Source organism: Vipera ursinii (assembly GCF_947247035.1).
Source record: "Vipera ursinii genome assembly, chromosome: 3".
Lineage (NCBI taxonomy): Eukaryota > Metazoa > Chordata > Lepidosauria > Squamata > Viperidae > Vipera > Vipera ursinii.
Genome location: NC_139516.1, coordinates 138057159 through 138345516, shown reverse-complemented (window position 1 = coordinate 138345516; position 288358 = coordinate 138057159).

The window sequence follows — 288358 nt, the reverse complement described above, 5'->3', positions numbered from 1 at the left end:
AACGACCTTCGCAAGGAAGCGAAGGTTGGAGACAGGACGGAAGTTGTTTAAAACAGCTGGGTCCAGTGCCGGTTTCTTGAGGAGGGGCCTTACCACCGCCTCTTTCAAGGCAGCAGGGAAGTACCCTTCACTCAGTGAGGCATTGATAACTGCTAGGAGCCAGCCTCGTGTAACCTCCTGAGAAGCATAGACTAGCCAGGAGGGACACGGGTCCAACAAACATGTGGCGGCACTTAGTTTCCCCATGATCTTGTCCACTTCATCCGGAGTCACAGGATCGAACTCTTCCCAAATGTACTTGGCCAACTTCATCGTTTTCCTCTCGTTAGATACTGCCCAGTTAGAGTCCAGACCAGCCCGAATCTGAGCAATTTTGACCACCAGATATTTACTAAATTCCTCAGCCCGTCCATGTAGGGGGTCCTCTCCCGTCTCTTGACTTAAAAGGGAGCGGACCACTCTAAATAGGGTGGCCAGGCGATTATCTGCGGACGCAATGAGGGTGGTGAAGTAGGCGCACTTTGCCACCCTCATTGCCACAAGATAGGATCTAGAAAAGGATCTTAACTGTGTTCGGTCAGACTCAGACCGACTGGCTCTCCAAATGCTCTCTAGGCCCCTTCTCTGGCGCTTCATCTCCCGCAGGTCCTTGGAGAACCAAGGAGCGAGTCGGGACTTGCGCCGGGTCAGAGGCCGCAAAGGGACAACGCGGTCGAGCGCCTCCGAAGCAGCCTGTTGCCAGGCATTAACTAAGGACTCGACCGGGTTGTGGGAGAGGGAGGTGGGAATCGGTCCAAGCGCCATCTGGAATTTATCTGGGTCCATCAGGCGCCTGGGGCGGAACCACCTGGTCGGTTCCGCCTCCTGACATCGGGGGGTGACGTGACGGAGGCCCAACCGCAGGAGGTAGTGGTCTGTCCATGAAAGGGGTTGTGATGTTGGAGTAACCCCACCCAGCCCATTTAGCCACTGCCCAGAGACAAAAATTAGATCCGGCATGTTTCCTCCCTCGTGAGTTGGGTCCTGAGTAATTTGAGTAAGGTCCATGGCCGTCATGGAGGCCATGAACTCTCGGGCCACTTCTGATGCACTGCCGAGGGAAGGTAGATTAAAGTCTCCCAGTACCATAAGCTTTGGAAATTCGACCGCCAATCCTGAGATGGCATCAGGTAGCTTGGGTAGAACCGTTGCTGTGCAGCTTGGAGAGAGGTATACCAGAAGTAGGCCCAACTGACCACCAGGACCCCATCTTAAGAGGAGGGATTCACATCCGTCTATCTGAGGGGCAGTGGCCTCCCGCGGATGGAGGGTCTCTCTGATAACGATCGCCACGCCACCTCCCCTACCCTGAGCTCGAGGTTGATGTAGCACACGGAAACCTGGAGGGGATAAATCAGTCAGAGGGACCCCTCCCTCTGGGCCCAGCCAGGTTTCCGTGATGCATGCCAGGTCTGCGTCTTCCTCCTCGATCAAGTCATGGATGAGGGGAGCTTTATTCACAACAGACCTGGCATTAAAATAGATCAGCCTGAGCTCAGGAGTCAGACCTCCCTCTTCCCCAGGGCAGCAAGCGAGAGCCAGAGGGTCAGAGCGCGCCACAGCAAGAAGATAGCGTGGGCGTGATCTCAGAATACGATATGGCCCTCTGCTCCTCCATTTACATGTCATACCCAAAAGAACTACACTGTGGAGCTACTGCTATGGTTAAAATGTATGGTTGTAAAGCATTCTTTGGAATATACTGCCACTCTATTGTTGGAATATTTTCTTTATATGCTTTCAATAATATTTAAAGCTAAATATATTTTTTTTAAAAAAATGAGCAGCAGTAATGCCATTTTACAAGGACTAGTTCCGCTGTTGTACATAAGTGAGCAGAACAGGGAAGATTGTACAGGTGGTCCTCAAGGTACAACCACAATTTGAACTGGAATTTCTGTAACACACTGTTGCAGTTGTAAGTCAATTTATTACATAACCAAACCCAATTTCACAACCAATTTTACCTGGCCAATTTGAGAACAAACTCCTTAACGTGTAATGCTATTACCATTTGTACTATCTGCACCCTCAAGAAAATTTAGAAGATGACTCTAAATCTATTGGTTTCTTGCTGTGCTGAAAATAATAAACAAAGGATTATTGTACCATGCTGACTGTAGCAGGCCCTGGAGACTTTCTGTGCAAAAGGAAAATAAAATGAAATACAATTTCTGCCCTTCCTTTACACTGGATGGATTGTCTGGTTGTATGCCAAATTAGGTAGATAGACAGACAGACAGATAGACAGTTAGATACACCGAGAGAGATCCTCAAAGGTGCCAAGGAGGCAGCTTTGCACCAGAGAACCTGCTAAGGCAGTTGGAATCCAGGAGCTGGAACAGAGGCAGGAATTCCTGAATATGGAATACCACTTTCAGAGAAATGCAGCATTTCCTAGATGCTGCTTATAAGTATCTTGTGGTTTCAAATAGAATAGAACAGAATATCTTTATTGTCATTGTGTAACTGACAATGAAACACATTGCAACTCAACCAGCAACAAAGGAGTTTAGGTTTTTGTGAAATCACAGAGCATTCAAAATAGCAGAGTGCTCTTGTGTGGAAGTGCCTATTATCAAAAATATCTAGGTTAGTTCACTTAAGTCCTGAGTATTTGAAAGCTCACACTTGGGAAATAAAGGGCCAGTTGTTGGAAGTACTTAAATCTGGTACAAACCTGACTATAAAATGTTTTCTATTTAAGTCACAAATACCATTTATTCAACATTCTCTTCATTTATATTATAAAGCTAATTTAATCTTCCCAGTAGCACCTTATTACTGCCAAACATATAATTAAATAAAGTAGAATTTCAGGATTCTGACATGCCAGAGTTTATGAAGAAGGCAAACAACAGAAAATCAAACAGGCTAAAACTGAGCAAAAAAAATACTTTTAACAAAAGATCCTTTTGATTGGGAATCACAATATATTCAGCATATTAAAATGCATATTCTTCATCAGCAAACACATTAAGTTTATGTGGTGGTATTGGCTAGATGGATGAGATCATTGGTAGCAGTGGGTTTTCACATTATAGCTACTCTTTATCAGAGCTTCATTCTGTTATGTTATACTGTTGCTGCAGAAACCACGCTAGAACTCACAATGAAGAACATGATAAATGGTGTTTTAAAGCTGTTAAACTAGCACTGCCATAAAATGCCTGTGAAAAAAATGTAAATCAGTTTTGCTTTTCTTTTTGGACACTGATAAACCATTCTATGTTCATAGAAATATTAACTTTTCAGCCAAATACTATAACCTTTAAAGAACCAATAAACAATAACTAAAAAGGGAAGAATATGTATCAAAAGCGTTGCAATACAGCATTACTGCCCCTCAGTATATTTATTCATTCATTCATTATTTTATTTATTGTTATGCTGTCACTAGTGTTCATGAAGCTTTACTCAGCTAGTAAACAAAAGATGAGTCTCTGCCTTAAGTAGCTTACAGCCTAATTATAAATATCTCTGGATTCTGAAGGCAAGTAAGAAAAATATTCTAAGATGCTGGGAAATTATTAAATCAGGAATATAATTAGAAAAAGCTTGCAAAAGTTCAATAAAGCTGTGGACTTCTCAAAATATAATTTTAAAATGTAAAAAAGGATATGAAAGTGTCTGAGGTCCAGAATTATGGGATAAACTGTGGGTGTTTAATTGTCATATATACAGAACCCACTCCAATCTGGGTCGATCTTCCTGTGTATTAAAATAACTCAAATTCTTCTCCTTTTAGAGATATAATGAAAAAAGTGTAGAATTCTATCCAAAGAATGCATGAGAAGGACTTTTTCCTGTCCTCATTCAATTAATATTTTCCTAATCTAGTTCCTCTTAAAGGTCAACATTTTGTTCTGTCCAATAACCACCCCCATCAGGGCATCTACAAGTCAAAATGGCAGCCATGACCATGCAACTAAGGTCCTCTTTTATGTGGCTCCCACTTAGTGTTTTGTTCTTCTGCCTACAACCCTCCTAATCTCAATTGCTACCTTCTTCTACCATTTTAGTGAATTAGGCTACTGAATTGTTTTGTTATTCTTTTTGAGGCAATTCTATAGCTTTATATCACTTTATATCAGTTTTGTTAACACCCTCCTTTTTGTTTTTCTTGTTCTTAAACTATTGTCCAATTCAATGTGCTCCCCTTTTTGTTTGAATATCCATATCACCATTTGTATATCTATATCTCCATCTTTGGCTGCAGAGCACATAGTAGGATAGTATGCACATGGTATGGCATCCAAAGATGGAGACGCTCTATACAGTCAGTAAAAACAAGACCAGGAGCTGACTATGGCTCAGACCATGAGCTTCTTGTTGCAAAGTTTAGGCTTAAATTGAAGAAAGTAGGGGAAAGCACTAGGCCACTCAGGTATGAATTAAAACATATCCCTGTTGAATATACAGTAGAGGTGACAAATAGATTTAAGGAATTAGATCTTATAGACAGAATGCCTGAAGAACTATGGACAGAGGTTCACAACATTGTAGAACAGGTAGCAACTAAAACCATCCCAAAGAAAAAGAAATGCAAGAAAACAAAATGGCTGTCTGAGGAAGCTTTGCAAATAGCTGAGGAAAGGTGGGAAGCAAAAGGCAAGGGAAAAAAGAAAGATACACTAAATTGAATGCAGAATTCCAGAGAATAGCTAGAAGAGATGAGAATGCCTTCTTAAATGAACAGTGCAAAGAAATAGAAGAAAACAATAGAATAGGGAGGACCAGAGATCTCTTCAGGAAAATTAGACCTAAAAGAGGCAGAAGAGATTAAGAAGAGGTGGCAAAATTACACAGAACTATGCAAGAATGAGCTTAATGTCACTGATAACCACGATGAGGTGGTCACTGACCTCGAGCCAGACATCCTAGAATGTGAAGTGAAGTGGGCCTTAGAAAAGCTGAACAACAACAAAGCAAGTGGAGGTGACAGTATTCCAGCTGAGCTATTCAAAATCTTAAAAGACAATGCAGTAAAAGTGCTACACTCTATTTGCCAGTAAATTTGGAAAACTCAACAGTGGTCACAGGATTGCAAAAGGTCACTTTACATTACAATTCCAAAGAAAGGCAGTGCTAAAGAATGTTCAAACTATTGCACCATTGCACTCATTTCTCATTCTAGTAAAGTTATACTTAAAATCCTACAAGCTAGACTCCAGCAGTATGTGGATCGAGAACTACCAGAAGTACAGGGAGAATTTCTAAGAGGCAGAGGAACTAGAGATCAAATTGCCAACATACACTGGATCATGGAGAAAACTAGGGAGTTCCAGAAAAAAACATCTATTTCTGCTTCATTGACTATGCTAAATCCTTTGATTGTGTGGATCACAACAAACTGTGGCAAGTTCTTAAAGAGGTGGGAGTACCAGACCATTTTATTTGTCTCTTGAGAAACCTATATGCAGGTCAAGAAGCAACAGTGAGAACTGGACATGGAACCACTGATTGGTTCAAAATTGGGAAAGGAGTCTGGCAAGGCTGTATACTGTCTCCCTGCCTATTTAACTTATATACAGACCATGTCATGAGAAAGGTAGGGCTGGATGAATCAAAAGTTGGAATTAAGATTGCCAGGAGAAATATCATCAACCTAAGATATGCAGATGATACCACACTAATGGCAGAAAGTGAAGAAGAACTAAAGTGCCTCTTGTTGTGGGTGAAGAAGGAGAGTGCAAAACTTGGGTTAAAACTAAACATTAAGAAAACCAAGATCATGGCATTTGGCCCTCTCAATTCGAGGCAAATAGATGGGTAAGAAATGGAGGTAGTGACAGATTTTATTTTCCTGGGTTCCAAGATCACTGCAGATGGTCACTGTAGCCAAGAAATTAAAAGGCGCTTGCTCCTGGGGAGGAAAGTCATGGAAAATCTAGACAGCACACTAAAAAGCAGAGACATCACCCTGTCAACAAAAGTGCATATAGTCAAGGCTATGGTCTTCCCAGTTGCAATGTATGGCAGTGAAAGTTGGACCATAAGAAAGGCTGAGCACCAAAGAATTGAGGCCTTTGAACTATGATGCTGGAGAACACTCCTGTGAGTCCCTTGGACTTCCAGACGATCAAACCGGTCAGTGCTAGAGGAGATCAACCCTGACTGCTCTTTAGAAGGCCAGATCCTGAAATTGAAACTCAAATACTTTGGCCAGCTAATGAGAAGGAAGGACTCACTGGAGAAGAGCCTAATGCTGGGAAAGATTGAGGGCAATAGAAGAAGGGGACGACAGAGAATGAGGTGGCTGGATGGAGTCACTGAAGTAGTAAGCGTGAGCTTAAATGGACTCCAGAAGATGGTAGAGCACAGGAAGGCCTGGAGGGACGTTGTCCATGGGGTCGCAATGGGTCGGACATAACTTCACAGCTAACAACAGCAACATATCTATATCTATATCTATATATATCTAAATGGTGATTTATATATGTGGTTTATTTAACAATCTGTCATTCAGCGACTGTTCAAACTTTTGACAACAGTGAATTAGTGATAGTTATGATGGGGTCATCATACTTATGGCACCAGATCCTATTATCATGGGATGACAATTTAGAACCTTCCCCACAAGCAGCGTCAATGGGGAAACAAGCAGGAAATGAGAAGTCATGATCATGTGAAGTCCTCTTGCAGTCATCATTTAATGATGGCAACCTATAAGGAGCATGATGGCCCAGCAGTTAAAGTCACTGAGCTTGTCAGCTGGGAAGCTGACACCCCAGTTTTGAGACCCAGAGCCACATAATGGGGTGAGCTCCTGTTACTTGCCCCAGCCTAGCAGTTCAAAAGCATGCAAATGCATCTAGATAAACAGGTATCACTTTTGGTGGGAAGATAACAATGTTTCGTGCACTTCAGCATACAGTCATGCTGGCCACATAATCAGAAAGTGTCTTTGGACAATGCTGGCTCCCTTGGCCAAGAAACTGAGGTGAACACTGCCTCCTAGATTAAGACTTGATTGGACAGGGGAACCCTTTACCTTTAACCAGGGTCCTCTGAGACAGCCATCATTAAGTGTCATGGCCACATGGTTTTTCAACTTACATTGCTTAACAATGGATATTCTAGTCCCAATTACCTTGTTAAGCAAGGACTATCTATATCTCTACCTGTAAGAAAGTGTAAGGATAACTATGGGCAAAGATATTTCTGAATATACAACCCTTTGTGTTTAAAAGCAGGCTAAGGTGATTGGGACAACTTCCACTCTCACTAAATCTAAATCTAAGCTTCTGGCTCATATATATATATATATATATATATATATATATATATATATATATATATATATATATATATATATATATATATATATATATATATATATATATATATATATATATATATATATATATTTGTTTTCTGAGGTTTTCGCGGGTGTTCGTATGTGGATCTTTGGTTATTCGGGTTTTTCCCCGCGTAGAACTAAAGGTGTAGGGGCGACGTTTCGACGGAATCCCATCCATCATCATCAGGCTGGAGGCTTCTGCTTCCTTCTTCTGGGAGAAGCATGTGGCTGTTGTTCCTCTTTTTTAAACTGCCAGAGGGGGTGTGTTCTGTGGGTGGAGGTTGCTCTGATTGGGTGGGGGAGTAAGTGTGTTCTGATTGGGTGGGAGTGTGTTTTGAATGGTGGGTGTGTTCTGATTGGGTGGGGGTGTGTTTTGAGTGGATGGGCTGGTCTCAGCTGCCAGCCTTAGACCTGAGCTGGTGAGTTGTGCTGCTTTTGTTCGGCTTCGTGTTTGTGGTGGTGCCACGTTTTTATAGTGGGTGTCAGTTTGCTTATTGTGTGGTTTGGAGGGGTTTAAAGTGGCTGATGTTGCAGCTGTGGTTAGGTTTCTGTTTTGTGGTTGTGCCTCGTTATCATTGTGGGTTCGGATTTGCTTTTTGAATGGTTGTATGGTGGTGATGTCATGTGTTATCATGAGTTTGGGTCTATCATTCTTGGTGGTTGGGACTCGTCTGTCAATCAAGGTGGGTTTCCAAATGGTTGGTAGGCGAGAGGTATCATCTCGTTTGTTTATGCTGTGGGGGCGTTTTTCTATCTCAATGGCTTCTCTGATTATTCTGTTGTTAAAATGTTCAATTTTGGCGATAGTTTTGGTTTTTTTAAAATCAATTTCATGTCCCGTGGCTTCAAAGTGTTGGACCAGGGATGAAGTTTGTTCTCCTTTTCTGAGTGAGTTTTTGTGCTCTTCAATGCGTGCACTTATTCTTCTGTTGGTCTGTCCGATGTATGTGGTGGGGCAGGTGGTGCATGGGATTTTGTATACTCCTTGGTTTTCTAAGCCAATTATATCCTTGGGGTTTCTTAGGATGGTGGATATTTTTCTGTCTGTGTAGAATGCTGTTTTGATGTTGTGTTTTTGGAGGACCTTGCTGATTCTGTCTGTGGTCCCTTTTAAGTATGGGAGGAGGGCTTTGCCATTTTCTTGTTCTCTGTCTTGGGTTTTTGTGGGTGTCTCTCTTCGGATTAAGTTGGTAATCGTGTTTCTTTGGAATCCATTGGCTGTTAGTACATTAGTGAGAGTGTGTAGTTCGGTTTTTTGGTGTTGTTCGTCAGCTAGGTGTTTTGTTTTGGAGATCAGTGTCTTGGCTACGGAGTTGATCTGTGCTGGGTGGTGGTGTGAGAGTGCATTCAGATAGCGGTTTGTGTGTGTTTTTTTATGGTAGATAGTGTGTCCTAGGGAGCCGTTGGATTTCTTGTAGACTAAGACATCAAGGAAGGGAAGTTGATTGTTAGCTTCTGTTTCCATGGTGAATTGTATTTTGGGGTGTAGGCTATTGAGGTGTGTGAGGAAGTCATCCAGTTTTTCTTTGCCGTGTGGCCAGATTACGAAGGTGTCATCTACGTATCTGAGCCAGAGTTTGGGTTTGTGGTTGGATTTTTCTAGAGCGAGGGTTTCAAATTGTTCCATGTAGAGGTTTGTGATGACAGGTGAAAGGGGTGATCCCATGGGTGCTCCTTCCATTTGTTTGTATCTTTGTCCATTGTAGATGAAGTATGTGTTAGATAGGCAGTGGTTGGTCAGATCTAGGATGTGTTTTGGGGGGTTGTATTTATTTCGGATAGCTGTCAAGGCTTCTTTGATTGGCACTTGGGTGAAGAGGGATACGACATCGAAGCTCACAAGTAGGTCACAGGGCTGTAAGTTTAGTTTACTTATGATCTCTATGAAATGGAATGAATCTTGTACGTGTGAGGTGATGGAATTTGCGTAAGGCTGTATTTGTTTGGCAAGAAATTTGGCTAGATTTTGTAGAGGTGAGCCTATGGAGCTGACTATGGGTCTGAGTGGGGTTCCTTCTTTGTGTATCTTGGGCAGACCATAGAGCTATGTGTATATATATGTATATATGTATGTGTAAATTACTAACAAAGAATTAAGGGAGACTGAAATGCATTTCAAACTTATTAGTTTTCATCAGTCAGCCATACCCTTCTGAGATTCTAACCTGGGCTGATTGCACATTAGGCAGTTGTTTTTACCTCTTGAGCCACAGGATCTCTCTCGATGTGTCAAATGTTAACTATTTAGATTACCTTGCTAGGCCCCAAACATGGGGCAAATCTTTATTTCCTGTTTTCAGCCTATCTTGAAGGCCATCGAACAGGCAGTAGTCACACCGGACAGATATATATATTTCATAAGAGTTAACTGCCACCCGGGGCCTATTTAAACCTTTCCTGCTATGAAGATAATCCTCTACCTATATTGTACTCTTTGGAAGCATCTTTCTTAGTATTGATGCCCTCATTTCCCACCTTTCAAAGAAATCTCTTTTTTTAAATATTACTCCTTTGTAGTACATAAATCTCAGTTGGAAGTTGGCTGTTCATTCCATTAAAAGTTGGCTCCCTGCCTACTGGTAGTAAGGCCTGCTAGCTTCCAGAGGGGAAAACGTGTGAATTCAGCACTGACTCCAGGTTTTGAAGGGCACCCCCTTTGTGATGTCAGCTGCTCCAGCTCCTCTCAGCAGTAGTTTCTGCACTTGCCAGAGAGAGAATAAGCAAGCAAGTGAATAAAGCAGATATTCCTTCACTTTTCCACTGTGATTCATTAGTTTTCCTTTTCTGTAGGTTAGGGTGGCAGGGGTGACCAAGCAGGTGGCAACCATGAAGAGGAGAATCAACAGGTGCTTCTTTTTTTCTTTCTTTAAAAAAAAACTATAAATAAAAAGTCTACTTTGCCCTCCTTGTAAAACAATTCTGTGATTTTTTTTGTCATTGGTTGATTAAGTATGCATGTGGTCTTGTACTGCTGCTCCATTACCTTGGGATGCCTGCTTATATTGTAATTCTCGTAGACTCACTAGGTGCTCTAGAAATTTTAGCAAAGCGAGAAATAGGAAAACTACTCCTGCCTCTAGTTTGTTTTGCTTTGGTTGTTTAATCAATAGAAAAGATGTAAAGAATTCTATCAGATAATTCTGCCAAGAAGTGGATTTGGGCTCTTGTTCCCCCTGGAATGGGGCAAACAGTATCATCAACCAAGGTAGTCTAAATCTTTTTTCATCATCACGACTCTATTGGAGGTAGAAGCGTTCTGCCTAAAAAGATTTCCCGACAGCAAGAATGAACAATAAGCAATGAACTGAGTTTTATCATTAGAAGAGAAAGGAGCTTTCTTTAAGGAAATGTATTATAAATATAGGTGAAGCTCAGGACTTAACTATATACTACCAGAAGGAGAGTGAAAGGCCATGTGCCTTGTGTGTATGGACTTAAGAAGAAAGGCAGAAGTCACCTGAGTTTAGCAACCTCTTAGACCAAAGGGCAACAAAATAACAAGGAGTAAATCTACCCATATACTACTAAAACTCTAATTTCTGTTTGCAGCCTTCAGTTTGTATGGTGCAGGGCAGCCACTGTTGAACCAACATACTTCAAAAGGACACATTACTCCCATAGGAATGGAATTTGGGAAATTTGGGGCCACTTCCTTCCAGGCTGGCCACTCTCATGCTCCTTCTCTGACCTGCACCATCCTCCACACTTCACCAACCAATGCAGGACCTCTCTTGCACTTAAATACACCATTCCCAAATTGCAATGACACCTCACAGACCCCTTCCCCAAACTTTTCACCCCATAACCATGTACAACCTGCATGGCCACCCTGGGTACCCTCCAACCCATGCCATCTCTGCACCCTCTGCAACCAGTGCCAACCTCTGAGTCCTCTCCGACTCATGAAGCACCTCTTGTGCACTCTGTTGTAATCCCACACTCACTTCCAATCTATGATGCATCCTTGCACACCCTTCCCAACTTGCACAGCACCTCTTGTGCACCTGTGCACCCTTGACACCTCCCATGTGACTCTTCTCATGCTTTCTTCTGCACCCTTCCTAACCCAATAACACCCCTACACACACACACACACACACACACACACACACACACACACAGACACTTCCAGACTCCACCACTTTCCCATGCCTTCCCACAATAACTCTGTGTGTGCACATCCCCTGACTTGCACCATACCTTCTGCATTGAAGTAATGGTGGTAGGGGGAGGAAGGGTGCCAGAAAGAGGAAACAAAAGGAAAAGGAAAAGGAAGATTTCAAATGCTCTTTGCCAGCTTCCCCCAAGCAAAGGCAGTGGGGAAGCTGGCAGGAACTGGCAAGTCTATGACCAGCAGGCAGATAAATGGCTGCTGCCAAATAGGGAGAGAATAAGGTAGTGCATTAGAAGTGAGGCTTGGGTCAGGAAAGATGCATCAGTATGCAGCATTGGCTTGGGAGGGTGCAGGAGGACATTACACAGGTCCAAAAGGGTGCAGATGGGTACACGAGTGGCTGCTATGACATGAGTATAGAGGGACTGGAGAAGGTGTGAAGGTAAGAGAGACTTACCTGAAGCAACTTTCAGCCTATCCAGATGGTTTGCCCATTGATGTTCATGCTGAAAGCTTCCCACAAGTAAACACAGTGAGGAAGCTGATAGGAAGTTGCAAATCCAAAGCCAGCAGACAGGTCAATGGCTGCTGCCAGGTCAGGAAGGGTGTGAGGAGGTTGACGTGCAGGGATGGCTGGGGAGGGTGTAGAGGGGATGCCCAAAAGGTGCAGCAAGGGTCAAGGAGAGAATGCAAGGGTGCAGTGCAGGTTGTGGAGTGTGCCTGAAAGCATGGGCTAGGAGGGATAGCACATGGGGGTGCAGAAGTGGCCAGCATGGCACAAGCACAAACAGACTGGAGAACAATCCACAGATGGGGAGACTTATCTGAGCAGATTACAATTTTCCTTGCTAGCATCACCATTGTCTTTCTCACTGCAAGCTTCCCACAAACAACTGGCAGGAAAGTTGGAAATTGTTCCTGCTCCCATTATTTATTTGCTTTTCTGTGGTCATTCTGTTTGTCTATTAAGGTAAGTAAATCTCTGAAATGATGATACAATGGAAACAATGACCTAATAGGTTGATGGCTGTCTAATAATCACTTACTATCCTTACTGTTTGACATAGAAGAATTGGTAAATAAATGAACACATCCTGAATTTTCTGTCTATACCTCCACTGCTCCTAGTGTTCAGAAGCATAAGGTGCGGAAGAGCCACTGCTACTGAATTCATGTGTCCGAAAAATTCCACCTTAAAACAAAACAAAACAGCCTTCCAAAGGTACGTTAGTGTTGCAAGAATCAGGTAGGGAAAGTGGGACAAATCTTTTGTGACCATTTTTTGGTTATTTTGATGCAAGACACACATTTAATATGCATTTGGAAGAAATTGTATATGTGTTTGTTTATGACATCAGTAACTCAATGTAACAAACATTTGCTGCACAATTTTGATGGGTCCTAGTAGTTGGATGGCTGCATATGGCTCACCAATTTCTCACCCCTGGAATATTACCTGGTAACACAGTAAGAGTCATAACTTAATCAAAATCTGAACATTAATATTTAAGGATATATGCATGAACCATAAGGAATAGAAATATTTTGCTTTTTGTCTTCCTTCATCACAGATTCAAAATCTTGTTCACAGCAACACCTTAATCTATCTTTTTTCTTTTACATATTTAATTTCTTTTCAATATGTGCATATTTACTCCTATCGCCCAACAAATCTGGCAGTCATTTCACACTATGAAACATGATTCAGATACTTCTGAAGCTGTTGTTTTCAACATCTACTATTTTTTCTTAACTCATTCTTCTGTTCCCCAGCTAACATCCTGCCATTACTTTGTGGTTAAAAAAGCAGGAAAAAAATAGCCAAAATTTGCCAGTAGATCATATCACTATCACAGCAGATAGTGAATATTCTATTGATAAAATTCTTCTATGAAAAAAACAATGTTGGAACAACTAAAATGGAGCAGAATGGGCCGGGATGGAGGGGAGGTATAGAAAGTATAGGAGAAGAATAGAACATCCCCTGTAACTTCTGTTAAGAAAAAGTTCTTCTCTAGATATTTTGATGTGTCAACTTTCACCTGGCATAAAGAATTAGAAAAATCACCACTATCGCATTTATGGCCACACCCTCATTATTGAGACATCATGTAGATCATACAATGTAGATCATATAAATCAATAACTAATGTAAATCATATAAATCAATAACTTCATACAGGGAATCGGTTGAACACATGAGAGGATTCAAGTCATTGGTCTCATGAAATATACATCCTCCATGGGGTAGGACTTGGTAAGAGGAAAATACAAAGAAAAAAACCTATATAATTGTTCCTTGAAACTTAGAAGAGTACCCAGCAGCATCCATTACCTACAGTACAGCAGTGTTTCTCAACTTTGGCAACTTCCAGATATGTGGATGTCATTTCCACAATTACCCAGCCAGCAAGGATGTTAGGTTGACCTATATCAGGGGTATGAAACAGCCGGCCCATGGGCCGTTTGCATCATACGGAGGCTGTGCCCACCCAGCTCCAGCAATGTAAAAAAAGTCACGATACGTTGCAATACATCATGTGATGCAGCGAGTTTGACATCTGTGACCTATATGGTGTCAAAATGAAAGCCTGTGAATCATGATGTCATCTCGCAAATAATACGAAATAAGTAATTTGAATCATTTGTGTCAAGGGTCAAATACAAGCATGCATCACTGTAGAGGGAAGAATAAGGCAGATATGACATGAACAAAGGTACAATGTAGAAATTGTGCAGTCTACATTGATAGGAATATGGAAGGTCAAAGCTCTGTCCTCTGCTTGGTTTGCCTTGGGTTTCTGCTACTAACACTAACAACATATAACAATGCATTTGCAGTGTAACTGTTAACTTTTGTTAGTCTGTGAGTGAAATACTGGATGGTAATAGTTTAGCAAATGAATATAGGAAGAGAGACAGATAAGAAGGGTAGTGTGGAAAGTGGCCTGTATACACAATTTTGTCATCATAGTAGCTTTTACTTGATTATAGCAGCATTTCCCTCTGTATAAGTAAATTCTATATTTGTATCATAGATAAAGCTCTCCACATGACCTTAACTTTGGGGAGAGAGTACATCATGTCAAGAAGATTTGCAATTGTGGACCAGCCTTACAAATCTCTGACAATTACAACAATTTCATTTGTAAAATTACAGAATTGGAAAGCATTACTTAGGCCATCATATCAAGCCTCCTACTCAGTGCAAGAATTAACATTAAAGCATTCATGACTATTATCTTGCCAGCCTCTATTTGAAGATGTCCAGCAGGGGAGTAGATCCCCTATATAATAAAAGTGTAATCCACATCCATTGGCAATGACACATTTTAGTGAGTTTGTTCTCTCTACATGTTGTGCTTTCTCTCTAAAATACATGTATTTTACATGTACTTTTCCCTAATGCATATATTTTATACACATTTTTGGACTGTAAATAATATTGCGACATTTGACAAACAGTGTACTTACGTAAATTTGGTGCCTTTCTTTGGTGAGCAATAGCATTCAGCCTTGCAGATGTTAGCAGAAGTCAGAATTGCTTCAGTTTTGGTTGCAGTCTTAATGTTTTTATGCAAGTAAAATGGGCACAATTCCATAGTTTTTTTCATTTAAATTAATTATGTCCAAATGTCGGTTGTCACCAGAGTTCTTGTACTTTTGAACATATTTTTGTTTTCAAACTGAACTCTTGAACATTTTAGGTTAATACTTTTGGACTTTGAATAAATATGTGCATTGAGGTCTGCAACCAGAGTAAATTTACTGCCCTATCATTGTGAAAATTTTCTATACTTCTGTGATTTGGGATAGGTTTTGTGGTAAATCCATTGCAAGGCCATTACTTTGGGGATCAATATTTTTGCTTTCAAATACTCAGGAATCATAGATGCCTGTCAGAGCGTACTTTGAATATAGGGGGGGAAAAGGATTGGATCTTAAGTTCTAACACAGTCCATTGCAAGTGGCAGAGATCTGTGATAGAAACAACACAGTATTTGGCAACCTTGACCTTCAAAGCCCATTCCATATAAATTATAACTGATTCATTATTGGCATGGGGAAGACAGTCATAATATCAGCAAACCTCCTCTCTCCTCAACATTCGGGAGTTAGCTGAGACTGATATCAAATATGTTATTGCCAAGGGGCCTTCTATAACCCAGTAATTGATGCCTTCTAAACATACAAATAAATCTTTTATATCAAATAGTCAAGGGAAAAAGATGGGGTAACAATGTGATGGCTTGCGGGATGGCTAGGCCAGCTAGATGGATAGCTGAGTGATTCACAGAATGATTTTTGATTAAAGAACATGTGCTTTTCATACAGAACAACCAAACGTTTCCAGGTAAGCTGGAAAACCTTGAGAAGAGAGTGTTCATCAGTAAAGAACACTTTTCCAAACTAGTATCCTTCAAATGGTTTGGATTCTAATTCTCTTAATTGTAGTTTGGAATTATGGAAGTTGAAAGTCAATACAATTGGTGGCTATTATGTTTAAGAAGACTAGCACACATAGTATTGAGCTAATGATTTTAATCAGCATATAGTTTATTAGCTGGGTGATATTTATCCTCATATAATTAATTTCTAAGGTTTGACAACTATTGGCAACCCGAGATTGATAAAGTGAAAAGCTGTGCATTGCACAGGATTTAGGTGTATCTGTTTTCCTTTTTTTCAGAAAAGGGACGTCTTCATTTCATATAAATATAGTAGATGCCTAAAGGCAGTTTAAAGCACACAACAATAACAAAAGCAATCTGCAAGCCATGAACAGCGTATCCTGCTTTGTAAACTTGTCTTTCAAGTGAGAGCTGAAAGTCACCACATTTGATATGTTGGGAATCTGCTAGATGCCAGAAAGGCAGAAACAAGAAAGAAAATTCAGAGAATGTTGCTAAAATGACAGTCACTGTTAATGGCCCTATCACAAAACCTGTCCTTCAGACTGAAATGTGCAGTAAATAGTAATGAATCGCTGTACTTTGTCGGACAGATTTGATTTGTCTAGCAAATCCAAACTGACATATATGCTCATTTACTTGTAGATAGCCTTTTGAAAATGCCATTTCAGAAAAGCATAAAAAAGGTTATTTAGATTAGGCAGAGTTGCAAGAAGAGTAGTACCTCACATTCACTGGCTTACATGCATACTCATTTAATTTCTACTGCTCCATTACTCTCAGTGAAATTGTTCTTAATATAAAAGCGGAAACAAAAAAAAAGAGAGAAGAGAGTAAAAACTGCACACACATTAAACAGAAAATGGGGATAAATATATTGCTAGCAAGGTTTAGGTATATTTTTTTTTTCCAAATGCATAAAACAGTAGGGTGCAGTCATTCGGGTTACCTGAGTAATCAGTAGTTGCCAGCAAAGGGGTACAGAAAATTCTCACTCTTTGCCACCATCTCACGGCCATACACATTTTTGCATCCAAGTGTGGTAGAGAAGAAATATCAAGGTCATTTACATGCACAGAAGAATTCTGTGCAGTTGAGACAGGATTACCCTGATTAGTAAATTTCTTGGGCTCCATCCCTTTTTTGTTTGGCAAAGGGGGAGCAAATTTCCCTATTCTCTCCACGTAATGTTGAAGAGAAGATGAGATAACCATATTGAGTTACATATTGTCTGGTGATAATGAAGTCGGTAAGGCTGAGGTCTAGAGAAGCAAAAAAAATAAATAAATATTCAGCACTATTGCAAGCAAAAACCAATTAAGACTCTATTGCAGACAAGAGCATTTAATGGGCCGTGGGCCACATTCGGCTCTGTCCAGCTCGTAACATTGGTGGTGTTGGCAGCAGGGGACAGGGTATCAATGAGGCGATGGTGGTGGGGATTGGATAGCATTGGTGGGGTGGGTGGGACATTAGTGGGTGGGGTGGGACATTGGTGGGGGGCAGGGTAGTCGGGGGCAGGGCAGCAGCAAGCCTCCACAACACTCACAGTTTCTCATATGGCCTCTTGGGAAAATTAATTGCTCACCCCTGCTGCCTAAGTGATCAAAAGGGGGGCACAGGAAAATCCATGGTGGGCTTGGAAGCACTGGAAGAGTGGAATTAGAAAGTTCATAGTGTCTGGCTAGATTGCCTCCACAGACAAGGCTACTGCTATTGATAGTTTCCCCTGCTTCATGGCATGAAGCAGGAAGTTTAGGAATTTTCTCCTTTCCTTAACATCCATGCAACAAAATACTGCCCTGGAAACCGCCTTGCTGACAGTCTTTTGGAAAAAAAAATCTAAATTTATCTATCTATCTATCTATCTATCTATCTATCTATCTATCTATCTATCTATCTATTTATGTTGCCCAACTCTAGGGGACTCTGAGCAACATACAAAATTAGAAAAAAAACATACAAGAGGCTAAAAATATTAATAGACTAATAAATAGTAAAATCAATAAAACAAAAACAGGGGCCTTAGATAAATAATAAATATCAATGCCCAGTCTGGGATCAAAGGCAGTTTTTCAAAGCTTTCCAAAACCTTAGAAGAAAGGGACCATCCTTAACTCAAAGGGACTGCTGTTCCAGAAAATGGGGCAGAAACAGAGAAAGCAACTTCCTTGGTCCATAAGATGACACGTTTAATAGACATATAAAATGTCCAGATCCATTAAATGTTGTCTTGGTAGGCCAGGGAACATAACAAGCTCAGCATCTCTTGCCACCCCTTGATAAGTTGCCACTATTTTAAAGTGAGACATGACAAATATGATTAACTCTATCAGGGTTAACTGTATCATCTGCATTTAATTCACTGACAAAAGCATGAAATCAAATGCAATATAGCCCTCGGAATGTGGCCTCTGCCCCAAAATGTTCTTTATATTCTCTGTGTATACTGATGGTGTTTCTGGCTTATGATTGGTTTACTGAATGTATACAGCACAATAATTAAAAGAGTTAAAGACGTATTTGATCCTACTAACTTTACTGTCAATATAATTTTGAATAGTTGGGTTTATTTTATATTGGATGTTTCTTTCCTCTGCTCCCTTAAAATCTTCTATAAGGAGTTAAAAGGCTTTGCTGAGCCATTACATAGTCTATTAGTAAATAAATAAAGGATTGTTTAACTATAACAGATAAAAAGATAAACCCTTTCATTTATATACCAAAGCCAACCTATTTTTGTCCATAAGTACAAAATAAAAAAAACCCTGAAGAATAGCAAAAGTTACATTATTATGCAAAAGTAGACTCCTGAAAAATTAGTTTAGTATTTTTAATTTAAGGTAGTAGTGCCCTTCTTTCCTTTTTAATTGGCTTATCTAAAACAGAAAACCCAATATTTTTCAGCAGTTAGCAGTGAAATCCCTTATGAACCACAAGCATAATACCCTTTTTAAAATTCTTCACATTTATTATTGTCTGGAAAAAATAACATTTAAAACTTCTCAGAAGGCCTCACCTCCCGTGTATTGTGTTCTTAGCAGTCTTCACAACAAACCTCGAGCAGTACTTCCTAATTTTTATTCAGCTGTTAACCTGACTAATCGTTACAAAACCTTATCTAATGCACATCTCCATTGGTTGAGCAATGATTTAGAAGCTGGATAGTTCTTACTAAATGTGTACTGTATAAAAAGTAAGATGAATCAATATGGCTGCCCCTGAAGCAATGGTGTTAACTGTTAAGCTTCAAGAAGGAGAAAAAATAACCATGATTTCCTTCTTATTTTTGTCCATATTCTTGGTACTCCCTTTTGGAGATTTGCTGACCATAGCAGAAGCTGAAATATAAGGAGGTGATGACAGGATTATAGAAGGGACGAGTAGAATGTTGATTAGAGAAGTAATGCCTACTTCTGCAAATTGAAAGAGTTGTAAGACATTGTCATGCATTGATGGGAGGACATTAAGTATATAAAGACTGTTACCCAACTTCTTCAGGGATGTTTTTCAAAAGAATAACAATATTTTGATAATGTGGAAGGATTAAATACAAACATGTAAGGGGAAAAAATTGTTATGCATGCGTTAGTAATTTACTTAATAATACATAATGTCCTTTGCAGTATGTATCCAAATCTTATTGTTCGTTTAATTGTAGGGTTCTTTATAAACCATAGCAATGTTCTGTCAATGACCCAATGTACCTATAGAATTTATATCTGTAGTGAAATTCAACAGATTGAAGGATGTGTGGGATCTGTTTTGTTCTCTCTCTTCTTTCCATTGTTAAGACAAGGCCAGTGTGTACTGGTCAGTTTGTTGGAATAACAATTAGAATATTTGAACCTCTTGTGTATGAAAACTGCTATGTTGAATTTCAAAGAACATTAGTGTCAACACTGCTAACATTGGATGTTCTTCTTTGACAACGTATGGAGATGCAGCCATTTTCCTTCTTATGTAAACATAAGAATTAGAATTAGACTCAGAATTAGATGATACTGGGAGGGGGGGAGGAGGAATGTGCATGGGAGTTAGTTAGATATAAAAATATTGTAACAGTGTGAAAACCAAGGTTTTTGAAATAAGAGATTATAAGAAATGGCGGGTTAGAGAACTGGAGGGAAAGCCTGCATTTCAAACTAATTGAAGAATGTGATTTATGACTGTTAATTAGAGGAGGGAATTGTGTTTAATACTATGTGCTCAGGGGAGAGGAATTCAAATTTTGGCTTTGCTTATGTACGTGCCAATGCTATGCTGCTTGAATAAAGATTCTTTAAGGTAAACAATGCCTCGAAGTTCTTTGAAGAGTTTCATCTGTTGTAACCATGACAGTTAGTGTAGTTTCTTCACATTTTGAATTGATACCATGTCTCTGCTCTTGCTATCTTTACAGCCTTACTGATGATAAAAATAATTCTTCCCTGCAACTGAGATTTCTGTTGAAGGGTGCCTACTTAAGTGTTCTTTGAGCAGCCTTCCATACAGTTAGTCCTCAACTTATGACTACAATTGAGTCCAAAATTTCTACTGTTAAGTAAGACATTAAGTGAGTCTTGCCCCATTTTAGGACCTTTCTTGCCTCAATTTTTAAGTGAATCACCACAGTTGATAAGCTAGTAACCCAGTTGTTAAGTGAATCTGGCTTTCCAATTGACTTTACTCATCAGAAGATCACAAAAGGTGATCACATGATCTTGAGACACAGCAACGGTCATAAACATGAACCAGTTGTCACACATCTAAATTTTGATGACATGATCGTGGGGATGCTGCAAAGATTGTAACTGTGAAAAGCGGTCATAAATCTTTTTTTCCCCAGTGCTGTTGTAACTTTGAATGATCACTAAACAAACTGTTATAAGTTGAGGATCACCAGTATAAGACCTATGTAATCTTGGGGCTCTTGCTCTAGGTTCATCTGGGCACAAGGAGGCTATGCCTCATCATAACCTGCTAGTTTTCAAATAATAACATGATCATTGAATCCTCTCCAACTTCTGCCTTCTGTTGGGTGAGTTTTCCACCACAAGACTGGAGTGCAAAATGCCAATTGTATACACGAATGAGTGATGGCAGATCAAATCCCTGAGGCAGCATTTCCAGAAGATTTCCCATCACATCAAATACAAGGACTTTCAGTAGAAGCTGTTCACAGGGTGAGTTCCACATCATTGAGAGCTGATAAGTAATTAAATGATGAGAAATGATATGAAATGAATGAACCCGTTCTTGGATCTTGCCAGACGGCAGCAGTAAATCCTTGAAAAAGATTCTGTTCACCTAAAACTTGAATGGTGATTTCTCAGCTGCTTGTGGGTAGGATGGTAATTCTCAGTGTCTGATCAATGATGCATTATCATAGATGCTTAATTAAACCCTAGCCCTTTAGAGAAATCTCCATCGGAACCCGTGACATACACTGCTATTGGTGCCCTGCCAAACTTAGTTTTATCATGGATAATATAATGAAGCAGGCACATGTCTGAAAAAAGGATAGAATAAAAGCAAAATAGAGACAGAATTTAGGCAGCTAGAATAACAACATAAGTAGAGCCATTGCACTAGTTAAAAATCCAGAAAAATAATGAGATCCATAATGAAGCAGTGTGATTGGAAATGACAATGGAAGTTTGGAAGAATGATCCCAGAAGTGGGCTTTTTTTTACATACATACTGTATTTTAAAACATTTTAAAAATGATGAAAGCATAAATTACTCCCTGAAATGCTCAGTCAATTTAGCCAACTGACTTCATTATATTATCATCTATCATTTAACCTCATTTAAATGGCTATCATGAGAATAAAATAGATGAAGAAAGGGAAGATTCTGCTCAATATTCTGGGTACTTGGAAGGATGATTAGATAGATAGATAGATAGATAGATAGATAGATAGATAGATAGATAGATAGATAGATAGATAGATAGATAGATACACACACACACACACACACACACACATATATATATATGTGTGTGTGTGTGTGTGTGTGTGTGTGTGTGTGTATCTATGTATATGTATCTATCTATCTATCTATCTATCTATCTATCTATCTATCTATCTATCTATCTATCTATCATCTATCATCTATCTATCTATCTATACACACACACACATACACATATATACTCCATAGTTTCTCACAGACTAATTCCAGAAAATATGGGTTGAATTGGACTATAATCAGACCATGTAATTAAAATATCAAATGTTAGATCATCACAGTTTCAAGAAAATGAGCTGCTGATAAGTCTTCATATTATTATTCTGTGCTCTGTTCCCATCAAATGGATGGAAGAATTCCCTCTGTCCTTTAAAGGAAATCTTAGTGGATCTTAGTGATTCAAATTGCCAGTTCCTGCACACAACATTGTTATACGAAGATTGTACTGGGGGTGTTTTTTTCTGAACGTGCTTATCTTATCCTAATTGTAACATACAGTATATAGCTGCAAATCCTCAGTAAACCCATCTCAACAGACTAATACCAGATTGCACTATTATATAACGAATTGGAAAAGTTTGTAAAAATAAAATGCATATGTATTTTGAGGATAAGTAAACTGTTTACTTTCTCTCAGCAAATTCATATATGGGACATGACTTAGAGAATTTCCTGTTTAATATCTGCTTACACATAATGACATTTTACTTTGTTATTCTTGTTAGACTACCATACATTACCTATTATGGCATTGAAGTGTACTTTGATATGAAGTCAAACTGTATCTGCATTATATTACACAAAGTAATGTTGAAGTATGTAGCTGTGGCACTTATAGCCTGGAAAATGGGGGCATAGGTCAAAAATAATTCACATGAAAAGGGAATTAATCACAAAAAGTATCACTAAACAAGATGTAGAGATAACCACCAGCTTGGATGTCTTTAAAAGAGGAACAGAACAATCAGTGCAAAATAATAATAGCTTCTCATCACAGATACTCCATATTGCCTCCCATAATGCAAGCAAGCATTATTCTGTTCTTCCTTTTTGTGGTTTTCCTAACTGACTATTGTGAAAACCAAATGCTTGAGTAAACAAGCCTTGGTCTTATCTAGCTGGGTTCATATTATGTTGCAAAATGTACACAACAGAGAGTGGAAATGGTTTTCTCAGAGACTGTGTTTGCATCTAAATTCTAGTTGCTAGATGGGGCTTCACACCTTCTTTGTGAGCTTTTTGAAATATCTTGCTTAAACCTGTTGAAGTAAGGGTGCTGGACTCTTTGTATCTTGGTCAGATCTAACAAAGCTCTCTGGTTATTCTTAAGCTTTTCAAAAATAATTACACTGTTCAAACAGATGGTTTGTTGTGTTTTTAATTATAGTTATATTTGTATTAAGTATACAAATATAACAAATAAATAAATAAATAATAAATAAATTTGTTTATATTGCTTTTTGCCCTGAACTTTCTTTCAGAAAGATATTTTGTCAATTTCATAACATAGCAAGCAAGGTTAAAATTCAATGTCAAGTGGCTGAAGACAAAAACCATAAGCAGGGGCTGTGGTAAAATTAGAAATGCTATTAATGAATATCTCCAAGTCAGGCTGTCAAAGACAGCTATAGTCAGTCTGCCATTGATAATGTATTGCCACTGAAGCTGCTCATCTGGATTGGAACTCCATTTGATCTAGTGCTGTTACATTGAGTCTGCAAAAATCTGGATAATCACTAGATGGCAGGAAAGAGATATGGAAAACTCATGTGCCTATTGAAATCTTTGCCCACAAATGTAGCTGTAATTTAAACAAACCAAAGAAATATCTAGTCTCTGCTTAATTGCTTCCTTCTGCTTACTTTCACAAATAACAATAGAGCTTGCAAGAGTTGTGATTATGAAGATCTGTATTCCCTTTGTTCTTTTGTTCCAAAAATGAATGAAAAACTTTGATCAGTGCTCCCTTCCTCTTTCCATTATAGTTGCAGCAAAAGTAATTGGGGATAATGGAACAAATAGGACTAAAGATAACAAACATTGTTAAACAAGAGTTAAGCAACTTGTTGGTGTACTTGCATGTCATCACACAATCCTAGGAAGCTGGAATCCTATATCTGTCAGAATCCATTTATATCATATTCATAAATGTATGTTTAAAACATTATTCCATGGATTCTGCCATCTCCCGGAGAGGAGGAAACGGATGTGTATTGAACCAGTATTAGGCATTTCAAAGGAAAAGAGAAGCCTTTTGAACTGGGGAAACAAAAGGGGGGCTAGCATCTGGCTTTTGTCATGAAAGGGAGCAATAAACATAAAAAGTCTTAAGTTCCTTTTTCCCACTAGAGGGATGATACGAGGTAAATGATGGGGGACTGACCAAATGGGGTTAAGGGGGGTTAAACTGGGAACTCTTTATAAGGGTTTAGTTTGTGGAAAATAATAAGTCCTGTCTTGTATTCCTACAACCAAGCATGTCATAGTAAAGATTATTTTTGGACTAGATTTGACTCCAAGAGTTTTGTCTTCCTAAGATGTGGTTTGGGGTGGGTCCTGACAATATCCATTTATCCAAGAGCAAAATATTTTGCATTCAAAGGAACTTCTGCCAAATTGGGGATTCAAGGCATTGAATCTATTATTTCCCAAGTAGAACAAATCAGAAAAAGCTGCCCTAAGGGATTTGGTAATATTGTAAATGTGGTTCTCTACACCTATTTTTTCTCTAGCGATAGAATTCTTGGGTACTAAGACTGATTATTGGTGCTATCGGATCTGACCTAAATATATGGGTGACTAATAGATGGTAGTAAATTATGAGAGTTTATGTATCTCTTTGCTATCATCAAATGGTTGTCCAGATTCTTGAAGCCCAATGGTCACCCTGGAGAAATTACTTTTCTTTATATCCCCTTAACCAAAGGATGAATATGCCATGGTAAATATTATTTTAAATCATGTCATGACACTGCCTACATCTTATCCCCAGCCAACAGCTGAGAACTTTTTAAAAATGCCTTTAGCTGTTTCAGTTTTAAAGTAATGCTTTCTGTTTTCTCCTTATGCTTTTTTTTGGGGGGGGATGGTTATGATCCAAGATTCTTTATCAATTATGCAATTGCGTGTAGTAATTGGAATCTTCTCAGCATCTATTAGTCAGCTTAGGCCAGACATGTCAAACTCGTGACATCACGTGACATCAAGAGACGTATCGGGACTGTTTTGCCATTGCTGGTAATGGGATGGGTGCAGCTTCCAGATGACACATCTAGCCTGTGGGCTGGCATTTTGACACCCCTGCTTTAGGCTGTTGTAGACATTGTCCTTCCTCTCCATTCCTTCAAGGTTATTTTGACTTGGGCTGCAGCAGACACTTGATAGCTGGCTTCCATAGAATGCCCAACTAGCAATTTTTAAGAGAGAAAAACAATTTAAACCAGGGACCATTTCTTCCAGCTGTGTGTTATAGCTATTTCACCAATGGGTGAACTTTAGGTTTCCAAAAGCTTCTGCTGAGTTGTTTCAAAAGGTTGTATCTCCTGCTGCTGCTTTTATTATTTGGGATAATGGTGGTGACAGTGCCATTTCACCTTTTTGGTCTACTTCACAGAATACTTCCAGCAGCTGCACACTACTACTACTACTACTACTACTACTACTACTCATGGCTTTTTTTCTCATAGAACGCTCAGAATGGCGTTCCAGCACCTTTTTTTGCAAAAAAAAAAAAAAAGCTGCCTTTATTGGCTTTGGAAAGCCTATTGCAGTCTTGGCTCTTTTTAAGACTCATGGACTTCAACTCCCAGAAATCCTGAGCCAGCCACTCTGAGGGGAAAGAGAGAGGTTTCCAAGCTGAGCCATGCTGGCTCAGGAATTCTGGGAGTTGAAGTCCTTGAGTCATAAAAGAGTCAAGTTTGCCTACCCTGCACTAGATGACATTAAAATTATTTACAAGGTTACTTCTTTAGGAACTAAACTTTTAGAATCTAAAACAGCTAATTCAAAAAAGCCAACAGAAAAGAACCTCACATTTTTCATCTCCTTCTGTCTTTTGGAAGGTAAAATTAGATAACAAAATAATCTATTTCCTATGTTAACATCTCTTCAATGAAATCAATAAATCAATAAGGAAAGAAATGAGAAACATTTTTCTCAATGTAATATGTCTAATTTAGCTGATGCTAGAAAAAAATAGTATCTTTTGTAAATACTCTTGAAAACTATTTTCAATCTATAAACATCTATTACAACTAAACTACTTTAAATTAAACATTTCTTAAGAATGAAATATTCTTAATTTGGTCTTTACTCTTACTGTTGTGTGTTTTGAAAAATAGATTATTTAGAATCTAGTTATGTTGCACTTCAGTCTTTAAATAATTAACCTAGTATATACATAACAATATATGATGTTTTCCATGGTGAGCTTAACATCAATAACAACATTTATTAAAAAGGCTAAAATAATTTCTGGTGGTATTATCGGTACATTAAAATTGTGTTTATTCACAATCTTTCACTTTTCACATTCTGGGCAAGCAGTAGTCATGTATCCTAGCAAAAAATGTTACATATGTGCATAAGTATGGTCAGTAGCATATGCCTTTTTAAAAATATCAAACATGCAAAGAAACAAAAATAAGTCCAAAATATCTGTATTACATCCAGAAATGCCAATTTTGCAACCAATATTTCTCATCCATAACTATGGCACCCTAAGGATACCTGCATACATGCAAATGGTTCTCTGGGATCAGTAATGCAGCAGGGATTGCTTTTTCCTTCGAATAACATATACCTAAAACCAGTTTATTACATTTGGCAATTGTACTAAAAAAAATGTCATTGTCAACCAATATAATTCATTTAATTTGAAATCAAGTGAAAAATTGATTTAAATTGTTTTATTAAAACAAATTAATGGCAATTCTTTTATAAGAAGTTGCCTCAAACAAAATGAGTTTGACATGCCTGCTCTAGATAGCTGAATGCTCCAAAATAAATTCTAGACCAGGCCTGTACATGCAGCCTACCAAGCACCCTTGGACAGAGCACAGACTTTTTTAAAAAATAATAATAATAATAAAATCACCACCACTGCCCTGCAAGTCATGTTGCCTAGTGCCTCCATAGCTTACCATGACCATGAGCTCCAACACTGTAGATGCTCCTCTAGTCACCAAATCATTGATTAACCCACCAGCATTCTTTTGCAGACCACAAAGTTTTTAAATTATCAGTGTGGGCCTTTCCCTTCTACAAGTTGCACAGATCTCTTCTAGATTTTCCTCTTGCCTTTCCGAGTTAACTCCTTGGTCTGTCATTGAGCAAGAATTGACTTTGTAGGGAAGCATATTATCATTTGATGTATATTTAACATCAGTGCTTTTTTTGTAAAAGAAAAAGGTGCCGAAACTCACACATGTCATATAACCTGCCTTGCCTACCCTACAAGGCTCCATCCAAAAAAGGTGCCGGAAGTCTGTTCTGAGCATTCTATGAGAAAAAAAGCCATGTTTAACATATGTTCTACCTTTATTTACCGATTATATAATATTTGTATGCAATCCACATGGCGAGATTTGGGGCAACGTACAATAGAAAAAAAGATATTTTTAAAATCAGAAGATTAAAACATAAAAGCAGGGCTTTTTTTGTCATAGAATGCTCAGAATGGCGTTCTGGCACCTTTGTTTGCACACACACAAAAAAGCTTTTGCACAAGCTATGCTACTCCCTCTATTGGCTTTTGAAAGCCTATTGGTCTTCAAAAACCAACTGGAATTGCTGCTGAGCATGCCAAAAGACCTGGCTGGCAAACGTTGCACCAGCAAGTTGTCTGCAGCGAAGGCGAGTTGGCAGTAACTTTGCATCCCTGCTGCCCAAGTACACCATCTCAACTTGGTAAGTAAGAGAGGACAAGGAGTGGGAGGTGGATTCTGTGGAGTCCATGTGCACTCCTTCCTTGTGCTCACCTGTGACAGCCAGGCTGGTGGCCTACCTGGTGCTGGAGCTACGCCACCATCGCCTCGCTCTGCATGCCTAAGTGGCCGCCCTGCATCGCCTGGCCCGCACTGCCTCTGCTGCATGCCCCGCACAGCCCTGCCATATAGAGCGGGCCCTGCTGCTCCCACCGCACCAGCCGCACCGTATCCGGCCCCGGGGGAAAGCCCGCCACCAACACCCCTCTCACCCGTGACTGCAGCAGCGCCACCCCCTGCCCCCCCACCTCCTGCACCCGCCAAGATGAGAGTTCCAGCACTTTTTTTTTTTTTTTTTTAGAAAAAAAGCCCTGCTACTACTACTACTACTCCCTCGGAGCACTAGCCAAAGATGGAGAAAATTAGGAAATAGTTATTTAGATGAATGGCAGTGGAAATAGATATTAACATGTTTGCTTTTACTGTGGAAGCAGATATTAACATGTTTGTTTTGACTTCTTAATTTCTTCATGTAGTTTGATTTTTAAAAGGATCTTCTGCATATATCCATGTCTCACAAAAGAGAGGAATCATTTAAAAATCCCCTTCTCTCACAAATGGAAACCAATGAGTTCTAGTCCTACCATAGACAAAAAAGCTCTCTTTCAGCCCAACCCACCTCACAGGGTTGTTGCTGTGGGAAAAATAGGAAGAAGAAAGAATATTAGGTATGTTTGCTCTCTTGTAGTACTTATAAAATAATAATGTTGGGATAAAATTATAATACATAAATCAATGTGGGTTGCAGGAAAATACTCATGCTGCAATAGCACTGTAAATGAAATGTAAACCTTAATGGAACAACTTATGTAGTGATCATGACAGCATCAATCAAACAAAGACATATTTTGGCCTTGTGTCTCCGAGCATTACCTTCACATATCATGTGTTGTTAGCTTCATTCCTTTCCACATATCACTCATCTTTAAGTAGCAGTGCATATGAAACTCAATACTTTTGCCAACCATCTGGCTGCTGAAATATCCGTTAATAGCAATAGTGGAATCTGAGCTGTGGCAAGCATCCATCACAAATCTGGTGGGACCAAAATTTCAATCTTGCCTTCATAAAGGATGCTGCTGTCCATATCTGTTATTGTCAGCAAAAGCACTGCAGCTAATAACCTATGTAGTGCCCATCAGATAAAGATTGCCTTAAGTGGATTGAGACAGGTGTCTGAAATATGACCAAAGCTTATTATATTAGAAGAATTTAAGCTGAACTAAGTACTTTAAATAAAGTAGTCAGCCCAGAAGCAGATTGATTTTTCATCTTTAGCTTTGTTTCCCTTCTTTTTATTGGATTGGCTCAAGATATATAGCATCTTTCATGGTATATCCAGCACAGATTTACAAATATCAAATTCTGTCCTTAAAATAACTACTGTGAAGATCTAATCACATGGTAACCCAAATTGCACACTGCATTATGCTTTCTGTGTGTAAAATTTGAATTAAATCCTTGGTGCACCATTTGAATTGACTCAGACTATTTTTTTTCTGCATTTTTTTTAAATACATATACATCCACACATATTCAGAACCTTAACTGGAAAAGTATTGGCTTAGCATGATGTACTAAGACTAGAAAAAGACTGTAATTTATTTACATCCTGATGTCCTATTTTGGATTTGTCACAGATGGTCCAAAAATATCTTGCTACTACCAATGTTTTTAGGAAAATGAAATCAGCATCTCATCTCCAGCAATTCAGGAACACTTAGGGATATTGCACTCTACAAACAGTTATTTGTGGTTTTTGAAATACCTGGTGCTTGTATTAATAAGTTGGGAGACCAAATGACATATGTTACCTTGAGCAAAACTAATTTAGAACAAGAATGGCTTAAGATCTTTGGCAGAAGCTTTCCAAGATATTTGGATTACTCGTCTGACCTCCAGTGATCTAAAAATAACATTCACATATGAGATATAGTCTCCTATAAAATTATAACACCTCTGTGGGATTAGGATTAACTGGACCCATAGCAGTCTGGATTCCTTCCTTGATATAGGATCTAAACCATATTGATTATGCAATAGTGGTGAATATCTGTAGCTCAGGTATAGGAAAAGGGTGAAGGTTTGTTGTCCAAAATTGTGGGATGGCTTGCAAACATTTCATTACCAGCCTAGGTAACATCTTCAGTGAAGTTTAAGGGATGTCTGTGCCAGTGCTCTCCTGTTTATAAGGGCTTCAGAGTGATTGTGTTTTGTGATGGGTCAGGTGTGCATCATCAGTGAGAGACTTGTGATGGAACTTGTGATGGAGAAGTTACATCAGGTCAGGGTCATTGGAAGGTGAATGGGGGAGGGGGCTTGTGTGGGTTGGTGGAGGGTCAGTCAGTGCTGTCTCTGGGTGACTGTGTGGTTGATTTGGATTCTGAGGCGTTTGTAGGCTGGTTCTAGGTCAATGTATCTGTTGATGGAATTGCTTGTGGAGTGCCAGGTTTGGGTGAACTCACAAACATGGAAGGTGGTAGTGTGGTCAATGATTTTAGTGTTGCTCCAGTCAAACTGGTGTTGTTTGGTGTCAGTGTGGGTATTGGTTATTCTCATTTATAGCCTCTAATGCATGAACATTTTCATCCTGCTGGACCTCTTTGCTATCTTCAATACTGTCAACAAGTACTCTTCTGTACCACTTATAAAGATTGAGAAATGGTGGCATCATATTATCATGGGAGGGCCCAATAAGACATTGCAGGTGGAGAGATCAAGCCTTTAGGTGTTCAATTATTGGATACCTCAGAGCTCAGTCCTTTCCTTTGTTCTTCATCTACATGAAGTTGTTGGAAGAGGCCACCCATCAGTTTGGGGTGAGGTATCATCAGTATGATGAAATCCAGTTATTTAGTTCTGTCCCAAGCCAAACGGAGACTGAACAAAAGTTAGAAACTAGATGGTGAATAACAAGTTCATATTCAACAAGATGAAGTGGCTCTTTATCCAGAAACCTTATGATTCCATTACTAACTGTGACTCTCAACAGGTTATGCTTCCCTGAAGAGATCAGGCATGCAATCAGTTCATGCTGTAGTCATGGCTCCTACTAGATCATCAGATGGTGGCAGGGGCCACAAAGTTCCTTGCTCAGCTCTAATTAGTGTAAAGTTGTCACCCTACCTTGAATACATGTAGATTGCTGTGAGAACAGTCGCCCATGAGCTGATCATTTTTACATAAATTATAATTTGTTTTATACATGAAGACCACTTTAAAAACTTCAACTGGTACAAAATTCAGTGGATCATGATCTTAGCTTTTCTGGAAGGTTTTGAGACTGATTGATAAAATAATTGTAATCAGAAAACGTTAACTATTGATGTTTTATCATTGTGAATTATTTTATATTACAAAATTGTTTTATTGTAACATATCTGTCTGTCAGCTAGAGTTCCTACCAACTCAGATTTGAGGCACTTTGACTGGAATTAACTTTCTGTCTGGCTGAAAAAAATCAATTTCATGGGATAAACAAGTCAATAGGGTATTTGAATTAAACAAATGAGGAATTCTTGGCTTAAATATCAGGCACTCAGTGGAGATGATACTCAGAAAAGAATTGTCTTTTCTGAGTATTGACATGTGGCTGATCCTTGCACTTATGACTATTGCAGCATCCTCATAGACACATGATCAAAATTTGAGCATTTGGCAACTGGCATGTATTTGACCCATCCCAGGGTTTTGTGATTGCTATCTGCAGCCTTCCCAACCACCTTCAGTCCACACAATTCACTTAACTACAGTGATTTGCTTAAAAACGGTGGCAAAAAAGTCATAACATTAGATATGAATCACTTACCAATCACCTTGCTTAACAACAGAAAGGTTGGTCTCAACTGTGGTTGTAAGTGAAGGACTACCTGTACTTCTAGATGTCATGAAATCAGAACCTTCAGAAGGAAGGGCTGGTGAAGTCAAGAAACAGAAGTTAGGCAAACAGTGAGTTTAAAAATACAAAAATCCCAGTATCAGAGTATAGTAAAGCAGTAGAGAGGAAGAGAGCAAAAAGGAAGAAGAGAAAGCAAGGGGCTTTTCCTCCTGCAGCTCTTCATTCAAGTAGAATTTTACTCTCTAAAGCAGGGGTATCAAACTCGCAGCATCATATGACATGTCGCAACGTATCATGACCTTTTTGCCATTGCTGGCAAGAGAGTGGGCGTGGTTTCGCTATGATGCATCCAGCCCGTGAGCCAGCAGTTTGACACCCCTGTTCTAAAGCTACCAGACAAGATGGAAACTTGAATGGGGAGGCAAAGAATTTGGAGCAATGTAGCCTATTTTAGAGATGGGGAAAGAGAGCAATAAGGCTGGAAGTTTAATCTGTGAGGAAATTGTCCAGTTTTTTAGCTTCAGAGAATTAAAGTTTGAAGAATCAGATGGAAGAGAAGGAGATCAAATGTAAATGGGCCAGATGGATTAGAGTTTGGATTGAGGCAGAAGGTTGTAGCAGTCAGAGGAGTAGTTTCCTAAGACTTTCTTCAGTGAGTACATTTGCCGAGAGAGGAAGGAAGGAGGGGAATTGGGCTTTTAACCAGTGATGGATTGATTATGTGCCATCAAATCAGTGTCAGCTCTTAGCAACCACATAGACAATATTCATGATGATTTGTCTGTAACCGCAACTTGAGGAGATTTTAAGTTTGTTGTATGTGACAGAAGATAGTTTCAGGGAGAGAAAGTGTACCTAAAGAACGCTAGGGGATTCATCCCCAAAGAATTCTTTGATATTACTGTGGTAACCTGTGTTATATTCTTCATATGGCAGAGTCTTTTTTAAAATCAGTTTTGTAGGAACTGAAGGAGATCCTAATTGAGAGATTCTCTGGGAGAAATCACCTCTTGAATTCACCCAACTGTAGGCAAGTAAAGCACATGTAAGAAGGGGTGTCCCTTTGGTGGGGTGATCTGCCTTGCTGCTGAGAAAGCCTGGGGTTAGAATTTGCTCATCCCTCATGGAATAGTTGACTGGCTAGTTCAGGGGTAGGCAACCTTGGCTCTTTTATGACTCGTGGACTTCAACTCCCAGAATTCCTGAGCCAGCATGGCTGGCTCAGGAATTCTGGGAGTTGAAGTCCACGAGTCATAAAAGAGCCAAGGTTGCCTACCTCTGGGCTAGTTTAATGATACCTAGGTTCAATCCACATATATGGTTGTTTTCCTGAGATTGAGACTATTTAATTAATGGAGGAAGCATGTTATTCTTTTTATTTAATCAGTGGAGGAATTATATCAAGTTTCAGGCTCTGATTGGTCTGCAGTTCTCCATGTCATCTGCTTCTTCTAGAACAAAATGTATTCTTGGGCTACAATGATGTCCATGGGAAAGAAGAAATAGAAGGGCTGGGTCAAATTTAAATCCAATAAAAAAAATCCAAACTTGGGTACAGACATAGTACTTAGTCATACAGAATTTGAATAATAAACCAGGAAATTGCCATGAAGAGAACTGAAACCTTGCATTTTAAATCATTTTCCCTTGTACAGAAAGGGGAAAATATGGCATGGTTATATATAATATATATTTTGGCCTATGATCAACTTGGAGCTTTTAAGAGTTTCTGTGGAGAACACTGCATTACCTGTTTTTAATTATCCCCTTGCTTTTATTACTGCATTATTTTTATTTTATTTTGCTCAGTTGAAATGTTTTGGCTATCTAGAATTGTAATCCCTGATTACCTATTATTATTACATATTTTCTTTAAAAAATATTGCATTTTGTTATACAATAAAAGCATAACAATTAAAAGAGAAGAAAAAAAACAATTATAACTTTTACTCTTCTTTCTATCAAGTAGTTGCTATCTTTCCCCTCTCCCTCTATTTTTCTTTTTCCTTTATAATTCTATTCCCCTTCCTTTTAACCATTTTTGGTCCTCAAATCCATAAATTATCAATTCAATCTTTTCTTCTCTCAACAAAACATCCATACGAGGTTTCCAGTCTTTCAAATAAGTCTTTATCATTTTTTTTCTGACCAAAATTGTCCTCAAGCTCTTTCTATTTTATAATCAAATATTCCACTGTGGATATTCTTCTTCCATCATTGTGCATATAACAATCTTGCACAGTTAGCATATACACTATTAATTTCTCATATTTCTTTTCTAGTTCATAGAAAAGAACTGTTCTAGTTTTAGTTCCTAAAACCCACATAAAAACAATCATTATGATAGTCTTCAATATTTTTTTTCTATCAAAGTATTGATTTCAATCCAAAATTTATTTCCTTTTTTCAGAGACTCACCATGCATGATAGAAAGTCCTCAGAACATTAATTCTTGATTATCTAGGATCTCCCATTAATAATGGAAAATATAATGTGATAAAGAAACAGAGAATACTGTTCATCCAAGCAGCCAAATAGGAATGATAAGCACCCTTTGGAGGATTTTGAATAAACCCAAGCCTCATTTTGTTTCCACAAAATTCATATCTGCTATATCAGCCTTGCTGATGTTTGGGGTATAGAATTTTGATGGTATCAATTTCCAGCACCCTCAAGCAAAACCTGGCATGTTTCCTGTAATGATATGAAGCTTTTCAAAATAATGTCTTCACTTACATTCCTAGGAAAACAGGATTTCTTTTCATTCAGGCCTGATAAATCTGACTCTTTACCAGAATTGGATTCAGTGCTGCTTTACAGCCAGTGTAATCAATCACTTAAGGGATGAGCCAGTTGTATTACCTTGTGAGACAGCACCAGCATCTCAAAGCTAGACACTATGCTAATAAAATAAACAATGAGAAACACAGGAAAATAAAGCAGACCAAAATTGGTTGCTTCAGCCTGTAATCAAACCTGACCATCAAGAAAAAATGAGTTCACAGTCAAGGTACCAAGTGCAGGGCTTATGTATTGAGGACCTAATACTGCTTTATTACACATGATCTGGAACATCCTTTTTCAATTGGCAGTGACAGAATGAAACCAGTCATGGTAAGAAGCAGCTGATATGCAGGCGAAGCAAGACTATATGAGAGGAATGCTTCCTATGTCAGATTAGAAGCTTTCACTATTATATCTGTGTTGTGTCCACCTTACTGTTTCAGTCCCCTCTTCTTAAATTGAAGAATTTCTTTGAAAGGCTGTGCTTCCACTGAGAACAATAAATGAATGTCTGCAAGAATACATTTTAAAGTGCATGAATAGATATGTGTTTTCAAGGACTGGCTCAAAATCTTGATATAAAAGTAATGTAACTTGTACTTTTTAAAGGCCAATTGGCTTCCTTTTTTCATCTAAACATATGTTTGAAAAATGCCAGTATGCATCATTAAAACGTTTGGCGAAACCTTATATGAGCATTGTCCTAATTATCTAGGTATTGTTGAAAGAAAAATCTTCATCAGGGTCCAGTCCAAGCTGGGAATAAACAAAATGGAGACTGCTTTAGAAAGAAGGTTCTAGTTTACTGAAGAGCAGAGCCAGACAGAAATGTGGCTCTGGGAAAGCTGACCACATGTTGCTGGGAGTGGTGGGTTTTTAAACCTTCTTGGGCTTTTGTGTTTCAGGTTGTTTCCTGTTCCTGTGGCATGAACTTTTGCCTGAGCTTTTGAGCATGTCCTTTCGGATTTCTGAGGGTGGTGGGTTAATCCTATTATGTCCTAAAGGTCATGTCTTGCTTTCCTGGGGCTGTGGCTGATGGCTTACTTCCTGTGTTGGATTTTTTGGGGTGAGGGGTTGCTGGTTCTAATCCTATCATTCTGCTATAGTTAGCTATTGGTTTTGCTACAAGGGATTTCAAAAGATCCTGTCTTGAATGGGTTTCTGCAGCCAGTATTTGCTCATGAATGGGGCCTCAGACCTCCTGCATGTTATTATTAAATCTGCATTTCTACAGACCTGGCCTCTGCCTAGTATCTGCTTGGGGCTGTTAAGAAAAACTGGGCCTGCTTTTCTGCCTTTAAGATCCTTTGAGGAAATATAATATTCTGCCTTTTTTAATATTCCCCAATGCAAGCTTGATGCTGGCTTATTGTGTTGGGGAAGTAATTATGCCATTTTCTATTTACAAAAGGCAATTGACCAATTCCAGATTGTCTTATATTGTACACTTACATTACACTCAAACAAAGCTCATTTCCCCACTGATTGAATAAATATTTAATAAGTACATCAATAGGTTTTCTGTCTGATCTTTCCGCAGTCTGGCCAGTTAGGCCTCTCAATGATCTTAAATGCTCTCCAATCAAGTCCATGCATTTTGTTGCTACACAACTTATTCTCTTTCCTTCCATTTGTTCTAGCATTATGCACTTTTCAAAGGAGCTGAGTCTTTTATATAATGTGTTTAAAATATGAGAATTGGAGCCTGGTGATTTTTGCCTCAAGTGATTTGTTCTATGATCCTTTTGCTTGTTTTCCATGATATTCTCAGGAGTCTTCCCTACTCCCCAAAGTTCAAAAACATCAATGCTCTTTCTATCCTGCTTCTTCAAAGTTCAAGTTTTGCACTCATAGACTATCACAGGGAAAATCATTGTGTGGTTCTGATATTTGTAGGTATAGGCCCATCATGACATCTAAATATTTTTGTACTAGTCAATGGCATATTTTATTTCCCGTTGGGAGTCAGTCCTAAAAAATCAGAAGTTATCCACCCATTCAGTGTCTTCACTGTCCATTCTAAGTTGGTTCTAATTTGGTCTTTTTTACATTTAATCATGATCCCATTTTTTATTGTGCTCTTTGACTTTTATTACTAGAGCTTGCAGATTATTTACATTTTCAGGTATCAGTGAAATTGAAATAGCATTTATTTAAGGTCAGCAAGTGAGCCAACATTTCTTCTAATTTCTGACATGTCAAATACAGGGGAAAAATGGTTTCTGCACCTTCTCTCAAACTAAAGTATAAATATGTGTGCCACAATAGAAATGTAAAATAATCATGTCATCCATACCCAGACATTACAACTCTTCCTATTGTGTTCTAATTATTGATAATTGCAATCATTATTTTGTGGATCTTTGGTCATTCGGGTTTTTCCCCGCGTAGAGTTTAAGGTGTGGGAGCAACGTTTCGACGGAATCCCATCCGTCATCCTCAGGCTGGTGGCTTTAGCTTCCTTCTTCTGGGAGAAGCATGTGTTAGTGGCAGCCACTACCACATGCTTCTCCCAGAAGAATATATGTATATGTATGTATATATATGTATGTATGTATGTATGTATGTATGTATGTATATATGTATATATGTATATATGTATATGTATATGTATATGTGTATATATACATATACATATACATATACATATACATATATATATATATATATATATATATATATATATATATATATATATATATATATATATTCATTTTAATACAAAATCTAAAAAAGAAAAGAGAGAAATTTTAAATGCTTACAATATATATATATAACAGCAAGTGAAGCCTTATGCAAATAGCATTTAAACAGTCTCCTCTCTTTCATTTCCCCCCTATACTTTCATTTTTCTCTGGATGTATTCTGAACCTGGTTAGATATAAATGATGATTCATTTCAAAATTGAATATTTTATTAAGTTAACAACAATTGTGGACATTGTGAGGCTCAAACCTAACATATTAATTAAAGCTTTTTTGAGGGGAGAAAAGAAAGTCAAGCTTTTTTGAAGTGAAAGGGCTCCCAGTGTTCTATGTTCATCCCTCCAAGCAATATCTTCCTGACATATGGAAGCAACATAAGAAAACTTATTTATTTATTAAATTTATTTGCTGCCTACCTCACCGTGGGGATATTGTAAAGAACTTACTAACTACTCTCTTTCCAGACTCCCTCTTTCTCTTTTTTCCCACACATACTCACACTCATTCCTTTCATTTAATTATCTCTTGATAAGCCCAGAAATTGGGCAGGAGGATCAAGTGAAGTGAAACAGGAGAGGTACAATTCTGTGTCAATTGCCATCCTAATACACCAAAATACACTTCCTCTTCTAAAATGAATCAGTCACACTGTGAAAGCTGTATGGAAATAATATTTGAAATGGAAATTCCTTATTCCTATTTGAGTGTCGTTCATCAATTTATTTTCCAAAACACCTGATGGCAGGACAAGAAACAATGGATGGAATAATCAAGGAGAGAAGCAACCTAGAATTAAGAAGAAACTTCCTAACAGTAATGACAATTAACCATTGGAACAGCTTTTGCTTTCAGAAATTGTAGGTGCTTCGTCACTGGAGGTTTTTTTAAAATAATATTTTATTAATTTTCTCATTTTACAATTGAGTATTTAAAAAGCAATGTGATGATTGGGTTAATCAACAGTTCAATAGCATACATAAATCTTTAGTATAAACCTCATGTTACAACATCAGATATTTCCTCTCTTTTTCCCTTAATATCTACTATCTCATATTAAGCTAATACAGTTCTTATTATTATCAACTGAATAAAAACATCTTTGTTACAATTATGAATAGTTTAGCTTATACATATCTTAATTGCATTTGCATTTGATCCGTATATATAATTTATGTCCTGTTATGGCTTTTTTTCCTCAAGCTTTAATTTCCCATCAATATTCAAATTAACATTTGTTATTTATGGTTTTCAAGTGTTTTATATTTAGGTGACCAAAGTTTCCCTTATCTCAACTTCTTCCTTTTCCCCTTTTAATAACAAAGTCTAATATTCTAAATACACAATTTATCTATTTGATTATAGTCTTGTTCTGTTTTCTAAAAGCTATAAATTTTTTCCCCATGTTAAACCATCTAATTAATAATACCGTATCCACTCCAATAAGCCCAAACCATTATAAGTGTTATCTGGGTTAACCAATAGTTAGTAATATACATAAATATCTCAAATTGGGCAAACAAAATTCTTATTTTCAACTAAATAAAAACATTCTTGTTACATTTATCAATACTTTTTAGCCTATACATAAACTTTAAATTCCCATCAATATTCAAAGAAAAAGAAAAAAGAAAAGAAAAGAAAAAAACACACTGTTATTTATGATCTCTAAATATTTTATGTTAGGTGATCAAAATTTCCCTTATCTCAACTTCTCCATTTTTCCTTTTTCATACCAAAGCCTAATAGTCTTGATACACATCTTAGCTATTCAATTATAATGTTACTTTATTTTCTAAATTTTTCCTGGTCTTCATCCATATTCTCTTAATAGTATGTTAAGTTGCAGACTTTAGAATCAAACATTAAAAATAGTTTTTTTTTCTTTTGTAGCTGGGTATGGGACATCTATTTCATGTGTTATAGGAGGTCTTTATAGCAGAAGTTGTTTGTCAAGTAAAAGTTTATATTCCAATGTGTTCCATCATCTCATATAATAGCATATGCTTCTCATGTAAAGAAACAGGAAAGCAATTCCCCAAGTATAGCTCTGAGAGTAAGTAAAAGTTTACATTCATAGTTCCAACAGGCTAGATATGCCGCCCAGAAGTTTCTTCTTTGCAGCTGGGTATTTCACAGGTGGTAGCTGTCAAGGTCAAATAAATTTGATGTAAAGTCTGGGCTTCAAGCCAAGTCTCTTTTAAGCAATAACAAATTGAAATACCATACTTCACCACAAGATGTCACCGATGCTGTTTTAAGCTTTTAAAATTCAAAATTTATATGGTGTTTTTTTCAAGTCTTATTTTTTAAAAAAATAAAAAAACAAACAAACAAATGTCTCCAATGAGAAAAGGAACACTTTTAGTCCTCAAGTTTCAAAAGCTTATACATCCAATTAGATTAAAATTGTTCTTATAGTTGCTCTGTTTCCTCTGGGTAGTTAGTCACCACTTTTCTTAGAGGGTGGGGTAAAAATCCCTTTCCCTCTCTCCTCACAGGGGGAAAATACTTTAGGCAGCTTTTATAGGAAAAAAAAATACTTAAAGTCTTAAAGAGAGGATCAGATTTGACCCAGTTTCATCTGCATTGCTTTAAAGGTGGTTGGTGGTGATTCTGACTTCAGCTGTCAGCAGCTTAGTGACGAGCCAAATTGCCATGGCCGGTCTTTCCCCTACCGGTTTGGAGGGCTTCCCCAGATCAAATGGAAGGGCCATTTCCCTCTCGTGATCGAGTGGGTGTCCCCTCCTTGCTCATTGCCCTTTTGATCCTTTCCATGGTCACCCAGCAGAACAAATTTGAATGCAGAAGATGGAGCTTGCCTTCCTGCATCTGCAGGTGCAGCGATGGCCTTTACTGGAGGTTTTTAAGAAGAGACTGGACAGCCACTTGTCTGAAATGACATAGGAACTCCTGCTTGAGCAGGGAGCTGGACTAGAAGACCTCCAAGCTCTTCCAGCTCTATTCTGATTGATTGATTGATTGATTGATTGATTGAGTCTGAACCTTTGGTATACCAAAAACAATGGGAAACCCAAGTGACATGACATCAACCCATTTTTTTTTGCAAGACCATTTTAGAGCAGTACATCAATGAATAAAAAAATGTAGTTCAGGGATTTACTTATGCTTTTTAGTTTTATTTTTATTCTTTCCCTTTTTCTTTTGGCATTCTTTTTAGAAGAAGTTTCAACTGTTATGATTATCTTTATGTTTAGAAATTCCTCAACCCTCTCTCCCTATTACCAGATTTATCTTTAAATGCATGGAATGTTTAAAACATTTATTTAATGAACCAATATCATCCTCAGCAGTTAGTCCCCCCCTTTTTTAATAACCTCCTACAGCCTGTTGACTTAGCAACTGTCATCATGGATGGTTTTAAATACCTTTCCTCCAATAAATAAAAAGGGAACATGCATCATTTATCTTTATAAAATATACTCATGGAGCACTTTTAATCATTATATTTTATAGTCTAAATCAGTGTTCATTTGTATTTTCTCCCATATGCTTCAGCAACTTATACATTTTTTTCTCTGCCTGCATGATTGTAATTAGAAAGTGACTTATGAAACTACACTACAAACAATTACACCCACCTGCTTTTGTAACCAACACAAAAGTTGAGACAATAATAACACAATGTCAAAATAGTTAGGATTCTTTGTGCAATTATTCTCAGTATCTTCTAATAGACAGGTATGTAATTCTGGTTATGTTATTTTCAAGACATTTACAGAAAGCGATTAAATGCATATGTATCCCCTTTCAGAAGTTTTCATTCAAGCCATGACATGTTCATTCAAGGATATTTTCATGTATTGTTTTCTATTCATCTTCCTCTGAAGCTATATATTTAAATAGCAAAGTAGTTTCTCTACTTTTCAGATAGCCGAAGCTGTCCTTCATGGAAAAGTGTCTTCTAAAAGAGTTTATGAACTAGTCTAACAAATTGATCCTGTTCATACACAACTGAAGCAGTCCAGGCTGCCACCATATCTGTGTCTTCATGACACAGCAGAGAGTTTTTTGGGGGTAATCAAAGATACCCTCCACACCTTTTATCCAATCACCTGGGTTTTAGATTTTCCCTTGTCATTAAGGGCAAAATATATCATCTTTTCTTTTATTGCTGTATCCAATGAAGACTTTGTTTTCCTCTTTGCTCAGTGGCTAATCAGAATTTTTTATTCCAACTCCATCCCTTCTACCTATCAGAATTCTTTCTGTGATCATAAGGCTAACATTGCTTGGGATTCATTTATTTTCTCACCTGGGGGTGGGGCAGAACTAGCTACAATATGGCATAATATCTGAGGAATGCGGAATGGCGACTGTTATTTCCTATGAATTGCATTATGGTGCAATCTAAATTTGTATGTAATATTTTTGCAGTAATATTATATGGCTGTATTTGACTCTGCTTCCTTGTGGAAGACTTTGCATTTTTCTTTGTTAGATATCATTCTGTTATTTTCAGCCCACTTTTAACCAGAATTTTATTTCTGTCTTCCAGGGTGTTATTTATCTTACTAACAAAGACCTAACAGTGAAATTTGTGACACCTTATTTTATACCTCACATCATTTTCATAAAGAAGCACTGAAAGGAACTTTGCATACTATTTTGAATCAATTGTGTACTCTTTTAGCTGTCATACTGTATTTAGCAATCTTGCTAATCCTAACAGGATGGGGCACTCATTTCAACCTCTTCGGGATTCCATTTAAAGACTTTCTTATCTACCTTATTATGCTTCACCTGAACACATGTTTACCAGTCCTTGTCAGTGTAACCCATTCCACACTAAAAATCATTTTTTGCATATTTCTCCAAATTACATAATTTGTGTTGCCACTCATTTGTCTGCAGGCTTCTTCCCCCCCCCCCAAATATGGTGTCCTTCCACAGACTAGAAGTATGGATGACAAAACCACTGAGCCTCCACTATCTTGAAGGTCCTTTTTACATCTTCAAAATCCATAATCATATGGTTGTATTTGCTCATACTGTAGGTGAGTAAGCAAGTTGTCTGTGTACTTCATAAAGTGTCAAAGTTATAATCCTGTTCATTGGTCCAATCAAACCACACAGTTCACAAGCTGATATGTCTTATCAGAAGATATTCATTTCAGTGCCTCTTCCTTTTAGTTGTCACTCACATCCCCTGGGCCAGGGGTAGGCAACCTCGGCTCTTTTATGACTCATGGACTTCAACTCCCAGAATTCCTGAGTCAGCTGACTCAGGAATTCTGGGAGTTGAAGTCCATGAGTCATAAAAGAGCCGAGGTTGCCTACCCCTGGCCTAGGCTTTCTCTTTTGCTTGGCTCTCATAATAATAATAATAATAATAATAATAATAATAATAATAATAATAATAATAATAATAATAATAATAATAATAATAATAATAATAAAGTTGGAAGGGACCTTGGAGGTCATCTCGTCCATCCCCTTGCTCAGGCAGGAAAACCTATACCATTTCAGACAAATGGCTGTCAGCCTCTTCTTATAAACTTCCTGTGTTGGAGCATTCACAAGAATTGCTGCTTCATTCTGTTCCTGTTCTAGCACTTCCTTCACCAGATAGGAGAGCAAAGTTCTGTTCTACTTTCCTTATTAGCTCACTCAGGGACTTTTTGGATTTCTTCTACCTAGAAAAGTTCCCTATACAGATATTATTTCTACCAACATTGTACACTCTACTTTTCCCACAATAACATTAAACACTTCCAATAAATAAATAGCTCTTTCCTGATATCAGAAAAGGTCAATAAAATCCTTACGAATTATCAAAATGGTGTATGCTTATTTCTAAGATCAAGCTAGATACACAGAAATCACATTGCTGCTCCTGCCTCGTTTGAACATGGTTGATGTTATAGGGAATCTAATTTATTTAAAAATGAAAAGAAATTTCCAGGAGAAAATTTTACATTAATTCACATTTCCAGAAAAGAATCATGGTCACAAAACTGTGGCTCCAATTTCTACCTCTTATTACATTCTGTACTTATGCATATACTGTATCGGGAAAACATTTAAAAAATACAACTTACTGTATATCAGCTTGTAGCATAGCAGCCTATGCTAAATAAGAATTCACAAGGCAATATGGACTCTTTTCACCTAGGAAAATCTTGTTTATCCCACCGCATAGTCCCTCCAGCTGAACTTCTCTCTGGTTTATGTACAAACCTAATGAAGCTATTTGTCATTTGATAAGTTTGCAGCTCACAAATGTTACAGTGCTCTTTCTTCTTTATGTTCCTTGAGTTGCAAAGTCCAATGTCTAATATTTTTGTCATCTCTACTATCAAGGTTTCTAAGACAGACAGAGACACTGAGAGAGACAGGATAGTAGATGGGAAAACAAAAACAAAACCCTGACCTCAAATGTTTTCCAAGATAGAAAGGATGGGGTGATGAGACATAAAATGTCAGATAATCTTCTTTTTAATTCATCCAACATAGTTTATGATCTTTGGCTTAGCTAGGAAAGTTTCTGTCATATGGCATTTCTATAGTAATGAATAGCTTCAAGGATCTTGTATCTGCAGAGCCTTGAAGCTATACATTTTGGGGCTGTATCCATCAAATGTGAATGTAGCATCCCAGGACAAGCAGCCTCTGAGGGCTCATTAGCAGTGTAATTTCAACTCCAACTGACTATTTATTTCCTAGCAAGACGATCACTGTTCTGTAAATAGGTATAGCCTATCAAAGTAAGGGTCGCGATGGGTCGGACACGACTTCGGCAACTAACAACAACAACAAATCAAAATAAATCTTAGGTTCCGTAATTGAGCAGGAAAAAGAAGGTAAAAGAGGAGTTGTTGCTCAAGTGGGTTCTACATTTCCCCCTGGCTGAAACCATAGGTATGGCAGCCATACACCTGTTGAACAAGGGGCAAAGGCCTACATGACAGGCTATGCCACCGCTGCCACGGACGACTGAGGGCCTAGTTGCCACCAAAAGATGCAAAAATATAGGACTGATACCAGGAGTTAGTACTGTTAGACACTTGCTGAGAATCAGATTCTAAAAATGGTCTCTTTTATTTCTGGAGCTCCTTGATCTGTTCCTTGAAGATGCAGTTACTCTTCATTCCTCAGTACTCTCTGAGGAATGATATTTCAGTTCTAAAGGTAGTCAAAAGTGGCTCAATTAAGTGGCTTAATTAAATTCTATATTATAACTATGTTATGAAGCAATTGCTCAAATATAGAGCTTCTGTTCTGATCTGGAATAGGAAAAAATAATACCAGGCAAATCAGCAGCATCCAACACGAAGAGTTGGGCTGGACTGGAGAAAGCTGGTAAATGCACAATAGTGACAATAAGTACACCGTAAATAGAGCTTAATGGTTAATGGTTAAATGTAAGGTTCTGTATTTAGGCAAAAAAAACCGAATGAACAGGTATAGTATAGGTGATAACTTGCTCAACAGTAGAGAGGGATCTCAGAGTCCTAGCTGACAATCAATTAAATATGAACCAGCCATGTGCTGCAGCTGCCAAAAAAGCGAACACAGTGCTAGGTTGCATTAACAGAAGGATAGAATCAAGATCACGTGAAGTGTTAATGCCACTTTAGAATGCCTTGCTAAGGCCACACTTGGAATACTGCACCCAGTTTTGGTCACTATGATGTAAAAAAAGATGTTGAGACTCTAGTAAGAGTACAGAGAAGAGCAGCAAAGATGATTATGGATTGGTGGCTAAAACATATAAGGAACGGTTGCTGGAATTGGGTATGTCTAGTTTAATGAAGAGGACTAGGGGTGACATGAGAGCAGTGTTCCAATATCTAAGGGGTTGCTACAAGGAAGAGGGAGTCAAGCTATTCTCCAAAGCACCTGAAGCAAGACAAGAAACAATGGATGAAAACTAACCAAAGAGAGAAGCAACCTAGAACTAAGGAGAAACTTCCTGACAGTTAGAACAACTAACCAGTGGAACAACCTGCCTCCAGAAGTGGTGAATGCTCCAACACTGGAGGTTTTTAAGAAGAGACTGGCCAGCTACTTGTCTGAAATGGTATAGGGTTTCCTGCCTGAGCAGTGGGTTGGACTAGATGACCTCCAAGATCCCTTCCAACTTTATTATTATTATTATCATTATTATTATTGTTATTGTTATTATTATTATTATGGATAAATGTAAGCTTCACGTTCCTTTGCAATTGGTTTGGTTTTTCCTTCCACTCATTTAGCCTATGCTTTACTCTCTTCAGCACTCTGAATTCTTTCCTATCTGCTTTTGTATCTCAGCGGATTTCTTTTAGTTATTCATTCATCTATGACTGATTAGTAATGGTCATGACAGGTTTCTCCTTCCCCATAAGTATGATGGTAATTATTGGCTCACATAAAAATGTAACTAAAGCTTGTCATTCCATGATTGGGAATACAAATTTTAGGCATATATAATGTTCACCTCCAAACCAAGGAATAACATTTAGATTTCCAGAGTTCTTTTCTGGATCCACTTGAAATCTAATCCAGGGAAGAATCCCTCCAATTCTATTTCATCAACCTGTCTCATACCTCCTGCTCTAATTCCCCTTATTTGTAACTAAAGTGGGAGTAACAATGATAATTGTAACTGTGCCTCCATCTTTGTTCTCCCTGTGACCATAAAATTCTCTGCTTTCTTTCTTTTTTCCTCTGTTGCATGAGGGAAATTATGTAAGAGCAACCAAAGATTAAAAACAGGTTGTTGTTTTTTTCTCCCATGTATAAAGGTCCTGCCACAATTCCATGGGTAGTATTTTAGAATTCAACTTTGGAAGAAATTTAGTAAAGTCACTAGGGATTTGCTTACAAAATTTTTAAAAGTGGCCAGAATTGCATGTAAATCAGTTTTTCCAGTATTTAAAGAGACAGAGTTTTAGTTTCCATGTATCAATTCTTCCTTTTCCAAACCAAAAAATTAAACAACATGAGCAGGGAAAAAAATGATGCATGATTCTGAATATGCATATAAATACATAGGTGACTTTTTTTTTACAGTACACCGAAGATATTAACAGTGATGCAAACTTGGGCCAGGGGTGGAGAGTAATAGTACACTAGATCATTGATCTCCAAAACTGCATTGCTATTTCAGTTCTAAAGGTAGCCAGATGTGGCTCAATTAAGTGGCTTAACCATATTATAGATTATAACTATGTTAAGAAGCAGCTGCTCAGATGCAGTTTCTGTTCTGATCTGGAATACAAAGAAAATAATACCAGACAAGACTTTATCCAGATCTGAAAAAAAAACTACAACTTAGTGCTTTTTTAATAGTATATTTTAAATTAATTAAAATTATTAGGAATCATAAACTGCCAATTATCTTTTTTTATTTGCTTGTTTGTTTCACTGCTTGAGGCTAGATCAGATGAAACTCAAATCACTTGGGACTGCATTTCATTGAATACTACTACCAATATAAGATAGAGAGATCAAAAAGCACTTAACTGAGCATTCTCAATATTTGGTCTAGAAAAAAATTCTAAGATAAAATTTGCCTTCTGATAGTTGTTGGCAAATTCTGCATTCTGCTGATTGATAAGGTCAAACCATAGAAGTCATGCAGATTAGATTCACATGCCACCTGGAAGCCCAAAAGCAACATATGCATGCAATAACCCTTTCTATTGTTGTGTCCCATGAATTAGTATTGAGTGGCATACTTTCTGCATTCCCAAAAAGATAGCTATTTATCACCTTATCTTCTATTCCTCTCCACTTGTTTTTTTTCCCCAATCTCCCTTCTAAATCTTCTATATCGTTAAAACTCCACCACTTTCTGGATTGGAAAAATCCATACTTTAAGTGTGGCAATCAAAGCTAATATTAGAAGGTGGGACTTCACTGGAAACTCTTCTTTTAAACATTTCCAAGTGGAAAGAAGATGGCTTGTTCCATCTTTATCTCCAGTTTTTTTGCTGGTTAAAAAACAGTCCCTATGAGAACAGGCTATGCCCTCTTCTTACTTAAATTTATTCTGTATCTAGAAACAATGACTTTCTGAGCATTCACAACATTATTGTGTTTAATCCATTAGATTTCATTACAACACCTTTGTAAACAAAATTATTCTAATTTAAAAGTAGTAAATTATTTTTACACAGTAGTAAATGTATGAAAATTATCTTTTTGGGAACATAATACCAAAATACGATCTTTACTAAAACTTATTTAAACTTTGCTATTAATAAAAGGAGAAAGATTTCTAATTCTGAATAAATTGATTATCTTATTGGCTTCCTGCTTGGACAGTAATATGATTTATTAACTCAAACTGAACAACATGCTATATATTTCATTTCCTCATTCATATGGTTATCAATTCTTTGTGAGTCTGAGTGTATAATCCGAAAGAAAAAAAAAACATAATGGCTGTGATTGTAGAAAGAATCATTTCATGAAGTTGAATTAATATATATTTAGTATAATTTAATATAAACATTAATAGTATAAATTAGACTTGCTTACTTTACAAGTACTTTAAAATTCTTTTTACTGTACTAACATTTCCATCAACTGGCATCAAATGTGTCAAAGGTATTATAAACCATATTTGATATAATGTACCACCCAGGGACTAAATTTTAAACAATTACATATATTAATACCAAATGACTTTTTTTAAAAAAAAATATTTTCCCATGCAAAAAAGATTCCAGCTAATTCTAATTCTTTACATATTCAGCTGCTGACATATAAACACTTCACTATAGAGCACATAATGAATATACATTACATTTATAATTAGAATATATAACTGCTACAGAAATGTGTTACGAAAAGTATAACTATAATCTTTGTTTACAGCTAGGACTACTATCTGAATCCATTTAATACCAATTGTTTAAATTTAGCAACATAGGGAACTGTCTAATAGAGAATAAGGATTCTTTCATACAAGGTCTAATGCAGGGTTCTTCAAACTTGGCCCTTTTATGACTTGTGGACTTCAAATCCCAGAATTCCTCAGCCAGGCATGCTGGCTAAGGAATTCTGGGAGTTGAAGTCCAGAAGTCATAAAAAGGCCAAGTTTGAAGACCCCTGGTCTAATGTATCACTCTGAAGTCAGTTTTGGACTTCTTTGTTCATACAATGTCACATAGGTTGGAAGGATGATTTATTTCTAGTCCAGCTGTTATCTGAAACCAGAGTCTTAAATATTTGCTCTATGAAAGTTGTGGGTAGTCTCTTCCTCTGAATTGGAGGAAATTTTGGCTTCACTTCATCTCCTCCTGACTTCTAGGCTTCCAACATTCTAGCAGATCTTTCAAAAAAAAGAGAGAAGATTGATGGGTTTGCTGTTCTCTTACATAGGAACAATTCATATTTTGTGGGAAGGGAGAGAGAATGTCTTAAAACCAGATAAGTACAAAAAGTATGAAGTAAGACTAATGCTCAGGCTTAGGGGTACAATCAATTCATTGTATTTCATTGTATTTTTGAGAGATGAAGGGCATTTTAAAATATCATGTCTCAGGTACTTCAATTGACAATAACTGACTGGAATTACAGGCAGCTGTTTCCCATTATGAATCTTCCCAAATTCCAAAATCTTTGGAATATTTGAGCCATGCTTTGCCTTGAATCTCAGTCTGTTATATCCCATTCTGGCATTATTTTAATTTTTCTTAATGTACAGTATAGGCTCAGGAAAGCATATCTGCTACTTCATTGTGTTTTTAAATAGTTGTTGTTTTTCTTTTGTTTATTTTTCAATATTTATAATTTACCTTACTTCTGAAGGATTTGGGGCAACATTCATAAAAAGAAAAAGTAACCAAAGAAAGGAAACATAGGAATAAAATCCAGTAAAACCTGCAGGATAGATACCTACAATCAATAAATTGATTAAACTAATTTTTGGAATGTAACCAAAGGAGGGGATATACATTTCTCTGTGGGGAGATCATTCATCCTCCCAATTTTATGGAGAATTTTCAACAGAAGCATATGTTTGAAAATAGGAAACTCTGAACTAAAGTCAGTAAAATTTGCCTCCAGTTCCTTAACTTTCTTTCCGTATGTTTCAGCTTATTATTTTTCTTAGTTAAATAATGCAGGGAAACAATGGATTGGTCATTGTGACTAAAGGAAAAGTCAACAGTGCATACGTCCGTGTGAAATTAATATTACCCCAGAAATTCACCTACTCTGAAGCAAGTTTTAGAAATGGACATTCCAGAAAGGGCAACATTGTTACATTTCTTCGAACAAGCAATTATTTATTTATTTTTTTTTAAAAAAAATAACTGAAATCTAAGATATATGGATATTTTGCTTCACTTATAAATCCCAAGACTATTAAGGTAAGCCAGGTTTCAGTTTGTAGAACTGTTTATCCAAATGGACTCTATTCTATTTTATTATTTAGACAATTAAAACATTTCCGACAAATATGGGCTGGCTATAATTAATTATAGAAAGCTTTTGGTTACTTCTAGTTAAACATGGCTTGGCTTTCACAAAGTATATGGCATTTAAAACTTAAAATTGAAGTCACAGATTACATTTGATACAGGAAAATAATTAGCAATGGTATTTATTTACCATTGAAATTCAATGGTGAAAAAAATAAAGTTCTACATTTAGGCAAGAAAAACCAAATGCACAGGTATAGTATAGGTGGTACCTTGCTCAATAGTAGCAACTGTGAGACTCTAGAAAGAGTACAGAGAAGAGCAACAAAGATGATTAAGGGACTGGAGGCTAAAACATATAAGGAACAGTTGCTGGAATTGGGTATGTCTAGTTTAGTGAAGAGAAGGATGAGGGGGGACATGATAGGAGTGTTCCAATATTTCAAGTATTGCCACAAAGAAGAGGGAGTCAAACTACTCTCCAAAGCACCTGAAGGCAGGACAAGAAGCAACAGATGGAAACGAACCAGAGAAGCGAACTAGAACTAAGGAGAAATTTTCTGTCAGTTAGAACAATTAGTCAGTGGAACACCTGACTCCAGAGGTTGTGAATGCTCCAACACTGGAAGTTTTTAAGAAAAGACTGGCAACCATTTGTCAGAAATGGTATACGTTTTCCTGCCTAAGCAGGGGGTTGGACTAGAAGACCCCCAAGGTCCCTTCCAACTCGATGATGATGATGATGATGATGATGATGATGATGATGATGATGATTGTTGTTGTTGTTATCATCATCATCCAAGAGATGAGAATTAGAGTTCTTATTTCAGATATTCCTGAGTTATATTTCTCAGTCTTCTGACTTTTGGATATGCTAGCTAGGACAGCAAGAAACTAAACTATACATCAAAAGAATGACAGGTTTCCTACTTTTGAAGCTCTACTTCAGAGTGTTCTAAACATTACATAAACACACACACACATACACACACTTTGTTCATCAGGTAAAGTACATCAATACTGATTACTAGCATGCTGCAGATGGGAAGTGAGTCTAAAGCAGGGGTCTTCAAACTTGGCCCTTTTATGACTTGTGGACTTCAGCTCCCAGAATTCCTCAGCCAGCGTGCCTGGCTGAGGAATTCTGGGAGCTGAAGTCCACAAGTCATAAAAGGACCTAGTTTGAAGACCCCTGGTCTAAAGGAATGATTTGGTGTAGTCCATCAAGTAAATTCAAAGGAATGATTTGAATTAAGTATATTAGTTTCTTAATCATTACCTTGCAATATTTTTCAGTATTTTCTCCATTTAACCAAGAAGACAAAATGAATGTAGAACATACAAGCTAGCCCAATAAACTTTTACTGTTTGGAGCAAAGATGGTTAGGCTGGTAAAATTCCACTCTCAGGGTAAAGAGCCTTGAAGATGCCAGCATGAACTGGATTCCAAAAAGCTATTCCTCCGCTGTCAATCCGCCCTCCCAATTTCCCATCATAAAGGTATACAACTTCATTGAACCACTTGTCCCCCCCCTTCCTTCCCTAGTTAATGGCAGAATGCCAGCCAGGCGCAAGCGGAAAGTGATGGATCTGACAACAACATTCCTCACTGTTAATTTTTTTTTCCAGAAGCCATATAGCATAAAAGCTTGAAGCATCTTTCTCTGCCTCTGTAAGCATATCTTCCAGAGGTGGTTAGATCATTTTGTGAGCCTGTAGAAGACTGAATTACAGTCTCATTTTCATTCAGAAGCAAAATAAAGATTCATTGGGACAGAAAGCAAAAGATTAATTTATTAATCTTTTGCTTTCTATCCAATTACAGTTCACCAATTTCTGGCAATGTAAAACTCAGAGGTTATCTGAAGCTGAGAAGATTAGTTAATTTTTATATGCTTAAATTACAGGTGTAATTGGGTGAAAATGAGGTCCTGAACATTTTGTAAAAGTCTTCTATTTTTGTGACGTTCTGCATTGCTATATTTTGCAAGCTCAGTAGGTATGCACACTTAATATACACAGCAAATCCACAACATTGGATAAATAAATAATAAACAAACAAACCTCACCTGATTTGAAGTTTCAAAAGTATCTATGTTCATCCATTAAAAATGAAAACTTCTGTATAATATACACAGGTTTTTACCCATCAACATAAGTGTTGTCTTTCTTACAGGTACTCCAGCAAAACATAATCTGAACAAGTAACAAGAGAATTTCGATGCTTTACTACCTCAGTTATTACTGTACATTATTTTAAATTACTCAAGGGACAACTGGATAAATTCAAAGAATATAGCTGCTTTATGAGAGGTGTGGGTTTTTAAAAAAAAAATGATCTGAAAAATGATATTTAAATGCTTGGTTGGTGGAGCTTCACAAAGTAAACTTGTCAGAGAAACTAAATAAGTGCTGAATATCGGGCAAAGTTTATTAACATCTTATGTAACAAGTATTTTAAGTGCAAATTAGTTTTTTTTAATAAATAAGTACTGGTATTTTTACTGATCAGGTAAAAAGCCCAAATCAGGCAAATAAAAATGTGATAATGAGATGAATGATGAGATAGATAGATAGATAGATAGATAGATAGATAGATAGATAGATAGATAGATAGATAGATAGATAGATAGATAGATAGATAGATAGATAGATAGATAGATAGGCAGGCAGGCAGGCAGGCAGGCAGGCAGGCAGGCAGGCAGGCAGGCAAGCAGGCTGGCAGAGACATGCAACATTGCAGTTTTAAGGCTTTAGATCGGGGTCCCCAAGCCCCGGTTCATGCACCAGTACTGGGCTGCAGCATGCCAGCAACTGGGCCACACAAAAAAGCAAAGCTCCATCCATGGAATGCAGGCAGCACACAAAACCATGCACTCTCCGGTCCGTGGAAAAACCTCTCTCCATGGAACCGGTCCCTGGTGCCCAAAAGGTTGGGGACCTCTGCTTTAGATCAAATTGCTTCTCTGACTTCATAAAACTGTATATTTGATATATACGCACTTGCACAGTGTGTATCTGTATTTAATATATAGTCAGAGGCAAAACGGTCTTAATAAATGTCCATCTATCTAGAGAGAGACCAAAAGAACAAAATACTTTTTTTTAAAAAAAAACATTGCTCCATCTTTGATCACACTGAGAGAGAAGTCAAGAATTAAAAGCACATGAAAATGGTAAAATGAGACTGCACAGCATATTCATTAGTTCAGTTTTTGAGGATATTTAGTATAGTACTAATCCTAAACAAATGTGTATTACAGTTTCTGTACATGTTGGATCATGCAGAGTCTATCTGCACTTTCCTTTGTCGGACTGCTGAAAATTTTCCAGATACAAGAGTGCTTTATATTGCATGGATTTATTTCATAGGTCAAAAGCACTGGTATAAATGAAATAAACCTCTGCTGGAGAAATCTGACAGTAACATGGTATGCTATAGGTTACACATAAGACCATCTGTTTAGTTGTGTTTCTTTTCTTTTTTAATTAGAAGTCACAGACATAAATAATTTAATTTCATTTTTATTCTGTTTATTTTTTCCCCCATTTTTTCCCCAGACACTATGCATACTGTGCCTAATGGGTAAGTTAGTCCTGACTTTAGGACTTGATTTTAATGCTTAATTTTAGTTTTGGTATGAATAACATAGAGGTGTGGGGAGAACTGAATAATTTGTGTTGGTTAATTGTGAAAAACTGAAGCAAAATGCAAAAGACAGAAGAATTGTAACTAAGTAAAATTATTGCCTGGCTACAAATCTTCCTGCCATACTTTTAAAACTCCCGAGCTGGAATCTTGAGCATGGGGCTGCTCTCAAAGATAATCTATAGGTTTCAATTAACGCCGAATGTGTCTGCAGGAATGTCAGTGAGTGCAATCACATGGGATTATATTATTACTGACTCTAACTCTTTGTGGTTTATTTGACACTGAATTATTTGCTAAAAGGTGGTGTAGCTTATTATTCAAGGCCAACACTGCATGCAACCTAATACCTCAAGAAAGGCCACTTCCAGTACCATTTTGCTACTTTCAGGATGAGGTGTTATATTATCTAGGGCAGGGGTAGGCAACCTTGGCTCTTTTATGACTTGTGGACTTCAACTCCCAGAATTCCTGAGCTGAAGTCCATGAGTCATAAAAGAGCCAAGGTTGCCTACCCCTGATCTAGGGAAAAGCTTCTGTAAGCCACTCATATATTCTCTCATAATTTTGGTAGTATGTTTCTTCTACACAACATCATGATTGGAAGCCTAATCAAGATTTTATAAGAGAAGAACATGGTTCTGGAATGTCTAACTTAATCAGTGCTAAATTCGTACATATTACTGGACTTATATTGTGGTTTGCTGATCAAGCCATTATGGACTGGGTTTATACACTGCATTAAAAACTACGTATAGGAACAAGGCTATGAGAAGCCATGGAGAGAGCTTTGAAGAAACTATCCAAAAACCATTAAGATGATGGGTACATTAGCATGCACTGAGTCTGGAGAAATATTCTGTTAGGGAGAAAGGGATGGATGGGAAAACACAAACTTCCATGATTCTGTCACTATAACCTTCCACAATAAAGTATATTTTTTTATCTTTTAACATGAATTGAATCTAAAGGAGAACTATATACCATTCAGAATCAGATTCATTTGGAAACTGAAGCCTTGCAAATAAATAAATAAATAAATAAATAAATAAATAAATAAATAAATAAATAAATAAATAAATACATACATACATACATACATACATACATACATACATACATACATACATACCCTTTTGGTGCAATCATTGAAAAAAGTGGTCTATCTATGAAAGGCAAATATAATAACCTAGTCAAAGTTTTATAGTCTCTTAAAGTTGATGAATTTGCAAGCAAGCCAGCAGATTTTCTTGATCTATTCTCCCATTTGAATCACAAGTAATTTTCCAGATTCTGAATGCCTAAAGTTGTTACTGAAAAGTGAGAACAAATATTCATATCCCATGAAAAATGTATTCAGGTTTTAAAATCAAATTTTAGAAGTACCTGTGTCCATGTGGAGTTTATATTTCCACACTCCATATTAAATACCATATTTCACTTCATGAAAAATGAACCTTCTATTAAAATTTTCAGTCAAATAGCCGCAATCATGCCATTTCTAAAATAAGCACAGTAACAAAATCCAAAATTCAGGTTTCATTATATTATCTCATTCATGTTCCAAACAATATGTTCAACTGCGAGCCATTGAGAAATAATCAAGGCTCTAACAGCTGTAATATACTGAAGTTTGCAGGAACTATATTATAATAATAAACATAGCAATATTCTTGGTTGACAAGGTACTCATAGAATATATTATAGTAATGTACACACAGATATGACTCTGACAAATGGAAAGATTTAGTCTGAAAGCACTGTGCCCTCTGGAAAGTTTGCTCTTACTAGAAAAGGACATTTCTATACCACAACCAGGAAGGGAGGAAGGGAGGGAGGGAGGAAGGAAGGAAGGAAGGAAGGAAGGAAGGAAGGAAGGAAGGAAGGAAGGAAGGATATTTTGAACTGGTTTAGAATTCTTGACTTACAACCATTCATTTAGTGACTGTCTGAAGTTACAACAGCACTGAAAAAAATGGTCTTATGACCATATTTCACACTTATACCATTGCAGCATCGTACTGGTCATATGATCAAAATTTGGACACTTTTGGCAATTGGCATGTACAGTATTTACTATGTTTGCAGTGTCCTGGGGTCATGTGATCACCTTTTGCAATGTTCTGATAAGCAAAGTCTATGGAGAGACCAGCTTTACTTAACAACCATATTACTAACTTAACATCTATGGTAAGAGTAGTCATGTCTTTCTTGCCATAGTTGTTGAAGTGGGGCAAAACTCACTTAACAAATGTCTTGCTTAGCAACAGAGATTTTAGGCTCAATTGTGGTTGCAAGTCAAGGGCTACCTGTATTCAAAATGTTGGCACACCTTGGTGTTTAAATATAAGGATGCATCTGATGGGTTTTTTTTTTGGTTTTTTTTTTTAAAACAGGTTTTATGTTTTAAAGTGGAGATGTCCAGAACATGAAAAATAAATAAATCCCAGTTTGTTTCCCCAATATTTCTTAGAGAAATATACCAGTATTTTATAGATGACATAAGCAATGAAGGAAGGCTTCATTGAAATGTTCTTGATAGCATGAGGTGCATCTACAGTATACCTCTTTAAAGTATACAGGGACTTAATTCTGTTTGCTGCACATGAAAAAAAAATCAGTAAGATAGGACCATGGCATCAGAGAAGCATGATTTCAGTTTTGTACGTTGGGATCTGTTCAGTGTTCAATATAAAATGGGTAGCTATATAAAAGTTTCCAGTAAATAAATTCCACAGTACCATTCTTTATCTGCTCAATACTTGCATAGGGTAGTTTTTTAATGACTTGCTAACAATTTCCTAAGGCTAATCCGATTCACAGTTACTGTAATAATGATATGCTACCAGAGAAATCTACTTTCCAACACTGTTTAACTTTGATATCAGTTATATTAATTCTTCTGGTTTGTTGAGCTAGTAGCAAATTCTAACTGATTTTGGGAGATTGAGAATGCTAAAAGTGTTTGGAAAGACAAATCATTGTTTCTGGTATGTATATTCCTGCAAAGCTTTGATTTAAGGGCTTTAGTCAAGTTGCAAGCCCCACAGTCTAATACACCCCTCTCGCTACTTTTAAAAACAGAAAGTCTCTAGCCATTCTTATATCTTTTAGGACGTATCTGCATGGTCAACTTGCTTGTGCAAGTAGGAACTACTGATCTTTTCTTGAGGACAGGAAGAGATGACATCAGTCTTCACCCAGTCCACCTGAAAGGCAAACTCTGTAATCTATTCCTATTCTGCACCAAAAAGAGTTCTGGACTTCTGCAAACTGAAGCAAGACTTTGGTCTACTGGGGCACCTTATCTCATAGGCCAGGCCTGAAAAAATCATAGGAGAGAAAGAGCTACATCAATACCTTAAAAAGTATCAGGGGTCAGAAAGGAACAGCCTGTGTGCCCATCAGCTGTTTTGTGGCTAGCAGTATGGTATCAGCAAGGGAGCCAGCAATGAGTGTGAGGCATTGGAGGCAATCAGCTGTTTTAAAACAGAAGTGGCTGCAAAAACCTAGATGGTAGATCCTTTATGGCAGCAGTGACATTTAGTGGCAGTGGGTTGGTTATTTGGGTTATTTTTAAAATTAACAAAGCAGCTTGGTGAACTGCAATTGGTACAGAGCAGCTGTAGGCCAACATCATGTGTCCAACTTATAGCTGTGTCAGTTATGCCTTTTCTTCTGTGGTCAGCCATTTTTAAAAACAGGTTGGGCTGAGGAAATAGTGAAAAAAAAATAAAACTAGGTAAAATAAGTATATTGATAGAAGAGGGGAAAATGGGCCTGCTTTTTAAAAGCCCAATAACATTGACAAAAATTCCCCTCTTTTAGCCTGTGAGACAGGAAAAAAATATATTTTAAAAATGCAATGTTTCCTCTCTCCTCTTTTTTTAGATTCTCCAAGAGTAGTAAATAAGATCTACCAATTATGACCAGTGTTTTTTTTGTAAAAGAAAAAGGTGCCGGAACTCACACATGTCATACAACCCACCTTGCCTACCCTACAAGGTTCCATCCAAAAAAGGTGCCGGAACTCTGTTCTGAGCATTCTATGACAAAAAAAGCCCTGACCATGGCCTATGACCATGGTAAATGTGGTTTGGACAGAATATCAGGCTATCACAATGGCCTAACTGGAGGAAGAGGTTGAAATGTGGAAATGAATTTCTTAAGCCATCTTCATTTCCAGTCAGTTTGGACATGACTTTGAAAAGCTCAAGCTATAGTGTCAAAAAATTCTTTCATGTCTTTTTCCCCTATTCTTTTTTCAGAGTAGTGTAATACTATCCAGTCTAGAGACAAAATGGTTTGTCAGTGTGATTTAATTTTAACTATAGAGTTGCTAAATTTTGCTTTTCAACTTGTACTTCTGTTTTCCCTCTTCACCTTTGTCTTAGTTTTCATCTGGTTTTTATTTCTTAGATAGTGAAGTTCTTTCAAATGTATCAACTGCTGCTAAATCTCCAAGTCTTAAATATATTACAATCGTTATATTAAAAGGTGGGTGGTTCTTCTTTATACTTTGGTCTGAGATTTTAAACATTAACTTGATTTTTTAAAATAACACACTCATGTTATATCATATATCTTATCATGTCATAATGTCATATTATAATTTTCATTGGATGTTTCCATAGTAGAAATCTCACTAACCTTTCTATTTTGTTCTCCTTCTTTCTTGCCATATAAGGCATTGTTTCACCCATCTTATATAATCACATTTCTCTACAATGCCATATACATCTTTTAAACATATACATTTCAACTTGTATCAAATATTTCATAGTATCATTTATATGCTAAATCCTACATAATGTGGGGTATGTTTGTAAAAGAGGACAGCTTTGACAGGGAACTAAGACTTGTAAAATGACTCTCCCAAATGAGAAATGAACAGGAGGTTCCTCAAATCTCTACAAGTAAAGAAATCATTAGAATATTAGGTTTGAATGCATGAGGAAATTTATCTTGAGGGTAACCAGGTCAATCTCCTTTAACCAGCACTAAGCCACATGAGATCTTCTGTTCTTTCCTTCTCAGGAATGTCATTCTTATGTTGGTTGAGTTAGAATAGAGTTGGATGATTTCCCCTGAGAGGATACAGTAATATGGGTCACACCACAAAGTTGTGATTAACAAAGTTTCATCAAAAAGTGGTAGATTTCAAGTTGTTTCCAAGGACAGCAATGATCATCTTCACATTGTCCTGTAGACAGGCCTGAAGGAAGGAGAGATTTGATGGTGTGTTTTAACCTGACCAGAATACATTCTCAGGTGGTGTCTCTGCATGACATAACTGTAACTAAGGCATTAAAAACAAACCTGAATACTTGGAATGCAGATGGTGAAGAAGAGATTGATCAGAGGGAAAGCTTTGCATTCAAAAGAGCTAACATTCTCTCACTCGCCTAAGGGCCCACTAGACAAGGGAGAAGTTGTACAAACTACAGTCAGTGGAGGTATATGAGGAAGTACACAAAAAGCTATTCAAAAGTAACCCTCAAATGACATTAAATCTAGCATCTGATTTCAAATGATATGCCATTAATCTCACTGTTACCTGCCACATATAGTTCTAAGAAAATCAGGTAGAAGTAAAAATAAATAAATACAGCAATTACAAAACATTTTGAAAAAATCATGAAAATGAATGGTAAGCTATAAGTTAGGCCTTTTGCACTTGGTAGTTTTGGGGCAATTATTCTCAAAATTCAATAGCAAAAATTTCTTCGGGAAAAATAAAATGAAGCCATGGATGTATAGAATAGATGCAGCCTGAGCTCATATTAATTTCTTTTCCTAATAAATTAGGTTTCACCTGCCATACTGCTTTTGAAGAGTGCAAAAAGGCAGAAAACGAGGTTGCTATAAAAAAGGAAAAATATTTTGATTTAACTTCACCAGATCGCATGTTAGTTTCCTCTGAGAAGAAAAAGACAATGAACCAGCTGTCTTTTCCCCTGACTTTAAAACATTCAAAGCCAAGTGGAACATATTGTGCCTCCTGTAGTATATTTTAAAGCAATTAGAAAGCAAGAATTTTCAGCATATATTTGAGTGCCAAAGAGATTGCTCTCCATAGCTCCATGCAGATAAGATTCCAAGAAATAGTAGCATAATGTTAGGACCACTTGGAAGAATGCACCATAAAAAATGCTTTGGAAATGCAAAATAAAGGATAGAAAATATGGTACAGCCAGCAGCAGTTGGTAATATAAGCCAAGCCAGTTTATCTCTTCTCTTACCCATTAAGGGTAGAGGAATAACTCCAGATATTCAATAAGAAACATTTGACAGACCACACAATCACAGATACAAGATTGTAACTTCTGAGATGAATATTTCTGTCACATGGCTTTTTCTTTTCTTTTTTTTAAGACAGAAGAATACTAGAAGAACAAAACAGTGAAGTGATCCTTTTGTGGTTAGTATAGATTGGATATCTATTTTTGTTTGGTTTACTGTTAAGTTACTCAACAACAAAGTTCAATACATTAGCTAGAGATGATTTTATACAAAAGGGTTGAAGACTTTATTGTGGTGTTGTTCTCTCCATTTCTTAAATGAGACAATAGAAGAGAATATAAGAGGCAATTTTCCTAAAAGCAAATACTATATTTTTTTTATGAAATTAGATACAATGATTAGGCTGAAAGATGAAGGCATAGAAGCATTCTGTACCATCTGGACAATACTTCAGATCTCTATTATCTTATGACATCAGCTGCAGAAAGCTGAACCACTTTATTTCTGGCTAGGAATTTGAAATCCAATTCAAATTAGTCATGCTTATATGTTTGTTTTATGGTGCAGTTCAGGGGACCCTATGGATTGGCCATTTCCTCATTTGCAGAAATATCTGCCTCATTGAATGCCTTTCATTGAATGGGCTTCAAACCTTTCAACAAGAATGGTGGCTTGAAATCTTTTCAACTACTCCTCAGAGGTACTGTTGTGATTGTTTGTTTTTTTTAAATCAACCAGACAAATTAAGCTAGGGTATGCACGAGAAAAGTGAGGGGTTTTTTAGTTATTTCCAAACTCCCTCCCTATGTATATATGTATGTATATGTGTATATATATATGTATATATATATATATATGTATATATGTATGTATATGTGTGTATATATATAGCTTATATATATTTGTGCGTATGTAATGATTGTCAGAACTGACATCCAAATTGGAGGACATCTGAATATCCAGTTTTAATGCAGAGATTGGTCCCTTGGTCCTAAATTGTGAGAGCTCTAAAGGCTACAACAAATATTTTAACAAGATTTCACCTCATAACATGTGACTGCATGTACATTTTTTCTTTAACGCCTACTCAACCTGTCCAGCAATTGATTTCTTGGGATGAAAGACTATCTGTTTCAAATGCAGACAAATGTATGTTCACTGGCCAATCACTTCTCCAGAATTTTGGAATCAGGTCAGTTTTAGCCATGCCAGTTTAGTAGATTCCAGAAGATGGTGGAGGTAAATTTCTAATTGTCTATAATCAAATTAAAGATAGATGCCATTTTCAAATATCACCTTCTGCCACATGGTATCTAGAGGCTTCATATTTGAATAAAGGAATATGTGAACTGTAGTATTCAGGAAATCACAAAAGATGATTTCTCAATAGAACTAAATCTTGAGGATTCTCCAAAGCATATAAAAAGTAATCTAGTTGCAAACTCTTTTTCTTAATTTAATCTTGTAAAAATGTACTAAATGTCCGATATTCACTAGCCTGCAACTAAAGAATGGTTAGACTTCTAGAAATACTTAGCTGTTGTTGAAATTTATACCCGAACTTTGCCAAATTATTATGAATTATTGATCTCATTAGACATTAGTCATCATATAGTTTCCCCCCTTCTCTACTTATTAATTGCTATGCAATCAGATTAACTAATGGTCATCATGTGTCTCAAAGAAGCTTTGAACCTGGAGATTTATGTTATAAATGGTGCTATCCCCTATAAATTAGCCAAATTCCAAAGACCAATAACACAGTTTCAGGATTGTTACTGTATTATATGATCTGAATAAATTAGTTTATCTGCATATTGACAACTACATTTTGCATCAAATATAATTTCTAGATTGTCTTCAAAGGTAGTGTATACAAGAGGTGATCTTTCTCAAGTTACACTTATAACAAATAGGTGTCACACAAGGTAAAGCTAAGTAAAGATAATCAGTGCTCCTCAGGACACCTGGATCTCTAATAACACAACAGAAGGTAAAAGAACTTGCTACTTAAGGAATAAGGATTCCAGTCCAAAAGAGACTTTTAGCTTAATATCCAGGAAAACAATTATCAACTGCTTTGGGGCATCTATTCAGAGGAAAGGAGTGATGTTATGTATTCCCCAAAAACCCCTCATCTCAAAGCTTCCTGCTGATTTTTGTCTTCTGATTTTTTTAAAAAAAAAACCCACACAAAATCACCATTTGCAGTCCCTGAAAAAAATACTGTGATGAAATATATAGTAAAATGTCTTACTCTGAGCATAACTATAGAATAGTTTTGTTTTATAAACTATAAGCATTATTTCGAGAGGAGGTAGCACGGTGTAATATCCTGGTAAAATGCAGAAATGCACAAAACACTGCACAAAATCATCTGGATGTACTCAGATATAAGCACAGGACAGATGTTGCATTAATGATTCTTAACATAAGGCAAGGAAGGAAATGCAAATGAACAGGAAGAACCCAAAGCTGAGTCAGATATTTCCTCCAATTTCAGTATTACTGTCAGCTATTGAAAAGAGATAATCACTAGGAAAAAAAGCAAGGGGACAAAAAGGATGATCTTTCCCCCCTCTCCATTTATTGAACATTAGCTATTTGCTCTGAGTTATGGGAGAGAAAGGGTAATGCTACCAAAATAATCTTCTTAAATCTCTCTGGGGTTTTTCTAATTGTTAATCATGAGGCATTACTTGGGTCAATGAGCATGGAATTAGAAGCTCTGGGATTTCTGATGTTACCTGGATAAGCTCTTCCAGGAAGTGGCATTTGCAAATCACTTTCTCCACTGCTGCTTAGTACCAACATGGATGAGGTCATCTGGAGATCTGAGATCTCTTTGTGTAGATCACAATTTTTTCTTTTCTTTTTTTCCTGGAAGTTGTGCCAGTCTAGAAAGGGGGAAATTAATTAAAGATAAATCAAGACAAAAAGGAAATGCTGAGGATATAAGGCTTTCAGGCCTTCAAATTAGAAATGGGCCTCATCTGGAAGAGATTTATCACTACTAAAGTAACAGTAGATCCATAGCTTGTGTTGAATAGGATGATGTTCATGATTCCAAAATATCACTAGATGTATAAGTGTCTTCATTGTCTAGGAGGGACTAGTGTGCAAGCCATAATCTTACCTTGACCAAATAGCTAACTTTCTATCATTCCTGCTCTAATAATCTCAAGTAAAATAGATAGTACATAATCTACCCTTAAATAACTGCCTTGGGTGCCTGTGAATCACCAGCCCAATTAAAACTAGGTTCATCTTCTATGCATTCCTCACTTGTTAGTAAGAGGAAACTGTTTTTTCTACCAGCTGTAGTTTCTAGGTGGTCTTCAAAAGAAATGCCTGTTGCATTAGTCTATGCCAGAGGTAGGCAACTTCAGCTCTTTTATGACTCATGGACTTCAACTCCCAGAATTTCTGAGTCAGCTATGCTGACTCAGAAATTCTGGGAGTTGAAGTCCATGAGTCATAAAAGAGCCGAGGTTGCCTACCCCTGGTCTATGCTATGGTGATAAGGTCATGAGTTACTTTTGCAAGGCTTCCAGTTGAAAAGGAACTGCTACTGATATACCAGAAAAACTGAGGGAAAATCTTTATCATGGTTTCCAACTGTTAATGAAAAAAGGAGTTTTAGTTCAGGAGGACTTGAAACTGTTCCTTCATGGGTATACAATCCTATGCAGAGCTAGAATAGGAATCAGAATTAATACCAGGTTTTTTTATTTGTGAACAATTTCTCCATCTTTCTAGGATTCAGATTCAGCTTGTTTTGTTGCATTTAGTCCTTCATAGTCTCCAAATGCCAAATATCATTACATTTCTGGCTCAGCTCTGGCTGGAGATGGATATGTTAGTATCATTGGCATAGGATTATATATCTCACCCCAAACCAACAATAGTTTCCCATTGGTTTCATGAAGATACTAAATAGTAAGGGGAAGAGAATGGACCCTGCAGCTTCTCACATAACAAGAACTAAAGAGTCAGTTGTTAATCCTTATAATTACTGATTGGAATCATCCATTCAGCAGGGAATGGAGCCATAATGCTATTCTAACTTCCACACTCAACTTTCTCAAATGGTCCAGGAAACTACTATAGAGAGTAAGGAAGAAAACCTTGATGCAGATATTCAAGATCTGTTGCTCAGGCAATGAAAAATACTTCTAGGTCTACAACAGGCAGATATTCAGAAATGTTTTAGACACAGGCCTTCTTAATTCATTGTTTTGTACATAGGACAAGAAAGTACAACATAATTGGACTTTTAAGATTCTGTTGTTATAGCCAATCATACTAAAAGTAGTTTCAGTCTTCCTCTGAAGTTGATTTCTTGGTTTGAGCTACCTATTTGGCAGAATATGACTGGCAGAAATCATGCTTAATGATATCACTTTCTACTGAGTGATTAAATAGTACCAGGAAAATCTGAGATGTTTCATCCAGGTCCTGACAAAGTAACCAATGCATTTTTCAGCAAGTCTGAATCCTGACTGAAATTGGTCCAGATGATCCATCTCATCTAGCACTGTTTTGAACTGTCATTCCACTATCCTCTCAAAAATCTTCTCTTAAAAAGGGAAATTTAAAGGAATTGTTTGATGAGATTACATTGAGAGAAGTGCACCACAGACTTTCAAGATGAACAGTACCAAACCATCTCCCAAACTGATATAAACAATCTATTGGGTCAAAGTTAACATTCTGGAAGTCTGCAGAAGCCAAGTAAGGCATACAGTACATCCATCTCATATGTGGCAGCAGAACAGGACAACTTGCCACAGGACAATTCAACATGGGATAGCTCAAGAGAGGGACAAGTGAATTGCAGCTGGCCTTGTCTTGCTTTAGGTTTGAACCTTCTCAAGTTAGAAAACCTTGAGGCTTGGCTTCCGGTTCCAGACTTTCGGTGCTCCCAGATGCGTGAGGGAATTGCTCCTTGTGTTGCCTGGATTTCTTCATCGGGGGCCCCCTGTAAAGGGGTCAAAAGTCGCCCTGGAAGGGCAATGAGTGGGGGAGAGGTCTCTCCAGGCAGCAGTAGAAGGGTGGTGGCCCTCCCGTTGGCTTGGAGCTACTCTCTGAACCAAAGAAGAAAGGATCGGCCACTCCCATGGCCCATCATTTAGCCGTTTCCTGCTGAAGCCAAAAGCACAAGAAAGCACTTGAAAACAGTTGAAAACTGGGTGAGAATTGCCTTCTTGTTTTCCTAATTGTCTACTTCCCCTGTCAAAAGCTTCTTGAATTTGCTTCCCCCTGCAAGGAGAGAGGGAAGGGATTTTTTCCCCCACCCTCCTTAAGAGCGGCCTTTGTCTACATTGGGAGAGAAAAGAAACAGCCTTCTACTAAATTATACTGATTTATTGGACTTACTGCCTTTTTACTTTTGGCCCAAAGTTCTTATATTTACAGAAATGGACTATTCTATCTGTTAGTCTAAAAAAGGGGACAGACAGACAAACAAACAAACAAATAAATAAATAAATAAACAAACAAACAAACAAACAAACAAACAAGATAGATACTGTCTGAAAAGGATTTGAAGTATTCTGGAGACATCTAGTGAATACTATTGGCAAAAAAGCTTGCTTACATTTTGGACTGACCTTGGCATTAAGATAAAAACCTGAAACAGCTGGAGATGAATTTGGCTTAGACTTGTGGAGGTAGACTCTTACTGGTTTTTGTTTGAAACATAGCCTCCACCAAGGACTATTTATAATTATTGCAAAATTGAGAAGGATCAGCCACAAACCTTGCTTGATTATAACCTCATACTTGAAACAATCTACAGAGTCACTGAGATGTCTATCTCCAGATTTAATAATTTACATGCCAACCTTAAGTCACAAACTGAAACCAACATTGCAACTAAAGAATTTATACTTCAGAATATAACAAAATTGGAAGATATTACTATTGAGACAGAGGAATGTAAGCAACAACTATCCAAAGAACTGACAACTCTAAAAGTACAAGGAACTATCACTACGGCAAATAACCTTAAGGACCAACAACAAACTATGGGAAAACTTAATACTCAACTTTTGACTCCATCAAAAGAGCCTATAACTTTAGAAGTATACTATGTACAAGATAGTGATGCTAACATAGAGGACGTGGAAGATCAACAAAGACAGTTTTCTGAAAGCCTGGATAGCCAAGCATTAATTACAAAATTGGATAAAACTCTTTACTTAAAGCAGATGAACCTAGACGAAAGAGGAATCCAGACTGAACTGAAGATAAAGTTTTTAGAGCAAATACAGAGACTAGAACTAACAGGGCAACAACATAATGATTACAAAAGGTTTGGTTTTTGTGGATCACTGATGGCTAGATGGCCTCCTTCGATTCAAATAATATGTATTGGAGCGAAGGGAGACCTATATGGCAATTCAAAAGCCTTGGTTTGGGAACCTGATTGGCAAAACAAAAACCCCAGAGTTAGATTTAAAAAGTGAGTTCTTAGAGAACTATTAAAGGTTATTCTTTTAGTAATCAGTGATCTATCAGGATCTAAAATAGAAAATGTTTATGAGATAGAACTAGAATGTGTTAATGCATCTATTAGGCTTATTTTAGACATTATAATTTGGAAGAAGAAGAAGAAGAAGAAGAAGAAGAAGAAGAAGAAGAAGAAGAAGAAGAAGAAGAAGAAGAAGAAGAAGAAGAAGAAGAAGAAGAAGAAGAAGAAGAAGTTGGAAGGGACCTTGGAGGTCATCTAGTCCAACCCCTTGCTCAGGCAGGAAACCCTATACCATTTCAGGCAAATGGCTGTCCAGTCTCTTCTTAAAAACCTCCAGTGTTGGAGCATTCGCCACCTCTGGAGGCAGGTTGTTCCACTGGTTAATTGTTCTAACTGTCAGGAAGTTTCTCCTTAGTTCTAGGTTGCTTCTCTCCTTGACTAGTTTCCATCCATTGCTTCTTGTCCTGCTTTCAGGTGCTTTGGAGAATAGCTTGACTCCCTCTTCTCTGTGGCATCCCCTGAGATATTGGGACACTGCTATCATGTCACCGCTCACTCTTCTCTTCGTTAAACTACACATACCCACTTCCAGCAACTGTTCCCTATATGTTTTAGCCTCCAGTCCCCCAATCATCTTTGTTGCTCTTCTCTGTACCTTTTCTAGAGTCTCGACATCTTTTTTACATTGTGGTGACCAAAACTGGATGCAGTATTCCAGGTGTGGCCTTACGAAAGGATTGTAAAGTGGTATTAGTACTTCACTTGATCTTGATTCTATCCCTCTGTTAATGCAGCCTAGCACTGTGTTGGCTTTTTTGGCAGCTGCAGCACACTGCTGGCTCATATTGAAGTGATTGTCTACTAGGACTCCGAGATCCCTCTCACAGTTACTAGAATGAGCAAGGTACCACCTATACTATACCTGTGTATTTGATTTTTCTTACCTAAATGTAGAATCTTACTTTTTTCACCATTGAATTTCATTTTGTTAGATAGTGCCCAGTGTTTGAGTCTGTCCAGATCCTTCTGTATCTTAAGCCTATCTTCTGGAGTATTGGCTATTCCTGCCAGCTTGGTGTCGTCTGCAAATTTGATGAGTTCCCCATCTATCCCCTCATCCAAGTCATTAATGAAGATATTGAAGAGCACTGGGCCCAGAGCAGAGCCCTGGGGCACCCCACTACACACTTCCTTCCATGTAGATGCCATTCCATTGAGGACCACACGCTGAGTACGGCCTGTCAGCCAGCTACGAATCCATCTGGTGGTGATGCTATCTAACCCACATTTTTCTATCTTATCAAGTAGTAGGTTGTGATCTACTTTATCAAATGCCTTACTGAAATCCAAGTAAATTATATCTACAGCATTCCTCTGGTCCACTAATTTTGTCACTTGGTCAAAGAATGTGATAAGGTTTGTCTGGCAAGATCTGTTTTTGACAAACCCATGTTGACTTTTAGTGATGACTTTGTTTGCATCAAGGTGTTCGCTGATTTGTTGTTTGATTATCTTTTCCAGAATCTTCCCAGGTATTGAGGTCAGGCTGATAGGTCTGTAGTTTCCTGGATCTATTTTTTTCCCTTTTTTGAAGATGGGAAACTACATCAGCTCTCTTCCAGTCCTCTGGTAGTTCCCCAGTGCTCCAGGATCTATGAAAAATATAGTTCAGTGGTTCTGAGATCACGTCTGCCAGTTCCTTGAGAACTTTGGGGTGTAATCCATCTGGTCCTGGTGATTTGAACTCGTCTAGGCTGGACAGGTGTTCACTTACCATTTTTTTACCTATCTTAACTTGCATTTCTATTCTGTTTTTTATGGCACTGGTTTTGGTAGGTTGGACTGTTTTTTTCTTTGTGTAAAGACATATGCAAAAAATGAGTTAAATAGTTCTGCTTTCTCCCTATTGCTTGTCACCTTCTTGCCACTTACCCCCACTAATGGATCAATCATTTCCTTAACTTTTTTCTTGTTTTTTATATGTTGAAAGAAGCATTTTTTGTTATTTTTGACTTTGGTTGCAAGCCTTAGTTCATTTTGAGCCTTAGCTTTCCTCACTTCATCTTTGCAGGCACGGGCTATTTGCTATGTGCACTGACATAATGGAAATTTGGTTTATAGATCCCACTTTTGATGTTAAAAGACATTTGATTATTCTATTTAAGAATTAAGAATTAGCTAAAATTTAAAACAGAATCTGGTTGTGTATAAATAGTTGTAGATTGATAAACATAGGCTGTGGTCCTGTCAGTAACGTGTGATGTATTAGGATGTGAAACAGACGATGTTTATTAGGTAGAACATAGCTACTCAGCCACTGCGTACATGTTAGATGCTATAGTTTTTGCTTGCAATGAAATAAGGGAAATTTGGGTTGTGAATATTATTTGGAATGTTAAAGGCTAAATTTGAATAATATAATTAAAATTAAAATTAGGTAAACTTTAATAACAGGACATAGATATATTTCAGTGAAATTGAATTGACAAATTTTTCAACTCACCATGCTATTTCTAGAAATTTACTAGTTTAAACTGGTTGTATGAAATGTTAAGGGAAATTGAGAAGGATGTTTTGATAATGTAACCTGAATTATGTACTGAAAACTCTGTTACTGACTCTCTGATTACCCAGTCATCATGATGCTTTCTAAATATGTAGATTTTAACTGAAAAAACAATAAAGCTTGTTTTTTTTTAAGAAAACCTTGAGGCTTGGGGGAGTCCCAGTCACTTGTTACCCAAGCCATGAAGCAAGTGTGGCATGTCCAGATAAGTCTCTCCATGAATCCAGGCCGAGGACATGGTGCTTGCATGGAAAGGTGGAACTGAGATTGAGACAGGGTTGAACAGGGGTATGGGGCATTCTGGTGCTCAACCCAAAGTCAGCTGCTGACAACCTGTTTTTTTTTTTTTTAAGTTTGGCTCCTTGTTGTGGATTGGGAGTAAACGGGCTGATCACCGGAATCCCCAAGGAATCCTTCATTGAGTAGCTGGGAAAATGCCACTGGATGGATTTAAAATTCTTTCTGGCTGAGTAAATAGCCCCAGAGAAATCTGTGACTCTGCCCCTTTGAAAAGAAATAAAAATATAAAGCTAAAATAAACAATATAGACAAGTATCAGTCTTCCTACATGAAAGGCATTTGAACGCAAGTAGATATGAAACCACAAGAAAGATATTTGCATACACGTACTAGAGACAAAGTCATAGTAACTGCACATGCAGTATTTAACCCATATTTACAAATGTGAGGATAATTATTGATGACCAAATTATTTATGACTAAATAATTATTTTATTTCAGTCCATAAAGAAGAAAAGCTAGGGTTTTTTTTATATCGCTGCAAGAAAAAATATACTTCAATCTGTTTATGCCTTCAGGTAAAATAAAATACAACAAAATGCTTGCCTCTCAGATAAAAGAAGGACAACAAAACAAAAAAAAAATGAAGCCAAAAGAAGCATATGGAACAAAAAGTATAATTATAGTTCTTAATTTGAATAGCGTCCCTGTTTATGTTGTTTAATCCCGAAGTAAACAAAACAAAATGTACTTGCAAACCAGCACCTAAAAGGTAAGATATTGTTATAAGGCCTATATCTTCATCCTTGCAAAAAGTGAATGCCAAATAAAACTTGGAGCCAGAGTCCCCATGTCTATACTAAATTACAATTTATTATTAAATAGGGTTCCCAAGTTAGGGGTGGGTACAGAAGGGTAAAAATGTTAAGATTAAAGCTCCATCCTTTGTAGCTGCATTGTGACATGCAATAAAAGGGGAGGATTGATTGGATGGTTGTAGCTGCCACTTCGACATTACAGACTCCTATGTCCTAAATTATAGAAACCAAGTTATAGTAAATGGTTGTAATCTACTGATAAATGCTGAACATTTGGGCACAGAAATGGAAAGGCAATTTAAACTGCGTCTAATTAATAATTATTAATGTAATAAGACTTTTGAAATAAGTGCCCAATTTGTACTAAAAAATTAAAAGTATTATGAGCCAATATTATGAGCTTTGTCAACAGCGCTACTGAGTGTTAGCTTTTATATATGTTGGTTTGTAGTAGATGCAGGAACATGATGATAGATAAAGCATCTGATGTTGTATATTACAAATATACTATTTTATGCATGCTATGTAATATATTATTCCTTATTTTCAGTAAGATATTACCACTGCTGCCAACATTTTAGAGCAATTCATTTGTGTGACTTTGGATTTGATATTTTTCACTTTTATTTACATGCAGCTCACGGAAGGCGGTTTTGCTTCAAGTAGGGAGAAAAACATTTGGCTTCAAATATTATACTGTTGTGCCAGAGCACAGTGTGATCCCACTAATTTAATTAAAATTTTCTCGTAGACACTGTCATTACTGCATAAACTTATCTAAAATTATGAAAACTCCTGAGACTTCATAGACCTTTAAGGTCCAAATAAGTTTTTTGAGCCAGTTTTCTTCTGCAAAGAAAATCCCTGTGGGTATTTCTGGGGGGGGGGGATAAGGTAGGGTGTGTGTGAGCAAGAAAAAGAAAGAAAGGAAGAAAAGGAAAGCAAGAAAGCAAGAAAGCAAGAAAGCAAGAAAGCAAGAAAGCAAGAAAGCAAGAAAGAAAGAAAGAAAGAAAGAAAGAAAGAAAGAAAGAAAGAAAGAAAGAAAGAAAGAAAGAAAGAAAGCTCCATAGTCACAGAAAAAGGTAGATCAAAGATTATGATACCGTATCTTGAAATTACTGATTGCATTCATTGTCTCATACATTTTCCTCCTATATATATATAGCTATTGCAACTAGATACCACTTTGATTAAAGATTTAACTTGGGTCCTAGCATCTTTTTAATGAGGTCATGTTTATGTTGATTAATGTGTATCTCTACACCAAATTGCTTACATTTATCTTTATTTTAAATCACCAACATATAAAAATGACTGATCCTATTAAAATAGGGCAGCTGAAGGGACTGTTTCACTATCATATTTCCTGCCAAAATATTCATTGTCACCACAATATTCTTTGGTAATTTGCTTTAATTTCATCTTCTCTGCAGCATAGAACAAAGGATCTCAAGAAAGCCCACTATGATATGTAGGAAGATGGGGCATCCAGGGACAACAACACACCACAAATGTGCTAGTATCTGGCCTTTAGTTGAATTCATTATACTAAAACTTTATTGTGTCTTCAAGATATAAGGTGTCTTTTTCCTATCTAATGGACATCTTCCTCCCATACCTGTGATGGGTGTAGTACAGAAAAATATTCAACAGATATTTTATTCATTGGTTTTGGAAAAAGTGCAAAGAACAGCAATTGAGATGCTTAAAGGCCTGGAGACTAAAATATATGAAGAACTGTTGCAGGATTTGGGTTTGGCTAGTCTAGAGAAAAGAAGGACTTGTAATAATATGATAGCAGTATTCCAGTATTTGAGAGGTTGCTACAAAGAGGAAGGGGTCAACTTATTTACCAAAGCACCTGTAGGCAGGACAAGAAACAATGGATGGAAACTAATCAAGGAAAGAAGCAACCTGGCATTAAGTAGAAATTTCCAACCAGTGATGACAATGGAACAGCTTGCCATCAGAAGTTGTAGGTGCTTCATCACTGGAGGTTTTTATGAAGAGAGTAGCAGTCATTTGTATGAAATGGTATAGGGTCTCCTGCTTGGTCTGAGTTGGTGGGTCCTTAATTAGGTTATTATTTACTTCTTAGTTGTTGGTATTGGTTGCTTGTGAGAAGGTGTTTTGATCTTTTCATTTCTTTTTTGGCTTTCTAATTGTCTCCTTTGACTAGTATGTTGATGTTGTTTATCTTTATGTGCCTGTTGATGGCCAATTAACAATTCCTGAGTACCAGGATGTGCAGTTTCCCCAATTGAAAATATGGCCTGTCCATGTGTGATGAAATTCATCATGTCTTCTGACTGCTAGCTGGAGTTCATGGATGTGCTCTGCTAGCCTTCTGACTGTTTGTCCCCACAAAGTGGTGGTTAGAGTCCTCACACTGTATGTTGTAGATGAGTTCTGTTTTTTTTTCTTTTGCAGCTGCTGGGTCTTTTGGCTGACTAAAGATGTTTTGGTTGGTTTGTGTACTATGGCAATACAATGTGGTTGTAATAGTCTGTTGGTAGTTTCTGAGATGTTTTTGATGTAGGGCAGTGTTATCCTTTTCACAGCTTCTGTTGGTTGTACTGTAGTAGGTTGAACAGTCAGGCACTTTTTGATAAAGTAGCATTTTGTGTCCATTTTTTCGGAAGATGTTATATAGATTTGTTTCCTTTTTCTGACGTTCTGTAGTGTGCCTGTGTTCATCTGAATGGTATTCTTACACAACTTCTCTTCTGTGAAGCTGCTTTGTTATTTTAGTAGTGGACCACTTGGTAGTGTGATTCGTTTTATGATTTAATAGTTAGTTTCTAATTTGCCATCACTAACTCTGCTGACAAGCCGGAGCTATTTGTATAATCTAACAAATAGATTTCAGAATGAGTGTCACATCACTGAGATGCTAACTCTGTACCTTACATATATACACACTTGCAAGATCATAATACCTGTACAAGGGATGAGGCTTGGATTGCAACACTGTTTTGCTTGTTTTGTTATTTGCTATGCCCACCTTGTGGATGCTAATGAATTCCTGGGACTGATTGATTGATTGATCTAAATATCAAGGACAAGCATTTGGTGCACAGGTATGGTTGGATTTGAATCCTCAGTTCAATTTAAATAATTGATTAGGTCCAATTCAGCTTTTTAGTTTATTATTAGTTTGATTTAGTAAATCATGTTGACTTGGTATACAATTTCAATTCAAGTTCAATTTAATTTTCTGAATTGATTTTTTTTTAAAAGGACTTCTTTAAAAAACTGAATTCAAACCCACTTTGATTTAACAAATCAATCCAAATTATTGTTTCAATTCAGAAAGTTGGCTTCATGTGGAAATACTCTTTATACTGAATTTTGCAGAGCTATAATTTAAAACTTTATTGATAAAGATGGTCTTATAATAAAGGGGTGAAATATCTCTACTCTAGATAATTCTCTGAAGTTTCAATTTACCGTAGTAGTACTTTGTGTTTAAAATATAGATAATTCAGTTTTTAATTAATCCCTATGACTTTTCTCTCTAGTCCCAGATAGGTTCTGCATCATAAATGCTTCTCTTCTCAGTGATATGCTTTGTTGTCAGAAAGTAAAAAGAGCTCTTTCTGTTTTATACTTTTGAAAGAGTTTTTATAATTGTCATTTCTGTGTCAATCTAATAAGTCAAATAAAAAGGGAAAAAAAGTAAAAAAAACAATTCTCTAAATACCCATCAGAAGCAAGTTTAATGATACACATTTAAATACAAAGTGAGATTAACTTAAGAAATACTTCTCAATGAATGGTAGAGGCAAACTATACCAATTTATGACAAACTCACAACAGTTTGATTCTGGGTATATATAACCAAAAAAACAACAAACCTAAAACAAACCCACATAACATTAGAGCACACACAATATATAAGTATGAAATACAGAATATAAAATGGTGACCAAACACAATAATGATTACAACTAAAAAGAGACTCAACCCAATTGGACCCAAATTACCTATAATTTGATCAGATACTATTTAATTTGCTTGGCAAATGTTAGATGTTCAAGTTTCTTCTCTCTGACAGCATTTGCATCTCATCTATTATCTATTCCTATCCAGTATCATTTGACTTTGGCTTCAGTTTAAAATGACACTGAAACATGCAAGCTTTACATTGTCTTTCATTCATCAAAAACCCTTTGCTGCTATCCCTATTCTCCAGATATCCTGTGGTTTTATTTTGTTTCATTTCTTTGTCTAAGCATGTGTTTGTGGTGTGTACATTCTTCACATGATTTGCCAAACAAAGATAGGGCACAATATCTAAATTAAGTTTAATGAATAAAAAGGGACAAAACTTTATAAATGTAACAAGTGAAACAGGCCTTCCAGCTATAAAACAATAGAAACATTATTCTCTGAGTTAGATGCACAGGTGCACTGATGATGTTACTTAGCTGGGTAGAAAGAAAACAGCCACCTTTGGATAACCCCAAAAATGAAAAGAATTCCAGTTTGCCATGACTCAACTTCCAGACAAGCTTGGAAAACATTAAGAATCTAAGAGTTCAATCCTGAGCCATATGTATTTAGTATTGTTGGAATAGAAACTTTTTTTTTAATTGAAAGCCTTAGTTTTTCTGAACAGAATGAAAAAACAACACAGAAAATACACGGACTGCATGACTATGTACAATGTAAAATATAAAGGGCAAGTCAAAAGACACTCTTCTTCCTGACTGGACAATCACTTAAATATGAGCCAGCCATGTGCTGCAGCTGCCAAAAAAGCCAACACAGTGCTAGGCTGCATTAACAGAGGGATAGAATTAAGATCATGTGAAGTGTTAATACCACTTTACAATACCTTGGTAAGGCCACACTTGGAATATTGCATTCAGTTTTGGTCACCATAATGTAAAAAAAGAGCAACAAAGATGGTTAGGGGACTGGAGGCTAAAACATATGGAATGATTGCTGGAATTGGGTATTTGGTTTAATGAAGAAAAGGACAAGGGGTGACATGCTATTCTCCAAAACACCTGAAGGCAGGACAAGAAGCAGTGGAGGAAACCTGCCTCCAGAAGCTGTGAATGCTCCAACACTGGAAGTTTTAAAGAAGAGATTGGACAGCCATTTGTCTGAAATGGTATAGGGTTTCCTGCCTGAGCAGGGGGTTGGACAAGATGACCTCCAAGATCCCTTCCAGCATTATTATTATTGTTGTTGTTGCTATTGTTGTTATTGTTATTGGCTCGAGATTGACTCATCCTTCCATCCTTCCAAGGTCAGTAAAATGAGGACCCAGATTGTTCTGGGCAATATGTTGACTTTGTAAACCCCTTAGAGAGGGCTATAAAGCACTATGATGTGGTATAGAAGTCTAAGTGGTATTTCTATTGCTATTCTTTGGTTTCATCTAGTTGTTAGGCCTCATGTGTATAGAGCAGGTATGGACAACATATGGCCCACAGCTTCCAAATCGCCCATCAAACTGCCTTGTGTGGCCTGCAGGGTTCTTTTTAAAAAAGTAATAAATTCATTACTACCACCACTGAAAGATGCACTATTGAGTGCCTGCAAGCTTTGCTGCTGCTGCTATTGTACTAGCTGATGAACAGCTGATTGGCCATCAGGCTTTTCTTTGCAGCCTACCATGATTTATCAACAGAATGGTTTTTTTCCCCCTTCTAATATTGTGCAGGTAGAACACCTAATAGAATGTGTATCTTTAATGATAATTTACTTAGGGGAAAAAATCACCTCTTTGGACCCAGGATTATGTGTGATCTTGACAAGCCGTGATGTGCTGCCAACTAATATTTTGGGGAAGATATAGGCCACCCTCAGATGTTTCTGACCCGATTTCAGAAGGAGCATTTTTCAAAATCATTTGAATTAAGGATGGTATATTAATCAAATATAGCTTAGTTTTTATTTCCCCAATATATGATTTCTTTAAAAATAAAAATAAAGCAGAGACACTGTTTTACAATATCTACTGGAGCCAAAAATATACAGATGCAAACAAATATCAGGGATAAACTTCTGGAAAAGACCATTTTTCTTAATCAGCTGGAAAGTTTCTCAGGTCAGAGTCATTTTATGTCACTTGGCACTGTGGAAGACAAATTGCAGTGCTGCACATACCCAGAGACTATGGACTGTCCATGTTGTTATTCCATACTTCCACACAAATGACAGGGACAAATGTCAAGCCATCACAAGCCATGTTATATGAAAGAGCAAACACCTTGCTCTTAGCAAGAAACTCCCGGAGAGAAATCTAACCTTAATTTTCCAGAGGCACCAATTACATTTCCAATTGTGCACCACACAGCTGCACCAAGTGAAAAATTGGGATAAAGATAATACAGGTATTGTGGAAAATTGGATGGATAAACTTTTCTATACTCAATAAATCTGAGTGCAAGTTACAATTCTACAGTATAGCCTTTTCCATCCCACCCCACTGCAATCCTTTCAAATAACATCCCCCTCCTTTTTTTTACCAGGTTTTTGCTCCACTTTGTGACTGGCTCTGAGCCTATCACTTCACATGGTGATCTGTTAGACAAATACCTCTAGTGCTACTACTTTATCCTGACTGTAGACATATAGAAATACATGCACGTTTACAACTGCATCTATTCACATTCTGAACTAAAAGCACAATTCAGAGACACATTTACTGGCCAACCCAGGTGAAAGTCACCTGGGCCAGTTAGGTTCAAGTTCTAGAAATGAGATATTCTGAATGGTATTTTACCTTATGTGATGATTCTGAGAACTACAGTTCCAGTCCATTGATGTAATTTCTCACTAAACCTGACTTGTCCCAGTATGACATTCTTAAGTCCCTTGGAATTTTCCCATTTCATATAGGCATGTCATCATCCTACTCAGTTTGCATAGGAATAATCTCTTGTTGTGGAACCTATTTATTTTTGTACAAGTAGTCCATGACTTATGGGCCACAACTGAGCCCAAAATGTCTGTTGCTAAACATGACACTTGCTAAGTTTTGTCCCCTTTGATGATCCTTCTTGCCACAATTGTTAAATGAACCACTGTAGTTGCTGAGTTAGTAACACTGTTGTTAAGTGAATCTGGCTTCCCCCATTGACTTTGCTTGTCAGAAAGTCACAAAAGGCAATCGTATAACCCCCAAACACTGCAACCATCAGGTTGCTTTTGATTACATGACCACAGGGAGGCTGCAATAGTTGTAAGTGTGAAAAATGGTCATAACTCACTTTTTTTAGTGCCGTTGTAACTTCAAACAGTCACTAAATGTATGGTTTTAAGACTACCTGTAATTTACAAGTCTTTCTTATGGTACTTTTCCAGATAAAAGAACATCTACAAACCCTTTTTCTTTTATTGCCTATTTTGAGTCAGTATCAAATACGCCATCTTTCACAAATGACATAGTCACACCTTCAAATCCTAACTCTTTATGTGGCATAAAATTATATAGTAACATATTAACATACTGTATACTGTACTCAGTGTAATAATAGGTAACTATAAGATCTCACAGTTTTGGCTGCATCTGGCAGCTGAGTCAATTTATTTTTGGCTATATTCAGATAATATATGAGTTCGCCCTAAAAATGGTCTTTTATTTATTTTTATTTTTTTTTTTATTTTAATCCCCTTTATATCCCGCCCTTCTCCGAAGACTCAGGGCGGCTTACAATTTAAAGCACAAATCAATGTGCTTACTTTGAATTGGTATAGAATTTGTGTTTTACCTTCCATTACTCATTCCATCTTATGGCTCCTCCAAGTCAGCCATTTCAGTCTCTTATCCTACATGTAGAGCTAGAATATGCTAAACAAATCAGTGGGCTTTGTTTAGAATTTGTTCCTTACCCCCCACCCACCAGCACCACTCCATGATCCATCTTAGCAACATGAAATTGTGGCTAAAGCTATTGGGAAGTGTGTAAATATTGTATCATTCAAATTGTGCTGCAATTCACTTGGAGTTTTAAATACCACAGAAACATGCTGATTTGGTAGCCAGAAAGCTAGTCCTTATAGCAACCACACAGGTTTTTTTGCATACCAGCAGACAGATGTTCTCCTCATTGTAGGAAGATCTGGGTGGAAGAGTGGATGAGATTTTTGCTCTTCTAGCACTTGCAATTGCTTCAGGGGCAGGACACTAATTGGAAGGCATTTTTTTGATTTTTCTATTAATCAGTTGGAGGATGAGTGTTGATTGGGTCATGGGGTTTCCTGTTCTCTATGTACTCAGTTTGGCAGAAATGAAACGGACTGTAAATTGATTTCAAATTGTTTTGTAAGGGGACTGGGGAGTGGAAGCAATACTGGAAATTGAAGTGCTATCAATTTTCATTTCTTTTCATCTCAACGCTCAGTGAGACATTTGGCATGCTCTGTCCTATCAGGCTGTTCTCTACAGCTTTATTTCCTCCTTTAATATATATATATATTTCTGGAAACCTGGAGCTATCCTGAATGAGTTTATCCATCTGTCTTACATATTGCAGGTGTTCTTTCAGCTAAGTTGTATCCTTGAATTGAAAATATTAGATAAAGTCCTACCTAGAGCCAAATCTGCCATTTTGGGTGGAATCCTAAGTTACTTAAAACAAATGCTAGTGACCTCAAAAGAGTATTAAATAGTTATCTTCAAAAATATCATTATATTACAGAGATATCCTAACACTGATGTTAATGCTGTGTGATTGTTATTTCTATTCTGGACCTAACTGGACTGTAGCAATTTTTTGCTATAAAAAGGAATATTTGCTATTGCTATTTTGTTTGTCTAAGGGTGAGTGTGAAATGGAGGAATGTTTTTCCCATTGCATAATATTGTGCCTGTATTTTATATGAACCTTGCTAAAATGCATCATTGCAAATGCAAGCACAAATGCATAATATGATTATTTTTGTGTGTGTCAGCCCCTCGCCTTTTGCTAGAAGCTGAGCTGGCACAGCGATTGCCATTTTAGATGACTGAAAAAGCTATCAAGGCTGTTATCAGTAGCGGCCCAATTTAAAAAAAGCAAGGTTAAGTGTTGCAAAACTTGCATCACACCATTCTTTGACAAAGGAGCACATTTGTCAAATACATGAGCTCTCTGCTTAAGAGGTGCTTCTGTAAATTTTTACCATCTGTTGCCCAGCTGAAAAGACGCAGCGCAAAGAGCAGTGTTTGCAACTTCTTTCCTGCTTTCTCTCTGGAAGTCTCCCCTAGACCTCCTCCCTTTACTCTCACTGAGAACAGCAGGTGGCAATTTTCTACTGGAAACAAGCCATTTACTATGCTGGACCAAGTAGTAGAGGCTTACTTAGTTACCATGCCCAGCATTTCTTGGGGACATTATAAACTTCAGGATCTCATTCATTTGTTATTTATCTTGACATGTCCATCCATGACTGCCCAGATATTGTAAGTGATTGCCTAATCCATGAGTCATAAAAGAGCCGAGGTTGCCTACCCCTGGGTTAGACAGTTGGTTGACATTTGAAAAATATTGTAAATCATTTATGTGAATAGTCTCTGTCTTGTCATTTTATTCCAATTTATAGAATCTGGGTCTCAAACTTTTCAGGAGGCTAGCATCTCAACTCTAATCTGGGCTGTTTATCTTGTGCGTATTTCCGTTATGTGTAAGTTAGTGATAAGTGTCATGTAGTGAGGATCATGCGTGCCATAGTAAACTTAACTTACATTTCTTGAGCTAACTGAGGATCAGAATACAGGCATGTTTCCTGTTTATGAATTCTGTAATGCATTGTTTGGCTTTAAAATGTACCAACATGTCTACATATTAAAATAAAAAAAAATATTATGGATTTAGGAATAAGAACATATGATGAAAGTAATTTGGATTAAAGCAAGTATATGTTTATATCCTTAGCACCACATTTGCTCAATGTTGTTTTCCCTTGAAATTGGTTATATTTCAAGGTCAGGATAGATTTGTACAATTCTGCTTTGGGTTGACATTTCTATTATGACAAGGTAGTACTTCTCTACACAGATTCTCAACAGCTCTGTTCCTTGTTGTTTGATAGTTCCCTACTTTCTGGAGAAAAAATTGCTAAGGAAAAGAAAATATGGGAGAGCAAATACTTTTAATACATTTTAGGAACATTTGTTATTGAAGAAAGGTTGAGGTTTCCACAGATGAACAGCCAGATAACAAGTAAAAGTCCTGTCACTCATCTAAAGGAACAAGCATCTTTCTTTATTCTGCAGATTGCATTGATAAGAAAAATAAATATCTTTTCCATGTGGCAATGAGATAATTTAGTAATGAGGTAGCTATTTCCTCAGTATATATTATAACAATATCTTTCTTTCTACTTTTAAAATCTTTTTACTGGATACATTTCTTTGGATTTGCCATACCCAATATATTCTAGTCTCCAGAGGAACTTCACAAGATCCACTGTAAAATGGGAAGTACCTCGAAATCTTGCAGTAGACAATTAAAGATGATTTAATACTATAAATGTCCTTTTCTTACTATACAAAGAAGTCAATTGGGTTTTGGCCTATTGTTTCTCTTTATTGAACCCTTTCAAAGCAAAAGAGAAAAAATTTCTACTTCTCAGCTTTGGCGAGAACTTCTCATTTTGGAAACAGCTGTTTTTGGCTCCTAGTGCATCAAACACAAATGACACATTTTATTCAAATGGAGTGGATAGACTGTTGTTTGCTTCTCTTTTATCTGCAAAAGAAAACAAACCTCAGGTAGTTTAGCCTTAGGGCAGAAGCCCACCTAGGAATATGAACATGGAACTCCTGCTCGTTCAGCTGGCATGAACTGTCACCCATTAGCTTATTTGTTTTCTTCAATCTTTTACCTCACTAAAATAGCTTTTTAGCTGAAAATCTTGCCTGACAAATGCTTGACTCTCCTACATCAAAATACCCTGTTTACATAGAAGACAGTCAATATATTTTAAGAAGGAAAATGAGATGAGGGGAAGGCATAAAATCAGAACACCAATAAGTTCATGGCTTTATCTCTGCATGATGATAAGAATTAAGACAGATATGTGTTTGTTTGATTTATGAGAAAGTACTTTACTGCAAACTAAATAGCTGTTTACTTTATATTGAGATTCTCATTGGAATTCAGCCCAGTATTACTAGCTGGTTTAAGGTCAAGTAAAAGAGATAAAATCACAAGGTAGAGCCTACAATTAAGACAAAAATAATTAACAATGATAATATAATGCTTGGCTGTAAATTTTAAAAGTAGAAGATGACAGTGGGCAAAACTGTACTTGAGTTGCCTGGTAGTTTTGTTAATAAAAATTAATTGATCCACTGATTTGCATTAATCAGAATCAGTTACCTTGTTAGAACCATTTTAACTCATACTGTAGGAATCTGTATCATACCATGTAGGATAACTAATATTCTTAGTTTAAATAGATACCTGGTAGCTATTCTCTATTTGCTTAATACAGAACATTTCTCCATTTTATTTGATTAAATTATGAAATTATATCAGGATCTTGTGCAGGCAAAATACATTCACGTCACTGGTCTATTGCATTGTCAAAATGAAATTCAGATAGAAATACCTTGTATAAATTGGACATAACTTACTTTGTGACATGTCTGGCATTGTTATTGTTGTTTTTCTTCCTCATTGACGAGACTTTCTTTTGTTTAGTCAGGAGTCATATAATGAACGATTCATATCACAGTTCATAATTTGCAAATGTTTTGACAGTCTCATGATAACAATAACTGAATAAAATAACAACCGTACAAATGAATATATGAACTTTGGGAGGAGGCAAAATCACAAACATTTACAATGAATCCAAACATACTTGTTTCTATTCTTCCACTCCCCCTTTCCCCAAAGAAGATTACTTGTCAATTGTACTATAATACAATGGTCCAGTAAATGACTCCATATAAATCCCATGATAGAGTTACCTAGATGTAGTCAGGAAGGCCTGAAAAACCCCAGGTTATAGTTTATCTTCACCAGATTTGATGAGGTAAGAACAAGGTTATGGTCAGGACCAGAATTCTGGGAGTTGAAGTCCACAAGTCATAAAAGAGCCAAGGTTGCCTACCCCTGGTCTAGACTCTAGATCCTTTATACTTTTTGTCTGGTTTAATCTCAGGAGCACAGATCAGTGTGAATCTGGTTTGGTTCATCTTTCATACTTGTATATATTATTTGGTACCTTCCATTTTCTTTCTCTTTTTAAACAAATCAATTAGAAATTCCACTACTATTGTCTTCAGTGTAGCTCCTCTAATAAAGATGGAGATGGGCAGATGGTTTTATATGTAATTCGTTACAATTTTAATTGTAAATATTTGCCCCTAATATTAACTTTTTAGCATTCTTTTTTTTCTTGTTTCCAAATATACATTTTATCTGATCTTTTAATCAAGTAAGATGTTTGTTCATTTATTTCACAATATTTATATACTGCCCCAAACTCTGGGTGTTATATAAAATAAAACATAAAAAAGTGAACACTCATCTTCATCCAGGCCAAAGGCTTTTCTCCTTCTCATCTTCTCCTCCTCCTCCTCCTTCCCCCTCCCCCTCCTCCTCTTTTACTGCTTCAGGTGTCAAAAGACATACAAAGTTCTCGTTCTTGCTCTTCTGGCAGCCTCAATCACTGTTATTTGATGCTGTTGTATTGTGTCTTTGATCTTTCTCTCTACTCTATGCCTGCTAGAGTTTATTTTGAAATATTATTCTCCCTCACATATTTTCTAGACATGTGGTAATATGATCACACAGAGACATGTACATGCATGCACACATCCTATATTGCACTAAAGTTATAGTCGCATGTATGCATGCTACTTAGACTCATATACAATTATTTTGGCTTAACTGGGTTAAAGACCATGTTGAGGACTGCTGTGTTTAAAATGGAATGAGATTCTGGACAAAGTTTTTGGATTCATATCACTTAATAGAAATGTTTCTGTGTTCCATTTATATTGTTTTATCTTGTCTGTTTCACTAATTCATTGGGGAGAAATTCTGTTGCTAACCAAGAGAGGAGAAGAAGTGTGAGATCTGAATTACTGAGTAAAAACCTTATTAACAACTATTCATCCAATTTAATTTTTTTCTGGAATGCTGCCACCAATTATCTTTTGGCACCCTGGCTTAAATTGCAGTTTATGTCACTAGTTGCCATCCGTTTGTGTCATCAGAATGAGTATCCATTTGAAAGCTTCAGTCTGAAATTTGATGTCAATTACCCTGAGAAATAAAGGCAGTGTTAAAAAATGTAAACATTTTTTACAAACATTTATACAGTGTTACTAAACAGTATATGTCAAAAAGATGGTATGTCCTAGTTAATGCCCTAGGAAAATTTGGCTGATATTCACAACCGTTTACATTATTTTACCTCTTAAATGACTTGGCAATCTAGAATCTCTCCTTTTTCAGAAATACATGCTTCTCTAAAGCCAGAGCATAAACCAAGTTTGGCAAAGTTGCAATCAGAAAAAAGAAAGAAAAAGGATGCTATTTTGCCATAAAACCCATTAATGTAAATAATTCAGTCTGATTCATAAACCTATTAAGTTGATGTGGGGGAAAGAATGCAAGCTAATTTAATGTTCATAGGATTTTTCCTGTAAGGAAGTGGGCCAGTTTAGTGATCACCTCACTGTTCTAATGATAATAGAAGTTGCTGACAGCAGGTTAAGATGGACTTTAGTTGGAATTAGATCTGGCAAGTGTTCATTTTCATTAAAGAAAAAAAATGGCTTGCTTTCTTGGCTGCACAAGATGGATGGAGATCTTGTATATTTCTGCAGGTGTACTTTTTCTGTCACAGCATCCCATGATCATCCAATAAGCACCAATAAGCATGGAAGCAGCAGCATTTAAACAAAGATTATTGTGCTGTTGTTAACACAAGGAGCATTTCTAGCAAGATGGGGGAAGGATGTAAAGAATGGATTTTAGCTTTCTTTCCAACACCTTAATAATAGCTCTGTCCTGACTCATGTGCCTTGGAGAAAGTAGGAATGGAGGAGTCAGCAACATTCTAAGTAATTGATCTTTCCTTCCTTCCTTCCTTCCTTCCTTCCTTCCTTCCTTCCTTCCTTCCTTCCTTCCTTCCTTCCTTCCTTCCTTCCTTCCTTCCTTCCTATTTTAGGGACCTATGGCTTATGTGGTGCAGAGTAAGATCACTATTTCAAGTACCAGGTTTTGGTATTAGCAAAAGAACTACATTCTCTTGGTTCCTGGTTTCCTTATTACTTAGAACAGATGTACTGGAATCAATTCATATTAGTGGTCCTACTCAGTTTGACTAAATCTACATTTAATCCTCCTCCTTTTCTGTGCCAAGGAACAGTTTTTATTTATTTATTTGGCTATGTTGCTAAAATAACATGATTGGCTTTAAGTAACCAAGTACACCAATTAGGTGTATATGCCTCAAGCAGCAGATTTTCCTGTCCTTACCTGAATGAACCAGTGAGTCTGATTCAGTATAATGCAGTTTCCTAATATGAACAATACACAAGGCATCTGTTCTTTCAAGCACACATTGCCTGTAATATATAGTAAGTGTAAAGTAGATTCTTTCTGAGCTGCAAATCATTTCAGTCTTGACAGACTGGTAAATTCCAGCCTGTCATGATTCCTAATGACAGTTGGAACTGGTTGAATACAGAGTGAAGAGAATGCTTGCCAATTTAATTGGATGAGTATTTCAAGATAAATAATTCCAAAAGTGTGTCTAAGAATCCTAATTTTTCTTCTTGTTTTGAGAAGATGTTTTAAACCTGGTAACTAGGTGGGCTGCAGATTGCAAAAATGAGGATTCCTTCCAGTACCTATCCTGAGGATATATTAAAACCATAAAATTAGACTGGTATTGAGGTCAGACTGAGTTCAAAATTAATATTACAAATCTTATACGCTAATGAGGAAAATAGTACTGAAGAGTTTGACTCCCTCTTGTAGCCAACTCCCACGCACACAGAGGAAAATAATTGTAACATGGCAGAATACCAGAGTTTTCAGAAGCAGTAACAAAATTTAGGGGCAGGGGTAGAAGAAATTGAGGTGATCCTGTATCTATTCAATTAGAAATTGGAAACAGAAAGGAAAGGCAACATAAATAAAGGACATCCCCAAAGAGGGAAAGGTTGACCTTCTCAGCAAGCACAATCACACAATATTTTGTTAACAAGGAAAGGGGAAGATAGGCAGGAAGGTTGGCCTTGCCCAGGGGTCAGCAACCTGAAACAGTGAAAGAGCCACTCGGAACCGGTTCCCTCAGAAAAGGAAAAACTGGGAGCTGCAAAAAATGTGTGCACATGCGTGTACATGCGCACATGCGCAGAACAGGGTTTGACTGAAGAGTGGAGCCAAGGCGAGATATGCACCTACCCTGCATATTTGAATTGATTGATTGAACTTTTTTAGTCCCACTTTTTTTTTTTTGGACTACACATAGCAGATGACTGGGAGCCGCAGGAGATGGCTGAAAGAGCTGCATGCAGCTCCGGAGCCGCGGGTTGCAGACCTGTGGCCTAGCCCAACCAACTTAAAGGGACCATCAAATTTAGAACCTTTTAATTTTTTTTTTAAAATAAGTATTAAAATTTTCCCTCATCATTTTATTTTTAAAAAGGTAAAGGTAAAGGTTCCCCCGCACATGCGTGCTAGTCGTTTCCGACTCTAGGAGCTGGTGCTCATCTCCGTTTCAAAGCTGAAGAGCCAGCATTTGTCCAAGGACATCTCCGTGGTCATGTGGCCTGCATGACTAGATGCCAAAGGCGCACGGAACGCTGTTACCTTCCCACCGGAGTGGTCCCTATTTTTCTACTTGCATTTTACGTGCTTTCGAACTGCTAGGTGGGCAGAAGCTGGGATGAGTAACAGGCACTCACTCTGTTACGCGGCACTCGGGATTTGACCCGCCAAACTACCGACCTTCTGATCGACAAGCTCAGCGTCCTAACCCACTGAGCCACCGCGTCCCTATTTTTATATGGTCTCAAATATTGGGAATGGCTCATGTCTCTTTAGAGCTCAAAGAGCAAATCCCACTGATAAATATATAAGACCTGGCAAGGTTACCTTCCTCAGTTTTCCCGTTTTCCCATATTTCCATTATTTCAAAGATATTTTTATATGTGTTATTAGATTTATATCCCATATTTATTTTGTAGAATTCAAGATGCTCTTGTCCCCACTTTTCAACTACTACAACAAACTGTCTTTCTTATAAGGACAAAATAAAAAATAAAAAAATAACAGTCTCTCTCTCTCTCTGTGTGTGTGTCTGTCTGTCTGTCTGTCTGTCTGTCTTTCTCCTTCTTTGTCTCCCTCTCTGTCTCTCCATCTCTGTCTCTGTCTCTCTCTCTCTTTCTGGAATCTTTGGTACCCCCCCCCCAAAAAAAAGTGTTCACAGATTATTTCTTATAGCTGTGCAACAATAGATTATTCTGCAATGATAAACTATTTTGCAGTAACTTCTCATGTCATTCTTGGTTCCTTGGGCCTGACAGAAGTTTAGATAACTTAGAGGATAAGTTATTAGGTAGATTTGAAAATTTTATATCCAATGAGGCTGGGGATAGACTATCTAGAGAAGCAAGTGGGCTGGCAAAAGAGTAGGAACTTGGGTAAATTCCAGGCTGAATGATCTGGAAATCAAGCTGAGTTATTTCTGATTTGGGGAAAAAAAATATTCACCTCATTTCCTAGCCAGATCAGCATGAACACAGGGAAGTAGAAAGCTGCCAATCATAAGTCAAAAAAGACAGTTTCCCATGGTGACTATGATAATTCAGAAGCTTGATAACTCTGGGAAAGGAAAAATGTTAATACAGGTGTTTATGGATATACCTAAAATATAAAGCAAATTATGCATAATCTAATTATGAAAGGTCATTTTAATCCAGTTATTAAATGTCATTTTCTGAATATATTTCTCTGGTCATTTTAGGCTAGCACATTAATAGGGATAATATTAAGCACTAGGGCTTTATAGGAACTAAAATTCTGCTCGGTGTTTTGGCATCTCATGTCAGTTAGTTCTCTATGCCCTTAACCTACAAATAAATTGCTGAATATAAACATAGCAAAAATGAGGATTATACAATTTATCATATTAATGTGTTTACTTTTTTAAATGTGCAATTTTAGCTGTTAATCTTGGAAAGTATGCACTTGAACAATTTTATTTATATATGAATATTAATATATATGTATTTTCAGTGCTCATTAATAAAGAAATAGAATGGAACAGATTTATGAATAAAAAAGTGCAAAAATTAAAAGAACAAAAATAGACCCATCCATTTCACTTATTTAAGTAGAAAAATTAATACCTCAGAGCAGTTCATTTGTGCCACATTTATGTTGACACGTAAAGTGGTTTACTGGTTATTTGAGTTAGGGTTAGGGTCAAGGTTGACTCAGCCTTCCATCCTTCCGATGTCAGTAAAATGAGGACCCAGATTGTTGGGGGCAATATGCTGACCCTGTAAACTGCTTAGAGAGGGCTGTAAAGCACTGTGAAGCATTATATAAGTGCTGTTGTTATTACTATAAGCAGCTTATAAGCTACACATTAAACCCTTTCTGGGTTGGCAGCCCAGTGGGAAAGGGAGGGACAGGCACCTTTATGCATGCATGCACACACACGCTAATGTGGCTGCACGGGTATGTGCACGAACAGGGCTGCAAGAATTCACGGTCCACATATGCGGCTGATAGCACTGGTGCAAGGTTTGTGGCTTAGCTAATTCTGGCCTGAGGCTCAGCTAGCACCGGCACAAGGGTCGTGGCTAGGGCTAATGCTGGCACAAGGCTTGCAGCTTGCAATTTGGCTAGCACCAATGTGCAGCACGTGGCTCAGCTAACACCGGTGCAATGCTAATGACTTGCAGCTTGGCTGGTGCTGGCACATGACTCATGGCTTGCAGTTCAGCTAGCACCAGTAGGAGGTTCAAAACTTGCGGCTTGGCTGGTGCTGGCTTGCAGCTTGTGGCTCATGGTTCGTGGCTCAGCTACCGCTTGTGCGAAGCTCACAGCTCTGCTAGCACCAGCACAAAGGGGGGAGCCCAGTGGTGAAGAGGCCACAGCCTGGTAATGGGCTGCAGCCCATAGGTTGGGGACCTCTGCATTAAATGAAACCATGTCTTAAAGAACTGGGTTTTCTCCAATGCAAAGAACTTTCATATTTATTTCCATTCTGATTTTCCCCCTTTTTTACCTAGAAGAACTTGATTTCCAGTGCTAGCTACTTTAATTCTTTCTCCTGTATTAAACTCCTTGCAGCAGCATTCTTTATTAATACTTTTACTTATCTTGTTAGCACATTTAAGCATGTCTGCAGATTCTGTGCAATCTCTTGGCTCTGCTGATAACTCAACAAAGTCTTCTAAACATTTTTCTATTCCTGACTTAGCTACTACCATTATTATTAATAACAATAACCATTGGTCAGGCCAGTGAGGCTACTTTTGAAGTGGCAGCCTCTCTCCTTCTAATGAGTTACACTGGCCCAGGCCTACTTAGCCCGACCAGTTAAGCAGCCTGATGTTGGAAACAACAGTTCAATTTCCTGCTGTGACTGTGTTCTGGCTTCTTGGATTCCTGTCTTGTTTCTTGATTCTGTGCTCAGACTTTGGATTTGTGAGTGGACTCTGAATTGGTACCTTGGATTTGGATATTGTGCCTAGACTTTGGATTTGGTATTTTGTTTGGTTGACTTCGTGCTGGACTTTGCTTTATTGGAATTTTGAGGGGGGCTGTTTGCAGGCATGCTGAGTACAAAGGACTTGGGGAAATGACTTTAGGGCCTGGTGGTGCTTAAATAAAGTCCTTAAACTATTTGTGTGTGTGCATGTGTGGTCTGGAACAGCATAGGACCTTGCTGACACATTTGATACCTTTTCCACTCTTCCTACATTGTTTATTGTTATTTAGCAAAGAAGAAACAAACACAAATGTGTTTCTTTAGAATCAATATTTTCAGATTCCATGAAGCTCTGCTATAATCCAGATTGTAAAGAAGACATTTGACAGATCCTTTTGAAAGGGGAGAACTTCAGACAATGAAAACTAGCAAAATGGGATGAGCAAATATCATGGCCAGGAATGTATTGAGATATAAGAAAGGAGAAATAAGAAGGCACAAGTAACCAATGGAACTGATTAATTCTTAAAGGAAGTTCATTTGGAATGTATCTTAAAATATGCAATTATTATTTGATTTCAACATCCTTTAAAGAATGATTGCTTATTGGAAGTTGACTGGGATCTGAAGGTCTGTCAAATCTTCCTCCATTTGGGGGATTTTACTGAACACTCTAAATGGCCGGTTAAGGTCAAAAGGGCAGAGGTGAAAACCTCAACTAGTTTCATTTTCAGTTAAGGTCAATCCCCATTTTAGGGAGGTTAAGAATGCAATTTAAGAAGGTTAAAGGAGCAATTTAAGAAGTTTAAAAGTGCAGCTTATTAGAAATACAGTCATGGTCACTGGGGTCAAAAGAAAGTCAGGAAACAGAAACAAGTGTGATTGGTTGAGGACAGAATCGTACCTTGCCAAATGTGGACACAAGTGTGGAGGAGGAAGCTGGAGCAGAATTTAAAAAGGATAATAATTTTTTCAAGGAAGAGAAAAAGAGATAAATAAAGCCCTCAAAACAACAGAATTGGACAACAAGGCAGAGGGCAGAACATACTGAAATAAAAGTTGATAACCAATGGAAATAAAGTCTGAAAAGAAAATATCTTGTAAAATGCTCTAGACATAGCAGCAGAAGAGTTGTCTGTTGTGTATGTTCTGAGGTAAGAAAAATACAAAAAATTACCCAACCACTCCCATACTAGCTGGGGATTCTGAGAGTTGAAGTCCACAAGTCTTAAAGTGTTTGTTTGTATGTGTTAAGTTGTGGGCTCTGGTGAGCAGGAATGATGACACGAGGCTGAGTACAGGAAAACTCATTCTTTTATTTTTGCTGGTACTGTACTGAAGCTTGGGCCGCAACCAGCCACAATATATAGCCTAGCCCCTAGATGGCAGCCAATAGGTTTGAACATGCTTGACCAATTGCAGGACCGGAGATGGCCTGTCTGGGTTGCTGGAGAGCCGTTAGCTCCTCCAGCAACGCACGTGGTGTAACACCACAAGCCCAATACATAACACCCCTCCCTTCTTAGATCAGACTATGATAGTCTTAACAACTGTCAAGACTTATTAATCTCTCCCAACAACCGTAATGAAATAATAATAATAATAAATAATACTCATAAATTTGCTGTGGCTACAATGAAAGTAAACAACATCTGAACAGGCTTACCAATGCAGTAAAGACTACAATGAGATTAAACAACGTCTCATGAACATGCGTAGAAAGCAGTACTAGCAGTTTCACAATGGCCAAGTTTCTGTAGGTAGTGGTACAAGTTTCACAACACTATACATCACTTTATTTTACAATATAGTCTGTGAGGTACGCAGGAGGCTTGTGTGGCCTAGAGGAAGGTCTTGGAGTTCCCCTCCCTTTGTGGTCTACCAGCTTACCCAGTGGGCTGGGTAGACCCATGTCCCCTTGTGCTCCAGTGTCAAGGGGAATCAAAATGCTCTGGCTGGCCTCACCAGGTTGGCCCACCCCAGAGTCAGTCTGTTCTGCAGAGTAGGTACAGTGGTTGCTGAGGTTCAGCTAGCTCGCTTGATCAGGGGTTCCATGTTGCACTTCCATTCTTCCCGGTTCTTCCTCAGATTCCAATTCTGCTGAGAAGGGGAAACCCTGGTGGTTCCAGTGTGGGCTGGTTTGGCTACCAGCTTGAGGACCTTGGGAGGGACTTATGCCGCAGTCCTCACTTAGTGACCATTCTGGAAACCTTTTCCTGAGTTGGTCGATGTGTCTTCTGACCAGACACCCTCCCTCCAACCCTACTTCATAAGATATTTGACCAGGTACCCATAAATTCCCTGGCCCATAGTTTCTGGCCCAAACCCAATCGCCCATGTGCAGCCCCCTTGGGGGTTTTGGGCAAGAGGCTTCTGTTGCCACTCTGTCTGGATGCAACCTGTCCAGTTTAGTAATTAAACACCTTCCCCAACGTAGTTCAGCAGGACTTTTACCTGTAGCAGTGTAGGGCATAGAATGCTGGCAGAGTAAAAAATCTGCCAATCAGGTTCTTCATCTTCTGATGATTCTCCGGTGCATTTGGCGATCTCAAGATGGACGGAATCTTCGACTTTTGAAGGTTTGGTGGGCTGAACTGTCTGAACTGCACCCCCAGTGACTTTGTTGGCCATGATCTTGTCCTGTGCCTTGGAGAATGTGAGATTTGGTCTAGCAAATAGTCTCTGCTGAAGGGTTCTGTCCCAAAGGCCACAGACGAGCTGGTCTCTTAGTCTTTCTTCTAAGTTTGAGAACTTGCAAAGGCGTGCGGCCTTCCTTAGGCCCACAATAAATCCTGAGGCTGTCTCCCCAGGTAGCTGCACTCTTTGGCCATCTCCGACATCTTGGGCTGGAAGTGCTCGGTCAGCTTCTTCTTAAGGTCTGCATATGACACTGCTTCGATGGGCATTGGCGCAAAAAGGTTCTCTGCTAGGTCAAAAGTTGCTGGGCCACACACGCAAAGCAACGTGGTGGCCTTTAGGCCTTCCTCTGCAATTTGATTTGCTCTTAGATAGTTCTCTACTTGTGAGATGTAAGATGGCCATTCTTCTGGATGCTTCACATCAAACTCTCTTAATTTGTCGACCTTTGGCATCTTCCTTAGATTCCTGTGTTCTTCGGATCCTGCTTCTAGGGTCAGGGAATGCGTCCTCTGAGCACGCGGCCACTAGCGTGGCTTACTAGCTGGCCTAGAGAGGGGGGGAAATGCCTCTTCCCTCTGGGGTGTACTGCTGACCCCTCATTGACTTCAGCCCTTAATCGGCGAAGCAGGATGCCACCTTCATCTCCACTGTTAAGTCGTGGGCTCTGGTGAGCAGGAATGATGACATGAGGCTGAGTACAGGAAAACTCATTCTTTTATTCTTGCTGGTACTGTACTGAAGCTTGGGCCACAACCAGCCACAATATATAGCCTAGTCCCTAGGTGGCAGGCCAATAGGTTTGAACCCACGCTTGCTGCCTGGAGCTGACCAATTGCAGGACCGGAGACGGCCTGTCTGGGTTGCTGGAGAGCCGTTAGCTCCTCCAGCAATGCACGTGGTGTAACACCACAATCCCAATACATAACAGTATGTATCTCACCTTTATTATTTTTTACAAATGACTCATGTTGGTGAACATATCCAAGACACATTCCTCCTCCTATTTTCTGAACAATAACAGCTCTTTGGAGCGAATTGGGCTGAGAGAGAGTAACTGGCCCAAAGTCACTAAGTTGGTTTCATAGCTAGGGTGGGATTTGAACTCACAGACTTCCACTTTCTAGCCTGGTGCCTTAACCATTAGGCCAAACTTAATTGGATATTCTTGATATAGTATATCACTCCATGTTGTCTTTGTTAATTATTTGGGGTATTGATTTTAGTCAAAAAGTATTTACAATAATTCATGTTTTAAATTAATGTTACAAAGGAAACTTTGGGGTGTGTTTTTTTTCCTAAAAATAACTCCATTTGTGCCATGCTTCAAAGTCTTACTGACTACTATAGCACATTAGAGAAGCCTTGATAGTGATGGCAGTATAGGTAATCCTTGCTTATCAAAAGTAATTTGGACCAGGAACTCATCGTTAAGCAATTTATTTATTTATTTATTTATTAAATTTTTATACCTCCCTTCTCCCGAAGGACTCAGGTTGGTGTACAGGGCAATAAATATCGAAATACAAAATACAAAAGTTAAAAAAAAGATTAAATAAATATGCCCAATATAATACAGTAATTAAAACTATGCTAAAACCAAAACCCAAACCCCCAAACCCATCAGACCAGGCCGGATTGTTCAAATAGATAGGTTTTTAGATCGCGTCGGAAGGAGCGAAGGTTGGGGGCGATCCGGAGCTCAACTGGCAAGTGGTTCCATAGGTCTGGTGTGCCCACAGAGAACATCCTCCCCCTGGGGGCCACCAATCGACATTGATCGGAGGCACCCTAAGGAGGCCCACTCTGTGGGAGCGCACTGGACGGAGGGAAGTCGACGCCGGCAGCAGGTGCTGCCGTAGGTAATCCGGACCCATGCCATGTAGGGCTTTATAGGTCATTACCAGCACCTTGAAATTCACCCGGAGGGCAACTGGCAGCCAATGCAGCTTGCGGAGCAGAGGTGTAACATGGGAGTATTGGGAGACCCCCAACACCACTTGCGCGGCTGCATTCTGCACCAGTTGAAGCCTCCGAGTGGTCCTCAAGGGCAGCCCCATGTAGAGAGCATTGCAGTAGTCCAAATGAGAGGTCACGAGCGCATGAGTGACTGTACGCAAGGCATCCCGGTCCAGATAGGGCCGCAATTGGCGCACCAGGTGAACCTGGGCGAAGGCAATGTGGTTGCAATGAACATCCTATGAACATGTCAGTTTCTGATGGCTGTTATGGCAGTCCCAGTTGCTATCATTAGATGAATCCTAAGTGTCCTATGGGCATGTGATCATATTTGTATTCTCCTGCCAGCTTCCCCATTGAATTTATTTGTTGGAAACTGGCAGCGAAGGTTGCAAAATGGTGATCATTTGACCGTAGGATGCTGTGACAGAATTGGAAGCCAATTTTAAAAGCATCTAGATCATCATCTCGTGACAATGGGGAGGCTGTCCTTTGAGGACCGATCAGAAGTGTCTCTCATTCAATGCTATCATAATTTTGAATGGTCACTGAAGAAGTGGATGTTATGTGAGAACTACCTGTGGTAACAGTAGGAAAAAAAATGAGGCAGAAGAGTTGGTTAAACTCTCAGACATAGATGGAGGAACAGGAGATAGAATCGTGTCATGAACTCATGAAAGAAAAAAGAGACCAAAAGCCTAATCTGGCTTGTTTTGCACATGAGATTGTGTGAATGCAAAGAAATATACTGGTGTGTACCTTAGAAACAGACATTTTTAAACACTAGGGATGTTAATTAGAATAGGAACATTACTTACTAAACAATAAGCTTATCTCTGAAACAGCAGCTCAGTTTAAGCTTCCAAAGATTGGGAAGAAGAGATTCAAAACATTCAAAGAGATCTTCTGGTTATTATACTTAACAATAAATATATACAAAAAAAGTCAGAGACTTCACTTTAAGGAACTCAGAAATACATGAAGGCTGAAAGTTCCTATTGAATTTTCCAAGATTTTGCATTTTACCTGTAGTCTTTGCATTAAAATACTGCAAGCATATTTGAAGTAGACTAGGTCAGGAAACAGACATAACAAAACACTATGACCCTATTGATGCAGATTTTATAACAGAATCATGAAACTCTGACAGTGTTTATCCTTTTAAAAACTAATTTATATTGAATAAAACCAAGATGGGGCAACCCTGAGTTTCTTTCCTGAGCTAAAGTCATGTTTTACTAATGGTTGTCATATACTTTCTTCAAGGCCATCTTTTTACTGCTCTAGAAATTCCATGTTGAAATTTGTGTAATTCTGGATTCCTTGTTTATGTCCTGTCATAAGGATTTTGACACCAGGGCCAGGATATAAAGTTGCTGTTACACTAACAAACACAATGAATGGTAAAAAAAGTTTTGAAAATCCAAAACAAAAAGTTCTTTTATGCCACCTATTCATCTAGTCATCTTAAAGTTATAGAGTGAAACACTATTATATACAAAAAGCTTTGCCACACCATTTGTAAACCTTTATTATCCCTTATTAGTACCCAGGTATATTAAATAAATTTCACCTCATAAGATCTAAACCAGAATCTACATTAGCTTTTTCTTTCCCCCACAGAATCCAACAGAAATTGAGGCTTATCATTTTATAAGTGAATACTGGATACTATGATTACTAGTTTGAAGGATATTTTTTGTGTCCTATTAAATATAATTGTTTTCCTTGTTAAATATAATTTAGTCTTGCAAATAATGTTAATGTAATTGCCTTTCAAAAGAGATCAAATTTTCACAATGGTTATGAGCATTTTCCTCCAACTCAGCATCCCACAAATAGAAATTAAAGTACCCACACAAGAAAGTGCAAGGGACAGTGAAATTGGGGGTTGTTGACAGACTTATGAATTTATATGCATTTTAATTCCACTGGCACTTTCATTTCTTTGTAATTGCTCTTTAATTGCTTAGACTTTCATACATTTAAAAAGCAGTTAAAACCACACACAGTGTTCTTGGAGACAATTTGAAGCATTTACTGTAGACATTTTAAAGAGATCCTGTGAAGTACAGTGTTCACAGTCTCTATTATACTAAAGAGTTTAAAAATTATAGTTGAATAATTTCTCTCTGTTATGCACTGAAATTGTTATAGAAGGTTTTCTCTGTCTCTCTCACTTCAAGCTGCTTATGTACATGAGCGGGATTTTGAAATATATATATATATATATCATTCTTCACTGTTATAGGAGGAGGCAAAAAGAGAAAGATGTGGAATGTGGCACTACAGATTTCAAAACAAAGTCAGTTGGGCCAATTTTCTAAATTTGAACACAATTGTAGTGAATTCTGAGAACAGGAATAGATAACATTAGATTATTTTCATTTTCTATCAGTTTTTGTTCCTTTACTCAGAGATAGAGATTGACAAATCTGTTTCATTTTTTTTCTTTTTCTTTTTTTTAAAAAAAATCCATTGTATATTTGTTGAATACATTCACTCTGTGAAATTTGAAACTATGGCTAGCATAAAATTTTAAAAACTTACTAATGACTAATTAAATCTCATGTCTAATTAAATCTCATGTGATGAAAGATGCATGAGAATTTTAATCTTCTATCAATCTTGCAGTATTGCAAGCCATTCTGTGAGGGGGATAGGTGGTCTCCAAACTGATATGTAAATATATAAAATAAATATTATCATAAATGTCTATACATCTCCAACCAAAATAAATTTTCATCTATCTTTACAACAATTTCTAATTCTAATTCACTTTGTATCTATATCCCATGGCAATTAAAAATGAAATGCTTGACAGAAAAGATGCGGCTAGTTGATAAGATAATCTGTCATTTTTACTGTGGGCACAATGGCACACATCAAAAATGAAATTTAGTTGCCCGCTCTCAAAGTGAAACACATACATGACACATACCTAAAACATACTATTTACAACATATGTATAGACCCACACCCCTACATATACATAACAATAAAATATTAAATACTGTCCAACTTGAATATGTAACGGAAGGAGGAAGCCTGAGACTTCACAAGGTTAATGCTGTATGCAATGAAACTATGGCTGAATCTGGATGTTCTGTTACGGATACCACGAAGCCTCCTCCCAGAAGGTAACAAGGAAAACAGGTCGTGAAGAGGATGTGTAGTGTCCCAGATAATCTTACGGACCCTGTTCAAACAACGCTTCTGTGCTATGTCCTGGATGGGAGGGAGGGAACTGCCAATGATCATTTCGGCCATCCTCACCACTCTCTGCACCGCCTTCCTGTCTGAAGCAGTGATGCTTGCAAACCAGACTGTGATGCCGTATGACAGGATGCTCTCAATAGTCCCCCTGTAGAAAGTAATAATAATAATAATAATAATAATAATAATAATAATAATAATAATAATAATAACAACAACAACAACAACAACAACAACAATGGAAGGGACCTTGGAGGTCACCTAGTCCAACCCTCTGCTTAGGCAGGAAAACGTATACCATTTCAGGCAAATGGCTGTCCAGTCTCTTCTTAAAAACTTCCAGTGTTGGAGCATTCACCACTTCTGGAGGCAGGTTGTTACACTGGTTAATTGTTCTAACTGTCAGGAAGTTTCTCCTTAGTTCTAGGTCACTTCTCTCCTTGATTAGTTTCCATTCGTTGCTTCTTATCCTGCCTTCAGGTGCTTTGGAGAATAGCTTGACTCCCTCCTCTTTGTGGCAGCTCCTGAGATATTGAAACACTGCTATCATGTCCTCCCTCGTCCTTCTCTTCGTTAAACTAGATGCACCCAATTCCAGCAGCCATTCCTTACAGGGGAAGGAAGATGAACTTTTCTCATGTGACCCAGAAAGTGCAGGCACTGCTGTGCCCGCTTTACCATTTTCTCACTGTTGAGCGACCAAGCTAGCCTACTGGTTAGCTGCACACCCAAGAATTTGATGCTGGTAACTATCTCCACAGGTGAATCATAAATGCACAGAGAAGTGTGGCTGTGCCTACCTTTTCTGAAATCAACAATGATCTCTTTGGTTTTTTTCTGGTATTTAAAACTAGGCTATTTTCCTTATACCAGTTTACCAACCCCTCAACCTCCTTGCAGTAAGTTTCCACATTGTCATCATGAATAAGGCCCACTACTGTTGTAATCCAGACATTTAAATGCAAACTATCATGGCCCTGGACACATCATACCAGTTTCTTGTACTTTATAAATTTCATATTCTTTCTATTTGATTTTAAGCACATTAGCAAAATGTTGGTTATGTTCTTAGAATATAAAGCAATATTTGAACTAGACTTAAGCATAGAGCAAATCTGGACTTCCGGTGGCTCCGCGGTGACGGAGGGAGCCTTCCCGGGCTGCCCGCGGCTCAGCTGGTGTTTTTTCGCCCGAAACAGCGCCGATCAGCTGTTCGGGCGAATCCGAAGCCCCCTCCTCGGGAGAAGAGGAGGGGGCGAGCTCCCAGGTAGGGGTAGAGTTCTCCAGGGCTGCCTGAGCTTATGGCTTGGGCGGCTGAAGGATTGAACTCCCCCGTAGCCTGGGTTGCTCCCAGCTGGCCGTCGCCTCTGCTCCTGACTTCTTGGAGCAGAGCCAGCCGTCTGCGACCACCCCTGCCTGAAGGAATGACTATGATTTAAAGGAGCAGGCAGAGCGATACAAGAGGAAATGGTAAAGAGGATTACTATGTTTTACTCTCCAGCTTGATGGACTTTTTTGGATTACAAATCTGAAGTGAAAGTGCGTCATATTTGGTAAAAGATGGCGGCTAAACCACCCCCTAAAACTCTTCGGAGTGCTGGAACTTCTCCCGTGCAACAATCATTATTGCAGGCGCTGCATCCTCCTGATGTATTGACATCAAAGGACTTACAAGATGCTCTTGAAAAACATACCCAGGTAATTTTGGAATCAATTAATATTAGATTTGCACAGATGGAGGAGAAATTGGAGAAATTGGAGGAGAGGATGGAGGAGAGGATGGAACAGAAGCTCAAAGCGATGAGGGTAGACATCTTGACTTCAGTGTTTAAAGTGGCTCGGTGTGTGGAAGAATTGGAGGAAAAGCTAGAAGACTTGTCTCAAAAGAATGCTATATTAGAAGCAAAACTATTGGAGAATGAAAATAAAATGGAAAGGGAACTGTGTCTTGCTCAATATTTCCAGATGCAGTTTGCCATTAGAATTAGAGGCTTAAAGGAGAATACTAAGGAAGATCTAAAGCAGCTGGTTTCTGAGGCTTTTGAAATAGTGTTGAAACAGCCAGCATCTGAAATAAAAGGAGGCATGGACAAAGTGTTTCGTGTGAATTCATGGATTGCCAGACAGAGAAAGTTGCCTAGAGATGTGGTGGTATATTTTGCAAAAAGGGAAACTAGAGATGAAGTTATACAAGCTGCTTATGATACTAAAGTTATGATTGCTAATCAAGAAGTTTTGGTCTTAAAAGAAATTCCTCCAAAGATTCTAAGGAGAAGGAAGGATTTTACATTTCTTGTGCAAGAGCTCAAGCAGCGAGATATAAGGTTCAGATGGGAGATCCCAGTGGGGTTGATGGTGACGCACGAAGGTAAAAAGTACCGTTTGGGTACTGTGATGCAAGCGCGTGATTTCTACAATAATGTTTTAAATGCAACGCCATTAACACTTTTGGAAGCTGGAAAGGGATCTGGAGAAGGAGTGCATCAAGAGGCCGAAGATGGTCAGATAGAAGACAATGGTGTTGGAGGAGATCAAGATACAACCTCGTCGGATGAATCTATAAAACAGAGGGTGACGCGTGCTGCTGCAAAACGATCTAAGAAGAGAAAGTAGAAGGAATTGCAGAAGTCTATGGAACTTTTAAGATATAGTCAAGTAGTCAAGTAGGGGAGGGGGGAAAAGATTTGGGTGTAGACGCAATATATTTTTATATTTGGTGGTTCTGTGGAAAGGGTGAGCTTTTTTGGATTGTGGTACTGGAAGAGGAACGGCCGATTACAGAAGAGTTGACTTTAAAGTTTTTTGATTTGGGATCCTTGGTTAATTTGGAAAAATATTTGTAAGAATGTTATATCATGGAATGGATAAAATGGATGGAGTTTATTTAGGATAAGTATAGGGTTGAGAAGGGGTTTTTTTCTTCTTTTTCCTTTTTTTTGTCTTTAATATATATTTAATACTATTAAGGTTTGTTCCATTCTATATAAGCTAGAGAGTGTCCTTTTCTTATTCTAGTTTTTTTTTTATACATATATTTAATATTGTTAAGGTTTGTTTTATCCTATATAAGCTAGAGAGTGATGGATTTTAGAATTTATAGTTGTTAGTATATGGTTGCTTAGGTTTGCTTTTTTATATATATATATATATATACCTTGTATTCAGCTCTGGGAAGTAGGGGGGGAGGGGGGAGGGAGGGGGGGAGGAGGGAGGGGGGAGGAGGGGAGGTAGGGGGGGAGGAGGTAGGGGGAAGGGGGTTTTTTAAAGGAAAATTGTATTTTAAAACTTTTCAATAAAAAAAAAGCATAGAGCAAATCTAATAAATATTTGCATTGATTTTTCTCTAATTGTTTTCTTATATATGCATTAATTTGTGATGTATTTTTTTAAAAAAAAAATCCCTGGGTGTGCATTTAATTGCTGATTTTAAAACAGATTCAGTCTATTTTTAATCAAATTACACATTTTAAATACAATCTGATTAATATTTTTTTAACAAACATTATGCCCACTTGTGCAGAAAGCTTAAGCTAGAAGATTTTCCAAGCATTTCTAGATGTGGAACACATTGGATACAGCTCTCTTTCCAACATGGCTAATTATTTTTTTCCTATTTAACCTGGATAAGATATCATCAAACACCCCACGCTGTAGACTAACCTGGCAGATTTAAAATAAATAAAAGATGCCAAACAACTATTGTTGCCAAGAAACCATATGATTCAAAAGAGATTTTGAATGACATAAATGAAATATATTAATCATCCTTGTTTGTTAAATCCTCTCGATAGCCAGGTATTTTATTTTCTATGAAAGCAGTTGCTCAATAAACAAAAACAAGTCATTATTAAAAGCTGTCATTTTCTCTGATTTGTGTATTCCTCCCCACTCCCCACAAAACCCCCCAGAAATATTCCTAAATCTTTGGCTATCATTTTTCATACTATTCAGTAAATATGTTTTGTAATTCTGCAAGCCAGCGAAGCAAAGTACCTGTATTTCTTTCATCATATGAGATTTAATGAGAGTCATTAATAAGATCTCACAAATTTGATACTAGTCGTGAATCCAAATTTTATGGGAAGCCTGACAAATTGTTTTGTGTCTGTGTGTGCATGTGCGTGTGTGTGTTCTTAGGGGATTGGGATTGTAGAGAGCTTTGCAGACACTTTGTCAGGGAAAAAAAAGTGTGAATAGAGGTGGTTTCTCATCACTTCATTTTGCACTAGTGTGTTTCCTACAGCTGTCCTCAAAGCAATTGACAGTTCAAATTCAATCACTATTAATTTCCATCTCAGTTTATTTTTAAAGCATAAAAACTTAAATCCACATCAGGCATACTGCTAAGATGAGTGTTACCAGTATAAATATCAGCGGAGTATTTCATTAACTAATAATGCATATTGGGAAAAAAAACCTTTTAATAAGATTTCTTACATACATTCCATATACTGAGTGAGAAAAGCAAAAGATCAAGCCATACAATCACAAAAGCTTGTAAGCTTGTAATCCGCCCTGAGTCTTTGGAGAAGGGCGGGATATAAATGGAATTTTTTTTAAAAAAAGATCTCATCATCACATTTTCTTCATCAAGATACCCTGTTCAGGATATTTCTTCTCATTGCAGTTCCCACCAAAATTATGATTTGTCTATAAGTAACAAGAATACCGGAAGACAAGAAACTGAGTCCCTGACCCGCTGAATACTTTGTAGAAAAATTGAAGTGTATGTTCTTCAAATTTAAAGTTAAGGATCAAATTTCAAGACATACCACTTTTACAGTTTTAATAAAGATGATAATAAATAAGGAAGTAATAGAAACATTATCATGGCTAATTAACTCTTGCAAATTGATGTTTGAGTTAGTATTGTACTCATGACAGCAGTGTGCTAGAGAAGAAGTAACTTATGCAAACCTCTCACCCTTGTCATCTGTAAACAGGAGACACAAGCAATAATTTCAAGAAATCCTTTGCAAGTGCGGACCCTGATTTACTCGCATGTAAGTAGAATGGATCTTTCTTGCCTTCAAAATTTATTTATGCCTCTTTGTACCTTTCACCTCCGACTAAGCAGAACATTGACTTTGCTGACAGATGTAACCCCTCAAACAGCGTGTGGATGGTTAGCATGGATTTTTTTTATTAAAGATTAAATATAGTTTACCTGCAATTGTGCATTTAATAATTTCCCTTTTTGTCACATTTTACACTGTAGTTTGGTAGAACCCTTTGGAAGCCTCAGAGTCCTATAGCAATAGCTTCATTCAGATGTGTAAGCTGCCCTTAAAGTTTGGAATTGCAGAAGGGTTCTGCTATTGTAGGAGCCTGGTAAATGGTATGCAAACCCAGTCATGGGCATCGTTTTGAAAATTGCCATTTCTCTTCGGCTACACAATTTGATCAGACTCCCCTGCCCTGCTTACAAAAGGAAATTTTATAAGAGGAAATGTTCCTACCTGCTCTACAAGCACACCCTGATGTTACCTTCATGTCATTTCTAGCCCATAACTGAGATGGACTTAAATCATATTTAGCAATACTATTATGAAAATAGTTCAGGTGGTCTTCAAATTAACAATATTTCATTTACTGGCCATTCAAAGATACAACGGCATTGAAAAAAAAAGTGATTTAGGACCATTTTTCACACAACCATCGCAGCATCCCCATGGTTACCTGATCAAAATTTAGATGCTTGTCAAATGACTCATATTTATGACACTTACAGGTATTGTGAGGGGTCACATGATCCCCTTTTGCGACCTTCTGACAAGCAAAGTCTATGAGGAACCCAGATTCACTTAACAACTGTGTGGCTAATTTAACAACTGCAGTGATTCACTTAACAACTGTGGCAAGAAAGATTGTAAAATGGGAGGAAACTGATTTAACAACTCTCATTTAGCAACAGAATTTTTGGGCTTAATTGTGGTCATAAGCTGAGAACTACCTACTGTATAATGACCCTTTTATTGAAAAAGAATTTCAGAGGGTAAGATGATTATTCGTTCTGTCATTTGATGTCTCAAAATGCAACCAATACCTTGGAGGTGGCAAAGAGCTGAAATAAAGGTGACCTATTGTAGATGCCCTCTTCATGGATTGCTGCCTTGTCATGGCAAAGGGGCTTGCATAATTCAATGAAGCTATGAGCTATACCACGCAGGGCCACCCAAAACAGACAGGTCATAGCAGAGACAAAACATGATCCACTTGAGAAGGAAATGGCAACCCATTCCAGTATCTTTGCCATGAAAACCCCATGGACAGTACCAAAAGGCAAAAAAAAATATGATGCTGGAAGATGAGCCTCTCAGGTTGGAAGGTGTCCAATATGCTACTGGGGAAGAGCAGAGGGCTAGTACTAGTAGCGCCAGAAAGAATGAAGTGACTGGACCAAAGCCAAAAGGAAGCACAGCTGAGGATGTATCTGGTGGTGAAAGGAAAGTCCGATGCTGTAAAGATTTTTTCTCCATAGGAACCTGGAATGTAAGATCCATGAATCAAGGAAAGCTGGACATGGTCAAACAAGAGATGACAAGACTGAACATTGACATCTTAGGAATCAGCAAACTAAAATGGACAAGAATGGGTGAATTTAATTCAGATGACCTTCAGGTATACCACTGCGGACAAGAATCTCTCAGAAGAAATGCAGTAGCCTTCATAGTCAATAAAAGAGTAGGAAAAGCAATACTGGGATACAATCCACAAAATGACAGAATGATCTCAGTTCGAATCCAAGGCAAACCATTCAATATCACAGTAGTCCAAGTCTATGCCCCAACCACCGGTGCTGAAGAGGATGAAATTGACCAGTTCTATGAAGCTCCACAACACTTTATAGAACTAACACCAAAAAATGATGTCCTTATCACCATGGGGGATTGGAATGCTAAAGTAGGAAGCCAAAAGATAATCAGAATAACAGGCAAGTTTGGTCTTGGAGTACAAAATGAAGCTGGGCACAGATTCATAGAATTTTGTCAAGAGAATATGAAGGTCATAGCAAACACTCTTTTCCAACAACCCAAGAGATGGCTGTATGCATGGACATCACCAGATGGTCAACACAGAAATCAGATTGACTGTGTGCTCTGCAGAGAAAGATGGAGAGGTTCTATACAGTCAGTAAAAACAAGACCAGGAGCTGACTGTGGCTCAGACCATGAGCTTCTGGTTGCAAAATTTAGGCTTAAACTGAGGAAAGTAGGGAAAAGCACTAGGCCACTCAGGTATGAACTAAATCATATCCCAGATGAATATACAGTAGAGGTGACAAATAGTTTTAAGGAATTAGATCTGATAGACAGAGTGCCTGAAGAACAATGGACAGAGGTTCGCAACATTGTACAAGAAGTAGCAACTAAAACCATCCCAAAGAAAAAAAAATGCAAGAAAGCAAAATGGCTCTCTGAGGAAGCTTTGCAAATAGCTGAAGACAGGAAGGAAGTGAAAGGCAAGGGAAAAAAAGAAAGATACGCCCAATTGAATGCAGAATTCCAGAGAATAGCTAGAAGAGATAAGAATGCCTTCTTAAATGAACAGTGCAAAGAAATAGAAGAAAACAACAGAATAGGGAGGACGAGAGATCTCTTCAAGAAAATTGGAGAGATGAAGGGAATGTTTCATGCAAAAATGGGCATGATAAAGGACCAAAATGGCAGGGACCTAACAGAGGCAAAAGAGATTAAGAAGATGTGGCAAAATTACACAGAACTATACAAGAACAAGCTTACTGTCCCTGATAACCACGATGAGGTAATCACTGACCTCGAGCCAGACATCCTAGAATGTGAAGTGAAATAGGCCTCAGGAAAGCTGAGCAACAACAAAGCTAGTGGAGGGGACAGTATTCCAGCTAAGCTATTCAAAATCTTAAAAGACGATGCAGTAAAAGTGCTACACTCAATTTGCCAGCAAATTTGGAAAACTCAACAGTGGCCACAGGATTGGAAAAGATCAGTTTACATTCCAATTCCAAAGAAAGCGAGTGCCAAAGATAGTTCAAACTATCGCACCATTGCACTCATTTCACATGCTAGCAAAGTTATGCTTAAAATCCTACAAGCTAGATTCCAGCAGTATGTGGATTGAGAACTACCAGAAGTACAGGCAGGATTTTGAAGAGGCAGGGAATCTAAAGATCAAATTGCCAACATACGCTGGATCATGGAGAAAGCTAGGGAGCTCCAGAAAAACATCTTCTTCTGCTTCATTGACTATGCTAAAGCATTTCATTGTGTGGTTCTTAAAGGGATGGGAGTACCAGACCATCTTATTTGTCTCTTGAGAAACCTATATGAGGGTCAAGAATCAACAGTGAGACCTGGACATGGAACCACTGATTTGTTCAAAACTGGGAAAGGAGTCTGGCAAGGCTGTGCACTGTCACCATGCCTGTTTAACTTATATGCAGAGCACATCATGAGAAAGGCAGGTCTAGATGAATCAAAAGTTGGAATTAAGATTGGCGAGAGAAATATCAACACCCTAAGATGTGCAGATGATACCACTCTAATGGCAGAAAGTGAAGAGGAACTAAAGAGACTCTTGTTATGAGTGAAGAAGGAGAGTGCAAAAGTTGGGTTGAAACTAACCATTAAGAACACCAAGATCATGGCATCTGGCCCTCTCAATTCCTGGCAAATAGATGGGGAAGAAATGGAGGTAGTGACAGATTTTATTTTTCTGGGCTCCAAGATCACCACAGGTGGGGACTGCTGCCAAGAAATTAAAAGTTGCTTGCTCCTCAGGAGGCAAGACATGGCAAATCTAGACAGCACACTAAAAAGCAGAGACATCACCCTGCCAATAAAAGTGTGTATAGTCAAGGCTATGGTCTTCCCAGTTGCAATGTATGGCTGTGAAAGTTGGACCATAAGAAAGGCTGAGCGCCAAGAAATTGAGGCCTTTGAACTATGGTGCTGGAGAAGACTCCTGCAAGTCCCTTGGACTGCAAGGTGATCAAACTGGTTCAGTCCTAGAGGAGATCAACCCTGACTGTTCTTTAGAAGGCCAGATCCTGAAGTTGAACCTCAAATACTTTGGCCACCTAATGAGAAGGAAGGACTCACTGGAGAAGCACCTAATGCTGGGAAAGGTTGAAGGCAAGAGAAAAAGGGGATGACAGAGAATGAGGTCACTGAAGCAGTAGCCATGAGCTTAAATGGACTCCAGAAGATGGTGGAGGACAGGAAGGCCTGGAGGAACGTTGTCCCTGGGGACGTGATGGGTCGGACATGACTTCACAACTAACAACAACAACTGTAGAAGCTAGATTCAGAGAATGAAAGGTAAGGAAAAATGGCTAGCAAGCAAAAATGGAATTAGGCCACACAGATTTAAAATGATTGGAGAGGTTTTGGCATAGCTGTTACTATGCAGGGAGGAAGACAACATGGTATGGGATCAGTAGACTTGGGTGTAGTTCCCCAGAGATGCAGAAGATGATGCAAAGGCCCAACTAGAAGATCAAAGTTTTGTTAGCTGTGAAAAGTTGCTAGCTAAAATTTTAATTGAACGCCTTGATTAACTCTTTGGGGAATTTAGTAATAACTAGACAGCAATAGCTTAAGATAGAAACACTGATAAAGTGGCTGAAGCATTGCTGCACAGGCAAGGAGATAGTTAATCTCCAAAAGATAATGCAATTAGTCATAAATCAATTCACTGCAGCTCCACAGTCTTCTCAAGTCAGAAGCAGGACAGAGGGAGACTTAGCTTTTTTAAATGAATGTCGTTTGCCTATGTAGTCATGCATGGTTGAAAGAGAAATGAAATCTTTTCTATCTTTTAAATGTAATGAATTTTTTGGGGGAAAAATTCAACTGATTAACAAGGAAGTGTTTGTGCTCTGTGTTTTATCTGTTCAGTTCTAAAGAACTCGCTCACAACATTGGTTTGTGGAGGAAAAGAAAAAGAAAACACTTGTCTTTATGTAAAGGTAGAAATGTTTCAAGTGTTTATCAACTAGTCTGACACTTTTAAGACTAGGTTGTAGAAGTATTCCTGTTATTTAAAAAATGTTTAGTATAATGTCTGTCTCCCTCTCTCTCTCTCCTGTATACACATACGTATTTCTCTGTGTGTGTGTCTGTGTGTGTGTTTGTGTGTGTGTTTGTGTGTGTGTGTGTGTGTATACTATAAATCTGCAAAATGTTAGTATGTGTGTATATAATATATATGCACATACATACATACACACTAACATTTTGCAGATATATAGTATTAATTAATTTCCCGTTGAGTGTGGTTTGCTTTTATATTGCATATGTGTTTTGCAAGCTCCTAATTGTCTTTGAAATCATCTTTTGTTGTGACTAGTAGTATGATATAAATCCAGTCATGGATCATTTGAGATGAAAGCAGATGGTACTTCTGGAAGCCATTAATATGAGAACACTTAGATCGGTGCAAAATACAAAGATTACTAATTCCTGGTCTGTTGGGTACCAATAACTGAGAATAATTTTCTAGTTGCTACTCCTCTGTTAAGATAAATTCAAGGATAAAATTTAAGTTTATAAATATGACCCCAGACATATTTGATCTCAGGGGGAAAGAAGAGATAAAATGTGAATGATACCTGAATGAAACCTAGTGAGTTGATCTGAAATTTGCTTCTGGCAAGTAGTCTTCTCTTCGCTGCATTGAAATCTTTCATAATTTGATTTCTGTTTTATCTTTTCAACCATTTCATATATAAATAATTTCATATTGTTTTTTTTGACCTATAAAAACTAGAGTTCCTTTGTTACAGTTTAGTGTGGAGATGCCTTCTTACAATTATGTTCTACTGGTACTTGTCCTTCAATTCCCTAATTGTTTTCTTGTCTTGTAAAAATGTATTGTTTGGGTCTTCTTTGTACTCAGGGAATTTTAGAATTTCTTTTGAATCTTTTTGTTCTTTTGGTGATTTTGAACTGAGAGAAGTCAGCTCCCCAGAGAAGGAAATATTAAAAGGGCAGAACAAAAATATTTCCTAAAAAGGTATTGAAGAACCAGAAAAGCATGCCCAGTTTGCTTAATACCCCTAGCTCTCCCTCATCCAAGCTCTGTACAAATGCAGATGTAGGAGGCCCCAGCTAGAAGCTTAGGAAGACAAAGGCCTAAAATCTATATACCCAAGCCTGCAGGAAAGGAGGATATGACCTTTGGATACAATAGGATTGACCCACAACCATCAAGAATACCAGAAAGGCACATCCAGACTCAGGTCAGAATATGTGACACAGGAAATACAAAGCCTGAAACAGGAAATAACTCCAAACAAAAGAGTCCAGGGGGTATAAAACCCACTCCCCACATGTGCTCAGTCCTTTTTCTGCTGGATCCATCTTTCTGTCTGGCTTTCCTCTGCAATAAACTGTAACCTTTTTTTCCTAAAACAGTCGCCATGTTGTTTATCCCTGGCTTGGATGGAACCATGATTAAGACTTTTCTTCCAACAGAACTACTTTACTATGGAATGATCATGGAGGCTAAGTGGTCCCCAGACAATTCTTTTTACATAGATTGGACTCTACATGCTTATGTTGGAATATGGTTAGGTCACTTCCACTCCGATTTTCAAAAGTGTCCTTTTTAGTATGGCATCATTCCTTTTATCAAGTACTTTATTTCATATTTTAAATGGTTTTTTTATTATCATTATTCTGTTGCTGTTGTCTATGTTTAGAATTTGTATGTGTTCAAGTAATGCCTTTAACTGTAGCATATGTTTTAAATAGAATAAACAAGTAAATAAATGTTTCCACAAAGCTACCGATAATACAACATAATTGCTTCATGCCAGAGCTCTTTATTATGACTGCCCTTCCACTGTATAACCTATACAAGCTGTTGCTAATGTACTGGTTTAACCATTGTTGTTGCCCGAAGCAATATGTAGGTAAACTCTCTTCTCCCTGGCACCATCAATTTAAAAAGTCATTTTACTAATTTAAATGGTGACATCTGCAGCTGAATATTATTGAATAGAAAGGCCACTTCTGATATAATCTCCCTGGTTACTCTGTTCCTAGAATTCCCAGGTGATGCAAGATGAATATGAGTGATATATTTACTAAATATCTACTGAATCCGTTCACAAGCCTTAGGTTTGAACCTCCAAATTGTACAGCAACACAGTACTCATTGCATTTAGCGAGTGTCCATCATTGGGAGACAGAACTGTGGCTAAACCTAATAGAACAAAGACAAGTATTGCATTAAACTCATTTTATTTATTTTATAGGCAGGGATATATATCCTTCATAAATAAAGATATCATTTCATATAATAGCATCAAAAGTGGGGGGGAAACTAGGAAAGGGATTTTTTTAATCTAATACTTTAATTTCAAATACCTTCTTCCCCTGTTGCAAATTACCTTTCCTTCCAAGCTGTATCTCTCCAATTACTGATCTGTCCCAGGCCTAGTCTCTGGTTTCTGTTACTGCCAAATTCTGTGATAAAATACCCTGAAGCACTGGTGGGCTTTTGTTTTGTCTCTCAGCCTCTTGAATTGTTTAGGCTGCAGAAAACAGTTTCTTGGCATCCATCTGTGACAGCCGTCAAAACTGTATAATCTTCACTCATAGTTTCCAAGTATACTATGAGGAGATGAGATAAACAAAAAAAATGAACTTCTTAAAGCAAAGCTCTTCTGTTCCAATATAGTTGATTCCAACCTGGAAAGAATTTCAGGAGACAATTGGATATTACGGGGCATTAATTGTTGCAAAAAGGAAGTAGTGATTCCTAAAAAAAATGCAAGATCAAATGCAGGCAATGTCCCATCTTCTAAAAGTTTTTACTACAACAGCCAAAATCCTCTGGCATTTTGGCTATACTTTCTGAGCCTGACCAATGTTCCAAAATATCCAAATTTTTCCAAAAACGGAAAACATTAGATTTGTCCTGAGTTGCTGAGAGAAATGTTTCTCTACATCTTACAGTGTGCTATAGAATATCATGGGGTGTGTCCCAGGTACATATTAGCTTCGATAGAAGTCAAAGACTTTTAAAGTCATTTTAAATGTACCTCATTCTTTTACTCAGAGAGGATAGCACCTCTCTGGCATTCATGAAAGGTCCCAGTTTTATTTTTCAGGTTTCCTCATGTAAAACTAGGCTGAAACCACCATATCTGAAGATGAAGCAGACATGTAAAGTGGAATGATTGAAAACTAGGAAACTTGGAGAAGTAGTTAAGAAGGAGCTTAGTAATTAAGGCAGGGAGGGGTCTTCAAACCTGGCCCTTTTATGACTAGTGGACTTCAACTCCCAGAATTCCTCAGCCAGCATGCCTAGCTGAGAAATTCTGGAAGTTGAAGTTCACAAGTCATAAAAGGGCCAAGTTTGAAGATCCCTGAATTAAGGGAACAAAGAAAATAAATATGTCACAAGAACAGATGAAAAAAGTTTGGCCTGAGCTCATAGAAGCCCCCATCCTCAAAGTCTGATCAACAGCCAACAGGTTTGAAAATCAACAGGACAAGAGTAGCTGCCAGTCATATGAATCAACAAAGTAAGGATTTTGGAGGATAAAAGGGGTCCTGAGGCTCTCCCACTCTGAGTTGTCTTTGGATCCAGACTTGGTAGCTTCCATCCCTCTGGCTTATGCCTGACAGCCTAGTTGAGAAGGACTAGTGTGGATGAGTATGTGTACATTTAAAAAAAGCAAATGTATGTTGCAACCGGTAAGTCATTTTTTTATGTATTTGCATACATACATGTTCTTAGAAATTCTTCTTGAACACCTCTTTTGCTTCAATGTTCTTCATTATTTAGAACCAAAGAAAATACTTCAGTAGTTAGTAAATGGTAGTTAGATTGTATGAAATAAAAGGTGGCCTTAGTTTCCTTGTCACGCCACATGGACAGTATCTAAATTACCGCTTTGTGATCTTTTTCTTAAAAAAAAAAGCAGAGGTGGAAAATGGGAGTTCCATCAACTATAAGGGTACAGAGCAAATACAGGATGCCACTGTAGTATGAAAAGCTTTGCATGTGACTTGCTTATTAAAAATTTGCAAAGGATTTTTTTTTAATGGATGACTTTAATCTGTGTAGAAAAGAGAAAGGGGCATGTCCATATGATCAGAGATTTAGCTGTTCTTCCTAATCTACGTGTCCTGATAGCTCTGTTCACATTTATTCTCTTTCAGCCTACATTATATACCATAAATGAGCTAACTTGACAACAGGCCAGTAAATCAAATAACTGAAATGTTATTATCTGTCTTCTACTTTTTATCAACTGCCAATTGTCTGATAAAGTAACAGCTTAAATTATTTCCAATTAATGTGGCAATCATTTCCAACAGGCAAATACAAAGCAGTTTATTGGTGGCAAGAGAAATGATAACTTAGTCCATCAATCAGTTATAATAATAAACAGCTGTACATTTACCTCTTCACACTGCATATTCCTGAGAGGAGCAAAAGCAAGTGTAACAATACTTAACTTCTGAGGTTACTGTTATAATAGAATACTAGAAAAATATTGTTGTCATGGGCTGGTGGAGTGAATGTAAAATTCCAGTCATGCTGTGTGTGTGTGTGTGTGTGTGTGTGTGTGTGTGTGTGTGTGTGTGTATCCCACAGGATCCCTGTCAGTGAAAAATATGTCGTGCAATAAATAGGTTGTTTAGCAGGGAACTGAGCAAGTGCACTGACTTATAAGCAGAAAATTAAAGGATATATTCCTGGATAAGGTAGGGCTTAAGAGTGCCACACAGGAGATCATTCCAGGAATAAAGGGTCAAGGCTGTGCTTCCTGTCTGAAAGCCTTCCCTTTATTTCCACATGCCTATTCTTTGGTGTCAGAAACTGGACAAAATCATGGGGCGATGGAATACAAGTTTTACTGACTAGACAGTCTTCCAATATCTCAGGGGCTGCCACAAAGAAGAAGGAGCCAGGCTGTTCTCCAAAGCTCCTGAAGGCAGGACAAGAAGCAACGGATGGAAACTAATCAAGGAAAGAAGCAACCTAGAACTAAGGAGAAACTTCCTGACAGTTAGAACAATTAATCAGTGCAACCACTTGCCTCCAGAAGTTGTGAATGCTCCAATACTGGAAGTTTTTAAGAAGAGATTAGACAACCGTTTTTCTGAAATGGTATAGGGTTTCCTGCCTGAGCAAGGGATTGGACTAGAAGACCTCCAAGGTCCCTTCCAACTCTGTTATTCTGTTAGACTTGTTAAAGAAGGAAAAGAAACTACTTTAGTAGTTATTTAGTAAAACAAGGAACAAACAACAATCAAACAAAAACAAAACACCCCACATCCAATCCAAATTTCATTTTCCTCCAGAGGTGTTACAATTGCCTAAAAATATTGACCTAAAGCAGACATTATTAAGCTAGAATCCTTGTCCTTTGTTCTGATAGTTGCCCTGGATAGGAGTATAGGTTAGCCTGACATGGAGAAGTAAGCAATGAATACTGGTGCACTGTTGCAAAAATGCAGTTCACCGGAGAGCAGGAGTGGTATATTTTTGTTTGTGTGTCTGCTTCTCTGCATCCTGGATCTGGTAAGTCTGATATCCAGAAAAATGTCCTGGAATCTTGTGTATTTTGTTTCAAATCCTGTAATATTGTAATGGTATGATGGAAATGGGTGGATATTAGGGGTGATACTTAACAGTTAGAATTGGGTGAGGGGAAATCAAGGTGGAAAAAAAAATTCAGAGAACCAAACTTTGCTGTCAAATTTATATGGCTGCTCAGATCACTTTATGTGAGTTGTCTGGCCATATAAATTTGTATAATAGTAAAAAACTAAAGCAACACAGATATTATAGCCATATTTCTCTCCTGCAATCTGATTTCCAGATCTTGTCAACTATGTTTAGAGAGGAGATCTGAATGTGGGTAGAATTCCTCATGTTGCTGGGAACTCTTTCTTAAATCAAACTGAGTTTTCAGTTTAGAATCTGCTGTTCATTGTTCTCAGATATTTATTTTATTCCTAAGTAGTTCCCACATTCCCTTAGGCCCTATTCATGTCCACAAATAGAATCAATAGTTTCACCACACAACTGGCCATATATAACCTCACTCATTAGAGTGAATAATTAACTTCTCTTATCCTAAGTATCTCTGATGCTTTAGACAAGTTTTTTTCATTCAATTTAAGGGCATCAGCTTCTTTTGGATTGTCTAAGCCTTTCATTTGCTTCCCAATCCTTGATTTTGGAAATACTCTTTTTTTGCCTACTCTATGATTTCCATACATATAGCAGCAGATTCAGCTTTTTTCCCCTGAACCATGTTCTATGCTTTTGGATAGAATGGTTTTCTCTGATTGCTAAATAGTCTTAATATGTCATAACATAATATTGTAGAGGGGGCTTTTTTTCTCAAAGTTTTGTATTTACTGAAAATAGCTTGTGAAAATATAAAACTTTCCACTATTGTCTCTTTTCTTTTCATTATTTGACAAAAGAGTGATTAAATACTATTCTGCTTTCCAAGAGTTTATTTCATTTAATGGATGGAATGGACCCTTTTTTAAATGAAGTTGTATAGTATTATCACATATCAAGGTTTGCATTGTCAGAGAGCACTGACTTTCAGTTAGCATTGTAATACAGAAAAATGAGCAGACTGCACACAAAAGATCTATTTCAAAATATTTGAGATATTTCTGAGGAGTTGAAGCTGCTCGGATGTGGACAGGAGTGGGAAATAAAAAAAAATAAGAGGAAGGGGAAGATAAGAGGACAAGGTAAAGTTTCCCTTGAGTCCACTTCTATTCATGGTGATTTCATGGACAACAGTATAAAAATTGCTTGCCATTATCTTTCTCTTAGGCATTTTTTTTCCAAATCCCTAGTCTAACTTTAACCGTGGAATTTCATATGGTCTTCCATTTCATATGGTCTTCCACTTTCAGATTTCCTTGACAGATCAGCCAAAATTGTCTAGGTAATTCCCTGTTACTTATGGTTATCGACAAAAGAAAAAGTATCTTTGAATATATGGTAAAGCATCATTGTGACATTTGCAGCCAGGGAACAGTATAGTACTGTTCAGCAGTGCTATATGTACAGTATTATTGTCAGTCCATCAAGGTAGGCCAAGTCAGGAAACAGACGGCATAAGGACCATTGAACCTCTATTGTTAAAGTATAGGATACCTTCAAAGCCTGATAGAGTTTCCCTCTGCCTCCCTTTATTACTAAAGAGGATGCACTCCCCTTTCTTTCTCAAGTTATAGTAAGTGGATGATCTGGGAGAAATTCTAAAATTATATGCCTTCTTCCCCTTGCAATTTCCCCACACTATAAATTCAGTTTTTAATAAAATTCCATATGTGAGAACAATTATATCTCCTGTTCTACTAGCTGACTCTTGTCTAGAAATTGTGTTGAATGCTGGACCATTGGAAGTATTGAGTTGGCCAAATGTAAAATAGAAAATTATCTTTACAAGAAATTCTTTCAGTATAGTAGAACTAGATTTATGAAGATATAGAATGGACTTCCGGAAGCAGCATCCACACAGAGAAGCAGTTGTTCATATATTTGAATCCCACCACTGGTGGAAAGGAAGCATTTTCCTGCCTTTCAGAATAGAGAACTAGGATTTCTAAAATGGTAATTACTCATTCCTTAGTTTGGTAAAAAAATAACATCCACATACATACGGCTTGACCTTTGAAAGTTCAACCAAGTACTAATCTTTGCCTATGCAAATACCAAGTTTTAGTTGTATGGTTTGCCTAGCAGTAATATAACAGTCTGAGAGCAAGTTAGCACATTTATTTGGAGGGCAAATGTTAAAATGTTTTATTTTCAGATGTTTGCCTTTGACTACGGTTCCAGGGCACTCAACTCATTAGAAGATACCATAAAGGAAGCTCTAAAATCTTTGGCAAAAAAATAACTGGTAATATATTTGGTCTTAAAAAGTAGTAATAACAATTAGTCTGAAGCATAAGGGAGTCAAGTGTTCTTTCTACTGTAAATTGCATTTCTGCTATTCTAAAACTATCTTAAACTTGACTTGTGAAAAAGAAGTCAATTCGTAGGTGACTTCAGGGAAGTAAGGGAAGGCAAATGGCAAAACATATCATTGCATCATGATACATATCCTAAATTTGTGTTAAACAGTGGGACTCAAGCACATAAGGTCAGGATTTGTGCTGTGAGGTCACTGCAAATGTGTCATCATTTCTCCATCATGCTGGCTTACTGTGGACACCTACGAGTAGAGAGATACTTGGGAGAAGAAACCCTATGGAGGCGATTGATCCAAAATTTGACTCATGCATGATAAGAAAAGCCAGACTAAATTTTCTTCTCTCTCTCTTTCCCTTCCTTCATCAACATGTGCGTAAGTCTTAACTCCCTTCCAAAAAGTCATGGCTTTTTCTTCCTCATTTACAGTTAATGCTTTAAACATAAACTTGTACTTGGGTGGGAAGGTGAAGTTATTTTTTTACTATTGAGGGGTACCCATAATGTTAATTTCCACTATGTGCCTCCTTCAGCCCTTTGCTTGTACATAGGGATTTAGGGCGCTTTGCATATTCCTGCTGCTTTAGACAATGCAAAATGGTATGCTCACCAAGCCAATGTTGTACAGCTAGGTGATACTCAGTGGTGGGATTCAGCCGGTTCATACCAGTTCGGCAGAACCGGTAGCTAATTTTTTGTTGCCCAGCCCCAGAATGGACTTCCAGAGTAGCATCCACACAGAGAACCAGTTGTTCACATGTCTGAATTCCACCACTGGTGATACTTCTTTGAAGATGATACAGGATGGATAGCACCTCCATCACTATTAGAAGTGAATAGAAAAGGAAAGTTGTTTGAATTGCCAGAAACTAAATTTGTCATATTTTCCAAGGCAAGGCAAAGGAATTTATAACCCCATTTCTGTTTGTTCCCTTTTAATTATCTTCTCATCAGAAATGCTAGAGGATGGAACTGTTTGGCACAACACAAATTTGGATTCTTATATGGCTTTGGGGAAAGAGTCACTTTTTAATCTTAAATCAGATATTTTCTCTCTTCTTCACTCATTCATATAACTATGTGGGCTAAGTTAGGGAAAATTTATCACTCTATAGTTGGTTAAAAAAATACACCCTAGAATTTACAGTATCTGTTACCATCTGGGCTCATGAAAGTTGTGACTCTGCCACAAATTAATCCCCTCTGTTGTCATTGCATTGATTGATTGATTATATGCCATCAAGACACAGTTGATTATTATAAACCACATAGATAGGTTTTCTCCAAGACAATCTGTCCCTAACCTAGTCTGTCAGGCTTTCAAACAGTGCACTCATTGCCTCTGTAATTATCTGCTGCTGTCATTAAAGAAAGTCATTCTGCAATATGTATGTCATGTCTAAAATGACTTGATATGCCTTTTTTCCATCATCACTTTACTCAGGTATCTTTAATATAATCAAAATGACATTTCTAGTTTGCTAGTACTTTTTCATTTCCTGGACCCTACAGAAAGTGTATAGTCAACATCTATCTGCCTGCACTACAGCCATCATTGAAGTGAACATCATATGAACTAATCCAGTGGTTTTCAACCTTTTCTTCATTATGGATTCCCTTTAATACCTTTTGTGGCCATGGACCATGGCCACCGACCACCAAGACTTAATGCAAGATTTAAATCATAACATTTCTTAAAGCCTTTGTGGATCCCCTGTTACAACATTGCAGCCCCTAAAGATCCATGGACCACCAGTTAAGCTAATAGGGCAATGCAAAAAGTGATTTTTCAGGTAGTCCACATCCACGTCCAGATACAAGTATGTATACAAGTGCCTATGCAATCTTTCAGGAATGAATTCGATGTTTTTCAAAAACATGAGCAGTAGGCTATAAGAACTGCCATGTTGTCAAAGTATCTGATTCAATTTTAAGGACACCTCCAGCTGAACTGATAGCATGAGACAGTTGTGGGAGATATGTGAGACTGGAGTTCTTATCAGCAGTGGTTTGTTTTTTTTGTGTTTGTTTTTTTTTTGTAAAAGAAAAAGGTGCCGGAACTCACACATGTCATACAACCCGCCTTGCCTACCCTACAAGGTTCCATCCAAAAAAGGTGCCGGAACTCCGATCTGAGTGTTCTATGAGGAAAAAAAGCCCTGCTTATCAGTGAGATGAGTCTGGCCCAAGCTCTATTCTAGTCTCCAGCATGTTGAGGAGGTTGAAAATTGTGGTTTCCTCTTGCCTTATCAGTGGACTGGAAGTAAATCAACTTAGCTGCTTAGTGAAGATGATGGTACAGTATCACAGTGGGTGCAAATGATTTGAAAATAGAAAAAAAAAAGATGCGTGTGGAGATATCCTTTAAAAACAGCACTATGAAGCAGAAAATTGTTTCAAGGTAGTTTTGAATGTGCAGAATAGAATAAACAATCTATTTAGGTAAGTGGATAGGCTGACAGATTTGGAGCTAGTGAAAGGAATTATGTGCAAGTGTGGAATAAATGGCAGAATGGTAATTACAGTGGGGTTTGTTTTTTAAGTTATAAATGGACTGAGGATCCAAATGGATTTGAAATAAGATTTTGAAGTTAATTATAAGAATCCTTCCTATGGGAAATGGCTGTTGTTTTGAACTCTAAAAAAAAGATAGGATGGGACTTTGAAGCTAGAGAAAAGTAAAAGGTAAAGGTAAAGGTTCCCCCACACATGTGTGTTAGTCGTTTCCGACTCTAGGGGCTGGTGCTCATCTCCGTTTCAAAGCCGAGGAGCCAGCGCTTGTCCGAGGACGTCTCCGTGGTCATGTGGCCAGCATGACTAGACACCAAAGGCGCACAGAATGCTGTTACCTTCCCACCGTAGTGGTCCCTATTTTTCTACTTGCATTTTTATGTGCTTTCGAACTGCTAGGTTGGCAGAAGCTGGGACAAGTAACAGCCGCTCACTCTGCTACGCGGCACTCGGGATTCGACCCGCCAAACTGCCGATCTTCTGATCGACAAGCTCAGTATCCTAACCCACTGAGCCACCGTGTCCCTTTTTTAGAGAAAAGTAGAAAGAATTAATTATGAGAATTAAAGGAGAAGTACACTTAAACTTCATTTGCTAACCCAAAATGGAACAAAATACTTTAACAATGGACATATTGAAGAATATTTATGACAATGGACTCAGAAGTTAATTTTAAGAATATTTGCCATTGTAGATAAACTTTGTATAAATGAAGTTATGGAAGAGAAACAAGTTCTATCAGACAAGACTGAAATTGATATGAATGTGAATTTAAAAATGACAGGCTACAAGAATGATCTGGAAGAAGATAATATTCTTGATATACAAATGAAACCAGCTGATCTTTTAATATTTAAAAGTGTCATTAAATAATAATCCAGGAGAGTCACTTGTAAAAATTTCCTATAGTGGTCTTACAAAAGAGACTTCTTAATGTTTGAAGGATTTGGTGGGAGGAGACAAAGAAAAAATGAAAAGAAATAAAGTTTTAGGGCATTATTTGATGGGATTAAAGACTAAATATTGTTAAAAGTAAAGAAGAAAAAAGAGTTCTTCTATGAGGTAGATGGGTGGTTTAAAAATGTGATAGACAGAGAAACAGATGGGATACTAAAATGATTCATTTGATCAGATTAAAATAGATACGCTGGTATCTGTGCTAATTCTAGACTTTTGCTGACTAGGATTAAACGATGAAGACTTAACATTTTGTTTATAGGTAAGATGTGAGATATGGGAAGACAATGACATTTGTTGTATTTTAGGAGAAGAGTTTTCTCCAAAATTGTTTTTACTTGGGACAAATTTGGATTTTTTAATATAGTTTATATATATTTCTTTTCTTTTTCTTTACTATATTCTTAACTTTATTATCTATTTTTCTTTCTATTTTTCTTCTTTTCTGCCCTTTCTATTCTTTTTTTTTAAAAAAAATATATATATCCTGTTTTAGTTTGTATTAGCTTTTATCTTTTTCACTGAAAAGTTAGTAAAAGTGTTGCCAAGAAAAATAAATACCGGTAAATGAAAAAGTGTTGATGTTTGGAATCCAAAAGGATGCAGATTTTGCATGGCCTTTGCACTATTTGGACATTATGCAAATTGTATTAGAGTAACTACATCCTGGCAATGGGATTGTAAATCAAGCTGTAATCTATAGCTGACTTCAGACATTTTAAAAGCATGGTGGGCATGTTTCCGTAAGTATGTGTCTTTTCAAAGTGATGGACTTCCATTCTCAAAGACCATAATTTCTGTAAATTATGGAAGTTGAAGACTTCTGAAACGCACAAGGATATGGAATATACTGTACATATATGTGCAATGAAGGTAAAGGATGCAAATGTTTTATTCCACCCCTCCCTTGGCCTTATCACTGCCTTCCAATCATTATTTAACAGGAGGAGCTTTGAACTCTGATTTTCCCACCATCTGCCAATCCTAAAACTAATTTGTGATGATTCCACAATTTTGACAACTACCGTAGATTCCGGCGTATAAGACTACTTTTTAACCCATGAAAATCTTCTCAAAAGTCAGGGGTCGTCTTATACGGGTGCTGAAACTTTAGGGACAGGACTGGCTGGAAAACCTGGAGTGGATCTTCCATTTAGTCTGCGCAGGGAAAACGGGACCAATTGGAGTAGAAGCTGCAGTCTGTGATTTTTTTGCAGGCTGGGGTCTGGGCTTCTTTCCTTTTAAAGTTGAAGAGCAGCTGTATACAGGTGGGGAATGCAAGAACAATTTGAAAGGCAGGTGGGGAATGCATAGCCAGAGCCACAGCTTAGCTCTAAGGACACATTTGACTCAGGAACTGGGCGGGCTGGCTGGAAAACCTGGAGCGGATCTCCCATTTGGTCTTTTTTTTTAATCCCATTTATATCCCACCCTTCTCCGAAGACTCAGGGCAGCTTACAATTTAAAGCACAAATCAATGTGCTTAGCAATAGCCTTCATTCTATGTATATGCCTGCCTATTAGAGCTTTCAACCCCCCCCCCAAGCAGCATTATTACAAAGTCAGCTTATTGCTCCCAACAATCTGAGTCCTCATTTTACCTACCTTGGAAGGATGGAAGGCTGACTCAACCTTGAGCCTGGTGGGATGAGAACCTGCACTAATTGCAGGCAGCTGGGGTTACTTAAGGCTCTGTGCAGGGAAAGCTTTAGAGTGAATTAGGAAAATAGGAAAAGGGTTGCTGGAATTGGGTACGTGTAGTTTAATGAAGAGAAGGGTGAGGGGTGACACGATAGCAGTGATCCAATATCTCAGGGGCTGCCACAAAGAAGAGGGAGCCAAGCTATTCTCCAAAGCACCTGAAAGCAGGACAAGAAGCAATGGATGGAAACTAGTCAAGAAGAGAAGCAACCTAGAACTAAGGAGAAACTTCCTGACAGTTAGAACAATTAACCAGTGGAACAACCTGCCTCCAGAAGTGGTGAATGCTCCAACACTGGAAGTTTTTAAGAAGAGATTGGACAGCCATTTGTCTGAAATGGTATAGGGTTTCCTGCCTTAGCAGGGGGTTGGACTAGATGACCTCCAAGGTCCCTTCCAACTTCTTTTTCTTCTTCTTCTTCTTCTTCTTCTTCTTCTTCTTCTTCTTCTTCTTCTTCTTCTTCTTCTTCTTCTTCTTCTTCTTCTTCTTCTTATTATTATTATTATTATTATTATTATTATTATTATTATTAAGTTTAATCCACTTGCACTGTTTTATGTTTACATGTTTGATGACAAACAGCCTTATGTTTATAAGTGACAGTTTTCCTACTAAGTACCTGCATGTCATAAGCATTTGAATTAAAATTACCATATTAAAATCAAATCTGATTTTTTTTAATTTTTATTTGGTGTGCGTTGGAAGAGGGGTAGTCTTATACGGTGAGTATAGCCCAAACCCTATAATTTAACAGGAAATGCAGGGGGTCGTCTTATACGCCCAGTCGTCTTATACGCCGCAAAATACGGTAGGTAATATTCAGAGTTCTCTATTTTAGCTCACTATAGTGAATAATTGTGAATGGCCTCAGTTATCTAGTTTTAAAATACCCAGGCAAAAGATCTAAATCTGATTGTTGGAGAAGAACCAAGCAAGATCTATTGGCATTTTCTTAACTGTTGCCCCCAAACCTTTTGTGTCACTGGTTAATAGAAACTTTTACAACTTTTTTTTACAAAGTCACATGTTTTTAAATTGTATTCATATGTTTTTGGAGAAAACACATTTCGAGATATACACTACATAATAAAATATATTAAGCACTGAGGTTCTTTTCATATAAATGACATAGTCTGGAATTAAAATGAAGTACTCAGAGGAAGTGGAGGAAGAACTATGAAAGTGGTAAAAATACAAAAACTCTAGAATTTTTTTTAAGTAGGAGAAAATTTCCAAGACATTTTAATTTCTCTCTCTCTTTGTCCTTATAAACAAGTCACTGCTGAGTTTCTTTTGAATATTTATTTTTTTATTTGTTCATTTTTTTTATGGCAGACATTGTATTCTTTTGCATGGTATTGTTTCCACTCCACAATCCCTCATGACATAATTTGAATCCAAATTTTTGATTGTCTTCATACTAATCAAACTCCTGTCTTGGTAATACAAGAAACCCCTTCATATATAAATAAGAACTGAAATTTTTAGGGTCTTTCTCACTCCATTTTTTTTCTTATATCATCTTTGCTTTTATATGATGGGTTGCAATCTATTCATCTATCTAGCCTCTATGTATCTATCATTATATATCTTCCACCTATCCCCTATCTGTTGTCTATCTATCAGAAGATGTGAAGCTGCTAGTTAACAAACCATCATTGAAACTAATCACAGCTGTGCAGGTGGCTTAATACAATATCACCAATTTTATGAAGAGATATTTTTTCCCCAACAGCTCCAATAATGTCTCTAGGCTAAAATGGGGGATTGGCTGCAGAAACTGGAACTTACTGCATGGGAATTTCCATGCCTTTTCTATTCTGCTGAAGTAACCAAATTTTACCAACTTCATGTCAAAGTGGAAACACAATAGTTGTAAGCAGGTGAATAATTTGCATGCCCACTTAGGACAACAGCAGGGAAAACAGGCAGAAACCTGTTATTTTCAACTCTGCTAAATCAAGCCAGGATTCATTAAGTTGATGCTGAGGAGCCAGCAGCAGGTTTCAAGCAAATCAACCATTTTTCTTTAATTGAGAAAAGAACTGTCCACCAGCTCTGCAGAGAAGAAGGAAGGAAGGAAGGAAGGAAGGAAGGAAGGAAGGAAGGAAGGAAGGAAGGAAGGAAAGGAAAGAAGGAAAGGAAAGGAAAGGAAAGGAAAGGAAAGGAAAGGAAAGGAAAGGAAAGGAAAGGAATTTTCAATAGGATGTGATCAAAAACATTCAGACTTGCATTTGAAGCACCTCTGAATGTTTATTGGACAACTATATGTTCTCCCAAGTATTCTGGAATGGTACTACATATGAAAAATTGTAAATATTTCAAAATGATGACCAGTTTGACCACCCACTTAGCTCCAATTGACACTTGCAGCAATGGAAAAAACAAACAACAGAAACAATGCTATTATTGATGTAAAATGAGACCTCTAATTCACAAGAAGCTGTTAGAGAATTTCTTTCCCTCCCCATCCCAAAGAAATATAGCTAAACAGTCCTCTAAATTTCCCTACCAATAATTAAGATGGAGTCTTTGGAATAGCTCGTTGTCACTGCTGCATAAAATACTTATAATGCTTGGGAAATAAGGGAGAATGCTTCTTTCTTTCTTTTTCTCTTTCTTTCTTTCTTTCTTTCTTTCTTTCTTTCTTTCTTTCTTTCTTTCTTTCTTCACTGAAGTTCTCTAATCTGCTGTTCAAGGTGAACAGGAACTCTGCTCACTTGGCAGTGATGAAATATTTGCTGCAGTCCTCTTTCTGCTTAAAAGTCTCATTTTAAAAGTAGGAAGCCTACATGCTCAGGTACCATTCACACAGGGACAAAATGTCTACCAAGAATGGATCCTGTAGGCGCTGGGGATGAAACTTTCCTAGTCTTTTAATGAGCTATCTAACATCTAATCTAATCCTTTTAATCTTTTTAAGGGGAGATTCGAGACAATTTTAGCAGACTCAATCAGAATAGGAACCTAGAAGAGGATGCAAATAATTAGAAAAGAGGGCTTTTAATGAATTTTTCAATTATTTTGTATTAGGGCTGTGCTGATCAGAAAAAAAAATCTAGTCAGTTTGACAGCCTGCATTAGTAACAAAATATTCCTTCTACAACAATGTTTATACATAGAGCACAGAGCCTTGGTCTACATCCCAGTCAAACATACGCAGCTGTTGTTGTTGTTGTTAGCTGCGAAGTCGTGTCCGACCCATCGCGACCCTATGGACAATGTTCCTCCAGGCCTTCCTGTCCTCCACCATCTTCTGGAGTCCATTTAAGCTCACGCCTACTGCTTCAGTGACTCCATCCAGCCACCTCATTCTCTGTCGTCCCCTTCTTCTCTTGCCCTCAATCTTTCCCAGCATTAGGCTCTTCTCCAGTGAGTCCTTCCTTCTCATTAGGTGGCCAAAGTATTTGAGTTTTAGCTTCAGGATCTGGCCTTCTAAAGAGCAGTCAGGGTTGATCTCCTCTAGGACTGACCAGTTCGATCACCTTGCAGTCCAAGGGACTCGCAGGAGTCTTCTCCAGCACCATAGCTCAAAGGCCTCAATTCTTTGGTGCTCAGCCTTTCTTATGGTCCAACTTTCACTGCCATACATTGCAACTGGGAAGACCATAGCCTTGACTATACGGACTTTTGTTGACAGGGTGATGTCTCTGCTTTTTAGTGTGCTGTCTAGATTTGCCATGGCTTTCCTCCTGAGGAGCAAGCATCTTTTAATTTCTTGGCTACAGTCTCCATCTGCAGTGATCTTGGAGCCCAGGAAAATAAAATCTGTCACTACCTCCATTTCTTCCCCATCTATTTGCCAGGAATTGAGGGGGCCAGATGCCATGATCTTAGTTTTCTTAATGTTTAGTTTCAACCCAACTTTTGCACTCTCCTTCTTCATCCGCAACAAGAGGCTCTTTAGTTCTTCTTCACTTTCTGCCATTAGAGTGGTATCATCTGCATATCTTAGGTTGTTGATATTTCTTCCAGCAATCTTAATTCCAACTTTTGATTCATCTAGCCCTGCCTTTCTCATGATGTGCTCTGCATATAAGTTAAATAGGCAGGGCGACAGTGTACAGCCTTGCCGGACTCCTTTCCCAATTTTGAACCAATCAGTGGTTCCGTGTCCAGTTCTCACTGTTGCTTCTTGGCCCGCATATAGATTTCTCAAGAGACAAATAAGATGGTCTGGTATGCCCATCTCTTTAAGAACTAGCCACAGTTTGTTATGATCCACACAATCGAAGGCTTTAGCATAATCAATGAAGCAGAAGTAGATATTTTTTCTGGAACTCTCTAGCTTACGCAGCTGTTAAATAGCCCAAATTTTATGTTTTAGGGGAAATTGCCTTGCCTTCCTTCTTTGACACATTTCTCCAATTCACACTTCTTTAAAAGATTTCCCCAAATATACGCTGCATGTTTTTTTAAATAAAAAGTAAGATTTGTCCAATGCTTTCAGCTGTGTGTGCCTTTACTGAATTTTCCTCTAGTTTTAGCTACTTAAACCATCCCCACCCACTTTTTATTGACTTTTGCTTCAAAATATTAATCTTAGCCATAATCCCAAAAGCCATTCCACTATGACCTCTGGTTCCCAAATTTGCTTCACACAGAATGGTGGGTGGGGCGGGGGGAGGGGGAGGTTGTAGTCACTGATAGGAATATATGGAAAAAGTAGCTATTCCTAATTCAGAGGAAGTCTGAATTAGTCTGAATTGCAAGTCTAAATAAATATACTGTTTCTTCTCTTTTCAGTTTCCTACACTTATTCTATAGAATAGAATAAGGAAAAGGCTGTATAAAAGGATCAGAGCAGGTTTTGAACAGCAGCTACAACAAAATAAAATAAGGAAGAGAGAAGAGAGAAAAGCAGGGGTGTGTGATGAAAGTAGTCCTCAGAGACCAATAAATTATAACCACAACTATAGCCAATGTCATTTAAGTGCTCTTTAGTTTCTGATGATAAAGCACTAGCTTATCACTGTGCTGACAACTGCAGGCCTCTGTGGCCTCAACTTACAGCCTGTCCATTTGTTACTCAGCCATCCAAGCTGCACTGAATTTAGTGCAACTCAAGTAGGACATGAGCATGAATAGGTAAAAATATTCCCTGGGCTTCCAACTGGCAAGTCAGAAGCTCAGGCAGGCTGCAGAGTGATGTACAAACACATAGTCTGGTTCTGCTGATTGTATGATGGTATAGTTTGCCAACTACCAAGAGCAAAATGTCTAACCAGGAAATAGATGTTGCCTCCCCCCACCACCACTTTCTCCCTCTCTGTATTTTCTTGGCAAGTGGCTAAGAAGTTAGGCGTTAGATAGATAGATAGATGATAGATAGATAGATAGATAGATAGATAGATAGATAGATAGATAGATAGATAGATAGATAGATAGATAGATCGATAGATAGATAGATAGATCGATAGATCGATAGATAGACAGACAGACAGACAGACAGACAGACAGACAGACAGATAGATGTATTTCCATATATGCAAAGCAGAAAGGTTTCATTATGCTCCTAGACTTCTTAATAGAAAGCTTTGGGTTTATTTCTATCCTTGGACATATAATAATAATAATAATAATAATAATAATAATAATAATAATAATAATAATAATAATAATAATAATAATAATAATAATAATAATAATAATAAGAAGAAGAAGAAGAAGAAGAAGAAGAAGAAGAAGAAGAAGAAGAAGAAGAAGAAGAAGAAGAAGAAGAAGAAGAAGAAGAAGTTGGAAGGGACCTTGGAGGTCATCTAGTCAACCCCCCTGCTAAGGCAGGAAACCCTATACCATTTCAGACAAATGGCTGTCCAGTCTCTTCTTAAAAACTTCCAGTGTTGGAGCATTCACCACTTCTGGAGGCAGGTTGTTCCACTGGTTAGTTGTTCTAACTGTCAGGAAGTTTCTTCTTAGTTCTAGGTTGCTTCTCTCCTTGACTAGTTTCCATCAAAACTCATGGCCTTATAACAAATAAAATTATATGTCCATCTACAGAAGGTGGCCACACATAGATGATCTTGGTTCATCTAGAAAAATACTAAATATTATCAGGCCTTGTTTGGTATTTGGGTGGGAGGATTCCAGGAAATCCCACAGTTGTACACTGGATTGGAAATCAAGCAAACAAAAAGTCTTGGGGGAAGGCAGTGGCTGCTGAGAAAATTATGGATATGTCCACATAGTCTCAAGACATCAGCTTGACTTGAAAGAATATTTCCTCTTTATCCTAATACTGTCTACTTTACTTTCTATTACATTTCAGGCAAAGACTTTTTCAGTCACTTATTAAATTTTGAAAATGTCGAACCATAAATCTGAAAACCTCTGCTAGTAAAACAGGTGTCTCTTGCTAAGCTATAGTTGCATGCTCTATACCAGATTTTTTTGCCCTATTTCTGTCTACTGTTTTGGAAGTTACACTATCTATCTATGGTCTTTTATAATCCATTGTTTTTTTGTTCGCTGAAATCAATGGCTTGTAAATGATAAAATGTAAAGAACTGTATTGCCATTATTTGGGGAATATTTGTAACTGTCTTTTTTATTTTTCTATTTGAATGACGAGGGTCAACTAGAACAAACCATATCTTTATTATATTCCAAGAAACAGTAGCTGTAGCAATTGACAGTTTTTGAACAGGTGGAAATTGTATTCAGAATTAAGATTCTGCCAGATCTTTCATTCTCTCATGCAGCATCATTTCATCTTACCTTTAATCTTCCTGGTCCATTGATGGGTGCTTGTTTACATCCTTTACATCCTTGCTTCCCTGTACAAGTAAATCTTTCAAGTTAGGCTGGACTTCTCCTATTGCTAACTGAAACATGACAAATCCTATACTGGAGCCTTTCCCATATTTGAATTGGGGCAATTCATTACCATCTTCTAAAACTGGTTTGGCTTGAATTTATATAGTAGCTAAATATGACCATAGTCTGCTGAAAAATAAAAAAATATCTTCAAATTGGTTTCTAACTGCCATTACCTCTCTCCAGCTTGCTTTTTGGGTTGGTTTGAAAAATTTATTAGGGGTACCCATTTTATTCTTCAGAAATCAGCATAAAAACTCTGGCCTGAAGCTATTAAGCAGCTGCTCATTGCTGAATAATTGAAGCAAAAGCTTTCTTATCTGGATCAACTGACTTTCCCCCACCACTCATTGTATTCTGTATTCTATTTTCTATTAGTTGTTTTAATAGAATTCTTCTGGTTTATGCCCTCTTCTATTGCAGGTATCTCTTGATTGCAGGCATATTTCTTTTATATTAAGCAAATATGGAACTTTCTCTCCTCTCTTTCTCTCTTTGCAATTAGAAAAGACTGCTTATTTTAAGCAATTCACTGTGCACAGCATGCCTCACCAATTCTGATATCTCTGATATGGTTCAGAGTTCATATTCTTCCAAATCTTAATTTTATATATGTCTCTAGGTAAGCGGCAGATGAAATTACTTAGCAAGGTTTGGGCTGCTACACTGTGTCACCCACATGGGGATGCTATTGAAGGGTGTCCAGAAAGTTCAGCTGGAACAGAACATGGCAGTTACCAGTCTCTGAGGGCATAATTAAATGTTACTTGAAAACTCAGACACCCGCATGGCCATGTTCAGAGAAGGGGGGGGGGGAATGCTTGGAGAGAAGAGTTTAGTCTGGAAAGCAATGATAGGAAGGCAGGATTTAACCATTTCCTCATTCAAAATCCCTGGACCCCTTCCCCTCACTCCACAAAATGTTAAATGTTGTGGTTGAGGGCAATTTGAGAGCAAATAAGTAATAGGAAATTAAGCAGTTTGGTTTTCATTTCTCTCCTTCCCTTCAGAGGAACATAGCTTGAAAGATGATTGAAATACAGACATTTATGGGCAAAAAAAAAGAGAGATTAAATGCCTCTCTCCCACTCACCTCCAAGCTTCTCTTCCAGCTTTCTAGAATATAAACAATTTTCTCTCTATTCCAGGCTTTTGGAAGTTTATGTTTTATTTATTATTTTATGTCTTTATTTCCTGATGTATTATCCTCAGAATGATATCAAGTGCCCTTTGTCCAGTGCGCTCCCACAAGGAGGGTCTGCTCAGGGTCCCACCGGTAAGAGATTGCCGGCGGGTAACGCCCAGGGATAGGGCCTTCTCAGTGGGGGCGCCTGCCCTCTGGAACCAGCTGCCAGTGGAGCTGAGGACTGCCCCCGACCTCCGTTCATTCCGCCGGGGCCTGAAGACCTGGCTCTTTGAGCTCTCAGGCCCAGGCTGAGTATTAATTTATTTTAACTGGGGTTTTATTTGCACAGGGTTAAGTTTAATCTTTTTTAAACTGGTTTTAACTTTTGTATTGTTGGTTTTTAATTCCCTGTAAACCGCCCTGAGTCCTCAGGGAAAGGGCGGTATATAAATGTAATAAAATAAATAAAGAAATATACTTAGCATTCCTTCTTCCAATTATACCCCCATGGTAGCAATTCTACGCAGCAACCTGGAATGAGAAAAATAGCCTGACCCCTAACCCTATGGACACTCAGAAGCTTTCCTGGTTGAAACCAAACTTGAACCTGGATCAGCCTTCTCCTAATCCAACACTTTGACCACTACAAACCAGTTAATATGTCTAATATACTTGTGTGCATTGTTTTTACAGGGTTAGGGGCTCTGCACCAATGGATAATGTTTATGGAATTTCATGACCAGGCTCAGTGAACAATAAAGTAAAAACACTGTACATCTGGAGAAAAAAAATTCAAAACTGAGATGACTTGGTTTATATGTCATTCCCTGAGCCACTTTGTCACACCAATTTTCTAGGGTTGGTTTTCCCAAATAACAAGCTTGTTATTTCTTTATGAATTTATTCCTGTATTATTAGGTATTATACATTTATTCTTCCATCCAAACAAGTAAATGAATGTGTTTCATAACTGACTGCTTGCTACATCAAATGAGGGCAGTTGTAGTCCACGCACAGTCCACAAAGCATCCGGGAAGTACAGTAATCCTAACTTTTCCACGACTCAGGTCATCACTGGAGCCTGCCTTGCAGATCATTCATCTTTGCTAATGGCAATATGAAGCGGTTATTTGGGGGAGGAATGAAGCATATTCCAACTCACCCCCAAAATCTGGTGATGGTAGGTGTGTAAAATAATGGATCATATCTCCCGTTTACAATGCAGCACCAGATGTGGATTTTGGAGCTAAAAGATTGCTCATTCTGTGCTAAATTGTTGTTTATATTCACCCTCTCTAAATTTGAGACCCTCGTGTAACATAAAATCAAATCCACTGATTAATTCATGTAGAACTAACAGTAATTTATCTGTCTGGAAGCAGGGAATTCCTTTCATATCTCAGAAGCAGCTGGAGTTCATCTAGAGGACTAGGGTGGGATTATAGCTCCATTTTGATGTTTATACTTCCAGATAAAAGCTATCACCTTTACAAGATAAGATGGTTAACTGAACTAAGCTCCTTTCAGTAAGTAAAGCAAAAAAGCTGCATCTTCTTCATCTGGAGGCAGTCTTTTTGATTAAAGTTGAAGGGGGGGGGGAGAGAGAGAGATAAAAATAAGATTTTATTGCTTTGTGTTGAATTAAATTTATATTTTTGGAGTAATATAGAAGTAATGTTAATCTTACAGTTAAGTGTATATCTTTATCATGAATATTAATAGCATATATTAAAATAACATTTGTGTGTGTGTGTGTTTGAGAGAGAGAGAGAAATTGACAAAGAGAAAGGCAGTCCAGCTAGTTAGTTTATTAATTAATAGTGCAGATAGTTTCTCAGTCTTGCTCTGTCACTATATAAGAATAAAGTATTTTTGAAGGCATTCTGTCAGTCCATCTTCATTTCATCTCCCCACTTTCTCATGGTAGACTTCCACATGTTTCATTGGTATTATTTCTGAGTTACATACCTACTGTACAGTAGAAGTAAAGGAAGGATAAAACTAACTTAAATTATGCAAATGCAAGCTGATGCTATAAGGAGAGATGAGGAATCAAGTCCTTACTGTAGTTCCTTCTTCCTGAAATGGATAACTTCCATTTTATTATGTTGCACTGGAGGACTGTCTTTGAAAATTGCCCAACAATAAAAAAAAGTGCTTGGTTACCTATGTTCCCCAGAAAATAAGACTGGGTTTTACATTATTTTTTGCCACAAAACACACATTAGGGTTTATTTCCGATTAGGCTTTACTTTTTGGGAAATGTGATACTAAATGCCTCTGTCTGACTGACAATCTTAACTGGACTTAGTTTTGGGGTAGGGCTTATATTACGAGCATCCTGAAAAATCATGCTAGGGATTATTTTCCAGTTGGGCCTTATTTTTGTGGAAACACGGTTCTTCTAGAGCCAGTTGCTCAGTAGAAATTTTTCTTTTTTAAAAAAAATATTGATTTTCTAATTTTACATTTAAAATTAGGCTTGGACTCCTACTGGGCGGAATCCAGCGGAGTGGAGAGGGCAGGTCTTGATCATATCATTTGGGATGAGTTTGACCCTGTGACTCTGGATGATGTGGACAGGATTATGCATAAACTGACTGCTACAACCTGTTTACTGGACCCATGTCCCTCCTGGCTGGTTTCAGCCGCCGGGGAGGTGACAGGGGGCTGGCTCCAGGCAGTTGTCAACACTTCATTGATAGAGGGTGTCTTCCCTTCTAGAATTAGATCGACTCATGGGGTGTGTGCTGATTCTCTGTATAAATGGGGAAAGACACCTTCAGCTCAATGTGATTGCAGGGTTCCCCGACAGACTATCCAACATATAGTGAGGGAATGCACTAATAGAAGATACCCAGGAGATTTTAAGGACTTCCTCTGCATAACAACGGCAGCTACTGACTGGATCTCCAAACTCGACATTAAACTCTGAAATGTTATTTCTGTTTTCCTCTTAGGTTTTATAATTGCTTCTTTTAAAAAAAATGTTTAACTGTTCTAACTTGTAAATATGAAGTGCTTTTAATTCTGTGTAACCAGCCATACGCTAAATAAATAAATTCCCTTCCGCTTTAAAAGAGGCGGTGGTGAGGTCCCTCCTCAAGAAGCCTGCTCTGGACCCGTCCTCGTTGAATAACTATTGTCCTGTCTCCAACCTCCGCTTTGTAGTGAAGGTTGTTGTTCTGTACCAGCCTGCTACCGGCCCTGCAGAAAAGGCAGGGACAACCCCTTTACAAACGACAAGAGGCTGGAATAAAGCCTGCCAAATTTATTAACATAAAACAGACACCAACCATGAAACAGGAGCTTTAAGAAACAGGAACTATCCAAGCGGTTGCCTTCAGCAAACCAGCCCTCCTACACATTCCCCTTTTAAACAGTTCAGGGCGTGGCTTCTCTCTGCCTCCTTCCGAGGAGCCCCATTGCCTTCCTCTGTTTACTCCTAATTGACTGCCTCCTGCGTCGGGCGTCCCTGAACAGGACCAGCTGTGGGTCATCTTCATCCACACTGTCAGGCTCACACAGCTGGGTCTCCGTGGTGACCAAGTGGGAGGGGCCTGGCTGAGGGCTCTCATCAGCAAGATCTTCAACCCCCTCAGCAAGGTCTTCAACACCCCCCTCCTCCTCTGAGTCGTCCGACCCAACTGCCGAACCCACAGGCTGACCCTGAATCACAACAGTTGTCGAGAGTGTTGTGGCGTGTCAGTTCCCGCAATTCCTGGATGAAGTGGACTATCTGGACCCATACCAGTCTGGTTTCAGGCACGGCTACAGCACGGAAACTGCATTGGTCACGCTGGTTGATGATCTCTGGTGGGCCCAGGACAGGGGCTGTTCCTCTGTCCTGGTCCTACTTGACCTCTCAGCAGCTTTTGATACCATCGACCATGGTATCTTGCTGCGACGGCTCGAGGGGTTGGGAGTGGGAAGCACTGTTTTACAGTGGTTCTCCCCCTACCTCTCGGGCCATTTTCAGTTTGTATCATCAGGGGGACAGAGATCTACCCCGAGGCCCCTCTCTTGTGGGGTGCCTCAGGGGTCGGTTCTCTCCCCTCTCCTGTTTAGCATCTATATGAAGCCACTGGGTGAGATCATCCGCGGCTTTGGGGTGAGGTATCACCAATATGTGGATGATACCCAGCTGTTTATCTCTACCCCTAGCCAACCCAGTGATGCCCTTGACATGATGTCCCGGTGCCTGGAGGTGGTGCGGGTCTGGATGGGAAAGAACAGGCTCAGGCTTAACCCCACCAAGACCGAGTGGCTGTGGATACCGGCATCTCGTATGGTTCAACAAGTTCCATCTCTTTTGATGGGGGGAAGGCACTGCCCCCCTCAGAAAGGGCCCACAACTTGGGTGTTCTCCTGGATTCATGGCTTAATTTGGAAGATCATCTAACAGTCATGACCAGGGGGGCCTTTGCACACGTTCACCTAGTGCACCAGTTGCGCCCCTTTCTGGACCGAGATGCCCTATGCATGGTTACCCATGCCCTCGTCACTTCTCGCCTGGATTACTGCAATGCTCTTTACATGGGGCTGCCCTTGAAGTGCACCCAGAGGCTTCAGCTGGTGCAAAATGCAGCTGCGCAGGTGCTTATGGGAGTATCTCGATATTCCCATGTTACACCACTCCTCCACGAGCTGCATTGGCTTCCGGTTACCCTCTGGGTGCGATTCAAGGTGCTAGTAATAACCTTTAAAGCCCTACATGGCTTAGGCCCAGGGTACCTGCGAGACTACCTGCTGCCATTGAATTGTCTTTAGAAAGACAGACGCGAGACCGTAGGCAAGATTCGAAAGGTTTATTCGGTTCAGCTCCCGGCAGCTGACTGTCAAAACAATCCGGGCTTTTATAGGGAACTGTCAAAACAAACAACCAATCAGGTAGCAGTATTTTCCCCGCCGTTCTGAGGACGGCCAATCAACGAACAGTACTCTGACAGCTCGGCGGCTGTCAGGGAATTCCTCCCAGCTGAGCGCTTAGCTCAGTTCGGAGGACTAGGTTGAAGACTGCGGATTTGACAGTTCCAGGAACTGTCAAATCCGGCGCGTGCGCGTTGGCCTCCGGTAGCCCTTTTGACAGCTGTCAACGGGAATGGCGGCCGGCTGGTTGGTGCGCGTGCGCCGTTGCTTCGGGCGGCCATTTGACAGCTGTCAACTGTCAAATGTCGGCCGGGCCGGCTTTTTCTTTGCGGCTTGGAAACTCCTGGTTTCCCGATATGATTCACCCCCTTTCCCCCCCCCTGAACAGGTACGTTATGCATAACAACATTTGAACATTCCAAAACAGTATGGTTAACAGGTTCTTTAACAGATGGCGGGTTTCCCTTCCATTCAAAGTCCGCGAGGTATGCGGGGGGCCTTTTGGTTCGGCTGGATCGTCGGGGACAGGGGTTGCTCCCTTCGGGTTGCGTGGCTGGAGGAGTTGTTTTTTGGTGGGGCTCAGCAGGTGGTTGTGGGTCCTGGGGGAGGAATTCATCAGGTCCGGGGGTGACAGCTGGTGGAGACTCGCCCGGAGTTGGTTGCAGAGGGGGGTTGGGCAGTGACCTGGGTCGGAGCTGATCCGAGTGTCTGCGTTGTATAAGTCCAGTCCCAGTGTCCACTGTGTATGATAATGGTCCTGTTTGTTCCAGGATAACCCCCTGAGCCCACTTATCCCTTCCCCCATAATCTCGGGACCAAACATTTTGTCCTTTGGAGAAAGTTTTTAGATGGGTGTTTGGTGTTATTTCGGCTGCCAGTCTGTCGGGGTGGAGTCTGTCGAGCCGTGTCACCAGGCGGCGGCCCCATCGTAGTTCGGCTGGGCTCTTGCCGGTGGATGTGCAGGGCGTGGAATGGTGGGCTAAGAGAAACTGAGACAAACGACGGTGCCAGTTCCCTGTGATGATTCTTTTAAGGGCGTCTTTGGTGGTCCTCACCATAACCTCCGCAAGGCCGTTGGACGATGGGTGGAAGGGAGCCGATGTTGAATGCCTAATACAATTTCTCCTCGTGAAGATCTGAAAGTCATGAGAAGTAAATTGAGGGCCATTGTCTGAAATAATAACGTCGGGGAGACCGTGTGTTGCGAAGATTCCCCTGAGGGCTTGAATGGTTGCGGCAGACGTTGTGCTGTGAACCGGGAGAACCTCCAGCCACTTGGAATAACTATCCACAACTATGAGGAAGACCTGTCCCTGGAATGGCCCGGCATAATCAATGTGGATTCGGGACCAAGGGTTTTTTGTGAGTTCCCACTTATGAATTGGAGCTCTGGGCTGGAGTGGGCGGGATTCTTGGCATAGGTAACAGCCAGCGATGTACTTTTCTATGTCTTGGTCTATCCCTGGCCACCAGACGTAGCTGCGGGCCAGTGCTTTTGTTTTTACGATGCCAGGGTGGCCTTCATGTAATGTGTCAAGTACTTTTTGTCTGTTTTTGGAAGGCACGATTACCCTGCATCCCCAGAGTAAACATCCTAAGTGTGACGTTAGTTCACTTTGCCTGGAGAAATATGGCTGAAACTCTGTGCCTGGGCAAGAGGTTTGCCAGCCTGTGTGCACCCATGCTAACACTCTGCTGAGTGTTTTGTCAGATGATGTTGCGGCAGCAATGTCTTTTGCTGTCAGTGGGCATTCTGGTAGCTCTTGAATAGCTAAGATGTTGCTTGCTGGGGCTGGGTCTGGTTCGGTGTGGGGTAGGGGCAATCTGCTGAGGCCGTCAGCGTGACACATTTGGTGTCCAGGCTTGTATATTAATTGGTAGGAATATGCTGTGAGGAACGTTGTCCAGCGCAACATCCTGGGAGATAAGATTTGGGGGGTCTGACGGTCCCATGTGAATAGTCCTAGCAGTGGTTTGTGATCTGTGTAAATCACAAAGGGGCGGCCGTAAAGGTAATCGTGAAATTTTTTTATTCCCGCAACAATTGCCAGGGCTTCTTTATCAATCTGGGCATAATTTCTTTCGGTTTTTGAAAGTGTTCTTGAATAATATGCCACCGGGGCTTGGGTGCCGTTGCTGTTTAAATGGCTCAAAACTGCTCCGATCCCGTATGGGGATGCGTCGCAGGCTAGGCAGAGGGGTTTGTCTTCTTTGTAATGGGAGATGGTGGCGTTGCTGGAAAGCATTTTTTTGAGTGTTCTAAAGCTGTTTTCGTGGGCTGTTGTCCATTGCCAGGGTGCCCCTTTGTCTAGCAGCCTGTGTAGGGGTTCTGCAACTGTTGCTTTCCCTGGCAGGAAAGCATGGTAAAAATTTAGAAGTCCAAGGAAAGCTTGGAGCTCGGTTTTATTCTTTGGGGTAGGGGCACCTTTGATAGCAAGGACTTTTGAGTTCGTGGGGTGAATTCCCTGCGAGTCAATTTTGTAGCCTAAGAAATCTGCAGATGGGACGCCTATAGAACATTTTTCCCGTTTAAGTTTCAGCCCCGCTTTTCTAAATCTTAATAATACTTCTTGTAGCCTGTCTGCTAAATTGTTTTCTGATTCCCCTGCAATGAGTATGTCATCGAAATAGGGGCATACACCTGGGATTCCTTTTAATGTTTTCTCCATGACTTCCTGGAAGATGCCAGGAGCCACTGAGATGCCGAATTGGAGGCGGTTCACCCTGAAAGCGCCTCGGTGTGTGACAATGGTTTGTGCTTCGGCTGTTTCTCGGGTGACAGGTAGTTGCAGGAAGGCATGCGCTAGATCGAGTTTGGCGAATATTGAACTGGACCCAATTTCTGACAGCACGTCCCTGACAGCTGGCACGGGGTATGCATGGGGATTTAAAGCGCGGTTTAATGTCGCCTTATAGTCCGCGCATAGTCTTACGTCACCATTTGGTTTGACTGGTGTGACTATGGGTGTTTCCCAGGTTCCCCCGTCTGTTGGTTCCAGGACCCCAAGGTTGATTAAACGGTCTAATTCTGCCTCGATTTTTTGTTTCAACGCAAAGGGGACCCTTCTTGCCTTGATGCGGATGGGGGCTACCTCAGGTTTTAATTTGAGGTCTATAGGGGTTCCTGTGTATTTGCCAAGTGTTCCGTCGAAAACGTCTGCGAATGCCTGGCAAACCTGTTCTAATGTTTGGGATTGTATACGGTTGGTGCCTTCTAGGTGGATGCCCAGGGCCTCAAACCAGTCTAACCCAAGGAGGGTGGACCTGGGTGCCTCAGTGATCTGAATCGTTAAATGTCCCAGGAACTTTTTGTATTCTACTTTTATTTGTGCCTGTCCCTTTAATTCGATGGCAGCTCCCTGAAAATCTGCGAGGAGTATTTTGGAGGGCTGCAGGGGAATACGGCGTCTGTTTTTTAACCCAATTTTTCTGAGGGTGTCCCAAGACATTATTGAAACTGAGGAGCCGGAGTCGACCTCCATTTCGCAGGGCACCCCTTGGATTTTAACCCAAATTTTAATTTTGGGTTGTAACTGGTGGATGGGCGACCTTTTTGTTTCGGCTTGTATGGACAAGACTGAGGGCCGGGGAATTCCCTTGGCTGGGGGAGGGACCTGGGTCCTACCTGCCGGAATTTCCTCAAGCTCGTGGAGGGTTTCCCGGTTCGAGCTGCGGCATGCTGAGCGAATGTGCCCGGTCTTCCCGCATCCGTGACATTTGGCGTTTCTGAAACGGCATGTGGCTCTGGCGTGAGCCCCGCCGCAGCTGGCACACTTAGGTTTCAGCCCTGTGGCGGTGGGCCTTGAGCCCGGACCGGCTGGTCTGGATGGCCTGCGGTTCTTCCCGTGGTCGGTGCTCATCTTGCTGAAACGAGACATGATGTCGTCGACGCCGGCGTAGGGTTCTGGTTGCTCGTCGTCCGGCTCCCTGGCGTGGTGGACTGAACCGGCTGGGCTGCCTCTGTACACCGGAGAGACCTCACGGTGGCTATCTTCGTAGGCCATGATCTCTAACGTGAGTTGAGCGAGGTCCATCGTGGGCCTGGCTACCAGCTTCCGCTGGAGCCGCTCGTTAGAGAGGCCGGCGATAACCTGGTCTCTGATACGGTCTTCCAGGTCGGGGAATTGGCACCTGCGGGCGGCGTGACGTACCGCCGCGATGAAGGCTGTGGTGGTTTCGCCCGGTTGCTGATGGCGGCGGGCGAAATGGAGGCGCCAGAATAGCTCGGACCGACGGGGCATGAAGTGTTTACTGAGGCGGTCGGTCAGCACGGCGTACGGGATGGTCGCGATGGGGTCAGGGCTACAAAGCCCTACGGCGATGTCGTAGACAGCGGGCCCGCTGAGACAGAGGAGGGCGGCAGCTTTGTGGCGGTCCTCTGTTATCTTATTGACAACGAGGTAGCCTTCAATTTGTCCCCAGTGCGACTCCCATCCTTCAGGATGGCGGACGTCGAATTCTCTGACGTGACCTAGATTTGCCATGGTCTGGGTCCACGGTACTGTTCAAGCTGCTAAAAAGGGTTCCTTTGCCCTCCGAGTGGCTTCAGCAGTGACTCGTCAGCGGGAGGGATCGGAACTCCTTTGCGGGGTGACTCGGCTCAGTAAACAGCTCTATAGTACCGGGATCCCACCCTCGTCGCCAGGTGAATTGTCTTTAGAAAGACAGACGCGAGACCGTAGGCAAGATTCGAAAGGTTTATTCGATTCAGCTCCCGGCAGCTGACTGTCAAAACAATCCGGGCTTTTATAGGGAACTGTCAAAACAAACAACCAATCAGGTAGCAGTATTTTCCCCGCCGTTCTGAGGACGGCCAATCAACGAACAGTACTCTGACAGCTCGGCGGCTGTCAGGGAATTCCTCCCAGCTGAGCGCTTAGCTCAGTTCGGAGGACTAGGTTGAAGACTGCGGATTTGACAGTTCCAGGAACTGTCAAATCCGGCGCGTGTGCGTTGGCCTCCGGTAGCCCTTTTGACAGCTGTCAACGGGAATGGCGGCCGGCTGGTTGGTGCGCGTGCGCCGTTGCTTCGGGCGGCCATTTGACAGCTGTCAACTGTCAAATGTCGGCCGGGCCGGCTTTTTCTTTGCGGCTTGGAAACTCCTGGTTTCCCGATATGATTCAGCCATTATCAACCTTACATCGCCCGGTTTGCTCCCACAGAGTCGGCCTCCTCAGGGTGCTGTCGGCCAGGCAATGCCATCTGGCGACCCCCAGGGGGAGAGCCTTCTCTGTGGGCACACTGACCCTCTGGAATAAACTGCCTCTGGAGCTGCGGACGGCCCCTGACCTTCGGTCTTTCCGCCGTGACCTGAAGACTTGGTTATTCCAACAAGCGGGCCTGGACTGACCAGGGTTTTTAAATTTGGCTTTTATTGAGTTAAATTGTCATGTATTTATTACATTTATTTTTAATTCTTTTTTAAAATTTTGTATTCTATGTTTCTTAAATTTTTTGTTGTGAGCCGCCCTGAGTCCTTAGGGAGAAGGGCGGCATATAAATTCAATAAATCCAATCTAATCTAATCTAACCTAAATATTTGAAAAGCAACATGGTGGCTGAGTTGGTCAATAATTCAATAACATACAAACTGGAAATCCTAAGTAGAATTTTTTCAAAGATTGTCCTCCGCATTCCCAACCATGGAATCCTTGGTGCTCTCTGAGCTTGGTTGTTTGGTTGCAGATATTTCATTACCAAACTAGGTAACATCAGCAATTCTAGAAACCATTTGAAGTAAGAATGAACTCCCTTGCTTCCTCTTCCTCTTTCTTTTTGCTATAGGTTTAGGTCCTCAGCCAGTTCTCATGAAAATTCTTATAGAATAATAAAAAAGTTATAACAGGAAATTCTAAACCTGAAATCATATTAAATGACTTTGGAGAAGTCAATCAGAACTATTCTAGGATACTTTATGAGGGTTGGAAAAATCTATGATTTTTTGTCTCGTTTTGCATTTTAGACTCTTAGCAAAATCTCTTCAGCTCATTTACCCTTGTGCTGGTTCCAGAGTGGCTCAGGATTTGAAAGAAGCATGGGCAAACTGCTCTTTGGATGGCCCCTTATATGGTGATGTTTGTACTATCAACATCTATTTCAACATCTGAAAAGTATGCAAATATTTTACAAAAGCTGAGATGTTTTTTTTTCTTAAACTTGGCAACTTGAAGTCTACACATCATCAAGTTGTCAAGGCTGAAAAACAGTGATCTGAGATGATGTAAGTTTCAGGGACATCTACCTGAAATCTTGCTAAGCATTGCCAGAATGACACAGATCCAGCAGCCATCAAAACTGATAAATGATCAAGCCACCGTTACTTCATACCTTTTCCTTTTGGTAACATTTTCAGTATCAGTACTATGGCGAAGAAGTTAGTAATGGAAATTTTTTTCACATAAGCATCTCTATAAATATATGTTATGCCCAGAATTTGGTTATTATTGAACGACTCACAATTCAGTACAAATCACCAAATATTGATTCTGTATGTCACTTAACTGCAAATTCCTGGAAAAAAAATAATAAAAAAAGTTCCAGTCCCTTGGAAAAGGCTGATACAAAAGTGTTTGCATGGATACAAAACAATGCATTTAATTGGGGGGGGCGTTCGGATCTTTACAATTCAGCTGTTTCATTCAATATGAAATATTCAAGATAGAAAAAAGATGGGACCAAATGAATGGTCTTTTTGAAGACGGCTTACTCTAGATCTTAAATTTTGTAAAGAAAAATGTAATGTGCATCTAGTCCAAATGTAATAGGGAGATAAACAGAGAAAGAATGACTTATTTTCAAGCAAATGCAGACTTGCCTTTGTGTCAAGTTTTCTCTCGCCTATAAAATATTGAAAAGGAGCAAACTGCTAAAATAGTCCCACAGGTTCCAACATTGCTGAATGGTGGGGAGGGGGTGGAAGAAATTTTACACCATAGAGATAATTGCCATATTAAACTAATCTTTTATTAATGGAACACAAATTTTAAAATACATCTTGTCTCAACCAAAGTCAGCATGGAAGTGTTTATGCCATTGCAATCTGGCTTTCCTTTGTAATAATTCTCTGCAGGATCCACCTTTTCATGACAAAATTGAGAATTTATTCACTTGTATTTATGCTGCATATCACACCGATTTTAGAGAAAGGAAATTGGATCCTTGACTTTTAAAAGGTCTAAATCATCCTATTGCATGGGTGATTGATGCTGTTAAAGCAACTAGGCATGTACAGTTAATCCAGAAATATGCACAGCAGGCAACTCATCTGTTGAGCAGCCAGCCATGTACAGATAATGGGTACCCTGCCAGGCATATCTCTGGACTGAAAGCCCACAAGCATTTCATAGATGACATCTACCAGCCTTCAAGAGACAATGAGCCATGTTTCAGAACAACTTATTGAAGGTACAGACTGCCCCCAAGGGAAAGTGGTACCAATTTGTTTATTATCATGGATATTACCTAGAGTGATCAGAAAATTTCCATGCTAGCTGGTTGAAAGGAGGCATTGCAGGAAATCTGTAGAAAGCCCTCACTCTAACCTACAAGCAAAAGTCACGTGCAACTAAGATTTGGATTGTTTGGGGGGGTCAAAAGGATTCTCTAGGGCAGTCACCTTCAATACTTCACCACTAAATGCACCCTTTACAGCAAGGGTTTTCAAACTTGGCCCTTTTATGACTTGTGGACTTCAACTCCCAGAATTCCTCAGCCAGCCTGTCATAAAAGGGCCAAGTTTGAAGACCCCTGCTTTACTGGGTGGGGTAAGGTGAAATAAGATTACACTAGGTTAGCTAAGCAAAGGCAATTAAAGAAAATTATATTAAGGTATGGATGACCAACCCTTTTTAGATAAGACTTTCATTCTGATTAGTATCTATACCAAGGACTCTATGAAAACAAAAACAAAAATATGTGAGACAAGAACGCAAAGCCTAAGGGCAAAATTGGGGTGAGGCAAAGAGAAAAATATATATAAATATATTTATATAATATATTGCATACACATTGTACCTCCAGGAATGGTTCATCATACTTCAAGAAGTCATTTAAACCAAATGATAGAAGTACCATTTTTTAAAGCTCTGTTATTAGAAATTCAAAGATTCATTCTTATGTCACATTCACTCCAAATAAATACATTTATTTTCCTTCTTCTATCAAATTAGAGGGACTTAGAGTTAATTCCAAACATGTGACTGACTGGGCAGTTAGCATGTTGACATACATCAGAACTTCAATTAAATTCCCCCTCCCCCCTTTAAAAAAAAGAAAAGATGATTGTCCAAATGCCGTTGCAATTTAAAATTGATTTAACTGACGGGATCCCGCAAAGGATTTTGCAAATTATTTATGTTTCCCCCCCCCCGCCCCCCAGTAATTCCATTCTTCTTCCTAGAGCTATAATGGTCATTATTTTCTTGTATTACAACATGTTTATCTAAGAACTGGTAAAGATTTCTGGTGTGGGCACAGTGCAATTATTTGATTATTTTAAAAACTCTGATCAAATATTCCATGTCTGTTTTTTTAAATAGTCACTTAAATTTGTCATCGTAATGATGGGACTAAGCACAAAATGTAAAATTAAGATAACCTTCCCAGAATCCCTTTATGCAGAAGGTCCAAATGATTATCTTTGATTCTGGTATAACATGCACATGAGCTTACATAATTAATGTAAGTATGCCTTACAATATCTTCCTTTCCTTGTAACTCTTACCTCGCACCCAAAAGCTCAAGCAAAGAAAGCAGAAATTAAGCTCATCAGAGAATCCGTGATAGATTCTACTAGAATTATTTATTTTCCAGTCTGTTTGGGTTTCTCTAATATTACCCATCAGATAGGTTGTAAATAAATAAATAAATAAATTATCACATAGACACCAAACAGCAGCTGCCAGAAGTTTTTATTTTTTCCTCATCATTTCTTCAAAGGAAGCACTCATATTAATACAATATTCTCATTGTTTTTGTTTTCTGGTTTTCTGCACTTTGAAGAGGTTTTTCTTTAATCAGATTTGGTGTGAAATCCATAGCCTTTCCAACTTCTTTTGTATTTTTTTTTCAAATTGAAGCCCTTACATTTGTACCTGCATATTGGATTACATATATTTCACTGTGCCCTGTCCCCCCTTCTCTTGTTGATGCTGGCAAGCTACTAGGAACAGACTTTTTATGGCACATTTGATTATATGTTGCTGGAGAAACAGCTTAGCATCATGTTGGGTAATTAGAAGTTTGTAATAAAAGCAACTTTGTTTTGTAATATTGTGTGTCCTGAATGTGAAATTTGTGCATTCCAGAGGTGGGAACAAGGTTATTACATGTTTATCTTGTTCAAAAATTAACATGGACATTTTAAAGAATCCCCTCTGTAATTTTCTTTTTCTTGTCCAAATGTCTATTGTGGGTGGTCCAAATTTACCCAGTAAATTTAATGGGTCTTTGAATATAGATCTCTAAAACTGAAATCCAATACTTTACCAGTGCATCACACTGTTTTCTGTTTGCAGGGAAGGATGGTAGCTCAGTAACAGAATCCATATTTGGTATAAATTTAGTTTTGAGCATCAACAGGTTGTTCTCAGAACTTTCCTTCACAGCAGCTCTGTGTAGATATGTTGGCCTAGATAACTACTAAATTGACTCAGAATATTAAAGCTTCCTATGTACCTCCTTATGTATGTTAAACATTTGGGGTTTGGGAGGCAGCTCTGGGGTCAGTAATACAATTGCCAGCATTTTAAGAATTGGGTTGCAGTACTGATCTCAGATTATGATAATTACCATCATCTCAGTCAGATGAAGGCAATTTGGTACCCCACATATGTTTGGATTACAACCCCTGCAAACGCTTGTTATAAGGAATTTTTTTAATTAATTCAATATGATCCTTGGCCTAATTTTAAATATCTTGTGTAAGAGAACAGTTCATATCACTTATGAGACCTATCTCTCTATGACAGAAGGAGAGAGAGATTGAGATTTGCATTGAAATTAATGAGCATATTTATCCACTAATAGTTCTGGCTCCATCAAGAGATTGTTTTAGCCTCGTCCACCATGTGGAAAAATGTTGCTCAGCCTTGTCATCTTGCTTAAGTTTATGGCTGTTGAAATTCACAATCTAAGTAAACATATTAATTTCTTCTGGATCTATTCAAATGGTCAATGTCATTTGGAGTTCTAGGAGCTCAAGGCACTTTATAAGGAGATTTCTTGAGTTTATTGCCACAACAACAATCCTATAAGTGCTACTGGTGGAGAATGATTGGTTCAGACACATCTAATGAGCTTAGTGTAATACATTAACCATTATACCTGTAACCTCTAACAGTAATTTAAACACTGATATTTGAGGCCTTTGAGTCAGTCTTGACTCCTGGAAAATACTAGAACAGGTCCATTTTGACTTGCCATTATCTTCTTTCTAGTTCTAAGAGACATTGACTGGCCCAGCTTACTTCATGCCTTAAATGAGACTAGAATTTGAGATGTACTGGTTCATTGTTGGGCTTAATTAATTTAATCTATTTTAATTTTATACTATTTTTATATTGTATTTTATGTTGCCCTGTAAACCGCCCTGAGTCCTTCAGGAATAGGGCGGTATAAAAATTTAAATAAATAAATAAATAATTGCCTTCTGCCTTACTTCTACACTAAACTGGTTCTCATATATAATGCCTGACAATTTATCAATTCTTCTGTAGAAAAACTGTTTCCCCCCTGCAGCATTTTCTTTTATTTTTATATATTATTAGAACACACTCAATAGCACATCTAAGCCATTTCCTGGGGCACAGGATGCCTTTTCCTATATTTGTCCCTTTGAGATCCATGCAGCTCTTTGGAGTTTAATCTACCCTCATCTTGCAGCTTTACACAAAACAGCTGTTGCATCTCCTTTAATAATAATGCAGGTTGCTGAGGAGCCTGAGGGATCCCACCATCTGACATCCACATTTTCTTCTAAATATACACCTGTGTATCATGTTTTCTTGGGGCAATCATAGAGCAATGGGAATCTTATTTCCTTTGGCACAGCTTTGCTTTTATCTTTTGCCTTTGAAACTTGCTTTAATTCCCACAGTTTTCAGAAACTTGTTCTTTATCCTGTTTTTTACACCACCAAACTGCAAATGTCACCACTTCATATTTTTTTCCTGTGGTCTACAAATGCCTTCAATTCAAGAGACTATGGCAGAATTGAACAGAGCTCCAGAAGATGAGATTTTTTTAAAAAAAAATGTTTAGTGGGCCACTCTTTAATATTCTGAGAATGGATCAACATCTCAGTTTGCAGATTCAGGATGCCATACAAGAGAAAAAAAGTTGTTAAGGCAGAAAAAGAGCTGTTATGGAAATTTTTGATGCATTTGAATAAAGAACATGAGGTAATATGTTCCTAATCTGCTGTGTTCTGAGCAGGAAAAGGCTGAGGATTCTCATGTTCATGTTTAATATTCTTTTCAGCAGTGCTTTTTTTGTAAAAGAAAAAGGTGCCGGAACTCACACACGTCATACAACCCGCCTTGCCTACCCTACAAGGTTCCATCCAAAAAAGCTGCCGGAACTCCGTTCTGAGCGTTCTATGAGAAAAAAAGCCCTGCTTTTCAGTGATTGGTACTGCATCTTTCAGACCATCTCCACAATGAGAGGTAATGGGAATTTAACAAGGATTAGCATTAAGAATAAGGTCAAAAAGGCATTTTGTGATTGGATACAAATCAAGGAGGCTCAGCAGTGGAATTCCCATTTTGTTTTCAGAAAGGGTTAAGAAACCCAGATATGAAGGATATATAAGCATCCTTAGATATTCAGCGCTAAATATTAAGACAAAAAAGTATAATGACTCTCAATTTAGCAGACTCTCATTTAGTGAACTTTGGATGGAATGGACACTTTTTAAAGCCCCAGTGGCTGCATCATGTCTTCCAAAGATCTGGCACCTTTTTAATGCTACTTCTAAATAATAACTATCTATAAAGATATAGGAATTAATTGCATCAACTCTTTTAACTAATCACATTTAAATCAACTTTTGTCTACTCTCTTCCTCTTTTATCTTATAATTTTATGTCACATAGCCCTGGCATGCCAGCCAAAAGCCAAGTGCATCCTTCAGTTAAAAAAAAAGAGGGGTCACTTTCCTGGACAAACATAGGAATTTAATACAGAATACTATATGAGTAATAATTAGTTATTAACTACAGTAATAAAGGAACTATCATAGGAGCTATTTGTTGGTAAATGGTGGTTTCACTGTTTTGATTGCTTGAACTGTAGTTGGTATATATCCTTCTGTCTTTTTTTTGTGGTTCTCTGTGGGATAAAACATTTTCTTATCTGAGGCAATAAACTCAAAAGACATCCCTTTCATGGCCCTTTACTTGAGCAGAAACTTTGAAATAATTCTGTCTTCTTGATTTGATACTCCTCTCATGTTACTGCTCTGATACCTACCTCAGGAGAGGAGAATTAAGAACTTTAAAAGTAATTTACATGTACTTGAACAGCAGATGTAACTTTTCTGGTTTGCATAGAAGAACATGGACATTTTTTATCTGATTGTATAATCAAACTAGTTCTTTTTATGCTTTCCTTTGTTTAAAAAAAATTGCTTCCTAAAAGTCCACAATCAGATCATGTTCCATTGAGACTATTACAAGGGTGACCAGCTTCTTCTGAGACATTGTGGAGCATGGATATACCTCAACTTGGAGAAGCTGGGTTCTCCACTGGCAACATTTTTAGGAGGGATTAGATTTAAGCACTGGGCAACAAAAAAATTTCAGAATAGTTATTTTGGAATTGAACGTTACAAAGTTTTAGTTCATAACTCAATCAGTAAAATCAAAAACACGCATATCATGTCAGCACTTTCTCTAGTGTTCTTCATTACTGATGTAGCTCTTCTTGGGTATGGTAAGAGGTTTTGGAATATTATATACATTATCCTAATATGCTACTACATCTCATAAGCTGCATGAAACATTCTTCAATTCAGTGTATTGTACAATTTAGCATCTGGCTAGGAAATTCAACCTGAGGTCTCTAATGGAATTATTTTATACCTCATAATCAACATGTCTTCTGTGATGAATCATGTAATCATGAACAGTATGAAAATAGTTTCACTGTGAAGTTCTTCTGCTAACTTCTATGCTTACATTAGAAAAGAGTTCTCCAATCTTTTCAGTTTTGTGGCCCAGCAGGGGGAGGGGAGAGGGGGTGGTTTCGTGTGTGCACATGCTTGCCCACTGCTCACGTGAGTGGGAGTGTGCACCCATGCAGGCTTGCCCGCCACTTCAGTGGTCCGGTTCCAAAAGGCTCAAGGCATTGCCTGAGAACATTTATACATCCCTCATCTGACTGGTAGGTTTGTAGCTATGAATTTGTATTGGCCTGCTGTTCTTTTTTCCAGACCCATGAAGATCAACACTTTTAGACTCTTATATTTATATGCATTGCAGTGATTGCCACAGTATTAGTCCACACAGATATTTTAACCTATGCATAGTTTCTGATGAATCACTTTCCCTCTACCATTGTTCTCCCATGAGCAGCTCCTATCAAACATTTATGTTTCACAGTGGCAACTACGGCATCATCCATTCATGAAATGACATCACTTCATAAGCTTTATTAGCTCTACTCAGCTTTCCCACTGTGCATCACTCTATGGTTTCAGTGTCAGATACGATATTCACAAGTGTTGCTTCCACATTCGTCATTGATGTATAGATGCACAAATACTTTTAATTGCATTTAAAAATTTAGGAACCTAATTAGAAGATGGTGCAATATCACTGTCTATCAAGATAAATAAGTAATATTGCTGGAGAAAAAAGTATCTCTGGGTTTAATTCTGGGATGTGTGTCTGTACTCTTTTGTTCTTTACTTTCGTGTTAATGTATTCCTGACCTCCTGGGTCAACTATTGCAATTTCTGTAGCTTTCAGCTTTTTAAGAAGCACATTTATCATATCAGCTCCTGCAGTATCATCAATGTCAGTAAATTCCAGAAAATACTTTTGACAACCACTGTTGCAGCGACATTTTCACTACATTGTATTGTTGATACAAAATACACCATTGAAGCTATTCATACAATATGGCTGAGGTCAGATCTGCAGTTCAGAATATCAAACTAGTATTTTGCTGACTTTGTAACAGCCACAGTCTTTGATTTTGTTGCTGGTAACTGAATGATCTCATTTTGAATTGTTTTTCCAAGGTAATGGCATGTGAATATTTCTTGTGAGGTGATTTGTCTCAAATGTGCATTAGGTACAGAATGGAGCACAGCCATTCATAGTTTTAAGGAAGTTTTGATTGCTTGTCATGTACATCCTAGCCAGCGCTAGATTTTAGATTGGAAGCATTCTAACAATAATAGTGAGGGGGGTTTTTTAGAACATTTTGCCAATACTATAACTCTGATACAGGACAATCTTCTCTTGATGTTGAACAGCTATGGTGGTCTTCAACCTTAGTTGTTTCTAAAAGTCTTTCCACTTATAAAATGCTCTCTGGTGATTTCTTGCTGTCTTGAGGCATGCCACATTTCTAAAAAGATTGTTTCTTCTTACAGACACCAAAGTAGCTGGAACAATAGATCTGGATCAGTCTGCAAATGAGCTAGCATTTTGGACTTTTGAGTAAGCCATTATTTCTCCACTCTGCCACACTAATTTTATATTTTATACAAAAATATAATTAAGGAATTTTCTAAATCAGTTTCGTGCAGAGGCCCATGAAATACAAGGAAATTCCATGGGCTACTAACGTAGATCCACAGTCCTGGAAAATCTAGAGTTAAGGAACTTTAAACTCAGTAGCAGCTGTTTTTTGCACCTTCACTACAATGTTTGATATGTATCTCCAGTCAGATGGCAGTCGACATTGTCTTGAGGAAGAACTGAGCTATTTTGGAATACTAATAAACTTTATGATATGGTTGGATTAAAGCTTTCATGACATTTAGTTGCTGATGTTGCAATGCAGAAAAAGAAAATCTGTAGAATTACCACTGGGAACTTGGAACACAAGAAGCATGAAAATGGGAAAGCTTAACACAGTGTAAGACGAAATGACTCGACTACACATTGACAACCAAGGCATAAGCAAATTGAAATGGACTGGAATTGGACATTTTAAGTCAGAAAAATCACACTATTTATTATTTAGGACATAAAAAGCAAAGAAGGATTGTTTTCAAAGTCAGGAAGGATATAGCAAGGATAGTACCTAGGTACAGTGAAGACAATGATCAAATAATATCAGATTTTACAGGCATAATATCATTATGTCTTTAAGAATATGATTGTCCAAATGTATGCCTCAATCCTAATGCATAAGAAAAGGAATGTTATGTGCTTATTTCTAATATGCAATGGCTTTGGTTTAACAAAATATATATAAACATTTTGGTGCAGACATTTCTACATGGAGCATTATTGTCTTACCTATATATCTCCCTCCTGGATTCACACATGTGTTCCTTATCACAAATTTGTTATAACCAGTCTGGTAGAGAGCTTCAAAACCTAGGCTTTGGTGTTGTTTTTACCCTATAAAATGATAGAAAGAAACTTTTCTTGAGCTTTTAACACTTTCAATAGTTTTAGTGAAGTGTCCATTCTGGAAGGTGTTCATAACTCTTGCCTTACCAACTAGGCTGCCTAATCAAGCTGTGCTGATGGCAATGCATGCCAAATCTGGTACAATATTACCTACAGCTAAATGTCTATGGAGATTCTCAGTCATCCACGTCATGGTTGTCCCAAAGATGCTTTTTTCAAGAGGCAACTGACTTCCGGTCACGGCGCGGCGCCGAAGATAGCCGTTTCGGGCTGTCCGCTTCACAGCTGAGTTTTTCTACCGAAAACAGCGCCGATCAGCTGTTTCGGTGGATTTGAAGCCCCCTCCTCGGGAGAAGAGGAGGGGGTGAGGCCCCAGGTAGGGGTTGAGCTCTCCGGGGCCGCACGAGCTGAAAGCTTGGGCGGCTGAAAGATTGAGCCCCCCCGAAGCCTGGGTTGCTCCGAGCTGTTGAGCATCTCTGCTCCGGGATTTTTTGGAGCAGAGCCAGGCGTTTGCAACCACCCCTGCCAGAAGGAATGACTTTGGAGTAATAAGGAGCAGGCAGAGCGGTACAGGAGGTCAAGGTGAAGAGGATTTTTATTTTTACTCCCTAGCTCAATGGACTTTACAGCTTTAAAGTGAAAGTACGCAACAAGTGAAAGTGGGGAAAGATGGCGGCTAAATCTTCCTCTAAAATTTTTCGGAGTGCGGGAAATTCCCCAGTGCAACAGACATCGTTGCAAGCTTTGCTTCCTCCTGCACCTCTGGTGGCATTGACGCTGAAGGACTTACAAGATGCCTTTGGAAAGCAATCTCAGGTAATGTCAGAAATGATGGATAATAAGATGGCAAGGCTGGAGGAGAAACTGGAGAAACTGGAGGAGAGGATGAAAGAGAAGTTTAATGTAATGGAGGAGAGGATGGAAGAGAAGTTCAGTGCAATGAGGGTAGACATTTTGTCTACAGTTGAAAGCGTGGCTGAATGTGTGCAACATTTGGACGAAAAAGTGGAGGATCTTAGTCAAAAGAACTCTATATTAGAAATAAAGGTACTGGAGAATGAAAATTTAAGGGATAAAATGGACAGAGAATTGAGCCTTGTCCAGTATCACCAGATGCAGTATGCTATTAGAATCAGGGGCTTAAAAGAGAATCCTAAAGAAGACTTAAAGCAGCTGATTTCTGAGGCTTTGGAAGCAGTATTGGGCCAGCCAGCATCTGAAATAGAGGGATGTATGGATAAAATTTTTCATGTAAATTCATGGATTGCAAGGCAGAGGAAGCTACCTAGAGATGTGGTGGTCTATTTTACAACGAGAGCAACTAGAGATGAAGTTATTCAAGCTGCTTATGATACTAAAGTTGTGGTTGCTGAGCAAGAAGTCCTAGTTCTAAAAGAGATTCCTCCAAAGATCTTAAGGAGAAGGAAAGATTTTGCATTTCTTGAGCAGGAACTTAAGCAACGTGATATCAAGTTCAGATGGGAGATTCCAGTCGGATTGGTGGTGATGCACGAAGGTAAAAGATATCATCTGGTTACTGTGACTCAGGTGCGTGATTTCTATAGCAATGTTTTAAAAGCAACCCCTCTATCACTCTTGGAAGCTGCAAAGGGAGCTGGAGAGGGAAAACCTCAAGAGGCTGAAGGTGGACAGACAGAGGAGAATGGTGCTGGAGGGGATCAAGTTATAGTTTCATCGGCTGCTGCTGGAGAGCAGAGGTTGATGCGTGCCGCTTTAAGACGAGCAAGACAAGTACAAGAGCAAGACCAGCAGAAGTCTATGGAACTCTCAAAGCGTACTTACAGTGAAGCTGTGGGAGGAGCGTGACCCAAAGAAGATAGAGGGGCTATTGAGGATGTGCTCCAAAAGCTTCGGGGCGCCAAGCATGGTGACTAAATTTCTAACTTGGAATGTTAATGGATTAAACTCACCACAGAAGAGAAAGAAAGTTTTTCAATATTTAAAACAATTTAAGATTGATGTTATATGCTTGCAAGAAACGCATATTAGGGTTATGGACCAAAAGTATTTATCGAGCTCAAGGTTGGGCACGCAATTTGTTGCCTCTGCGATGAATAAGAAAAACGGAGTGGTTGTCTACGTGAAAAGTACTCTAACAGCGGAATTAATTGAAGCATATAAGCAAGGAAGATATGTTATGATAGATTTGCTGTTAGAAGGTAAAAAAACGCTTCTAGTTGGACTGTATGCTCCTAATCAACAACAAGCTGACTTTTTTAGTCTACTTCATACAAAGCTTACTCAATTGGATTATAAATCGTTTATTTTTATGGGAGACTGGAATGGTGTTTTGGACGTACAGATGAATAAGGCTGGCTCTTTTAAGCGTGTTCTGAGTCATGCCAGATTGCCTAAATCCTTTTTTGAAATGAAGGACGATTTGGAACTGCGAGATATCTGGCGTGACACACACCTATATGAAAAGGATTATACTTTTTTTTCTGACAGACATCAAACTTTTTCCAGGATTGATTTTATTTTTTTTATTTTTTTATTGAAAAGTTTTATCATACATTTTATCTTTAACAATCCCCCCTACCCCTACCCTATCCCTCCCTCCCTACCCCTCCCCCCCTCCCCTCCCCCCCGACTTCCCAGAGCTAAGTACAAGGTATAAAAAACAAAACAAAAAACAATCATAAACATCCATATGCTAACAACCATAAACTCTAAAATCTATCTCTCTCTAGCTCATATAGGATAACTACAAACACTATTAATATAAAATATATAAAAAAAGAGAAAAAAAAGAAATAAAGAAAGGAAGACTTATTCAAATACTACATGAAACTTTTTAGTCCCATATTTATTCTGGATATACTCGATCCATTTTCTCCACTCCATAATATAACGTTCTTGCGAGTGATCTTTCAAATAAGCCGAGATCTTTGCCATCTCTGCCAGGTCAGAAACCTTTAAGGTCCATTCTTCTATAGTCGGCAGTTCCTCCTTCTTCCAATACTGACCTATTAAGAGTCTTGCTGCCGTAATTAAATTCAGCATCAACTTAGTGTCCACAACTGTAACATCTGTAATTATTCCCAACAAAAAAAGTTGCGGACAAAACTTTATCCTTTGCTTAAAAATCTTCTGCATATTCCACCAAATTTTTATCCAAAAAGCCTTAACCTTTTTACAAGTCCACCATATATGAAAATATGTTGCATCTTCTTCACCACACCTCCAGCATTTAGGCTGATAGTTCGGATACATACTTGCAAGCTTTTTAGGATCTAAATGCCATCTGTAAAACATTTTATAAAAGTTCTCTCCTAAATTTTGAGCTTGTGTGAATTTTACATTCCTCACCCAAATCCTTTCCCACGTGTCCATTGTAATAACTTCTTGGATGTTTTGGGCCCATTTAATCATACAATCTTTAACAAGTTCTGTTTCTGAGTCAATTTCTATCAAAGCAAGATATATCCGTTTAATATGTGCTGGACCCTGATTTCTGATTTGCTTTATCAGATTTTCATCAGTCATTGTAAAACCAGTTTTCTGATCTTCTTTCCACCTGGCCCGTAGCCGAGTATATTGAAACCAAGTTTGGACAATCTTCTCATCTCGCAAGAGGCTGTATGGTTTCAGACACCAGACATTTCTTTCCAAACTTAAAATCTCCTTATACGTAGTCACATCATGTTTAAAACCAACATTTATATTTTCTATTGCGTGTTTTGGGATTGCCCACAATGGTATCTTGCAATCTAAGTTATGTCTATACTTCTTCCAAACTCTCAACAATGCCTGTCTTAAAATATGCACTCTAAACACATTATCTACCTTCTTATCATACAACAAATATGCGTGCCAGCCAAACAACAAGTCATGGCCCTCAAGATTTAATAATCTCTCTTGTGTCAAATTAAGCCAATCACTTATTCCTGCTAACGCAGCAGCTTCATAATATAATTTAAAATTGGGCATTTTAAGACCACCTCTTTCACGAGTATCCTGCATAATCTTAAGTTTAACTCGTGGCCTTTTCCCTGCCCAAACAAATTTATTGATACCTCGCTGCCATTCCTCCAGATTAGAATCTTTCTTAAGAATCGGTATCATTTGAAATAAAAATAAAAATTTACTCAGGACATTCATTTTCACTGCTGCGATTCGCCCCAACAAAGACAGTTGCAATTTTTCCCAACTCTCCATTTCTTTTTGAATTTTCCCCCATAATTTTTCCTAGTTGTTTCTATATAACTTTGTATTAGAGGGCGACAGAAGCACCCCCAAATATTTGACCCTTTTAACAATCTCGAATCCAGTTAATCCTTCTAAGAGAGCCTTTTGCGAAGCTGTCATATTTTTGGCCAGAATTTTAGTTTTTTGTATATTAACTTTAAATCCAGAAACCTTCCCATATTGCGTTATTATCTCCATCAGGTCCACAACAGAGTTCTCCGGCTGGGTCACTGTAACAACCAGGTCATCTGCGAACGCTCTCAATCTATAATCCTGATCTCTAATTTGTATACCCTTAATTTTTTCCGAATTCTGTATTTTAACCAATAATATCTCCAATGTTAACACAAATAACAAGGGCGATAACGGACACCCTTGCCTTGTGCCCTTCTCAATATTACATGCTTCTGTCAGGCTATTATTAACTATAATTCGGGCAGTTTGTTTTTGATATAATGCCCTAATCGGTTGCAAAAAATTTTCCCCAAAATTCATTTTATCTAGAACTTTCATCAAAAATTGCCAATTCAATTGATCAAAAGCTTTTTCAGCATCTAAAAAGATTAGCGCCGCAGGGATCTGGTTGTTCCTCTCCAAAAACTCTAACACATCAACTATATGCCTCACATTATTTTTCATTTGCCTACCACTAATAAACCCCGTTTGGTCCCCATGAGTCACCTGTTGCAGAACCCTCATCAGTCTATTAGCCAACACCTTAGCAAATATCTGATAGTCTGTATTTAAAAGTGATATCGGTCTGTAATTTTTAACTTGAGTAGCATCTTGGTCTTCCTTCGGAATCAAAGAAATAAAAGCAATTTTCCAAGACGGAGGCACCTTTCTCCCTTCTGAATTTTCTGGAACAGTTCCTTTAACGGTTTTATCATCTCTAATTGTAAATTTTTGTAATAAGCTGCAGTCAAACCATCCGTACCTGGCGCTTTATCCACCTTCAATTCCTTAATTGCTATAAGAATTTCTTCTTCTGTTATCAATTGGTTAATCCCGTCTTTTTGTACTTGCGTAAGGACCGGGATGCTAGCATTCTCCAAATATACATCAATATCTTTTTCATTAATCTTCTCCTTAGCATATAATTTAGAATAAAAATCCACAAAAGCTTCCTTAATAAGATCCTGTTGAAACACAACCCTTCCCTTATGCTCAATTTTATCTATATTAGAAGCCCTTTGCTTTTTCCTCAGTCTATAAGCTAGCCATCTACCTGGCTTATTAGCATTGCAAAAGGTGTTGTGCCTGGCAAACCGCAAATTGGTTGCCACTTGGTCAGCCATTAATTTATCAAATTGTCCTCTTAATAACTTAATAACCTCCTTAGTCTTCACATCCGCTGGATTCAAAATCAAAGCCTTTTCTTATTAAGGAAGCCTTTGTGGATTTTTATTCTAAATTATATGCTAAGGAGAAGATTAATGAAAAAGACATTGATGTATATTTGGAGAACGCTAGCATCCCGGTTCTTACGCATGCACAAAAAGAGGAGATTAATCAATTGATAACAGAAGAAGAAATTCTTATAGCAATTAAGGAATTGAAGGTGGACAAAGCGCCAGGTACGGATGGTTTGACTGCGGCTTATTACAAAAATTTACAATTAGAGTTGATAAAACCGTTAAAGGAACTGTTCCAGACAATTCAGAGAGGGGGAAAGGTGCCTCCGTCTTGGAGAACTGCTTTTATTTCTTTGATTCCGAAGGAAGATCAAGATGCTACTCAAGTAAAAAACTATAGACCGATATCACTTTTGAATACAGATTACAAGATATTTGCTAAGGTGTTGGCTAATAGATTGATGAGGGTTCTGCAAAAGGTGATTCATGGGGATCAAACTGGGTTTATTAGTGGTAGGCAAATGAAAAATAATGTGAGGCATATAGTTGATGTGTTAGAGTTTTTGGAGAGGAACAACCAGATCCCTGCAGCGCTAATTTTTTTAGATGCTGAAAAAGCCTTTGATCAATTGAACTGGCAATTTTTGATGAAAGTTTTAGATAAAATGAATTTTGGGGATAATTTTTTGCAACCAATTAGGGCGTTATATCAAAAACAAACTGCCCGAATAATAGTTAACAATAGTTTGACTGAAGTTTGTAATATTGAGAAGGGCACAAGGCAAGGGTGTCCGTTATCGCCTTTGTTATTTGTGTTAACATTGGAGATATTATTGGTAAAAATATGGAACTCAGAAAGAATTAAGGGTATACAAATTAGAGATCAGGATTATAGATTGAGAGCGTTCGCAGATGATCTGGTTGTTACGGTGACCCAGCCGGAGAACTCTGTTGTGGACCTGAAGGAGATAATAATGCAATATGGGAAGGTTTCTGGATTTAAAGTTAATGCACAAAAAACTAAAATTCTGGCCAAAAATATGACAGTATCGCAAAAGGCTCTTTTAGAAGGATTAACTGGATTTGAGATCGCTAAAAGGGTCAAATATTTGGGGGTGTTTTTGTCACCCTCTAATACAAAGTTATATAAAAATAACTATGAAAAATTATGGGGGAAAATTCAAAAAGTAATGGAGAGTTGGGAAAAATAGCAATTGTCTTTGTTGGGAAGAATCGCAGCAGTGAAAATGAATGTCCTGCCTAAATTTTTATTCTTATTTCAAATGATACCGGTTCTTAAGAAAGATTCTAACTTGGAAGAATGGCAACGGGGTATCAATACATTTGTTTGGGCAGGGAAAAGGCCACGAGTTAAACTTAAGATTATGCAGGATACTCGTGAAAGAGGTGGTCTCAAAATGCCCAATCTTAAATTATATTATGAAGCTGCTGCGTTAGCAGGGATAAGTGATTGGATTAATTTGACACAAGAGAGATTATTAAATCTTGAGGGCCACGACTTGTTATTTGGCTGGCATGCATATTTGTTGTATGATAAGAAGGTAGACAATGTGTTTAGAGTGCATATTTTAAGACAGGCATTGTTGAGAGTTTGGAAGAAGTATAGACATAAGTTAGACTGTAAGATGCCATTGTGGGCAATTCCAAAACACGCAATAGAAAACATAAATGTTGGTTTCAAACATGATGTCACTACGTAAAAGGAGATTTTAAGTTTGGAAAGAAATGTCTGGTGTTTGAAGCCGTATAACTTCTTGCGAGATGAGAAGATTGTTCAAACTTGGTTTCAATATACTCAGTTACCGGCCAGGTGGAAAGAAGATCAGAAAACTGGTTTTGCAATGACTGATGAAAATTTGATAAAGCAAATTAGAAATCAGGGTCCAGCACATATTAAACGGATATATCTTGCATTGATAGAAATTGACTCAGAAACAGAACTTGTTAAAGATTGTATGATAAAATGGGCCAAGAACATCCAAGAAGTTATTACAATGGGCACGTGGGAAAAGATCTGGGTGAGGAACGTAAAATTTACACAAGCTCAAAACTTAAGAGAGAACTTTTATAAAATGTTTCATAGATGGCATTTAGATCCTATAAAGCTTGCAAGTATGTATCCGAATTATCAGCCAAAATGCTGGAGGTGTGGTGGTGAAGATGCAACATATTTTCACATATGGTGGACTTGTAAAAAGGTCAAGGCTTTTTGGATAAAAATTTGGTGGAATATGCAGAAGATTTTCAAGCAAAGAATAAAGTTTTGTCCGCAACTCTTTTTGTTGGGTATAATTACAGATGCTACAGTTGTGGACACTAAGTTGATGTTGAATTTAATTACGGCAGCAAGACTTTTAATAGGTCAATATTGGAAGAAGGAGGAATTGCCGACTATAGAAGAATGGACTTTAAAGGTTTCTGACCTGGCAGAGATGGCAAAGATCTCGGCTTATTTGAAAGATCATTCGCAAGAACGTTATATTATGGAGTGGAGAAAATGGATTGAATATATCCAGAACAAATATAGGACTAAAAAGTTTCATGTAGCATTTGAATAAGTCTTCCTTTCTATTTCTTTATTTTTTTCCCCTTTTTTCTTTATATGTAATATTAGTATTGTTTGTAGTTATCTTATATGAGCTAGAGAGTGATAGATTTAAGAATTTATTGTTGGTAGCATATGGATGTTTATGATTGTTATTTGATTTTATACCCTGTACTTAGCTCTGGGAAGTCGGGGGGGAGGGGGGAAAGGGGGGGAGGGGAAGGGAGGGATAGGTGGGGAGGAGGGGGAATTGTCAAAGATAAAATGTATTTTAAAACTTTTCAATAAAAAAAAAGAGGCAACTGGACTTCCTTGTTTTTCTTTGAAGACATTTTGCTTCTCATCCAAGAAGCTTCTTCAGCTCTGAGAAGCTTCTTCATTACTCTTTCTGGCCTCGCTTGGATGAGAAGCAAAATGTCTTCAAAGAAAAATAAGGAAGTCCAGTTGCCTCTAGAAAAAGCACCTTTGGGTTAACCATGACCTGGATGACTGAGAATCTCCATAGACAATATTACCTACACTTTTAATGCAGGTGTTACTAGGTAGTATGAAGTTTTGTAAGATCCTAACACAATTATTTCCATAAGCTAATCAATACCAGCTAAGATGATGATGATGATGTTAGATTTATATGTCTACCTATCTTATAAAGTGACTGAACAGCTAATAGAATTAAAAGCATCAATATAACAACAAATTTAAAAAAAATAATAAAATGACAAAAACAAAAGCAGAGAAACAAAGAATGGCAGCCATCAGTAAATCCACCTACAATAAATTTAACACAGTTGACATGCTCTGCTACTTCCTGATCCCCAGTACTCTTGGAAGGACTCCCTCATGATGCCTTCTCTTGACATTTACTGGAAGCTTGAGTTGATTTGCAAAAAAGTGAAAAGATACTGGGCACAAATACATATGGTGATGTAGAGGGTTTCAAAAATTACCATTCAGATGAAACTGGAACTTATTTTATTAGGACTTATGGATACTCAAATAGAAAAGGCTCATAGATTATTAGTTTTATGTATAATAACTGTGGCAAGGCTATTATATACACAAAGACGGAAGACTACACAGACATCAATAATGGAGGAAAGGATAATAAAAATTGCCGTGTTTGCAGAAATGGCTAAATTGACTGGTTTGATTAAGGAGTTTCCAGTTTTATAAAAAACTGGAAATCTTTATAGACTTTTTGCTGAAAATTGATAAATATGAACTGATGATTTTGAGACTTATTGATTAAAAAGTTTGTTTATGGGAAAGATGGAATGCAATATGGCAGGGTAGATATGGTAGTTGCTAAGTTTGTAAATGTGGCAAGGAAGACCTGAAGTCACTTCTTTAGATATCTTTTTCTTGCATTTTAATTATTCTTTACTTTTACCCTTCTACAATCTTTTTCTTTTACCCTTTTTCTGATGTTCTACAATTTCTATTTCTCCTTCTATATCTCTGTAGTTTTCAAAATCTATGTAAAATTTTATTTTAATAAAAATATTTAATAATTTAATTAAGCTTTTAATTAAACACTGAGCTGTGGTGGCACAGTGGTTAGAATGCTGTATTGTAGGCTAATTCTGCTGACTGCAGACTTCCAGCAGTTCAAATCTCACTGGCTCAAGGTTGACTCAGCCTTGCATCCTTCCGAGGTGGGTAAAATGAGGACCCAGGTTGGTGGTGGAGGGCAATATGCTGACTCTGTAAACTGCTTAGAGAGCACTGTAAAACGATATATAAGTCTAAGTGCTATTGCTATTTACTGGAAACTTAGAATACCAAGAATGTACCATGTTGCCTGAAACTTGTCCAACAGGAGATCAACCTATTAAAAAGCCAAAGCTGTTCAAGAGGCCAGTTTTTATTTTAACTGTCTCATTTTGAAGAAAACTACAATTAACCCAAGTACCACAGCACATGCTTCAATTAGGATTTAATTTTCATAAATTTGAATAGTTTAATGATTTGAGTTATTTTGTGTGTTTGAGGCATCCCAAGAATCTGGATTTTAGGACAGGTTTGCCAAGAAAGTAAATAAATATAAAGTAATATGTAGAATTATTGAACATTCAAAGGATGCAATTCATCCAATGAGATATGCAAAGATATAGAAAATTTCAAAATGAGTTTAAAATGACAAAAAGACGCTGGTTATAATTTGAATAATGAAAGGTAATCTAATGATGTATTTAATTCCCACAATATGGATGCCCTGCAGATAGATTTGTTTGCTTTTCATCATTATAAGTGTAGCAGAGCTGGGGTGAGAATAGGGCTGGCTGAGAAGTTTTGCGGGAGCCCTGCTGATCTGGCAGGGAAATGAGGAGCTCCAGCAGCTGCTGTGGCATGGCATAGCTCTGAATAAGGAAGAAAGGGGAGGAGGAAGCCGACAGGAGAGGGGAGAGAAAGAGACCAGAGGGAGGGTTTCTTTTGGTGGGAGATTGGGGGGAGCCAGCTGAGGAAAAGGAGAGCGAGCTTAGCTTAATGGAACCTGCCATCCACAGCTAGCTGAGAGAAGAGAGAGAAAGAGAGTAAGAAGGCCAGATGAAAAGAGGGAGAGAGGGTAGGTTGGGCAGTTTTATTTTTTCTCCCTTGTTGGAGCCAGCTGGGCGAAGGGAGAGCCAGGAAAGAGTTTGACTGGATTGAAGGTATGTCTTTTAGTGGGAAGTAGAGGGGTTTTTATAGGATCCACTGGAGGAGGCAAAAAGAGGATAAGGAAGGGAAGGGGGAGATTACATATAGTGAGGTCAGAGAGGGATGAGGAGAGTGGATAAAAGAGGGCCCCTGTGAGCTCCAGAGAGGGACTGATTACAATCGTCTTATGCAAATTGCTGTCACCAGAGACTGATTACCATTGGCTTAGGCAAGTTGCCATCACCAGAGACTGACTACCATTGCCCTAGGCAAGTCGCTGTTACCAAAGACTGACTAACATTGTCATAGGCAAGTTGTTACTATCAGAGACTGGCTAACATTGTCCTAAGCAGGTTGCTGTTACTAGAGACTGACTATTACTGTTGTACACCAGCTGCTGCTACCAGGACTTGACTACCATTGTCTCCTGTAAGTCTTACTGCCTGAGGTCAACTATCACCATCCTGTGTGAGTTACCATTGAAAGAGATTGACCATCACCGCTCTATGTACATGGCTGCCAACTGTGACTGAACATCTTCATGCTATGTGCCCTGTCAGGCAGAGGTGCCAACGTGAGACACCCCTTGGGTCGGCAGCCAGCCGAAGAGGAGGCTGGGCGGGGACCAGACGTTAGTGGTCCCTTCAGGGGTGGCACTACATGAGCAATTGCCCTGCCTCAATACGAAGACATGCCACAAACAATAGTGGATATATTTGTACAGCAATTATCTGATGAAGAAGCATCATTTTCCTGCCAAATGTGCTCATAGAAATATTCAATAAGAAAAGTACCAAAGTTATAATTGGAAAAATATGAAAAAATAAATATTTTTCAATTATACTTTATTTACTTATTTCTGCACTGAACTTGCATACTGTACTTTCCCCCTTCTATTCAGACAATCATTTTTTATTTTTTTTAATCCCATTTATATCCCACCCTTCTCTGAAGACTCAGGGCGGCTTACAATCTAAAGCACAAATCAATGTGCTTAGCAATAGCCTTCATTCTATGTATATGCCTGCTTATTAGGGCTTTCACACACCCCCAAGCGGCATTATTACAAAGTCAGCTTATTGCCCCCAACAATCTGGGTCCTCATTTTACCTACCCCAGAAGGATGGAAGGCTGAGTCAACCTTGAGCCTGGTGGGACTCAAACCTGCACTAATTGCAGGCAGCTGGTGTTACTTAAGGAGGCATTAGCCCACTGCTCCACCGAGGCTCTTTTGGTATTGACTCCCAAGTATTTTACATGAGTTAAAAAGAGAGAAAGAGAGACTCCTTGATTCACAAACTGAAGAAGAAAAGATCCAAAAGTAATGGGTGGGGAATGGGGGAAAAAGGCAGAAAAACAAGATCAGTTCTTCAAGGCCAGGGGAACGTGAAGAGCAATATACAGTGTGAGCATTGATGACACTCCATTGTTTAGATATTATCCAACAGCGCTTGATTCTTTAGCTGATGGTTGAGACAACAATGTGCTGTCCTTCAGCCTTCCTATCCTATTATTGCCAGGAGCTGACTACAGGAATATGTGAACCTGTCTAAAGCTGAACCTCATCCTTTTCACATGAACTCACTAATTATTATTCACTAATTAATTATTCTGTCCTTCCTCCCACCTCTAAGGGAATAAGATTATAAGCAAGCAAGCAAACAACAAAGTTGTACTGTAGTATGAAATTTGGAGCTGTTTCTCCAATATGCACATGTTAATGGATCTTTGCATTCATCTTATACAATCAAAATACATTATTTGATTATATATATATATATATATATATATATATATATATATATATATATATATATATATATATATATATATATACTGTATATATATATACACACACACAGAGAGACACTGCTCAAAAAAGTAAATGGAACACAAGATAAGACATCCTACTATTAAATACAGTACATTGTGCTGTTTAAGTGTTCCCTTTATTTTTATATATATATATATATATATATATATATATATATATATATATATATATATATATATATATATATATATATATATATACACACACACACACACACACACACACACACACACACACACACACACACGGTGGCTCAGTGGGTTAGGATGCTGAGCTTGTTGATCAGAAGGTCGGCGGTTTGGCAGGTTGAATCCAAAGTGTCGCGTAACAGGGTGAGCGCCTGTTAGCAGTTCGAAAGCACGTAAAAAATAGGGACCACTACAGTGGGAAGGTAACAGCGTTCCGTGCACCTTTGGTGTCTAGTTATGCCAGTACACATGAACACGGAGACGTCCTTGGACAAGCTCTGGCTATTCAGCTTTGAAACGGAGATGAGCACTGGCCCCTAGAGTTGGAAATGACTAGCACACATGTGCGGGGGAATATTTACCTTTAGCTTTATATATATATTCAGAGGTTTAGAGGTTTTTTTGTTTGTTTGTTTGTTTGTTTTTAGCAGAGAAGTAGAAGTTAGGGTCTGACTCCCTATATGTGCTAACAAGAGCCTTGCTGGGAGCAAGCTACTGATGCAGCAAGCTACTGATGCAATACTTAATCTTGAGACAGAACTGGAGAAGGAAATGGAGGAAAAAGAAACTGAATCTCAGAGGTAGGAAAAGGAGAGAATGAACATAATTCTCTTGAGCTTCTGATTAATGTTTAGAATAAGAAAACTGGAAAAGTCAGGGAAGCAAGCAAAGAACCTTTACTTGAGGAATCTGTTTCCTCTAAGGAATGGGTAAACCCATTTAGCCAGGAATCTGGATCTTTATTTGTGCTCAAATCTAGCCTTATGATCTCATGTGCTTATTTCGTCTTTGCAAGTAGAGAATTCTTTGTAATGTCAGCCTTTTTCTTTATTCCTATGTCAAGCTGATCCAATACATTTAATTTGCTCTTTTAAGCTTTTTTAACTTGAAATAAAGGCTTGTTTAACAAGCATTCATAGTTATGACGGTGATGACTTTGTGACCAATCCTCCCATTTATAATATTTGCAGATCTGTAAAGCAAAGGAAAGCTGAAGTAAGATCATGAGCACATTGGTGGTTTCACTTACACTTAGCAAACGCTTCATTTGATGACTAAATTGCTGGTCTCAATTACCATCCTTAAAGGAGGACCACGTTAAACTCTTGTATAATCTAGGGGCAAGTGCATTACTTTTAGCAGACCAACACCATCTTGTGGTCATCATGGATCATTGCACATATCATACTAAATGTTAAATACTAAATTGTTTTCAGTCGATTTTAATCAACAGTGACATTCTTTTGGATCATCTACAAAGATTGGGGCTAAGAGGCTTTGTTTTGCAGTCTTTTCACTCCTTCCTTAGCTTTAATTTGTGTTGGTGGGAGGAGGCTAGATTGGCCTCATGGACCCTGACTTGTAGGATCGGTCCTATCTCCCTTGCTTTTCAATATCTATATGTTAGAAGGAGTCTTTTGACAGCTGAGATTTGATACTATCAAAATGCCGATAACACACAATTGTACATTTTTACCCTGGCTGTGATAAGGGTGATTATGTCAATACCCTACTTGATGCCTGGAAATTGTCAGCAGCTGGATGGGAGGCAACAGTCTGAAGTTGAATCCTGATAGATCAGAGTTGCTATTGATACATTAGGGTATCACTGTGTCACTGCCAGAATTACACCTTGAATAGTAGTTTTATGATTTGGAGGTCCTTCTTTACTCATAGCTCCTACTGGTTCAAAAGGATGTAGACCTAGCATTGGATGGTATGGCAGCTGTGCTCTTACCTAGGACAAAAGGATTTGGCTACAGTAATTCATGTCCTTATCATCATCCATATAAACTACTATACAATATGTGCTCTCTTTGGGGGTGCACTTAAATAATGTTTTGGAACTATGCTAGATTCAAAATGCACCAGCTTGTACCTTTTCAGGCTCCTGAGATTGGAAGCATATTACCTCAGTTTCTGGATGCCACATTGGCTGTTAATTGTTTCTGTATACAATTTATTGCTTTTATGGATTAGCAAATTGATACTCACAGGACCCCCTTCTCTTCATTAATACCCCCTGTATCGTTTTAATGGTTACTTTAATTTTTACTGTGAATATTTTACCGTATTTTTTGGTAATCTACCAAGCCTTTTTGATCAAAGTGACATAGAAGTATTATGTTTAATCGTAAATAAACACAAAGTAAGGGTTTCATATGTTTTTTTTTCCCTTTTAAAATTTGATTTTATTTGCCTCTTTTGAGATTGTTCTATGTTCCAGAAGGGGGAAGGACAGGCTGAAACACCTAATATAATATACCTTTATGTTATAAGGCCAAGCGGTTGTATGTAGGCATTTATGATTTTTATTTGTTTTGTTTTTCTTAACATCTACCCTGCCTGATTGCAGGATATACAGTTTACATTGTAGTCACCTAATTCTTACAGTAAATTGTATCAATGTATGATGTAGTGACAGCATTTTGTTGCTGTTCTTCAGCTGTCTTGTCATAGACTCTAGTGCTGATTAGGGCTGAGAAGAAGTAACTGGCCCAAGGTGATCCAAAGTCACCCAGTTAGTTTCCATGCTTAAGGGAGGATCGCTTTCTGGAACACCATGCTGCCAGAGATTAGGTTGGCCCCATCTCTGCTCACCTTTCAGAAGAGTTGGCTGTTTTCCCAGGCAAGGGGTTAGGAGAATAACTGAGCCCACATTATTGGTATATAATATTTTGGCAGCCACTTTGTGTTTGAGTGAGTCATGAAATATATCTTTTTATATTGTAACTTATGTTTTGTGTTTTTAAACATTTGTCAGCTACCCAGATCACTTTTGTTAGATAGGTGGTCATATAAATTAATATAAACAAACAATAGCTGGGTTTCTGCTCCTATGCCAGCAATCTTTTTTTTTTATGTTGCATCTTTATATTGGCTATGGCATCAGCCTGACTTTAGTAGTAAGTGGCAAGTTATATTACTGTCGGAGCTTGTTTAGGATAAAATTGGGAGCCCTTCTTCTATGTAATTAGAATTTTAAGATATGGTAAACTGCTTACTAAACCATCTTTCTGGGTAGTGAATCATGCTAGTCAAAGAAAGCTAAGAGTCAGAAGATAACTTGGATATAATGTAATCCAACTCCTTTCCCAATGCAGGAGTCTACTATTATAGCATCCTTTCAGCTGTCCATTCAGTTTCTAGTAAAAAGCCTATTACCTCCCAAGACAATCGGTTCAATGGTTGAAAGTCTCACAGTTAGGAAGTGTTTCCCGAGGTCAGATTATAATCTACTTCCTTGCAAGTTAAACCTGTTTTGGCTTGTTTTGTCTTCTGGAACAACACTAAACAATTGTGACACTTCTTCCACATGACAGCCCTTCATATATTTGAAGACAGCTATTGTTGCAATCTTCCCACTTACATGGAAAAGAGGAGAGTGGTTTGGAAAATATTACAAGTGTGTGTTCTTCTATTATCTGGAAAATGGTGTGCTAGCTCAGCAATTCATCAAAGAATTGGAACCTCAAAATGAAAGTGTTTATTTATTATAGCCCAATTCATTTCCCTTTTAATAAATCTGGTAAGAAAAATCTTTATGAGGATCTTGTTTCTATGTATCATTGGGACTTAAGATTTTCACAGCTAACATTATTATTAAATTGATTTGCCACCCATCCCGCTGTTTGAGGCAACTCTGAACGGCTTACAGTATAATAAGATATACAAATATTCAGACAATTATAAAGATTAAAAATAAAAAAAATTAAAAAAACCTATGGAGTGGGTTAGGGGACAGATCTTATTTCATGCAGCAAGATATTCCAAAGGGTGTTAGCCATGTTCTTCTGTATCCCACCAAGCTGAAATTCCTTGACTGATGGGATCTGCAGTAGGCCCCTAATTCCAGCATGAATGTAGTAGGCCAATCCCAACTGGGAAAGTAAGTTCCACAGATATTCTGAGCCCATGCCATAGAGGTCTTTAAAGGTAATAACCAACACCTTAAATTGAGCAAGAAGATCTGCATCCCCTTCTCTTTTAGCCCTCAGGAAAAGCCTCAAAATCTAGCTATGCCAGTTAGAACGATTCTGAAGGTCATTCAGGAATCTTGAATGTAACTGACCTCTATCTAGAAATGTAGCTCATTCATGATTGCCAAGTATTATTTAACCATATTTCTTTTACTTTGTTATTCCCTCATCTTCTCAGTTCTTTGGTTTATGTTTACATTAACATGGCTCATTTGAGGAAGAAAACCAAACCAGTAGAAGAGTCCATCTCTATTGCTGTTCTCTTCATGTGTTATTATTATAACAGTGGATCCATCCCCTTTTTTTCTTTTCTTTTTCTTTCCCCTTTCCTTTCCTTTCCATATTTGAATAAACTGTAATTGTTGAATGAAAAAAAATATTAAGGAAGGAAGTCCAGTATAATAACCAGTGTCCTTGGTTATTTAGGTGTCCCTTCATCTGTTTGTTTGCATGCATACAAAGGTTTCTATGCTGATAAATTATCTCACTGATCAGCCTTTAAAATGCCAAAAGATTAAGATAAAACTATCTAATACATGTATGCCAATCAATCAATGTACAATGACAGTATTACCCCTTGTGGTAGACTAAACCTCAACATCCCCAAATGCAGTCCCAAAGACCCAAGTGTTTGCAGACTTCAAAATTGGTGTATATACAGGTAGGCTGTTCTGAAAAGGAGCACCATCATAGAGAAGTCTCACCTCAAGGTCTCTGTGGATGTCCTTTCTTCAATGAAAAGAGCCTCAGCCAACCCGTTTTTCTTGATCTCACTGAGTGGCAGTTTCAATACAGGAAGGCAGTCTCCTAGATCAGGGATCCCCAACCCCCAGTCCATGGACTAGTACCGGGCTGCGGCACGCCAGCAACTGGTCTGCACAAACAAGCAAAGCACCATACATGGGATGCAGGCAGCACACAAAATCATGCACCATCCACTCCGTGGAAAAACCTCTCTCCACGGAACCAGTCCCTGGTGCCCAAAAGGTTGGGGACCTCTGTCCTAGATATTCCAAGCCACAAAGGGTAACAAGCAGCACCTTGAATTGAATCCAGAATCTGACAGTCCAGTTCCCAAAATAACAGTGTTACATGGTGAAATTTCAGTTTGGTGTTAATTATATTGGCAGTTTTATGCTGTAGCAGCTGAATAGACTACAAGGCAGCTTCATGTAGAACAAGTGGCACTAACTCAGCCATGAGGTTATGAGTGCATCAGCTTGTGACCAAACAAAAAGCTTCCTGGTCATACTTGGTGACAAAGCGTAATTGTGTAAAACTTCCTTTGGCCATAGCCTCAATATGCTGTGAGTCTCAGACTGAGAGCCAACTACACATAAGGGAGCATGACCCTGTCCAGAATTATAGATGGGATATTTCCAGATTGATTAAACCTTCAATTACTCACCCATTGAATTTTGCTAAGATTGAGTCTGTTTTTTTCCCCAAGCAAGCCCTCACAGCTTCCAGATACCATCAGGCCAGTACATGGAAGAAGAAAAAAAAACCTTGGTGAAATCATCAGTCTGAATAGAGTGAGGTATCATTAACATGAAAATGATACCCCGTTATGCTTTGCCACCTCATATACTACTTTTCCTGATTTTGCCAGCCTCCCTCTGTCTTCAGATTCTAATTGTTCAAGTTTACATGCTTACTCCATTTCTTCTACCTCCACTAAGAGAAATGTGGACTATCCCTAATTCTCACCCCAGTCCTATCCCTGAATTGCAATGTCTCCTTATACAGTATGGCATCAGTATAACGTTCTAATGATTTCAATTTACCTTCAGAGCATTTAAGTATTTTTATTCACAAGTGGGATCAGTTATTAGAAAAAAAAATATTTTTCCCCAAGATTATTGCTTCTGGGCAATAATGCAAAAGGTGCCATTTCTAAATAAGCAGCATATAGAGAATTGAAAGTCATGGCTGTAGAGTCCTACTATTTAACTGCTCTGGGAAATAAGATCTAAAGAAAAACATTGCTTCCCATGCAAACTTTTATAAAGGATGTGACGTTGAATAGAAAACATTGATGTCAACAGTGGGGATAATATATTGCCTATGTATTATCTTCAAGAATCATGGAAGATATATATCACTTTTAGTTGGATGGGCAGGTTAGGATGCAAATATACTAAAACTCTGGTATCTTTGGGGGGGGGAAGTATGCCAGTTAGAAAGTTAAGGAATAGAATAAAAAAGATTCAATCTTTTTTTTCCGTGCTAAATTGACTTTATGGGGAAAAACTCAACTTTGAAAATTGGGGAAAAAAGAATGTTCATATGGAAAAATTAGATGGAAACAGGTATATTGACTTTGGACCAACTGACTATGATAAAGATTAATGTTTAACATATTCTGTGTTAAAAGATAAATATCATCTATCAGATATAACCCAATGACAGCATTGTTTGAACAAGCAGCATTTCAACTTCTGGGACACCTGAGGTACTAGAACAACTTTTTAAATCCCTTAAAACAAAAACAAAACCCCCCACTACTATTAATTTCTATAGATATTGTTATCAACAAATCAAGTTGATATGCAGATATTAAGAAATGTGTGGAAGAAACAATTGTGGATTCCTATATTGTCTGGAAAATGAGAGAGTGTCTTAACTTTTATAGGTGTCAAAGGACCTCCCATTAAAACTTATACAACAAAAAGTAATATTTAGAATTTATTGTGCTCCATTGTGTTTGTGTTGAAAAGGGCTGCCAAAAGCAGAATTTAGTTGGGGGTGTAATAAGGCTAATGCTTCTTTAAAATACATGTTTCTATACTTAAGTTTTGGGAGAAAGTCCTGGCTTATATATCTATGATTGTGCAACAAAACCTAAAATTCTCACAGGATATTATCCACTTAAACTATATACCTTCTATGAGGAATTTGACAACTGGACAACAAAAAATAAATTCTCTATGCCCTTCCTATGGCCAAAATACTGATATTGCAGCATTGAAAAGTTCTTTAGGATGTGAATAATTTAGAGACAGAGTTGTGCTAGTGTTCAAAACACTATGATACATAAGGAAATGTTATTAGAAGTATAGCACTGACAAACATTATGAATTATGAAACATTATGATGCCCCTTTCTTCAAAGAAAGGAAATATGATGTATGTAAATACTTGTTTTATAAACAGCAGAGCATTTGTTCAACATGCTTGAAAAGGACTTATTAAGGGGAGTTTAACTTCATTACTAGGTCATTGGGTTAATATTCTAATTAAGCATTAAACACATCCCCCCTCCAAAAGTCTGGACATATTCTTTGTCAATTTCTTTTTATAATACTACTAGACACTCCTCCATATGTTAGATGCTTATTTGATTTCCCAATCACATTAATCCTTTAAAACAAAAGCATGTGATCTACAAGATGTTAGCAGTAAGTGGCATAAAGTGTTACTCTGTGAAAGATTACTCTGTGAAAGATTCAAACAGACCTTAAGTTCTTTCCATCTAAAGCTGTATACTTTTGAAATGATGACAGGAAGTGCTATGATCTGATAGCAGGAAAATCTTTATAAATTATTGGAAGGAATCTTATTTATTTGTTTAGAAAATTGATACAGATGCTTACTCAGCATACAACTCTGGGCAGCGAACAAACAATAGGATAATTAAATACAAATATAAAATGAAAGCAAATAGTAAATATAGGAGTAAGACTGATTTTAAAATGGTGAAAAAAAATTCAGCATAGTACTTTTTTAAAAACCCTTCATTAAAAGCTGAAACAATATTAATCTTAGTGTTGTCTATGTAAATAGTTATTAACAGGGCAAGCAAGAGATTGCAAACACATTGCAGCTTAGCAAGGTTCAGAGCGGGAAATTAAGGTGCATTCATTGGACGCCACAACCTAGGAGCGGGAAAAGAGACTCCATTGATTGGTTACAGTTCAAAGGCTTTCTCTATAAAAGGGTTGCAACATTTGACAGTTGACAGTTGACTTTGTGTATTCAATAAACTCGTTCATTGTTAAACCACTCTGAGTCCTCGTCAATTAGAACCAAACAACTGGCGACGAAGGTGGGATTGACAGAAGACCAGAGAATCGGCGGAATTGTCGCGAAAGGCGGCAAATTCAGAGCGAGTCACAGTCAACCGAGCGGCCGCGGCAGAATAAGAAAAAAATTCTCCGAATGGCGCAAATCGGGTCATTGAAGGAATTCGACCCAAACTTCCCTGAAGATTGGGAAGAATACATCGGTCAAGTCGAAGGGTTCCTGTTAGTGAACGGAATCACAGACGACCGTAAAAAAGCGGCGGCATTATTGACGATCTGTGGCACACCGGTCTACAGAGTCGCTGTCGGACTGTGTCAACCGCAACCAGTCTCTAGTGTACCTTATGCCGACCTCCTCGCTAAATTAAAGGTCCACTTTACACCCCGAAGGTCCGAACTCTTTTGGCGGCGCATCTTCGAAAAGAGGAATCAGAGACCGGGAGAATCCATACAAAAGTTTGTCGCTGCCGTCAGGGAAGCCGCAGTACGATGTAAATACGATAATTTAGAAATAAGAATTCGGGACAGAGTAGTACTGGGCTTGCGTGATGAACAACTACAAAACAGAATAATCGCCAAACCCACCGGCGATTTGCAGGAAGTGCTCGACGAACTTCTAACTTACGAGTCAACCGGGTATCGCGACCCCCCCCGCAGTAGCATGGCAGCAGCGCCCGAGATCAACCAAGCGGGCTATGTGGACTGCGGGGAGGTGGACCAGCAGTGGGAGGAAGAGATCGCCGAAGTCTCCAGGCGATTTGGAAAGATGGCACCTAGACAACCCAGAAGCGAGGGGCCCGAACCTGGCCGCCGTCAACAACCCGCAACTCCGCAAAGACAACCGACCGGGGCACAACGACCGTGGCGGGACACCGCAACCAGACCGCGCGACAACGACAGCCAGAACCGATGCGGCAGCTGCGGCGGCAACCATTCCCGTGCATCCTGCCGATTCCGTACCGCCAAGTGCAGGGCATGCGGCAAGACCGGCCACATCCAGGCCATCTGCAGAAACCGCGCTCGCGACAACCGTCTGAACGAAGTCGATGTGTGGCCTGAGGGTAAGGTAACCCCTATTGCTAGTGGCAAGGAGACCCCTAAAAACCGGGTTAAAATTCCAAATCTAGGGGAGGTGGCGCGAATCAATAGGAGAAGGCTGGGAAGTGGTCACAATTTTCTGGATGGAAAATTAAAAATCACAGTCCTTCTGCAAGGGGTCCCTTGCAGAATGGAAATTGACTCAGGGGCTTCAGTGTCGATAATTTCCACTGAAACCCTTGAGAGAATTGAACAAAGAAGTGGAAAAAGAATTCCACTTAGTCCAACAAATATTCAATTAACGGACTTTCAAAAAAGTCCAATAAAAGTAAAAGGAAAGACCAGCCTTAGTGTAAAATTTAAGGGGTTTAAGGGGGTCTTAGAACTAATAGTTACAGAGGGGAATAGGACTAGCTTAATCGGACTTAATTGGTTCCCTGCCCTGGGAATTTGGATCGGGGGAATAAATTCAGTGATTAAAAATAAGACCCTCGAATCCGTCTGCAATGAATTTGCAGACGTATTCGATGGATCTCTGGGCATGTACAAAGGGCCCCCCATTAACTTCAACCTAGACCCCTCAGTAAAACCAATCAGGCTTAAGGCCCGAAGGGTGCCTTTTGCCTTAAAGGAAAAAATCGAGGCCGAGCTCGACCGGCTTGTAGGCCAAGGAGTATTAGAACCTGTTGAGGGCGGTTTGTGGGAAACGCCGATTGTCACACCCCTCAAACCCAATGGGGATGTGAGAATCTGCGCTGACTACAAAGCCACCCTCAACATTGGAATGAAAAAGCATGCTTACCCGGTCCCGACGGTGAAGCAGGTCCTCGCCACGATCCAGGACGCCGCCATCTTCGCCAAGTTAGACTTGGCGCATGCGTACTTACAGTTGACTGTTTCTAAAGAGGCTGCAGAGGCACAGACGATCATTACCCACAAGGGGGCGTTCCGAGTCCACAGACTGCAATTTGGAATTGCAGCAGCTCCAGGCATCTTCCAAGAAGTGATGGAGAGGACCTTAAAGGGCATACCTGGAGTATGCCCTTACTTTGATGATGTCCTAATAGCTGGAAAGGATGAAGGAATGTTAGTAGAGCGGCTGGAACAGGTACTGGGTAGGTTTAGGAAGGCTGGGTTGAAACTAAAGAAGGAAAAATGTAGCATAGGGGTTAAATCCACTGATTTTTTGGGGTTCAGGATTGACAAAAGTGGAATCCACCCTACCCCCGAAAAAATTAAAGCAATCAAAGGGGCCCCAGAACCAAGGAACAAGGCGGAACTACAGGCCTTCCTTGGCTTGGTAAATTTTTACCACACGTTTGTGCCACACAAGGCTGCCATTGCAGAACCCTTACACAGACTCTTAGATAAGAAGACCCCTTGGCAGTGGCAGAACAAGCACAAAGTAAGTTTCCAAATTTTAAAAGACATCCTTTCCAGTAATTCAACTGTAACCCACTTTATAGAAAACAAACCAATCTACCTGGCGTGCGATGCTTCGCCCTATGGCGTAGGGGCTGTGATCAGCCACTTAGACAACCAAGGAATACAAAGACCCATTGCATACTACTCCCGCACACTAACCAAGGCAGAGCGGAACTATGCGCAAATAGACAGGGAGGCATTAGCCATAGTGGCAGGAGTTAAAAAGTTCCACGACTACCTGTATGGTAGGAACTTTACTATACTGACGGACCACAAACCCTTGCTGGGACTGTTTACCACAGATAAACAGACTCCCCAAATTATGTCACCCAGGATGCTGAGGTGGTCCATTTTCCTCTCAGCATACTCATTTTCCCTCCAATACAGACCAGGCAAGGACATGGGTCATGCAGACGCTCTTAGCAGATTGCCCCTAAGCACAACAGAGGAGGACCCTGCCCCAGTGGGACAAATAATGTCCCTACAGGACATTCCTGATTTGCCCTTAACTGCAAAAGACATTGCTGAGGCAACCAATAAGGACCTCACCTTAAGGAGAGTAATGACCTGGGTCATGAGCGGTTGGCCTAACGCCAAACCGGACGAAATATACAGTCCATATTTCAGGAGGAAAGATGAACTGTCAGTTCATTTGGGTTGCTTACTCTGGGGAACTCGTGTAGTTATTCCAGGAATCCACAAATCAGCTATTCTACTTGAATTGCATGAGGGACATCCTGGAATAGTAAGGATGAAGGCGTTGGCTAGGAGTCACTTGTGGTGGCCAGGACTGGACAACGACATTGAGGAATGTGTTGCCAATTGCCATCTGTGCCAACGTTCCAGGCCTGAACAACAACATATCCGCACACATAAATGGGAACAAGCTAGGAATCCTTGGTCCAGGATTCATATTGACTTTGCTGGACCCTTCCAAGGGTTAACGTTCCTAGTAGTGGTTGACAGCTACTCTAGATGGCTAGAGGTAGTACCGGTCAGCTCAGTAACTTCAGGCAGAACAATACAGGCATTAAGGGGCCTCTTTGCCACTCACGGGTTGCCGGATTTAATTGTGTCTGATAACGGGCCACAATTCACATCTATTGAATTTCAGGATTTCCTCAAGGCCAACTCGATTAAGCACAAGACTTCAGCACCCTTCCACCCCTCCACCAACGGATTGGCTGAAAGAAATGTGAGGACCACGAAGGACGCTTTAAAAAGAATTATTCGAGGTGATTGGCATCAGAGACTGGCAGAGTTCTTGTTGGCTCAGCACACGACCCCATGTTCTGCTACAGGGAAAAGTCCAGCTGAAATGAGGTGGGGCAGGAGACTATCCACCAAATTGGACAGATTGCACCCTGACAGACTGCAAACAAACATTGAATTTGACATTCCTAACAGAACATTTAAAGTGGGGGATTTGATCTGGGCCAGAAACTATGCCCAAGGGGACAAATGGATTCCAGGGGTGGTGACTGAAATCTTAGGTCCCCTGTCGTACACTATTGAGGGGGAAGGGAACAGGATCTGTAAAAGACACATAGACCAGCTGAGGAAAAGATCCAGTGGTTGTGTGCCAGTTGAGGGGGACCAAAGCATAGTAAGGGGAAACAGTACAGATAACAACTGGCCAGAGAGTGGCGTAGAGGAGGGGCAAAAGGACTCATCCCCTCGTACCCAACAACAACAATTCAGTCAAATTGAATGGGAAATACCCCTGCGAAGTAGGCCAGTGACCACTGAATTACAAACACAAACTAATACACAAGACAGCACATCTGAAGCCAGTAACCCAGAGCCCAGGCCCAGCAGTGACAAGCAGCCAAGCAGTCAACCAGGAAGAGGGGTCCCTAGCAGCCAAAGTAACAGATACCCTTCTAGAATACATAGGCCACCAAAATACCTAAAGGATTTTGTAAAGAAATAACATCAACGGGGGGGTAAGGGGTGTTGTGTATGTAAATAGTTATTAACAGGGCAAGCAAGAGATTGCAAACACATTGCAGCTTAGCAAGGTTCAGAGCGGGAAATTAAGGTGCATTCATTGGACGCCACAACCTAGGAGCGGGAAAAGAGACTCCATTGATTGGTTACAGTTCAAAGGCTTTCTCTATAAAAGGGTTGCAACATTTGACAGTTGACAGTTGACTTTGTGTATTCAATAAACTCGTTCATTGTTAAACCACTCTGAGTCCTCGTCAATTAGAACCAAACACTTAGTGCTGGGCAAGCTTTCTGATGAGGATATTGAATAAGAGAAGGTCAAAACTAATAAAGGGAAGGATCTCCAAATTTGCTCTTAAAGATAGTCACGTTCATATAGGACAGGGGTGTCAAACTCAATTTCATTGAGGGCTGCATCAGCATTGCGGTTGACCTCAGGGGGCCCGGTGGGTATCGCCAGGGTGGGTGTGGCTAGAGTGCGTATGGCCTACTGGGTAGGCGTGGGCAGCTCTACATCGTTCGCATCTTAGGACATGCCTCCCACTGGACTTTGATAAACATCAATTTGCCTACAGGGGAAATAGGTCGACAGACGATGCCATAGCTACTGCTTTACACTCTGTAGCAAGTCATCTCGAGAAACCTGGAAGTTACGTCAGGATGCTTTTTGTTGACTACAGCTCGGCTTTCAACACCATTTTGCCAAGCATTCTCACCGAGAAGCTGACTGACTTGAAATTCTCCCCCGCTATCTGCAATTAGATTCAAGACTTTCTTAGTGATCGGGTACAAACAGTGAGGGTCGGGTCTGCTTTGTCCACCCCCCTGAAGCTTTGCACCGGCACGCCACAGGGCTGTGTGCTTAGCCCCTACCTGTACTCTTTATACACTTATGATTGTGTATCAACTGACCCATCTACTGCGATAATCAAGTTCGCAGATGATACAACTGTGGCGGGTCTTATTACAGGTGGGGATGAGACAGCATATAGAGCGGAGGTACAAAAACTATCCATATGGTGTAGTAACAACAACTTGCACCTAAACATCGGCAAGACGAAAGAGATGGTGTTAGACTTCCGGAGAATGTCTGATATAGAAGATATCAGTTTCCCATTTTTCAAGATTTTTGAAGCAGTTTGCCCTGGGGAAAAAAAAAGATGTCCTACAATATGCATAAGGAAGAAAATTGCATTTTAAAATCATGCATTAAACAAGTGCTTACAAGTAAGGATATATATATATACGTACATATATACGTACATGTGAAAGCCCTAATAAGCAGGCATATACACAGAATGAAGGCTACTGCTAAGCTTGTAAGCCTCCCTGAGTCTTCGGAGAAGGGCGGGATATAAATGGAATTAAAATAAAAAAAATATAATAAACAAAGTAACATGCAAACATGACGTCTTATGCCTGGAACTAGGATGATATGGTAATAATTTCAAAATCAACAAAATTCATTTCATTGTTTGATCAATTCTTGGTTGTATATTTTGCAGCGACAGCTCTAAGTTGTCAACATATTGCAATAATTCTGGGAAAGGAAAAATGAATCTGAATTGTGTCACAAACTATTAGGTTAATCATGTGAAGGCCATTCTTCCCTCCTTTTTAAAATATTATTATTATTATTATTATTATTATTATTATTATTATTATTATTATTATTATTATTAATAATAATAATAATAATAATAATTAATAATAATTCCAAGTTGCCTTTTCTGTGTTGATGGGCTGAAACCAATTCACATTTTCCCCAGCCTTTGTTTCTGTTTGTTAACTCTGTATCTGCCCTCTTTGAAAACCAATAATTTGTCATTTACCAAGATAAACTGGCAACCCTAGTCCCAACATTACTCCCTTCCACATTTCCCCAGATACCTCTCTAGATATCAGTTCAGAGGAGGATGAACCAGTTGCACTGGCTGAAGCACAGTTGCAGCAGAACAGCCCTGAGGCTTCAGGTGAGGAAAGTGTGCAGCTGCAGCTGGCCAGTGATGATGAGGAGGAACTGTTTGCACATGATCTGAGAACACTTAGGGCAGAGAAAAGGAAGGAGCAGCGAAGGTCAGCTTGATTACTCATGAGGAGGCAGCCTTGCCCTTCTTGAAGTGCTGCACTAGAAGCTGGCTATTTAGCAGAGCAGAGAGATGGAGGAGATGCTGGAAGTAACATGTTCCTAGCTGCATTTTTCTTGGATGTTGTGATTCCCACCTTTCTTTGGTTTGACACCGTGCCTTGATACGGATCATGTCTTGTGGACTTTTCTTGCCTTGTGAACCCTCTTGTGTTGTGGATTTAATTTTTCCTGGTGGGTTTATCTTGTTTGGGGAACTTTCAAGTGCCTTGTGGACTCATTGGCCATTGCTCTATGGACTAGCATTGGTCTGCTTTTAACTGGACTTAATTGGGACAGTTCTGGGTTTTGCTGGGGAATATTAATAAATCCACTAAACCACTATTATGTGTGTGTGTGTGTGTGTGTGTGTAAGAGAGAGAGAGAGAGAGAGAGAGAGAGAGAGAGAGAGAGAGAGAGAGAGAGAGAGAGAGAGAGAGAGAGAGAGAGAGAACAAGACTTCAGGCCAATTCTCAACCAGAAATGCAGGGGGTTATATTCAAAGTCCCCTAGCTCAGGACTTTTCAACCTTTTCACCCATTGTACCACTTTTAGGATATGGCAACATCCGAGTACCACCAGTAACCTACCAAGGTGTCAAAAACTTGACCCCCCCAAAAAAAGGAAAAAAGTGATGAAGTACAGGTAGTCCTCGACTTACAACAGTTCGCTGAATGACTGTTCAAAGTTACAATGGCACTGAAAAAAGTGCCCCACAAGACACCTGCCTGCCCGCCCGGTGGTGCTCTTCCTCCTGTCCAAGTTTTTCATTGTTGTGAGCATTTCTGTTGAGGATTGGAAGCGAGGGTGGGGTGGGGGGTGTTTGGTTTTTATTCCCCCCCCATCTGCTGGGTGGTTGCAGCAGGTTTTGGTCACTTCACATGACCCTGGGACACTGTGACTGTCATAAATATGAATCAGTTGCCAAGCATCTGAATGTAAATCACAAGACCCTGGGGATGCTGCAACATTACAGCTGATCGGCGCTTCTTCTGGGCTCAACAGAAGCGCCAGGATCAATGGAATGGAACGAACCTTTATTGTCAAAGTACAACCATGTATACATTGAGATTAGCTGAGCCTCCCTTTGTGCTCCCACCCCCCAACTCACAGTGACAACAAACCCTCCATGTTATTACACCATGTGAACTAATTGCACCACACACCGACCAATGCCCAGCTCCAGCTGGATCCTGGTGCTGATCTGGCACTTCCGCTGAGCCCTGACAGCCCTGCAGCTCCAGCCGTCTCTCGCTTAGGCTTGTGCTGATTTGTTTTTTCACTTTTCTTTTTTGCTGGAACTATGTGCATATGTATGTGTATGTGCAATGTATGTGTATGTGTACTATATGTGTATATGTACTGTATGTGTATGTAGTGATGCAATATCACTACTCTAGGCTGTGAAATACTATCAATATCATTTCCTGATGCCTTGAGGCTGTTGGGATCTGGATGGGAGAGAATAGGCAAATGTTTGAACCCAAGGAATATGGAGTTGCTGCTACCACTTTTCTAGGATGGTCACATACCACCTGCCAGGTGCCAATGTACCACAGGTGGTACCCCTACCACTGGTTGAAAAGCCCTGCCCTAGCTCACCAGAAAAGCAACAATTTCTGTCAGGTTTTTTTCTGATACACACCAAAAGAAGCATGACGTTTGGCTTATGCTAACCCCAGTGGTGCTGCATGGTTTTATCTTCTATGCTTCACTTTATTTCAGGCAAATATCTCCTCTATATTTGGTTAGTACATGGTGGGGACAGAAATATTCCTTTCGCTTCCAGTCATTGTTCCTTGCTTTTCAAGGTTTTATTATTTTTTTAAAAAAAAGTTAAGAAATGAGCATTTAAAAGCTCGTTCACTAATGAAATAACTAAGCTGCGGACCACCCCCCCTCCCTCTTATCAGTTTATTGAGAAAATTATGGAATCTTGAAGACTTCGGCTTCTTTTAGTTCTTTCTTTCTTTGTTTGTTTTTTGAAAAAATAGCTGAAAAGAATTCTGTGGCTTTTTTTTTAATCCAAGGACAGAAAAAGTGGTAAAACTGATGTTTCTGTTTCTTTTTTAACTGACCCAGGACAGGCAAAGAAGGGAATCCATCAATCAAGGACACGTTCTTTGTGTGTGGGGGGGGGGTTGGGGAATCAGGCCATCATTATGACCAAAGAGGACAAAGGGGCTGAAATACATAAAGGCTTTAATTTTAGTCTGCTTTTCCATGAAGGTCCTCTGGTTGAAGTTACAGGACAGAAAAGCCCTATATCTCTCACTTAGACTAATAATTGGAACTGCTGTGATATAACCTGATATAACATTGAACATTTTCTAAGTGCATAATAAAAAAGGAAATTATAGAACCCCGCCAGTAAAGAACAGGAAAAGCTAACATTACAATGCTGTGAGAATTTTATTTTAAAGCTTTTTAATTATTTTGTGACCTGTACCCCGGTCATCTCACTTCTGCAGCTACCTTCCTTATTGGTTCAATGGGATCTTTAGCAGACATATTCTCATTTCATTTCCCTTGAAGCGAACTGTGTGCGTTTCTTTTTATTTTTACTTTTCTGTGTATGTTTTTTTAAGAAATTGTACTTCAATGTATTTAGCATTGTCAAATATTAGACTGCCGAATATTAGAATGTGTTGTATTTCTGCTATGTTTTGCTACATTACAAGAAAATACTTTGATTCACTTAGACTTGTCTTCAGTCAATGGCCCTCTTCACACAGCATGATTAACTGGAATAAGGATAGTTAACATGGTACACATACAGAAAAAATCTAGTTAAATATCCCAATTAATCCTGAGGGGAGTAGCTTTAGCCATGAACAGATTGTCCCTTCTTACATCTGTGGTATAGCTGATTCTCCTAGAGAGGTCTTATGCAAATGAGGTCTTATGCAAAGACCTCCTAGAGATGTCTTATGCAAGAGGTTTTCACCTCTTGAGTTCACACAAGTTCAGAAAAGGGGCCTGTAAATTTCTTTCAGTCTACATTGATCCCAAATGTATTACTGCAGATCTTTTTTCTTTCTAAATGAAAAAAAAATATAATTCAAAAAGAAGCTCCCAGATTTCTTTCTGTTGACCAGGAGGACCTACAAAAAGGCTGCTAGGATAACCTGGTGAATTAATACGATGGGGATGGGGATGGGGATGAGGATGAGGATTATGAAGAAGATGGGCAAAGAAATGGGTAAAAGAGGGGTGCTATAATTCTTCACATGTTTCAACCAGGTGCAACACTACAGAGTCCTAGCATTCACAGGCTGAAAGCCTGACCTGACGTGACTAAGAATGAATGCTGTTTCAAATTAAGAAAATGCATCTTTTATTTTAATTTTGGAAAGTTCTTGACATTCCTTTGCCCTCTAAATCCTATTGCCCAATATACTTAGGAGGAAAGGAAAAATGAAAGGGTTTTTTTTGTTGTTTTTTTTACAATGGGGAGCATGTTGCTTTTAACTGAGGGCCACACATACTTTAAAAAGTGGATGGGAAAACATGATAAATTTGAATTTAATCCAGTTAAATGTAAATTTACTTAATGTTGTATTTTAAAAATGCAATAACTTTCCACATAATTGGAAACAATAAACAATAAACTGTAGGAACAATTTTTGAAGGGGTTCCTTAACATTCTGGGGGACTGTGGAGTCTGAACTACAGATTTTGAACCACTGCTTTCTGTCAGGTCATAAAGAATAAAAAAAGATGGGCCTGTGTACAAGGTTCTTATAAGCATTTACCAAAGAGCAATCAGCACTTGCCTGCCAAACTATTCAGCAATATAAATGAAACTTGGGAGCCAAGGCCTAACAGAAACTCTATGAATCAACTAACGAAAAACTAGATGTTTTGTATTCTGCAGTATGTGAATTCATACTTTATTAGAAGAGTAACACAATGTTGGCTTCTGAGATCTGCTGAATGGGACCCAGAACTCTTAACAGCAACAAAAGTAAGCTGTTATTTGAACATTTGATGGGCTGCTCTTCAGGAGAGGCAGCACTGGTATAACTACCCAATTATGGGGCAAGGTTGTGCCAGAGAATACTACCTCTCAATAACCTTCATGACAGCAGAGGCCTCAGTAAAAGTAAATAGTTCCCTGTTGTGTCATGGGACAGTACAGGAAAGAAAATACTATGAACAAAGACAAATATGTATGGTTTTCTACATCAGGGATTTTCAACCTTTTCACCCATTGTACCACTTTTAGGATATGGCAACATTCGAGTACCACCAGTTGCCTAGCAAGGTGTCAAAAACTTGATGATCAAAAAAAAAAAAGGAAAAAAAGTGATGGACAGGTAGTCCTCAACTTACAACAGTTCGCTTAGTGACTGTTTGAAGTTACAATGGCACTGAAAAAGTGCCCCCCAAGGCACAGCTGAGCAAGACACCTGCCTGCCTGCCCAGTGGTGCTCTTCCTCCTGTCCGAGGATTTCACTGTTGTGAGCATTTCTGTTGAGGATTGGCAGCGGGGGTGGGGTGGGGGTGTTTGGTTTTTATTCCCCCATCTGCTGCAGCAGGTTTTGGTCACTTCACATGACCCTGGGACACTGTGACCATCATAAATATGAATCAGTTGCCAAGGATCTGAATTTAAATCACAAGACCCTGGAGATGCTGCAACATTCCAGCTCAGCAGAAGTGCCAGGATCAGCGCTGAGCTCCAGCTGGAGCCTGGCTCTGATCCTGGTGCTTCCACTGAGCTCTGATAGCCCCAAAGATGTGCTGATCCTGGCACTTTCGCTGAGCCCTGGCAGCCCTGCGGCGCCAGCCATCTCTTGCTCAGGTTTGTGTGGTGCTGCCACCAGTTCAGCTCATTCCCCTCCCCTGCTACCACTTTTCTAGGATGGTCACGTACCACCTGCCATGTGCCACAGGTGGTACCCGTACCACTGGTTCAAAAGCCCTGTTCTACGTGATGGGTTATTGTTCAATTGGAGAGTGCCTGACTTTCATGGAAAAATATTCCAGCTCATTCTCCAACTAAAAGGGTTTCAGATAATTCTTTGCCTGAATCTAGAGTCTGGTTTTCAAGCTTCTAATCAGAGTAGATAATATTGGGCTAAATTGATGAATAATCTGATCTGCTCTAGTTGTGCCTAATTATAATCCATAGAACAATCTGTGAAGTAAATAAGCCTGGTATAGGTGTCTCCCCTTCTCCACAACTGGCTGAGAGAATGTAGTTTATTCAGAGCCACTTAGCAAGTTCACAGCATAGGCTAGACTAAAATAGGAAGTTCCTGACTTGTTCAGTTCTCCAATTATTCTTTTATATGCTATAAATAATAACCTTGAGTCATCATGACAGGAATACACAAACTTAGACAACCCAGTTTTTCTCAGGAGTCTGCAAAATGCATTCAAAAGAATTAAATTTATTAGAAACACAGTTTTCGAACATGTTAGATTGAAATCAGAATTACTCAGTTTGTGAATAATTAAACTCTCCCAATGAAATATAGTCAGAATGTGCTTGTATAATATCTGAGGGATACAATATTCGTATAAGATGACTTTGTAGTGTATTTATTTATTGTTCCCAGTGGACAACATACACACCTCAGAGAAATCATTCTTATAGTTAATGCAAACAAGAAGCCAAGAAACACACGCTTGCTAGCACTCCACTTCCAGTTCCAGGAGAGCAAAATTATGGAAAACATATAGCAAAACCTGTTGTAATAGTATATTGGGTATTAGCAGTACTGCATCCCGCTATTTCCTAAGGCAAGAGCACATTTCCACAAACATTTTCCAGTTAATCTCCCTTCTGTTGGCAACATTGTTGTTGCTATTATAATTTCAGGCAGGTAATTTCATGGTCCTTTAAGTAAAAATCTAAATTATCCTGGGAATCTTGTAGCAACAAATGTAAAAAAGTAATGCTAGATCAGACCAAGGACCTATCTATTTCTCACAATGGCCAATTGAGCACCTATGGGGAATCGAACAAACAGTAAGACACACTAACAAACTTTTGCTTAGCTTATAAACATCTGGTACTGCCTTCTGCATTGTAGCTAACTTTTGACCATCATTACTAGTAGCCGTCACTAGATTTGTCCTCAGTTAAGATGTTTCATTCCCTTGTCAAGTCATTCAACTTTGTGTCCAACAGTATGGAAGTTGAATCCATTATTTATCGAAGCCCTATGCAAAGACCTGCTTCTTTTCATCTGTTCTGAATCATGTATTCTTTAATTTCAGAACAGCCTCAGATTTATGACAAAAAAGAGTTATTTTTCTCTTTATCTACTTTATCTACATTTCTCTACATGAGCTATGTTCCACATCATTTAAAGATAAATCAATGAAGTCTCCAAGGAATCCGTTTACTGTATTTAAATAAATAAGAATCTTTGTAAGTTAAATTATAAAAAAATAAGCTAAATTGAATATTTTTTGGACAACTTCCAGTTAGGTAAGAATTTTACAAACTTCTCCCTGAGTAAAGAAAAGTATCCACAGCCTAAAAAGGGCTGAAAATATTATTTAAATGATATTGCTTACATGAGAGAACTGTGTGAGGCCACTGGATCCATTCATTCAATAGTTTGTAAGGTGACATCATTAGTATGTTAACAAAACCCAACTTTACATTACCATTTCAGACTGTAGAGGATATGCTATTAAAATCGCATCTTGGTGCCTGGAGGGTTAGAGTCTACATGGCACAGAACAGGCTGAAGCTGAACCCTAACACACTGAACTATTGCTTATTCAGTGAGATTCTCCGCTGATGTCAGTGTTATTTCTGAATCAACAGGCACTACTCCCAAGGCAGATATTCACTATCTAGGAATCCTGGACTCTTGGCTCCTTTTGGTACTGAAGATCGAAACCATGACTAGGAAGGCTTTTGGCCAGCTTTGGCTGATTTAGTAGCTTCAACCCTACCAGGTGCAAAAGTATTTCATGCCTCCATAGCGCCTATTTCGATTACTGCAATGCATTTTACATGGAGCTGCCTTAGAGTTCCACCACTTGGAAACAAAAGGAGGCAACACAAGGAAATAGTGCCTTTTGTTGGCACTAATTCTCTGGAACATCCTTCCTGTACAAATCCTAAGAACATCCAAAAGAAATGTTGAAGATGTTCTGGAGAACATTTTAATCTGTTTGGTGCTCCTGAGGGCATCCAAGTTTTTTTTAAAAAAAATCTTACCATAGATATTTTAAATTTGTTTTCTACTACGTTAGCTGTTGAGGTAATCAAACTGATTGAAGTGAGATATAAATGAGGTCTCTATACCATTTCCAAAGCAGGTCCAGACTACAGTGATACCACAACACTGATTGTGATCTCTTTTTGACTGAATTGAAGTATATTTGAAAGCAAAGTAAATCAAGTTGTTCCTCCCTCCTTAATACTGTAGTTCTGTGGAATTTGTGGAAATTCTGTTTTCTTCTTTGCAAAAACTCTTACCATACCATGCTTCCAAACTCCTAAACTTTAGGTCTTGAAGGAAGAAAAATAGCTTGATGCCTCTTCAGTTTTTTTCCATACAAGGACAGATAGGATTATAGTAATTAATAGGATTATTAATTTGGAGGGTGAGTGGGTGTAATTGCAAAAGCAGAGGCAGCTCAGCATGGGAAAATGGTTTGAAAGATCAGCAGGTTTAAAGAAGATCATCACCTTCAAAATGCTTTTATGACACTGGGGAGCGGAAGTAGGACTGGTGTGATTTACCTTTATTCTGCTTCACTTGGAATTTCTCAGATTTTCAAAACAGTAGCAGCCCAACATGCAGTAAGTCAAAATAAAAATGTTTTCTCTGATTTTTCACTTCATGAGACATGTTCATACACAGTTCACTACATTTAGAAAATGAAAAGGGTCAACAAGCAGCCAGCAAGAATCCCTCAAATTAAAATAATGTCTCTATGATAATAATAATCTCCATGAATGAACAGAATAAAACTCTTGAACTTTTTAGCATTTTTAGTTAATGCTGGATTTTTCTAAGATGGATGAGTATTTTTAAAGATAAAATGGAAAAGAAAATTTTTCTAAACCTCATTCTAGACATTAGGAAGGTGTGTATAATAATATCAAATTATGATAACAAAGCAAGATGACATTTAATCTGTATAGAAGAAAAATAAAGAAAAAATATTACTTAAATGGCTTGCTTTCTGATAGAAATCTCATGGAACATAGCAGAATACACTTTTCAGCATATTCATAGTAGAATATACACTTCATAGTGGAATGTACTTTTCAGCTCGACTGAACATAGTGGAATATACTTTTAAGAAAACATGGTATCACAGCAAAACACTACTACGTGCTATTTCAATGTCGACATAATCTAAATTTAATGAAAAGCACAATCTGTCTTCAGATTTTCTCTCCAAAAAGCTTATATAGGCTGCAATCTAGTAATTCTAAATGCATTTTGATTCTTTTTTTCATATGAGTCTGCATCCCGCTTTAGCTACATAACAAACCTATAAAGTAAATAATTCATATACTCCTTGCAATTAGTTCATAGTAAATATGGTTCCATTGCAGTTGCTTCTCAGGACTTCTCATCAACTGATAGTATAATGCTATTCCTTCTTTGAAGGACAACATCAAATGATGAAAAGGGAAATTCTTAATGGAATTTAGGATTTCCATCTGCTTTACACTGGCTGTTTTTTCAAGGAATCAGATGGACTGAAAGAGGAAAGACCAAGCTTCAACACACAGCAGATTCTTCTCCTACCTCAAAACACAAAAACATGTGAAAATCTAATTGTATCACCTTCCTGGTTCTGTTATATTGTGTACAGAAATGTGCAGCTGGGGAAGGTCATCAGATTCCAATTCAAATCCACAAAGTCAAAGGTCCTATCCTTAATTAAATGGTGTTAATTTTATTAGATAACAGGTCTATCTTTAACAGCATGGCCTAAAAATGGTAAGATCTCCAGCTGTTACTGTCCTGTGCTTCTGAGATAAAGCAGATGGTAAAGTTAATGAAACTGAAATTGAACTTCTCAAGGTAGACTTAACATCTACAAACAATCCTCCTCTTTCCTTTTCTTCTTTTTTCTTACTTTCACTTCATGGATAGAGGAAAGCCCAGTATGGGTCCAATAATATATAGTTTGAAAATTCTTGTTTTAAATGACAGAAAATGTGGAGATTAATGGAAATCAAAATAAGATTCTAACCAGTGCTCTAACCAATGTCTGGAGTCTCAAAAGCTAATTTTCTCTGTGAAATTTCTAAAAACGAATGAGTCCTAGAAATGTTATTTGCCAGTATGTGAAAATGGTAGTCAATTTTTCACAAAGCATGTTTTTCACTTTTATGCTGCATTTATATATTTTAATTAATTTGAATGCCTGTTTCACAAATTGTCTATATAATAAATTAATATACTTCACACTTAAAAGTATGTGGCTGTCCAGATGTTTCTCAGTATTAACTCACAGCATCCTTCTCTATTAGTTATGCTAGGTGCTGCCCCTAGATGTTCTAACTTAACAATATCTGGTGGGCAGTAAGTTCTTCACCACTGAGGATTACTTTCAACACATTTTAAGTATAATGCTTGCATTTTTTTCTTTCTCAAAGGTAATCCAAAGAATCCAGTTTAGATTATGTCAAAACCCATGTGTGAGCAGTATGAAGCATTTAATTAAATAAATGCAGTCAATATTGTTATTCCTCCTGTATTTAATAATCTATTTCTTCTATCATCCCAACAGTGTAAATTAGTAGTAACCTTTAGACAGATCCCTAGGATGGGGAATTTTACAGTCATTGACTTCCAGGTTTTACACTCTTCTCTATCAAGTATAGATTTTCATATGTGATATCCTAATTTCTGTGGTTATTTCTTATAATTTGTTTACAAAAGTGGTACATCATAGAACAGGAAAGAAGAAAGAAGAAAAAATCTATGAATCTTTAGATACATTTTGATAGAAGACTCAAAAGAAGCTCTTAAAGCACTGCCATACTCAGAGTTTTAATTATGACATAAGAACTTTTAAAAAATGAGGACTGGTTTACTGAATTCTGAAAACCAGTTCAGTTACTTCCTCCCTAATTTATCACCCCGATTTTGCAATTAGTTTAATAGGTCTCTGGAACATGAATTATGCAAACAACAGTATCAAAGACAGAATCCAGCTGCACACACATGAAATGAATGAATGAAGAATGAATGAAGAATGAATGAATGAGTGGATGAATGAATGAATGAATGAATGAATGAATGAATGAAAATGCAGATGTGTTAGCATGTACTGAGATAGCAAATATTCTGTATGGATAGATATTTTGTATGGATGCACGAGTTCTAACATCCATGTGAAAATCTGTACCTAGTAGTTTTGCCTGGTTCCAGGGATGACAGCATCAACTTTATGCCACCTAAACACTTATTAAAACAGTGTTTGTCCAGTAGATTTCCTTGTGCATGGAGAAAGGCTAATTATGCATCATCCAAAGAATTATTATTTTTTTTAAAAAAAGAATACCATCTGTATAATTGAGACATGCTAATTAATTTATTCAGATGCAAATTTGGAACTTATGCAATTTAAATAGAGCAACATTCCATCTCCTTTTTTTTATTAAAGAGTTTTACAAAAACAAGATTTTACAATATATCCCCAAATCCCCCCCACCCCAAACCCACCCACTTCCCCCCCACCCACTTCCCAGAGCTAAATACAGGATTATAGTTATAATAATTATATTCTAAATAAAAATTATACATAATATACAATTAACCAAATTCATAATGTGCTTTAACTCCCCTTTTAGCTTCCTTCCATCTCTTGTTGGAAAACTGGTCAGGTGGCCTGTTAGGAACAAACAGAGTTGCTAATGCAAATTGTGAAGGTCTTCCCTATTACAGTTTTTTTTTCCATCTACAAAAGAGACATGGAATGAATAGCTATTCAAATGCAGATTCCTTTCAAAGTTTTGTCACTTGGCAGCCTTTCAGATAAAAAAAACTCTCCATAAAGTAGGAGACATGACCACCTTTCTATCCATATTACATTTCTACAGCAGAATATTTGATCAAGAAACATTTTCTGTGTCAAGGAAAATGACTTTGTAAGTGAAAGAAGGGATGTTTAATGTCTTCATAGCAGTTTGATTTTATAGTAGATTGTAGCAGATCCTTGAAAACCAGTGTGACAGCAACACACTTCAAATTTATGTTTGAAAATACCCAGACTTTACTTTTTATCTGCCTTATCATTCTGACACTCTGAAAGGTTGTATCATTAAAAAATAGTTGTAACATGTTCAAGTAACCTTTGACTTTAACTGTAACTCAAATGTTCAATGTAGTTTAAATAAGGAGAGAAAAGAAAGAAAAAAATAAGATGGGATTTTTTAAATAAACTGATGGAAAAAATAACGTATATATGTATATTTGTGTGTGTGTGTGTATATATATGTGTGTGTGTAATTTTTTTTTTAGATTGCTAACAAAGAATTAAAGGGAGACTGATATGCATTTCAAACTTATTTGTTTTCATCAGTCAGTGTGTGTACATATATATATATGTGTGTGTGTATATATAGATCTTTAAGGGACGCGGTGGCTCAGTGGGTTAGGTCGGATGCTGAGCTTGTCGATCAGAAGGTTGGCAGTTTGGCGGGTAAAATCCCAAGTGCCGCGTAACAGAGTGAGCGCCTGTTACTCGTCCCAGCTTCTGCCAACCTAGCAGTTCGAAAGCACGTAAAAATGCAAGTAGAAAAATAGGGACCACTCCGGTGTGAAGGTAACAGCGTTCCGTGCATCTTTGGTGTCTAGTCATGCCGGCCACATGACCACGGAGACGTCCTCGGACAAGCGCTGGCTCTTCGGCTTTGAAACGGAGATGAGCACCGGCCCCTAGAGTCGGAAACGACTAGCATGCATGTGCGGGGGAACCTTTACCTTTACATTTACTATAGATCTTTGGTCATTTGGGTTTTTTCCCAAGTAGAATTGGAGGTATCAGGGCAATGTTTCGACGAAATCTCATCCGTCATCCATATATACATATACATATACATATACATATATAATGTTTATTGTGGTTTTCAGTCCAGTTGTTACACATGTCAGGAGATGACAAGTTGTCTGCCTATTAGCATTTTTTAAATAAATCATCTTATCTCAACACTTTTGCGATTTTTTATCATACAATGTTACATAGCAGAAGAGAGATAGGAAATAATTGCTTTGTTCTTTAAAATTTCTCTCATCTCAATCTTCTGAGCATCATGTAAACACCATATTTTATGCAGACTGAGTTGCCTTGAATTTTCCCATGAAAATTAAAAGGTTTCTGAGATAGGCACAATTTTATTATGAGGCAACCTGATCAGCATTAATATTCAGATTTTCTGCTAGGGTGATGACATGTCTGTGAATTTCAACGACAAATGGAGTACACCAGGTTGAGAGAATGGAGGTGGATAGAGGAGCACCTAGATAATTTGTAAGACTTTCCAAGATTACAGCCAAAATTGGACCTGGTGGTTTATTATGAGTAATCACATAAATACAGAGCAAAACATATACAAGCTAGAAGGGCTGAATATCAAATGCACAGATTAGAAGAAATTAGGCTGCATTAAAAGAGGGATAGAATCAACATCACATGAAGAGTTAATACCACTTTACAATGCCTTGGTAAGGCTACACTAGGAATACTGCATCCACGTTTGGTCACCACGATATAAAAAAGATATTGAGACTCTAGAAAGAGTACAGAGAAGAGAAACAGAAATAATAATATAATAAATAATAATAAACCTTTATTGTCAAAGTACAACATGTGTACATTGAGATTAGCTGAGACTCCCCCCGTGCTCTCTCCCCCCAACACACAGTGACAACAAACCCTCCAACCTACCACACCATGTGAACCAACTACACCACACACTGGCCTCCCAAGTCAATTCTGCATAAGATTATGTCCCATTTAAAAGCCTAACAGCCCATGGATAAAAGCTATTTTTCAGCCTGTTGGTACGGCTGGCTATATTCCTATATCTCCTACTGGATGGTAGGAGAGTAAAGAGATACCGTCCAGGGTGTGAGTCAACCCTGAGAATCTTCCTCACTCTTCCAAGGCAACAAGCCCTGGTGATGTCATCCAGTGGTGTCAGGGGACAGCCCACAATGTCTTGTGCTGTGCTCACTACCCTCTGTAATACTTTCCTGTCCGCGGCTGTCAGACCAGCATACCAAACCACAATACCATATGAGAGGATGCTCTCTATAGTAGACCGGTAAAAGAGGGTCATTAGCTGTTGTTCTACCCTGTTCTTCCACAAGACCCTCAGAAATTGAAGCCTCTGTTGGGCCTTTCTAGCCACCTGGGTTGTGTTAACTTTCCAGGTCAGATCTTCACAGAGGTAGACTCCCAAAAATTTAAAGGAGGAAACTCTTTCTACACAGTCCTCCCCGATGTAAAGTGGGGCAGGTTCCTCCTTTTTTCTCCGGAAGTCTAACACCATCTCTTTCGTCTTGCCGATGTTTAGGTGCAAGTTGTTGTTACTACACCATATGGATAGTTTTTGTACCTCCGCCCTATATGCTGTCTCATCCCCACCTGTAATAAGACCCAACACAGTTGTATCATCTGCGAACTTGATTATCGCAGTGGATGGGTCAGATGATACACAATCATAAGTGTATAAAGAGTACAGGTAGGGGCTAAGCACACAGCCCTGTGGCGTGCCGGTGCAAAGCTTCAGGGGGGTGGACAAAGCAGACCCGACCCTCACTGTTTGTAACCGATCCCTAAGAAAGTCTTGAATCCAATCGCAGATGGCGGGGGAGAATTTCAAGTCAGTCAGCTTCTCGATGAGAATGCTCGGCAAAATGGTGTTGAAAGCCGAGCTGTAGTCAACAAAAAGCATCCTGACGTAACTTCCAGGTTTCTCGAGATGACTTGCTACAGAGTGTAAAGCAGTAGCTATGGCATCGTCTGTTGACCTATTTCCCCTGTAGGCAAATTGATGTTTATCAAAGTCCAGTGGGAGGCATGTAAATGATCAGGAGACTGTAGGCTAAAACATATAGAGAATGGTTGCTGTAATTGGGTATGTCTAGTTCAATGAAAAGAAGGACTAGCAGTGTTCCAATATCTCAGGGGTTGCCACAGAGAAGAGGGAGTCAAGCTATTCTCCAAAGCACCTGAAAGCAGGAGAAGAAGCAGTGGATGGAAACTAATCAAGAAGAGAAGCAACCTAGAACTAAGAAGAAATTTCCTGATAGTTAGAACAATTAACCAGTGGAACAACTTGCTTCCAGAACTTGTGAATGGAAGTTTTTAAGAAGAAACTAGACAACCATTTTTCTGAAATGGTATTAAGGTTTCCTGCCTGAGCAGGGGGTTGGACTAGAAGACCTCCAAGGCCCCTTCCAACTCTGCTATTCCATTCTAATATCTTCTTTACAGAAATACCCTTGAATATGCATGTTTGTGTTAACCTGTCCAAAGCAAAATTGATACACCAATGTAGAAAATAAATTTAGAACTGAGAATGTGAGAATCTATTTAAAGGCAAAACTGATGGATCTGCCACTTGGCATATTTTCTCCAGTGTAAAATTTAGAGGGAATTGAGCATGCAACATCAGGGAATTTGAAGAGGAAAATATGCTGAAGAGACTTCAGCATGTTCTCACCTATGATCAGAAATTGTACATTGTCATTCTAATGTGTATTCAGGGGAAAAGGAAATTTGTTGCTTAAAGTAAATAGTGAATGCAACTGCCTTCATTATTTTCTTAAAAGAAAACTAATATATAGGTCCCCTGATTCCTGAAATCAATATCTGAACTTTTGTTCTTGATATTTTTCAAGAAAAGTTGATTAGCCAAGTCAAAGCTAAGGCTTTAGAGTACTATGCAAAGTAGGAATTAAACTAACATAAAGATCATAAGACTTAGTCATAGACTTACTTGGTCCATGCATAGATAGCTCAGTGAATAGATGGATGGAATAGAAGAGGGGAGGACTTTTGATATAATGTTCTTCTTGTTTTATCTCGTACCTCTTTTGCTCCACCTCCTTGATACCTTTTATATTTTCTGACATAGGATTAGCAGTCTGCCAAAAAAATGTTAGATCCATGTTCTGACATAATAGAAGTGATAAATCATGGACATAGTGCTGGGGTTGCAAGAAATGCTGTGTAATTTCCTTCCAAATCCAAATTCACCCCCTCTTTTTCATTGGTCCTGTGATCTGTAACTTAGGCAAAAAGAGAGAACAGGCAGAGCTCTTGTCAATCTCATCCAATATTAATAGATGCTGCAAGGGAATTGCCAGCAGAACCCACAGTCAGAAGTATTCCATAGACGATATAAAAATGCACTGGATTATCTAAAATGACAAAACTCTTAACAAGAAGACCAGCAATTACAGACATTGGTAGGTGAGAAGAAATGATGGACATGCACCATGATACAATGCATATAACCACAGTTTACATTCTTGTATCTGATGATCATTTACAACAAAGTACTGGGGTTGTATATGTCACTCATTAGACACAATCTCAGTTTGCTGCAAATGCTTGTGTAAACAATATTTTGTAAAACACATTTGTAAAAACTGTGGTAAATTGTATTGGCTAAAAACAACAACAACACAACAACAAAGTCTTTTGAAGTATCATTTGCCTGAATGTTATTTTGGCTTTTAGTTATGGCTTGCAAACTAATTCTTAAAAGCTTACTATCATATAAAATATGTATGAGTACAGATTTGAAAATGTTGGCTATTCTTTCTTTATGCTGCTTATGAATTCAAGCATTTATACTCAAAAGCTTCTAGTTTATTTTTGTTATTTTCCTCTTATTATTTTGAACTTTATGTTCTTAATTCTTGGTGTTGTGTTAGTTTCAAGCAATGAGAAAAAAGAGTCCTGTGGGCCTTTAAAAATTAACAAATTTATAACTGCTTAAACTTTATGAGTCAGTTCACTGCATCAGATTCATGATGTATAAACCTGAAAATGAATATGTTATATTCAAGTACCTGTTGTGGGGGAGAGAAAGAAAAAAAGAGGCAAGAGATAGAATTAAACTACAGATAATGATCTTCAGCAAAGCAGAATGTCAGTGTAATACACATTTTCTCACAATGATTACTCTATTAGCATGTGTAGTTTCTTGTCCCTTTTTAAGCCTTCAGAAATTGTAGTTAGTTTCCTATATATTCTAGCCCTGTTCTTTCTTAGTGGAATTTGCTTATGTAATTTGTTTTAAGAAAAAAGATATTGTATTACCTAGATAGGTATAAAATGTGATATGAAGATAGTCCCTTAATGCAACTGTAGAAAAAATGCCATGCAGTAAGGAAGAAATTCCATTAACCAATGCCAGCTGGAAATGCCTTCCAGCATGGCAATAAAAATGGTGGTCATATCTAGCGAGCCCAAAGAATTGATCATGGACCATGGGAATATATTACCACTGGATCCAGACTTATCATACTAAGAAGAGACCACTATAAGTACTGGGATTTAAATTAGCCAGGATTAAGTCCAATTCAGTTACGTTGGCCTGCTCTACATTTGAATAAGCAAAATAAAGAATCTGAGCTTTGGCCAGTAGATCATAACTTAGTATGCACATTTCCAATCTCTATAGCAATTCTATAGTGGTCACTGGGATATCTGTACCTATATATAATAGAGAGCTATAGAAATAAAATATAGTTTCAAATGGAATGTTTCCTTTATTTCCTTCATTTTATGCTCATACAAAACCATTGAGAAAACAACAGAAATATTTCATATCTACGACTGCCTATCTATCTATCTATCTATCTATCTATCTATCTATCTATCTATCTATCTATCATCCATTTATCAACAGTGTCTATCTGTTATCTGCGTGTATTGAAAGACAAGTTGTGGTGTGAAATTTCTTTTCCTTTCTTCTCTTCTCTCAAAATGTCCAGCAAAAGTGATACTTGAAAGCAATCTTCTTCATCAAAATGGTGCCATTTCTCCAAAATTCAAAGGGCAAACAAGTGTTATTACATGTAACTGTTCTAGTATTTTTTTCTAATGGACAAGATCATCTCTTTTGTGAAAAAAAGATGTTCTGTAATTGAATGATTTTCTAAATCAATTTACAATACCAGATTTGCCCTGATAATCAAGGAACTATCAAAAATAAAGAAGTATTTTGCTGATTGTATAGAGCTTCAAACTAGGAATTCCTCATTATGCCATAAAAATATACTTGCACATAACTTAAAAAGGTAGAAAAATAACATTTCTTTTGGAAATGAAAATTTTGAGTGGAGCTACCCATATGTGACTAGCATCTTTTGATTTTTCTTTACTTTGTTAGCATGCATTCAGTTATTCATGAGAGTATTAGTTATGTTTCCTGTCTTCAGGTATATATATAAACAGTGGGATAAAAATATAATATAACTGTATATATATGTATGTATGTGTGTGTTAACAATACAATACAATACAATACAATACAATACAATACAATACAATACAATATAATATAATAATTTTCAATTTTCTTTTTGACTTTAGTATGCTTGATATTTAGCTAGGTAAATAAAAATGCCAAATCCAGTCTAAATATCTTGTCCATAATAATAATAACAATAAAACCTCAGATTTAATAATTGTCAATAAGAAAAGTAAAAAAAAATGTCTGAATGTAGCAGACCTGGAGTAGTACCTGGAGACAGCAGACTAAAAGAGAAAATAACAAAAAGAAAGATCTGCAAATAGAAGCAGAACAAAAGATAATATCACATGGGCACCTTGGGTGCAATCCCAAAACAACTGAAGCAATTTTTGAACACCATCAGAATTGACAAAATCACAAATCAATTACAAAAGGCAGCTTTACTTGAAATAGTTTACATTCTGCAACAATACCTTTAACACCATCAGAAAACAACATCTGCCTATCTCAGGTCCTTGGAAAGACCTGATAGGGGAATAAGAATGCCAAATCCAGTCTAAACATCTGGCTGATTATGTGACAATCATAGTAATAAGGAACAGATTCCATTTTTTAAAAAAGATGCAGTACCAATGAACTACTCATACATATATCATATTGAAAAACTTCACATTCCTGGGTAAACCAGTTTGTACTGTCTGGCATCCAAGCATCCTGGTTTAGCTCATATTCAGGAAGCTGAACTAACTTGCTAGGAAAAGTGACATATATGCCCAGCCCCAAACCTTTTGTCATGATCAAATAAGAAAGAAAAACACTCAAAAAATCATCTTTTATAAACAATTTGGAAAACTAATTGTATCAAACTCTCATTTAATTCTAAGTTCAGTAAGGCATAATATCTTTGAATGTGTGGAATCTATTCTCTCTGAGACTGTTTTGTACTCTACGCTGAGCTGCAATTTATGTGCTAAGCTACAAACAAACCTCTATCCCAAATGTTGATTGTTTATTGCCTAATGTTCCTCCTGTTACTTTGCCAGCTTCCTCACTCTCAGAGTATGTCAGAATTAAGTGTGGCAATTTGTTCACTTATTCAAAAAAACATTTAATACTGAGCTGATAATTCATGCATATGTGTTTTCCCTCAGCCATAGCCTATTTGTTGTACTCAAAGAAAGTAGAGGCAAACACATTCAAGCACGTTTATAATTTCACTGATTGGATAAAAAGGAGTCCAGCAACCACAGATTGACCTGACGCCAATGTTTCTAGGCACTGATCCTCAGCTTCCATATGGCCTCTCTGCAGCACACTGACTTCTACTTGCTGATGTGTCACAATTGTTGCTGGAGTCTCCTTCAGTCACAGTGCTGGTGCTTGAAGAATTGCAACTCATGCTGTCTCTTGCTCCTTGGCTGTGACTTGAATTCCTGTCCATAAAATCTGGTCCCCTAAATCAGTTGAGGATTTACTGTATTTTCATCCTGAAGTAATATTTCTATTAAAAAAAAAAGAATACTGCTGTGGGACAAAGTACTCCATTCCATGGAGCACAAGAGCACATGCATCTCTTAGCATTAATCAGTCTTCATGCCTTAAATATGATAGAGCAAGAGTTCCCAACCTGGGGATGCGGGACGATATTCCATGTGTGTGTGTGTGCAAAAACTTGGGTTTTCAAAATTATACTGTATATGCATAATTCGTTGCCGTTATTTCAAACTTTTTTAAAGGGTGTGAGAATATATCAGAAACATTTTAGGGGTGCTGGGTATAGAAAAGGTTGGAAGCCGCTGTGATAGAGTATTTGTGTACTGAAAGCTATATGTATTTTTTATATGACATTATGCACAATGATGTGGAAAAATGTTGAGAGTTTCAAGCTGTCCATGTGTGTTGAAGAGATGACGTTTCCGTAGATCGAGTGCTAAGTCTTCATTCTTATGACTTAAACAAATTACTTTTAATGATTCCTAGATCAGTTAGCCAAAACCTCTGGGCAAGACGGGAAATAGTCATAAGGCATGGCCTACATGCAGAAAGAGTTCCATGGAAAGAGTGCTGAATGATTGCTGCAACATCATCCAGTAACAACCAAAGATAACATTTTTTGTAAATAAGGAAAGCCAGCCATCTGAATCATCATCACTTTGTTTAAAAAATACTTGAAACATCAGATAAAAAGAGCAAAAAGACATGATTTTGCTTGCCTGATAATTAAACATGCAGTACTCCCCATGTACTCCTATACTCAGGTGTGAAATCAAAAGCTAAGGTTGCACAGCTATCTTTAGGCATTCAGCATATTTTGAAAAAAGTAAAACTGACAGCTGAGGAACATAAGGGCAACCACTTCAAGAAAGTAGTGCTGTTTGAGGAGAAACATGGATCAAAGTCTCTTTTTGTAAAATGAACCAAAGCAGCCTCAAATATAGCAGGTCAATAACTTGGGTGGCATATGCGTTGTCATCATAAAAGTCTCCCTCATAAGATTATTAAGAGTGGAGGCTAAAATTAACCATGCCAATACTTCTCTATCTTCTTTTAATTAAAGAGAGATAGGCCAGGTTCTACGTATACATACCTTTAGTGGTCTAGAATCAAATAAGCCTTGCTGCATTAGGTCAAAGATTGCCCATTATTCCTTGCCACATAGCTTCCTTAGGGAAAGTTAGAAACATAAAATGTTTGAGAACATTTTATTTTACTTTAACTTCTTTGAGAAAATTTCACTCTTCAACGTCTTGAGAGAAAAATTGATGTATATGTATTTTATACTTAAATTAAATGTCTGATATGATTGAACAAACAGCATCACCACCCTTGTCCACTCTTGTACTCAGTAAGTCGTATTTCAAGCAGGATTTGGTAAATTTTCTTCTGCTGACAGTTCACCAGAATCATCTGTGGAATGGTACCCCACTTCCCCCCCATATATCCTTCTTTCAGCACTCTTTTTTATTTCTCTAACAAGCAGCACCTTGCAGGTAAGGGACAGATCATTATTATTTGAGGTCTGATCTGATCTATTGTTAGGAATTGAAATTGTGCCATTGGAAATAATTAGTTAGCCGACTAAGGTAGATGTTACATCAAATCTAGCTCTCAGTGTTGCTTTTCCTGCAGCTTAGATATCCTGGAGTTTAATGATTGAATTGGCAGGCATATATACCAGCATCAACACATGACATTCTGCAGTTAAAGCACCAATGAAGTCCAACTTTTAGATCTTAAGATTTATGGTTCAAGCCAATTCACAGGATTGCTGTGCAGATATAATTGAGCATCTTCATCTATGCCAGGGGTGTCAAACTCAATTTCATTGAGGGCCGAATCAGCATTGCGGTTGCCCTCATGGAGCCGGGTGGGTATGGCCAGGGTGGGCATGGCCTACTGGGTGGGTGTGGCTAGAGTGCGTATGGCCTACTGGGTGGGCATGGCCAGCTCTACATCATTCACATCAAGGGTGCCTATGGGGGCCTGGGCAGGAGTGGGAGAGATCTGAGGGTCTCTGGCAGAAGGAGGGTCTCTAGGCCAGGGCCAAGGCAGTGGGGGCCGTTCCCTCACTGTTTCCAGGATGGCTTCGTGGGCCACATGAAACCACTTCGCGGGCCAGATCCGGCCCCCGGGCCTTGTGTTTGACATGTCTGATCTATGCTGATCTGTACCACTGGAAAGACTATGTGAAAAGTGTAATAATGCAGTCAAAGATTTTCCTCATTGTGGTGATTGGGATATGTTGGGAAAAATATGACAGACTTTTCAGGTAGTTAAAGATGTTCATTTTTCAACAGTAGCCAGAAAACAGGTCATTTTCCTAAATGGGCATTTTAGTCTGAGGAATTCTCAATTAGTTTCATCCTTAGCTTTAGACTTTGCCAAACTTTGCCAACATAAAACAAATTTTATATCATTATACTTTATTTATGTAAATTCTAGCTTTTTTTCAGAACGCAAAGTGTGTGGGGGGAAGAGTACCAGAGTCATTTATGTTATCTATATCCCTCATCTTTCAGTGAAGATTAAAAATATATATACTTTTTATGGAGCTGTGGTGGCATAGCAGTTAGAATGCTGTATTGCAGGTTGACTCTGCTCACTGCCAGGAGTTCGATTCTGACTGGCTCAAGGTTGACTCAGCCTTCCATCATTCCGAGATTGGTAAAATGAAGGCCCAAATTGTAGGAGGCAATATGCTGACTCTGTAAACTGCTTAGAGAGGGCTATAAAGCACTGTGAAGCAGTATATAAGCCTATAAAGCACTGTGAAGCAGTATATAAGCCTAAGTGCTATTGCTAGTGCTATTACTATTTAGAGAAATGCTTTATTGATAGGGTGACTTGGTAGAACCTGGGAATATGTAACGTACAACTCCAGAAGATAAGAATGAAGGTAATTGGCAACACGTCATCATTAGAAGCAAAATGAACAGGAATGAATACAAAGCAAGACCATTCCTCTAGATCTTGGTAACCAGTTCCAAGCTCTAACATCTGAGGAAGCTTCTATTGTTATTTATTTATAAAATTTTAACAGAACTTAACAGATAACCAAGAGAAACCCAGAACTCAGCTCTGAGTTTGTCTCTGTTTTTATACCTAAATGAAATTTTGAATGCCATACACAGGGAATGAATACAACTTAGATGTTCTCTATCTTCAGAAAAATAAGGAAAAAAGGGATCCTAATATCATTTGTCTATTGGAATTTGAAAGTGTCCAACTTCAAAAAGACTCTGGGCAACTTACAATTTTATAATATATATATATATATATATAATATATAGTATAATTTTATAATATATATATAAAAGGAAAATAACTACCCATAAATTTATGTAATCACTTAAATTACATCTAGAAAACAATTGTCAGGGGCTTCCCAAAATATCCTAATCCCAAGAATCAGGACAGGCTCTTAACAGACTTCCAGAATATTTGAAGGGTGAGAATTTTACATGTCTTGGATGAATGATGCTCCAAAGGGCAAAAGTTATTTATTGAGAATTAAGCTACTTAGATCAATATGTGGAAAACTATTAAAGTAGATAATAAAGTAGACTATTTTTAAGCATCTTGAAGATAATTCTGTGTTTGCTAAGAATCATCATTGCCGTATCAAAAAATATGTCATGTGTGATAAGTCATGCCACCATTTTTGATAAAGCAATTATTCTAGTAGACTAGAATAGACTAGTCTAGTAGACTAGAGGAACTATCTTGCAGCTAGTATTATTTGACATTTTAATGATTGATCTGAATAATGGGATTGATGAGATGCTTAGATAGTTGGGAGGTCCAGCCAAAACCCAGAGAAACAGAACAAGATTGTAATCTAATCTGGACAGATCTGAAGACTGGGATGATTCAGCAGATCCAGCAGAAGAGGCTTGTTGTGGATTCCATCCACTAGAACAGGGGTCACCAACCCCCAGGCCACAAACAGTTATTGATCGATGGCCTGTTAGGAACTTGGCTGCACAGCTGGAGGTAAGTAGTGGGCAAGTGAGGAAAGCCGAAACCACCACCACCCCAGTCTTGACAAAACCAGCCCTGGTGCTAAAAAAGTTAGGTAATACTACATTAGAGAGTATCATTTAGTAGCAATCGGGGGGGGGGGCTTTTCTGCTACCATCATTCCTTTTGAAGTCCTGACCTTGGTGGCCTTCCAGAAGAAGACCCGGCTTTGCCATCTGGCCTAGGGGTAAGAGTTTGGTGTAAAGCCTATAAAATGACTGTGTTGTTTGTGAATTATTATGCTCTCTCAATGACCTTATCACAAGCTTTATTTGTTTTGTATTGTTTGTATGATGATGAGTGGCTATATCAAATAAATAAATAAGTAAGTAAGTAAGCAAGCAAACAAACAAGCAAACAAATAATAGAAAAAAGTAAACTCTTATCATTTAGGGAGGGAAATATTGTTCTGTTCCAGCCTACTACCAGCCCTATTTGTGTGTCAGGGACAACCACTTTTTTCTTTTTACAGTCAGTAGGCAGGAAAAACCCAACCCAAATTTATTTACAGTTCAAACAAAAAAGCAACAGAATATTTCCTTCAATAAATGAATCAAAATATCAGACAAGAGTCAACAAATAAGAGTTAAACAGAAGTAGCAAGAACAAACCAGGATTCTCTTAGAATGTCTCCAAATGGTTGCCTTTAGCAATCAGCCCCACCCACACCTTCCCCTTTTATTAACAGTCCCAAGGCGTGGCTTCTCACTGCCTTCTCCTCCTCTCACTGAGTTGCCTCATTGATTTTCTCTGCTCTGCTGGATTGCCTTCTGCTTCTAGAGTCTCTGAACAGATTCAGCTGTGACTCTTCTGAGTCCGACACCTCATACTCACACAGCTGAGCCTCATGAGGAACATGACTGAAGGGGCCAGACTGAGAGTCCTGCAGTGCATCAGAGCCTCCCTCTGACACCAAAGGCTCTCCAAACCCCTCCTCCTCCTCCTCAGATTCATCAGACTCAGCTGCTGGGAGCACAGGCTGACACTGAATCACAACAAATATAGGGCACGTATGCTACATAAGAAGGGTGATTCAAAATTTATAAACTGCATTAAAAAGGGTCTTGGCTGTGATTATAAATAACAAGCTAAATGTGAGGCAGCAGTGTGAGCCAGCTGCTAGAAGAATCAACACAATTCTGGGCTGCATCAAAAGAAGCATTATATTAAAGACACATAAAATACTGTACATATTCCTAACTTCTTTACACAGTTGAGACTGCACCTGAAGTATGGGACACAATTCTAGGCACCCTATTTTCAAATGGATATTGACAGATTAGAATAGTTTCAGAGGAATATTACAAAGGTGATACAGGGGTTTAATGATTGCCCTATAAGAACTGTATGAAGGAATATTTGATTTGGATAAAAGAAGTCTGATATGATATTCATGGAAGATGATAAGGAACTATGTTCCATTGTCCTATAAATTAAGAGCAGAAATAATTACAGGAATCAGCTGCAGCTGTCTAAGTTACATTTAAAGAAAAAATTTCTGATAATAAGATCTGTACAACAGTGGAGCAATCTATATATGGAATTGCAGGTTCTTCATTTCTGGAGATTTATGAGAAGAGGCTAGGCTGTCACCTATCCTAGATAGTTTGATAGTTTTACTACACACTGTGGAAGACTGGATGATTTTTTTTATTCCTTCTAACTCTGACAATTCTGGGATTATTCTAATTGTATCCTTTTTTCTTCTTCTCAGGAGGTTAGTAGTAGGATAAGTGGTTCTCTCCATGATCATGTTAACTTTATAACAACTTGATAAAGTAGATTAGATTGAGACAGAATAACTGGCCCAATGCTATAGATATAATTTCAATGCTGACTAGAGATTTCAACCCATACTTCTTTCTTTCTAGTATAAGTGTACACAACATACCAACCTCCCAAAGTACACAAAATCTACCAAAATGTTGGTCTAATTATAACTGTAGCATGATGGAAAAACTAAACTATGAAATTACATAGGGAATAATGATATTAACTTGTTTCTAATTAAATTTAAATTAAATGAAATTTAGTTTTGTCCTAGCCTAGTTTTGTCCTGGCTTTTTGGAGTGCAGCCATAGCATTCCTCTCAAAGGACAAACATGGCTCTTGGCCCAAAGCAATTTGCACAGCCCATTCTAGTCTGGTAATCAAGGCAGTGCAACAAACTGGCATATATTAATTTATGTATACATGCAGCATTATGTTATGAAAATTCAATAGGCGCCATGCAGTTATCTAAAAATGCAACTCACTGTTGCTAACATAAAAGAAAAAAATGAAATAAGAGTACAAGCATTTCATGAAGGACACATGAACTTTTAAAATGCAGGACAATGACGAGTTGACAGACTTCACTTAATTGAATAAACCACCTCAAAAACAAAAGATAGAAATTTGCACCCTTTTGGTGGAATGCTGCTATTGATCTTATGCCAAGTATGGGGGCCTGAGGTACAGTATACACTGAAATAACATAATGTTTAGAGCAGATTCTTGGCTCACCGGATCAGTAACTAAGCACCCAGAGAGATCATGAATAGCAAGGAGTCAAAGGAGCTTCAGATCAAACTGTTTTGTGCAACATGGCACTCTTGTTTTCCCCCTGGGTTATAGAGTGTTAATATGAAAAATACTTGCTGTCTTTTGAAACAGGAAGAGCAGCCTAATGTCATGAGGGGGCATAGGACTAATTTTATGTGGCCTCTGGCTTAATTTTGAAAACACTCTCCAATGAGAGCTGTCTGTTCTTTTCCTTACAGCTCGCTGCTCAAGATGGAAAAACAGGGACATCAAACCTGGGTGGGGTGGGGTGGGGGTTTGTCAGAAAGAAAAGAAAAAGATTGCCAAAGAAAAATATTTAATAGTTGCCAAGTGGTCCTTCATTATTTCTTCCCTTGCCTATATTACTGAAAGGTGTCCTCATTTTGTAGAGTTGATTTTCCCCTGTCCATAGTTTGTATATGTATGTGTGCAAACATAAGGGTGGGGAGTGAGGGATCTCTATACTGTTTTCAGCAGAGTACTCTCCCCTGCAGGTCTTGCCTAAGCTTATGCACTCTATTGTAACCTGCAGAATTTTGTCTTAATGCACCACTGCTAAAAAAAGGTTTTGTTTTTTTTAAAAAAAGCCATTACTGAATAGCTTTACTTAATGTGGAGGAAAGTGAACACTCTTCATTATTCTTTAACATCCCCTAAAGCCACAGTAGGTGGCTCTAACATTCCTCCACTTTTAATCTAACTTTTTTATTAGTTCAGCTCTGCTGCAGTAAGTCAGCTTAGGGAACCATCATCCTATTATTTTGTCCTCCTTTGCTAGGTGCACAATCCTCATGAATGCCAATTAATGGACAGTGAAGAGAAACAGGAATCCCGAGATCTACCTACACTTTATTTCTCACACTAATGCCTTTGATGAGAATCTCAGTGTTTTCATGGAAGTCATTGCCAAGTTAGTTTGAAGCATGTGTGAACAAAATGAGCCAAAATTCCAAATCTATTGCTCGCGTTTAAAGTGCTGTTGTGGCCACTGTGATACTTGGAGTCTGTTCCATTCAATCCCTAGCAAAAAGCAGTTATAATTTCTGCTTTGGTTAATTATTCAATTGACTTGTTCATGGCATTTTCATTCACCTTCCTTCCAAAAAAGTATTATGTATTATATCTCTTCCTGTCCCACCTTTTAATTGTGTTAATCTTCAAGACATAGGATAGGTTTAGTGGCTATGATTCAGCTGAGGTTGTTTGGGAATTTAATTATTAACTAAACAAATTAACTAAACAAACTAACCCCAGGAAGAATTCTACTAATTCTATTTCTTCTAAAAATCTATTGGTGAATCAAAATGCTTCCTGAACTCAAATCCGGTGCCTCCATTTACATGTCTGTGTAGTTTTGTTGGGAATTATGTGGAAACACATTGTCATTGCCTTTTTCATGGTTTGTCTTTCCTTTTCAATTGACCTTTCAAACCAAAAATCATTTTTACAGGTTTTCTTGGAATTAGCTATGGCCAGTCTTATCACAAGGTATAAGGGTAGGCTAATCATCAGATGTAATATGAATCCCAAATTTTGCAAACATATTGTTACATAATTTCTCACTGCGGTACACATTTATACAAATGGTGCATATTGTTATACATAAATGGTTGTCATACATATTAATACTTTACTGGTTGTAGCAGCCCAATAGGAAAACAGATGGGGATAGTTCTCATATTTAAATTGGTTTCAGCCCAAAATGTTATATAGATGCAGGTTGATTCAGACCACATTAATGTAAAATTCTCTTCTGCTTTTCATCATAGTGAAACCTGAACCTTCAGAATACCTTCATAATACATATTATTACTGGTTTTGGGAAAAAATGAGAAATATAATCTTTCAGGATTTGTCTTAAGCTCTTTTTCAGTGTTCAGTGTCCATGTTTTATTAGGAAGTTCATTCTGTTATTGGTGCATAATATAGCTGTTAGTGACAGTTAAGGTTCCTTTCCATTTAATCACTTCACTTACAAACATCTTACTGTGGATAAAAACAGATGCAATAAAATCTACATATCTTCTTATATACATTGCAGTTTCCCTTTAGGTTGGAATTTGCAGTCTTTAAAGGTCATTATTTACTTTATTGTGGCCATTTATAGACAAGCATATATTAAGTAATTGTCTTATTAGAACTTTTAATAACGGAAATGTTTTGGGGAAAAAATAAGGCTCTTTGTGGATTTATATACAAATAGTAGAATAATTCCTCAAAAAAGAACAAATATATTAATTATCTGCTGGACTGCACAGAACATTTTACGTTCCTCTGTAATGTTTACTGTCTCTGTGGAATTGTTACCTAACATGCATTTACTTTGAATTTATTGGTAGATTGAATTCAGGAATCTTATTTCTAAATGCCTGAGAAGTTCAATATTTGTGACACCTGACTGACCCTCCTGGGCTAAGAAGATCTGGGTTTTTGTTAGTACTTGGATAGGAGGCTCAAGGGAATATCAAGATTTGACAGTGGGAAACTGGAAAAAAAATCCCCAAAGAGGGGGAAGGCAAATTCCATCCAAATTACTGCCAGGAAAACTGCATTGATATATCCATGAATTCACTGGCATTTGAGATTTCAGCTTTCCCTTTTGGCCCATCTTCAATTCCCAGATAAATGTGCAGATTTAAACATAATCATCATCCAACTTGAACTCTTTCTCCGGTTTCTGATATGGTTTTTGACTCAAAAGACACACTCAAAATCTTTTAAATGTGCACATTGGAAAACAAATACTCTCCAAACACTATTTTAGAGAAATATCATAACTGAAGTCAAATATAAAGTAAAGGCTGATGTATGCAACAGAGAGATGAGAAAGATAAATTTACCCATCACTAATTAAGTCCAATCAAACTTTCATTGGCAACTGGTTTATTTCAGTTTTATTTACTTTTAAATTTATCCCATACTATTTCTTCATGAATACACAGTTATAAAAATATTGCATTTCCATTTTTACTTAAATAATATCTGAATATAAATTTGGAGCAGATTAATGCTGTGTTCCTGTGTGAATATTATTATTATTATTATTATTATTATTATTATTATTATTATTATTATTATTATTATTATTATTATTATTATTATTATTATTATTATTATTATTATTATTGCATTTCAAGTCCTACCAGGCTTTCCCTGAATGATTGAAAGTTAAGAAAAATGTTCATTCTCAATCTCTCTGTGCTGTTCTACGGAGGTGGTAACCTGCTAAGCAAATGATTACCAACATTCATTTTGACATCGTTTCTTTATCTCTAGAGATGGTCAAGTCAAAAGGAAGCTGCAGCAATCAATCAGTCCACTCTGAGTTTCACTCTTCCTTAAAAGCCATTCTTTATTCCAGAGAACTCTCTTTGACCTTTACAAGGCCAGGTTTCCTTTGCAGAAAAAAACTTACTCTCAGCTTATTCATTGGGAACCCACAAAGAGGGCAGAGGGTTTTCAGAAGTCTCCACTGAATTGGTGGTAACCGGGCCTTGCATGAATTGAACCTAAGTTTTAGTATGTTTTCTCCTTAAATCTCAGCAATACTGTCTTCCCAGTGCCCTGGGTCCAGATCAGGCAAGCGTCCAATAGACCAATATACATACACCCTGCATCCAGGCTGAGTTTTAGGTTTCAGAAGGATTGTAAGTTCAGGAAGCTGATCCAGACAAAACCTTTTGTGATCAGGCCTTGACAAAGATCTCTTCCCTTCATTCTGACTACTTTAGACATGCTATCTACCACTAATCCTTAAGAACTAGGATTGTGCAATGGGGAATTATATTTCCCTCTAGTCTGTGTATTTATCTATTAAATATAAGTTGGTTTCTCAGTACCAATCTTCTTTCACTCTTAAGAATTTCTATTCCTCTAAAGTTGTTAAAACCATCTCATGTAGCTTTGCCAGAGGTCAAGACACAGCTAAGGGTGGAATGTCATGATAGCTTTGTGCATATGTTGTCGTTTTGTCATTATCTCAGTTTGTTGTGGATGCCTGTATCTAAGGCATGTGTAGCTCTCATTTCTCTGGCTTCTTCAGAATCCTTCCTTTTTCTCGAGTGGATCTGATGAAAGTAGCATTTTTAAAAAAAATCCCATTTATATCCCGCCTTTCTCCGAAGACTCAGGGCGGCTTACAATCTAAGAAGCACAAATCAATGTGCTTAGCAATAGCCTTCATTCTGTGTATATGCCTGCTTATTAGGGCTTTCGCCGCCCCCCAAGCGGCATTATTACAAAGTCAGCTTATTGCCCCCAACAATCTGGGTCCTCCTTTTACCTACCTCGGAAGGATGGAAGGCTGAGTCAACCTTGAGCATGGTGGGACTCGAACCTGCACTAATTGCAGGCAGCTGGTGTTACTTAAGGAGGCATTAGCCCACTGCTCCACCAAGGCTCATTTGGGCAGGAAAGAAAAAAAGGACTGCTAGGACACCCCCCCACACAAAAAAAACTGGTTTCAAATGGAGACATAGTGACAGAAAGCAGAAACAGTGTTAAAATATGTAAGATCAATTTTTAAGATTAGTATTGAATTAGAATGTTGTAAAAGCAGATGGTTAGTTATATTCTTATCCATGCAGCAAAAGATCAAATTTTATAAGGATCTGTAAATTCTTGTTTGCTGCAGTCTTGATAAACTGCAACCTTCTATAAGAGGGACGCGGTGGCTCAGTAGGTTAGGATGCTGAGCTTGTCGATCAGAAGGTCGACAGTTTGGCAGGTCGAATCCCGAGTGCCACATAACAGAGTGAGCGCCTGTTACTCGTCCCAGCTTCTGCCAACCTAGCAGTTCGAAAGCACGTAAAAATGCAAATAGAAAAATAGGGACCACTCCGGTGGGAAGGTAACAGTATTCCGTGCACCTTTGGCATCTAGTCATGCCAGCCACATGACCACGGAGACGTCCTCGGACAAGCGCTGGCTCTTCGGCTATGAAACGGAGATGAGCACTGGCCCCTAGAGTCAGAAACGACTAGCACGCTTGTGCAGGGGAACCTTTACCTTTTTCTATAAGAGAGCCTAATTCTATATCTGACCTTTAGAAGCATCTGTATCACCCCTTTCCCCTGGCTAGGATAGTTATTATTCTTTTTCTGTTCCCACTCCTCTTCCATTTCTTCTTTAACATATCAAAGATACATTTAAAAAAAATAATGGACAACCCTGAAAGCTGGTTCAGATTATAATTGACAGTCTGTCACTACTTCAGTGTGTTGTTCATTTGCTCATCTCTGAATCACACATTCTCTTTCCCTCCTTCACCCAGTATCAGGAAGCAGCACAGCCCCTTTTGTCTCTTACTTTCAATATTCCAAAATGCTTTGAGCAGAGATAGGAGGAAGGACAGGACAAGACCTTGGCTGGAATTAATTCATTCATGCATGCATGCATGCAATTTTTGCGCCATTGAATTTGATTGCCTTGTACTCCTGCCCCAATGACAATATTTATAAGCAGTTCATAACAAGATTGGTACTTATATTCAGGACTCCGTATTGACCGTTTCTGTGTTCAGTCAAATTGCCACTGAGTTCTTACACTCTGCTGAATTCTCAGAGAGAGCTGGATGCACCCTTTCTAAACAAGCTGTAGGAAAAAAATAATATCAAGTTCAGCACTCTTCTGGCTGTACAAAATCATCTTTCATTTTTACAAATGGACACTGTTACAAATGTGGGAAGATGCATTTTTGTCTCTCCGTTGTCTACTACTGTATTTTCCACAGATTCCACTGAGGTTCTGACTGATAGTCACAGGATGTGGTTTTCTTAATAACAGAGGTACATTGCAACTTGTTCATGCAAATGCAATATTTTTACTGCCAAAAGACAATGCTTGGTTGCAACTGTGTGTGATTTATGGTAAATAAAATCCCTAGAACAATTCCTGTCCAGTGTATGCACCATAATGATTCAGTTATGTAAAGATAAACATCCCTCATGCTGCATTTTATTGTTTGCATGGGGAATCTCCTTTTACTTTGCAAAATGCCTTCTCATCTCATGGTTCTTGAGATAAATACGTTTTGGTCAAATATAGTTGTGGAAATGCCTGATTATATGTATTGCATCGTCATCTTAACATGATGTGTATCTTGCACTGAGATGGGGGTGAACAATTATGGCACAATTTTTAACCTTCAAGCTGAATATAATCAACCAGCCATGTAACTGTGTATTCTTTGAAGGCCAGACAGAAAGAAAAGTAGGAAAAGTTATGTGCTTGCCTTCATGGGTCACAAACCACATAGGTCTTTATAAGTGATACAGAAGCCCAAAAATAAGTAGAAAGAAATGGAAAGTTCCCCAGTTTTAAATTAAACTATTTCTGATATTATAATAATGAAATCTGTTCTCCAGCTTCTGGAAAAGTTTATTTCCCTAATATAAAGTAAAGCCATTGTGAGTTGGGCTAAACTAGTAATTTCAAGTGACTTTCATGGCAAAGGTATGAAAGCGATTCACCAGTATCTTCTTCTGGAAAGGATAAATAGATAGATTAGACAGAGAAACAGAAATAGCATACTGTTTCGGAATTCCCTGACAAATTTCCTTTCTAAATAATAACTAGATTCAACTCAAACTTTTTTTTTAGATCAGCCAAAGTCAGCTAGATAAATCTTTCTTTCTCCCTCATTCTTTCTCTTATCTCATTATCAGTATGCCTTAGAATTTCATTAGAATGCCTTTTGTTGTAGATGATGTATTTGAACTTAGTAGGTTTGGGTGGGAGATTGCTTTATGTATTTCTCTATCATTATTGGCCTTGGTGGAGCAGTGGGCTAATGCCTCCTTAAGTAACACCAGCTGCCTGCAATTAGTGCAGGTTCGCATCCCACCAGGCTCAAGGTTGACTCAGCCTTCCATCCTTCCGAGGTAGGTAAAATGAGGACCCAGATTGTTGGGGGCAATTAAGCTGACTTTGTAATAATGCCGCTTGTGTGTGTGTGAAAGCCCTAATAAGCAGGCATATACATAGAATGAAGGCTACTGCTAAGCTTGTAAGCCGCCCTGAGTCTTCGGAGAAGGGCGGGATATAAATGGAATTAAAATAAAAAAAATAAAAAAATTATTTACCCATGCAATATGACTCTATTACCATTATCCTTCTCATCTTTTCTACTACCTTCTCTTATAGGTATCTCATGATTGTATTACTTTGTTGTTTGTATGTTCACCGAGAGCTTCAGCATCAGAGAATTGAGAGCATTTCCTTTTTAAAAAAAATCACCTCTCTTATTGATAGTTGTTTTGCTAGCTACCTGGAAAACTGTTTCACAAATACCACACAGCACCAGCCCAATAAAAATAATACTATTTTTCTTTTTAAAAAATGCTGCATAGGTGTTTCTTTCCACTGGACTATAAACAGCATTTGTAAGTTCCTCTGTAACTTTATTTTCCCTTTGGAATTGTTATGCTCACAGATGACATTTCATGCTTTAGAAAGCAAAGCTGCTCAGGCATCTTGGCCATCTAATAGCCACAACTTGTTGTGAAGGCAGGGACCTAATGTCACCATTCACTGGCCAGGCAGCATCATCTGAAATGTGAGAAAATTAAGGGAAAAGGATTCCTATAACATTCACCACTGTCTATAATTAACAGGAATCTTTTCATAGTTCAAAAGAAGAGAATTTAAGCAAGATCTGTTAACCTCACTTTTTGTTCGTTTGTTTCTTTTAAAGAATGTTTGGTTCTTTTTAAAAGCTTTGTAAACAATTGCTTTATAGCAATTTCACTGATAGAAATCAGCATCTGATCTTTTATAGTTTTTTCAACCATATGAGTCTTAGCACAAATACTGCTCTATCATAAACAGAGCTGTGAGTGGTGAGGGAAAGACGAGAGAAGAGGAAGAAGAGGGAAGAAAGAAAGAAAGGAGAAAGGGAGAAAGAAAGTAGAGAAGAGGGAAGAGAGAAAAGGAGGGTGGATACAGTGAAAGGGGAAACAGATGAGCAGCACCCAAACTTACGTGTATGTATTTATGTATGGCGATATATAATAACTACAGCATTACTGATATAACAAATGTTAAATACTTGAAAAAATGTTTATATTTTATTGGTTAGTTTGTGGTATATTAAAGGAACTGTGAAAAATAAAATAAATAAATAAATAAACAGAGCTGTTTAGCTTGATGGGGATACAGCAGTTGCACTGATTGTCTAAACTAGCTTTCTTGCATCTTTCCAATAGCTTTCTCAGTATATTTATTTTATTTATTTATTTATTTATATTTAAATTTATATACCGCCCTATTCCCGTAGGACTCAGGGCGGTTTACAGGGAAAATTAAAAGTTAAAATACATCATATACAATTAAAAATGATTAAAACTAAAATTAAATTAATCCCTGAACTTAACTAAAACCCCATTAATTAAAAATTAAAACCCCTCAGTCTGGGCCAGACAACTCAAAAAACCAAGTTTTCAAGTCCCTATGAAATGAGCAAAGGTCGGGGGCGGTCCTAAGCTCCGTGGGAAGCTGGTTCCAAAGGGCCGGTGCACCCACAGAGAATGCCCTTCCCCTGGGGATAACCCACCGGCATTCCTTAACCGGCGGTACCCTAAGAAGGCCCTCCCTGTGGGAGCGCACACGGTGATGGGAAGTTGATGCCGGCAGCAGGTGTTCCCTTAGATAATCCGGACCCAAGCCATTTAGAGCTTTATAGGTCATTACCAGCACCTTGAATCTCACCCGGAGGGCAACCGGAAGCCAATGCAGCTCACGGAGAAGAGGTGTTACATGGGAGTATCGGGAAACTCCTATAACAACTCGCGCAGCTGCATTCTGCACCAGCTGAAGCCTCCGAGTGGTCCTCAAGGGCAGCCCCATGTAGAGAGTGTTGCAGTAGTCTAGCCGGGAGGTCACAAGCGCATGGGTGACTGTGCGTAGGGCATCTTGGTCCAGATAGGGCCGCAACTGGCGCACCAGACGAAGCTGGGCAAAAGCCCTCCTGGTCACGGCTCCTATATGATCTTCAAAATTATATCCATGGTCAGGAGAGGCTTGTGTGCATTGTGTGCAGAAGTATCAGCCAACCAGTGGTAAGAGTCAAATATGTGAACAACAAGTTATCTGTGTGGATGCTGCTTCTGGAAGTCCATTCTGGGCCTGGGCAACAAAAAATTAGCTACCGGTTCTGCCGAAGTGGTACGAACTGGCCGAACCCCACCACTACATCCAACTATTGGATTTGCCAAGATAGGCAAAGCTGCCATTTCTTTTCAGGGACATGTTGTTCCATGATGTACATTTAAAGGGTTATTTTACTGAAAACATCATCCAACTCAAGCATCTTTGAATTATGTACAGTTTAAGAGGAAAGGGGGTAGCTTTATTGTGTATTAGTTTTGAAGGCATACAGTTTTCTTGTCTTTGTGGGAAAAAGATCAGCTAAGTTGGAGAATCACTGCTGGTTAGAAATGTAAGGGTTTTGAAAAAATAAAGGGGCCTTAAACATGACCTTACTTGATTTTCTCTAAATATAATCCTTGTTTCTAAAATTCCTTATGAAATGAAAGAGAAAATAAAATTCACTGAAGAGAAGTTTAAGCAGGAGAAATACTGTATGAAAAATAGATTTAACAACATAAATAAGAATAGCAAAATGGCCACATTTTGTCTGTCTCTATTTCTAAAATAATTCCATGTTGAAACCAATTACTTGATCAACCAAGATTCAACATTCTAGTTATCTGTTCTTACACTTTCTGACTCTACTTTTAATTTTTTTTTATTGAAAAGTTTTAACATACATTTTATCTTTAACAATCCCCCCCTCCCCCTCCCCAACCCATCCCTCCCTACCCCTCCCCCCTACCCCCCCCGACTTCCCAGAGCTAAGTACAAGGTATAAAAACAAAAAAACAATCATAAACATCCATATGCTAACAACCATAAACTCTAAAATCTATCACTCTCTAGCTCATATAGGATAACTACAAGCACTATTAATATTAAATATAAAAAAAAAGAAAAAAGAAAAAAGAAAGGAAGACTTATTCAAATGCTACATGAAACTTTTTAGTCCCATATTTGTTCTGGATATACTCAATCCATTTTCTCCACTCCATAATATAACGTTCTTGCGAGTGATCTTTCAAATAAGCCGAGATCTTTGCTATCTCTGCCAGGTCAGAAACCTTTAAAGTCCATTCTTCTATAGTCGGCAGTTCCTCCTTCTTCCAATATTGACCTATTAAGAGTCTTGCTGCTGTAATTAGGTTCAACATCAACTTAGTGTCCACAACCGTAGCATCTGTAATTATACCCAACAAAAAAAGTTGCGGACAAAACTTTATCCTTTGCTTGAAAATCTTCTGCATGTTCCACCAAATTTTTATCCAAAAAGCCTTAACCTTTTTGCAAGTCCACCATATGTGAAAATATGTTGCATCTTCATCACCACACCTCCAGCATTTGGGCTGATAATTCAGATACATACTTGCAAGCTTTTTAGGATCTAAATGCCATCTATAAAACATTTTATAAAAGTTCTCTCTTAAATTTTGAGCTTGTGTAAATTTTACGTTCCTCACCCAAATCTTTTCCCACGTGTCCATTGTAATAACTTCTTGGATGTTTTGGGCCCATTTTATCATACAATCTTTAACAAGTTCTGTTTCTGAGTCAATTTCTATCAATGCAAGATATATCCGTTTGATATGTGCTGGACCCTGATTTCTAATTTGCTTTATCAGATTTTCATCAGTCATTGTAAAACCAGTTTTCTGATCTTCTTTCCACCTGGCCCGTAGCTGAACATATTGAAACCAAGTTTGAACAATCTTCTCATCTCGCAAGAGGCTGTACGGTTTCAAACACCAGACATTTCTTTCCAAACTTAAAATCTCCTTATACGTAGTCACATCATGTTTAAAACCAACATTTATATTTTCTATTGCGTGTTTTGGGATTGCCCACAATGGTATCTTACAATCTAACTTATGTCTATACTTCTTCCAAACTCTCAACAATGCCTGTCTTAAAATATGCACTTTAAACACATTATCTACCTTCTTATCATACAACAAATATGCATGCCAGCCAAATAACAAGTCGTGGCCCTCAAGATTTAATAATCTCTCTTGTGTCAAATTAATCCAATCACTTATTCCTGCTAACGCAGCAGCTTCATAATATAATTTAAGATTGGGCATTTTAAGACCACCTCTTTCACAAGTATCCTGCATAATCTTAAGTTTAACTCGTGGCCTTTTCCCTGCCCAAACAAATTTATTGATACCCCGTTGCCATTCTTCCAAGTTAGAATCTTTCTTAAGAACCGGTATCATTTGAAATAAGAATAAAAATTTAGGCAGGACATTCATTTTCACTGCTGCGATTCTTCCCAACAAAGACAATTGCAATTTTTCCCAGCTCTCCATTTCTTTTTGAATTTTTCCCCATAATCTTTCATAGTTATTTTTATATAACTTTGTATTAGAGGGTGACAAAAACACCCCCAAGTATTTGACCCTTTTAACAATCTCAAATCCAGTTAATCCTTCTAAAAGAGCCTTTTGCGATACTGTCATATTTTTGGCCAGAATTTTAGTTTTTTGTGCATTAACTTTAAATCCAGAAACTTTCCCATATTGCATTATTATCTCCATCAGGTCCACAACAGAGTTCTCCGGCTGGGTCACCGTAACAACCAGATCATCTGCGAACGCTCTCAATCTATAATTCTGATCTCTAATTTGTATACCCTTAATTCTTTCCGAATTCCGTATTTTTACCAATAATATCTCCAATGTTAACACAAATAACAAAGGCGATAACGGACACCCTTGCCTTGTGCCCTTCTCAATATTACAAACTTCAGTCAAACTATTGTTAACTATTATTCGGGCAGTTTGTTTTTGATATAATGCCCTAATTGGTTGCAGAAATTTATCCCCAAAATTCATTTTATCTAAAACTTTCATCAAAAATTTCCAATTCAATTGATCAAAAGCTTTTTCAGCATCTAAAAAAATTAGCGCCGCAGGGATCTGCTTGTTCCTTTCCAAAAACTCTAACACATCAACTATATGCCTCACATTATTTTTCATTTGCCTACCACTAATAAACCCAGTTTGATCCCCATGAATCACCTGTTGCAGAACCCTCATCAGTCTATTAGCCAACACCTTAGCAAATATCTTATAGTCTGTATTTAAAAGTGATATCGGTCTATAATTTTTAACTTGAGTAGCATCTTGATCTTCCTTCGGAATCAAAGAGATAAAAGCAGTTCTCCAAGACGGAGGCACCTTTCCCCCTCTCTGAATTATCTGGAACAGTTCCTTTAATAGCTTTATCAACTCCATTTGTAAATTTTTGTAGTAAACCGCAGTCAGACCATCCGTACCTGGCGCTTTATCCAACTTCAATTCCTTAATTGCTGTGAGGATTTCTTCTTCTGTTATCAATTGGTTAATCTCCTCTTTTTGTATCTGCGTAAGAACCGGGATGCTAGCATTCTCCAAATATACCTCAATATCTTTTTCATTAAACTTCTCCTTAGCATATAATTTAGAATAAAAGTCCAGAAAGGCTTCCTTAATAAGATCCTGTTGAAACACAACCTTTCCTTTATGTTCAATTTTATCTATATTAGAAGCCCTTTGCTTTTTCCTTAGTCTATAAGCTAGCCATCTACCTGGCTTATTAGCATTGCAAAAAGTATTATGCCTAGCAAACCGCAAATTGGTTGCCACTTGATCAGCCATTAATTTATCAAATTGTCCTCTTAATAGCTTAATAACCTCCTTAGTCTTCACATCCAATGGGTTCAAAATCAAGGCCTTTTCTTTTTCCCTAATTTCATTCTCCAATTCTTTCCTTCTAGCTTCCAAAGTACGTCTGTGTTTATTATTCATATATATCAACACCCCTCTCATATAGGCCTTGCTAGCATCCCAAACCATGTCCATAGAAGTATCCTTATTCATATTAATTTCAAAAAAATCCTTCATCCGCTGTTTACATTCTTCCACATTTCTCTGGTTTCTAAACAAATTCTCATTTACACGCCACGAGCGCCTGTCTCTATTGTCCTTATTGATCTCTATAACATCAATCTTGAATTGTTTTAAATATTGAAAAACTTTCTTTCTCTTCTGTGGTGAATTTAGTCCATTAACATTCCAGGTTAGAAATTTAGTCGCCATGTGTGGCATCCCGAAGCTATTGGAGCACATCTTTAATAGCCCCTCTGTTTCCTTTGGTCCGCACTCCTACCACTGCTTCACTGTAAGTACGCTTTGGAAGTTCCATCAAAGGCATCTTGTAAATCCTTCGACGTCAATGCAGCAGGAGGAAGCAAAGCTTGCAACGATGTCTGTTGCACCGGGGAAGTTCCTGCACTCCGAAGAGTTTTTGAGGGAGGTTTAGCCGCCATCTTTTCACTTTCACTTGTTGCACACTTTCACTTTAAGTTTATAAAGTCCATTAAGCTAGAGAGTAAAAATAAAAGTCCTCTTCACCTTGACCTCCTGTACCGCTCTGCCTGCTCCTTTTTATTCCAAGGTCTTTCCTTCTGGCAGGGGTGGTTGCAAACGCCTGGCTCTGCTCCAAAAATCCCGGAGCAGAGACGCTAAACAGCTGGGAGCAACCCAGGCTACGGGGGAGTTCAATCCTTCAGCCGCCCAAGCTTTAAGCTCAGGCGGCCCCGGAGAACTCAACCCCTACCTGGGGCCTCTCCCCCTCCTCTTCTCCCGGGGAGGGGGCTTCAAATTCACCCGAACAGCTGATCGGCGCTGTTTCGGGTGAAAACAACACAGCTGAGCAGCGGGCAGCCCGAAACGGCTGTCTTCGGCGCCGCGCTGCCACCAGAAGTCCTGACTCTACTTTTGATTGATAGTAAATTAAGTTTCTGTCACTTGGATATGAACAATTAACACTTTTGAATTAAGGTTTGTTAATTAAAATATTGATATCAACCTGACCTAGTGAAGTTCAGCTGTCATTTACCCAAAGTATGACCAGTCCAGCAGCTGATGTCAAACTCATTTAATGGATACTAGATTATACATATAATGAGGCATGAATCAGGCAAGATCCTACATGAATTTTCAGTTTGATTTAACTCAGAACTGCAGTTCAATATCATAAAACCTCTGGTATATCATATCTTCAATAATAAAAGACTTCCATGCTTCTTTAGGCAATTGCTTGTGATTCAGAGCACAAACCAAGCCATTATTGTCATTCACTTTATCTACCCAGAGACTGTGTCAGTTTGTAAAGAGACAGAACAAAATATCTCTACATTCTGTCTGAATATTAGTATGTGAAACCAGTTACATGTGCCAAGTCCAAGTTGAAACTATAGACACAAGTGGAATACACACATTCAGCAGCTATAAAAATGCATATAGAGAAATAAAATCTAACCATGTATTCCAGTGCAGAAGATGACTTCTACCTGTGAATATTTTCTGGAAGGTCATAATTTCTTTTTCTGGATGAAGAATGCTTCTTTAATAATATGTAGTTCTAATACTCTTCCATTCCAAGAGATTAATGAAAACTTAGATTACAGGGAACAATAGGCATTTTAAGTTGATTGATTTCAATAGCCAAGTACTTTAATACATGCAGTTGAATTTGATGGGATTGATAATATTTTAGCTTTGGGTGGTTAAGTTCGTACATTTTGTGGAATTATCCAAATACCAGTAGTCTTGATCAATCTGAAATGCATACATTATTGTTTTTGTTTACCCTTTTATTTACAAAAGCCAGAACAGCTACATTCCTCCATAATGATTCAGGTTTTTGCCTCTAGAGTGATCAATAGTGGTGGTGCAGTGATTAGAATGCAGTATTGCAGGCTAACTATGCCCACAATCTGGAGTTCAATCCTGACAGGCTCAAAGTTGACTCAGCCTTCCATTCATCTGAGGTCAGTAAAATGAGGACCCAGAGTGTTGGGGATAATATCTAGACCCTGTGAACCACCCAGGCAGTGCTGTAAAGAACTATGGGGTGGTATATAAGTCTAAGTGCTATTGCTACACATTTTTTCTTGATTTCTATTGAGGGATTTTCCTCTGCTGTTGTTTTAGGTTCTTCTAGAAAATGTTCTGTGTCAACTTTCTCACAAAGCAGCTCTCTATAGTAACTCCAGCAAGTGGAAGACATTATTTGAAGCTTTACTTCATCCAGAAAATATTCATCTGAACACCCTGCTTTATACACATCTGATATTGGGTTAGTTATTTTATCTGGACACATATTAATGATGCAAATAGGAAACAAATTTTAAACAATGTAGTTTTCAGCTTATAATGAGCTGTGCTAGGGGGAAAGTGCTAACACAGAGAGTAGCTCTGGATTTCATCTGTAAATGATTTTGCAGAACTGGATTGCAGTGCATAAGGAAGATCATCAGATAGCTATAGTATGAAGTAAATAATATACAACACTCAAACATGCACAAATATGTGAGACAAAGGAATTCATCTAGATACATGTTTTATAGAACACAAGAATTATTGTATGCATTAACACTTAACATTGTAAGAAGGGATACTTTAAATATTGAGTTTTGTGAATTCTGATAAACAGACTTGAACTTCCCCTTATGTGCAGAGAGGAGTACATATATTCTGCAAATTAGCCCATCTCCCAGCTCAAAAAATGTATCAAGCTGAATTCAGTTTATTTTAAAAAGAAATATATTTAGACATGTGGATCTTTCTATGAAAATACTTTTGGAAATAGCTGAATACCTATTTAAAAACAAAATTTGGTGTGCAATCACTGTTTTTTTAACAAAATCACAGGGTATTATGAGAAAAGAATAAAAATGAATATGAAATTGTCATGTATCCAGGTACCTAGGCTACCAAATCTTAGCTATAAATCAAGATAATGTATATTTTGGAATATTATGTATCTAGCTTGACATTACTAAATTAGACAGGTAAAGATCTCTCCCCCTCCCTCTCCCTCTCCCTCTCTCTCTCTCTCTCTCTCTCTCTCTCTCTCTCTCTCTCTCTCTCTCTCTCTCTCTCTCTCTCTCTCTCTCTCTCTCTCTCTCTCTCTCTCTGTTAGGGGTAGAAATTTGTATGTTCCAGCAAAATAAATTCCACTGCATCAGAAATCAAATAACTAATGAAAATAAAACTGTTGTTTATCTTTTACTGGTCAAATATTTTTTTTAGGTAGGCATTTCATGTGTAATCAAATTTAGATGAAGCCAGGATTTCTGCAATTTTAAATGCCTGTTTTTAATTACGGTATGCTTTTAACTGTTTTGTATTTACATTGTCATCTCTTATCTGTTTTCAGTTAAATGCCTTGAGTACTTTCTGTTGATAAACAAAGAGATACTTGAGTAAATAAAAGAAAGTCAAGGCTCGTGAGTAAAAAAATAATAATGGTCCACCTAGACACTATGAGTGTCCACAAGTGAGGAGTTGGTCAAGGTGACATCAATGGCCATGCATTTGAAACCACACCTTTTTATATTGTGGACACAATGCATGTAAAAATGGGGTGGGGCTTTAATGGGGATGCCACATAGACTTTTAGACCCCCATTCCCCACCAGTGCTTCAGGGAAACTATTCTTATGTCATTTGAAAATGTCTACTGAGAGAGGAATACATTAAAGAAAGGAATTCCAGGATAAATGTGACTAGTACAACAGAATGCTGTTTCCCCCTTCGTCAAGAGTTTATATGCAGCTATAACTATCAATTAAATAAAATTGTGATCAAGTTACAGTCCAAAACCCACTATTGTCTCATTGATGATCATAGCTAATGGTTTTGTTTCTCAAACTCCATGAGATTGTTGCATCATATATAATGACATCATAGATATGAGTGTAAAATGGAAGAAATTTATTTTATTTTATTTTTATTTGTACACCACCCAGAATTTCTTTCTAATATTCAGTCTGAAAGTTCTGTAGTTTATGGAGCTTTAACAGCACTACAAATGGGGACATCCTCCAACTTGGGGGAATTGTGGAGCTCATTTAAATGTCAAAAAATAAATCAATAGAACCACTTTGGGGGCAAAAGCCAAATAAAAACTGAACACATTCAGTGACTATTTAATACTCAATAAATCTAGGAGGAGGGGTGGAGAAAATGAGAAAGAAATTGAATAGAATGGTTTACCAAATGATGGACTGAAATATTTTTTGCTGTAGCTTGTGCTGCATGTTTCACTTCTTCTCTAAAAATGTCTACATTCACAATTGTGTTTTGCCCCTGTAATTTTATGCTATAATGGCCACCTACTCTTTGCATTAATGAATGGATATTTACCATGACTCATCTTTTCAAACAATGATCCAATTATGGTTTCTTCAGAAAACACTGACCATAGGAATTGGAATGTTAAATATATTAGTTTATATGTGCAGGGGTCCCAAGTGCCTGTTTTGGAGTTTGACAAATTCAGAGCTGAAAAATGGAAACTTTCCATAACTTTACAGCTGCATAACAAAGTAGCAGATATTTCCGTCCAACGTGCAAAAGCAGGTTGAACAGCAGGCACAACAAAGCCTATATGAACATTAATATTATTTTCCATAGAGAAGATTTTCCCCTTTCAAACGGTCTCATTCAATGATATATTAATACATTAATGACACAGTGGTGTATCTATTTAGGAGAAACTGATAATAGGTCTACTAAACAAGCTATGGAACTTGAAAACTAAAAAAATAATAATCTCACCCAAAGGGATAGATTTTAACTGAAAAAGAATTCTTTTCTGTTCTTGCTACATTCAGGCCTTTTTGTTGGTCTTACAATTGGCGCAAATTGATGGCAAACTGCTAAGGTATATTGCTTGGCTGTTCAACGCTAGACCAGCTTCATAATACCTAAGTAAGTAAGAAAGAAATCTATTGGGACAATTCTTCTCCCTGCATTGGTACATTGGCTCCACATTTCTTCTCTGAAAGAGATTCCCGTCTGGAAGATTTAGTATTTCATTTTTGGTTCTCTGATTTGTGTGCCCTTTCCAAACTTAGCTCATTGGCTTTTCATGGCACTTCATTTTCAAGATATTCTTCAAATTGCCATAAGCTAGGAATAGGATGACAGGAGACAGATGACTCCACAAGGAACCCTCTGGCCTTCTTCTGCAGTTTCTGCAAATTGTCTAGTTCAGGTTACTACTGGAGACAAGCGAGCAGGCACAAGGAGCACTAGTCAGCTTTTGAATATCAAGATGTAATTGAGTCACCTCATCTGACAACCAAAGATTCATGTTGCTAGGTCAGTGCACTAGTTGACATTTCAAAAATCTTGCTGGCAATAACCCAAATATGTAAGTGACCACAGAAAGGTGAGTCCATACATCAGGAGCTTGGTTTGATAACCATATGCTAAATTGATAACATTGTTGCTGCACCAAAAGTAGTAGTTATGGCAGGCTGCTATATCTGGCTTGGTTCTTTTGCCTCACCACAAGCCTCATGCTCAAGGATGGGACTACCATGTAAATAATGATATCTCTGGAAGCATTGATAGATTGATGGAATAGAATAGAATAGAATAGAATAGAATAGAATAGAATAGAATAGAATAGAATAGAATAGAATAGAATAGAATAGAATAGAATAGAATAGAATAGAATAGAATAGAATAGAATAGAATAGAATAGAATAGCACAGGACAGGACAGGACAGGACAGGACAGGACAGAATAATAACTTTATTGTCAATTTGAATATACACTAATCGACATACATTAAAATGAAATTTTGTTGCTTTCAGCTCTCAAAAGGCTCACCACCTCTGATATGCACTACATAAATGTGAAGAAAGAAAGAAAGAAAGAAAGAAAGAAAGAAAGAAAAAAGAATGAATGAAAGAAAGAATTATGCATATACCCACATATATTATATGACACAGAGAAAGAACAGTCTAGTTTGGGTTATGTATACATGTGTGTGGTGAGAAAAACGACTCTTGAGAGTTTACCAGATGGATGGCATAGGGAACAAAGCTATTACAGAATTGATTAACAATGGATTCTTGCTTGCATGGATGTAACCTTGGAAATACATAATTACTTGAAGAACATTTTCAAACTGTTTGAAGTGAACAACTTACTTCTCACCTACATTGCAGCTCTTAATTATTTCCTATATTTCCTCCTAGAACTTCATAGCAGTTGCCTATAGATCACATCTGTTGGGAACATGTTCCAAGTTTTTCACTTTATCCCACAGCTTTTATCTCTCTGTATTTGTTTTTACAAGGTTTAGCTTTTCAGGCACTTTCTTTTCAGGTAGTTAGCATCATTGCACAATTTCACATTTTGCAGACATTAGAAAATTAAAATAAAACAATACAAATTTAAAACAAACAAAATGGCTCAGATCTTGCAAGACCTTATGCAAGAGTCTGCAGTTACTGTAAAATTATTTTTTGAAATGTTGACTGTCTTTTTGTTTTGTTTTGCATTTCATTCTTGAGGTCACCTCATTGGAATATTTTGCATGTTATTACTAATAAACAATCGGAGTAATGTTTGGGAACCTAAAATTGCACTGTCTCATTCTGTAAAGTACAATTTCCAATGGATTGTTCTAATCTGATGGCACCACATTTGAGGCAGAATAAGGTAGCTGTTTATGCTACAATTCCCAGAAACAAAATTTGCCAACATCTATAACCGAGACCAGAAATGAACTTCAAGTTCAGTCTGTCTGTTCCCCAAACTTTGAGCATTAGTGTTTAGGTATCTGAGTCCCTTATGGCTGACCCTGGGTATTCTTCCTACATCTCCTGCTTTATATCTTTTTTTTTACTTTCCCATCACTCCCTACCTCCTTGTTTGATTGGTTGTTTTCAGGATTATGCTTGGGATTAGGTTCTAAAGATCCTAAAGATTGTTCACCTTTCCCCCTCAATTTGCATTTACAGCTCTCTAGATAATCTGTTAGTTGTTTTCTGAATACATTCTTTCCAGTTCTTGTGAGATGTAGTCCATACCTTGCCAGAGGCCCTTCATGTATGTAAGGTCGACCATGCTCTAGGAATCTGAAATTCTCTTGGTGTTACTATCCCTTAAGCCAGTGGTTTATTTCTTTAATCCTTTGTTCCCTCACTGGATGTTGATCTTTTTTGGATGAAAACACCACCTGTGCTCATAACTCCTTAACTTTCTGGCTGAGCTGATTATAGACTCTTGATATTGTTTTCAGGTTTGTTGTAGTATCATTTGTCCCCACATTAAAAAAAAGAAAAAGAAATAAAGAGATAGTAATCTGTGGGCTTGATTATTTTAGTAAGGCTCTCAGCCACAACTTTGTTTTTTGCTCAAGGGAAAAAGCAGCCTTAAAATATCAGCTTTAAAATAAAATAAAATAAGTGGCGTGTACATTAGCTTGCAGTTAGGAAGGATAATGATGGGTTAAAATATTTCATTTTTATCTGTTTTAGTTCTGTACTTTAAAGTAAACATAAATATCAGTGCTCCATAAAAGATTCACTAATGTACCCAGGCAGTTATGGACATTAAGTAGCAAATTATTCTGTACATACATAAAAAAATAAACTACCATCAAAAGAATCGTATACTCTAATTAAAATAAATGTCTCACCCAGCTTGACCCCAGTTGCTATCCTTTTGAAATAAATCTATATTAGATTAAAGTTAATGTAACACAGAATAACATTTTTAGAATTAAATTATTATTTCCTTGGTTCCATCAGTATTTGTTGAGATCAGTGGTTATGTTGTGATTCAGGGTCAGCCTGTGGGTTCGGCAGTTGGGTCGGATGACTCAGAGGAGGAGGGGGGTGTTGAAGACCTTGCTGAGGGGGTTGAAGATCTTGCTGATGATAGCCCTCAGCCAGGCTCCTCCCACTTGGTCACCATGGAGACCCAGCTGTGTGAGCCTGACAGTGTGGATGAAGATGACCCACAGCTGGCCCTGTTCAAGGACACCCGACGCAGGAGGCAGTCAATTAGGAGTAAACAGAGGAAGGCAATGGGGCTTCTCGGAAGGAGGCAGAGAGAAGCCACGCCCTGAACTCTATATAAGGGGAATGTCTGGGAGGGCTGGTTTGCTGAAGGCAGCCACTCGGATGGTTCATGTTCTTAAAGCTCCTGTTTCTTGGTTCGTGTCTTGTTTGTTTTTGTAGCTATAAATTTGGCAGGCGTAATTCCAGCCTCCTGCCGTTTGTAAAGGGGTTGACCCTGCCTTTTCTGCAGGGCCGGTAGCAGGCTGGTACAGAACAGGTTACCAGTTGTTAAAGTAAAACATGCACACGTGCATATACAGCCAGAACGTATTAATTCAAAGGATGCATTTCAGCAATGGTTATAATTTTTTTCAGATCAGGTAGGATCATCTTAACCTAGAGCACCCCATTTTCCTTGGCCATGAAACTGTACATGCACTTTATTTTAAGCTGTCATTACTTATATGGAGTGTATTTTCATCAATAAAGTTTATTAGATTACATATTCAGCAAATGGTTCAACGACCATCCATCCAGAACTTCAATAAACACAAAAACTAGATCATTCAGTTCAATCCAATCCAATCAAAGATAAATCGTAAATCAGCATATGCAAAAGAATATTCATCCTCCCCTAGTTAAGAAATTCATTCTCTTTTGCCCCACATTGGTATTCTGATAAGTTGCAGGCAGAGATTGGTGCACTTTCTCCATGCTTGGATACACTTCAATGCCTCTACAGAAACTATTATCCTTATCATTCAGTTCTATAAATACCAAACAACAGAAAGAGCCAGCTGATGTTGCCAAGTCCTGTAAAGCTTCAGCAGTCAGCAAAGCCTGGTTATCATCTCAGAAGCTATGCAAGGTTGGTCAGTACTTTCATGGAAGACCATCTGGTAATTTCAGGATTTGGGACTAGAGTAGAAATTTTGGGGGGGGGGGAATCCCAAAGGAACACAAATGGCAAGCAACTTCCATAAGACTGCCAAGAAAATTGTACCGCTAGAGTGATGAGAAATCAGTCTTGACTAAGGATTAATTCTAGACAGAAGCTGCCTCAGACTTGGTATTTCAATCAAAACAGCTTAAAGGTCTATGTCTAACACATCTGCCAATTTCTGGAGTCACCTGCAGACACATTGATCTGATGGCTCTTTTTTAAAAAAAAAAATGACTAGAGAAAGGGTTAGATAAATTACAGTGATTTTCCTATGTCTAATAGCTCCCACACTTCTTTGGAATCAATGTTACATTGATTCCATGTAGAGGGTCTAAAATCTGACTTGGGACATCATTGAATCTGGAGTGAATGAAAGCATTTCAGAAATGTTTTTACTTGGAGAAGACAGCTGTCCCAATTTTAAAATATCTGTAAAACTCAGTCTTTCCAGCATGTACGATAGCAATGACTCTGAAGCCATTTGGCACCAAATGTTGCCAAAAAAGGTATTTTAGAAATTCTTTTCAACAAATGCTTATGCAGTGTCTTGATAGGGAAGGGACAGGGATGCAGTATTGGATTCAGAAATCAATGAGTCTGTCTTCAGTTCAAAATAATCTTTGTGAACAGAGCACTATTGATTGATTTTGATCACAGCCTTTGGGATGGGGGTGTTTGTAAAGACTCTAAGAAAGCAACAATAAAGTAGCATGGATCTATGCTGAAGTAGTGTGAAATGTAATACAACACTATTGTGAACCTATGTGATTTTGTGACAGATGAAAAGGTTGTAGGTAATGGGGGCTATATAGCAATTTTGCACCAGAGATCTTTTTGTTGTCGTTGGCATAAAACTAGGGCCAGGACAATTGTAACTGTTATAAACCTTTTAATGGAAACAGTTATGGATTAACTGTTAGGGATTAACATCTTGATTGTCTTTTTAAATGGTGAAGAGCAGAATCCCTACCAATTAACAAGTATATTTGTTCTCCTTAGCTCATATATAGGTCAAACTATTGAAGCAAAGTAAATATAAACACATCTCTGGTCAAAGAGTTCTCCCTAGGGGCATGCTATATAATATATGTTATGTATTGGGCTCAGTTGTAACACCACGTGGTAAGCTGGAGCAGCTAATGGCTCTCCAGCAACCCAGATTCCAGGTCTCCAGTGCTGCTATTGGCTGCCCCTAGGCGGCAATGGGTTACTTTAAATCTATTGGCTGCCACCTAGGGACCAGGCTATAAATTGCTGCAAGCTGCAGCCCAATTCTCAGTTCAGATCCTGCAAGCAATAAACCATGAGCTTTGCCTCGTCTCCTTTCCTGCACGAAGAACTCACTACACAACACTGGTGACGAAGGTGGAATTCTGCTTCTTCAAAAGACCTGAAGTTCACTAGGAGAGAGGCAGCTCACGCCTGGAGGGAAAAAGCATTCTCCCACCCTTCGGTCGGCTAGCCAGCCACGCTAGCAACCACGTGCTCAGTGGATTCAGTCCCTGGGCCTTGGAAAAGCAGGATCGGAAACCACAGGAACCAGCCGAAGACAGAATGCCGAAGGTCGGAAGACTTTGTGAATTTGATGTCAGGCATCCAGGGTGTTTGCCCTTATTTTGATGATGTACTTATTGCTGGAGAATCTACAGAAGTGTTAGCTAACAGGCTCAGGGCTGTCTTACAGAGGCTTAGAGAAGCAGGCCTCAAATTAAAAAAGAGTAAATATAATATTGGGGTCCCTTCAATGGAATTTCTGGGATTTCAAATTGATGCTAACGATATTCACCCTGCTGAATCCAAAGTGAAGGGCATTAAATTGGCTCCTAGTCCCAAATCCAAAGGAGAGCTTCAAACATTCTTGGGCCTTCTCAACTTGTACCATGCATTTCTGCCTAACAAGGCTGCATTGGGAGAGCCTCTTCACAGACTCTTAGATAAGAAAGCTCCATGGAAATGGACCAACATTCATGAAAAAAGCTTCCAGGACTTAAAGGCAGTTTTATCAGTTAAATCCACAGTAACTCATTTTAGGGAGTCTAAACCAGTCTGTTTATCATGTGATGCATCTCCTTATGGGGTGGGGGCAGTCTTGAGTCATTTAGAAAAGAATGGAACACAAGTCCCTATTACATTTTATTCAAGGACACTGTCCTCTGCTGAGCATTGTTGTTGTTGTTAGTTGCGAAGTCGTGTCCGACCCATCGCGACCCTATGGACAATGTTCCTCCAGGCTTTCCTGTCCTCTGCCATCTTCTGGGCTCCATTTAAGCTCACGCCTACTGCTTCAGTGACTCCATCCAGCCACCTCATTCTCTGTCGTCCCCTTCTTCTATTGCCCTCAATCTTTCCCAGCATTAGGCTCTTCTCCAGTGAGTCCTTCCTCCTCATTAGGTGGCCAAAGTATTTGAGCTTTAGCTTCAGGATCTGGCCTTCTAAAGAGCAGTCAGGGTTGATCTCCTCTAGGACTGACCGGTTTGATCGCCTTGCAGTCCAAGGGACTCGCAGGAGTCTTCTCCAGCACCAGAGTTCAAAGGCCTCAATTCTTTTGCGCTCAGCCTTTCTTATGGTCCAACTTTCACTGCCATACATTGCAACTGGGAAGACCATAGCCTTGACTATACGCACTTTTGTTGACAGGGTGATGTCTCTGCTTTTTAGTGTGCTGTCTAGATTTGCCATGGCTTTCCTCCCCAGGAGCAAGCGTCTTTTAATTTCTTGGCTGCAGTCCCCATCTGCATTGATCTTGGAGCCCAGGAAAATAAAATCTGTTACCACCTCCATTTCTTCCCCATCTATTTGCCAGGAATTGAGAAGGCCGGATGCCATGATCTTGGTTTTCTTAATGTTTAGTTTCAACCCAAGTTTTGCACTCTCCTTCTTCACTCGCAACAAGAGACTCTTCAGTTCCTCTTCACTTTCTGCCATTAGAGTGGTATCATCTGCATATCTTAGGTTGTTGATATTTCTTCCAGCAATCTTAATTCCAACTTTTGATTCATCTAGCCCTGCCTTTCTCATGATGTGCTCTGCATATAAGTTAAATAGGCAAGGCGACAGTATACAGCCTTGCCGGACTCCTTTCCCAATTTGGAACCAATCAGTGGTTCCGTGTCCAGTTCTCACTGTTGCTTCTTGGCCCGCATATAGGTTTCTCAAGAGACAAATAAGATGTTCTGGTACTCCCATCTCTTTAAGAACTTGCCACAGTTTGTTATGATCCACACAATCAAAGGCTTTAGCATAGTCAATGAAGCAGAAGTAGATGTTTTTCTGGAACTCTCTAGCTTTCTCCATGATCCAGCGTATGTTGGCTATTTGATCTCTAGTTCCTCTGCCTCTTCGAAATCCTGCCTGTACTTCTGGTAGTTCTCGATCCACATACTGCTGGAGTCTAGCTTGTAGGATTTTAAGCATAACTTTACTAGCATGAGAAATGAGTGCAATGGTGCGATAGTTTGAACATTCTTTGGCACTGCCTTTCTTTGGAATTGGAATGTAAACGGATCTTTTCCAATCCTGTGGCCACTGTTGAGTTTTTCAAATTTGCTGGCAAATTGAGTGTAGCACTTTTACTGCATCGTCTTTTAAGATTTTGAATAGCTTAGCTGGAATACTGTCACCTCCACTAGCTTTGTTGTTGCTCAGCTTTTCTAAGGCCCACTTCACTTCACATTCTAGGATGTCTGGCTCGAGGTCAGTGACCACCTCATTGTGATTATCAGGGATGTTAAGCTCATTCTTGTACAGTTCTTCTGTGTAATTTTGCCATCTCTTCTTAATCTCTCCTGCCTCTGTTAGGTCCCTGCCATTTTGGTCCTTTATCATGCCCATTTTTGCATTGAACGTTCCCTTCATCTCTCCAATTTTCTTGAAAAGATCTCTGGTCCTCCCTATTCTATTGTTTTCTTCTATTTCTTTGCACTGTTCATTTAAGAAGGCATTCTTATCTCTTCTAGCTATTCTCTGGAATTCTGCATTCAATTGGGCGTATCTTTCTTTTTCTCCCTTGCCTTTTGCTTCCCTCCTTTCCTCAGCTATTTGCAAAGCTTCCTCAGACAGCCATTTTGCTTTCTTGCATTTCTTTTTCTTTGGGATGGTTTTGGTTGCTACCTCTTGTACAATGTTGCGAACCTCTGTCCATAGTTCTTCAGGCACCCTGTCTATCAGATCTAATTCCTTAAATCTATTTGTCACCTCTACTGTATATTCAACAGGGATATGATTTAATTCATACCTGACTGGCCTGGTGCTTTTCCCTACTTTCTTCAGTTTAAGCCTAAACTTTGCAACAAGAAGCTCATGGTCTGAGCCACAGTCAGCTCCTGGTCTTATTTTTACTGACTGTATAGAGCTTCTCCATCTTTGGCTGCAGAGCATATAGTCAATCTGATTTCTGTGTTGACCGTCTGGTGATGTCCATGTGGAGAGCCGTCTCTTGGGTTGTTGGAAAAGAGTGTTTGCTATGACCATCGTATTCTCTTGACAAAATTCTATCAGCCTGTGCCCTGCTTCATTTTGTACTCCAAGGCCAAACTTGCCTGTTATTCCGGTTATCTTTTGGCTTCCTACTTTAGCATTCCAATCCCCCATGATGATAAGGACATCATTTTTGGGTGTTAGTTCTATAAGGTGCTGTAGGGCTTCATAGAACCGGTCAATTTCATCCTCTTCAGCACCGGTGGTTGAGGCATAGACTTGGACTACTGTGATATTGAATGGTTTGTCTTGGATTCGAACTGAGATCATTCTGTCATTTTGAGGATTGTATCCCAGTATTGCTTTTCCTACTCTTTTATTGACTATGAAGGCTACTCCATTTCTTCTGAGGGATTCTTGCCCGCAGTAGTATACCTGATGGTCGTCTGAATTAAATTCACCCATTCCTGTCCATTTTAGTTCGCTGATACCTAAGATGTCGATGTTCAGTCTTGTCATCTCTTGTTTGACCACGTCCAGCTTGCCTTGATTCATGGATCTTACATTCCAGGTTCCTATGGAGAAAAAATCTTTACAGCATCGGACTTTCCTTTCACCACCAGACATATCCACAGTTGAGCGTCCTTTCGGCTTTGGCCCAGTCGCTTCATTCTTTCTGGCGCTACTAGTACTAGCCCTCTGCTCTTCCCCAGTAGTTTCAGACCCCGTCCGACGAAGCACCCAAGGAGTGAAACCGGAACGGGAGCTGGTTCTTCTAAGCCGTGTTTATTATCCACATAAACGTTCGCTCAAAGACAAATGAAGTCAGCGTTGACTTTACAGCACAGTCAACGCTGGTTAAATAGCCGGCAAGGCCGACTCCCACCACCACACCCTACTTTGCACCACCACGCCCCCACCCTACTTAAACCCCGCCTCCCATGATCCCCTCCTTTTGGCTCCCGTCCCACCACCAACGCAATCGGTAAGTTACCCCCCAGCCTAAGCCTCCCTCTTTTTCCCCAGGTTCCTGCCATGACTCTCCATTCCCCTCACCACCCCAGACCGCCGTGAGCTGCTCGCTAAACCCCCTCCCGACCCGCCGGTTGTCTCTGTCACTCCCCGATCCGCCCAAGCACCCATTCCTGTCCTGCGGCTCAAGCGCCGGGCAGCCACCACCCAGTCCTTCGCACGGCCCCTTCCCGGCCCGTAAGCAGTTCCTGTAGCCCGACTGGCTGGTCCGCGGCCTCCCCAGCTGGGAGGCGGCCCGCTGCTGCACCGTTCTTCTTGCTGGCCCATTCCCCGATCCGTCGGAATGGCGTGGGCGTGGCCAACCGTCTTCGGATCCCGGCAGCATGGAGAAGAGGCTAGGGAGCCTGCGAACGACCCCGCGGCCCGGTGAGTCGCTCCGTGTGGTGACCGGGTCGCTGGGGAGGACCGCGTGCAGACCCGGCTCTCCAGGAGACGACGGGCGACGGCAGGTGGTTTTGGGGCCCGGTGGGTTGCTGCGAGTCGACGGGCGCTGGCGGAAGGCTCCGGGGCTTGGTGGGTTGCCGCGGGTCGACGGGCGCCGGCGGGAAGCTTCGGGGCTCGGAAGGTTGCCGCAGTCGCCAGAGAGCTGGGGAGGGCCGAACGCCGTCCTGGCCCCCCGGGAAATGACGGGCGCCGGCGGGAGTCTTCGGGGCCTAATGGAGCGCCCTGTGTGAGTCTGGCGATGCGGTGAGTCACCCCGCGGCCGCGGCCCGTCCGAATGTCGGGCGTGTTCGGCCCGACATGCCGCCCCCCCTACAAAGGGTCCTCCTGCAGATGTAGAAAACAGGGTTATAGCATCATTCACTGTGCACACACCCCCAGAACCCCCACCCCCCGGCCTGCCAGGGTGGGCTCGGTGGAACGCCCGGATCAAACGGGGAGCATGGACATCCTCCCGCGACACCCACGTTGCCTCCTCCACCGGGTATCCCTTCCACCGAAGGAGGTATTGTAGGGCGCCCCTCCGTACTCTGGAGTCCAAGACCTCTTGCACCTCATATTGGTCGGTGTGGACTGGCCCGGGACCCCCCTCCCCTGTTGCCGCGGTAGCCGCTGGAGCAGGTTTCAGCAGGCTACTATGGAACACCGGGTGGATCTTACCCAAAAACTTAGGCAACTGTAGCCGCACCGTCACCGGGTTTACCACCTGCACCACCCGGAACGGCCCGAGGTATTTGGGTCCTAGCTTACGGCACGGGACCTGTAACCGTATATACTTGGTGGACAAGTACACCAGGTCCCCCACCCGCGGTGTAGCGAAAGGTTTCCGTTTCTTGTCCGCCTGTGCTTTAGTCGCCATGGCGGACCGCTCCAACGCTTCCTTCGCCGCCCCCCAGGCAGCCGTGATTTGATGCATCCAGTCAAGCGGGGAGCACGGAGTCGCCTCCTCCTGAGGGCATTCACTGAAAGGAACGAACTCGTGACCAGTGACCACTCGATATGGAGAGAAGCCGGTACTGCTGTGCACTGCGTTATTGTATGCGACTTCAGCAAGCGCTAACAGGTCTACCCAGTCCGTCTGCCGGAAAGAAACATAGCTCCGCAAATAGCGTTCTACAGCAGCGTTGGCTCGTTCTGCAGCCCCGTTGGTACTGGGGTGATAGGCGGTACTCAATCCCTGGGACGAGCCGATACGACGCAGAAACTCTCTCCAAAACCGGGCTGTGAATTGTACCCCTCTATCCGAGATCACACGCCGCGGCACTCCATGCAGTCGATATACGTGCGTGAGGAACATCCAAGCTAGACGACGGGCTGATGGTAACCCCCTACACGGGACAAAGTGTGCCTGTTTCGAGAACAGGTCAACTACTGTCCAGATAACGGTGTGACCCTTGCTCTCTGGGAGGTCCACTACGAAATCCATGGCGATGTCCTGCCAAGGCCGGGTTGGGTCAGCTACCTGTTGCAACAACCCCAAGGGCTTCCCAGCTTGGGGCTTGGTGGTGGCACAAACATGGCAACGCCGTACGTACTGCTCGATGTCGCTCTTCATGCGGGGCCACCAGAACTGCCGACGTGCCAGGTGTAAGGTTTTCACAAACCCGAAATGTCCCGCCTGTTTGGCGTCGTGACACCCATGCAGAACGCGTGGCCGCACGGTTTCTGGCACGTACAAACGTGTTCCATGCCACGCTAATCCGTCCCGCATGGTCAATAGTCCCGGATTAGCCCGCAACCAGGAGTCCTCCTGCAGGGTCCTTTGGATGGCCTGGTTCAAATCCTCCTCCGATACCTGTCCAGCACTCTCCGATCCAACCCCCTCGGTTGCCAGTGTCGGGATGAGTGCCTGCACCACCTCCTCCCTCTTGCTGTCATACTGAGGCATGCGTGACAAGGCATCTGCCAGAAAGTTCCGACCCCCCGGCACATACTTCAGCACAAAACGGAAACGACGGAAGTATAAGGCCCATCGGACATGTTTAGGCGACAAACGACGAGGGGTTTGTAGGGCTTCCAGGTTTTTATGGTCCGTCCACAGTTCGAACGGACGGGAGGCCCCCTCCAGGAGATGTCGCCAGGTTTCCAAAGCCCAACGGACCGCATAAGCCTCCTTCTCCCACACCGCCCAGGCCCGCTCGGTGGGAGTCAGTTTCTTAGAGGCGTAAGCACACGGCTGCAGGACCCCGGCACTGTTCCGCTGTAGGAGGACGGCCCCAAGAGCAACATCGCTCGCATCCGCCTGCACGACATAAGCCAGCTTGGGGTCGGGATGTCTCAAAACGGGCTCTTTAGCAAAGAGGGACTTCAATGCCTCGAACGCCCGCTGACACGCGGTAGACCACTCCAATTTCAACCCCGGACGCGGGCGTGTCTTCAACTGTCGTGTGCGCAGTAGATCTGTTAACGGCAGGGCGATAGCTGCGAAACGTGGGATGAACTGTCTATAAAAATTGGCAAAGCCAAGGAAACTCTGCAACTGTCGCCGGGTCTGCGGAGCCTGCCACTGTTGAATGGCTTGTACTTTTTTGGGGTCCATCTCCACCCCCGCCGCCGATATACGATACCCAAGGTAGTCCAGCTGGGCCTTATGGAACTCGCACTTGGACAATTTAACATAGAGCTGCGCTTCCAGCAGTCTTGACAACACCTGCCGCACAAGAAGCACGTGCTCCTCCAACGTGTCCGAGTAAATCAGGATGTCGTCCAAGTATACCAAAACACCCTGATACAGGAACTCATGCAGGACCTGATTGATCAATTGCATGAACACAGCGGGAGCCCCCTGTAGGCCAAACGGCATCACTCGGAACTGGAAGCTGCCAAGAGGACAATTAAACGCGGTCTTCCATTCATCCCCAGCTTTGATCCTCACCCGGTAATAGGCTTCCCTGAGGTCCAACTTAGTGAATACCCGGCCTGTCGCCAACTGGGCCAGCATGTCCTTCATCAAAGGAAGGGGATAGAGGTGCTCCACGCACACCGCATTAACCCCCCGGTAGTCCACACATAAGCGCAAGCCCCCATCCTTCTTTTCACGAAAAAGAACTGGCGCCGCCACCCGGGACCGTGCTGGTTGAATAAATCCTCTTTCCAAGTTCTTATCTATGTACCGCCTTAACTCCTGCATCTCTTTTGGAGACATGGCGTACATACGGGGCTTAGGTAGTCTGGCCCCAGGTTCGAACTCAATAGCACAATCTGTCGGCCGATGGGGTGGTAACGAATCGCACTCCCGCTCATCGAAGACGTCCATTAAATCCGCGTAGTCCCGGGGTACATGCACCTTTGAATCACCCGTGACCCCACAAGCCCTCTCCCGCGTCCCCGTGTCCTCCGGCCCCAGAAAGGAATGGTGGAGAGGGGGCTCGGGGCCCAGACCCACCCGAAGATGGCGACTACCCCCCTCCCACCAAATCGTGGGGCCCCATTTATCAAGCCACGTAAGGCCCAGAATGAGAGCTTCAGTCATAGAGGGCACCACAACAAACCGCAAAACTTCCCAGTGGGCCCCCAATTCCAGCCGGACAGGTTCGGTGACGTGGGTGATAGGAGCCCCCCCAAGGAGCGACCCATCCACTTGTTGGAAACGCAGAGGGGTTACCAGTCGTTGCAACCGGATACCCACCTCAGCCACTGTTTTTCGGTTGATAAGACACCGAGTGCTCCCCGAATCAACCAAAGCCTTAACCGCCCGCCTTTGCCCGGACACGGGGCTCACCAACACCACGGGAAACACAAAAGGGCACACCGGAGCGCTTACCATCGGATCATCCTCCAGCTCCAAATCCTCAAGGTCTTCCGTTGGCACGGTCTGGGTAGTTACGGGCCCGGTTGCCAAAGGAGGTGTCGTGTCCCGACGGCTGTCGTCTGCGGCTTGGTATGCAGTTCGGGACCGCTCCGAGGTCTTCCTAGCAGGCAAAGCCCGTGTCGAAGTTGCTGGAGGAACCATCCGGGCTGGCGGGAGCGGGCATTCAGCCGCCCGGTGACCCGGCTGGTCACATCGGAAACACCTAATACCAGGACGTGGTGGTGGTACAGGGTTGGCCTTGGTCACCGGCAAGCCGGGCCGCTCCTCCACTCTCACCCTTTCAGCCGGCCGCCGGGCCCCGGTCACCCCCTCTGACCTTCCTCGATTGTCCTGCAAACCGATGTCCAGCTCAATAGCCACCCGGAACCAGTCCTGCAGTCGGGCCGGAACCCCTCTTACCACACAAGCTCGTCGTAAAGCACTATCCAGTCCGGCCTTAAAGTGGTGCACAAGAAGGCGTTCAGGCCATGACCGCAGCCTCCCGGCCACCTTCCGGAACTCCCCAACGTAGCGTACTGCCGGTCTTCCTTGTTGCCGCAGATCCAACACTTCGGCCTCGGCACGAAGCACCCGAGAGATATCCTCAAAACGGGCCCGTAAAGCGTCCAGGAAAAGACCAAGGTCCCCGAGCTCACGGGCATGGTCGCCGTATAGATCAGCCGCCCAGGCCGCAGCCTCTCCTTGTAGACACGCTGTGACAGCCACTACCATCGCCCACTGGGACGTATAGGCCGGGCCGTATTGGTCCATGTGATTGATCACCTGCCCCAGAAACATTGCGAGGCGGTCTGGATGACCATCATAGACCACGGCCAGGGGCGGAGGACCCCACGCCAGCCCTTGGCCCCAAGGACCCAGCGGCGTCCCCAGGGTCGGAACCCCCCCATCTGGTCGTAACGGCCGCTGTCTTGGTCTTCCGGTTACGCTGTCCCAGGGAGTCGTGCCGCTTGGTACCGCCGTAGTGGGAGCCGAAACCCCGGGACCTCTGGGAACCTCAGGCTGGCGAGCTGACCCCTGGTACCTTGGGCTGTCCATACGGAAGCGGGGTGGGCTAGGCCGCCGAGCAAGGCCACCTGGGAGGGACCACTGCCCCTGGTCAGCCTCATCTGGCCCAGACCAAAGCCCAGGCTCCCGACCCCTCACTTCCCCGAACCGCTCTCTGAGAATCTCCATAGTACGGTTGCCCGGAACGGTGGAGTAACTCCATTCTTCACCGCTGTCCTCCATGAAACACCGCTCCCTCCACTCAGTAGACGCACCTTTAGGCCTGTCCATCAAGCCTCGGTCGGGTCCTCGCTGATCCTCCTCGGAATAGGTCCACCGATCGCTGCTGCGACCCCGCACTGCAACCTCCTGAGGCCTCGGACCAGGGCCTTCGAGTGGAGGGGGTTTTTCCTTCCGCCGCACCGAGGGCAACGCCTCCTCCCCCACCTCCACCGACTCCAAGAGCCCAGCCGCTGCTCCAGCCTCCTCCTGCCGCTCCTCGGCCAGTGGTGCAGCATCCTCCGTGCCTTCTGCCATAGCAAACTTCTGAGGAATAAACTCCCCGCAAAGAAAGAAAAAGCTACGCTGACTTACTTTCAGACCCCGTCCGACGAAGCACCCAAGGAGTGAAACCGGAACGGGAGCTGGTTCTTCTAAGCCGTGTTTATTATCCACATAAACGTTCGCTCAAAGACAAATGAAGTCAGCGTTGACTTTACAGCACAGTCAACGCTGGTTAAATAGCCGGCAAGGCCGACTCCCACCACCACACCCTACTTTGCACCACCACGCCCCCACCCTACTTAAACCCCGCCTCCCATGATCCCCTCCTTTTGGCTCCCGTCCCACCACCAACGCAATCGGTAAGTTACCCCCCAGCCTAAGCCTCCCTCTTTTTCCCCAGGTTCCTGCCATGACTCTCCGTTCCCCTCACCACCCCAGACCGCCGTGAGCTGCTCGCTAAACCCCCTCCCGACCCGCCGGTTGTCTCTGTCACTCCCCGATCCGCCCAAGCACCCATTCCTGTCCTGCGGCTCAAGCGCCGGGCAGCCACCACCCAGTCCTTCGCACGGCCCCTTCCCGGCCCGTAAGCAGTTCCTGTAGCCCGACTGGCTGGTCCGCGGCCTCCCCAGCTGGGAGGCGGCCCGCTGCTGCACCGTTCTTCTTGCTGGCCCATTCCCCGATCCGTCGGAATGGCGTGGGCGTGGCCAACCGTCTTCGGATCCCGGCAGCATGGAGAAGAGGCTAGGGAGCCTGCGAACGACCCCGCGGCCCGGTGAGTCGCTCCGTGTGGTGACCGGGTCGCTGGGGAGGACCGCGTGCAGACCCGGCTCTCCAGGAGACGACGGGCGACGGCAGGTGGTTTTGGGGCCCGGTGGGTTGCTGCGAGTCGACGGCCGACGGCGGGAAGTCTTGGGGCCTGGTGGGTTGCCGCGGGTCGACGGGCGCTGGCGGAAGGCTCCGGGGCTTGGTGGGTTGCCGCGGGTCGACGGGCGCCGGCGGGAAGCTTCGGGGCTCGGAAGGTTGCCGCAGTCGCCAGAGAGCTGGGGAGGGCCGAACGCCGTCCTGGCCCCCCGGGAAATGACGGGCGCCGGCGGGAGTCTTCGGGGCCTAATGGAGCGCCCTGTGTGAGTCTGGCGATGCGGTGAGTCACCCCGCGGCCGCGGCCCGTCCGAATGTCGGGCGTGTTCGGCCCGACAAGTAGCATATTGGACGCCTTCCGACCTGAGGGGCTCATCTTCCAGCGTCATATCGTTTTGCCTTTTGGTACTGTCCATAGGGTTTTCATGGCAAAGATACTGGAGTGGGTTGCCATTTCCTTCTCCAGTGGATCACGTTTTGTCAGAACTCTCTGCTATGACCTGTCCGTCTTGGGTGGCCCTGCACGGCATAGCTCATAGCTTCATTGAATTACGCAAGCCCCTTCACCACGACAAGGCAGTAATCCATGAAGCGGCTGCTGAGCATAACTACGCTCAAATTGACAAAGAGGCCCTAGCCATTGTAGCTGGAATAAAAAAAATTCCATGACTATTTATATGGCAGGGACTTCACGGTCTTTACAGACCACAAACCACTGTTGGGACTTTTCACAACAGACAAACAAACCCCCCACATACTTTCCCCAAGAATGTTGAGATGGTCTATTTTCTTATCTGCATACACATTTAAATTGGTTCACAAACCTGGTAAAGAAATGGGCCATGCTGATGGCCTCAGAAGGCTCCCACTTCCACTAATGGAACCAGACCCAGCCCCTGCGGCCAGAATTCTGTCCATTCAGGACCTGCCAGAATTTCCCCTCCATGCTGGGGACATAGCTGCAGAAACACCTACAGATAGAACACTTAGTAGAGTGCTTTCATGGGTACACATGGGGTGGTTAGATGAAAGCCCAGGCTCTGAGTTTCAGAGTTACTTTGTCAGAAGACATGAGCTATCAGCCCACAAGGGGTGCATCCTTTGGGGAAACAGTCGTCACTGAGAGATAGGGTCTTACAGTTATTACATGAGGGCCATTCAAGCATTGTCAGAATGAAAGCTTTAGGAAGAAGCTACCTGTGGTGGCCTGGCCTTGACAAGGACATTGAAGCACAGGTACATGGTTGTTATACATGCCAGCAATCTAGGCCTGAGATGCCACACACCCCAGTTCACAGGTGGGAGGAAACACACAGTCCCTGGTCTAGAATTCACATAGACTACGCTGGGCCCTTCCAGGGACAGCTCTTCCTCATAGTGGTGGACAGCCACTCGAAATGGCTGGAAGTAGTTCCAGTTGCAAACATGACTACTGCTAGGACCATCCAGGTGCTGAGAAAACTCTTTGCCACACATGGGTTGCCAGATGTCTTTGTTTCAGACAATGGGGCCCAATTCACTGCTGCTGAATTTCAGGCCTTCCTAACAGCAAATCTTATCAGACATGCAATGTCTGCCCCCTTTCACCCATCCTCTAATGGTCAAGCTGAACACATGGTGAGGACCACGAAGAAATCACTTAAACATATAGTAACAGGTGACTGGCATCACAGACTGGCATGTTTTTTACTCTGCCAGCATTCTACGCACTGCACTCCTACAGGCAAAAGTCCTGCAGAACTGCGTTGGGAGAGGCAACTGATCACTAAACTGGACCATTTGCATCCAGATAGAGTGGCAGCAGAAGCATCTCGACCAAAACCCCCGAGGGGGCTACAAGTGGGCAATTGGGTATGGGCCAGAAACTATGGACATGGGAATCTGTGGGTTCCTGGTAAAATTACCAAATCATCTGGTCCCCTTTCTTACGAAGTGGGGCTGGAGGGAGGGCGAGTTGTCAGACGCCACATTGATCAACTCAGGAAATGGTTTCCAGAACGGCCACTAAGTGAGGACTGCATCATAAGTCCCTCCCAAAGTCCCCAAACTTGCAGCCAAGCCAGCCTATACATGGACTCTCAAGACTCTTCCTTCATAAGCAATGAGGAACTGGGCATAGAGGAGGGGAGTCCAGAAGTGCAACATGGATCCCCTGACGGAGCAAGCCAACCAGATTTTAACAATCACTGTGCTAACTCTGCTCAGCAACCTGACTCTGGTGGTCAACCAGGAGAGGCCAGCCAGAGAGCATCTAATTCCTTTGACTCAAGTGCATCAAAGGACATTGGTCTACCTGGCCCGATGGGTAAGTTGGTAGACCAGGAAGTGACTAGAACCCTGAGATGTTCCACAAGGGCATGCAAGCCTCCTTCTTATCTAGCTGATTATGTTGTAAAATAAATAAAGTATAATGTTGTCTGCACTGTTGACTTGTCACTCAACTGAACAATAATGGGAGCTATGATGTTAACTGTCTGGTGTGCTATAATGGAAGTCTATTCATTCTGGCTAACTGATGCTATAATGTTAACTTTTATTGTTTCACAATAGTTGCTATGATGTTAAGTCTTGTAACTTGTATTGTTTGCCAATTATTGCTATGATGTTGCCTGATCTAAGAGGGGAGGGGTGTTACTTATTGGGCTCAATTGTAACACCATGTGGTAAGCTGGAGCAGCTAACGGCTCTCCAGCAACCCAGACTCCAGGTCTCCAGTATTGCTATTGGCTGGCCCTAGGCAGCAATGGGTTACTTTAAACCTATTGGCTGCTACCTAGGGACCAGGCTATAAATTGTTGCAAGCTGCAGCCTAATTCTCAGTTCAGATCCTGCAAGTAATAAACCATGAGCTTTGTTGAACTCACTTACCTCATCTCCTTTCCTGTGCAAAGAACTCACTACACAACAGTATAGCTAGACCCCCATTTAGGAATAGGGACTGTCAAAGAGCATGTATAGCTTGAAGACTGGGATGGAAGAATAGCTGACGTCGCTTTTGATAGATCCTGTAAGATAAATAGATTACCGGTTAACTTGCCAATGCAAGGTTGTGTGATTTTTGGTGGAGGCAACTGACTGGGATTCTTTTTTTGGGGGGGGGTTGCATATTTGATTAAAAATCCTCCACCAAAAGAAATATTGGCAGTTAAGCATTGTTAACTCAAATGCCTAGGAATCCCAGGTCTCTTCCTCAAGACTACTTAATATCTTTTACTCCTTTCTTTGACTAAAATAGAAGCTCTTGCCAGCATGATTTACACTGCCCCCACAGCTCAACTCTATTCAGTCTCAGTGGTATGGGTCTCTTTATAATTTTAATGTGGGGCAAGCTATTGCCTCTCCTGTTGTGCATACCTGTTGGCAGGAAAAAAATAAACATAAATCATTGTCCTTAATGTGTGACGGGATACGTTGAGGCAACTATGGGTGGGTGCCTGGGACATAGACCATTGTCATTTAAGTTGCTTGAGCAACAGGTTGATGGAGCAATTATCTGTGCTGGTGACCTGTCATTTGCCCTATTTCTCAACATAATTGTACAATCTTGCATCCAAAATGAGGACCCAGATTGTTGGGGGCAATTAAGCTGACTTTGTAATAATGCCGCTTGGGGGGTGTGTGAAAGCCCTAATAAGCAGGCATATACATAGAATGAAGGCTACTGCTAAGTTTGTAAGCCGCCCTGAGTCTTCGGAGAAGGGCGGGATATAAATGGAATTAAATTAAATTAAATTTTAAAAAATTAACCTGGCTGACAGACTGTAGAACGAAGGGTGGGAGGGTGCTGCATGAATGAAACTCTCCCAGCACAATGGATAATCCCTCTCTCCCATTTTATCCTGAAACCTCTGTTATATGTGGGACCTGTGGTGGAGCTATAAGGGGAAATAGACAGAACACTTGTCAATGTTATTGCAGCTCCCATGTATTCAAACTGATGCAAAGAAGAAAAGAACAGTGCTGGCAGAGAATTTTATAGTTTTCAGCACTAAGAAGCAATTGATGGAGCAGGTGAAAATGTTGGAATAACAAAATGGCACTATCACCCTCCAAGTAATGAAAACAGTAAAAAAGTATAACCACAATGAGCCACTTATTAGAAAAACAGCAGAAAAACTATGATATATCACTCAGGACAGAAGCAGAAACATACACCAGGCAAAACTCATTTTTTTCCACACTTTAAGCTTACCAGGACACTGGTCAGTGTTACTTGTGCATTAAAAAAAAAAGATTTAGTACTCTTCCAGAAAAGCACACAATATTTGTACATAAGGACCCACATTATATTTTATTTGTTTAGTCAATGCATATGGTTGTCCATTTCAAATGAAACTGCAAGATCTGGTAATAAAAATCAAGGAGACCAGAGAAAAATAGGATTAAAATTAAATATAAAGAAGACCAAATTAATGGCAACAGGTACAACAATCAACCTTAGAACTGATAACGAAGGTATTGAAGTGGAAGATAGCTTCTGTCTTTTAAGGTAAAGAGTAAAGGGACAAACCATCAAGAAATACACTGCAGATTAACAACAATGAAGGTCTTGGGAAGACACTCAGATGCCAGGATGTGTCTGTATCTACAAAAATCAGAACAGTGAAAGCCATAATATTCCCTGAGGATCTATGAAGGCAAATGTTGGACTTTGATAAAGCAGGAAAGAAAGAGTATTGATGCTGTTAGATTTTCTTGTTGCAGGAGATTCCTTGATTATTATTTTTTTTCCCTTGGCTATTCGTGTTATTCTCAGAAGACTGATGAGAATACCATGAGCAGTCAAGAAAAATAACACAACAACAATGGACAGTTGAATAATCCAGAGAAGAATAAATGACCAGGGTCAAATTATATTTTGGACACATTGTACCCAAAGACTTAGCTGTCTGGTAAATGATGGGAAAGGTGGAAAGATACAGAAGAAGAGAACAGTCAACAGCATGGTGGATGGATTCAGTTATAGTGATGATGTGTGCATGACTGGATGACTTGAAGGAGCAGATTAGGAACAGATCATGATGGAGAAAAATCTATGTGGTCACTAAGAATCTACACTGACTTTATGGAACATAATCAATTAATCAAATTTTATTCATGGTCCAAGACCAAACACAATAAAAAGCAATAGCTATAAAAGAATATTTTAAAATTGAGAGAAAAATTTAAAACTGTCATAATCTCAGGCAAATGACTCTAAGCAGCTAAGAAACATTAAAAGAGGAAAGCAAACAGACTATTGGGAGATTTTAGCCAAGGTAACAACAACAAAACACCAGGCATCAATACAATTCAAATATTTCAATAAAACTAATTCACAGGCACCAGCAGACATTCTGCCTCCCCAGGCATGGGAACATAAACATATCTTTAGGGACTCATAAAATACCGACAGGATATGGGCCAATATAATTTCTGGAGGGATGAAATTCTGCAGGGCAGGCCCTGCAACAGAAAATGTTTTCCTTCTGGGTAGTGTCAGGTGGCACTATTTAATGAAAGGGACCCATATCAAGCTTCTCCTACCAGATTTGCTGGGACATATTGTATACGACTTGGAAGAGATGGTTCTGCAAATATGCTGGATCCATGACATGAGAGGTTTTTGTTTTTTAAGCAAGATGAGCTCCTATCATTTAGAACAGGGGTGTCAAACTGCCAGCCCACGGGCCAGATATGTCATGATGAAATTGTGCGCACCCCATTGCTGGCAATGGGAAAAAAGTTGTGATACATCGTGACACACCACGTGACGTGGCGAGTTTGACAGCCCTGATTTAGAACAAATTCTTCTGATCAAGGAGCTCTTCCAAATTGAGAACTGAATAACATAGCTATATAGAAATTATGTAGAGTTATAAGAAGGACATGGGCTAAAGAGCTCATTGCTTCCTTAAAGAAAGAAACAGGATGTGGGGAAATAAATAAGGGTCAAAAATATGAATGTGATGTTAAATTGTGATGTGAAAATTTTGAACGTACTCAAAGGGATTAGATTTATGGCATTGGGGGACAGAAGGAAAATGTTTTTCATACTCTGGATGGAAGACTTTCTATATTCAAACTGATCTGTTATTGACACAGTTAAAAGTCCGATCAATGCAATTTTACATGGTCAATATTTAATTTCTGAGTTCTGTTGCATATACATTTGTTTTTGAACATTTTACTTTTCTACACTTGCTCTTAGCCAGATGAGCTTGCTTTTCTTTTCTTTTTTTCCCTGATTATTTTTGGTTTATTTCATTTCATTTTATTTTTGGGATTATCATTTAATGTTGCAATTTCTTTTCTTTGTTATATATAAAATGCTATAAAAGTAAATGAGTACGCAAATATATTTTTGATATTAATTATGGATTGGTTTTAGCATTCAGACTATTTTCTCTGGCTATTGCATTCTCCAAATCTATGTGGATAAAACTTTTGTACATATTAAAAGGATGCAGTGAAAAGTGAAGATATATGAAACAAAAATACATTTTAAAAATAGCAATGTTAGAATGAGATAAAAATGATGACAACATATCTCCAGATACGATGGATAAATAAATTTTAAAATTATAAATAAATATACTTATTTATAAACTGAATTCTTTTTCACAAAACTAAATTTTGGCAGACCCAGCTTCCAATTATACACATTAAAAAGAGATGTACGCAATTGGATGACTTGTTAGATAACTTGCTTACTTTTTTCACATCTACTTTGGTTTACTAGTTGATGCCAGAAGAGGCAATTGCACAAATGTAACATTACCATGAATTAGATATTGCCATGTTCAACTTTGGCAGTGTGGTTGTTGGTGCATTTTGCTTTTCTTTTTTTCCTTCTTAGATTTTAGGGAACACTTTTGTAAGATGGTCATTTGCAAACAGCAGCCGGAATAGATTAGCTTTGAAAGACATTACACATTAAGATTGACTATCAATTTGCTTTCAGTGTTTTTGTTAGTGTGTTTAAACTGTCTAAAAGCTAGAAGGAATCCCTGGAGAAAAGCTTAGCAAAGAAATGGGATGTGACAAGATTGAAGAAAGGTTATTGTACTATAAACTGCCTTGTTCCTTTGGAACATAGTGTGGCATAAATTGAAACAGTTTAAATTATTATAATGATTATAAACTGGAAGTCTCATTTGGATTGCCACAATTGTAAGTGGTGTATTGTGTATGTATCTCATTATGTGATTGAAACAGTTATTTTGGTATTCAGTAGACATCAGGTTTCCTTTGAGTTGTGGCCAAAGTCTGAAAACCTAGATCTCCCATTGGCTTGAAAAGTCTTGAATGTGATTCTTACAAAGCTGCTAGGATTAACTGTATTTTTTATCAGTCTGGTCTTTTACGTCATGATCATACTGCATAATTCCCTTCATCTTCACTGTATTAATCTACATTAATCTATGGAATATGTTATCACACTGTTTCTGAGGCATTCATTTTTCTACTACATAAACCATAGATGTTTAAACCTCCAGGTGTCAGGGAACGAACCATCTTTGCTCTTGGGGGGAACCTGAATTTCAAACAGAAGATAATGAGAAGGCTTGTGCTGTGTTGGTGCTACCTCAGGTATGTTGCAGGTAGCAGATGCTCCTGAAACAGTTGGAAGGAAGCTATTAGCATTCCAAAGAGAGGTGTAATGCTGTCACATTGCAAAATGGTCTGAGACCTGAGGCAAATGATTCCCAGGTGGTGCAACATATTTAAAGGATTGTTGTCGGATCCAAAATTAGTTGATCTCTTAAAGAGGAGGAGGAGGAGGATAAAGAAGAACAATAAGCATAACTGTACATTGTATTCTTTTATGGCTCTGGATGATTTTTATGGTTGCATTTTCACAATTGAACAATGTATAGTATATAAAATAGTGATGGATTATTGTAAAGTTATCCACATATAGGAAAGACAAAGAGCTTAGTATAGGTCATACAGTACATCTAATGGGAATGGGGAGAAAAATTATTTTGTGTGTGTGTATGTGTGTGTGTGTGTGTGTATGTATATATGTTTGTGTGTGTGTGTGTGTGTGTGTGTGTAAAGGTAAAGGTTCCCCCACACATGCATGCTAGTCGATTCCGACTCTAGGGGCCGGTGCTCATCCCCGTTTCAAAGCCGAAGAGTCAGCGCTTGTCCGAGGACGTCTTCGTGGTCATGTGGCCGGCATGGTGTGTGTATATATATATATATATATATATATATATATATATATATATATATATATACAAATTATTCAAATTGCTAATAAAGAATTTTGGGAGGCTGAGATGATCATTTCGAACTCTTTATGTTCTCATCAGTCAGTCATACCATTTATCTGAGATTCGAACCTGGGCTGATTATATATTAGGCATTTGTTTTAACTTCCTGAGCCACAGGTTCTTTCTCTCTTTTATTAGCTAGAAGGCAAGGCAAATGTGTGTTAAGTATTTGTCAAGGCTTTTTGAATGTACCTTGCTAATTAACTCTTTCATTCCTGTTTTGGACTGACTCAAGGCTTATCCACAGGATATAGTCAACTTATGACAGCTCATTATTTGTGCAAATTATTCAAATTGCTAATAAAGAATTCTGGGAGGCTGAGATGATCATTTCGAACTCTTTATGTTCTCATCAGTCAGTCATACCCTTTATCTGAGATATATATATATATATATATAACATTATATATATATACTGTTTTCTGAGGTTTTTGCAGATGTTTGTATGTAGATCTTTGGTCATTTGGGTTTTTTCCCACGTAAAATTGGAGGCATCAGGGCAACGTTTCGACGAAATCTCATCCGTCATCCTCAGGCTGGTGACTGATAATTTGCACTTGGTCATTTGTGTCTCAAGCAAGAACTCTCATTGGTCCTTTGATCTATTTGCTTTTTTTTCTTTTCTATCATTATAAAAATATAGATATCATTAATATACAGAAAAATGAAGACTGGACAAGCACTTGTCTGAAATGATAAAAGTTCTCCTGTTTGTGCAGGGGGCTGGACTAGAAGACCTCCAAAGTCCCATTCTCTTCTCTTCTCTTCTCTTCTCTTCTCTTCTCTTCTCTTCTCTTCTCTTCTCTTCTCTTTGCACTGCATTGCATTGGAATATTTTAACTGCTATTCTAAATTTTATTTATTTATTTATTTTATTTTAATCCCATTTATATCCCGCCCTTCTCCGAAGACTCAGGGTGGCTTACAATTTAAGCACAAACCAATGTGCTTAGCAATAGCCTTCATTCTATGTATATGCCTGCTTATTAGGGCTTTCGCCCCCCCCCAAGTGGCATTATTACAAAGTCAGCTTATTGCCCCCAACAATCTGGGTCCTCATTTTACCTACCTTGGAAGGATGGAAGGCTGAGTCAACCTTGAGCCTGGTGGGATGCGAACCTGCACTAATTGCAGGCAGCTGGTGTTACTTAAGGAGGCATTAGTCCACTGCTCCACCAAGGCTAAATGATATCAGGAAAGAAGTTCAGTGATTTAATACCAGAGAATCTACAGAGGAGGTTTATTAGTGTAAAACTGGTAGTGATGTTGAGATCCCTTATTAATGTTCATTATATCTGGTGCTTTTTTTCTAAAAAAAGGTGCCAGAATTCTCATCTTGGCAGACGCAGGAGGCAGGGGAGGTGGGGGGGTGCTCCTGCGGTCATGGGTGTGAGGAGTGTTGGCGGTGGGCTGACCCCCAGGGCCGGAGCTGGCATGGCTGGTGCTGTGGGAGCAGTGGGGCTCGCTGTATATGGTGGGGCTGTGTGGGACAGGCAGCGGAGGTGGTGCGGGCCAGGTGATGCAGGGTGGCTACTCAGGTGTGCAGGGTGAGGCAACCGTGGGGCAGGTCCAGCATCGGGTAGGCCACCAGCCTGGCTGACACAGTTGAGCACAAGGAAGGAGTGCACATGGACTCTGCAGAACCCACCTCCCACTCCTTGTCCTCTCTTACTTACCTAGTTGAAATGGTGTAGTTGGGCAGCAGGGAGGGGTGCAAAGTTCCTGTCTTCACTGCAGACAACTTGCCTGTGCAACATTTGCCAGCCGGGTCTTTTGGCGCGGTGAGCAGCAATTCCTATTGGCTTTCGAAATCCAATAGGCCAGGCGTAGGAAACCTTGGCTCTTTTATGACTCATGGACTTCAACTCCCATAAGATGTTACGTAACATAACATCAACTGGAAGATGTTAAACTGTCCTTCTGTTTCTTTCCTTCCCAAAAATTGTGTTAATGAATCCTCTCTAAGCTCTGCTGATCAGCTTGTCGTGGATTGTTTTGCCACAAAATGGAATGGTTTGCAAGTTGCAGTTGAGACATCCCATCTCATTTTAGATATATCACTTATAATTGCAGATTGTAATTAGTTGCATGTTCATGTTCAATAAGTGTGATGTATTTGTGCTGGCATTTCTAGGCCTCTTTACAACCACATCTAGAAAAAATTGTAACAAACATTGGAATTCTCAAGGCCTTGTTTGGTATTTCCCAGCAATCTGTTACTGGAAGGAAAAAGAAATCCCTGCTGTGTTACTGATCCCAGAGAACCATTTGCATGTATTCAGGTATTCTTAGGGTGCCATAGTTATGGATGAGAAATATTGGCTGCAAAGTTGGCATTTCTGGATGTAATACAGATATTTTGGACTTATTTTTGTTTCTTTACATGTTTGATATTTTTAAAAAGGCATATGCTACTGACTATGCTTATGCACATATGTAACATCTTTTGCTAGGATACATGACCACTGCTCGTCTAGAATGTGAAAAGTGAAAGATTGTGACTAAACAAAATTTTAATGTATAGATAATACCACCAGAAATTATTTTAGCCTTTTTAATAAATGTTTTTATTGATGTTAAGCACACCATGAAAAACATCATATATTGTTATGTATATACTAGGTTAATTATTTAAAGACTGAAGTGCAACATAACTAGATTGTAAATAATCTATTTTTCAAAACACACAACAGTCCAAACAGTAAAAGTAAAGTCCAAATTAAGATTATTTCATTCTTAAGAATTGTTTAATTTAAAGTGGTTTAGTTGTAATAGATGGTTATAGATTCAAAATAGTTTTCAAGAGTATTTACAAAAGATATTATTTTTTTCTAGCATCAGCTAAATTAGACATATTACATTGAGAAAAATGTTTCTCATTTCTTTCCTGTTACTTTTATTGATTTCATTGCAGAGATGTTAACATACGAAGTAGATTATTTTGTTATCTAATTTTACCTTCCAAAAGACAGAAGCAGATGAAAAATGTGAGGTTCTTTCCTGTTGGCTTTTTTGAATTAGCTGTTTTAGATTCTAAAAGTTTAGTTCCTAAAGAAGTAACCTTGTAAATAATTTTAATGTCCTCCTCTAGTGCAGGGTAGGCAACCTTGGCTCTTTTATAACTCAAGGACTTCAACTCCCAGAATTCCTGAGCCAGCATGGCTCAGCTTGGAAACTTCTCTCTTTCCCCTCAGCATGCCTGGCTCAGGATTTCTGGGAGTTGAAGTCCACGAGTCATAAAAAAAGAGCCAAGACTGCCTACTCCTGCAATAGGCCTTCGAAAGCCAATAAAGGGAGGTTCTCTTTTTTTTTGCAAAAAAGGTGCCAGAACACCATTTTGAGCATTCTGTGAGAAAAAAAGCCCTGATTACATCTTTTATTAACTCCATGTGGATCAGGAAGGGCATTTGGTCAGTAAATGCTCAGCTACATCCAGTCACCAGATTCTACATAGAATTAAGAAATTAGAGAATTGTAAAAAACGGGAAATTTAAAAAGGAATAGTTAAAAGTTAAAAGAGGAAAAGGAAAAAGAGTCTTTGACCACTGAGTTGTGCTTGCCATTTTGACATTGTTCAGACTCTCTCTTCATTCAGACCCCACACAAATATTCCTTGCTTTAATTTGCTTTTATTCATATATTTATATATTGCCTCTTAGCCCATGTGTTCTCTGAGGTTAAATATGACAAAATAGAACAATGGAATGTTTAAAGGACTGTGAAGAGAGCTTTGGTTGACTCAACTATGAACTAAATTTAAACCATCAAGGCAATTGATCCGAGAGATTTAATGCAGAGATTCACATGGTTTATGGAACCTGAAAAAATCAGTCTTCAAAAGTACAGAAATCAATATTTGCTTGCATTTTTAGTAGTTGAGAATCTGTATTTGGTTCAACCATTTTAAGGAAGAGAAATCTACCAAATGGTAAAAAGTACGATTACACTGAATAGTCAGTCTTTTCAATTTTCAGCCCCAAATCAAACATATAGGACAGAGTATTGACTTTTTACAGTGGAGTTATGTCAGAAATAAATTTCTTCCAAATCATATCAGACTTCCAGAATAAATAGCAAAGTGACTGAAAATAATTTTTCACACCATTTTGTGCAATCACATAGGTACCTACCCTTTACAATAGTTTTTAAAGAAGGACCAAATTTCACGAGATTCTGTCTTTAAAATATATTTTTAAAATATATTTAATTTTGTAATGCAGTTCACAAATCAGAAAAAGGGCCATTAAATTGCATATATTAGTGGAAAACCTTCCTAAAATTGTGTATATTTAAGAACCTAGGGATAGCTGTAAAGTTTCTAGTAAAAAAATCTGTGTGGGGAAAAAATATAGTATACAAAAATTCTCATAACGGGAAAAATCTGTATGAAGTTATAAATAAATATCCATGCCAATAAAGGAGAATATCCATGCATATTCTTTGCTTTATTTATAAACAGCATAATGAAACCAGTTATCCCCCTTCACTTGAAAGAGAACATCAGTGAATACATACACACACACACACACACACACACACACAAAGCTCATGCCCATTTTTTCTTTCCGTCGCTCAAAAATACTTCATTTCCTTTTTGCTGGATTTGGGTCATGAAAGATCTAAGACAATCAATGATCATGCCACAAATTCAAACCTGCTATAAATATGCTACTACATATCATATAAGATGCCTTTATTATGTCTTCGATCAGCTACATATCAAAGTTTGCTTTGTTTCTAAAGATGAATGAAGCCAGTATAAAGAGATGCTTTATTGGATCAATATTGAGAATGAGTTCAGATAAAAAATTGTATCAAGATGCTATGGTCATACTCAGATCTAATTATATGATGACATCATTGGAGGCAGCTGAATACTAATTCACACACACACACACACACACACACACACACACCAAGATAAAGCCAAGTACATAAATAGGCACATGCTTTTATCTATGCGTAGACAAATAACTTTGGAAGCACCATGCTTTCCAAAGAGGAAGCATTTTTCTTCACTCAAAAATAGTATGATATTACAACTCAGTTTCAGTGAGAGCATTAATAGAGGCAGGAGAATGACTAAATATTAAACTTCATCTGACTCCTAATTTGTAACTAAATAGCAGCAATACTTAAGCAAGACATTTGTCATCATGTGGTAACCTTCTTAAAGATTTTATACCAGGTTTGCCTTTCTTCTCAAGGCATTATAGATTTATAATACAAAAGTATCTGTGAAAAATAAAAATGTGAGACAGATGTTTCCTTTCCTAAAGGCCAAATCAAAAGCACATTAGCCTATGTGTACATATGCATACATTTTGTGCACACATGCAAATCTGTGTCAAGAATTCTTGTAGGTGTTCTGAAAATCTGATTGATATGACTTGGGATTGCCTAATAACAGTTCTAAAGTGAAATGTGAAGAACAATTTAGACTATGCATAGATGAGACTCTTATGATCTTGATATTTATCTTTGGAGCATTTAAAAAATAATCCATTATTTCATATACTTGAACAGGAGAGAGTTAATAGGAACAAATTTATAGAGAGGGCTCATTACTATTTAGGGATTATTATTTGCTTGAGATTTTCATCTGTAGAAATGTCTTGGCCAGGAGTGATGTATCAAAACTTTGGTCTGATGCATTTAAAAAATCCATGAGCATGTGCCAGTTGTAAAGAAGGCAAAGACCATTGCAAACCTGTTATATCAGAAGCAGTGGGGAGTGCTGAAAGGGATAGTAAAGGAAGAAGGTTAATTGCAGACTATACTGTCTATACTATTATACTGTCATGGGTGAGTTGATGAGATCTGGGCTCCAACATAAATATCTATGCTTGAAAAACTTATTCATTTGAATTATGGCAATTGTTTGGAATTCTGCAATGATGCACACATCACACATCACTACTCCCAGAACATGGACTACGGTATGTTGGAAATATGTTTGTTACTCACTTTAGGAGAATCCAGTGTTTAAGGTCAGAAGATCTCTCTCTCTCTCTCTCTCTCTCTCTCTCTCTCTCTCTCTCTCTCTCTCTCTCTCTCTCTCTCTCTCTCTCTCTCTCTCTCTCTCTCTCTCTCTCTCACACACACACACACACACACACACAGAGAGAGACACACACATCTACACAATTTCCAGGAAAGGAATACTGCATTTATAATATATTATGTCCAGCTTTCTAATTCTTGGAATACATATTTATAGACATAAAAGTCCCCCATATTTATATTTAATAACTGTCTCCTAATATTGAATTATTGATTATGTACTGTCAAGGTGATATCAACCCTTAGCAACCACATGGATAGATTTTCTCCATGAATCAAACAGTTTCATTGCATTTAACAAGAAACACTGCGGTAGTAGCCAAACTGTGTAAATTTGTTCCTTTCATATAGCATTTCTCAAATATTTACAGTAATATTTTTAGTAATGGACACTTCAGCTGTTAAAAATACATTCCAAGTAATTGATGCTTTGATCTAATAATGATGCAGTCTTCAGAATATAAATATAAATATTTACTTACTTGTTTTTTTCTGATTCACCACCATCTATTCTCTCTGTGTCTTAATTTAAACTGAAAATTATAAATATACTTCTCCCCAACAGTTACATGTGTTGCCAAAAATGAATGGCAGAACATAATTTCCATTTACTTAGCATTAAATTATTTCTAAACCAGTGCAATTTCTGATCTGAAACTGGTCTTGATAGAATAAAATAGGACAAAACTGGGAAAAAGCTTGGGTCTTGTTTTGGGATTAATATGTCATGTTGGTTTGGGGGCGGAGAGCACTCTAATACTTTCCTAACAATGATATATCAGTTACTGAGGGATATTTCTTTTTTGGGTGGTGGGGAGCAAAACTGGTAGAAACCTTTGCTGTAAATTTTGGTTCAATACTTTAAGTCAAAACTCCTTTGAAATATCTGTTTCCTCTTAACTATGGAGATACAAGCTTTGTGGGACAAAATGGTACAACAGGGATGTAACTCCAGCCTTAGCATGACATCTTAATAATTACACTCTTCTATTTTTAATTTTTGTTGGTGGAAAATGATTGCCATTTCATCAATAATTACCTACAGATTTGGGGAAGGTTTTTCTATCAAAAATAAACCATGGCAGTAAAGATAGGAGTTTTCAATATTTCTATCTAACTAAACTAACTAAGTAACTAAGTAAGTAACTAACCAACTAACTAAGTAACTAAATCTCTAATTTTAAAATTTGGAATTGTTCTGGTCATCTTGCAGGTAGACTTTATTTTGCTATCTATCTCTTGCAAAAAGCAGTCCTACCTGAAAATATAATGCCCTTTGGAAGAGAATGGGATTATCTATTGCCAGTCAGAGTACTCTAACACTGTTACTGGGGCAAAGGGATGAAAATGATCAAGATAGCAGCTACAACCATGTGATCAAGATCCCTTTTGATGTGCATTACATGTATAAATGGGACATAATCTTATGCAGAATTGACTTGGGAGGCCGGTGTGTGGTGTAGTTGGTTCACATAGTGTGGTGGGATGGAGGGCTTGTTGTCACTGTGTGTTGGGGGGAGAGAGAACGGGGGGAGGCTCAGCTAATCTCAATGTACACATGTTGTACTTTGACAATAAAGGTTTATTTATTATTATTATTATAGCCCAGGCTTCAACTGCATGGTAACTGCTACCCTCTTGACATTTTTGACACACGCATATACAAGCCACACATGAATATTTGGGGATCTTATTCAGTCTCCTTGAATGGTTGGCTGTTTTATGAAATGTAATATGGCCAGAGTGAAGAAAATGAACAGATATGTTGTGGCTGCACATACTCTCCCTTTGTATACTTCCTGCCCAAATCTTAAATAAAATGATTGGGTAAAAAGCCTGAAAAAGTCATCATGATTAGGTATAAAGAAAATCCAATCCAATTATTTTTTTTCATATAAACCCAAACAAACATTTGAATAAATCCATAGCTAAGATAGGCTTAGCTGGTAAGAATATGAGTGGAAAGTGATGCTGGCAAAAATTGTCCTTTGGGATGTCTTCAGGAATGGGGAACATCTAACTTTGCCTTGTTAGCCAATGAACCAAAGTACTCATTTGTTATGGCATCGGTTTTAATAATCTCCACTACCGCTATGCATAAATGAGGAAAGTGAATGCTATGGAGAAACTACTGTTAATATTCCCAGGAAGCTGCTCAAAACAACTCTAGGTATCCTGATGAGTGCAAAACAGTAAGCCTGATTGATGCTTCCTGTTTTGCAGTGGTTTTTTTCTACCACGCTTAAAATGGGAGTATAGGCAAATCCTCCATTAAGGAATAAAGTACATTAACATGTTCAAAGCAGCTCAAACATAAAGGCAAACATTTATTTGGTCATATGGTATGATTGATCACTTCCCATTGCCTTCTTGAACCAGAGATTCAGTGCCTTTATTGCCATGCAAGATACATCCTTCCACCTAGCAATTATTCTTCTAGTACATTCCTCTTTTAAAGATGACAATTCTCTCCCCTTATATTTTAAATCTATATTAAACAATGCAGAATACAACATTCTCTGTAGTATATGAAAGATGTAAGTTTCAAAAGGTTAAGGATGGGAGAAACAATTAACAAAATAATTGTAGAAAATGCATGCAAGAAAGAAGGATTCCTTGTTATTTAATGAAAACTGAGAAGGACTTGTCCACCCAAGAGGGATTAATTAAAAATGTAAAAGTAAGTTTATTAAAATTTACAATTAAAAGACAATAACTAATACAAACTATATATTATATTAAATATAATGAAAAAAGAATAAAGAAAAATTATACAGATTGACAGCCTCCAATACAGGAAATGATCTCTTCTTCCCATATTCCATCTTTTATCTATAAACAAGTCCTTGATGCTTTGTTACTCAGTCCTGATAAGCAAAAGTCAGTTGAGGATTACAGACATAACAACATATTTCTTTTAACCTTGATCAAAAAAACCAACTATATATTACTTCATTTTATTTCTAACAGTCTTGAACTTTAGTCCCTTCAACTAATATTCTAGAACTTATTTTTGTTTTCTCTTTATCCCTTCTCAGAAAATCGTTCAGAGTTTTACCAAGTCTCTTTTTAAATCTAATGCAGGAAAGTTATCCAGATAACTTTTTGATTTGCTATTGTATATCCCTTTTAATTATTAAGACATCAGTGCTGGGCCTTTTTCCATATCATTAATGTAGCCAATAATTTTAGATACATTTTCAGATCAGTCTTAGGGTTGTCCATTAAAACCTATTCCTCTTTCATTGCATCTTTTAAGCACAGTCTGTCTATAGCAGTAAACCCACTTAAAATTAACTTTTTGATGCACTCTTCAAAAATATCCTTCAATATGTATAATATTAAAATATTTGTTTCCTTTTGTATTAGCAAGTCAAAATAAGTGTTTTTCTCTTTTAATTGTAATATATACTTCCTTCTGCTCCCCTCTAGTGTCCAACATTCTAATCTTGTTGTATCACTTTTTTAAAAGAGTTCTACTAAAAAATTGGATGGATGTATCTGGATGGTGGGAAGATACTCTGAAATAGACTTTCTCCTATTGGTGTTACAGACATGACATTAACACTGGTTACTTTTAGAATTACATTTTAATGTTTTGATTTTTAAAAGATGATGGGGAGATGCTTTAATATCTATTTATGACATGCATTTCTAAAACATTGGCATTTTAGTTATAATTCTAGTTTGTGCTTTGCTGTCACAACAGCAAGAATAAGTAAATCCCAAATGACCACATCACCCTGAAGGCCCAGAATTATTGAAAGGACTCAGGGCTGCATCCATTAATCATAAATGTCCAATTCTGCTTCAAGCCTTGCTTGGCAGGTGGATGTTAACACTGTAAAAGCATTTAGCTCATCAGCATCATTTTCTTTGAGATTGCTCACACTTCTCCATCTTTGGGATTTCTCTTTTAGAAGCCAGAGTTTCAAATTAAAGAGGCAGACAAGCAAATCTATGTTGTCAAGTTAACGTCTCAGGTTCACAGCCTTCCTTCAGGGGGGAAGAAAAAGAAGAGAAAGTAAAAGCATGATTGTAAGCAAGAGCATGAGGGAATATAATTAGAAGTCAACATAGACTTTGGGTTAATATGCCACTGTGATGGAATATATCAAACCACAGTAATATACTAACAGCATGAATGAATATTTACAAGGATAGCTGACCGCCAGTGAGAATTCATGACAAATTTGATGTCCCTGAAGAAACAGAGATGGCAGTGGAGACTGGAAGCCACACATTGAATTCTGACTAGAGTGTTGTTCTGGAAAAAGGAGAGATTGTGAGATTGCCCGCTTGAACTCTGGGCAGTTGCTCCTCATGAGTAGACTGTAGAAACCAAAGTGTTTGCAGTCATTTCATTGGTTGAGATATTTCAATCCAGCTCACAGCCATTATGTAGCTTCATGAATGAAGATGAATATAGGTGCTCCAGAATAATGTTGCAGGAGCCAACCTGGGTTGGTCACTGGGACTAGAGGTTTAGTTGTGCTGAGGTTTAGACTTGTGCTGAAGCCCATCTTCAGTGTCCCAGCACGAGTCCAAAAGCTCAGAAGACTAAACCTCTGGTTCCAATGACTGACCCATATAACATCTTGCACAATGTAGTCTATATAGATGCAAAGTTCACAAGAGCTTCATTTCTTAACCATTTTTGGATTAACTACAATTAAAGAGAGATTTTCTGAACAACATGATAAGATTCTATTTTTGATGAGTTATTGCTTTTTTTTCTGGATTACAAAGGAATAAATAAAAAATAAAGACTTAAAAACTTTAAAAGCCTAGCAGTTTGTTGTTGTTTTTTAATGTCAGTGTAGTGATTGATACAAAAAAGTTCAAAATGAATAAAGGGGGCAGTTATTTTGAAAAGGGGTTTTTTTTGTGAAAATGTTTTTTTTGGGGGGAAAAGGAATTAAATAAGATGAACAAACCATATCTCTTGTGGGAATATGTCTTGTTTATTATTGAAGAGTGCAGTCAATTGATGGGTTGAACAAAAAGAAAATGAGACAAATTGTCAAGCTGACTGCAACTATGGAGATTTGGACTGTGATGCTGATTGCAACCACAGAGTGCCATTAGAGAAGAAAGTATTAAAAGTACAGGAAGACTAAAGAGATTTTAAAAAATGGGAAGCAGCTTGACTTTTCTTTTTTCTCCTTCTTGAGACACTTTCATTTTTGGTTTATAATATCATAACGGCAGCCCCCAGAAAAGTAGCAAGAATGGAGGCAAGGTGAGAATTGCTAGAGCTGTACAGAGAGGAATTACACCAAATTTGCTTTAGGAATATTTTGAGTTACTGGACAATAAGTTAAAATTCCTTACTGCAACACTGACAGCTTTTGAAAAGTAATGGATGAAAAAATGGTCAGTATGAAAGAAGCCGAAAGACAAAAAAGCTCTGTAAAACAAGTGTTTCGAAGAGGTAAAACAAATAAATGTTTTAACTACCTGCAGTTGCTACTGATGCATCTACATAGGCACATGCACTCCATGTTCATCTCTTTATGGCCATTTAGATGTTAAGGAAGTGCTGTTCAGTACCTCCACTCAGCTCAACATCTCCACTCAGCAAGAGGTAAACTATACGTAACTGAGGTCTGCAACCAGTGGGAGAATTAATCAATCCAGCTGGGAACACAAAGAAATGATGGGTTATGAGAACCTTCAAAGTTAGAACATATATTATAAAGTCCAGACTTTATTCACAATTATTGATAGCACTGATTTCAGGTTTCTAGTCTATTGCTATCTTGATGTATTAATTTTCTGTAAGTAAGGGTTGTTTTTTTTTAATTTAAATACCAGCTAAAATAATGCATCTCTGGGAGTTATGTTGCCTGGTATTTATTGATTTGTAAAACACACCTTTCAAAGTCATTCAGCCTGCAGTCCTGCAGCATCTTGGAATATATTTAGATCTTTATCAAGCATGGCCCTCTCAAGAAATACCTGTCTCGTTGACAGCTTTTTTTTCTTTCTGTTTCACAACATGGATGAAGGCAAAGAATATCAGCTATTCCTGGCTTGCGACTGATAAAGAAGAGTTCCTAAAGGAAATAGGTGAAGTAGAACTATTGGGGAAACTGATCATGTTATGTTATAATTTTTTGATTTTAGGGGAAGCAAAGAACTTATACATAATGCCCAGTTGCCCAATTGAGAGAAGTGGCTTAAGCTAATTCAAAACACAAGTCATCATCTGAAGTATTTTAATCACTGCTGCACAAAACGTGGCAACACGAACTTTGCATTTATGTGTGTATGCATATGTCCGCATATCTGGGACATAAATATTTAATAATATGTCTCACACACACACACACACACACACACACACACACACACACATCCAAGAAGACCTGCCTACAAAAAGGAACTCAATTAGCAAATAAAGAGCAAGAGGGATTCAACATTGGAATTTCTCAGCAGAAAAACCCTGAGTTCTCTTTCATGGCATATGCTTAATCATAGATTATAGCAGTGCTTCTCAATCTTGGCAACTTTAAGCTATGTGGACTTCAACTCCCACAATTCCCCTGCCGACTGAAATAGAGAGACATTTGTCAAAGATGCTTTAATCTGAATTCTTGCACTGAGCAGAGGATTGATTTGAGTGACCCTTTCCAGCTTTATGATTCCGATTTTATTTCAGTGGGAAAGATACATATTTAAAGATGCTGCTTCTATTTTCCACTTGACATGGGGAACTGAACAATATCTAATTTATTAGTTTCAGGTGGCCATATTCTAGGCTTGGTTCAATTTTACTGCAAAACACAGGAGTGATGGATTTTTCATTCACTTGTCTTATTTTTACATGTTTCTGCAGCAGCATTTTCATTATTTCATTGTAAGTGTCATTTCATTATGTTAGCTGTCAGCATTTTCATGAAGAGCCCTGTTTTTCAGGGGATTATAATTATAACTCATCTGAAAGTACATTGAATAAGAATATAACATATGGTATTTCATTCTGGAAGGCAGCTTCTGAACACCTTTTCATTTCTCCTTCTTTTTCATTCATTGTAACCTGCATTTCAACACCATAATATCTACATGCAAATAAAATTATTATTTTTCTGTCTTTCCTAACAAAACAAATCAAATCATTTTTGCCCAGATTAATGCAAAACAAAAATTCTGAATTCAGATTGATGAACTATTTTTTAAACTTTTATTTATTTCACTCCTGGCTTTGTATCAAAGTACAAAGAAGGCTGAAATGTTAAGCATGTTTGCCTCCTTGAGTGATATATAAAACTGTGGGATAAAATAGTAATAATTAGTAAGAGCAGGAAAGAAAGCAACAAAGGTGCTAATTCTGACTGCACAAAATCAAGCCTTAAGGACAAATGTATATAAAGTCAGAATTGAAAAGACCACAACAGAAAGCAAATGCCATTTCTGCAAAGATGCTGAAGAAACAATGGACCATCTAGTTAAATGCTGCAAGAAAATGGCACATACTGACTATAAACAATGTTTGACTACAAACAATGGCATGTCAAATTAGCAACTCTGCACTGAAATATCTGCAGGAAATGTCATTTTCCTGCAAGCAAGAACTGGTGGGACTACAAAATAGACAAAGTAAAAGAAAATGAAGACGCTAAAGTGCTAAGAACCACACTGGGATTTGCCACATCAGGGAGTGTGGCAGAGAAGTCAGGACAAAACACTCAAACAAACAAACAATTTTATATAATTAAATTGGAATAAATAAATTTTAGGGGCTTAAAGTAGGAACACTCTCCATATTTTAGATGCCTAATTAGTAGGATCACTCTTCGTATATTAATTTTTCATCTGTATGGCAAATTTATATTCACTTGCATCCATTGAACAAACTGTGCAGCCATATCCTAGATGTTGTGGGGGTCTATGCTGTGGTTAGGTTAAGTGTGTGTTTCAAAGTAAGATTTGCTTGTAATTTTGCAGTAGGATTTGGTAGAAATATTTTGAGCCAATGAGCTAAATGACACAACTGGATGTCCATGAAATCTTCCTTTGACACTGACAATGCTTTGGTTTGTACATCAAGCCAACATGCTTGTCTCATAAAGGCAGACTAAGGGCAGTTTTCTCCTGGTGCTTCTTTCCAGCACTACTTCACTTTCTCAAGAGGAACAGTGTGAGTAAAAGTGTTGGATGTGAACTGGAGAGTTTAAATTGCCATTTAATCACTGAGCAACTTGGCTCTCCATCTTTGTTCTCTTTCAGGCAATGGGAGTCAGTTTGGTGTAGTGGTTAAGGTCCTGGCCTAGAAACTAAGGGGCTGTGACTTCTAGTCCCACCTTAAACATGAAAGTCATCTGGGTGCTTTTGATCAATAACTATCTCTCAGCCCAGCTCGCTTAACAGGATTGCTGTGTGTATGTGTATGTGGATATATATGTATGTATGCATGTATATGCACATGCACACATATATCTATATCTATATCTATCTATATATCTATCTATGCATATGCATATGTAAATACATACATATGCATATCTTTCTATATATACAGTAAATGTGTGTTTGTGTGTGTGTATATATATTCAAAATTTTGTGACTGACAAAGAGTTAAAGGGAGACTAGTATACAGGGCTTTTTTTCTCATAGAACGCTCAGAACGGAGTTCCGGCACCATTTTTAGATGGAACCTTGTAGGGTAGGCAAGGCGGGCTGTATGACATGCGTGAGTTCTGGCACCTTTTTGTTTTACAAAAAAAGCACTGCTAGTATAGCTATTTCAAGCTCTTTACTTCTCATTAGCTAGTCTTACCCCTCTGGGATTCGAACCTAGGCAGCTTGGATGTTAGGCATCTGTATTAACCTTTAGGCCACAGGCTAATTTACAGTGTTCATAGTAGTGATGTCTACCTGCAAAAGATGCTCCTAGACTGGAGTGAAACACAGAACAGACTGCTTTATATTTGGTAGACCGGGTGCTCCACCCAACACACACAGAAAGACACACAAAGACACACACAGAGACACACAGACACAGACAGATAGACAGACAGACACACACACGGACACACACACATTCATACATATATATATATATATATATTAATGTTTTTTAAAAGCAAAAATTATTCTGGCTCATTTTGAAAATACAATCTATCAATGATTTTAGTTTCATTTTTAAATAGCAGAGATCTACTTTATCCTGTTTTGTACTCTATTGGGAATAAATTTCTAAAAGATGGTTCTACTTTGAGATGTGACAATCCTGTGGCTCAGAAAGGTTGTAATTGATTAATGGTTTGTTAAATTTTGTATATGTTACCAAGACTTCAACTGAAGACATAAAGCATATTTTCTTCTCAGATGCATGCATCATTAAGGCTGCTGCCAAGACTGGCATCTTTATACATAAAAAAGCTAAACATGTTTGGATTCAAATACATACTTTGATTTAGAGGATTTTAAAGATCAATCTTCACTGAAGACAGAACTTTTCCTTTTAGGACTAATGGATAAACAGTTAGAAAAAAAATATGTAGCAAGATTATTATATGCACAGAGATGGAAATATTCAACACTACCCATTATAAGGAAAGAGCTGATGAAGTTTGCAGAATGTGCTGAAATAGATAAATTTATTTCTTTCATTAAAGAAAATACATTTTCTACATTTACTGGTGACTGGAAGATTCTTGCAGACTTTTTGCATAAAAATGAAAAAAGTGTGATTTATGGCTTTGACAATTAGATGGTGAGAGTATAGAATATCTATGATCTATAGATTATAGATTATATAGTCTGCTGTAACTTTCAAGAAAGATTTCAAATGTACTGATAACTGCTGTTGAAGAATATCTGAGGGAACTTCCTTGCATCTTTTTTTTTTCTTTTCTATTTTTCTTCAACTTTTCTCTTGTCTTGTACTCGCTGCCTTTCTTCTTGTATATTCCCTATTTAATAGAAAATATTTCCTATTTCTTGTCACAAAGACTGGCAAATTTGTGTAATCGCCTAGACCACATAGGTAAAAATGACAAATCTGGGAATCTCAGGTATCCTTTTATTTTATTTTCCTTCCTGTAACTTATGTGATAGCATTCTCTTGCCTACCAACAAAGAAAAGGAAGAGGTTATTTGTGTTGCTTTCTTCCTCTTGGTAGGATGTAGATTGGCTTCAGGAATATCAATCAGCAGGTGGACAGGAAGAAATATAAGCTACTCTCACAGTGACAACCTTGATGCCATTGTGTGTAATTTTAGAACTGTCACCTCCTGTGAGCATTGGAATAAATTGGGGGGGGGAGTCTCATTTCACTATTCTAAGGAACCTTGAACCTTGATGATGATAAGACATGTTGTATATTCATAGATAAATGTATGTCTTATAACACTTTTATGCAGAATTCTCACAGGATTCTCAGCCTTGAATAAGCTTACTATATAATTTTGGGAACTGCTGTTCACACCGATTGAAGAAGACTAATATATGCTAATTTAGATCATTAATACTGGAAATAGGCAAAAAATATAAACTGAGTTACTAAAGTATTGGAACGGAATGTTCCAAAGCTCAGTACGAGACATTGGTTTGCTTCTTAGCATTCCAATAAAACAAACTGAGATAAATAGGAACATTGGAATAATTTAAAACAAGGGACAGAAGCTGGTGGTCTAATTTTCCAGTTACCTACAATCAAGGAGATTCCAATACATGTTTCACCTATTACATTTCAAAATTAAATTGTATTCTACAAATTATCACACAGAGTCATAGAAATAGCAGGGGGCCATTTGGGCTATCAAATCCAAGATTTTACTCCATGTCAAAACCCAGATCAAAGCATTCTTAACAGCTAATTGTCCAGCTTTTTGCTTTAATACATCCAATGAAAAGAAGACCACCATCCCTCTGGGCAATAGTCAAATTTCTCCAAAACTCATGATTTTTTCCCCCTTAATGTTCAACTGAAATCCACAATAAGTTAAACCCATTATTCTATATGTCCTTGTTTTCTTAAGTGTGACAACTTTCATGGTATAGAAAAGTATAATCAAATGCTTCTTCTCAGTCCCATTTTCTTCAGCTTCTTTTGATTTTCTTTACTGTTGATTGCCTTCCAGTTTGTCTTTGTCCTTCTAAAAGTATAATGCCTAGAGTGGAATACTATGTTAAATGAATTCTGATCAATGCAATGCAATACAAACTCCATGTTATTTATCTATCACATTTGTATGCCACCTGACTCCTAATGGTTCAGTTTGGTGCAGCCTGAAACTGCATTTTCATTGTGCATTTTTCATTAGGATGGGAAAATTGCATGCAATCACCCAATTCTGTTGAAAGGCTTCAACTGGGATGGGCAAGCTTCAGTCTACAGACCTTATGAAGTCCCTTCCAAAACATGTGGTACAGTTTTCTGAGAGGCCCCTCTTGAAAAATCTAAAAAATTGACATCCAAATTTTAAAAGCAGGGCCCACTACTAGCTTTCAGGGGCAAATGGAATGAAAACAGTTTCTAAGTTTAAGTTAATGTGAAGTTTATGTTTAAAGAAAATATAAGTTGATAAGTGAAAATATTCAAGATACAGTGCATTTAAGTTTTAGTTGAATGTTACGTGAAGTTAAATTTCAGCAAAAAAGTAGATTCATTTAACTTGTAAAAGCCATCCCTTTATTTAATGAAAAATTGTTTGCTCTTATTCTGTCTTTCTCACCCCCAAAGAGAAAGTAAAGAACAATGTATTTTCAGTTTTGAAATAGAAAAAATAAATAAATAGGATAGCTGTGGCAGTTTTGTAAGTGAACCTGCATTGATCTGCTCTATTAAATCTTGTATAGCTTCTGATTTACTTCATTGTGAATTCAATTTCTTAAGTATTCTTACCTTTTTTTTTCTATTAACTGTCCACTCTCCCATTATTTAGCTTCCTTCTTATTCTCACCCATTTCCATATCATGACACATCACAAGTAGGATTATCACAGTCCAAAAAAGTATATCTAATTCTAATAAGTAACAATAAAAATGGACTCATGACTGGAAAACATGTGATTAGGACATACATTACTGTTGACAAGGCAGATTAGATGGAAGCAAAGTTGTGATCAGGGTTGACTAGCAGAGAGAAAACTGGGTTTTAGTAACAGATAGCTAAAGAAAATTCAATAAAACAATATCCCCATATATAAGGATACTGTAGTTCTAAATTTGATCAAGTGATGAATTCCTTTGACTGAATGTACAGGATTTAGAAATTGGTTGTTTTTCTGTACTTTTCTATATGCTTTATTTTCATTGGTTGTGTGTGTGTGTGTGTGTGTGTGTGTGTGTGAGAGAGAGAGAGAGAGAGAGAGTATTTATGTGTATTTTCCCATAATTTTAATGATGGTGTGAAGGAGGGAGAGATATATAAAATTCTCTGTGAATGATATACGAGGGCAATTCAGAAATAAATCTCCATTTGGTTATCAATGATAGACACTCACAGATACATAACTTTTAATATACACATTAGAAAACTACAACATTACATTACTTTTTGAAATAATTGCCATTCAAATTGAGGCACTTGTCATAACAGCTTACAAGGTTTGAAATACCTTAGTAGTAGTTGCTCGGCACCAAATCTGGGCTATGGGGACGGGTGATTAAAAATATCCCAAGGGAACTGCTTCAAAAGTGAACCAACACCACACCAGAAGTGGTGCCATAGAAAATCCCACCAAATGTGAAGATACCAAAGGAGTACTGCTAGTGAAGTTCATGGAGCGTGGTTCGACTATCAATTCAGAAGTCTACTGTGAAACATTACAAAAACTCAGATGAGCCATCCATAAGAAACATCGGGGCATGCTGACTTCCGGTGTGGTGTTGGTTCACAATAATACTCTCTCGCTAGACACACCAGAAGAACTTTTGAAGCAGTTCTGTTGGGATGTTTTTGATCAACCCCCCCCTCATAGCCAAGGAATTTCAAACCTTGTAAGACGTTATGACATGTGCCTCAATTTGAATGGTGACTATGCCGAAAAGTAATGTAATGTTGTAGTTTTCCATTATGTAAAATAAAATTTCTGTATCTGTCTAAATGGAGGTTTATTTCCGAATTGCCCTTGTATGTCTTCCTCAATCTTGGTTCTTGTACCAGAAACCTGAGAATTTGAGTTCTGCACACTATCTTAGCTGTTCCTAATACTTCTACTTCTGATACTACTATGGCCTTTACTTTCCACATCTTCTTCAGTTCCTCCTTCAGATCCCGGTACTTCTCCAGCTTCTCATACTCCTTCTTCTTGCCATTGCTGTTACTTGGCACTACTACATCTATCATTACCTCTGTTTACTGGTCCTTATCAACTACCGAGATGTTTGTTCGATTGGCCAATACCTGCCTGTCTCTTTGGATCTGGAAGAATATTATCCATCAAGGAGAAATATTTCTCATAATTGCTTTGAAAAATGCCTGGCCTTTTGCTACAGCATATTCAGAGCTCAGTGAGCATTTCTTCAATCTATTCTTCTGATGCTCACCTCATAAGCAGCAGATTATGTTGTGACATCAAGGTTTGGGTTACTTTTAATTTTGCAGCAATTTTGATTAGAATTCTGTCTGTTGTTTGCCTGAGGATGTCCTCAGGAAGCAAAAATTAAGTGTTCACCCTCACTGTTGACTTGCTTCCTTTGAACAGATTTCAATTGCAATCCTATCCTTTCTCCCTCCAGAACAGAAAAGGCAGGGTGGAATTCCAAAGCACCAATAAAATTTCACTCCAATTGCTAATCTAAATTGCTAAGCTAAAGCATAGCGTAGCTTGACATAATGGTACTTATTCTTGGACTTTCCCTACTAATGGAAAACTTTCTAACAGAGCCAAAGATACAACATACTTAGAGTCATGGAAAATGGTCAGATGAGAATAGGCAAAATGACCCAAAGGGCAAACCAAATAACAAGAAAAGTCAACCAAGAAACATACCTGATGACTACTACCAGAGACATGGAATACCAGGCTTAATTGCTTTAACTGGAAGGGAAAACTCTACTATATCTCTTTCTGGCCTAGAGGAGCCAATGGCCAGCTAGTTCATTCTTCATTGAAAATCTACAATGTCCAAATTCAGTGGACGTTGGTAAAAAATACCTGATGTGTCACTGAGAAACAGATCAGAAAATCCTGACAGGTTGTAAATTTTGGGAGGACATAGAATACCAATGTTACAGTAATTAATTGCATTTACAGGTAGTCTTTGTTTAACAACCAGTCTCTTGGTAACAATTCAAAGTTATGATGGAAGGGGGCTACTTTGATCCAGTTCCAAAGTTCCAATGGCTACACACACACACACACACACACACACACACACACAACCCACAGTTGCACTTTGGGCATTTGGCAATTACTCACAATTACTCACATTTCAACATCCTACAGTCACATGAACACAATTTTCAGGGGTGGGTGGGTTGGCTGGTTTCCAGCAATTATTTGAGATTTCCAGCAAAAAGACAGCCATTGACAAAACCAATTTAACAAACAGAGCGCTTATCCTTAATAACCATCTCAAAAAAGTTGTAAAATTGGGCATGGTCATCTGGTGGCTCACTAAACAACCTCCACAAGTTATAACTGTAAATTCTGGAATCAATTATAATCATAGGTTGAGGACTACCTCTACCTAGAATGATAATGCAGTTTTAATATGGATAGAGTGCCGGGGGTTTTGCAGAATATCTCAAGATGGTGGCCACGATGATGCAACTGAAACTCTGCTCAAATCATATCATCATGGTTGCCAATTTATTTCTCTTTTGTTTTTGTCATCTCCTGTTGACACCCCTGATAGACTGCCTTCCTCCAAATTTGAAGGAAGTCTAATTCTTCTCCAGCAGTTACATGTGGATATTTTGCTGCAGGATTTCATGCCAGATTGTCATGGAATTTTATCATGTCCTCACTTTTTGCCACTTTCTGCCATAATGGTAGTCCAATTCACCATTATACAAGAGAGGAGGTTCCACATAATTAAACTTTTTGAACAAATGGTTGGTGACAACTGTGCAGTAAAATAGTCTCTCATCCCCTTATTTTTCAGAATTGTCCTTTCCCCTTCTCATTTCTTTTTCTGTATTACCAATGGCAAGTAGCCATGTGCTGACACTAAGATCGGATGAAACTGTTTAGATCAAAGGTAACATTTTTTTTTCCATCTTGGTCATCCTTGCCAAGGATCAGTTAAACGAATAAACCTTCTAGCAGCACAATCAGCCTAATCTCCCCCCCCCCAATAAAAAGAAGAAGTAAAAAACAAAGAAAAAAAATAATCAAAAGATTTCCCTCTTTTGATTCTAGGCAAGACTTCCATGAACTCTCCCAGCCTTGTCTCAGACTTTGATAATGACTCTATTTAATTAGTCAAAATAAATGCATATTGGAAATCAGTATGCTTTACTCAAAGTCAATTGTTTATGCAATGGCTGCATGCAGAAATATGGCCTATTTAAAATGGCTAACCAAATTGAGCAGGACAAGGTATAATTGATATTATTTACCTTGGAGGAACAGATTGTTCCTCCCCCCCCCCCGCTTCCGGCCTACTGTTTGTCATTTGCTCAGTCAAATAATCCCAGGTAAACTTTAAAATAAAAGACAATATTTCTGACTTTGGCTTTGCTTAAAAGGGAAATGTGAACAGTATTCATCTGGAAGTGTTTCTTGGTTAATAACCCTGTTTTCTTTTTTTATATCACATTTATAATGAGCTACAAAATCACCAGTTTTCCCACACTTTTTGAGAATGTGGCTATTCATTAATATATCTTCCTTTTGCTCTGCTTTAGGATAGTACATGGGTGTCCTGTGTGTGTTTGTGTGTGTGTGTGTGTGTGTGTGTGTGTGAGGAGGGGGAACAAGTTAAAAAAAAGTTTAGATGGTAGCCACCAGAGTTTTAATCACTCCCCACTCATTTTTTACATGCATTATATCATATGTTTTTGGCCACTATCTGTTTTTGACACATCTGGAGCTATCATCCCAATGAAGGGTGACAATATTTAAGTCTTCTTTTGAAAAACTTAGTGTTATATGTAAACTATGACAGAATAGTTTATATCCAGGTTATATGTAAACTATGTTTGAACTATGTGATTTATTATTTTGAACTGCTATCTTGCATTCTTTTTTCTTCTTGTCATACACAATATGAACAGTGCAAAATAATTTTAAAAATTCTGGTCTCTATTTCCTTCTTACTCTAAATCATCACTGGACAAAATGTAGCATATCTGTTCAACAATTTCTCTATCTCCAACTGTAAACTCTGTTTGTTCAACTTTATGCTGTAATCTAAATTTTAGTAGATATGCGGAAAGTTGACTTTCAGGAAATTTGAGCTGTATTTGACCGGATTTTGCATGAAAGTTCAAGTGTGTTAAATACTGTTTTGTATATCTACGTCTCTCTTTATCTAAAAAGCATGTGTAGGAAAATTACAGTTCTCATTATGTATTTTTGGTGCAATGTTATGGGCTGAAAAGGTGAGAAAGAATGTCTCAGTCTTTAAAGCAGCATTAATCCCCCCAAAACTAATTTATGTATGCTAGATTGTTATGCTGCCACTATCCCAAACAATTTATTGAAGAAATCCATGAGTATTTAAATGAGTATCCAGAGACAACCATATATAAGGCAGACTACAGAACACTACTGGTTGTCACCCAGTTCACTAATCAAACCATGCAAATGCATTATTAATAAACTACAGTCCATCCTGGACAATGACAATGTCTCAGGCATTAGATAGCAGGTTCATACTTGCATACATCAATCACCCAACCTTCAGCAGTATCTCAAAAGCAACAAAACATAATAGGATATTGATGTGCTAACATCAAAACCAGATCCTTTAGCAAAGCCAGATGCCTACTTTCCCCTCATAATCTACACCAACAGCACCATCACAGGTTCCCCAAAATATGCATACACAATTAGAGGCACCTTCATATGTTCTTCCTCTAATGTGACATATGTCATCCTCTGTCAGTGATGCTCCTCTAGATTATATATAAGACAAATGAAGCAAATTTTCCACAAAATAATTAGTGGACCAAATCTGACCTTGGGAATCAAAACAAGGACAAAATATTATCACAGCATTTCAGCCTCCCAAGTACTCTCAAAATTACTGTTTTGGAAATACTCTTAAAATTACTGTTTTGGAAAAAATGGACTTCACCACTAAGAGGTTGCTGAAGTCACATATAATACATTAAATAGTTACAGGCCATTTCAGAAGATCTTGACAAATACAGTGTTTTTTTAACTATTACATATGTTGATTGATAAGGAACTTGTAATCTGTCTTTCATGTATTCTATTTTTGCACAGCAACCTGTTCCCCTTTCTTTCTCCCTTACCTTATCCCAATTTAAGTCCTCCATCAATCCATGCACTTGATAAAGTGAACTGCAATATCAGTTCTAACTCATAACATAATACAATCCAGCCATAGTTCAGTTCTTTATTTGCTTACATGATATAGACAGAATTTTGGTGGATTAAACCTACCCTACACTACTGTAGTGTATAAACACATATGTATAAATGTTATTAACAAGTTAGAACCGTTAAATACTGTGTGGTAAACACCGCTGACAGGAGAACACGCGGGAACTTTGACAGCTGTCAAAGTTCCCCGCCAGAGCGCAGGCGCAGCCATTTGACAGTTTGCGGCTGTCAAAACACGGAAGCCGACTCACCATGCGGAGAGAGGAGCTGTCAAGACGCGACGGCGGTGATTGGACTAACGAGACGCGGCGCCAAAAGAAAGGAACCTGATTGGCCTACACTGACTGCAGCCAGCTATAAAAGCCGGACAAGTTATACTGTTTTTTGCCTTGCTCTAAAATAAATCCTAGTTGGTTAACCTGTCGTCCAGAGTGGTCCTTCGGCTACTTCACCTACCCTAACCTAATGGATATATTCTGGGAGAGTCTTCAGAGTGGCTATCCTCAGTATCTTTTCTTCCCATGAACTAGCTCCAGACTGTTCTGTCTCCTGTCTCAACCCCCTCCATGGAATGTCCTCCCTCCTTCATGGGAACCTGATTCATTAGTGTGTAGCCCATCACATCACCTCCCAATTCATAGACACATTCCATCATAAGCAGGTCACAAAAGGTGCTACAGCTCTCTTCCTACAATGATTGCCATGGAGTTACCATATCTACAACAAATTGCCAGAATATATATTTCTCTTTTTTCTATTTCTATGGAATAGGTTGCCGGTTGAGCTCCGGATGGCGCCCGACCTTCGCTCCTTCCATCGCGATCTGAAGACACTCTTATTTGAACAAGCCAGCTTGGCCTGATGGGGGGATGGGTTGGGTTTTTATGGTCATTTTTAATATCTGTATTTACTGTTTTAGTTGGGCATATGTTTAATTTTCTTTTAACTTTTGTATTTTTGTATTTTTTGTATATCTGCCCTGTTCACCGCCCTGAGTCCTTTGGGAGAAGGGCGGTATATAAATAAAATTATTAAATTAAATTAAATTAAATTATTTCAACCCAAATATACATCCAACTACATAGACCACTGGGATTACTGTGAATTAAATCTATACAGGACTGCAGTCCCACTATATCATCCTAGATATGACCACTTAGAAGGAACTTCTTTTTTTATTAAATGGTTCAAATAGCATAAGTAACAATGGATAAAATGCCTTTCTGCATTAACAACTGACACAATATTATAACTGCTTTTTCCCCATTGTGGCTTGTCATGCATATTTGTCTTCTGATCAAAGCATATATTCTATGTTTGTTAATTCAGCCATGTGAGTGCATTTTGGATGGAAATCATTCATGGAACACTGAAGAATAGTGGATACCAGATCATTTTGAGTTGTTCCATATGACAGGTCTTAAATAAGTAATGCTTACTCACTGGGGAAAAACAAATAATGAATTTTAATGATGATACTAATAAGCTACACACACCAAATTGACTCCATCTGTTTGTGTTCCAAGTCAATTTTCAAGCTTATATGAATTAAAACTGCTTCAGAGAGTGGTGAAGGGAGAATGACTGAAACAAGCCACAATCCATTTTGAACAATCTAAAATCCAACAACAGAGAGATCTCACATTGAGTACTTCCAGCTATTAAGAGCTGTTTTGTCAGCATTTCAATGTTCAAATTCTGTTAACAAGACCGCTGAGAGTGGGATATTCCATGACACTAACACAGTCATTCTAATTGTATAATATTTCTAAATCCTTGCATGTTTTCCAACTGATTTAGTAGCAGGGACATCTGATATCAGGTGAGTCCAAGACTTTGATTATCTGCAACTAATACTACCAGTTGCATCCATAAGCTTTTTTTAAAAAAAAAAAGTTTAGTAGCAGAATTTGAAAACATAAGCAAAATATTTTTATTCTCCTTTTTCTCTTCTTTCTTAAACAGAGAATTGGGAAAAGATTGTTAGATTTATCCATGCTTTTCCTGTTCAATCAATAATATTTTGCCATGCCACCATAATATAATAAAATAGACTTCAAAGATGATTACACAAAGTCCTGCATTTTCTTTGATAATTTAGAAAAAAAAATCATTTCTAACTTGATCCAGGAGTGGAAGGTAGTTTCAATAACAGGAGAAAAAATACTGATTGGTCAGTAGTATAGCATATAGATTTCATTAAAAAAAAGATGTAGACTTGTTGGCATATTTTTACCACTGTACAATTTAAGCAAACCATATGGTTTAATGCACAGATGAGAAAACAACAATAATGAGATGATGCATTTTTCCAGATATTCTGATGCTAGACCCCACAATTCACACAATGTATTTGAGTGTAATTCTTTTTTTGCAACCCATGGCAAACTGTTTTAATGCCATAGGAAGGTGGTGGAAAAAATAGTAAAATAATAATCCTCTGTATTATAATCGTAAGGAACGCGGTGGCTCAGTGGGTTAGGACGCTGAGCTTGTCGATCGGAAGGTCGGCAGTTTGGCGGGTCGAATCCCGAGTGCCGCGTAGCAGAGTGAGCGCCTGTTACTCGTCCCAGCTTCTGCCAACCTAGCAGTTCGAAAGCACGTAAAAATGCAAATAGAAAAATAGGGACCACTGCGGTGGGAAGGTAACAGCGTTCCGTGAGCCTTTGGCGTCTAGTCATGCCGGCCACATGACCACGGAGACGTCCTCGGACAAGCGCTGGCTCTTCGGCTTTGAAACGGAGATGAGCACCGGCCCCTAGAGTCGGAAACGACTAGCATGCATATGCGGGGGAACCTTTACCTTTACTATTATAATCGTAAGCCTGGCGTATATTTCTTATGAGTTTCCCTTGGGAATTTGGGAAGAGAGTATGAATCTGAAGAGCAGAGTGATGTAATGAAATGCATGAATAACCTTGAGAAAAGGGGAGAGAAGATGCTGTCTAGGAAACCATTATAACAGAGAGGCAGGGGCCCACAATCATTTAATGGTTAAGAAAGAAACTTAGAAAGGGCCTAACCCAGACATGTCAAACTCCCAATGTCACGTGACGTCATGTCAGGCTGGTTTTGCCATTGCCAGCAATGGGGTGGGTGCGGCTTCCAGATGATGTGCCCAGCCAGTGGGCTGGCAGTTTGACACCCCTGGCCTAGCCTAATGGGTTTAGTAGTTAAAAGGGGGAGGAGGAAGTTTGTGCTTTCAGTCTTACTGTTACTGCAGCCTTACAATAAAGTAGATTTAGCTCATCTAAGTCATGTTTCCTGTCCAGTTTATCTGAGAAGGCTAATTCTTGTGTCAAGGGGGAAAAAAATGAAAAGATATCAAGTTCTACAGCCTTACTTGAATGGACTGAGGTTTAAAATTGTTAGAAGGGAAGGCATATAAATTTGGTCTATTGGATCAAGATTAAAATATATATGTTGTTATTTCTGGCAACTCTTATTGGATTTTTGCTGATACTAGGATTGAAATGATGATGCTTTATGGATTGTTTATGAGAAGTATCATGGGATTAAGAGATCATTGATTGTAAATTAAGAGGAAGTGAAAAGTTACTATAATTGTTTATACTTGTTGGGATGAATATTGAGAGTTGCTTCTTTATAAATTCCTATTTCTTTACTATTTACTTCCTCCGTCTCGTATGTATGTATGTATGTATGTATGTATGTGTTATCCTGCTTTTATTATTTTTAAACATAAGATGATGAATATACTTAATGTTCCTTCTTCCTCCTATTTTCCCCACAGCAACAACAAACCTCTGAGGTTTGCTGAGCTACATGTTTAGCTGAGCTGAGTGACTTGCCCAAAGTCACCCAGCCAACTTTTCTGCCTAAGGTAGGACCAGAACTCATGATCTCCCAGTTTTATGCCTGGTGCCTTAACTGCTAGACCAAACTGGCTCCTTTTTTCTTCCATTTACACGTTTTACTCTCTGTTCTTTCTTTCCATTTTTTTCTTTCTTCTTTTACAATTGCAACTATAAACTTTAATACATTTATTTTTAAGAAAAGAAAAATAGTGTCAGCCATCAATCTGTCTTCTGTACAGATGGCCCTAGGAAGCCCTTTAATTGGTAGGGCAAGTCTTCAGGAAACAAGACCCCACAGTGTATTCAGCAGGGGCTGTTGCCAGAAGCCAGGCTCCCCTCCAACTGCTTTGTACAGCTATAATACTTAATAGTCTGCAGTAGTTACCAACCACTAGTAGTTAAAATCTGGCAATTTCCATGCAGTAAAATGAACAATTAATAGTATTAATAATTGACTCTCAGACCTAGTGTGCAGTAACAGTAAATATTTGGCAATATCTAATAGATGGCGTATAACAGTACCAAGAATGGAGAAATGTATAATAGTGTATAATTGATTTCAGCTGATTAATGTTGATCCTTCCCGCAAGGGATTGTTTCTTTCCAGGATGTATGTGTGTATTAATTTGCATTCTGAGGAAGAAATGTTCTTGCTTCAAAAGAAGTCTTTGATGAAGAAAAAAATATTCATGTTTTTCTGTGTCTCATGATTTCTAAATTTTCATTATTTTCATTTGCTATTTACTAGCTGATTGGATCATTCTCAACCTATATTTCCTCGGATTAATTTCTTGTTTTAATATATTCATTACTTTCTCATCTAAATATGCTTGTCTCTTAATACAAATATAATACAATAATATGTGTCAAAGCAAAATTACAGTAAGTTAGTCTCTGTTTATTCAAAACATAATACAGCATTCCAGGGAATACCATTTTGTTATGCTAATATAACTTTACCTAATAAACACTAAGGGTTACTGCTAGTACACACTGACAATTATTATTGTTAATTAGTAAAAATACATCATGAATCATGTATAAGCCAGAGTAGGATACAGCTTTTCTCAAAGGATTCTTGCAACAATCACTCGTTTTATCCATGCCAGACATAGTTTATTATACAATAGCATTCCTTGTTTGATGGTGTCTAATGGATGACCTGGAGCAGATAATAGATTTTATATTCACCAATTTTATTAATTTAGCCAATCAAAGCCAAAACATAAATTGGATTTAACAGTGAAAGCTTGGTTGATTATATATATATATTTCTTTTAATTTCCTCTGAGAAATTTCCAGAGCTATTGGAAATTTAATTTCTCGTGAATTATTACTATAAATCTCTTTGCCCCCCCGCTTCCATTCTATTAGAGACTGCCTGGACAAGTCCCTGCAGGGTTGTTGGGGTTTTTTGGCAATGATTTGCCATAGCCCCCTTTGCAGGGGGCAAGAAAGAATGATTTTCCCAAGTTCACCCAGCTGGCTTTGTGCCTAAGATGGTCTCCCCATTTCTAATGGAAGCCTCAACCACTACACCAGTCAGGCTCTCATTTTAAAGCTGATTCGCTATTTTCCGAAAGGAACATTTACTTTGATATATTAATGCAGTTTTCTTGAAGGAAAAAGGATGGAATTAGCTGAGCTCTTGGAGTAAATGAAAAATGCATTAAACCACAAGGGGAACTCAACATCCAGAATGCCCATTTCATGTTAATTACATTTGGAACTACAATGAGACTACAAAATTACTTACCTGAGTGTGTGTATTCTTGATGATTGCATTCAACTGATGTTAATGTTCCCAGCAGCTATATACATATATTACTTAGTCATTTAAAGCTACCTATATACTCTTGTAACTGTTTCACATGGACTGTAGAGAACAGCATAAATCATCAGCCAGGAAGAAATATAATTAAATTGCAATTTTTCATTAATAATTGGAAGCAGAAAGACTAATGAAATAGTCAGATTGGGAAATGACATTTGGTTGCTGTTTTCCTTTCCAATTAATAATTGTCCACAAGCATTTTTTTTACTAAGTTTTTGCTAAGATATGTACATTTCCAGTGAATTTACCATAGTTCCCAACATACCTTATAGCTTTCCTTGATAGAGGAAATATAATCATTGCTTTTTTTTAGTGGTGTTAATGTATATACAACATTTGGAAACAATAATTAAGCCATCTCTTTAATAGAATGCTGATGAGGAAAAAACAACTGCAAGCTACTTTTCTCCCAAGATTTTATATCCGTGACTTCATAATATATGCAAATGCAGGGTGATCCAAACTGTTAAGGTTCTACTCCTGACTATTCCAATATTATGCAAAAACAAATTGAAGCACCTCCTTACCTATAGGAGCTTGGGAACTTATTTATTCAGAACTGCCCTTTATTGAGCATTAAGGACCAGATGGGAAACAGTATTTTGCAATGAAAAATAATGTAAATAAAAGAAACAACAACAGTGATCTAAGCTCATTATAGAGTAAAAGGCAGAGCTGTCTTTATGTTAAAACTGAATAGTAATGGTCTAGGGCAGGGATGTCAAACTCAATTTCATTGAGGACCGCATCAGCATTGTGGTTGCCCTCAGGGGGCCGGTGGGTGTGGCCTGGGCAGGCGTGGCCTACTGGGTGGGCATGGCTAGAGTGCATATGGCCTACTGGGTGGGCGTGGCCAGCTCTACATCGTTCACATCAAGGGTGCCTATGGGGGCCTGGGCAGGAGTGGGACAGATCTGAGGGTCTCTGGCAGAAGGAGGGTCTCTGGGCCAAGGAAGTAGGGGCCGTTCCCTCACTGTTTCCAGAATGGCTTCGCGGGCCACATGAAACCACTTCGCGGGCTGGATCTGGCCCCCAGGCCTTGTGTTTGACATGTCTGGTCTAGGGCATACTGGCTCAGGAATTCTGGGAGTTGAAGTCCACTAGTCAAAAAAGAGCCAAGGTTGCCTAGCCCTGGTATAGGATCTTCTGTTTGAGCAGGGGTGGATGAGTTGGTTGGACTAGAAGACATCCAAGGTCCCCTCCAACTTTATTAGTATGTTAGGTGCCAGTGCTGCCTCATCTTCTAAATCACTTTTCCTTCCTACATTGGCAGGAAGCGGTGTTTTCAGTTAAAGTGGCCCAGGTATGCCATATATTCTTGAGTCAGTGCTGAGTAATGGCATGTGATTAGCTGAAGTCCAAAAATGTTGTATTTGTATTAGTGTTTTTTAATCTATTTTTATTTTGTTTAAAAAAGTTAAAATATAAAGAAACAAAGAAAGAAAAAATAAAACAAACATTTAAAAGGTTTATTAAAAAATAACACACACACATACACACACACACACACACACAAACCATCCCCCCTTGTTGGATACTGATTAGTATATTATACCAATATTAGTTTCCCATGCCTTGCAAAACAGGCTCAAAGAATTTTAAACTACTAAGCTACTAATTCTATTTGCAAACTATTAACCTGTCACCATATAATATATTAATAACAAGATAGTTAACAGAATCATAATCATAATAAAATACAAGATTAAATTTCAAAAGCCTCTTCTAACAAACTGTTACTGTAACTAACCCAAATCATCCCAAGAATTAACACTGTTTCATCCTGGATCAAATATCCATATTTATTACTTAACATCATATCTTATCAATTGTTGTCTGGTTAAATATAATAAGTCTAATCTCCAAAGCCACTCTATCTTCCCACAAATGTCCAGATAAAATTGTTTCCCAGTTAAATGTGATTCCCCAATACCCTTCAATTTACTGAAAAAAGACCAATTTATAATTTATTCACTCAGACAGTTTTCTGCTGTTGTGTAAGAATGCAGGCTAGAAGTTCAGGTAGGCCTATGGAGTTGATTCAGTTTTAATTCTGGGCCCATATTTCTTTCCAAAGAATCTACTGCTTTCAAATCCAAATCCATTTCTTTTATGGATTTAATTTATCTACAGTTAGTTTCCTCTGAATGTTTTCCATAGCCTTTACGAGTACATCAAACATTTTAAAAAAGCTTTAAGCTAGGGATTGCATATTACCAAGCAGTCTTTTTTCAACTGTCAGCCTCATTCCCTCTGTAATCTGACATATTGTTGCTTTATGTAGTACAGCGCTGTCAAACTGCCAGCCCGCAGGCTGGGTGCATCACACGGAAGCTGCGCCCACCCCATTGCTGGCAATGGCAAAACAGTCCCAATACATCGTGCGATGTCACCTGACATAGCGAGTTTGACATGTCTGATATAGTAGATAAGAGAATCCTCCAAAGCAGAATAAGAAAACAGACAAATGAGCAAGTAATATATTTTCTGGGTATTTCAATCCAAAATTAAAAGAAAGATTGAGAAAAAAAGCTGCAAAGTTTTTGCAAATTGATAAAATACAAAATCCATATCTTGCACTTAGGCCCATTGATGTAACACTTTATATAAACAAGTGTAATAAGCTCATACGTTACATCCAAATCACATGGTTTTAAAGTCCATTGTTTGAATGCAAGGACCTTATGTAACTTCAGTGTTGCACTACCAATACTTCAGCAATAGAAAGATAACCAAACATTTATACTGAGCAACCCATTAACCTATTTCCCATGTAGTAGACCAAATGTCACCAATATGATCTATTTTAATAAAAACACAAAGGAAAAGTAGAGAAATTATACTTGAAATAGGCATGCAAAACTTATGCATAGCTGAATCCAAACAGGTGATTTTTGAAGTTTTTAGCAGAATGATTTGATAGTAATTCTTTAAAAGTTTGATTTATTCACTTATGTTGGCCGTATTTACTCTCTTGCTGATTTAATGTTATATGCTGTCGGTTTTGTCTAGAAACAGTAGATTTTGCATGCTAATATGAGCTTTCCTAGTCTCTAACTTTCAGACTGATGAGTGAAATGAAAGACAATCATCCTTCAAAATGTGCACTATTCAGATTGAGAGGAAGCACTCAGATATTAATATATGTAAACAAATGCATATATTAGATAAAATTAAGCAAGGAAAGTTTATTGTCAGGCCCCAAAGAAATGTAATTTAATCCTAGGCCTATTTTCTTTTTTCTGAAGCCTTTCTTTGTGGCCTGCCATTCTGTTGGGAGGGGGAGCTTTTGGGATTGCTTGCACTGTCTGCAAGATGCCTTTCCCCCAGGGGATGGAAAGCCTCTCGCTTATCTAAGAGACAGTTTGCGCTTGGAGCCAGGAGAAATCGAAAGTGAGAAAGACCTTGAGGAGCCCGCTGAAAGGACCAGTTACCAAAACATGATGCCACTTGCTGATTGGCTGGGATTCAAATGAACTCTAGGGGGAGGAGTATTGAATGTTGCTTTTAATATGCTGTTTCATGAGTTTTTCTCTCAGATTCCGCCTTGATTCCCTACTGCCATGAGCCCCTTTTGGGACAATGCCTGTTTGAAGAATTCTGCTTTCTTGGGAGGCTTAGCTGAGGTAGGTTCTTACACTTATATAATTGCTTACTTTTCTCTCGTCTTTATATTCAATAAAGTTGCTCTTCTAAATTTAGTCAATGTATGGTAAGCAAACATACTTGCAAAAATAACTAGGCATGCCACATCTGAGCTGCCAAAATTCAAATCACTAGATGGTAGTAAAGAAACAGAACAAAAAGTCTCCCGAATCTTTGCTGCCCTCTAGTGTCCCCCATGGGTTTCATAGCTCTAATGTGCAATGATTTTCATTAGAAGAAATGCCATGAAAAGGCTAGTGATTTTTTATGATTAAAATGATTAAATGATGAAAAATGAAGACAAATAAAATGATTAAAAATAAAATAAATAAATTTATTTAAAACATTTATATAGCTACCCATCTTATGTCAAACTCTGGGCTGTCCCTAAATCCCAAAACTAACTGGAAAACTACCTAACAGATGTGATATTTAACTACTAGTTTATGTATTAGGCCTTTTGACCACCAGGGACTGGTTCCATGGAGAGAGGTTTTTTCCTGGACCCAAGGGGGCGTAGTTTCGCATGTTGCCTGCATCCGCCAGATGGGGCTTTGCTTGTTTGCACAGACCAGTTTCTGGCATGCTGTGAACCGGTGCCGGTCCACGGATCATGGTCGGGGACCCCTATATTAGGCCGCCCAATGGACATGCAACTCTGGGTAGCTAAGAACAACAAATAACTGATATGCAGTTTAAAGGTAAAGGTAAAGGTTCCCCCGCACATGGGTGCTAGTCGTTTCCGACTCTAGGGGCTGGTGCTCATCTCCGTTTCAAAGCCGAAGAGCCAGCGCTTGTCCGAGGACATCTCCGTGGTCATGTGGCCGGCATGACTAGACGCCAAAGGCACACGGAACGCTGTTACCTTCCCACCGGAGTGGTCCCTATTTTTCTATTTGCATTTTTACGTGCTTTCGAACTGCTAGGTTGGCAGAAGCTGGGACAAGTAACAGGCGCTCACTCTGTTACGCGGCACTCGGGATTCGACCTGCCAAACTGCCGACCTTCCGATCGACAAGCTCAGCGTCCTAACCCACTGAGCCACCGCTTGCCCCGATATGCAGTTTAGGGTTCTCCTAAACTCTCAGTTCATGCTAAAGAAACTATGGCTGGGGTGCATGTATGCTTGTATTCATCTTGTGCACCAATTGCCACTCATGCTTAACCAACCCCTCGCCCCTCTGCCAGTCCCCAAGCCAAAAAGATTCGGGAACTCTGGCCTAGCATATTCGTCACAATGGCCCTGAAGATGTTCAACTTCCCCCTACTTTCTCCAAAACAGACTGCTGTCAGCTCTACATGATCAGATGCAATAAAAGCAGAGAAATAGTCACATATTGTCACACTTTTTGCTATGAGATAATAAAGTCTCTTACCCATGTTTAGTCAAATTTGTTCCTTGTTTTCCTTCAGTACTGCTTTAGGCATTTCTTCTACAACTTCAGCTTCTGGAGCTTCTTTGAAACTTACAGGTCTATCTGTGATCCATGATCAGAGAGAGTAAGACCACACAGTTGTGATCTGATCTAAAATCAAAATCAAATTTTCATTCCAAGTGATAATTAAACCTTTGGTTGAATTATGGACAAGAGCCTTAGGAATAATAATATCCATATTCCACCCTTATTCTGAACTGTCAGTTGACTATGCACTAGAAACTCAGCAGGGCATAATTCCAAGCGGGAGATCTCCAACCTCCACGCCCAACCAGATCCTAGTCATCATGATTCACAAGACTAAATTTCACATGCTCTTTTTTTGTAGTAGTAGTAGTAGCAGATAAAATTAAATTCTCTGTCTGTTCCTCCCCAACCCCAATACTGTTATTTTGATAACAAAAACAAAGTAAAACAAAGTGCCATTAAGAATGGGGGGGAGACATGCATGTCAATCACATGAATGCAATTAGTGGCAAGTTAATCACTACCAATTCTACCTATTTTGACATGGCTTAACTATTTCTTTGTCCTTAGATCAATACATTTGAAAAGCAGTCCAGTCTTTCTATTGATAAGAAATGGCTGGTTAGGGTGACGGAGGAATTCTTAGGAAAAGATCCCACCCACTTGCACTCTATAATATACAAATGAGAAAGTTGCATTGAAAAATTTGTGAAAGGATGTAAATTAAATTCTTGCCATCAGGGAAAAAAAATAGTTGTGATGATCAATCGATGAATTGATTATGTATCATGGTGCTTTAATTATCTCACTAAAATGCCTAAGCCAAGTCCATTATTAATTGAATAATCCATTGTGCTCAGTAAATTTACTAATGGCAAGCATACAAACATTGCATTTTCTTTTCTTTTTAACAATGTAGCTAGCAAATGGATGAAAACAAAGGTTTTACCTCTCATGATACAACATTTGCTACTACATACTCAATAGATAACTTTTTTTTCTGAACATGGCTTTCACTTTCTGAGCAGACCAGAGATTCCCAAATGCTCTTGACTGTTGTAAAGTTGAATAACAGAATTTTGAATATCTGCCAGAATTTCTATCTGCTCCATTTTATTCCAAACAAAATCAAGGTGGAGGTTATTTTTAGTTGCCTTCTCACTCTTCCCACTTTCTCAAGATTGATTTACCATATCTTCTCTCTTCATGGCTCCTTGCTGTCTTCTCCTTCCCAAGGCCAGTGTAATGGTATGTTGGAATGATCCTGGAAGATAGGAGGAAGAGCCACTGACTGAACACAGTTGGATAAGAGGCAGCTGAGTATACAGAAGAAATGGGGATGTGGCAAATAACTCTGAAGGGACGTTCCTAGTTTCTTATACTGTAAATGAAAAGAAAAAGATGAACTTTCAGATTTGGAAAATTCTGAAAATATAATCTTACAATAGTTAGTGCTAGTACTTCTGAGTATGGTCTTGTCTATAGTACAAGACTGACAGCCCATTCTACATTTTGTTTTAGAAGATGAAAGCATTCATATACAGCAAGATCTTAACTGTTCACAGTTATGTTCCAGTTCAAATCTCTGTTGATTATTTGCTTAAATTCACAGTGTACAACTTCAAGCTTGTATATTTATTGGACATTTCTCCTTTCATTTCTCTCTACAACAACCCAGGGGATATGGTTGAAGCTAAAATTCATCCAAAAGCTGGCTGATCTGGGCCTTTCTGGTGCCTCATAAGTTGATTTACCAACATTAATAACCACTGCATAGATTATTCACTAGATTATGTGTAAAAGCAGTCCCTGAGAATAATGCCAATTTATTGTCAAAGTAAGCAGAAGGATGAAACGAAGTGCCATTTGTAACATACAAGCTATAGATATAAATTCAAATCTTGGCAGAAAGATCTTGGCTTTTGCATTTGTAGAGCAAGAACTGCACTATGGTGAAATGGTAGAAAGCTATTTATTCTTTAAGAATATTTGAAGAGCATCCTTCATTTAGATATACACATGGCCTTTGCCTTTGTACAGTTAATCCAGCAGACTGAGCAGGCACATAAGTCAATACTTCTATGACCACAGTGAGATGCCTTTTATGGAGATAAGTACATTTGGAGGTGTACATTTAAATTGCAGTCTTATTTTTTTGTGATAAATGTAAGTCAGAGCTCTAGATTAAACTTGACAAGTGGAAAAAAAATCCTGACCATAAATTTATTCCTAACAAAACAGTATCTGTATGAAAAACATATCACAGGGAAGAGGATTACTCCAAATTAACAGGAGAAAATTAGATAATGATGATAGAAAAAATAAGATAATGAGGATAATGAGGATGAGGAGGATGAGGATGATGTTAGATCATATTTCTGACTGGCTTTTTATCATTTCTATAAATTCTGAGATTTATATTTTTCCCATCTAGGAATCATGCATCCCCAAGCAAATATCCAACAATATTGTTTTACCAATTTACATAAAACATGTGGTTTTTTCAGTCTCCAGATTGGTCTTTCTGAGTTTTTAGATTCACTTATTTGTTAGATTAATATCCTGTCTTTCTTTGAAGACTTAGATACCAGATAACTATATCACCATCATTTTAGCAATTGTCTATCCATTGCAGGATGAAGGCCTCTTCCACATGTTTCCAACCAATACAGTCCTGAGCTTTCTTTTGCCAATTGGGCCCACAATACTTGCTGATGTCATTGATCCATATTGGTTTAGGTCTCTTTTGTGGGTGTGTTTTATCATGTGGGATCCATTCTATGACTGCCTTGGTCCACCTGCCATCAATTCTTCTTGCTAGGTGACCAGCCCTTTTCCATTTCAATTCTTTTACTCTCTTGATGATATTGTATGCTTTTATTTGTTCTCTAATCCATGTGCAGGATGTTTTAGCTTGTCTTGTAATGCCGAGCATGTATCTTTCCATGGCTTTTTGTGCCACTCGTTGTTTTTGCATTGATTGTGAGGTTAGTGTTCCTGTTTCATTGGCATACATTAGAGCAGGTAGCACACACTGATCAAAAATTTTTCTCTTCAGGAATAGGAGGAGGTTGTTCTTGAAAATTATGCTTAGCTTGCTGAATGTTTGCCAACCACATTTTAACATGCCATTCAATTTCCTTTATTGTATCACCTTCCGTTGAGATCCATTGGCCAAGCTCTTGTATGTTTCTTTGCAGCGCTTCTGCGTCTTGTGAGTTATCTACTCACAAGATAACTATATGCCCTGACTATTTTTAACTTACTAATCTGAAAGTGGAAAGTGATGATTTTGTGTCACTTGAGCAGCAACATTTTGGCTTCAAGAATTAATCTGTAAAGAATGAAAGCTCACACTTCCTAGAAGAAACATGTAATGGCTCTTGTGAAGTGGGAAAAGATATAATCACTGGAATTCACAGGCTATTGTAAAATGATTCAACATGTGCTTTTTGGCCTTCATATGTTTACCAGTTATCTGATGTAGCACTGATAACTAGAAAATATTTCAAACTTTGCTCACACAATTTTAAAAACCCATAGAGAACCCACCTTTAGCATCTTATGACTATCACTTTTTGTCTGTATCTTATGTTTTATGTTGATTGCTTTTATTTAGTATCTTATGGCTATCACTGATGTTACATCTTATGATTTATCATGATTGTATTTTATGACTATGATCATGTTTTATCCATTGTTGCTTGCATGTACACTAAGAGCTTATGCACCAGAGAAAAATTCCTTGTGTGTCCAATCACACTTGGACAATAAAGAATTCTATACTATTCTAATTGGTCAGCATTGGGAAGGAGTAAACTGCGAACAGCATTCTTGAAGCATTGGACAAAATCATGGAGAAAAAATTACTTGATGGACTATTAGTCATAATACTTAGATGGATAGAATCATATAATCAGAGCCAAATGTTGATATAACTTTGAAAAAATATTGCCTGCATGCCTTGCTTATGGATTTTTGTAAGTATCTTGATGGACAGCTAAAATATTTATGTACAGATCTTTGAGAAATCTTTTCTTATGATTCATTTAAACATGCATGTTATTGCTTGAACTACTCCCAAACTTCCTTTTCCCAATGCATTATTCATGTGAAGCAGCATCACAAAATGAAAAGGGGTTGAGGGGAATGTCAGCTTTGAGGTTGCAGAACCTCTTCCCATAGCCATGCTCAACATTTATGTGTTAAGGCACAGCTGAGACAGGGAAACCCACAGAGCGTAGACTTTGACTGACAGAAAAGACACAGGAGATCATCCATATCTTGAAAAGTCAAAAACACTTGTATGTTTAAATAAGTAAAATAATTATAATTATACCCTATCCCACAGTCTCTAGGCTTCACTCTGTTTCTTCAATAATGCAGACCTTACAGATCCAGCCTCTTAAGAAAATCAATAATGAAATAATAGTAATTAATAGTGGCTAAGATTAATGGAGTGATTTGTTTGCCTTTCAAATGAGCTATCCTCTAGGCATGCTAACATAGTAATGGATTGACCAGGCCTCTTTAGACCCATTATAGACCCATTTCAATTGAAGTACCCACATAGGAGGGGGAGAATTATTCAAAGCCTGTCATTATTTATAAAGTATATAATGAATGTGCAATATAAGTAAACTGACAACAAAGGTAAGAGGGCTTCCTGGCCCTGCTGATTTAATTTTGTTCCCTAAATGAAATTAAGATCACAATTTTAAATATGTATATATGCAATAAGGCTGTGCCATTCAGCACAGATTTATTTGAATTGGAGATCTGAGAGTCAAAGAATGCAGAAATAAATTCAGGCTAGGGAATTGACATTAGAGGGCAAACAGACATGAAACCATTTCAAGATTCAATCTGTAAAAAACATATCCATTACCAATTAATAGAGAAGCATCAACATGTCTTCATTTTATTTTATTTTTTCAATAACAGAGGATGAAGTTAGCTGGAATAGTATGGTCTTTTCACACCACAAATTCAGTAAGAAGCTTCAAGAACCTCACCACCATATATTCATTATAAACATTCCCCCTGTACATCTTTCAAAGCAAAGACAGGAGAATTGAAGAAAGGACAGCACAACAACCATTAAAGTGATCAGCAAAGTGTCCAGGTGATGTTGATTGAATTAATGCAGAAAGTATCCTACTTCAACTTAAAATTAAATACTCTCCTAAACCATTTAAAAGATAAACTTAATTTTTCACAATGGGTTCTAGGTGGTAAATATAACACTGAAGAATGCCCACTGCCTTAGAACATAGTGTCAAGCCTCAAAGAATGCCTATGCTGTGTCAGCCATTATTGCTTCTTAGCTTGTCTACAGACTCACGGGGGAGGGGAGGGAAGAATGGAATGCAGACTTCAGACATCCAGGACTGCCAGCCATGAGAACCAAGGTCACTCAAGATATGTTTACTGAGAAATAAAGACATTCTCTCATAATAATTCTCTGACTGACAACTGGAAAGTGTGACCTGCACTAATAAGGGGAGGGAGGTTTCTCTTCTTTTAATATAGTAATGTAGGTGTGAAATAACCAGAGCTGATTTTCCTTTCACTGTGCCAAAATGATTCACTCAATAAAATTTTGCATTAGAGATTGGAATGTCTCAGCTGTGCTTGCTTTGCTGGGTTCTTCAGTCAGAACCATAACACATAGAACATAGAAACAAAGGGCTGGAAGGGAACCTGGAGGTCCCTTAGTCCAATTCCTGCTCAAGGCAGGAAATCGTATACCAATTGCTTTATGGGATAGTGTAATCTTGCTTCCTCTTTACACTGGGGCCAAGTAACTTGGCATAGATAGTTTCTATCTGGCCTCCAAGGAAAAGCCCCATTTATCACTACCTTTTATAGGGTTTGCTTGGCTGAACAATGACAAAGCTTGGCCTCTTCTTCTTAAGGACTCGCTTTTGTCAGCATTGTAGTTTGCTGATCCTATTCAGAATGCTTCTTCCTCCTCTGCACAGAATGTAGAGTCCATTGTGCAGAGGAGGCAGAAGTGTTCTGACACCTGAGGTACAAGATCACAGAGAAACTGGCATTAGATTTGCTCCCTTCCCCATTCTTGAAAGCAGTAAAGAGATCAGCATCTCTCAATATTAATCTGAGGATTATCCAGGATGAAACCCAAAACAAAGATAGCATTCATCCTGAAAGAACTTAGCAAGCCAATAAAAGTCTAACATTTGTGCCAATGTTAGAGAGCCATTTTCCCCACCCAACTCACCCACAAATTAATGAAGTCTCAATGCTGCATATTGTTGATAACAACTCCAGAAGCAGTGCAGAGGCCATTAACTCTACAAAGCACTTGGCAGCTACATATATCAAAACACCACCAATTTTCCACTTTGATTCAAAAAATATATTTCCACTAGTGACTTAAAGCACCATCCAACTCTCATTGATGGCTGCCCATCCCTGTTATTTTGGCATAAAAATTAGTTGAAGAATCTAGAAGGCTCTGTAAATTGTCAACAGTCAAAGGACCATATGTTCCAGCAAAAGGTTGAAAATGATAGGAGGAAATTTAACAGATAATCGCAACATTCTGCAGTGAGTAAATGATAAGCAAATGGATTGATGTAAGATAGGGAATACCCAGCTTGGTACCACTGAAAAATGAAAAAAAGTATCTTGTAATGGAAAACAAATGGATTGATATCATATAGGGAAAACCCAGCTTGGTACCACTGAAAAATATCTTGAAATAATGGCTGATGGCAAACTGAATGAGCAATGTGTGTGGCCACCAAAAAAGGGGAAAAAGAATTTAAGGAGTTGGACTCAATGACCTAAATGCACACTTCCAACTGTATGTTTCTATTTGAAATAAAAATAATGATGTTCCTTCTTCATCTTATGTTGCATTTTATATTGTCTTCTCTATTAATTTACCACTTCTAAAATTTCTGTTTCAAGATAATCTTCTAAGAAACACATTTATTGACAACTTTTAACATTTAATGAGAGGGAAAAAATACCTGCTTGGAAGAAATAAAATCTCTGCGTGCTAAAAAAAAGTGGATAGTTTGATTGTTCATCTTTTGAGAATACTATTAATATTGACTGCATTACTAATGAGTTAAAATATTTTTTCACAGGAAAACCATGAAATTCATGAATGCGCACAAATGTGAACCTACATTGTTGTTCAAAGAGCAATATCACAAGATACTTCAGGAGGTAACTATTGGTTATGAAATACATTTCCAGTGCATACATCCTATAAGTTCATTCAGACTTAATGGCATGCACATTCTATGCAAAACAACAAAGGATAAATAAAATAATTGTGCACAATGCACACAGTGTTTAAACTTGAATAAGCAGAGAGTTACCAGATGCTCAGCAAGAGGAGGACATATTCTCCTTTTTTATTATCGTGCCCTCTGTCTGTCAGGCATAACTTTAAAATCAAATATTGTTCAGATTTTGTAGTATCTTTTCCTAAGCACCTTTTTTTGCAGTGCAGTGCTTCCCTAATAAATGCTAACCACAAGTTAACAAAGTCTACTCTAAAACCTTGATTAGTACCCTGCAGCCAGCTTGCACTACTGCCTGAAATTGACAAGATTTAATCCATTGCATGCTGAAGACTTTTGCCTCTAACTAGCTTCTAGCACATTCCTAGGACTGAAAAAAACAACTTTATGATTCTGGAAAAAAAAGTAATTTCAAATATGTGTAGACCCAAGTACATGTTTTGCAGTTTTTCAGTATAATTTCTGTTGTAGATGCCAAATAAGTTAAACAATTAGTGTTTCCTCATATTCCCACCAATTGTCCTCCTTTCCAATTGTCTGAATTCTCCTTTGTCTGTTCAGATATCTGGTAACCCTACATGTAGGTCCCAACTGCATATACAGATTTACTTCTTGTATAAAATACTTCTATACTTCATTAGAAGGGACATCTGTACCTACCAAACCTGGTCCCCTATCAACACAGTTCAAGGAAAAGAGGAAAGCTGAGCACACATTACTTCCATAAACACATCAGATAATGTGGTGTTTTGAGCTGACCACCATTTTGAAGGCCTCTGGATTGGCAAAACCTGCATCTACTGCTAGTCCGCAATAATGTTTTATATTAGCCTGGCAGAGAGCAATTGCACAAATCCAAAGGTACAATAAAATTCCAAAGAAGCCCTGAGAAATTCATGCATATTCATCTGATGATGTAAATAACATGACTCTAAAATTTAAGAACCTAAAACTCATTAAAAAAAATACAGTTACAAATGTGTCATTGCAAATGTAAAGCAGTTATGAATGTTGAATGAATTCAGCATGTAATTTCCTAAAAGCTTTAATATTCTTTTATAGGATTTAGCATTATTCAAAAAGGAAAGCTAAATAAGGAATATATATGGTGCATAAGTGATGATTTATAAGGCCTCACAAAGGGCCAGGAGTTGCCTCAGCTGGATCTGCCTCATCATCAGTGGGAGGAAAAGACAACAAAGGTCATCTGGAGGTGGAAGGGGGTAGCAGAGGTAGACAATGGCACTATGTAGAGTGGCTAAAAAGGCAGAAATGGGAGGAGATAGGTAGATGGGAGAAGCTGAAGCAGTTGTGCAGGACTGTTTGAGGTCCTCACCCAATAACCACAACGGTAACTACTGGAACTGCTGTCACTAAACAGTGTGGTCATGTGATGTTTTGCCCAATGACTTCTTTACTTAGCAAAAAAAAATTCCACTCCCAGTTAGGGTCATTAAACAAGGACAATCTATACTCCACAAAGAACACATGATACTTGTTGTGTCCGGTCGGTCGGGCAAGTGAATACGCTGAGACGGGCTGCTGTTAACTAGTTTATTCATGTACACTTGGCCGAACTGGCCCTACCTGCCCCGTCGCTGGTATTTATATGCCCGGCGTGCCCGGCGCTGTCCAACCCGCAGGCTCAGGTTTCCCGCGCTGCCCCTGGTCACCCAACCCGGTGTCCAGGAATTCCCGCCGCGTGGCTGGGCCAATCAGGTGGCCGGACAGGTGTGTACCTTACAATACTGGTATGCATCTATTTTCAGAACAAATTGATCAGAATTGGAATGAGAGGAGGGGGAATTCTCTGGCAAAATCTCCTTGGTGGTTTTGTTGAGACATGCAAGAAATGTCCAGATTAGACTACATAAGTTTGCTTCCAATTCTGCCCACTAGAGTAGAAAATTAGAAGTATTCATTTCAATTCTTGGTTTACAATATGATCTCAGGACAAGACAGGATCAAAACACAGTTATTCCTACTTATAATAATATAAACAAACCATAGCTCTGGTGTGAATGCCATGAAGAAATGTGGTTCACTTAAGATCAGAAACAAATATTTCCACTCTCTTCTATGATATACTAGACTAGAAGAAAAGGGAAGTAGGGAGCATGGAAACTGTTGTTGCTTCCTGTACTCCTTTAAGAGGCATACCAGTAGCAAGAAAATGGAAAGTTGTCTGATGTTAATTCTTCTTGTATGTTTTAGAAGTTCCTCTTTGAGATTCCAGAAAATGCCTACCTAGTCCTCTCAAGAAACTAGCCATGTGAACTGTCATGAAGTTCCAGCACCATTTTTGTGTGTGTGTTGATGCTCTACACATACAAACATACACAAATACTATACATACTCTTACAGTACACTTAATTTACAATTTCAATGGTATGGTGTTATGTTATGTTATGTTATGTTATGTTATGTTATGTTATGTTATGTTATGTTATGTTATGTTATGTTATGTTATGTTATGTTGTGTTGTGTTGTGTTGTGTTGTGTTGTGTTGTGTGTTATGTTTTATGTTTTCAGATCAGTCTTGTCTCGTGGCAATTATCTGAATAAGTCCATACATTTTTCTTGGCAACATTTTTTGAAATGGCTGGTCATTGCCTTCTTGCTAGGGCTGAAAGAGAGTGGTCCACAGAAACCCAGTACATGGATTCTAACCTGTTGCATAAAACTCACAAAAAAAATACCTGCAACAGCTCAATAATGCCAATGGCTCTCACAGAAGCAGTAGCAAGGTGACAGAAATGCTCTGTTGTAATTCTTGGAATGTTAATATCTTATCCAGTGATCTATCACTAACTTTATTTTACTGTACTCTAAAGCCAGCAATAAATATTTCCTAAGGGACAATCTTGGGGGATTGTGCTTGACTTCTTATTTATTTCTTTACAACTGTTTCATGTCACTGGCTGTGATTGATAGACTTTTGATATGACATTGTGGATGAATGTGCAGAAGCTTTCAGTCAATAATAGCTGCAAAGCTGATGAATTTTCCATCTCTGTGTTTTGGGCTAGTAGATTTTGGGCAGAAAGAGAACAGAATTATGTTTGATATTGTGTATATTTATTCCCTACTCTTACATGTTTTATATCAAATCTATCATTTTTTGTTGTTGTCATTTTAGCCTACATGGAGAAAAATAATTTGTTGGGTCTTGTAAATTGTCATGGAGAAGCAAATATGTCTGATTTTCCATCCTAAGAACCATGCCTTTAACCTCTCTGGAATGCTAATCTTGAAAATTCTGAGAGACCATTACAATAATAAAAATTAGCATTACAGCCTATCACTGCTTTGTTATATTCATCTTCAGTTTTGTAACAACAAAAGGTCTCACAAATGATGTTACTGTAGTCATTAAAGTTAAAACTTCTTTTTTCTCCTTTTCTCTATTTGATTTTCATGTAGTATCTCCAATTCTCCACATAAAGTTATATTAAGTAAGCAGGTACTCACAATAGTTTCCACCTTGAAACATGTGAGGTATCTACAAAAATCTACACATTCATCCAGGACTTCCCAATATGAATTCTGTATTATCAGAAATGTGTGATATGTTTGATAATATTGGATTACAATTGGTTACAGTAAGTCTACAAGTGGAGAGACCAAGATTCTAGTGTATTATCAAGCATGGAATCTTTCAAACTACCTGATAGAGTTATTAATATAGGGAAAAATGGAGGGAATGCTATGTCTGCCACAGTGACTTTCTGAATAAATTTAAATAAATGAATTAATTATGAGTTGACTTACTAAGGATTATTATGGATTTGAGTTACGTACTGTACATCTTTTTAAAAAGGTGTTTTAGAAACTTTGAAAGTGTATATGCAGCATGTCTTTTTGAATTGTTAAAGCAACTGTATCTTTTTCCAGGTAAACCAATGTATTTTAATGTTGCTCCTGGACGTTTGGAACCCTCATGTGAGGGGGGCAATGAAGATGGGTGAATCAACTATTATCTTTTTTTAATTTCACCTGCAATAGAAAATCAATCAGAATAGATCTGGAAGGGACCTTGGAAGTCTTCTAGTCCAACCCTCTGCTCAAGCAGGAAACCCTATATCATTTCAGATAGATGGCTGTCCAGTCTTTTCTTAAAAATCTCCAGTGATGAAGCACCTCTGAAGGCAAGCTGGCCAATTGCCTCCTTAATTCCAGATTGCTTCTCTCCTTGATTAGTTTCCATCCATTGTTTCTTGTCTTGCCTTCTGGTGCTTTGGAAAATAGGTTTGGCCCTCCTCTTCTTTGTAGCAGCCTCTCAAATACTCGAATACTGCTATCATGTCAATAGGTAAATAAGGACAGCACC